Here is a 257,740-nt window from a genome sequence, read left to right on the forward strand (position 1 = left end):
AAGTTGACTTTGTATATAAATATACAAATAGAATGAAGACTATTGCTAACATAGTGAGTCTTCGGAGAAGGGCGGGATATAAATGCAAATAAAATAATAATTAAAAAATTAAAAAAACCTCCCAGAACCCCCCAGCCAGCAAAGAAAATTTTGGTGGTGCGCAGAAAAATTATTTGCATTTTTTATATTACACTAAATCAGGGGTCCTCAAACTACGGTCCCTGGGCCAGATACGTGCAATGAATATTTGTGGTGCTGCACAGACCCCTTTGGGGTCTTTGTGTGCCCCCTTTGGGGGCAGAAATTCCGACTCGGGGGTCTGCTTCAGCCTCCTGGTGTGGGGCTTTGGACAAAAGCTGGAGGGAAGAGTCGGGGGGGCGGGGGGCTTGTTCCAGTGGGACTGCATCATGGACTGGAACTGGTTAACCATCTCAGCCCGCTGAGCCTCCAGGCGCCTGTACCTGGCCTTGCACTCTCTCAGGTCTTTCCTCTGCTTGAAAAACCTATGCTCCTAGTCCTCAGTGAGGTGCTTCTGCTGAGCCTCCTTCTCAGTCAGATACAACTAGCAGCTCCGACAACTGCTTCCTGTTGGGGCCCTAAGGAGCCCAGGCGGGCAGGCGAGGAGTAGCGAGTAGAGGCTGTCAAGGAGCCCCTCAACATGGGTGACATCGAGTTGGCCATTCTCACCCAGTCACATGACCACCTAGCCACGCCCACCCAGCCGGTCATTAAGCAGATCATATTAGTGGTCCGTGGGATTTAAAATTATGAATTTAGTGGTCCCTGAGGCCCGAAAGGTTGGTGACCCCTGGACTAGAAGACCTCCAAGGTCTCTTCCAACTTCCAATCTATGTTCTGTGTTCTTGCGGAGTCCCTTGCACATAGGAGAACTCACCCACCCCTTGGTAGTCTTACCACACTTAGTAACCCTGTAGTGCAAAAGAGCCGTGTTCCATTCTGATACCCTCCTTACACCAGCAGGTGAGGCTGTTCAAGGTGTACGAAACTCAGGGGAAGCTTTGAGCGCACTGCCAAGTCCGCCATCTTCACTTTTTTGACCACGCTGGGGGGGGACTTCTATTCAGGGGTGAAATGTAAAATTTGTTAATACCAGTTCTGTGAGCGTGGCTTGGTGGTGGGGGGAGGGGTTATGTGACTGGGTGGCCGTGATCCACTTTTTTTTTTTTTACTTTTATTTATTTATTTATTATTTAAATTTTTATACCGCCCTTCTCCCGAAGGACTCAGGGCGGTTTACAGCCAGATAAAATAAACAGTCCTATTACAAAATAAATACTATTAAAATACCACTAAAAAACCTATTCAATTTGGCATAATTAAAATTTAGCAAATAATAAAACCCATTAAAAAACCCATTAAAAACCCATCAATAAAACCCATTAAAAACCCATAAAAAACTAACCCAGTCCAGCGCAAATAAATAAGTGAGTTTTGAGCTCGTGGCGAAAGGTTCGGAGGTCCGGAAGTTGACGAAGTCCTGGGGGGAGTTCGTTCCAGAGGGTGGGAGCCCCCACAGAGAAGGCCCTTCCCCTGGGTGTCGCCAGACGACACTGTCGCGCCGACGGCACCCCAAGGAGTCCCTCTCTGTGAGAGCGCACGGGTCGGTGAGAGGTATTCGGTAGCAGCAGGCGGTCCCATAAGTATTTTTTTCTTCTGCCGAAGAGGTTGTTAAAAAAAAATGCTTTTAAAAGGTTCTGACGATCAGGCAACTCAGCTGGGATCGCCAGAGGAGCCTTTTAAAAGCTTTTTTCAACAACTGCTTCCTGTTGGGGCCCTAAGGAGCCCAGGCGGGCAGCTGAGTTGCCTGATTGTCAGAGGCTCTTTTTTTTCCCCACTTTTAAAAGTATTTTTTTCTTCGGCCGAAGAAAAAATGCTTTTAAAAGTTAAAAAAAAAACAACCTCTGATGATCACACGGCTCAGCTGGGCATGACGGGAGGAGAAGGATTTTTGCTACCAGTCGTCCGAACCACCCGCTGCCATCACTACCAGATTGGGCGATCCGGTCCGAACTCGGAGCATTTCACCCCTCCTTCTGTTTGCTCAACCCCCAAGGAAAAATCTCCTCCCACTGCATCGTGTGTGTTCTCCGTTGCTGGCTTGGGGGTGACTCCCAGGAAGGCGAGGAAGTGGTTCCATCCCGCCAGTAAGCCTCTCCCGTCCCGTCGACTGACGCCAAGGCTTCCTGTGGAAGAGAAGCTCCAGGTGAGAGGGTGGAGGAAGAGCAAGGCAGACAGTCCCAGAGCGTTGTCGGTTTGGCCTCGGGTGCAAGGACCGGTCTTATTATCTCCTGGCCGAGACTGATGCTTCTCATTTCCCTCCTGTCCTGACGTTTGAGAAAACAATTTCAGTCTGGCAGGATCCGTCAGTTTCAGAGCCAGGGGGATGTCTGCATGCTGTGCCTGTGTGTTTGTGTGTGTGTGTGTGTGTGTGTGTGTGTGTGTGTGTGTGTGTATGTGTGTGTGTATAAGCAGACAAAATGGTGGGTGATTCAAATCCTGCCCCTTTTGAAGATGGATTTAATTCAAATCCTGCCCCTTTTGAAGACTTGAAATTCTGGGTTTAGAAAACTAAGAACTCCGTCGCCTTCGACAAGACCTAAGTTTAACTCACAGAATCATCTATTGTAATGTCCTTCCTGTTAAAGACTACTTCAACTTTAATTGCAATAATACAAGAGCAACCAATAGATTTAAACTTAATGTTAACCGCTTTAATCTAGATTGCAGAAAATATGACTTCTGCAACAGAATCATCAGTGCTTGGAATACTTTACCTGACTCTGTGGTCTCTTCCCATAATCCTAAAAGTTTTATCCAAAAACTTTCTACTATTGACCTCACCCCATTCCTAAGAGGTCCATAAGGGGCATGCATAAGCGCACAAACGTGCCTACCGTTCCTGTCCTATTGTTTTTTTTCTTTTCTTCTTCCTATTTATTTTATTTATTTATTTATTTATCAAATTTATATACCGCCCTATCTCCCGAAGGACTCAGGGCGGTGTACAGGCATTTAAAACACATAAATACAATGTAAGAAATATAAAAACAGTTAAAAAACTTATTCTAAACGCCTATTAATTTAAAATTAAAAATATAAAATAAAAGCCAATTTAAAAACCAGTAATTTAAAATTTAAAATTTAGCTCAGCCCTGCACAGTTAAATAAATGTGTTTTAAGCCAGCGGAAGGTCCGGAGGTCCAGCTGGCGAACCGGGGTAGTTCATTCCAGAGGGTGGGGCCCCCACAGAGAAGGCCCTTCGACATTGCAGCTGGCACCCTGAGGAGACCCTCTCTGTGAGGCGCAGGTCGGTGAGAGATATTCGGTAGCAGTAGGCGGTCCCGTAAGTAACCCGCCCAATGCCATGGAGCGCTTTAAAGGTGGTCACCAGCACCAGGCGCACCGAGCCACAGGTAGCCAGTGCAGCCTGCGCAGGATGGGTGTTATACGGGAGCCACGGGGGGCTCCATCTATCACCCGCGCAGCCGCATTCTGGACTAACTGCAGCCTCCGGATGCCCTTCAAGGGCATATATATATGCTTATACCTCCTTATATTTACTCATATATGTGTTTATATACTATATAATCTTTTGTATGATATCTACATATATTGTTGTGACAAAATAAAATAAATAAATAAAATAAATAAATAGCTCATAAAATCATCTGCTACAATGTCCTACCTGTCAATGACTACTTCAGCTTCAACCACAACAATTACACGAGCACACAAGAGATACAAACTTAAAGTGAACCGCTCCAAACTCAATTGCAGAAAATACGACTTCAGCAACAGAGTGGTCAATGCCTGGAATGCACTACCTGACTCTGTGGTCTCATCCCAAAACTCCCCAAACTTTAAGCTTAGACTGTCTACTGTTGACCTCACCCCATTCCTAAGAGGTCTGCAAGGGGCGTGCATAAGAGCACCAGCGTGCCTACCGTCCCTGTCCTAATATTCCTTTTAATTGTATTCACGTTATGTATTCAATTCATGCTTATAGATATTATCTAATATGTACTTGACAAAATAAATAAATAAAATAAAATAAGACAACTTTTGATCGTTCTCCCAGCTGAGGGCATGATGAAGGCTAACTTGGAGCCAACATTGGAGCGGATACTTTCCTTTCAAACGGCGTAGAAGCAAAAGGGCCTTCATGTTCGGATTGCTTTCAACCCATTAAATTTCCATGCCTTTATTCTCTTTTTATTCTCCTTGTTTCTCCCTCCTGCTGGCTTCCCGCCTTCCTTTTTTTTGTCTTTGAGTAAATATAGGTTGTATTCTTTGATCGACCATTCACTGATGCAGCTCTCTCCACCCCAGCCCCTTCATCCTAGTGACTCGGAAGAGGCAGTGCGCCTTGCGTTCAAGATTGTTTCGCCTCCCTCCTGCTGGGTCTTGAGAAAAAAAAACGACCCATGTGCATGCCGTGACTGCCTGTCACTTCCCACCCACCCACCCAGCCATAAATATTCTGCTGGGGCTCGATTTAATCAGCTCGGCTGCTTCATCACAGCCCACTCGCTCGCCGCAGCACCCGGGCACATTGTGACGCTCCAGATGTTTCCATGAGTTCTCCTTGTGGGCTCTTCTCCAACGCCGCTCCTAAACTTAGTTTACTTAGTAAACTTACATTTAGTCTCTGCTCAGGCACGCACACACCTGCACACAAGAGGGGTTCTGCATTTGTGGCCACAGACTTTGCACTTTCGGTGCTCAGGCATTTTAAGAATATTGCACGCAACGTTTTGGGTGCCGGCACCATAATGCAAATGGCCATTAATTACAATTGTTTTTCCACCCCTACTGATGAGGGAATTCTTCCTTTTGACAATTCTGCTTCTCTGCTGTGAAATACAGTCCACCCCGCTGGGAACTAAGCCAGGCGAGGCAGCTCCTGAATGGAGAGAAAGGACAGAGGTCAATGTGCTATTCGCTTCCCCAGATGCGCTACAGGTAGCCTTTGACTTACAGCGGTTGGCTTAGTGACCGAAGTAACCACGGTACTGGAAAAAGTGACTTATGACCATTTTTCACACTTATGACTGTGGCAGCATCCCCAGGGTCATGTGATTTATAGAAGGAAGGAAGGAAGGAGGGAGGGAGGGAAGGGAGGAAAGAAGAAAGGAAGGGAGGGAGGAAGGAAGGAAGGAAGGGGAAGAAGAAGGAAGGAAGGAGGAAGGGAGGTAAGGAAGGAAAGAGATAACGAAGGAAGGAAAGAAGGAAAGAAGGAAGAAAGAGAAAGAAAGAGGGAGAAAAAGGAAGGAAGGAAGGAAGGAAGGAAGGAAGGAAGGAAAGAAAGAAAGAAAGAAAGAAAGAAAGAAAGAAAGAAAGAAAGAAAGAAAGAAAGAAAGAAAATAAGTAAGTAAGTAAGTTTGGAGATTTGAGATTTTGCAGGCCAAGAGCTGGCAAGCTGAAAAAGAAAATCAGAAGGCTATTGATTGATTGACTGATTGATCAATTGATAGATTTGGGACATCTCTATGGCACACACACACATTATATACATTATATGTATATAATGTAGGAGAAAGTCTACATTATATACACACATATATATACATCCTCAACTTCCTTATGAATATTACCTATTTTTCTTTATGTTGTCTATCCACCTATATCATTTCCCCCAAACCGCATAATATTCCGAATCATCTTTTTCTTTTAATTCTCAAGGTTTACATTCAAATATTTTCTGGATAATCGATCCCTCTGGTGGTAAGTTAAGAGACGAGAAGAGAAAAAGAGAAGAGAAGAGAAGAGAAGAGAAGAGAAGAGAAGAGAAGAGAAGAGAAGAGAAGAGAAGAGAAGAGAAGAGAAGAGAAGAGGATTTGTCAACCTAGATAAGCAACCAAGAACTAAAGAGAGAACTGTGAACTGGGTCATTATGGTTTATTAAACAAACCATGATTGAGTGTATGGACCCTGATGACTAAAAGCTCCATCAAGCTCCATCAAGTCAAGGAAAGATAGCTTCTTGTTGGTTTTGAGGGTGGGTGGGGAGGGGAGCAAATTACAAAACATCACACAAAGACGACCACTTACAGTACACATTCATGTCAAGTTATAAATACATCATAACACCATCTTTAGCCATGACATCCTTGTGTGCATCATTATGTTTGTGGTTTGCTGCAGATGCTGCTTTGTGGGTCATGAAAGATACCAAGAGTTCTCTATGGTAGAGGTCTCCAACCTTGGTCCCTTTAAGACTTGTGGACTTCAACTCCCAGAGTTCCTCAGCCAGCTTTGCTGAGTTGAAGTCCACAAGTCTTAAAGGGACCAAGGTTGGAGACCTCTACTCTATGGGGCCTCATCAATAAGGATTTCAAAATGGTGACCCTAACATAATTTAACACACTAGGTTGTGTGAACTGAGTAATGTGGCTTATTCAGTCAACTGAGGTTAAGCAAACCATGGCTTAGGGTGTTGCACAAACGAAGCCTCCATTATTTTATTTGTAGGTAACCGGGTATGCTTAAAGTGGTGCGGTGGCCTAGAGGTGGCGCTCTCCCGCTCACAATCAGGAGGCCGTGAGTTCGATCCTAAGTAGAGGCAGATATTTCTCTCTCTGGGCACAATGAGAAATACATCGGCTGAACAAAACTCCACATGGGCGACAGGAAGGGCATCCGGCCAATAAACACACAGCTCCATTCAGTTGGCCAAGACTCCAGCCCGCAAGGGATTATGGGGTCTTTAAAAGAAGATGATGATGCTTAGATACAATCTAAGTATGCTTAGATTGTCAGTCAAGTATCCAAGCTGGAAATTCCTGAACAGGTGGAGCTGTGAATACAACATTGTTGCTGCCATATTGACTTTTTGGACCATATCACCAGGTACTCCTCTTACGCATGCTGAGGGCACATGAATCATTTTCATCCTACGGGCGATAAATAAATGTGGACCCTCCCCACCCCAACCAAACAAGCATTTTGAGACACACGTCCTGCCATATAAAAAGTGGTTGTTTATTGCAACAGGTGACAATAAATATAAAGTGCAGAAGACATTTTGAAATCAATGTCCCTCAAGAAAGAGGTTCTCCTAACAGCACACACACGGAGGAACAAGTGAATATTGCTTTTTGGGAGAGAGAGAGAGAGAGAGGAAGGGAGCCGTTTGGGGCCCAATCCACCACTGTTCCAGACCCTCCTCTTCCCCCCGCCCCACCAATTGATTGTGCTCAAAGAAGGCCCCGAATTGTCCCAATTCACTTTACAGGTGGTGAGGCCAACCTTCATCCCAGTTGGACAATTCTGTCTACACAACACATATCCATTGCAGTGGTGCTTGTCGATTGTTGGTTCATCGGACCCAAAGGTGCCAAACGGAGCTATCTGGATGGGAAACACTAGTGCAGGGGTCTCCAACCTTGGTCCCTTTAAGACTTGCGGACTTCAACACCCAGAGTCCCTCAGCCAGCAAAGTTGGCTGAGGAACTCTGGAAGTTGAAGTCCACAAGTCTTAAAGGGACCAAGGTTGGAGACCTCTGCTCAATGGGGCCTCATCAATAAGGATTTCAAAATGGCGACCCTAACATAATTTAACACAATAGGTTGTGTGAACTGAGTAACGTGGCTTATTCAGTCAACTGAGGTTAAGCAAACCATGGCTTAGGGTGTTGCACAAACGAAGCCTCCATTATTTTATTTGTAGATAACCGGGTATGCTTAGAGTGGTGCGGTGGCCTAGAGGTGGCGCTCTCCCGCTCACAATCGGGAGGCCGTGAGTTCGATCCTAATTAGAGGCAGATATTTCTCTCTCTGGGCACAATGAGAAATACATCGGCTGAACAAAACTCCACATCGGCGACAGGAAGGGCATCCGGCCAATAAACACACAGCTCCATTCAGTTGGCCAAGACTCCAGCCCACAAGGGATTATGGGGTCTTTAAAAGAAGATGATGATGCTTAGATACAATCTAAGTATGCTTAGATTGTCAGTCAAGTATCCAATCTGGAAATTCCTGAACAGGTGGAGCTGTGAATACAACATTGTTGCTGCCATATTGACTTTTTGGACCATATCACCAGGTACTCCTCTTACGCATGCTGAGGGCACATGAATCATTTTCATCCTACGGGCGATAAATAAATGTGGACCCTCCCCACCCCAACCAAACAAGCATTTTGAGACACACGTCCTGCCATATAAAAAGTGGTTGTTTATTGCAACAGGTGACAATAAATATAAAGTGCAGAAGACATTTTGAAATCAATGTCCCTCAAGAAAGAGGTTCTCCTAACAGCACACGCACGGAGGAACAAGTGAATATTGCTTTTGGGGAGAGAGAGAGAGAGGAAGGGAGCCGTTTGGGGCCCAATCCACCACTGTTCCAGACCCTCCTCTTCCCCCCGCCCCACCAATTGATTGTGCTCAAAGAAGGCCCCGAATTGTCCCAATTCACTTTACAGGTGGTGAGGCCAACCTTCATCCCAGTTGGACAATTCTGTCTACACAACACATATCCATTGCAGTGGTGCTTGTCGATTGTTGGTTCATCGGACCCAAAGGTGCCAAACTGAGCTATCTGGATGGGAAACACTAGTGCAGGGGTCTCCAAACATGGCCCCCTTTAAGACTTGTGGACTTCAACACCCAGAGTCCCTCAGCCAGCAAAGTTGGCTGAGGAACTCTTGGGAGTTGAAGTCCGCAAGTCTTAAAGGGACCAAAGTTGGAGACCCTTGCACTAGTGTGTGTTTCACACAAGGCACCAATAATGCAATGGTCTCCAAATGTGGCCCTTTTAAGAGTTGTGGACTTAACTCCTAGAATTCCTCAGCCAGCATGGCTAGCTGCGGAATTCTAGGAGTTGAAGTCCACCAGTCTTAAAGGGGGACACGTTTGGAGTCCCCCTGCACTAACGGGATATTGGTGTGCCCTGAGCATGTTGTGGTGTGAACTCAACTAGGGTTTAGGGCTTAGCATCCTGCAGCCAACTGAAGATGCTCGGAGGGCAACGCGTAACCTAGCTATGGGCTTTCTAAGGAGCAAAGTCACCCGTTGTTCAAGCCACTTCAATTTTGGGGTCTCCAGTGGGATTCCTCGACTTCTTTTCATGCCAAAAATGATCAAGAAATGCAAAGTGAGGCCTTATGACTTACAGCTAACCAAGACGTTGAGATGTTTGGCAGAGAAGGAAATCAAATGTTATCCCTCCGCTAGATGACAATGGTCATGTAAGACCAGGGATCTCCAACATTGGCAACTTGAAGACTTGAGGACCTCAAGTCCAGAATTCCTCAGCCAACTCTGGGAGTTGAAGTCCGCAAGTCTTCAAGTTGCCAAGGTTGGAGACCCCTGATTTAGGCATCTCCTTCTCAGCTTGCTGGTTTTCTTGGAGATGTTTCACTACCAAACTAGGTAACGTCTTCAGTGCTTGAGAAGAATGGGGTTTGCTCTCCACAACCCACTCCCTTCTAGCCCTGATGACGCTACCTGCTTTGGTAATGAAACGTTTTCTTGAAAACGGCTGTACCTCCAATTTAGGGGGCTTCTAAGCTGTTGCTCCAAAGCAGGGGTCTCCAACCTTGGCAACTTTAAGCCTGGAGGACTTCAACTCCCAGAATACCCCAGCCAGCAAAGCTGGCTGAGTTTTCCCAACTTTAGCACAAATGAACTTTCGGGCATTGAAGTCATGGGAAAAAAAGGAACATATCAACGTTACTTTGAAAAGGGACATTTGCAAGTTCATATTACTCTACTCAACGTAACGGTCCACCCATGGCAACTGATGACCATGGCAAGGTCGCTGGCTTTTGGGCAAGGAATAAACTCGGCTGTCCATCAGCCTGAACCTGCTCCCACTATCCAATGTATAAGACTATTAAGCAATCTGAACCTCTTATTTTTTTAAACTGTTATTTTAATACATGACTTTTTAATTTTTTTTAAAAAATGTGGTGATTTCAGTCTATAACTTGAAGTCCTCCAAGACACCCAAGCGTTTAGTCACCTGGGCTCGAAAGAACGGCCCCGTGTCCAATTTTGGAGGACGCAAAGGGAGGTACAGGTAGTCCTTGACTTAAGACAGTTCATTTGGTGATGGTTCGGAGTTATAACAGTGCTGGAAAAAGTGACTTAAAAAGTCTGGCCGTTTTTCACACTTGCAGTATCCCCCAGGGTCACATGATTGGCATTTGGATGCTTGACATTTATGATGGTGGTTGTGTCCCTGGCGGGGGGTGGGGTAGGGGATCAAGTGATCTTCTTTGAGGACCTTGTGAGCAGCAAAGTTTCAATGGGGACACCCAAATTCGCTTAACGACCGGGTTGCTAGTTAAACAACTGCCGTGATTCGCTTAACAAATGTGGCAAGAACAGTCGTAAAATGAGGGGGGAGGGAACTCACTCAACCCATACCTCCCACTTGGCACCCTCAACGTCCGGCTCAATGGTGGTTCTACGTCGAGGATCACCCGTTACTCTGGCTGAGTTGATTTATGCAACGCATCCAAACTAGCAGTCAGTGGGAGCCACGCGGACAACATACAACATACAAATAAATAACTCGATGAGGGGGATGACGCAAACAGACAGTTTGTCCCGAGGGAGGGGGAAGGCCGAGAGGTTCCTTGCTAATGGTGCCAAAGCTCCTCATCTCACATTTATTTCTCTTCGTTTCCAGCTTATTTGCTTTTTGTTTTCATAGTCATGCAATAAGCCACCGTGGGCAATTTCACACGGCGGAGGAGAAGTCCGACCTGGGTGGGTGGGTGGAGGAAGGCAAGTCCCCCTCCCGCTTTGGGAATTCCTTGCTACCAATGAGTACAAGAGAAGAAAAAAGAGGGAGGCCAGTGCCCAGCGCATAGCTCCCCCTCCCTTCCCCATCTGGGATGTAAACAGAAACCCCACCACCCACCCGCCAAATCTGTGGTCCGTAAGAAGCCTCCTCTTGGCCTCCTCCTTCTCCGCAGAGCAACATGGAGCGGCAGGCTAATGGCACAGCACCTCGGTCTCGAACTGCAGGAGCTGCCCCATGAAGCCGAAATTGGGCGAGATGACCCCGCGGCGCTGCTTGACGAAATCGAAGGCTTCCTCCAGCCGCACCCGGCGGCTCTGGATCAAGTAGGCAAGGCAGATGGTGGCGGAGCGGGAGATGCCCGCTTGGCAGTGTACCAGCACGTGCCCACCGCTGGCCTTCACGGAGTCTGCAGAGAGAAGAGGAGAGGAGAAGATCAGAGGTGGGGGGTCTTCGCCGTAGGAAACCACCATGCCATAACAAAAGACCCTTTGGCTGTCTTGGGGTTGGCACAGAATGGGGGCGATGAGGTCTCACAGTCCCACCCAGCAGGTGTAACGCTCGGAAGGATGGCCAAAGCGACCTTCTTGCTCCAATTTGCATCCAATTTGAAGAGATTGGACAGGTTGAACCAGAGACCAGACAGGATAACGTTCAGCGTTTGGTGTCCATTCATTAGTTGAAGACAGAACTTACTTTATTTATCTGAAATGGAACCTGCTTGACAGGGGGTTGGACTAGAACAGGGGTCTCCAACCTTGGCAACTTTAAGCCCGGCGGATTTCAACTCCCAGAATTCCCCAGGCAGCTTTGCTGATGTGCCCGTGTGCCGGCCTGCGTGCTGGAAGTGGCACGCAAAACCATCCCGCGAATTATGCGTGGCCCTGCTGGCCTTCGCACACACAGGAGCACCGATACCCGGAAGAGCGGTGATCCATCGCGCATGTGAGAGCTGGCACCCAAGCACCCAGATACCAGCATGGAAGCACCCCCGACAAACAGCTGGCCGGGTGCCGTCCTGCATATGTGTGACGGAACGCCACTCTTCCAGGTTCTGCGCTCCTGAGAGCGCGACGGCCAGCTGACTGGTGCGCGTGTGATCATAGGAACGCGGAATAGGAGCCAGCAAGGCCGCACATTCTTTGCACGATGGTTTTGCATGCCATAAGTTCGCCAACATGGTCTAGGGCATGGATTTCCAACCTTGGCAACTTTAAGACTTGTGGACTTCAACTCCCAGAGTTCCTCAGTCAGCTTTGCGGGCTGAGGAACTCTGGGAGTTGAAGTCCACCAGTCTTAAAGTTGCCAAGGTTGGAGACCCCTGGTCTAGGAAACAGCTTCTCATGCTAAACGTTGCTCGGGTAGATGGAGGCAAGGATCTTTCTCAGATTACCAGCTGCTCCGTAAAGTTCACAAGAAAGAGAGTGTCAACCAAGGGAGACCCTCTCCCATCCTTCAGAAGGCCAAATAGCCGAATTACAGCCCTCTGGTTTAGCTAGAAACCATGGGTTTCTCCAAATTATGTCACTCACCAATGAAATCTATGGCTTCCTGGAACCATATGCTGATATCGGCCATGTGATTGTCTTCTACCGGGATGCTCTTGTACAGGAAGTGTCCTTCAAAGTAGTTGGGACAACTGGAAGAGACGTTAAGGACCGCTGTGATGCCCAGTGACTCCAGCACCTCTCGGTTGGAAGAATGGTAACAGCTACCCAAGTAAAGGAAGGGCAGGATCTCCACTGGTCCATCCTGAAAAGAGAAGGACCAAGAAGACAATGTTCAGCTTTGGGGGTCCATCAATTAGCTGAAGGCAGAACATCCAATCAGCATAGCTTTATGGATCTTCAGTAAGACATGGGTCCAGTTCTGTTGAATAACACAGTTGGAAGGGACCTTGGAGGTCTTGTAGCCTTGCTTGAGCAGGAGACCCTATACCATTCTGGACAAATGGCTGTTCAGTCTTTTCTTGAAAACGTCTAGCATTGGAGCACCCACAACTTCTAAAGCAGAGGTCTTCAAACTTGGCAGCTTTAAGACTTGTGGACTTCAACTCCCAGCATAGCTGGCTGGAGAATTCTTGGAGTTGAAGTCCACAAGTCTTAAAGGTGACAAGTTTGAAGACCTTTTTTCTAAAGGCAAGCCATTCCACTGGTTGATTGTTCTCACTGTCAGGAAATTTCTCCTTAATTCTAGGAAATTCTTATTTCTCCTTTTATTCCCTCCTATGGCTAATGTTGAAGCAAAACTTAAATGCAAGCAAGGCTGTTCTCTAGATATTTGGGTCTTACTTCTAAATAGAAAGGCAGAGGATTAATACAAATGAAGCCCAATTTTGAATGTCCCCCCCAGATCCTGAAAAACTCTGGGTAGATAAACTGTTGCAAATTGTGGTCAGTTTTCCATAAATCATGGCCCGTTTGCGCCAAGACAAACTCCTTGTGTGTCCAATCACACTTGGCCAATAAAGAATTCTATTCTATTCTATTCTATTCTATTCTATTCTATTCTATTCTATTCTATTCTATTCTATTCTATTCTATTCTATTCTTCTTATTCAAATTCTATTCTATTCTAGTCTAGTCTAGTCTATTCTAGTCTACTCTATTCTATTCTATTCTATTCTATTCTTCTTATTCCAATTATTTTCTATTCCATTCCATTCCATTCCATTCCATTCCATTCCATTCCATTCTATTCTATTCTATTCTATTCTATTCTATTCTAAATTCCCCACTCAGTAGAATGAGAAGAATCCTCCAAATGTCAGGAGGAGAAAAAAGTGTCTCTATTTAAGACTTCTGGGTTAAATTGCATTAATTCATTAACAGGGGACGTAATTATGGAATGGATGACAGCTGAGAATTAAAGGGACTATTTTGGTATAACCTGCAATTAAGCCACCAAAGAGGAGACGTGAAGAGACAGACCTTCATGACCCCCTTGGTTATCTCCAAGACATTCCTGCCCAGAGATGGTTGCAATAGGCCATTAAAACACCATTAATTGATTTAAAAAATGATGATGAGATGTGACAGCTAAAATCCAAGCTCTGCTCCCAGCCTTAAGGGAAATGCAGCCCTTCTCCTGTGTCAGTTGGTATTCCGCCACCCTTGCAATCATTTCACCAAAGGATTACTCACTCAACAAAGTCTAGACAGTTTAATTAAAGCAGACCAGAAGATTAATTAAAAAACACACACATATATATATATTTGGCTCGGGGAATTACAGGTTGTGTCACTAGGTCTGTAGCTTCTCCTTATCCCTTTGCTCTACACTTTTCCCTGGTCCAGGAACTTACCTGGTCATATAAGGGTGTCACCACTTCTGCGCTATTGTCTCCAGGGCTTCTCAAGTCCGGGGAAGGCGCCAAGGTAGGTGGTGCCACCGCACACAATTCTGGGAAGTTGGCTTGGAAGTGTTCAAAGCCACCTAGATGAGAGAGATTGGAAGGAAGTGGGCAGTTGAGCTGGGAGACAATAGCTACCTTTCCAGGCTATTTCCGCCTGTACGGGGAAACCTGGTTAAGCAGTAAGCAAGATATCCTTTGTCCACGCCTAAAAGCGGTGACTCTCAACCCCGGCAGATTTCTGAAGAGGTGGACCTCAGCTCCCAGAATTCCCAAGTCAGCTGGGGAATTCTCCATCCCGCTGGGGAATTCTGGGAATTGGAGTCCACCCGTCGGAAAAGCTGCCAGGGTTGAGAAATGCCACTTAAAAGCATCTGCTGGAAGAAGCCTTTCTCGTTAATTTTATTTTATTATTTGTATCCTACCTTTATTTATTCTTTTTACAAATAACTCAAGACAGAGAATTCATCCCACACACCTTCCTCTTCCTATTTTCCCAACAACAATAACAACAACAACAACAACAACAATGTTGTGGGTTGGGCTGAGAGAGAGAGAGGGACCAGACCAAAGTCAACCTAAGCTGGCTTTCATGGCTAAGGTAGGACTTGAACTCAGAGTCTCCTGCTGCTTTCTAGCCCAGGGCCTTAACCACTAGCCCAAACTGTCTCTAATGACCCAGATTTGCCAGTAGAAAGGACTCAGAGCAGGCAAGGAACATTTTTAGTTCCGAGTATAATTTTATGCGCTTTGGTGGTGACGAGGAGAGACTACGGCTAATATTTGCAAAGTGACCCGATTGAGAAGACGCTAAACCATGTTTGGATAGCCCGAGATTGCTGACATGGGCCGTTTGTCATTTGTGCCCCAGGCCTAAGGATGAGGCATGACCAAGGGAGGACCAAGGGATGAAGCAAGACGCAAAATCTTGCAGGCAGACCCACCACTAGGAGACACAAAGGGTGTCGTTGACACCTGTGCTTGCCTGTGGAAAGAAATAATCACAGAGGTGCCAAACTATAGATTTTGGGACCATTAAACCGGACGGCCATCCAGTTTAATTCCTATGACAAGATCCAGCTGGAATCCCCTTGGAAGTCAGAATGAAATCTGGCCCTGATACTTCACTTTGCCCAAGATTGGCCATTCATGCCTTTTGATTGCTTATTTGTACCCTATGACCAGCATTAAGTGTTGTACCTTATGATTCTTGATGAAGGTATCTTTTCTTTTATGTCCACTGAGAGCAGATGCACCAAAGACAAATTCTTTGTGTCACACTTGGCCAATAAACAATTCTATTCTATTCTATTCTATTCTATTCTATTCTATTCTATTCTATTCTATTCTAGTCTAGTCTAGTCTAGTCTAGTCTAGTCTATTCTATTGAGATTCCACACAATCCAAAAATGCATTTATGATTGGCAGGTCATGAGCAGTCGCACTTCACCCCAAAGGAAGAGGTTGCAATTTGGGATGATGGCCATGATGGTTCCATTGGAGCTTTAAAAAAATAAAAGGAGTATCCATCATACCAGGACAATGGTTGACATCTTGACTTTTTTTGACCCTGCTCCTGGGATCATCCTGATAATATTATGCTTTAGTTCTGTAAAGATTGTCTCTTGCAGGGAAGGAAGGGCAAGATCTTCTATCACCGGCCCTCCGCAGAGGCTCCCCGTTCTGTCTTTCCTTGATGGCGTCTTTGAGAAAGGCTGAGTTCACACAACCTGCCCTGCTAGCCTAAAATATACACTTGGGTCCTTCAAGGGTCAGATGGTGAGGAATCAATCATCCTCGAACACCATACTGTGCCCAGGAACCGGAACAGTGTCTAAGCATGATGTGAACTCATGGTACAATGTGTGGTTAACCCTGGTTTAGGATGTAATGTGTGAATCCATCAAGATTATGTAAAGCAAACGTAGCTTACTTGCTTGCTTAATATTTTTATTTATTTTATTTATTTTTATTTATTTTATTTATTTTATTTTATTTTTATTTTATTTATTTTATTATTTTATTTTATTATATTTATTTATTTATTTATTTATTTATTTATTTTATTTTATTTTATTTTATTTTTTGAATTTATACTGTCGCCCATTCGCCCATGGCGACTCAAGGCGGCTTACAGAATATAAAACCTCATATAAAACAGTAAAACGAATAAAAGAAGAGTCACATAATAAATTAAGTGAATAAAATCACCACCCACCTACCCAGCCCCCGCCCCTATCAAAGTCCTTCCAAACGAAAGTCAATTAACAGTAGGACATTTTTGGCAAAAATATTATTAAATATCGTTTATTGTTGCCTAATAATATTATTGGCGGAGTGGGTGGGCAGGGAATAATCCCACCCTCCCTTTGATTTCCACTGCTTTTCATGTCTGACTCTTTCTTACCCAAACCCCTTAAATATTCAAATTTCGGGGGCTCCTTTTGTTGGCTGGACTCGCTCAAGTCTGGAGTCAGCCAACCGCTTCAACCCAGCCTCCCCTCCCCTCTCTCTCTTTCTTTTTGTGGGTCACCTTGAGCTCGCTTCGGCTCCCGGCGACCCAACTCTATTGGACGAACCCAATTTCCCGGAGTTGCCACACTCCAGCTGTGGGTTGGTTGGTTGTTGGCTCCTTCAATGCCCAGGTTGCGCGGGTCGTGCGAACGCAGCCAGGACCCCCATCGCTTCACCCTGCCTTTGCCCCCAGCCCCAGTCCTTTCTCTCTCTCTCTCTCTCTCTTTGTATGTGTGTGTGTGTAGAGCAGGGGTCTCCAACCTTGGTAACTTTAAGCCTGGCGGACTTCAACTCCCAGAAAGCCCCAGCCAGCAAAGCTGGCTGGGGCATTCTGGGAGTTGAAGTCCTCCAGGCTTAAAGTTACTAAGGTTGGAGACCCCCTGGTGTAGAGGAACTCCAGGCTGGCTTCTTACCTTGCCAATTCGGGTGCGGACCCCCATCGCTTCACCCTGCCTCTACCCACAACCCTAGGCGGTGTGTGTGTTTGTGTTTGTGTGTGTGTTTGTGTGTGTAGGAACTCTAGACCGGCTTCTTACCTTGCCAGCCGGGTGCGGACCCCGTCCTTTCGCCCTGCCTCTGCCCCCAGCCCTAGGCGGTGTGTGTGTTTGTGTTTGTGTGTGTGTGTGTGTGTAGGAACTCTAGACCGGCTTCTTACCTTGCCAGCCGGGTGCGGACCCCGTCCTTTCGCCCTGCCTCTGCCCCCAGCCCTAGGCGGTGTATGTGTGTGTGTGTTTCTTACCTTGCAGCAGGTAGATGTGCGACGTGCCGGCTCTCTCCTCCCGCAGCAGCGCGTTGAGCAGCAGCCTGGCTAAGCTGTCCGGTCGCAGAGCCGAGACGGACCCGCCGGCTTCGTCCAGCACCACCAAATGAGCCACCTCGCCTTTGCGAAGCCGAGCTAGGAGCGCCCGATCCGGGATCAGCCACTCCAAACTGACGCCGCTCCGACCCCGGGATCTCCGCCGCAGCAGCCCGTTCCAATGCACCGGCCGGGCATCCAGCAGGTGAGCCTGGCAGTAAGCCAGGAAAGGCCGGCAATCCAGCACCAACGTGCGGCCGTTTTCCTGCGGGTCCCGCAGCAACCGGGCCAAGCCGGAGCTGTCCAGCGGCACCACAACCTCGATCACCATGCCGGCCGGCGGCTGCTGAGCAGAAAACGGCGAGAAACGAGACCTGGGGAGGTTTTACAACGGCTCGGAATGCCCGATTCCCACGATTCCCCCCGCAACACGCGAGCTTTCGTCAAGTTCTGCCTGGCTGCCGGCCGGGAGGGAGCTTAAATCTGCTGGCAAGCCCCGCCCGGGCTGGCCATATATGGAAGTGTGCGTCACGAGGAACTCCCTACCTGGGCCACGCCCCTCCCTTCCTCCCTCCCTCCTTCCCTCCCGCCTTACTCCCGTGTTGCTGGAAGGGAGCCTCCGAATTGCCCGCACGTGCATCCCTTGGTCACCCGATGTCAGGGTTTTGGGGTGATGGGTGCCTGGTGGAAACACCAACCCGAGGATGTGGGTACCCCCCACTCCCCTCTAAAAACGGCTCAGCGGAGGGGCAGGCGATGTAGGAAGCCTGTCCCAGAGAACGAAATATTGGGGGCAGTATTAAAAGAGGCAGAATATTCTATTTCCCCAAAGGAGAAGTGGAGCGAAAACTCGTAGCCAAAGGCAGAAAGCAGCCCCCTAACAGCCTCCAGCCGATGCCTGAAATCTTTGGAGATGGAGATTTTGGCGCCCATTCAGAAATCCAGTTTATTTATTCGCAAACAAAACAGCTTCAGGTCCAGTTGATGGGATTAACAAGGCACATCCCCCTCCCTCCCACCCACCCAAATTCTAAGAACAGGACCTGATGATTAGGACAAAAATAGGATTAATTAAACCACCACCATTTGAGTAGCAAAAGACACAAAACACCACATTGCACATTTTATGTGTTTACATTATAAACACAAAACCTTATCCCAACCCCGGTTGGTCAGCTGCCCCAGAACTACATGCTGCGGTTGCTTCTGCTGATCGATAAACAGAGTCCTTCTTTCCAATCGGCCTCCATTTTATTTCCAGCGTCTTTTTTCCCCTCCTCCCGGCTTGGAACCAGGCTAGATTTTACTTCTAACAGCCTGTCCTGCTGACACGTGAATCCAACCATCTGGACATGCGAGGTGTTTGATGGAGATGCATCTGGAAAGGGAACAAGGAGCGGGGGAGGGGGCTCGTGTTCTCGGAGACTGGGGGGGGGGGGGGCTTTGAAGGGCATCTTCCCCGGAAGAACTACAAATATGTCTGAATTGGGTTTCCCACAGGTTGTTAATAATAATAATAAAAACTTAGGTGTAGTAAGATTCTTGGTCCAGAGAATTGGCCTGTGACATACCCAGTGTTTTCCGACAACCAATTTTCCCTTAATTTGAGTGGGGGGACATGGGGGGATGACTTATACTTAGGCATTTGGGTTAGGAATTGGTTGGATCCAATTCCCAGCGGACAAGCGAGATGCTTTTTCGCCGTGATTTTCCCAAATAATTTTTGGGATTCCTATACAGTCCTTATCGGATCTCTTTTTCAAAAGGGAACCAGATTATTCTTTATTTAAGGACCAGCCAAAAGCTAAATTCCTTTACAAGCGAGATTTGCGGTTTCACAATTGGCACTGAATTCTGTTTCTTCCTCTTCATCCTGGGCTCCAGTTCCTTGCCCCTAGAAGCCCCTTCCCCTCCCCCTCCCCCTCCCCTTCCCATCCAGGACAGACCAAGTGATGGAGTGGAGGAAGTAAGAAGGTGGGCTATTATTGACCTTGGTTAGATTTGTGGGGGGTTGTTTGAATCCTGCCCGAGTCCTTCTGCTTCCCTGGATTTTGTAAAGCCAGGTTAATTCAGTATCCAGGTGAAACAGGTGAACAGAGCTCAGGTTTTCTTGGCCTTTGCTGCATTAAAGGAGGGTCAACTTTATACATGTGTTAAAACAAGGTAATCAAGGATAATCTGCACCAGAAATATAAGGATTTTGCACTTGGAATGTGGGCGCATGTTTTTTCTTCCATGCACTCCTGGGGTCTTTATTTTTGTGGCTCTTGTTTCATGTAAGTTCTTGAAGGTCCCATCTTATGTGATGGATACGTGTGTGAGAGAGAGAGAAGGTTTTCTCATTTTTCACATTAACAACCATTAAGAAAGAAATCAGGGGAGGAAGGAAGGAAGAAATTTAAAAACAGGAAAAAGAAAGGGAAAAAAAGATAGAAGAGAGGGAGGGAAGGAGGGAGGATTTTAAAAACAAAGGAAAAGGAAAGGAAAGAAAGATAGAAGAGGGAGGGAGGGAAGGAGGGAGGGAGGGAGGATTGTAAAAACAAAGCAAAAAAGGAAAGAAAGATAGAAGAGGGAGGCAGGCAGGAAGGAAGGAAGAAAGGAAGGAAGGAAGGAAGGAAGGATTGATTTTAAAAACAAAGGAAAAGGAAAGGAAAAAGAAGAGGAAGGAAAGGAAAGAAGAAATGTACTAAGGAAGGATTTTAAAAACAAAGGAAAAAAGGAAAGAAAGATAGAAGAAGGGAAGGAAGGAAGGAAGAAAGAAAGGAAGGAAGGAAGGAAGGAAAGAAAGAAGAGGAAGGAAAGGAAATAAGAAATGTACTAAGGAAGGATTTTAAAAACAAAGGAAAAAAGGAAAGAAAGATAGAAGAAGGGAAGGAAGGAAGGAAGGAAGGAAGGAAGGAAGGAAGGAAGGAAGGAAGGAAGGAAGGAAGGATTTTAAAAACAAAGGAAAAGGAAAGGAAAGAAAGAAGAGGAAGGAAAGGAAAGAAGAAATGTACTAAGGAAGGATTTTAAAAACAAAGGAAAAAAGGAAAGAAAGATAGAAGAAGGGAAGGAAGGAAGGAAGGAAGGAAGGAAGGAAGGAAGGAAGGAAGGAAAAGAAATTTAAGATTTTCCTGGTTCTCCTTCCTTTGGCCACATTTTCCAGGCTGATGTTTATGCTGAGTTTTGTACTGTAATGAGCCCACTTGATTGATTTATTTTGCGGGAGGCAGCAACCAAAGAATATTTGAAATAAACAAAAGGAATGTCAAGCTGATTTGGAGAAAGGAATGAGAGAGCCATTAAGGGAGGAAAGAGAGAGTTTTAAACATTTATTTAATGTATGCGCCTGTGGCCTCGCTATCTTAAAAAGACGTTAAGGAGGGGCTTACCAAAAATAAATAAATAAATAAATCTTGGTCCCGAGAAAGAGGGACGTGTGTGAAAGAAACTCAAAAAATCCCTGCCTTGATTTTCTTCCGTATAAGATGTGAAAGAAAGAAACCGGGACAAACTGTCGAGGTTCTGTTATTCTACCTTACTCCAAGAAAGACCGTGGCTAGAAGAGGATTTCCTAACTTGGATTACCTCACAGGGCTGGCACTGTGTCAGGATTTCCTAAATTTAAGGCATTGCGATTTTCCCCCCCACTCACATGGGCCACCCGCCTGCTGTTTCGGGACGTGTCCGGAAGTTGTAGGTGGTCCATCAGTGGAAGTTTTCAAGAATAGACTGGACAGCCATTTGTCTGGAATGGGCTATAGCAGGGGTCTCCAACCTTGGCAACTTTAAGCCTTGGTGGACTTCAACTCCCAGAATCCCCCAGCCAGCAAAGCTGGCTGGGGGAATTCTGGGAGTTGAAATCCACCAAGGCTTAAAGTTGCCAAGGTTGGAGACCCCTGGGCTATAGGATCTCCTGCCTGAGCAGTGGGTTGGACTAGAAGACCTCCAAGGTCCCTTCCAGCTCTATTCCATATTCAGACGGGGCCTTTACTCAGAAGAGAGAAGCTGGTCCAAGGGCTCGGGCTGGCTTGGCCCCAGCAGGTGGCGCTCCAAGCACTCAGCCATCCAAAGAACTGGCAAGGGTTCAACTTAGAGAAGATGAAATTCCATGGAGAGCATCCAAGATTATTTCATATTTGCAAAGATATACTTCGAAAGATTCTGGAGAGTTTACAGGTCTTTTAAAAAAAAACAAACGATCAGACCTCTCAACAAAATAGTGATTTATTGCACTCATCAGTTGGGTCCTCCATCTCAACGTTCCTACGGAAGGTCACTTCAGAATGAAAGTGCCTTCAACATGGAAAAAAAGTGTGTGTGGGGGATGACAATTTTGAGGGTCACGCTCTTCCATGATGCTACTAAAAGTTGACCCTTTGGGTTTCCTTCCTGTTCTCCTATCTCATGGAGGGTGGACATTGGCAGGTTTCTGGTGGGATCAAATGATCTTCTCGGAGGTAAAGAAGACCCAAGTCATGTAGGATTTTATAGGTGAGCATCGGCCCCTTAAATGGGGACCCCGAATTCAGCTTCCGCAAGGTAGAGGAGATTCTACCAGCGTCTGAGTCACCTTCAAGGGTCGTCTTACGTAGAACAAACGGCAGTTGTCCACGCGGGAGGTGACAAGAATGTGAGTCACGTTATGAGTTTCTATTATGTGTTGAAACAAAAATCCACCTTGGATGGCTGAGGAAAAGTCTACATCACTCCACATAGCACGTAGTCCTGGGCTCCTTGCTCCCGGTGTGGCCGGGTTCACACAATCCACTTCATGGCAGGCACAAAGGAACAGGACCGTACGTACAGTTGCTGCTCAAAAGTTTTATTTGCTCAAGCAATAAGTACACAAGAAGCTGCTCAACTAAAGTTCAGCCCTAAATTGGCACCAAATAAGGTATTCAAAGAAGGGTGGGACTTGAACTCTTTGTGACGACATAACAGCTCTCAGCTAATGGTTCACTTAACTTCAGCCCCAGCTCTTCTCTTTAAGCCAGAATGAGCAAAAGACAATTGCTGTCTTTGCATAGCATGTTTGGCCCAAGTAAGCCATATTACAGCTTCCCTGGAAAGCCTGGTTCACTCAAATTACAGATTACAGTTTAACAGAGTTGGAAGGGACCCTGTAGGTCATCTAGTCCAACCCCCCCCCCCCCGAGCAGGAGACCCTACACCATTTCTGACAGAGGGCAGTCCAGTCTCTTCTTGAAAGCCTCCAGTGATGAAGCTCCCACAACTTCCGAAGGCAACTTCTGTTCCATGGGTTGATTGTTCTCACTGTCAGAAAGTTTCTCCTTATTTCTAGGTTGAATCTCTCCTTGGTCAGTTTCCATCCATTGTTCCTTGTCTGGCCTTCAGGTGGTTTGGAAAACAGCTTGACCCCCTTCCTCCTCTCTGGGGCAGCCCCTCAAATATTGGAAGATGCTATCCTGTCTCCCCTGGTCCTTCTCTTCACCATCTTTTTAGGATAGAGTAGAGTAGAGTAGAGTAGAGTAGAGTAGAGTAGAGTAGAGTAGAGTAGAGTAGAGTAGAGTAGAGTAGAGTAGAGTAGAGTAGAAGAGTTGGAAGGGACCTTGAAGGTTTTCTAGTCCAACCCCCCTGCTCAGGCAAGAAACCCTATTTTTTAAATCATGCTTTGCAAATAATAATAATAATAATAATAATAATAATAATAATAATAATAATAATAATAATAATAATAATAATAATAATATTTTAATTTTTATACCGCCTTTCTCCCGAAGGACTCAGGGCGGTTAACAGCCAGATAAAATACAATACAATATACAATAAAACCCATTTAAAAAACTTATTCAATATGGCCAAATTAAAATTATAAAAGACCTGATATAAAACCCCATTTAAAATCCAATTTAAAACCCATGTTGTGCCAGTCCTGCTCGAAAGAATAGATACGTCTTCAGCTCGAATGGTACTTTTTCTAGCTGGGGGAGAAATTGAAAACACAACATTTTCTTTTTCAGCACCTAAGGTGTTGGAGAAAATCAGAAAACCTGGACTCTACTCAACACGGATCCCTTTCCTTTCTTGTCCTGGGCTCATTCCGCAGATTTTCCCCCCGTCACAAATTCGTGGGCTGGTTCCACATAACCCACTCGTCTGGCTAAACCGTGATGGGGCCGTGTGAGGATCAACCAGGGACCCAGGCCTGATCACTTGAAGCCAGCTTATTATGACTGGATCACGTGGCTTGTGAATCCAGCAACTGTTTTATTAACTCGAGCTTATTTATGATGGAGCGTCCTAAGAAGCGGGAAACACCCAGTGGCCCATTACCCAATCCTTTGTGTTATTTGTGTACATTTACGATCGCGTCTGTGCTTCTCAATTGGAAATGGGTTGGAGCAGCTCACACCCATGTCTTTGATTGGCTTAATAATAATAATAATAATAATAATAATAATAATAATAATAATAATAATAATAATAATAATAACGACAACAACAACAACAACAACAACAACAACAACAACAACAACAAAAATAACACCAACAACAGAAGGGATGAAAGGGACCTTGGAGGCCTTCTAGTCCAACCCCCTGCCCAGGCAGGAAACCCTACACCATTTCAGTCAGATGGTTATCCAACATTTTCTTAAAAACTTCCAGTGTTGGAGCATTCACAACTTCTGCAGGCAAATCGTTCCGCTGATTAATTGTTCTAACTGTCAGGAAATTTCTCCTTAGTTCTAAGTTGCTTCTTTCCTTGATTAGTTTCCACCCATTGCTTCTTGTTCTACCCTCAGGTGCTTTGGAGAATAGTTTGACTCCCTCTTCTTTGTGGCAGCCCCTGAGATATTGGATTGACTGTTATCCTGTCTCCCCTAGTCCTTCTCTTCACTAGATTAAACATACCCAGTTCCTGCAACCGTTCTTCATATGTTTTGGCCTCCAGTCCCCTAATCATCTTTGTTGCTCTTCTCTGCACCCTTTCTAGAATCTAGAATCTAGGCTTTGAGGAGACTCCTTATCATATCATCCACTGATGGTCACCCATTGCTGAAGCACATTGTAATATACAGCTCTGGGGTAGGTTTTACGACTCTGAAGGCTCTGCACAAAAAAACCCAAAGGCAATTCTCAGTTTACGACAGTTCGCTTAGTGTCCACCCGAAGTTACAATGGCGCTGAGAAAAAACTGACTTACGACCATTTTTCACACGTATGACCATTGCAGTATCCCCCGTGGTCGCGGGATCAAAATTCAGACGCTTGGTATTTATGACAATCGCAGTGTCCCGGCGGGCTTACGTGATCCCCTTTTGTGACCTTCTGACAAGTAAAGGCAATGGGGAAATCAGAGTCACTTAACGACCGTGCTCCTCTCAGGGGCTGCCACAAAGAGAGTCAAGCTATTCTCCAAAGCACCTGAGGGCAGGACGAGAAGCAACGGGTGGAAACCAATCAAGAAGAGAAGCAACCTAGAACTAAGGAGGAATTTCCTGATATTGAGAAGAATTAATCAGTTGTGAATTCTCCAACACTGGAAATTTTTAAGAAGAGGTTGGATAACCATTTGTCTGAAGTGGTGTGGGGTTTCCTGCCTAAGCAGGGGGTTGGACTAGAAGACCTCCAAGGTCCCTCCCAACACTGTTACTCTATTCTATTCTACTTACTTAACAATTGCAGTGAAGCCTTTAACAATTGTCTGAAAAAAGGTCATAAAATGGAGCAAAAGTCACTGAACAAGTGTCTCACTTAGCAACGGAAATTGTGGGCTCAATTGTGGTCATACGTCGAGGACTACCTGTAGAGAGAGAATTTTTCCCCTGTATATATTCTGATATATATATATATATATCCTGTGTGCCCCAAAACTGTTGTCCACTTAAAGTCACTTCCCCCAACTTCATGCTGATATGAGCACATTCTTTCCATTCAGGTGGATGGAAACTTTGAGCTACCAACAAACCTCTATTGGCTATTTTGCAAGCCCGCCAAAGCAAACCGAGCTTATATCGGCAAGCTGGAGTCAGACTGTGCAAAGCTCATGCTCAGAACAACAGAATTGGAAGGGAGGGACCTTGGAGGTCTTCTAGTCCAACCCCTTGGTCAATCAGGAGACCTTAAGCCATTGCAAACAAACGGCTGTCCAGTCTCTTCTTAAAAACCTCCAGCATTGGAACACCCACAACTTCCGGAAACAAGTGGTGGGCGCTCATAATACCCAGGGGTGAAATTCACAATTTTTCCCCTACCAGTTCTGTGGGCGTGGCTTGGTAGGGGTGGCAGGGGAAGGATACCGCAAAATCTCCATTCCCTCCCCACTCCAAGGGAAGGATACTGCAAAATCTCCATTCCCTCCCCACTCCAAGGGAAGGATACTGCAAAATCCCCATTCCCACCCCACTCTGGAGCCAGCCAGAAGTGGTATGTGCCAGTTCTCCGAACTACTCAAAATTTCCGCTACCAGTTCTCCAGAACCTTGTCAGAACCTGCTGGATTTCACCCCTGCTTATTGCAAATGTTTCTTTCCTTCTTTCCAAATGAGTGAGGCCATTGAAAGCATTTGCACCTGATACAAGTTGCTAGATGAAGAACCGCAAAGAAGAGAAAGGGAAAGGAACTATCACTCACCCACCCACCTGTGCTGAAAACCAAACTAAACCAAGACCCGATTTTTTTAAAAATAAAGTGAAATGAAACCTAAGCATGATGTAATATCCTCCAGCAGTTCAATCTATCCTGCCTCTCCTCCTTGTCTTGGGTTTAGTGGCAGAAAAACGTTACGCCCACATTTTCAACCTACAGCTTCGACAGGAAACGTGCCCATCTGTTCAAAGCACAGACCGCTTCCTTTGTCAATGAAGCAAATTGTTCCATTGGGTTTGGGTTTTTTTTAGCTCTCCCCCCCAACTCTCACCTGGGGCCCTTCAGTGACAGTTTCCTTTTCAAGAAAACAGAACCCAGATCCCAAAAAGTGTAAGAATTGCTCCTTGCCCTTCCCCCCAGATGCAAAAAATATGAAGTTCTGATAAACTATTTATTTTTTAATTTTTATTTATTTATTTCATCAAGCATGTATTTTATGACAGATACAAGTGTAAACATAATTATAAATACATGTAAAGGATACGAGTAAAAAGGGGACATTAGGACAGGGACGGTAGGCACGCTGGTGCTCTTATGCAGGCCCCTTGCAGACCTCTTAGGAATGGGGTGAGGTCTACAGTAGACAGTCTAAACTTAAAGTTTTTGGGGTTTGGGGAAGAAAGAATGTTCTTTCTGTACCAACTCAGTAAGCTCAAACTGCCCAAGGAGCTGCTGTTTCAGTTCTATAGAGGAATTATTGAGTCTGTCATTTGAACCTCTATAACTGTCTGGTTCGGTTCTGCAACCCAACAAGAAAAACACAGACTTCAGAGGATAATTAGAACTGCAGAAAAAATAATTGCTACCAGCCTGCCTTCCATTGAGGACCTGTATACTGCACGAGTCAAAAAGAGGGCTGTGGAAATATCTACAGACCCCTCACATCCTGGACATAAACTGTTTCGACTCCTACCCTCAAAACGACGCTATAGAGCATTGCACACCAGAACAACTAGACACAAGAACAGTTTTTTCCCGAAGGCCATCACTCTGCTAAACAAATAATTCCCTCAACACTGTCAGACTATTTACTGAATCTGCACTACTATTAATCTTCTCATCGTTCCCATCACCAATCTCTTTCCACTTATGACTGTATGACTATAACTTGTTGCTGGCAATCCTTTTGGTTTATATTGATATATTGACCATCAATTGTGTTGTAAATGTTGTACCTTGATGAACATATCTTTGCTTCTCCGTCTGCAGCCTCGGACTTAGCTAGAAAGCGGCGCATTCCAAGCCCATGACGCTGGGCGCCCCTCCCTGGGTGGGGTGCTGCCTCCTTCGCAGGAGGGGTTCTGGCTTCACAAACGCCACTCATTTGAGTGAAAGGACGGGAAAATGTGTAGCCACCAGGTTGAACGGGTCAAGGAAAGAGTTGTGCGGCTCCTTCTTTGCACGAGGCTCGGTCCCAGCCCCCCCCCAACACACACACACACACACACACACACGGGATTCTCTGGATTATTATCTGATGGGATCCATTCACCAGGGACGGTTTGTCCTCCTAGCATAGGTTGGGGAAAGGCAGTGGACTTGGCACAGGAAAGGACAAGGACAAGACTAGATGAAGTCCAGCCAGATAGTTCACTGGAAGCACTAATTACAGATTTGAAAGTTTGGCAATTGCGGATAAGTCATAACGCAGGAGCAAATATCTCTGAGAAAGAGACCTCGATGTTCGGAAAAGTTGAACAGAATAGAATTTAGAATAGAATTTTATTTTTTATTGGCCAAGTGTGATTGGACACACAAGGAATTTGTCTTGGTGCATATGCTCTCAGTGTACATAAAAGAAAAGATACGTTCATCAAGGTACAACATTTACAACACAATTGATGGTCAATATATCAATATAAATCATAAGGATTGCCAGCAACAAGTTATAGTCATACAGTCATAAGTGGAAAGAGATTGGTGATGGGGACGATGAGAAGATTAATAGTAGTGCAGATTCAGTAAATAGTCTGACAGTGTTGAGGGAATTATTTGTTTAGCAGAGTGATGGCCTTCAGGAAAAACTGTTCCTGTGTCTAGTTCTTCTGGCGCGCAGTGCTCTATAGCGTCGTTTTGAGGGTAGGAGTTGAAACAGTTTATGTCCAGGATGCGAGGGATCTGCAAATATTTTCACGGCCCTCTTCTTGATTCGTGCAGTATACAGGTCCTCAATGGAAGGCAGGTTGGTAGCAATTATTTTTTCTGCAGTTCTAATTATCCTCTGAAGTCTGTGTTTTTCTTGTTGGGTTGCAGAACCGAACCAGACAGTTATAGAGGTGCAAATGACAGACTCAATAATTCCTCTGTAGAATTGGATCAGCAGCTCCTTGGGCAGTTTGACAGGATCAAAAGAGAGGGCGGGATAATGAAAGAGTATGATAGATTTGATCAGCTCGAGCTTACAAGAATAGGGAGGGAAGGGAGGGAGGGAGAGAGGAAGGGAAGGAATGGAAGGAGGGAAAAAAGAAGAGAGTAAGGGAGGGAGGGAGGAAGAAAACAGAAGGAAAAGAGGAAAAGAGGAAAGAAAGAAGGGAGGGAGGGAAGGAGGGAGAGAGGGAGGAAAGAAAGAAAGAGAAAGGAAGGAAGGAAGGAAGGCACGAGGGAGAGAGGAAGGAGGGAGGAAAGAAAGAGAAAGAAAGAAAGAAGGGAGGGAGGGAGGGAAAGAGGGAATAAGGGAGGGAGGGAGCAAGGAAGGAAGGAAGGAAGGAAGGAAGGAAGGAAGGGAGGGAGCAAGGAAGGAAGGAAGGAAGGAAGGAAGGAAGGAAGGAAGGAAGGAAGGCTTATGACAGTTTTGGGTATCGGGCCCATTAGGTTATGAAGAATCCAAAATTGCTAAACCATACAGGTCATCTTCAATTTATGACCATTTGAATGACAGTCGACTGTTACAAAAGTGGTACTAATACTTCACGTGATTTTGATTCTATGCCTCTGTTTATACAACCAAGAATTGTATTAACATACGAAGAACAGTTGCAGGAACTGGGTATGTCTCGTTGATGAAAAGAAGGACTAGGGGAGACATGATAGCAGTCTTCCAATCTCTCAGGGGCTGCCCCAAAGAAGAGGGAGTCAAACTATTCTCCAAAGCACCTGAGGGCAGGACAATAAGTAGTGGGTGGAAACTAATCAAGGAGAGAAGCAACCTGGAACTAAGGAGGAATTTCTTGACAGTTAGAACAATTAATCAGTGGAACAACTTGCCTCCAGAAGTTGTAAATGCTCCAACACTGGAAATTTTTAAGAAAATGTTGGATAGCCATTTGTCTGAAATGGTGTAGGGTTTCCTGCCTGGGCAGGGGGTTGGACTAGAAGACCTCCAAGGTCCCTTCCAACTCTGTTATTCTGTTATTAAGTTTACAATGGGAAATATAGGTAGATATGGGGGCATAATCTTCTAAGAATTAAAAGAGTTAGTTGGGTGACCTTCACCATCTCACAATGTGCATTTATAATGCAAATGCTTGCTCTGTGGGAAAGTGGATTTTTAATTTTTTTTTGTAATTGGAATGCTAGTTCCAGCGGAACCTAATAATGCCCCATCAACCAATCAGTAATTAATTCCTCTTCATTCAGGCTGTCGCGTCGTTTAAAGCAGAATAGATATGGCAGCTAAACTAAGGTGAACACTGGAGATTGCACAATCATTCACATGTGCGTTAGGGCACTTGCACATAAAAAAAATAATGGTTGGGGAGGAAACAATTATTGATTTCCACACCCCCTTCCCTCCCACCCCTGTGCCCAAGGCAGAAATCCAATAAAAGTTGGGGGATAATTTTAGAATTACACTACTCCTATTGGTAAGAGGTTGCTAAACTGGATTGCACGCATAGCGGGAACTGAAATCTTGCATAAGCCCAGATCAAAGGAGCACGAGGAAAAAGGGGTGGGAGAAACAGGCTGAGGAGTGGCGCATGAGTGAGCCAGTCCTGGGATCAACCACTGGTGTTGATTAGCTCTCTAGTTCAGGGGTCTCCAACCTTGGTCCCTTTAAGACTTGTGGACTTCAACTCCCAGTATTCCCCAGCCAGCTTTGGGAGGAAATTTATTTATTTATTTATTTATTTTATTTAATTTGAATTTATATCCCACCCTTCTCCGAAGACTCAGGGCGGCTTACACAGTGTTAAGCAATAGTCTTCATTCATTTGTATATTATATACAAAGTCAACTTTATTGCCCCCAACAATCTGGGTTCTCATTTTACCTACCTTATAAAGGATGGAAGGCTGAGTCAACCTTGGGCCTGGTGGGACTTGAACCTGCAGTAATTGCAAGCAGCTGTGTTAATAAAGACAGACTTAGTCTGTTGGGCCACCAGAAATGGAGATTTTGCAGTATCCTTCCCCTGGAGTGGGATGGGAATGGAGATTTTGCAGTATCCTTCCCCCAGGAGTGGGGAGGAAATGGAGATTTTGCAGTATCCTTCCCTTGGAGTGGGGTGGGAATGGAGTTTTTGCAGTATCCTTCCCCTGGAGTGGGATGGGAATGGAGATTTTGCAGTATCCTTCCCCTGGAATGGGGTGGGAATGGAGATTTTGCGTTATCCTTCCACTGGAGTGGGATGGGAATGGAGATTCTGCAGTATCCTTCCCCCAGGAGTGGGGTGGGAATGGAGATTCTGCAGTATCCTTCCCCTGCCACACCCATCAAGCCACGCCCACAGAACTGGTAGTAAAAAAATGTTGAATCCCACCACTGGACTGGGAACCCCGAAACTAACTCAGATTTCAACTAAGCCCCACTAGATTTTTGTCCTGTGGGCCTGCTGCTTCTTCCTCATCACCCTGCCTGACCCTCTATTTTCAGGGTTCTTTCATTATGGGGTAGTTTCCCAGGCCACACAAACCAATTTACCAAGTGATTTCCCCCCCCCCCAAACTGCAGAAACTAGCAGCTGGAAAGCTGGAACAACTTCTTCCTTATTGTGCACCCGTTCTTTTTCAAGGGTGTGTCTCTTTGCGGTGCTCCAACAATGTTGGGAATTGCACCAGGCAGGTATCGTTGGTACGGAGCGGGCTCCTGCTTCTTACCAGAACTGCCTTCGCATCGCATGGAAAGACTCCAGAACCACCCCAGAGGCACGCAGGGCTCTGGATTGTACCACGTTGGCTCGGAAAAGATAATTACAGTGCCAGTGAAAAGGCCACTGTTATATAATTGCTACTCGCCACCTTCATACAGGCAAACAATTCAGCAGCTAATTGCAGAAACTGGAGAGAGCTTAATGAGTGGAGTTCGCTAGCAAGGAGCCCAGCCCAGCCTCAAGTAGTCAGAAGTGGAATGCGGGCTGTCCATCTTGGAGAAATTGAAGAGAAAGCAAGAGCTGGGATGCGTCACCTGGACAGTCAGGTAACCTGAAGAGAGTGAAGGAATGACTTGGCAGCCAGAAATGCAGATCCCAGGTGGAGAAAAACCAAAGACCTGCAGAGCTACAAACAAGGGGTTTTGCAGCCAGCCAGCAATGCACCGGAGGCTCAATGCTTTCCAAGGATATCTCCAATTTGGTTGGAATGGTGGTGGAGAAACGGAGTGGCCAGGTTTAATTTGAGCTACGGAAAATCTACGAGACGCGCCAAGCGATTGATAGATCTACCTGCTGCAGCATGCAGAGGGGGCTTTCCTCCCCAAAGGGGGCTTCCCCCCCCCCCCGCCACAAAGAGCAGATTTGCTGTGGGTGGTTAAAAGTACAACAGCTGGGGGAAAAAAATACCTGTGCAATGTGCAGAAATGGGGCAATTTTCCCCAGACTGCTTTGATGTTGCGCTTTGCTATCTGCAAAATTACCAAGCTATATCAGAGTGTGTGTGTGTGTGTGTGGGTTTGCATGTCTCTGTGTGCGCATACCATTTTCTACATGTTTGTGCATGATTATATACTTTGCGTGCAGGGTTGCGTGGTTTTGCACATACAGCATGCGTGCTTGTACATGGGAAGTGCCCTTGTGAATTTCTACACGACCGTGTGTTGTCTTAATGCTGCTTTGCATTTGGGTAGGGGAGTCGCACAAAGACGTCAGGGTGCATCGCACACTGGGTTCTGTGCATGCCCAAACAAAGCTATTCTTGCAGCGTTCAGAATGTCTGCATATTTTATGCCTGCTTGCATGTGGTTGCCATGTATCTGTTTGGCTCCTGCTTAATTTCATTTCATAAAATTCTGGTGCATTTTGCAGAAGCATGCAAATGCATAGAACTTTGCCTGCCACATGGAATATATGGGTCTTGCGGGCCTTGCGAATTGTGCACATCCTACAATGCATAAATATGGGGTGCCCCAGTGCACACATTCATATTTGGGGGGTGAGAGCCTTTTGCATACGTGTGTGAGTTTGTGCAGCCGTAGGAATCCAAGTACAGGTCTATTTGTATCCTACTCTGCTACAAATGGGTAGGTGTGCTTCGTGTCCATCTGTGGTGGTGTCGTTTTGTTCTATCCGTGCACTTACGTGCAGAACGAAGAGCTATCGAGCTGTCCATGGAAATAATTGTGCGTGACTATACCGTTGCTCATAGGAGAAATAATATTTTCCTATTTGAATATATGTTTGCTTTTCTACCAGAAAATCAGATCAGCCACATCCCATTCATAGGGAGTTGACTGTTTCTTTTATAAGATACCTTTTGCCCACAGAATGGCAGGTGTTTTTGGTCTCCTCCTTCCTTCTATCCTAATTGCCCACTTAAATTCTGCTTTAGTCATGGGTGGAATCTGCAGCATCTCCCCCGGGAACCTAACTAAGTCTTGTCAGGATCCTGGGTTGCTTTTCCCCATCTGGGTTGTGCAGATGTTCAGAAATGACTCCAGCTACGGAGTTTATGCGCTCTCCACCTTTGGGTGGTTTTTGAAGAGGTGGAAAACTACCTCTCAATAAACAGGCTGCCTGGTTTTTCTTGTACATGGCAGGATGATTTCTGTGGTCTGTTCTTTCCAACTCTACAATTCTAGGATAACTGTGTTTCCAACAGCCCATCCCAAATGCCTTTCTTGGATTTATGAACCTTCAACCTTCTGGTGCTGAATATCCTGTTTTAGAATCTGAGCCCAGTTTGTTGAGTCAAATTTGTCGATTTAGCCTTGCTAAAGACCAGCGAGTTGGTTGGTGATAAGGGAGTCCCGTCCCGTCCCTCCCCCTGTCCTCTTAGATTTGCAAGGGATGGGATTTCTGGAAGCTACCTAAGAAAAGGTCCATACTGTTGTATTTTTGGTAGCTGAACTCAAGAGCAATTTGGTTAAGTCTCAGTGAGGAACCCCTTGCGTGGAATTCTTCCTATCCTGAACATTTAGGTGTGTAGGAAGCAGTGGTGAAATGTAAAATTTCACCACTGTGGGCGTGGCTTGGTGGGGGGGGGTAATGTGATTGGGTGGGCGTAGCCAACTTTTTTTTTACTTTTAAAAGCATTTTTTCTACAACTTCTTCGGCTGAAGAGGTTGTTAAAAAATGCTTTAAAAGGCTCCTCTGACGATCCCAGCTGAGCTGTGTGATCATCAGAGGCTTTTCTTTTCTTTTGCTTTTAAAAGAAAAGAAAAGCCTCTGACGATCAGGCAACTCAGCTGGGATCGTCAGAGGAGCCTTTTAAAAGCATTTTTTACAACCTCTTTGGCGAAAGAGGTTGTAGAAAAAATGCTTTTAAAAGCTTCTGATGATCCCAGCTGAGCTGTGTGATCATCAGAGGCTTTTTAAAAAAACTTTTAAAAGCATTTTTTCAGCCAAAGAAAAAATGCATTTAAAAGTTAAAAAAAAAACCCTCTGATGATCACACGGCTCAGCTGGACATGAGGGTGGGCAGGGATTTTTGCTACTGGTTCTCCGAACTACCTGCCGCCATCGCTACTGGATCCGGCAATCCAGTCTGAACCGGGAGCATTTCACCTCTGGTAGGAAGGCATTTCTCTGCAAGGACTCTGGGAGGTGAGCGGAGGAATAATATTAATATGTACGCTGCAAGAAAATGAAAGCTAACTCCACAAATCTGGGGGAATTCAAGTAGAAAATGACAAAATGGTTCTAGGACAGCCATTACATAATATTCCGCCACAGGCTTGTTGTCGTGAGTTTTTTCCGTAACACCCAATGATGTGGCAATCCCAAGGTATGTTCTTCCCCTTCCTTGATACTTGCTGGGCAGAACCATGCAGGACAAATAGTCACTTGTCCACGAAACTCCCTCCTCTCCTCCTCCTCCTCCTCCTCCCTGAGATTAGCAGATACCAACCATAGACATGTTTTAGATGGGAGGGGTTGGAAAACCACAAAGAAGGCGTTGACACCATCGAGCGGAGCTGTCCTCCGCAGCACCAACAGAGAGGTCAACCACCTTCAAATGGCAGCTAACTCCCCAAAAGTGGTCAGGGCTTGAATTGTGAGGGCATGGCTCCATCTTGGCTTATTTGACACCTTCCCCTGCCTCCACCCCTTGCATTTTTAGCTGCATTGAATTCAAGCTGTTTCCACTCACGGTCCTGTTATGGGTTGAGAGCAGGTAGCCTCCTTATCTTATGTTTTATTGGAGGATAAGTGGGTTTAGCTCAGGGGTAAAATCCAGCAGGTTCTGACAGGTTCTGGAGAACCGGTAGTGGAAATTTTGAGCAGTTCAGAGAACCGGCAAATACCATCTTTGGCTGGCTCTAGAGTGGGGAGGGAATGGGGATTTTGCAATATCCTTCCCCTAGAGTGGGGTGGGAATGGAGATTTTGCAGTATCTTTCCCCTGCCATGCCCATCAAGCCACGCCCACCAAGCCACACCAAGCCCACCAAGCCACGCCCACAGAACCAGTAGTAAAAAAAAATGGATTACACCACTGGTTTAGCTGCATGTCAAGCATAGACTAACATGTAGTGGGGACAGAACAGTTTCTATTAATATTAACATTTGCTATTAATTAATGGATGGAAACTGATCAAGGAGAGATGCAACCTAGAAATAAGGAGGAATTTCCTGACAGTGAGAACAATCAAACCCATGGAACAGAAGTTGCCTTCAGAAGTTGTGGGAGCTTCATCACTGGAGGCTTTCAAGAAGAGACTGGGCTGCCATTTGTCAGAAATGGTGTAGGGTCTCCTGCTTGGGCAGGGGGCGGGGTTGGACTAGATGACCTACCAGGCCCCTTCCAACTCTGTTAATCTAATAACATTGGGGGGGAAATTAATGGTATCGTTGTGTAATCAAGCCAACAGACTCAAAATCAACCCCAAGTTGGATTTTAGCAGTTGCAGATATTTTTTATCAAATAAATGGCATTCCTGTTTGTAATATGCCCCCACCAGGGCACAGCTCAACCCTACTCAAAATTAACAATGAAAACGACACAAAGGCAATAAAATTGATATGAACAATGACATCCAGTACGTGCAATCACAGTGAGAAGTTACACGTGGCAAAATCGTTCAAAATGACTCATGGCTGAACATGGTCATAACGCCCCAAGTATGAAATCAGGAGAGGGCTAGAAGCATTCACGTCTTCATTATTTCAAAAGCCAGTGTAATTCGTATGGTTGGTTGGTGTCCTTTCAGCTGCATTTGGGAGTTTCTATGATGCTACTAAATACCTTTTCCATAGCCAGCTCTTACCGACCAGCTGGAGTCAATGAATTCCCCCTGAGAAGTTTGTAAATAAGGCATTGGATTTCAGTAAGGCATTTGACAGAATAGACCACAATTTTCTTCCCGATAAACTAAAAAAATGTGGAATAACCAGTATCACCATCAGATAGATTTGTAGCTGGCTGACAAATCGCACTCAACAAATGGTCCTCAGTGGAAGTGCAACCACATGGCGGGTCTATGGAGATTCTCCGTCATCAGGTCATGGTTGTCCCAAAGCTTCTGTTTTTCAAGAGGCAACTGGGCTTTCTTGGGTTTTCTTGGAAGACGTTTCGCTTCTCATCCCAGAAGATTCCTCAGCTCTTCCCTACCATCCTGTCAGAGCTGAAGAAGCTTCTGGGATGAGAAGCGAATGTCTTCCAAGAAAAACCAGAAAGTCCAGTTGCCTCTTGAAAAAAACACCTTTGGGATCCACATGGAGGGAAGTAAGCAGTGGGATACCACAAGGCTCTGTCTTAGGCCCGGTACGCTTCATAAATGTCTTAGACCGTCTAGACCACTTACGGGACCGTCTGCTGCCACCGATTGCCCCTCACCGACCCGTGCGCTCTCACAGAGAGGGACTCCTCAGGGTGCCGTCGGCCAAGCAGTGCCGACTGGCGACACCCAGGGGAAGGGCCTTTTCTGTGGGGGCTCCCACCCTCTGGAACGAGCTTCCCCCAGGACTTCGCCAACTTCCTGACCTTCGAGCCTTCCGCCGCGAGCTTAAGACACATCTATTTATCTGCACAGGACTGGACTAGAATTTTTTTAATTTTAAATCTGGTTTTAATGGGGTTTTATTATTTGTATTTCTATTTTAAATATTTGGCTATTTAATAAGTTTTTTTAATTGTTGTTTTATTCTGTATATATATATATATATATGTTTTATTTGGCTGTAAACCGCCCTGAGTCCCTAGGGAGATAGGGCGGTATAAAAGTGCGAACAAATAAATAAATAAATAAATAAATAGAAGAGGGAATAGAAGGGGAAGTCATCAAATTTGCAGATGATACTAAGCTGGCAGGAATAGCTAACACCCCAGAAGACAAGTTCAGGATCCAAAAAGATCTCAACAGACGTGAACAATGGGCCCTATCTAACAAAATGAAATTTAATGTGGTGAAAAGCAAAATTTTATAGTTAGGCAGGAAAAAAAAATCAAATCCAACAATGGATAGAAGCTATGGATAGCTTCAAATCAAACAATGGATAGAAGAGTCAAGGTCCCACTGGAAGTCGACAAACGGGCTATTTCCAGCCTCTGGAGGGCCTCCAAAGGGGTGGGGAAGGTCATTTTTGCCCTCCCCAGACTCCTAGAAAGGCTCTGGAGAGCAAAAAACAGGCCCTGGCCCACCAGGACATCGCGTGCCAAAAGAGGGAAGAGTATGGGGGGGTGGGGAACATAGAATTATGGGGGTGGGCATACACGCGCACAACTCCCCCCCCCCACGCACTCCTCCGGCTTTTGCCATGCAATGGCAAAAAAGTTAGCCATCACTGGTATAGGGTCTCCTTGCTTGCACTGGGGGTTGGACTAGAAGATCTCTAAGGTCCTTTCCAACATATAACATGGTTGAAGAATCATCAATGATTCTATACATCCCATTTTTATTTTTTAATATGATATACAAGCACCAGTGGGCATAACGGAGTCTGAACGTCACCTGTTATCTGGATGAAACTCTTTATCTTATTCCATTGGTGGTGTCTCCAATAAGAATGAAGCAGAGATGCCAAAACCTTGGAATGGTTCTCAATGCCCAGCCCAATCAATATTTTCTTCGTGACACAGGCATGTTTTCTCAATCCGCCAGTTCTGAAAAGCATAGATAAGGGGAGAATCCTATCAAGCTCATGAGCCAGGAATTTCAAAGCTGAAATTGGAAAGTGGTGACCTCACGCTAAACTCATCTCATTGCAACTTTCCTAATGCTGAAAAAGCGCATCTCATTATTCAGTTTGTCACCGGCTCAAGGCATTCTTCTCCATTGACCAATCTGTCATTTTTCCACAAAGCACTCCATCGAATAGACAATTCAAGGAGTCCCTGGCCTTTGCTTTGTCTGTTTTTCAGATGTCCATGGAGATTCCCAGGTCACACTTGCCCCAAAGGTGCTTTTTTCAGGAGGCAACTGGACTTCCTTTTTTTTCCCTTGAAGACGTTTCGCTTCTCATTCAAGAAGCTTCTCCCCTTCTGAACTGAAGAAGCTTCTTGGCTGAGAAGGGAAACGTCTTCAAGGAAAAACGAAGGAAGTCCAGTTGCCTCCTGAAAAAAAAGCACCTTTGGGAAGACTGGATTTCGCATTTTTTTATCCACCTATCTAGCCCTTTTCTCATCATTTTTTTACGATAGGGCCCATGGTTCAAGACTGTCAAGATCTTTTTGGATGCTGAGCTTGTCTTCTGGGATGTTGGCTATTCCTGCCAGCTTAGAGTCATCTGCAAATGTGATGTGTTCCCCTTCTATTCTGTAGAGCAGTGGTTCTCAACCTTTATAGTGCTGCGACCCCTTTAATACAATTCCCCACGATGTGGCGACCCCCAACCATAAAATTATTTGAATTTATCGCGCCTGAAGCCGTATTGGCTAGCGATCTGAACTGCTTGCGATTGCCTTGAGGACGGAGGCATTAAAGCGGAGACTCCTCCCCTATTAAGTTTATCGCGCCTGAAGCCAGATTAGGCTAGCGATTGGAAGTGATTAATTGATTGCGCCTGAAGCCGAATTCGGCTAGCGATTTGAAGAGCCTGCAGCTGGCTTGTGGAGTCAACCATTGGAGTGCGGTTCTTCCGACTCGCAAGTATTCTTCCCATATTTCCGATGGTCTTAGGCGACCCCTGGCAAATCGTCATTCGACCCCCAACGGGGTCGTGACCCACAGGTTGAGAACCGCTGCTGTAGAGATTCTCAGTCCTCCAGGTCATGGTTTGTTCCAAAGGTGCTTTTTTTTCAAGAGGCAACTGGACTTTCTGGGTTTTTCTTTGAAGACGTTTTGCTTCTCATCCAAGAAGTTTCTTCAGTTCAGTTCAGTTCAGCTGAAGAAGCTTCTTGGATGAGAAGCGAAACGGCTTCAAAGAAAAACCAGAAAGTCCAGTTGCCTCTTGAAAAAAGCCACTTTCGGACAACCGAACCGAGATGGGGCTCTGATTTTTATGGTTGAGCTCAACATGGTTGCCCATGGTCCTTTAGGAAATTTAAGGATTTCTATCCTGACAGCAAAGATGATGAGACAAAAGGAACACAGTTTGGTCCACAGTGGGAGGAATCTTCATGTTCCACCTAGCTTTGCTAGCTGAGTTGATCAGGAAGGCTAAATTGGCGCTAAAACAAATACAGCGAAAATATAGACAGTCCTTGCATCATGATCGCAATTGGAACGGAAACCTCCGTTGCTAAGAGATGCAATTGTTAAAGTGATAAAATAACCTTTTAAAAAATTTTTTATTAAACTTTTAACTTTTAAAAACAAAATAAAGAAAAATACAACAAAGAACTAAAAACACATAACAGACATAACATTACATCATATATTATTTTACAGCTTGCCGTATCGACATAAATATATATTTATGACTATTTACTGAATCTGCACTACTATTAATCGTTTCATAGTTCCCATCACCAATCTCTTTCCACTTATGACTGTATGACTATAACTTGTTGCTGGCAATCCTTATGATTTACATTGATATATTGATCATCAATTGTGTTGTAAATGTTGTACCTTGATGAAGGTATCTTTTCTTTTATGTACACTGAGAGCATATGCACCAAGACAAATTCCTTGTGTGTCCAATCACACTTGGCCAATAAAAATTCTATGAATGAATTCTCTGTTCTTATTCAATTGATCCTCTACATGCTTATATTTACATTGGTATCTATAAAATATAGACAGTCTTTGCATCATGATCGCAGTTGGTACTGTAACCTCCATTGCTAAGAGATGCAATTGTTAAAGTGATAAAATAACCTTTAAAAATTTTTTTTATTAAACTTTTAATTTTTAAAAACAAAATAAAGAAAAATACAACAAAGAACTAAAAACACATAACAGACATAACATTACATCATATATTATTTTACAGCTTGCCGCATCGACATAAATATATATTCTCTGTTCTTATTCAGTCGATCCTCTACATGCTTATATTTACATTGGTATCTATTTACCAATCCGTCCTTATCCGGTTAAACACAATTCAATGGTTTACACTTCCTAATTTTAACTTAATTAGGTTAACATTCCAATTTATTATTTTGATTCCTTTTTTCTAACCAATCACATAATTCATTCCACACTTGGTAGTATTCCGACTCTTCCCTTTCCTTAATTTCTAGCGTCATCTTATCCATTTCTGCACACTGTAAAATTTTTTGGATTATTATTTCCTCTCCTGGAACATTGTTTTGTTTCCATCCATATGCGACAGTGATCCTTGCTGCCGTTAATAGATAAAATGATCTTTTATGACCTTTTTTTTTGCTGCAGTCATTAAGCAAATTATGCATCTGTTAAGTGAATCTGGCTTCTCTCCATTGATTTTTGCTAGTCAGAAGCCCTCCCCCCGGAAGGTCAGAAACGGCCATGTGGCATGACCCTTGTAACCATTTCAAATACATGCTGGTTGTGCCAAACACTCAAACTTTGATCATGTGACGTGGGGATGTTTCAAGTCATAAGTGCAAGGACCGGTCATAAGTCAGGTTCCCCAGGGCTATTGTAAGATCCAAAGGACGCTCAACAATTCATCACTGTAGTTGTCACATTGAAATGAGCTACATGATACGAGAGATACATCAACACAAAAGGGTGATTATCCAGAGGTTGGGCAGAAGAAATCCAGAAATGCCTTCTCCAGTTTTCCGACCCTCCCATGCAGTTGGAGCGAGCCCAGACCTGCCGGCTGAATTCCTTAGTAATACAATTGAAAGGTAATCTTAAGGACTATAAACATCTGATTAATGTCAGGAAGGGTGCGTGGCATGTCTGAGGGCAGCCAGGCATTTTTATGGAACCGAGTGGTGCTTCAGACAGGCTTCATAAATCCCAAGACTTCTTTGAATAACTGGTTTCACTCGGGGATAAAAAGACAGCCCAGAAAATCCCAAAGGTCCATTTTCAGCAGGCAACTGGACTTCGTTGGTTTTTTTCTTTTCTTTTGAAGACGTTTTGCTTCTCCTCCAAGAAGCTTCTTCAGCTTCAGCAGGATACTTGGAACCCTGACAATAGTGGGGAATGGAAGGATTGATATTCCTTGCAGACAGCTGGTCAGTTGCATCCTTTTAGAGGGTCGTTGAGGCCACTTGGAGGTTTATCTGTGTCCTCAGGGTCACCTGAGTAATGTATTAATGGTTCCTGTTGTCTGCAATTTTTCCTCTGGAAATCCCTTCCTACTCCCACACTATCCAAAGGGAATTCATCCCAAATTGTATAGCTAAAAGTCTGTAGAGATTCTCAGTCATCCAGGTCATGGTTGTCTTAAAGGTGCTTTTTTTCAGGAGGCAACTGGACTTTCTTGTTTTTTCTTTTGAAGGTTCCTTTTTTTAGAAGATTTATATTTCTTGTAATGAAATCCTTCCATTCCCCACCATCCGGTCAGAGCTGAAGAAGCTTCTTGGATGAGAAGCAAAACATCTTCAAAAGAAAAAAACAAGAAAGACCAGTTGCCTCCTGAAAAAGCACCTTTGAAACAACCATGACCTGGAGGACTTGAGAATCTCTACAGACTTACAGCCCAGGAAAGCTTAACATTCTCCAACTTAACATTCTCCAAATACTATGGGAATAAGCTACAGGTAGTAATTGACTTACAACCACAAGCGAGCCCAAAAATCCAGGGGTTAAGCAAGACATTTGTGAAGTGACTTTTGGCCCATTTTACGACCCTCCTTGCCTCAGTTGTTAAGCAAATCACTGCGGTTGATAAAGTTAGTAACCCGGTCGTTAAGCGGCTTCCTCCATTGACTTTCCTTGTGAGAAGGTCGCAAAAGGGGAATCGCATGACCTTGGGACACTGCAACGGTCATAAGTATGAACCAGTGAATGTGGCTCCCCCATTGAATTTGCTTGTCAGAAGGTTTAAAAGATGATGACATGAAATGTTCTATTGGTGGCATTTAGCCCCAACAAGACTCGCAAAAATGTACCCCAACCTGAAACCTAATTGCTGGAAATGCAAAAAAGTACAAGGTACCTACTTCCATGTATGGTGGCTTTGCCCAGAAGTCAAAACAGTTTGGATTAAAATACAAAAATGGCTAAAAGAAATCACACACTGTAATATAGAATTGAAAGCTGAACTGTTTCTTCTGGGGATTATTAAAGGAAATTACCCTAAAAGGATTAAAATTTTGATTATTCATAAAACCACAGCAGCAAGAATTGTACTCGCACAAGCCTGGAAAATGTCCGCTATACCAACAGACTGTGCAATAATCCAGAAAATTTTTGAATGTGCAGAAATGGACAAACTTACTTTAGAATTAAATAATAAGGAAGACTCGGAATACTATTTAACTTGGGAAAATTGGTATCAATGGATAGAAATCAAAAATAAGGAATGTATAGAATAAAATAAGATACAAAATGTGTTTAAATATGTTGATTAAGTAGGAATATGTGAGAATAGATGTACAAAGTTACGAATTATGCACTGTCAGAATGACGTTGAATTGTATAATTATTACGGATGTGTTTTTGTTATAGATGTATTTTAACTTGTATTTTAGGATTTTAAATGTTTAATAAAGGTTTTTTTTAAAAAAGATGATGACATGACCACGGGACACTGCGACCGTCATAAATGTGAACCATGGATTAAATTACGTGAGCATGGGGATGCTCACATCATAAGTGTGAAAAGTGGCCATAAGTCATGTTTTTCAGTGCCCTTGTATTCAAACGGTCACTAAATGAGCTGTTCAGAGTTGAGGCCTACCCGTACCAGGACTGGATCCACAGAACAGAGCGATCCGAAAACCGGATCGCAGCATGGAGCATTTTAGAGAAGACCTCTGGACACCACCCAGTAGATCCTCGACACGTGACGTGAAAAATTTTGGATTGAACTGGAGAGAATCCCAGGATGGGACCTCGTTGAGAGATGACCATGTGAAAAAGTCTTCGCTTCCAAGGGTGAGGCCCGGCTTTCAAGTGTGGAAGAGAACTGTTCATGTCCAGGCAAGATTAGATCGCAAATTAACCGCCTGTTTCAAACTCGTTGGGTGTGTTTGGTTGCTAGTTTTCACCCTTCCCTCTCTAAATAGTCCCTCAAGATACTTAGCTGGCTCTGCCCAGCTTTCTGCTCATTAGTGGGTGTGTGAAGGTTGTCAGATCCACCAAATAAATCAGATGATGCTTCTCATTCTCCCACGACTAAATGGACCACGGCCAAAAAAATATCCAGCCAGGAATGCTGGAACCATTAAGTCATCATCTACTGCTGATCTGATCCTTCAGGGTGATATACGGAGGACCACAACAGCTCATCCTGCCACTAAACACCTTAGGACTACAACTCCTGAAATTTCCAGCAAAAATAACCTTTACGCAGTGGTGGGTTTCAAATTTTTTTACTACCGGTTCTGTGGGTATGGCTTAGTGGCCGTGGTGTGGCATGGTGTGGCTTGGTGGGCGTGGCAGGGAAAGGATACTGTAAAATCTCCATTCCCTCCCCACTCCAGAGGGAAGGATATTGCAAAATCCCCATTCCATCCCCACTCCTGGAGGAAGGATACTGCAAAATCCCCATTCCCTCCCCTCTCCAGGGAAAGGATACTGCAAAATCCCCATTCCCTTCCCACTCCAGGGGAAGATTACTGCAAAATCCCCATTTCCTCCCAATCAGCTGGGACTCGGGAGGCAGAGAATAGATGGGGGCGAGGCCAGTCAGAATTTTTACTACTGGTTCTCCAAACTACTCAGAATTTCCGCTACCGGTTCTCCAGAACTGGTCAGAACCTGCTGAAACCCACCTCTGCCTTTACGCATGCTAGTTGGAAGTTGGCAGTTGCAATCCCTGGGGCCACTGAAAGGTACAGATTTGAGAAGATGCTGGTTTATGGTGCCAGGTCAAAGGTCTTCCGCAGTCACAACATAAGCCTAAGATTGAAAATCAGGCTTGTCGCATGCTACATCTTTTCTATCCTGCTCTATGGACCAGAGAGTTGGTCTCTGAGAGAAAGCCATGTGAAGAGACTAGAAGCATTTGAAATGCGGATTTACAGACAGCTGTTATGTGTAGGTTCGGTTGACAAAATCATAAATGAGGAGGTGAAAAGCCCCCTGGGAAAGCCAAGGGAAATCATCAAAGCCATTAAAAAGCAAAAGTTAGAATATTTCAAACAGGAGATACGACACCCAGAAAACTATGGCATCCTTCACTTAATCCTCCAGGGAAAGATTGAAGGCAAACAAGGTCCAGGCAGAAGAAGAACATCATGGTTTCAAAATCTAAGGCAGGGGTCTTCAACCTTGGCAACTTTAAGACTTGTGGACTTCAACTTTTAGAGTTGAAGTCCACAAGTCTTAAAGTTGCCAAGATTGAAGACCCCTGATCTAAGGTACTGGTTTGGACAAAGCTCAACCACACTTTTTCATGCAGCTGTTGACAAAAATAGGATCGCCAACATGATCGCCAACGTCCAATGACAGATATGACACAAGAAGAAGAAGAAGATTCTGCTCCAATCCTAATTGACGGTTCTAAAAACAGAGATACTTTGGGGTCCATCAAGCTTTACATTACTTGGGTTCACACAGGGAATCTTTCCCGGCCCTTCCTGGGAAAAGGAAGGTGTGTTGTGGGTGGTGGGTGGTGGTGGAAGGAACAACCTTGAGGAACAGGAGGAAGAGCCATTACAAAACAGGGGTCAGATAAAAGAAATCTGAGTCCAGAGAAGAAATATAATCAGAGGAAGACCCTCCCTAGTTCTCACAAAGGTAAAGAGAGAGAAAAGAACTGACACTCAGATTTGCAAGATTCTGTCCATGTAACCTCGTAGTAAAAGTAGTGTTTAGCATATATATGGATGCAACTGTCCCTCCAGAGCAGTGGTTCTCAACCTTTGTAGTGCTGCGACCCCTTTAATACAATTCCCCACAATGTGGCGACCCCAACTGTAAAAAAAATTTTTTTAGGCAGCGATCTCAGAACGCCTCAGCAGCCGCAGAAGGGGGGAAAAAGCGGCAAACTGGCTTTTTTTTATTTATCGCGCCTGAAGCCGTATTGGCTAGCGATCTGAACTGCTTGCGATTGCCTTGAAGACGGAGGCATTAAAGCGGAGACTCCTCCCCTATTAAGTTTATGGCGCCTGAAGCCAGATTAGGCTAGCGATTCGGAGTGATTGCAGCTGGCTTGAGAGGGAGACATCAGAGCAAAGATTTCTCTCTTTTTTAATTCATCGCGCCTGAAGCCGAATTCGGCTAGCAATTTGAAAAGCCTGCAGCTGGCCTGTGGAGTCAACCATTGGAGCGCAATTCTCTGAGGGCGGGCAAGACACAACAGCGATTCTTCAACTTGCAAGTATACTTCCCATATTTCCGATGGTCTTAGGCGACCCCTGGCAAATCGTCATTCGACCCACAATGGGGTCCCGACCCACAGGTTGAGAACCGCTGCTCCAGAGGCAGAGCAGGAAAAGTTTACAGCATCCATGGGTAGGACAAGAACCAACCGGTTTTAGTGGTTTTAGTGTGGAAGATCCAAACTCGAAAGGAGGAGGAACTTCCTGACTGAGATTCCTTCCAGGCCCATTTTTTCCCCTAAACGTTAGCCTTTTCATGCCTCTACTAAATAAGTGGATGACTATTCTGGGGCCTTTCACGATTTTCCCATTGAATTTCTGGCTGGCGAAAGCAAAGGAAACCATTCCTCAGAGTTATCCTAGGGCATGGAGAATTATACCACCGATCGATCAAAGACAGCACTTTATCTTGGTACAACAATGACAACATTACTGAAAAAGCTGCAGCTCGCAATCGAACTGTGGAGTGCTTGCTGCCCTCTGAGCTTGGTTGGTTGTTTGGTTGGTTGTTTGCAGATGCTTCGTTATCCAGCTAGGCAACATCTTCTGCAAACAAACAACCAGCAAACAGCTTAAAGAGCACCAAGGACTCCACATATCTACCTGATAGGGTCAAAGAGAGCAAATGATGAAATGAGGGTTGTGTAGTCATGGTGCAAGCTCCACCCTTTTTGTTCATTAAGCGGCATGCAGAATGTCTTGCACAACACTGCAACATCAAATCTCGATCCGTCCTCAAAACTTTCCTTGGGCTGAATGGACACAGGAAAAGCCATGGAGGTTGGAGTCACAAAGGACATCTGTCATCTGCACCTCCATAACTGTCTGCTTTGGTTCTGCAACTCAACAAGAAAAACACAGACTTCAGAGGATCATTAGAACTGCAGAAAAAACAATGGCTACCAACCTGCCTTCCATGGAGGACCTGGATACTGCATGAGTCAAAAAGAGGGCTGTGGAAATATTTACAGGCCCCTCGCATCCGGGACATCAACTGTTTCAACTCCTACCCTCAAAACGACGCTATAGAGCACTGCACACCAGAACAACTAGACACAAGAACAGTTTTTTCCTTGAATGCCATCACTCTGCTAAACAAATAATTCCCTCAACACTGTCAAACTATTTACTGAATCTGCACTACTATTAATCTTCTCATTGTTCCTATCACCCATCTCCTCCCAGTTATGACTGTATGACTGTAACCTTGTTGCTGGTATCCTTACGATATATATTGATATTGTTTCCTGATTGCTTATTTGTTCCCTATGATTATCATTAAGTGTTGTACCTTATGATTCTTGATGAATGTATCTTTTCTTTTATGTACACTGAGAGCATATGCACCAAAGACAAATTCCTTGTGTGTCCAATCACACTTGGCCAATAAAAAATTCTATTCTGTTCCACATGATGTTCATTCATGCCCTTGGTCACCTTCTCATTCATTGGGACCACTCCTGAGAACTTCTCCAGAAGTTTCTTCAGCTTTGTGGGAGAAAACACTGAAAGCCAATTGCATTTTTATGAAATTGAATGAGAGAACAAGTATGGGGGAAAAAACCCAACAGGATTTGCTTGCCTACACTAATTTGTAACCACAATACAATGGATGACAACATAACTATGTAATTATTATTACAGCATAGCATTGGGGAAGGTCCTACCTCTTAGCCCAGACTGCCCCTGCAATTCCTAGGAATGCAAGTGTGATGAGAATGTTACAGATGTTGACAACACATTCCATAATATGTACTTCACATACATCATTTTAATAACCTTGTCCAGTTCAAACTGTGTTTTGCTCTTGCAACCATTATCGCTTCTCAGCTTGCCAACAAACAAAGGGGGGAGGGAAGGGTGAGATGGAATGTGTGCTCCAGACATTGGGAAGCCGAGCCGTGAGAGCCAAGGACACTTCGGCAGGTATTTCCCAGAGACAAAGACTTTTTCTCATAACAATACAAAGAGACTCAATTGGACCATGTGACCTGCTCTAATAGGGGAGGGAGAATTAATTATGTGGGTTTGCGTGAGAAGTAGTTAGATCTGGTTTTGCCCTCACGGTGCCAAAATGAAAATACTCAATAAAGGGATCGTCTCGATGGGATCGTCTCGACTGTGCTTGCTTTGGTAGGATTCGTCAGTCAAAACGTTGACAAACCTTTCATGCAACCTTCTAAGGTCATATAATAATATTATTCTCCTCACTCTGCAAAGAACTGAGATCTGTGAAGGAGGGAAATGTGAATATGGAGGTTTTTTTCCACCTATTGTGTCACTGAAACAAATTAAAATAATACCCCAACCTGGTACCCTTGAAATGTGTTGATCTTCAATTTCCATAATTTCAATCCAGAATTTTAATTAATTAAATGTTCTGGACCAAATATTTGCCTGGTGCCTATCACTGTTGGAACTGCCTTTGCTTTCTTTTGTCACCATCGTTCTATTTCTATTTGCAGGTCTTTGTATTTTGTTATCTACTCCACTTCCTTCTCTTCTAATCTGCATTTAGAAGAGAAGGATCTGGAGAAGATATTGTTATTGTTGTTGTTATTTAGATTTATTAAGGCAGCCTGACTCCAAAAGGACTTGGGTAGCTTGCAAAATATCTAATATATAATTGAAGCACAATGAAAAAACATAACATTGCTCCAATTACTTCGACATGAAGCCATTGGGTGAGATCATCAGACACCACGGGATGAGGTATGATCAGTATGCTGACGATACTCAACTTTATATCTTTTCTCCAAATGTTGTTATGACTAATCTTTCGTGGTGCCTGGAGGTTGTAGGGGTCTGGAAGGCAAACCACAGGCTTCAGCTGAATCCCGCTAAGAGGAAGTTGCCGTGGGTGTGTAGACACTCAGGATCTGGGGCAGGGGTAAAATGCACTTACCTTCATCACCAGATCGCGAATGTGAGTATGCGTGCCTCCTCCACACATGCGCAGAGCCTTCTGCACATGTGCAGAGGGTCAAAAACAGGATGGGATGGCATCCGGGTTGGTGGGCAGAGCCTCCTGCTGCCAGCCCTACCGGATCGTGCAAGCCGGATAGATCCGGCTGCATTTCACCACTGATCTGGGGTTTAAATCATCTCATCAACTCTGGATTGGATTCATGCTACCTCAGGTAGACCCCATCCACAACCTGAGGGTTCTCATAGACCCACAATTCTCACTTGGAGAACAGGTGGCAGTGGTGTCTAGGAGAGCCTTTGCACAACTTGCATTGTGTCGAAGTTGTGCCCTTTTGCTAGACTGCGGGGTTCTGCGTTCAGTCACTCATACCTTGACCGTCTCTCGTTTGGATTACTGTAATACGCTCTTTGCGGAGCTGCCCTTGAAGAGTACTTGGAAACTACAATTGCAGTGGTGTGGACAGTTCTGGAGGTCCCTGCAGTGGGGCAGGCAACACCATTGTTGCACAAACTGCACCAGTTGCTGGTTTGCTTCTGGGTCCAATCCAAGGTGTTGAATTCAAGCCTTCGTGACATCTGAGACCTTTCTGTATTTTGTGTTTGGTTTCTCCACAACCAGACTGCCCATCCTATCCTACCTCCTGGATTAAAATCAAGGTATTGTGGCACCTGCTGCCATCTCCCCATGCTCTTCACCTCTGTTGATCTCAGGGCACCTTGGCACCAGTCCAGTCCATTCCATTCTGCGTCTTGTTTTTTGTTTTCCTTCCTTGTTGCAAAACCAATCTAGGGAGGCCTTGTTGAGGACCACGGGAAGGACTCTGGCTGGAGGCTGGGTATTGCACTCTCTTGCCTCTCACAGAACAGAACAGAACAGAACAGAACAGAACAGAACAATGGAATGGAATGGAGTAGAGTAGAGTAGAGTAGAGTAGAGTAGAGTAGAGTAGAGTAGAGTAGAATAGAATAGAATAGAATAGAATATTATAAATCTATCTATGTGGTCACTGAAAATTAACATCCACTTGATGGTCCATCATCCATCCATCCATCCATCTTTCCGGTCAGAGAGACAGAAAGACGGACAGACAGACATGATGTGATTCCTCTCAGAAATATCACAAAGAAAGTTTTAGGACTATTTTGCTGATACAATGGGGACATCACCCACCACATGTCTTCCTCCTGTTTTCCTCGCTCAAAAAAAAAGAAAAAAAAAGTCCTTTAGAAGTGTCACGTGTCCCTCTAAAATTTCAACAGAAATGCTTAAGCTAGAAAACAGTCCTAATAACATAATCCAAAATTATCCTTCAGAAAATTACGGGGTTAAAAATATTGCACAAAACTCTCTGACTTCCTCATGGGACTTTATTTTTAGAAAGTTGCACAACATTTCTTGGTGCTAATAGATGAGATCATAGAATCATTGGCCCGGAAGGGACCTTGGAGATTGTTTAGTCCGACCTATAGGGAATAGTCCAGGGGTCGGCAACGTTAAACACACAAAGAGCCACAAAGGTCCTAACCGGAAGCCCCTGTTGAAGTCTGGAGCCGACCGGAAGTCCGGGTCCCCTTCCTAGCGCGGTGTCCTTTTTCCTCTGTTGACTGGAAGTTCATTCCCCCACCATAGAGTCTCTTCCTAGCGCAGTATCCTTTATCCTCTACTTATCCTAACCGAAAGCCCTATCAATTGTGGAGCCGACCAGCAACAGGGAGCTGCAGCAGAGGGATGAAAGAGCCACATGTGGCTCCAGAGCCGAGGGTTGCTGACCCCTGGACTAGTCCCTAGACCATTCCAGATAAACGGCTGCCCAATCTCTTCTTGAAAACCTCCAGTGATGCAGCATCCACAACATCCGAAGGCAAGCTGTCCAGCTGCTTAATTGTTCTCACTGTCAGGACATTTCTCCTCTGTTCTAGGTTGGATCTCTCTTTAATGAATTTCCACCTATTAGTTTGGAGAATAAATCAACCGGCCCCTCTTCTTATGTACTGGAAGACTGCTATTGGGTCTCCCCTAAGTCTTTCCTTCGTTAGACTTAGACCAGGGGTCTCCAACAGGGGTGAAATCTACTTACCATCCCTACCAGTGTGCACCATGCATGCATCACGTGTGGTTTTGGACCCTCTGCCCATGTGCAAAACCTTCGGCGCATGCCTAGAGGGTAAAAAAACAGGTTATTTCCTGGTTAAAACCAGGAAGTAACGACATCCGGGTGGGTGGGCGGAGCCTCGCGCTGCCACCGCTACCAGTTCTCCGAACCACCTGCCGCTACTGGTTCGTCCGAACCAGTGTGAACTGGTAGCATTTCATGCCTGGTCTCCAACCTTGAAGACTTGTGGACTTCAAATCCCTGGGAGTTGAAGTCCACAAGTTTTAAAGTTGCCAAGGTTGGAGACCCCTGGATTAGACATAATTAACCGTTCTTCATACGGTTAATCTCCAGATGGTTTTTCATCTTTGTTACTCTTCTCTGCATTTATTTCTACGACCTCTGTATCTTTTTTTGTGTCATGGTTGTCACTGAGAAGAAGGGGTCCGCTATGAATAATAACAATAAAAGAAACATCAACCCCTTGGATTAACCACTTTGGAGAGCCCTTTTTTAGCCTATCACTTAACTTCATTAGTCATAATTAATGGGCTTATGATTTATAATGAAATAGAAATAGAATAGAATAGAATAGAATAGAATAGAATAGAATAGAATAGAATAGAATAGAATAGAATAGAATAGAATAGAATTTTTTATTGGCCAAGTGTGATTGGACGCACAAGGAATTTGTCTTGCTGCATATGCTCTCAGTGTACATAAAAGACACCTTCATCAAGGTACAACACTTACAACACTTAATGATAGTCATAGTATAGTATAGTATAGAATAGAATAGAATAGAATAGAATAGAATAGAATAGAATAGAATAGAATAGAAGGGACCTTGGAGGTCTTCTACTCCAAACCCCTGCTAAAGCAGGACAACCTATACCATGTCAGACAAATGGCTGTCCAGTCTTTTCTTGAAAGCCTCCAGTGATGAAGCAGCCACAGCTTCTGGTGGCAAGTTGTTCCACTGGTTAATCGTCCTCACTGTTAGTTTCTCCTTAATTCCTGGTTGCTTCTCTCCTTGATTAGCTTCTATCCATTGTTTTTTGTCCTGCCCTCTTTGGTGCTTTGGAAAGTAAGTCGACCCCTCTATTTATTTAAGTGTTTATTTTATTTTATTTAAAAGTATTTAATACTTTCCTTTTATGAGCTCCCAGTTTCCAATTTAGTGGTAACTTTTGAAGTATCTCCGGAGTTCGCATCTAAGGCAGGAGGGAAAGATCTGACTTGTGATTTAAGGTTGCACATTCCTACAAAGATGTAAAAAACTTTTTTTAAAACTTTTTTTATTTTTTTTTATTTTTCTACAAACATATCAAATCAATGCGCCAACAGTGTGGCAACTGGGTGTCCAACATTCTAATACAAATAAAACTAATAAAATTAACCATAATCATTCTATTCGATCAACTTATATATTTCTAATAATGATACACAATTATAATAAGTTGCAATCTGTCATTATTCAATGATTCCACGTTTCTCTTATTGCTACTTTTGTTTTATTATATAAAAGAGTATACAGCAGTGTGAAATTCAATTTTTTTTTACTGCCGGTTCTGTGGGCATGGCTTGGTGGGCACTGAAGGGGAAGGATACTGCAAAATCTCCATTCCCTCCCCACTCCAAGGGAAGGATACTGCAAAATCTCCATTCCCACCCCACTTTGGGGCCAGCCAGAGGTGGCATCTGCCGGTTCTCCGAACTACTCAAAATTTCCGCTACTGGTTCTCCAGAACCTGTCAGAACCTGCTGGATTTCACCCCTGGTATACAGTAACCTTCCGCCTTCTCTTATTTCTATCACTTATTCTAACTATGTCCACCAACTATGTCAAGATATTGTCGCTATGCCTTTGTGATTCTTTTGTCATGAATGTTGAGCAGCCCCACCACCTGAAGAGTGAAAGTGCCCTCGTCTTCCACCTCATGTTACTGAACGTAAATTACACATAATTGTAAATTTATTTATTTATTTATTTATTTATTCAATTTATATACCGCCCTTCTCCTGAAGGACTCAGGGCGGTTTACAGCCAGATAAAAAGCAAAGTTACAAAAATTAAAAACATTTTAAAATCAAAAGTTAATTAGGCTGAAACGAATAAAACAGTAATAAAACCATAGTAAAAAAAAACACATTTAAAATACATTAGGCCAGCCCTGCATGATGAAACAAGAAGGTCTTTAACTCGCGTCAGAAGGTCCCGAGGTCGGGGAGTTGGCGTATCTGCCTCCGGGAGGAGCCGCCACGGAGAAGGCCCTCCCCCTGGGCGTCGCCAGTCGACATTGTTTGGCTGACGGTACCCTGAGGAAACCCTCCCTATGGGAGCGCACAGGTCGCTGGGAGGCTATTGGTGGCAGCAGGGCGGTAAATTACAACTAATCAAATAAATCAAATTTATTTATTAACCAAATAAATTACAGTCGATGTTTCAAAAAGGGCCTCTGGTGGCTCAACAGACTAATGCAGTCTGTTATTAACACAGCTACTTGCAATTACTGCAAGTTCAAGTCCCACCAGGCCCAAGGTTGACTCAGCCTTCCATCCTTTATAAGGTAGGTAAAATGAGGACCCAGATTGTTGGGGGCAATAAAAGTTGACTTTGTATATAATATACAAATGGATGAAGACTATTGCTTAACACAATGTAAGCCGCCCTGAGTCTTCGGAGAAGGCCGGGATAGAAATGCAAATTAAAAAAAAAAAGTAGGGGATACCTTTCCTTCGTGCCACGATAAAACAGGTGGCCTTTCCCTCAATTAAATATTCTGCCCTACAAAGCGGAAAATGCAAACCGCTCAGTCTGAGGTTTCTTTTTCGAAAAGTCATGTCTATTATTCATTTCTACTAAAGTCTTACTTGAGGTGATACTTCACCCATCAGGTCCTTGAAAGAATTGGAAGTATTTCCAACGTCGCCACCAAGTCGCAATTTCTACTGGGACTTGAAATTACAGTAATTACAGATTAAATAAATCTAATCTATATTTAATCTCTAGGAAGTAGTTACCTGAAAAAAAAATCCATTCTGCCAAGCTGACCAAAACTGCCTGTTACCTCATGGTTAGGGCCAGGTAATTATTTTGGGAATGAAACAGAAGTGCTTTCTCAATCCCAGGTTAGCGTTCAGTCCGGGCTAGTTTTAAGCAGGTTTAAAACCAGTTTGGGTTTTATAAATCAGCCACGATCCACTAAATGTCACCACCCAAATGGGCCTGGTCACTTAAACACCCTCTAATTTGATTTTTTAATTAATTAAATTTAATGGCTGCCCGACTCCCAGCAACTCTAGGATTTTAATTGAAATTGAATTTTAATTCAACTTAAAAGTAATTTTAAAAAAACCATAATTAGTTTTTTTTAAATGGATTTTTATCCTAAAAGGACTTCCCCCCCTTTTTCAAAAGACAACTGGACTTCCTTGGTTTGTTTGTTTCTTTGAAAACGTTTTGCTTTTTGCCCAAGAAGCTTCTTTAGTTCTAACTTTCAAAGAAAGTTTTCAAAGAAAAAAAAACCCAAGGTCTTTTGAATAAAACTGACCTTTGGGACAAGATCTGCATGATTGAGGATCTCCGTAGATATTTTGATCCTACTTTTCTTTTTTGATCAACTCAAGGGAGTTGATATTCCTCATGCTCACCTCCACCTCATATTTTGCCCATCACAGCTATCCAGTAAGGTTTTGGGTTCAAATCACCTAGCTCGCTTTTATGCCTAGGAGAGGGCAAGAATTCACAGCTTCCCAGTTTCTAGCCCAGTGTTTCTCAAATTTAACAATTTTAAAATATCTGAACTTTAACTCCCAGAATTCTCTAGCCTCCCTGGAATTCTGGGAATTGAAGTCCAGATGTTTTAAACTTGCCAAGGTTGAGAAATTCTGTTCTAACCCTACACTTTTAAATGGGGTGGGGGGAATATGACAGCAGTATTCCAGTATTTGAGGGGCTGCCGCAAAGAAGAGAGGGACAAATTATTCTCCAAAGCACCAAAGAAGGCAGGACAAGAAACAATGCATGGAAACTAATCAAGGAGAGAAGCAACCTGGAATTAAGGAGAAACTTCCTAACAGTGAGGAAAATTAACCAGTGGAACAACTTGCCACCAGAAGTTGTGAGTACTTCATCACTGAAGGTTTTTAAGAAAAAAACTAGACAGTCACTTATCTGAAATAGTATAGGTTCTCCTGCTTCAACAGGGGGCTGGACTAGAAGACCTCCAAGGTCCCTTCTATTCTATTCTATTCTATTCTATTCTATTTCTATTTCTATTTCTATTTTACATTACAGAGATCTCTGCCTTTATATGTCTCTGTAATGGTAGTTTGATCTTTGTAATGATAGTTTAATACTCTGACGATGTCAGCAGATGACTGATGAAAGCTTAGTAGAATAAAAATTTAATTATTTTAGTTCCGGAGTTCGCAGAATGTCTGTATCTTTCTTTACAAGTATACCTGGAACTAGTATTTTTTTATATGCTCCCTCCCATATTGGGGCAGACCAGGTGCTTCGACAGAAAAACACACTACACTACACACACACACATATACACTATCTATCTATCTATCTATCTATCTATCTATCTATCTATCTATCTATCTATCTATCTATCTATCTACACACATTCGGAGACTTCCGGTGGCGCCACTTTCCTCGCTGGGCGCCTAATCAAGGCGCTCCATGCTGAAATCTTGTAAAAGCCGGCGAAAATCAGCTGTTCGCCGGCTTCAACTTCTCTCCCTGAGAGAAAGGGAGAGGATAGAGCGGTGGGAGAGTGGTAGATCTCCCCAGGGGCTTGGCTTTGTTAAGCAGAGCCCCGGAGGGTTGAGTCCCACTGAAACCCTGCCGAGCTCCGAACTTCAGTGCGCTCCTGCAGATGCAGGACAAGAAGAAAGTGTCCATCTCTGCCCAATCGATTTTTTTCTGTGGATTTCTACATGCAGACGGAATAAACATGAGTGAATAATTATTGGATCGCAAGTATTTTTGACTTCCTGACTTCTACCTTTTAAAAAGTATATACACACATACACACACATGACCCGAATAGTTCAGTGAGGACTCCCTGCATTTACTGTACATATTAAAGCATTTACATAACACCAATCATCCAAATTCACTGGCCACATAATTGGCCTCCTGGAACAACCAGGGTTTTGTAAGGTTGTGCAGGTAGGAGTTAGTTTTGCTGCAGGAAGCATGTTACGAAAAGGTTCTTCATCACCTCCGTGATCCTACATCCCATCCTCTTCATTGGGTGCAAAGCATCAGCAGGTGGACTCCGTTTGCTAGGAATGGACAGGTGGTCCATCAAGGTTATTCAAAGCAGGAAGGAGAGGCAATCGGAAGACTGAGGATGATGGTGGTGTAAAGAAGGAATGACCTTGAGGAACAAGATGAAGGCTCACAACCCAGACAGCAGACAGATAAAAGAAATTTGAGCCCGGGTCAGAAATGTAATTTGAGAAAGCATCTTCAACATGCCCTCCCTCATAAAGTGAAGGGGGAGGAAGCACATTTAAGCAAGCAAGACATGATGATGATGACGATGATGACGATGATGTCATCCATTCAGTCATGCCTGACGCTTGGAGATTCTATGGGCCAGCTTCCAATCTTGCATTACTTCCTTGAGTTGTTCTATGCTTTGGCTAGCGTCAGTTTTGATGGTGTCCTTGAGACCGCGTCATTTCATCTAGAGCAGGGGTCTCCAACCTTAGTAACTTTAAGGTTTGTGGACTTCAACTCCCAGAGTTCCTCAGCCTGCTTTGCTGGCTGAGGAACTCTGGGAGTTGAAGTCCACAAACCTTAAAGTTACTAAGGTTGGAGACCTCTGATCTAGAGGGTATCGCAGGCAATTTGTATCTATCCTGAAGGAATTCTTTGGTGGAGAACCTAACGTCTATCTGCTGCTTCTCCTTTCTGTTCATTGTTTCAATATTGATTTCTGGGTTGTCCTATTTGTGAGGGTGGAAATTCATTGTAAGGTTTTCTTTCTTGTCTCATATATGTTGCAGTCAATTAAATGGACTCTGGGGGATTGTATTCGGGAGGGGGTTGCCACAGCAAGTTCTGAACACCTTGGACCATCTATTTCTCCACCTCTGAACACTTCCGGGATGTTTCCCTTGGTCCTTGTTTTGTTGGCATCTGAGTGTTAGCCTTGGGGCCACCATAACGGTTTGGTCTAACCTCCTCTTGAGGATGGCAAAACTCATAACTCGAATAAACCATCCCCTGCTGGAGTCCAATGAGATGGAACAAGCAGCGATGTCTTCATGAGAAGGTAGGCAGCCCTGAGCAGATTTTGGCCAAGTGAATCTGGAAGTCCAAGCTTCACAAATGCCCCACCCCAGGTTCTCCTCCCCGTAGCAGCTAATTCTTCTTTCGGCACCTGATGCAATCAAAATTAGTTTCGTCAGCCTCAAGTAATTGCAAAGGGAGCTGAGTTGCTGTTATAATGACGCTTCATACTTGTAAAATCAGTGGGTGGCAAAAGACTCCCCGATCAACGACGGAGTTGCTAATTCAGCCACGTGACCCGGTGGCCAAGGAGAAAGAAGGAGGAGCAAAGTAAAGCAGGAGTAAAGTTTATATCTGGAAACATTAACGTTATAAAAAGGGAAGTTGCAGACAAGAAACCATTTCTTTTATATTTTTTAAAAAATTGTTCTAAGGTAGAAACAGTGGTGGGTTGCTCCCGGTTCAGCCCGGTTCAGCTAAACCGGTAGTGGCGGTAGTGGGAGGCTCCGCCCACCCAACCAGACATCATCAAAAACATTCTGCACATGTGCAGAAGCGCCGTGCGCTACCAATAGCGAATCGGTAGCGCCACGATTTGAAACCCACTACTGGGTAGACGTCTATAGAGCTGGGTTAGAAGCTGGGCTGAGGATTATCAGACCAAACTACTCAATTTAATTAATGACTTTGAAGGGGGGGGGGAAATGGTCAATTTTTAATTTTAAACTTTTGGCTAATTCAGCCAATTAAAAGATGGAATGACTTTGCCCTGATTTTATACACCGTTTCAGAAGGACTGCTCAGTCTTCAGAGTCTATTTATAGGATGGTGCACTGATAGGGTAGTTTGAAGATTACAGGGAGCTTCAAGTGATGAGGACTTCCACCGATGTGACCGCTAAATTTGACAACACCCCAGAATCACGCAGGTCATCGAGTGAGCAGCTCACGTGGCCATTATGTGGGGAAAGGCAGGAGTCCTGGACAAGCTCCCCACTGAGTCCCTGAGGTTTAAGAGGAAAGGAAAGGGAAGGGAAGGGAAGGGAAGGGAAGGGAAGGGAAGGAAAGGAAAGGAAAGGAAAGGAAAGGAAAGGAAAGGAAAGGAAAGGAAAGGAAAGGAGAGGAAAAAGGGAAGGGAGGGAGGAAGGAAGGAAGGAAGGAGGAGGAGGAGGAGGAGGAGGAGGAAGGAGGAAAGGAAAGGAAAGGAAAGGAAGAAGGAAGGGAGGGAGGAGAGGGAGGGAGGAAGGAGGAAGGAAGGAAGGAAGGAAGGGAAGGGAAGGGAAGGAAAAGAAATTTACCCCATGTATCTACTACCTCAACCCTCATGGACACAGACCATTTAAAGATGTTAAACTATCAGCAACAATAAATAGTACGATTAAAAATTCAATAACATAAGAAAGTGACAAAATATATGTGTGTTTGTGTGTGTGTATGCAATATGCATATATCCTTCTTTTATATAGCATATAATTTCTCCAGCATCTTCCCACAAAGAAAATTGATAGTATCAGCATCTAAACATCAGGTGAGCGGAACCATGCAGTGCCTATATTATCCGAGAGAACAAACCTTAAAACAGCTCAGCTAAATAATAGTTCTGGGCAGTGAGATCCTCCCATTTTCCCCCAGCGTGTTTGCATTTCATTCAAAGGAAGAAAATTAATGGAAAGTGGGAGGAGGAGGAGGAGAAGCAGAAGCAGAAGCTGGAAGAGGAGGACTGTGGGGTCCTTGATGCTCTCTGAACTTTTTTTTTTTTACATTTATATCCCGCCCTTCTCCGAAGACTCAGGGCGGCTTACATTGTGTAAGGCAATAGTCTCATCCATTTGTATATTATATACAAAGTCAACTTTTATTGCCCCCAACAATCTGGGTCCTCATTTTACCTACCTTATAAAGGATGGAAGGCTGAGTCAACCTTGGGCCTGGTGGGACTAGAACCTGCAGTAATTGCAAGCAGCTGTGTTTAATAACAGACTTTGTCTTACCAGTCTGAGCCACAGAGGCCCCAAGTCTGAGCCACAGAGGTCGGTCTAGAAGACCTTCAAGGAGGTAATGATGGCAGTGGGTGGTTCGGAGAACTGGTAGCAAAAATCCCTGTCCCCCAGCTCCGGCCCATGCCCACCCAGTCACCCGCTTCCCCGCTTGCGGCTTCTTTTAAAAAATGCTTTTAAAAGATTTTTTTAAAAGGCTCTGACGATCCCAGCTGAGTTGCCTGATCGTCAGAACCGTTTTGGTTTTTTTTTACTTTTAAAAGCATTTTTTCCACAACCTATTCAGCCGAATAGGTTGTAAAAAAAAATGCTGTTAAAAGTAAAAAAAAAAAAAAGAGAGAGTGTCAGGCTGCCTCTGATTATAACCAGGAAAGAATACACCTTGACTTCATTTGCAAATAAAGAAAAGTACTTTTACTAGTTACATCTGGATAGCAGCAGTACAAAGTTGGATCTGAGACAAAATATGGCTAACAATCTGTATCACCCCTATTCCTCCCTCCTCTTTCCCAAAAGGTCATCAGGTCTGGTCCAATGCCAGCTCCTTCCCGGGGTCCCGTGGTAATCTTCTTCCGCAGGTCTCTGGTTGTCAATCATATCAGGAATGCAATGTCCGTTAGAGTTCGCGCTCAAACACTCCTGTTGAATTCAAAACATTAATCTCCCCTCCCACCTTAATTATGTCAGACCGACACTCTTAAAGGCCCCTCTCTACTTAACTTGAATCCAATAGCTATTTACATTAGAAATACAATCCCATGCTATCTAACAACTGAATATAAGGAGTACAAAGAGATACGAAGTTTGGAGTGGAGACTGACAAAGAGATTGTGCAACACAGCTGATCACGCCCCCCTGCACGCTGGTTACACTGGTTTATTACTAGCAGTGTGCATGAGCAGCCAGCGAACCGGTAGTAAACCGGTTCAGATTTCACCACTGGGTGTAAGTCTTCAAAACGGCCATGCATTTTATCATTTTACAATACTTTATAACCTAATCAAAAGGCATCTGGCTAAAAAAACAACAACAACAACCACCTGGTCCTACGTAATATTTTTTTTTCTGGCACCGTTAGAACTTCGAGCAGTCACTAAACAAAACGTTGCAAGTATCTGTGCTAAACTGACAAAAGAGGTTGGGAGGCTTCTACGAGAAAAATATTGGAGTGTTTGGAGGGAACCAACCCAGCAATATTCCTCTAAACTTCGACGGTGGATTGGGAGTTGTGTGGGTTGAGTGACATTAAGATCTAGGACAAGTCGACATGTTTCGGTTCCTGCTCTGTATTTTTAGAGTCAACATATGGAGCAGAAGGAAGAGGCTGGCTTTGAATGTCACCAACTATTATTATAATGCTCAGCAGGAAGGGGAGGGGTGGACTTGTTTTGGACCAGCTAAGAATCCCCAGTAGAGCAAAATTCAATGTAAGGGCTTCCCCGGTGATATTTTTACCCGTTTATGACCTCACCAGTTCATATATAAAACTTCTATTTTAATATGTGTGCGTTTGTGTTTGTAAAGCTTGGGAAAATGTACTTTCTGTGCAAGAGCTGATAGCCGATCACCGGTTTGGGCTGAAAGCTCTCCACCCTCCTGGGGAATAAGTGGCCATTATGGAAAGAAAGGGGTATATTAACATCTCCGCTTTGATCATGGAGAAACCAAAGTCATTATGAGGTTTTGCAAAGGGTTGTAATTCGCCCACAACTTGGGTTTGAGGACAGCGAAGGAGATCCAAGCTAAACATCCTTCGTCACCTGGGAAGAAATGTCCATCTGGGTTCAGTTCCAAATGGGGAGAAAGGCACTGAACAAACATGGAGGCTGCTTGGAAAGATGGTTTAATGGTGAAGCAGAACCACCAAACAAGCACGTGGGTAGTTGACCACCCTGGTTTGAGGAGGCACGTGGCTTTTTATATAGTTTGTTCCAGGGGTGAAATCCAGCAGGTTCTGACAGGTTCTAAAGAACCGATAGCGGAAATTTTGAGCAGTTCGGAGAACCGGCAAATGCCACTTCTGGCTGGCTCTAGAGTGGGGAGGGAATGGGGATTTTGCAATATCCTTCCCCCAGGAGAGGGGAGGGAATGGGGATTTTGCAGTTTCCTTCTCCTGGAGTGGGGTGGGAATGGGGATTTTGCAGTTTCCTTCTCCTGGAGTGGGGTGGGAATGGAGATTTTGCAATATCCTTCCCCTGGAGTGGTGGGAATGAGGATTTTGCAGTATCCTTCCCCTGGAGTGGGGAAGGAATGGGGATTTTGCAGTATCCTTCACCTGGAGTGGGGAAGGAATGGGGATTTTGCAGTATCCTTCCCCTGGAGTGGGGTGGGAATGGCGATTTTGCAGTATCCTTCCCCTGCCACGCCCACCAAGCCACACCCACAGAACTGGTAGTAATAAATTTTGAAACCCACCACTGCATCTACCCCTCAATTATTCTCTTAAATGAGAACGTTGACGATGTGTCATGGTTAGCTTTGGTTTTTCTGGAATTTTGATCCTCAGATAGACAAATCATTCGTGTACCACCCCTCACTTCGAGCCAGATGTAGGATGGAGGGATGATTTGAGGCAGTGCAAAAACACTCCCACTGATTAAATTAATATTCAGGGAGTGGAAACCTCCTGATTAGATTAATCGTTCGAGTGGGTATAGATGTATTTTCTCCACAGGAATATCCCTTGATAGTAAGATATCATACTTTCCCTCCATGGCCGATGTCCATTTCGGCTCCGCACACATCCCTTTCCTTCGTCCTACATCAACGTTATTTTTACCTCAGCTTTTCTTCCTCTCAACAGTCCACCAGAACGGGGTGGGAAAGCGGCAAATCTGAACTATGGAAATGATGCTTGGGATTATATTAGAATCATCTAATTTTAGTGGCTTGGGAGGAAACTGTTGAGGTAACTTGTTCATATGATATACTGAATGATCTTGAGAATGGAATTACCAGAATCTCCATTGCTCCCTATTTGGGAAAGGAAGGGAAGGGAAAGGGGAAAAAAGAGAGAGAAAGGAATGGAGAGAAGAGGAGATCAGAAGTTAAGGAGAAGGGAAGAAAGGGGAAGGGAGGGAAGGGGAAGATGAGAATGGGATGGGATGGGATGGGAAAGGCGAGGGGAGGGAAGGAGAAGAGGGGAGAGGAGAGGAGAGGAAAGAGGAAGGGAAGGGAAGGGAAGGGAAGGAAGGGAAGGGAAGAGGGAAGGGAAGGAAGAGGAAGGAAGGAAGGAGAGAGAGGGAGGGAGGAGGAGAGGAGGGAGGAGAAGAGGGAGGAGAGGGAGGGAGGGAGGAGGAGAGGAGAGGAGAGGAGAGGAGAGGAAGAGGAAGGAAGGAAGGAGAGAGAGAGGGAGGAGGGAGGGAGGAGGAGGAAGGAAGGGAGGAAGGAAAGGAAAGGAAGGGAGGAAGGAAAGGAAAGGAAGGAAGGAAGGAAGGAAGGAAGGGAAGGAAAAAGGAAGGGAAGGAAGGAAAAGGAAGGGAAGGGAAGGAAGAGGAAGGGAAGGAGAAGAGAGGGAGGGAGGAGAGGAGAGGAGAGGAGAGGAAGAGGAAGGGAAGGGAAGGAAGGGAAGGAGAAGAGAGGAGGAGGGAGGGAGGAGGAGGAGAGGAGAGGAAGAGGAAGGAAGGGAAGGGAAGGGAAGAAGGAAGGAAGGAAGGAGAAGAGAGGGAGGGAGGGAGGGAGGAGGAGAGAGAGAGAGGAAGAGGAAGGAAGAGGAAGGAAGGAAGGAGAAGAGAGGGAGGGAGGAGGGAGGAGGAGGAGAGGAAGGGAAGGGAAGGGAAGGGAAGAAGGAAGGGAAGGGAAGGAGAAGAGAGGGGAGGGGAGGGGAGGAAAGGAGAGGAGAGGAGAGGAAAGAGGAAGGGAAGGGAAGGGAAGGGAAGGGAAGGGAAGGGAAGGGAAGGAAAGGAAAGGAAAGGAAAGGAAAGGAAAGGAAAGGAAAGGAAAGGAAAGCTAATTACAGACCTTTCATCAATTTCCAGCTAAATTATTGCAAGTGCTGGCGTGTTTTGTCTCCTTTTACAGAAAAATGCCGATCAATTTTACAAGTCTTTGGCACAGAATATAAATACGGAAGGTGTGCATGAAAGTCCACCATTGGGAGGGTCTGTTTCCCCTGACACTGTGAGTAGTCAATTATTAGCCAAGTCCTGTGAAAATCCATCCTAGAGACTGAACGTATTTTAACATAACATATAACATAACATAACATAACGTATTTTAAGAGAGGAAGGGTGCAGTGTCGGCTTCTGTGGAAACTGAGGGCAGAGAGGCAGCTCCTGCATCTGATCCGGCAAGAATCTGGTTAGGATTTTGAGGTTGACACCCCAAAATCCTGTTTAAAAATGCCATGTGCTCCTTAATGACTACAGCCAGAGTTTCAGGAAGATTTATCTGTCAGGCATCACACCCACTCAGCAGAGAAGAACTGTAGGAGGAGACCTTAGGTTATTCTGGGGAGGCCAATAAATCAGGATTCCGGGATCCCTTTCTGAGACCAACTATTTTTTTTATTAAAATTAGTTCATAAAATTTTTAGAACTGTCAATCAAATTAGTTATTGAGATCAGAGGCTACCAGGCTCAACTCATCATGTCCAACTCGCCATGGGACAAGAGTTACACTAATATCGAAGACGTGGCGGAATAGATTCATGAAAGAAAGGATACCAAAGGAGGGACAAAATAAAACGTGAATGACAAAAATAAAAATACGTTAAAAATATTTTAATTAATTAGATTGAATTATTGCATTGTCCTGCAGCAAATTGGCCATGGCAAGTTGTCCCATTCTAATCTTGCGTAGCTTCTTCTCCAGTAATATTACACTACTAACCAGAGCATACAAAACATTTGCTAGACCGATTCTCGAATACAGCTCGTCTGTCTGGAACCTGCACTGCATATCGGACATTAATACAATTGAACGTGTCCAGAAATATTTCACAAGAAGAGTCCTCCACTCCTCCGCTCACAACAAAATATCTTAGGCCACCAGACTTGAAATTTTGGGCTTAGAAAATTTAGAACTACGCCGCCTTCGGTATGACCTGAGCATAGCTCATAAAATCATCTGCTACAATGACCTACCTGTCAATGAATACTTCAGCTTTAACCACAACAATACACGAGCAAATAATAGATACAAACTCCAGCATGCCTACCGTCCCTGTCCTAATGTTCCCTTTATATTGTATTCATTTTATGTATTCAATTCATGCTTATACTTATATATATTACCTAATACGTACTCTATAAATAAATAAATAAATAAATAAATTCTGCTTCCTGATTTGTTATCCACTTTGGAAGTGTTTCTTCCCAATCGCTGGACAAAACAATTCCAGTTCCAAACTGTTCCAAGTTGGCTCGGATGCTTCAGAATAGAATTTAGAATTTTATTTATTGGCCAAGTGTGATTGGACACACAAGGAACTTGTCTTGGTGCATATGCTCTTAGTGTACATAAAAGAAAAGATACGTTCATCAAGGTACAACATTTACAACACAATTGATGATCAATATATCAATATAAATCATAAGGATTGCCAGTAACAAGTTATAGTCATACAGTCATAAGTGGAAAGAGATGGGTGATGGGAACTATGAAACGATTAATAGTAGTGCAGATTCAGTAAATAGTCTGACATTGTTGAGGGAATTATTTGTTTAGCAGAGTGATGGCCTTCGGGAAAAAACTGTTCTTGTGTCTAGTTGTTCTGGTGTGCAGTGCTCTATAGCGTCGTTTTGAGGGTAGGAGTCGAAACAGTTTATGTCCAGGATGTGAGGGGTCTGTAGATATTTTCACAGCCCTCTTTTTGACTCGTGCAGTATACAGGTCCTCAATGGAAGGCAGGTTGGTAGCCATTGTTTTTTCTGCAGTTCTAATTATCCTCTGAAGTCTGTGTTTTTCTTGTTGGGTTGCAGAACCGAACCAGACAGTTATAGAGGTGCAAATGACAGACTCAATAATTCCTCTGTAGAATTGGATCAGCATGGAATTTTCAGTATGGAATTCTTCTTCTCTAACATACATAGATTGTTTTTCTTACAAACATTCCAAATTGGTTAATCTCAATTTCCATTTTTTTTTTTGCAGCTACGTCATGTTCAGTTTTTCAAATTCAACCTTTTTACATAAAAAAAGGGGGTTTGGATTGAAACACGCACACATTTTATAACATATCGTCCCAAAGATGCATAATCTTCTTCCTGAGGTCTCAGTTCTTTCTGAATTTTGTCACCCTTGCTTATACACATATGTGATTTTCATGATATGCATTCCTTTACGTTCTTTTCTCAAATAAATGCCTTTATTGTTGACAAACCATGTTATGAAATGTGAGTTTTGATTAAGACCGAAGTTTTGTACATTGATTTGAAAATGGAAAATTTGTTCCCGTTTCAACGCAAACCGAATCAATTTCTCATTTGTCCCTCAAATTCAAAGAAATTTTTTAAATTAGGGATCTCCAACCTTAGCAACTTTAAGCCTGGTGGACTTCAACTCCCAGAATTCCCCAGCCAGCTTTGCTAAAGGGACCAAGGTTGGAGACCCTTGCACTCTACTGCACTCTGGTTGGAGACCCGGCCTTTGGTGGCTCAACAGACTAATGCAGTCTGTTATTAACAGCAGCTGCTTGCAATTACTGCAGGTTCAAGTCCCACCAGGTCCAAGGTTGACTCAGCCTTCCATCCTTTATAAGATAGGTAAAATGAGGACCCAGATTGTTGGGGGCAATAAGTTGACTTTGTATATAATATACAAATGGATGAAGACTATTGCTTGACATAGTGTAAGCCGCCCTGGGTCTTCGGAGAAGGGCGGGATATAAATGCAAATAAAAAACAACAACTAGAGAGTACTGCTTTGACGATCCTGATACCATTTGTCTTACTGCTTGATCAAAACTTATCTCACCAACTATTCATTAGATCTCCGGTAGGTAGGTAGATAGGTAGGCTGATAAAGAGGTAGGCAGTAGATGTTGAAGCCAAGCAAAACCAAGATATTAAGCCTAAAATTAGACTCAACAATGAATGGCCAACCTCTTCAAGCAGAAATCATAACAACAGTAGCAGGACATACCCCAAAATAATTTTGAAGGAAGGAGCAAATGTTACCAACCTACACAAAATCCCATGCCAGGATCACCCACATCCCAGGCAGCCAACATTTGAACCTTCTCCTTCCCAACAATGTCCGAAGGTACTATTTACTCCTACTTGTAGCTCATTAATTCAGGTGTTTCCATCTAGATCAGCCTCAGCCATATCACGATCCTGGTTGCTCAGTTCCCTTGGCTATTTCTGTTGAAGTTTGTCATTCTGATCAGCTGCCTCCATACATGATGGAGAGAACTAACTTTCTCAGCCTCCGGAACCAATGAATAGTGGCGTTAGCGAGGTTGTCCGAACTCGGTAACCAAGATTTAACTCACAAATGAAGGCAACTGTACGTCGGATAAGGATAAGGTTGCAAACTGGCTCAGTCACCGGAACCAGAGGTTGTCTTCCGAACTTTTTGACGCTTGCTGGAGCCCATCAGGAGGCAACTGGACTTTCTTGTTTTTGCTTTTGAAGACATTTCACTTCTCACTCAAGGAGCTTCTTCAGCTTGGACAGGACAGTGGGGAATGGAAGCTCCTGTCCGAGCTGAAGAAGCTTCTTGGATGAGAAGTGAAACGTCTTCAAAAGAAAAAAACAAGAAAGTCCAGTTGCCTCCCGAAAAAGCACCTTTGGGACAACCATGAGCTGGAAGACTGAGAATCTCTGCAGACATCCTCAGGGAACTTCTTCCTAAGACTAAACCTCTGGTCCTGGCAACCAATCTGGATCCTGCAAGATTTAACTCAGTTTGAAAAGACTCCTAAGGGGTTCATTTGGTCTGTAATCCTTGCAATTCCTGCCAGGAATTGTCTGAGAAAGAAACTTTGCCCAACACATGGCAATGCTATTAGGATAATAGAATAGAATAACAGAGTTGGAAGGGACCTCGGAGGTCTTCTAGTCTAACCCTCTGCTCAGGCAGGAAACCCTACACCACTTCAGACAAATGGTTCTCCAACATCTTCTTAAAAACTTCCACTGTTGGAGCATTTACAACTTCTGGAGGCAAGTCGTTCCGCTTATTAATTGTTCTAACTGTCAGGAAATTTCTCCTTAGTTCTAAGTTGCTTCTTTCCTTGATTAGTTTCCACCCATTGCTTCTTGTTCTACTCTCAGATGCTTTGGAGAATAGCTTGATTCCCTCTTCTTTGAGGCAGCCCCTGAGATATTGGAAGACTGCTATCCTGTCTCCCCTAGTCCTTCTTTTCATCAAACTAGACCTACCCAGTTCCAGCAACCGTTCTTCATATGTTTTAGCCTCCAGTCCCCTAATCATCTTTCTAGAGCAGTGGTTCCCAACCTTTTCTTGTTTGAGGCACAACCTTTTCTTGTTTGAGGCACCCTTGGAAAGCCTTTCAAAAGTTCCCGGCACCCTTATAAGGAAATAGATATTTAAAATCTCCGTAGCTCAAAAGTTCCCGGCACCCTCAAAAGATCTCACGGCACCCCTTAGTGCCGCGGCACACTGGTTGGGAACCACTGTTCTAGAGTCTCAACATCTTTTTTACATCGTGGCATTATTGATATTGATCGGTGGCATTAACTCTTTTTTAAAAATGCAGAATTACATCTCTGGAATTCAAATTCCCTCTTCATTCTACCGTCCCAGGCTCCGCCGGAGCCACGAAACCGTGGGACGAATTATGTTATTTTCTGAACAGTTTGACTTCCATCCCTCATTCCGGATGATGTTATCTCGGTAGTCAAACTGTGCGATTCGGTGAAGCCATTGTGAGACCGGTAGTCCGTTCCACCCACTCACGGCATCATTAAGGCCACCTATGATTCTTAGGTTTCATAAGCGCCCACGTTTCGGGTTATAATGACTAAATAAAAAGAACCACAAGATCTTTTCTTAAAATATATCGGTTTGGGGGGGGGGGAAGTGGGTGGTGGTTGCTGGATTGTCACCGAGACTGTAATCCTGCTCACACCCACCTGTGGTCCTTAATCTCGAATATATCTCAGAACAGGCTTTTAAACTTGTCTGGGACTCCATCCTGAAGTCTTCCTTTCCTGGTGACATTCCTGCACATAAATGCCAAAAATGCCTGGGAGATTTGCGATTCGTTGTTTTGGGGTTTTCTCTCCCTTGGATGGCACATCCCTCTCTCCCTCCCTCCCTCCCTCCCTCCTTCCTTCCTTCCTTCCTTCCTTCCTTTCTTCTTTCCTCCCTTTCCTCCCTCCCTCCCTCCTTCCTTCCTTTTCTCCTTCCCTCCCTTTCCTTCCTTCCTTCCTTCTTTCCTCCCTTTCCTCTCTTTCCTCCATCCCTCCCTGTCTCCTTCCTTCCTTCCTTCCTTCCTTCCCTCCCTCCCTCCGTCCCTCCGTCCCTCCCTCCTTCCTTCCTTCCTTCTTTCCTCCTTTTCCTCTTTTTCCTCCATCCCTCCCTGTACAGTCCTTCACTTAAAGCTCAACTTTGATGAAGTCCCATTAGGGCAGGGGTCTCCAACCTTGGTCCCTTTAAGACTTGTGGACTTCAACTCCCAGCAAAGCTGGCTGAGGAACTCTGGGAGTTGAAGTCCACAAGTCTTAAAGGGACCAAGGTTGGAGACCTCTGCATTAGGGCATGAATAGCTAGGAACACCAACAGGGAGGGTCAAAGCAATGACACATTGCTCTAATCCTCTAAGGGGATTTTGTCTCTTTTAATCCTCCCACTGTCATGGATCCCAGCTGCATTTGGCACAATGTGCATCCATCCCACACACAACCAGGACATTGAAAACCTGAGCGGGCAGGCGAATAATTGAGCAGAACCTGGGAAAGAGTTGAAATGTCCTCCAGATGTGGGTTCTGTGCGCAGATGTGGGCTGTTCTCTCTCCTTTTCTTATTTTGCATGCTCCTTTATTAGCCGACATTTCCATCAATGCACTGTTTAAACGTATGGCCCAATGGGAGGCCCAGATTAAAACAACATACTTCACATGTGGCCGGAATCTGAAAACAGCATTTAATACAGCACAATTTCTGACTAAAATGGTCCGACTGAGATCGGCATTGGTGGGCCTGCTTGGGGTAAATTGCTGGGGGGGTGGGGGGAGACAGAAATATAATTTTATGTCGTTTGATTCTATTTTACATATTTATGTATTAACTGATTGTATTTTACCCTACTCTCATTTTAAATTGTTTGTGTACGATTTTATTGGTAATATGTAGATAGAAGATAGATAGATAGATAGATAGATAGATAGATAGACAGACAGACAGACAGACAGACAGACAGACAGACAGACAGACTGATATGGTATCGGGGTGAAATGCTCCCGGTTCAGACCAAATCACCCGATACGGTAGCAATGGTGGCTGGTGGTTCAGAGAACCGGTAGCAAAAATCCCTCCCCCTCCATGCCCAGCTGAGCCATACAATCATCAGAGGTTTTTTTTTTTACTTTTAAAGGCATTTTTTCTTCAGCTGAAAAAATGCTTTTAAAAGTAAAAAAAAAAATCCTCTGATGATTGCGTGGCTCAGCTGGGATCATCAGAACCTTTTAAAAGCCTTTTTTTCTTAAAATAAAAGGCTTTTAAAAGGTTCTGGCAATCAGGCAACTCAGCTGGGATCATCAGAACCCTTTCAAAGTTTTTAAAAGGCTCCTCTTGCAATCCCAGCTGAGTTGCCTGATCATCAGAGGTTTTTAAAAGCATTTTTTAACAACCTCTTTGGCCGACACGCCCACAGAACTGGTAGTAACAAATTTTACATTTCACCCCTGGATGATATAGATATACAGAGCTAGATACAGATATAGTCTCTCTCTTTCTTATTTTGCATCCTTCTTTATTGACCGACATTTCCATAAATACACTGTTTTTCACTTAGTAATTCATCAGTCTTCATATGCCATAAATATGAGTTGAATGAATGAATGAATGAATGAATGAGGTCCATAAGAGTCTGGGAGAGAAGGCAAATCAAGAAACTTTCTTTGCACCATAAACACTACAAGCTCCATCCCTTTTTCCCCTTGCCTTACACCTGTCCAGAAGGAGCACAGCATCCAGTGCAATTATGTGGAGATTGCGGTAGAATGATGCATTTTGGAGTCGGGTTCTTGCCGATGCGTTTGAATTGAAAAACGGTATATAAAAGTAATGAATAAATAAAAGTGTTCGGAGAGCATGTTTACTCAGGAATTCTGGGAGATGAAGTCCACAGATCGTAAAGGAGTGATAGTTGCTCACATCGGTAGTAACGGAATCCATGGTTTTCCGGATTAATCTCTCTCTCTTTGGATAGTCCAGGGGTCGGCAACCTTAAACACTCAAAGAGCCACAAAGTTCCTAACTGGAAGCCCCCTATTTAATTCTGGAGCCGAATTCATGGTTCCTCCACCATAGTTTCCTAGCGCAGCGTCCTTTTTCCTCTACCTATCCTAACCGAAAGCCCTATCAATTGTGGAGCCAACTGGCGACAAGGAGCTGCAGTAAAGGGATGAAAGAGCCACATGTGGCTCCAGAGCCGCAGGTTGCTGACTCCTGGGACAATCAGTATCCCTAGTCACCAAACCTAGCCAGTAGTTACTTCACACCCGCTTGCCATAGTTAATTTAACACTGGCAAATGTAATTCCTTCAGTTTCCTGAGATCGGACAGTACACTCAGCACCCAATGCAGTGGAATTTCCCCGTGCCCTTGAGTAGAACATGGCTAGTTGATGCTTCAAAGGTATCGTGCGAAGACTGTCAAGATTAAATCGCAACGTTTCAGAATAACAAAAGCACGCAGAGTACAGCAATTGACTTCAGTAAACCCTCGCTGCCAGACTAACCAGTTTTTCAGGTTATAAAAATAATCCAACAGATTCTGCTTCATGCACAATTGCGATTAACCTCGGTATTAAGATATTTAATTAAGTTAGTGAAACCGGAGACCGCGGTTAAGTTTCTTTCTCCCTGCCGGTCACAGCAGGGAAGGTGACGGCGTGCGGCGATCCATTTAAAAAATTAAGCCCATTCCATGGAGGTAATTCTCTTCCATAACTGAATGGGATGGATCCAGTTTGGAGTTGGGATTAAACTGGGAGGAAAAAAACACACGACATCATCCCAACCAGTTTTGAGGTGCTGGCGACAAGGTGTCCGGAAAGGCAAGGCGGAAACTATGACGATGCAATCAAATACCCGTCGCTATGACCTCTCTCGCGCCTTTCTTGACCCTCTGTAACTATCCGTGCTTGAAAAGGTCTGATCCAGTGGTGAAATCTGAACCGGTTTACTACCGGTTTGCTGGCTGCGCGTGCATGATGCGCACCAATTGCACACTGTGCAAATGCACACCTCACCAAATGTGAGGTGCCCCCCCCCACACACACAGGCGCACAGAATAGAATAGAGAATAGAATAGAATTTATTGACCAAGTGTGATTGGACACACAAAGAATTTGTTTTGGTGCATAGGCTCTCAGTGTACGTAAAAGAAAAGAAAAAGAAAGAAAAAAAATACCTTCATCAAAGGTACAACATTTACAACACAAATGATGGTCATAGGTTGCAATTTAACCCTTAGTGATAGCAACCAAAAGTTAGTCATGCAATCATAAGTGGAAAGAGATTGGTGATGAAAACGATGAGAAGATTAATAGTAGTGTAGATTTAGTAAATAGTTTGACAGTGTTGAGGGAATTATTTGTTTAGCAGAGTGATGGCCTTCGGGAAAAAACTGTTCTTGTGTCTAGTTGTTCTGGTCTAGTCTATTCTATTCTCACAGGCGCACAGAACGCACGCCAAAAGGAGGCATGGGGTAAGTAGAACAGCGTACTGGGGGTGTGTGTTATCAGCTGTGGTGCATGATCGTCAGAGGCTCTTTTTTTTACTTTTAAAAGCATTTTTTTACAACCTATTCTTGCTCTTTCAACCGACTAGGTTAAAAAAATGCTTTTAAAAGGTAAAAAAAAAGGCTTGGACGATCGTGCGACACAGCTGTGATCGTCATAGCCTTTTTTTTTTACTTTTTAAAAGCATTTTTACTGCTGCTTTCTGAGAACCAATAGTAAAAAAAATGCAAAAAAAGGGGGAAAAAAGTTCCGACAATCGCACGTCGCTCTCCTGATCGTTGGAACTTTTTTTTTTTTTACATTTTTTACTACTGGTTCGGGCGAACCGGACCGAACTGGGAGCATTTCACCCCGATCCGATTCTATGATTTGAATCGTGATTTTGATTCAATCCCCAAAGTCCATTCAGTTTGGAAATTGGATGAAGTTGCCTTCAACAAGAATGCCTGAATTGAGCATTTGCTGTTGCCCTAATCCAGGGGTGGGGCAATTATGGACCTATTACGATCTGTGGACTTCAACTCCCAGAATTCCTGAGTCAAGATTGCTGGCTCGGGAATTCTAGGAGGTTGGAGTCCACAGGTCATAAAGGGGGACATAGTTACTCACCCTGTGTTAGCATGTTGTCTGAACACATTCATTCAATTCATTCATTCACAGAATTTACAGATTAACAGAGTTGGAAGGGACCCTGTGGGTCATCTAGTCCAACCCCCCACCCAAGCAGGAGACTCTACACCATTTCTGACAGATGACAGTCCAGTCTCTTCTTGAAAGCCTCCAGTGATGAAATTCCCACAACCTCCGAAGGCAATTTCTGTTCCATGGGTTGATTGTTCTCACTGTCAGAAAATTCCTCCTTATTTAATAATAATAATAATAATAATAATATTTTAATTTGTATACCGCCCTTCTCCCAAAGGACTCAGGGCGGTGCACAGCCAGAATAAAAACAAAGAAAACAATACATATAATATTAAGAACAACCCCTTAAAAAACTTATTCGATTGGCCAAAAATTTTAAAATACAGTAACACCCTATAAAAATTTACGAAAATTTAAAAATTTACGAAAATTTAAAACCCATAAAAGCAGATTAAAAATTTTAAAATCAAGCCAGTCCAGCTAGACAGAATAAATAGGTTTTAAGTTCGCGGCGAAAGGTCCGAAGGTCGGATAGTTGACGAAGTCCAGGGGGAAGTTCGTTCCACAGGGTAGGAGCCCCCACAGAGAAGGCCCTCCCCCTGGGGGCCGCCAGTCGACATTGCTTGGCTGACGGCACCCTAAGGAGTCCCTCTCTGTGAGAACGCACCGGTCGCTGCGTTCTAGATTTGCGTTCTAGATTTCTAGGTTGAATGTCTCCTTGTTCAGTTTCCATCCATTGTTCCTTGTCTGACTTGGAAAATAGCTTGACCTCCTCCTCTCTGTGGCATTCATTCATTCATTCATTCATTCATTCACTCATTCATTCACTCACTCACTCTCTCACTCATTTACTTACTTACTTATTTACTTACTTGCTTACTTACTCACTTACTACTTTTATATCCTATTTTTCAATTCAAAAGCATTGCCAAAACCCCAAAATGTCCTTTTTGGACAACTTTCACATAACTGCATGGGAAGCTCCATCTTTTCTGGAGAGGAGTAAGACAAGGAGAAAAGGGGTAAAACTTGTGCTTCAACCCCCAGAAATCCCAAGCCAGCACCGAGCCAGCAAACATGGCTATTTGATGCTGACTAGGAATTCTGGGAATGGGTGTCTCACGTTACCTAAGAGGACCAGATTCATTGGGCTCAGATCGGTGTTTGCCATCTTTGCCACAACTTTAAGGTGTGTGAATGTCAACTCTCAACTCTCTTGCCCCAGCCAGCATCTACCCATCATAAAAAATAATTGCTACCAACCTGCCTTCCATTGAGGACCTGTATACTGCACGAATCAAGAAGAGGGCCGTGAAAATATTTATAGACCCCTCGCATCCTGGACATAAACTGTTTCAACTCCTACCCTCAAAACGACGCTATAGAGCACTGCACACCAGAACAACGAGACACAAGAATTGTTTCTTCCCAAACATCATCACTCTGCTAAACAACTCATTCCCACAACACTGTCAAACTATTTACTGAATCTGCACTACTATTAATCTTCTCATCGTTCCCATCACCCATCTCTTTCCACTTATGACTGTATGACTGTAACTTTGTTGCTGGCAATCCTTACAATTTATATTGATATACTGACCATCAATTGTGTTGTAAATGTTGTACCTTGATGAACGTATCTTTTCTTTTATGTACACTGAGAGCATATGCACCAAGACAAATTCCTTGTGTGTCCAATCACACTTGGCCAATAAAAATTCTATTCTATTCTATTCTAATGAACTTCATCAGTGCTGGTGAAGGAGGGTTTACTGCATGTTTCTATACAGTAGCCTGCCCTGCCAATGCCAAACTCCTCCTTGGGAGTTCCTTGATTAGGGTATTGTCTTTTCCATGATTGTTTGTCTGGGGCTAACCCTGTTTATCAGGGTGTTGCTTGCTAGTTGTTGTTGTTGTCCTGTTCATTTTTAATTTTTCCACTTTGTTGTTTAATCAGTTAGGGATTACACCAGATAAACAATCAAGCAGAAAACAACTCCCGAATCAAGGAATTATAGTTCTATTTTATTTATTTATTAAATGTATATGCCGCCCAGAGTTGCTTGGTAGTGAGACGGGCAACATATATATTTAATAAATAAATATAATAAAGCGACCAAGGAGAAAACCACGTTTCCACCAACCCTGGCAGGGCAAGCTACTGTATATGTAGTCCTCAACTTATGACTGGTCCCTTAGTGGCCATTCAAAATTAAAAGAGACCCTCTCGCCCTTACGGGTGTTCCATCACTGGAGGTTTTTAAGAAAAGTTTATTTATTTATTCTGTCTGGTTAGGGAGGGTATATTGGAGGTGGTGATCCTTTGAGAGCTGCATGCAACGAAATTTCATTTTAATGCATGCTGGTTAGTCTATATTCAAAGTGACAATTCTATTCTATTCCATTCCATTCCATTCCATTCCATTCTACCCTACCCTATTCTACTCCTTATTCCTATTCTATTCTATTCTATTCTATTCTATTCTATTCTATTCTATTCTATTCTATTCTATTCTATTCTATTCTATTCTATAACCGATAGCAACCAGGGGTGAAATGCTCCCGGATCGGATGGGATCGCGCGATCCGGTAGTGATGGCAGCTGCTGGTTCGGAGGACCGGTGGCAAAAATCCCTACCCCCCCCCCCCCCCGCCTCTGCTGAGCTGCACCATCTGCAGAGGTGTTGTTGTATTTTTTACTTTTAAAAGCCGGGTTTGCTTCAGCCGAAACAGGCCTTTAAAAGTAAAAAACAGCAGAACCTTACTTGTACTCTTACTTGTAGAAAACATGTTTTCTACAAGTAAGAGTAGAGGTTCTAAGGCACTTACCTGATTACTGATGAACGCATGGCTCTTTCCAGCCCGAAAGCAGTTTCAGTTTCAGCCAGACAGAATCAATCGCTCAGCTAATCTATTTCCTCGGTGATCAACTGGCTGGCTTTGCTGGCTGAGGAACTCTGGGATTTGAAGTCCACAATAAAATAAAATAAAATAAAATAAAATAATAAAATAAAATATTTGTGCAGCTTTCTGAGATTTGGTGTGTTTCTGTAGTGTTTCACTCTAACTACACAAACACACAAAATCTCAGAAAGCTGTATGTAGCATAGTGTGTGTGTGTGTGTGTGTGTGTGTGTGTGTGTGTTGTGTTGTGTTGTGTGTGTGTAAAGTGTGAAAGTTGGTTTTTGAGCTTTTTGTGGCTATGTGAAGTGTGAAGTGCACCTGCTTTTACATTGTGTGTGAGTCAGTTGTGTTGTGTTGTGTTGTGTGTGTGTAAAGTGTGACAGTTGGTTTTTGGTACCTCTTATTGTTTTTTTATACTTTATTATTTACATTTATTATTTACATTTATATCCCACCCTTCTCTGAAGACTCAGGGCGGCTTACAGTGTGTAAGGCAATAGTCTCATTCTATTTGTATATTTACAAAGTCAACTTATTGCCCCCCCAACAATCTGGGTCCTCATTTTACCTACCTTATCAAGGATGGAAGGCTGAGTCAACCTTGGGCCTGGTGGGACTAGAACCTGCAGTAATTGCAGGCAGCTGTGTTTTAATAACAGGCTTCTTACAGCCTGAGCCACACCGCGGCCCTTTTAAACTTTGTTTAAATAAACTTTGTTTATTATTTTTATTATTTATTCTTATTGGCCACGCCCACCAAGCCATCTGACCACCAAGCCACGCCCACCAATTAAGCTACGGCCACAGAACCGGCGGGGAAAATTTTTAAATTTCACCCCTGGTAGCAACCCACCACTGCCGCCCCTGTACATGGGGTCTGTGCTTTGCTCTCGGGTTTAAACACAATGGAGTCCCTGATTTATTTCTTGTTAAGGTGCCTCTTCAGCCAACAGGGCTGAATTCACAGTCGTAGTTGTGTCTTGGTCTGGAATGAAAGCCCACTTCCTTGAAACAGCCCTCTCTGTATTCCTTTTGCAGTACACAAAGTCAGCAACCAGCCGTGTTTATCTGGCCCTGAGCAATCCGAACAATTATAATCAAGATCTGGTAAAATGTTCTCTGTTAGCTTTGGTCGTTATGGGTGGGGGGAAAAACCCTCATTAAAACAAATTGTGTACAACAAGTCTTTCATTTTTGGACAGCGCTGTCCCATTAAGTTCCAGGCATTGTGGTGAGGTCCTAGGAATGGAGCCCCAGATTTGATTTGATTTTTTTAACCAGACTTGCCTTATTGGGGAGTTCCCCGTGAGTTAAGGCCAACAAAAAAACACCAACTGCTCAAAGTCTTCCAACTGGAAGGGCCAACGGTTGAGCATGAAGCTTGGTGCCTTCAAAGCTTGGCCTTCATCAGTATCCTTGGAAGGAACAACATGAGCTTCTGAACATTAACTTTTTTAATTTTATTTTAATACAAACAATCCATCTTCCATTAAAGTGTGTGTGTTGTCTGAGTACAAATGTCTTTAATAACAATTAAAATTTACAGCCATATTTATTATTTGTCTACTCTTAATACTGATATTCATATCTAATACTGTAACAATCCTCATCTTAACTTATTTAATTCTATTGATATATTTTCTATACCTCTCTAATCTACTTTTATTTCTAACTTTCATACTTATTCTCTAGCCAACGGTGGAATAGTTCCCATATAATATAATATTCAGTTTGTTCCTTCTCTTCAATTGCAAGTGTTAACCTATTCATTTCTGCACATTCTAATATTTTCCTAATCACATTCTCATCCGTAGGAATCTCTTCCCTTTTCCAGTTTTGTGCAACTACAATTCTAGCTGCGGTTAATACATGAATAATCAGATATGCATTTTCTTCACTATAAGTACAAGCTTCTAAAGATGAGAGAGCTGTTATCTTCTCACAGCGCAAGCAACCTTAGCAAGAAATCACTTAGCAAGACAGAGACACGATGGCGAGAGCTGAGGAGTCAACTTATTCCTTGGCGCTCAAGACCTTCACCTCAGGCTCCCCGGATTTTCTTTTTTGCCGAGAGAAAAACTCTGTTCAGAGGGAAAAATCCATCCAACTGTCCCAGCAGCACTCCTGGGAACAGCTGGAGCAGAAGCCAAGTTGCAAATATTAATTAGCTACACAGCTCAGTACATAGGACGCAAGACCATCATGTTGGACCCCTTGGGAACCACCTGGGCTGGCCTTTCTGGTAACTTCCCTACCGGGCTGAAGGCAACAAGCCCATGCAGATTGAACAGGAGTTAGACCAGTCTCATGAAGAACGTCAAGTCATCGTCACCAGATCTTTTTTTTAAAATTGCCACTGAAAAATTTAACAGTAACCAGAGTTGGAAGGGACCTTGGAGGTCATCTAGTCCAACCCCCTGCTCACGCAGGAGGCCTGTACTAGGGATTCGAACTGCCGACCTTTTCTGATCGACAAGCTCAGTGTCTTAGCCCCTGAGCCACCTAGTCATGTTCTGTTTCTCTCTCGAGAGAGAGAGACAGAGAATGATGATCTGATGATCAGGCAACTCAGCTGGGATCATCAGAGGAGCCTTTTAAAAGCATTTTTTCTACAACCTCTTCGGTAGAAAAAATGCTTTTAAAAGGCTCTGACGATCCCTGCTGAACCAAGCGATCATCAGAGGCTTTTTTTTTTTTTACTTTTAAAAGCATTTTTTCGGCCGAAGAAAAAATAAAAGTAAAGTAAAAAAAACAACCTCTGATGTTTAAAAGTAAAAAGTACTTTTTACTTTTAAAAGTAAAAAAAAAATCTCTCTGATGATTGTGCGACTCAGCTGGGCATGGAGCGGGGGAGGGATTTTTGCTATTGGTTCTCTGAACCACTCGCCGCCATCAGTAGCGGCTTGGGCGATCCGGTCTGAACCAGGAGCATTTCACCCCTGGTCCAACTTCTATTTACGGGACTGGTAGCTTCATGGTGGCGGAAGGGGGAAACTGGCTCACTCACTGAGAATTGTAAGCTCCAAAAAACCCACAATTCCTTCCTAGCACTCCCTCAGGGGAAGCAACTCCAGGCCAACCCGTTTCAAACCCGTTCAGATTTCTAGAGCAGACGTAGGCGCAGATCAGACGATGCTAGCCCAAACCTTAGGAGAAGCTCAGGAAACTGCAGCTGTCTGACTTGTCTAACTTTCTATCCCATGATTTCCAAAAGCAGTTGGTGAATTACACCCAAGTCTTCCTCCCACATCTCTTCTTGGATAATTCACATTCCTGATGTCCTCTCTGATACACATACCCACGACCAACAGTCTTGCGCATCGTCGTAACGTAGCCTTTCCCGAAGAAGCTCACTGAAATTGGGAAATGATATATTTACATTCCTGACTTATAGAACGTGGAATCATATGAAAAGAAAACGAAGATACAGAATATTATATTTGTTGTTGTTGTTAGTTGCGAAGTCGTGTCCGACCCATCGTGACCCTATGGACAACGTTCCTCCAGGCCTTCCTATCCTCTGCCATCCTCTGGAGCAGGGGTCTCCAACCTTGGTCCCTTTAAGACTTGTGGACTTCAACTCCCAGCTTTGCTGGCTGAGGGACTCTGGGAGTTGAAGTCCACAAGTCTTAAAGGGACCAAGGTTGGAGACCCCTGCTCTGGAGTCCATTTAAGCTCACGTCAACTGCTTCAGTGACTCCATCCAGCCACCTCGTTCTCTGCCGTCCCCTTCTTCTTTTGCCCTCCATCGTTCCCAGCATTCGGCTCTTCTCCAGGGAGTCCTTCCTTCTCCTTAGGCGGCCAAAGGATTTTGAGTTTCCTCTTCAGGATCTGGCCTTCTAAAGAGCAGTCAGGGTTGATCTCCTCTAGGGCTGACCGGTTGGATGGCCTTGCAGTCCAAGGGACTCGCAGGAGTCTTCTCCCGCACCAGAGTTCAAAGGCCTCCATTCTTTGGCGCTCAGCCTTCCTTACGGTCCAACTTTCACAGCCATCCATTGCAACTGGGAAAACCAGAGCCTTGACTATACACACTTTTGTTGGCAGGGTGATGTCTCTGCTTTTTAGTACGCTGTCTGAATATTATATAGTATGGGATAAATTGCATAATTGGATAGAAACTAGAAATGGTAAATGAGAAAAGGTAGTGCATGAAAGAAAATGACAGGTATAATAATAATAATAATAATAATAATAATAATAATAATAATAATAATAATAATAATAATAATAATAATAATAATAATAATATAATAATAAAAATAATAATAATAATAATAATAATACTCAGGGCGGTGAACAGGCAGATAAAATATAAATACACACAATAATTAAAAACATCCCTTAAAAAACTAATTTAAATGCCCAAAATGTTAAAAAACGTACTCCCCCGTAAAATCACAAAATTTTAAAAACCCATCCAATAAAAATAAAAATCAGGCTAGTCCAGCCATACGAAATAAATAAGTTTTAAGTTCGCGGCGAAAGGTCCTAAGGTCAGGTAATTGTCGAAGTCCGAGGGGAAGTTCGTTCCACAGGGTTGGAGCCCCCACAGAGAAGGCCCTCCCCCTGGGGGCCGCCAGTCGACACTGTTTGGCTGACGGCACCCTGAGGAGTCCCTCTCTGTGGGAACATACTGGACGATGGGAGATAGAAGCCGGCAGTAGACGGTCCCGTATGATGGAATATATATAGAAATAAGGGATAATGGGGCAAAAAGAAAAGTATAATTAAAGAAAACGAGAGGGGGAAATGTAAATAACAGAGGATTATTGATACGAAGCTGATGTAAAGAAGGAGTAGATGTTTTATGTTAGTGTTTGTTATGTCTTTTTGTTTTTTAAAAATAAAAATTATTTTAATAATATGGGTGGAGGGGGGAAGAATTATATGTTCTAAATTTCAAATTCAGAATAGAGCTGGAAGGGATCTTCGAGATCCTCTAGTCCAACCCCCTGCTCAAGCAGGAGAGCCTATCTCATTTCAGCCAAATGGCTGTCCAGTCTCTTCTTAAAAACCTCCAGTGATGAAGCTACTCACAACTTCTGGTGGCAAGCTGTTCCACTGATCAATTCTCTTCACCGTTAGGAAGTTTCTCCTCAATTCCAGGTTGCTTCTCCCTTTGATTAGTTTCCATCCATTGATTCTTGTCGTGCCCTCTTTGGTGCTTTGGAGAATAATTTGAACCCCTCTTCTTTGGGGCAGCCCCTCAAATATTGGAATAGCGCTATCATGTCACCAGGAAAGTTGTAAAATGATTAAAACAATTTTTTTCACTTAGCAATAGCAATCGCCTTTAGACTTCTAAACTGTTTTACAGTGCTTTACAGCCCTCTATAAGCAGTTTACAGCCTATTGCCCCCAACAATGTGGGTCCTCATTTTACCCACCTCGGAAGGATGGAAGGCTGAGTCAACCTTGAGCCGGATAGAATCGAACTCTTGGCAGTATTCAAAATTAGTTTGCAATACTGCCTTCTAACCACTGTGCCACCAGGAAGGAGGAGGAGAACGGGAATAAGAGAGGAAGGAAGGAAGGAAGGAAGGAAGGAAGGAAGGAAGGAAGGAAGGAAGGAAGGAAGGAAGGAAGGAAGGAAGGAAGGAAGGAAAATAGCAATAGCCCTTAGACTTATATACCGCTTCACAGTGCTTTACAGCCCTCTCTAAGCGGTTTACAGAGTCAGCCTCTTGCCCCCAACAATCTGGGTCCTCATTTTACCCACCTCGGAAGGATGGAAGGCTGCGTCAACTTAGCCACATAAATTCTGGGCTAAGTTGTGGTCGTAAGTCGAGGACTACCCGACTTTTGAAGCCAGAGTTTGGACCGTGAAGTACCGAATGCCGTAAGATGGAGATCTGCATTTTAGTACGACCGGGGCAAGGGCCAGGCTATGAATATCTCGAATTTCAGAGACAGGCTGCTCATACGCTGAGAAGCAGAGCAATCTCGGCGGCTGAGATTGGCAAACTCCCCTTCCAGACTAATAGATTTCATCATCCCAGCCGTTTCTTGCCTGAGGAACATACACAAACCACTTAAAATCTCACCCCACGGAGGCACGGATGGGAAGGCATTTTCCCAGCTTCTTTCGTCAGAGCTGAGTGCTCTCTCTCTCTCTCTCTCACACACACACACACACACAGGCTGCGAATGCACAACCCAACCCACTCTGCTTGCCCGCAGGGGGCCCCAGGCAAACCCCAACAGTTGTGCATTCATCTACACAACTGGGATAATTATCCCCCAAACCATCATGCTGAGATCACAAACCAACAAGGCTTGTTGTGCTTCAAACTCAGGAGAGGGATCTCCAATTGCTGCAGGCCTCCTGCAGAAATCTTCTCACTCTGCTCCTGGCAGCTGAAGCTCCACCAGCCAGATTTATTTTGAAGCCGCCACCCAAGGTCCTTGATGTCTAGAATAAAAGGGGGGAAAAAAAACTTGCTTATCTCTGGATGTCTATGAGGATTCTCCGTCCTCCAGGTCATGGTTTTCCCAAAGGTGGTTTTGGTCAAGAGGCAGCTGGACTTTCTGGTTTTTCTTTGAAGACGTTTCGCTTCTCATCCAAGAAGCTTCCTCAGCTCTTCCCCACCTTCCAGTCAGAGCTGAAGAAACTTCTTGGATGGGAAGTGAAACGTCTTCAAAGAAAAACATGAAAAGTCCAGTTGCCTCCTGAAAAGGCACCTTTGGGATAACCATGACCTGGAGGACTGAGAATCTCTACAGACTTTTAGCTATACAATTTGGGATGAACACCCTTGGAATGGTGCGGGAGTAGGAATGGGTTTCCAGAGGAAAAAATTGCAAAATACAGAAACCATTTGCACCACTCAGGTGACCCTGAGGACACAGATAAATCTCCAAGTGGCCTCAAGGACCCTCTCAAAGGAGACAAATGACCAGCTGTCTGCAAGGAATATAAATCCTTCCATTCCCCACTATCCTGTCAGAACTGAAGAAGCTTCTTGGATGATCAGTGAAACGTCTTCAAAAGAAAAAACAAGAAAGTCCAGTTGCCTCCTGAAAAAGCACCTTTGGGACAACCATGACCTGGATGACTGAGAATCTCCATAGACTTTTAGCTATGCAATTTGGGATGAACACTCTTTGAATGGTGTGGGAGTAGGAATGGATTTCCAGAGGAAAAAATTGCAAAATACAGAAACCATTTGCACCACTCAGGTGACCCTGAGGACACAGATAAATCTCCAAGTGGCCTCAAGGACCCTCTCAAAGGAGACAAATGACCAGCTGTCTGCAAGGAATATCAATCCTTCCATTCCTCACTATCCTGTCAGAGCTGAAGAAGCTTCTTGGATGAGAAGCGAAACATCTTCAAAAGGAAAAACAAGAAAGTCCAGTTGCCTCCTGAAAAAAAGCACCTTTGGGATGCTGATCTCTGGGCTCTGAGTTGGGGTCCTCCTGGATCAATTTGTCCTGGGTTCTCCGGGATACACAGAAATGATCAATATGGGGTCCTTGGTGCTCTCTGAGCTTGGTGGTTTTCTTGCAGATGTTTCATGACCCGAAGGAGGTGACATCATCAGTGCCAGAAGAGAATGGAGGAGGAGGAGGAGGAGGAGGAGGAGGAGGAGGAGGATGGGAAGAAGAAGAGGAGGAAGAGGAGGAGGAGGAGGAGAGGAGGAGGAGGAGAAGAAGAAGAAGAAGAGGAGGAGGAAGGGAAGAAGAGGAGGAGGAGGAGGAAAACAGGAGGAGGAGGAGGAGAAGAGGAGGAGGAGAGGAGGAGGAGGAGACTCAACCCAGTTCAACCCTGAGCTACAAATATTCTTTTCTAAAATGATCAGTGTCCACAAAGCTCAGTGGGGCAACGTGAGTGAACTATCAGGGGCACAAAAACACAATTCTAGATGACTCACCACAACGAATTAGTTCAATTCTTAAATGCCGAGTTGGAAAACAGGTTGCACCAGCAAGATTATCTTCTGAGCCCCTTCTTTGGTCTGTGGGTTGTTTCCCCCTGGATCGCTGTGGCAAGATTGTTGTGGCACAATGCCCGCATGGCTTGACTTATTTGAGAGGTCGCTTAAAAGATTCATGAAGAATGAAATTAAAAAAATCTCTTACATGGCTGACAAAATACACGTTGCCTGCATGTTTCGTTTGGATGGAAAGGAGACATGTTGTCATGTTTTGCTTGTGAAAATCCCCGCCCTTCACAAGTCAGGCTTTTGTCAATAAGTACACATTGTGAGTGGCCTGATAGTTAAATCCTTCGGGATTAAATAAGATTTGCTTTGGAAAAAAGAACAAAAACTCAGCCATGGTTCCACGGCAAGGACTACGGTGACCCAGGAAATGGTGATCCAAAAATTCATGGCCTTCAACAAGCTTGAATCATAGGGGCCTTCCAATCTCAAGATGGCTTTAGCTAGGAAGGAGAGGAGCAACCTAGAACAGGGGTCTCCAACTTTGGCCATTTTAAGACTTGTGGACTTCAACTCCCAGAATTCCTCAGCCAGCTTTGAAGTCCACAAGTCTTAAAGTTGCCAAGGTTGGAAACCTCTGACCTAGAACTTCAATCAAGGAAAGATCTGCGCAGAAATGAACAGATTAACTTTGATGATTAAAGAGAGGATTCAGAATATTTTAAGGTAAAAGGTAAAGGTTCCCCTCGCACATACATGCTAGTCATTCCCGACTCTAGGGGGCAGTGCTCATCTCCGTTTCAAAGCCGAAGAGCCAGCGCTGTCCAAAGACGTCTCCGTGGTCATGTGGCCGGCATGACTCAACACCAAAGGCACACGGAACGCTGTTCCCTTCCCACCAAAGGTGGTCCCTATTTTTTCTACTTGCATTTTTACGTGCTTTCGAAACTGCTAGGTTGGCAGAAGCTGGGACAAGTAACGGGAGCTTACCCCGTTACACGGCAGCACTAGGGATTCGAACCGCTGAGCTGCCAACTTTTCGATCGACAAGCTCAACGTCCTAGCCCCTGAGCTACTACGTCCCTATAATATTTTAAGATATGGGATCAGTTTTATCATTGGTTAGAAAAAAGGTATGATCAATGGACAATTATGTAAGAAAATGATAATAATGTATTTGTGGAAAAATGATAATTGTTTAAATTGAAGTAAAGAAAGAAGAAACAATAAAATGATGGAGCCAGGAAGAAAACACTGAGATGTCCCACGGAAGGAATTACTGATGTTTTAAATGTACGTTTGTCTATAAAATATTTTTTTTAAAAAAATATTTATTACATTGGTTTTAGTTCTATAGTAATAATAACAATAATAATATTTTCTTATCCATTTTAATAAACCTTTATATCATTTATATCATTAGTCCTGTTGTTTTATCTACATGTTTCTGACTTCTGTTTTTATCAGCTAGCCATTGATACAATAAATCCCATGTCAAAAAGTATTCAGTTCCTTCCTTTTCCTTAATTGTGTTAGTCTATCCATTTCTGCACATTCTATTTTTTTTTAAATCGCATTTTCATCGGTAGGGATCTCTTCCCTTTTCCATTGTTGGGTCAACTCTTGCTATCAACCTGCCTTCCACTAAGGACCTGTATACTGCACGAATCAAGAAGATGGTCGTGAAAATATTTACAGATCCCTCACATCCTGGACATAAACTGTTTCAACTCCTACCCTCAAAACGACGCTATAGAGCACTGCACACAGAACAACTAGACACAAGAACAGTTTTTTCCCGAAGGCCATCACTCTGCTAAACAAATAATTCCCTCAACACTGTCAAACTATTTACCAAATCTGCACTACTATCAATCTTCTCATAGTTCCCATCACCAATCTCTTTCCACTTATGACTGTATGACTGTAACTTTGTTGCTGGCAAACCTTATGATTTATATTGATATATTGACCATCATGTGTGTTGTAAATGTTGTACCTTGATGAACGTATCTTTTCTTTTATGTACACTGAGAGCCTATGCACCAAGACAAATTCCTTGTGTGTCCAATCACACTTGGCCAATATTCTATTCTATTCTATTGTACTTGGCCATCGGGACGTAGATGAGGCATCCCCTTGGCTGCAGAATGTTCTCCATTCCTGGGAGATAATGAGCTCTTGGCTTCGTTTCAAGCCCTCAGGCAGCCAAGGGTGGGGGTGGCATCAGATGGCCAGGGCCTGTTCACCTGTGCAGGGAAAATGATAGGGTTTGGCTAATTGTAGCCTGACAAGCTGTCCTTTTCATTTTTAAGCGTGGTGGGGAAAGCAGAGGAGAAACGTTTTAACTGGATGAATTGAAATAAAAGAATGAAAAAAAAAAGAAACAAAGAGTTGCCTCCACTTGGCCGTTCTTCAGAGCTTTCTCCTCCAGCCAGAATCTTTCGATCGAGATACAGATTCACAGAGTTGGAAGGGACCTTGTAGGTCATCTAGTCCAACCCTCCGGCCAAGCAGGAGACTACACCATTGCTGACAGATGGCAGTCCAGTCTCTTCTTGAAAGCCTCCAGTGATGAAACTCCCACAACTTCTGAAGGCAACTTCTGTTCCATTGGTTGATTGTTCTCACTGTCAGAAAATTCCTCCTTATTTCCAGGTTGAATCTCTCCTTGGTCAGTTTCCATCCATTATTTCTTGTCTGGCCTTCGGGTGCTTTGGGAAATAGCTTGACCCCCTTCCTCCTCTCTGTGGCAGCTCCTCAAATATTGGAAGACTGCTATCCTGTCTCCCCTGGTCCTTCTCTTCACTAGACTAGCCAGGCCCAGTTCCTGCAACCGTTCCTCGTAGGTTTTAGCCTCCAGTCCCCTGATTATCTTTGTTGCTCTTCTCTGCACTCTTTCTAGAGTCTCCACATCTTTTTTATAGTGTGGCGACCAAAACCGGATGCAGGATTCTAGCTGTGGCCTTACTGAGGCTTTATTGAGTGATATTAGTAACTCACTTGATGTTGTTGCGGCTTCACATCTCTCAATCATTTTTATTTTGCCTGCCCCGCTACAGCCAAGGAGCAATTTAAAAACGGGCAGCAGGTTTTTTTTCTCCGGTCATTCAGAGTTTCCCTTTTTTGTGTGTGTGTGCAAAAAAAAAAAAAAAAAGTGTGCAAACCGGTTGTGGGAATGACCCACTTTCTCGGCAGCACGTGAGAAGGCAAGAGAGTGAGAGCGCTCGAGAGAAAATGCAAGGGATGAAGAGATTCTCTCGGAGCAAAAAGTGATTCATGTCAGTGCCAGAGAAGAAGAGATGAGCGAATGTCGCTCCGCCCCGCTGCGCTAAACAAATAAGGCTGCATTATTTCATCGGCGCAAACTCTCTTCGGCTGATGGTGCCCTAAGGAGATGCTCTGCCATCCTGACTCAGTCCCATGACGTCCCTATTCTAAGGGCCCAGGAGAAAGCCAAGAAAATGTCATTCTGACCAGGCTCCCCAAACACGACAAACCCTCTGTAGTGGAAGCAATGATTCCTTTATTAGAAGCGCCAGCAGCCCCCAGGAAAAGTTTCTCTCTCACCGCAGACTAACAAGTCCGTTCAGCTGGAAGTTGAATAGTTATCTTCCACATCTATTCATCTCCGCCCCCCTGCCTTTTATGCCCAGAGCTAGGGTGGGGCTTCGCTAGCAGCGGTGGTTCTTCCATCCCAAGGACCAGTCCATAGATTTCCACTGCTCTCCTCTCCTCTGCCTTCTGTGCATCCGCACATGAAGCACTGGACCCAGCTGTTCCTCCTCTTCCTCATCAGCCTCCTCCAGATCTGGGGGCTGTTGACTCTCCATCTGAGGGCTGACGGATGGCTCGGGCTTCCTTATTGTCAGAAGAGGATCGCACGACCCCAGAACCGAGGAAGCTTCTTGGATGAGAAGTAAAACATTTTCGGGGGGGGGGAGAAACACACACACACGGAAATCCGGTTGCCTTTTGGAAAAGCACCTTTGGGAAACCTTTGTGATCTGGATAGTTGAGAATCTCCCGAGACATCCTGCAAATTTATGTGCCCCTCGTGAAATTGCCACGAGGATTTCACACCCAGCCCTTCCACACCCCTGGAAGCAAAATCTTTTTGGGCAAGAAGTTTGCAGACAGGAAGTCTGAAGGCTTGCGGTGGGCAAAAAAGGAAGAAGAGTTCAGCGACAAAGGAGGATGGCGCAAGTCACATGTGGAAGGAAATGCCCACATCCTCGTGCAACCCACACCCGTGCACTCTAGGTGGCTCTTAGTTTCCCCTCTCCTCACTGTCTGCCTCCACCCCCTGGCACCGCAGTCGTGGGCGCGGAGAAACTCCAGGCCTTGGGCGACCACAGATTAGAAGGAGCTGCCTCGAGGAGATGATAAATATAGAAAGAGAACATCAGGGTAGATGGATGAGTCAGTGGTCTGATCTCTGAGTATCCCCTCCAAGCGTCTTCCATGCCATTTTTTCCTAATAAGTTTTATCTTTGATATGTACCAGATTTAATAGATCACTAGTTCCTCATAAAATAGAATAGAATAGAATAGAATAGAATAGAATAGAATAGAATAGAATAGAATAGAATAGAATAGAATTTTTGATTGGCCAAGTGTGATTGGACACACAAGGAATTTGTCTTGGTGCATATGCTCTCAGTGTACATAAAAGAAAAGATATGTTCATCAAGAAACATTTGCTAGACCTATTCTTGAATACAGCTCACCTGTCTGGAACCCATACCACATCTCTGACATTAATACGATTGAACGAGTCCAGAAATATTTTACAAGAAGAGTTCTCCGCTCCTCTGTAAACAGCAAAATACCTTATACCACCAGACTTGAAATCCTGGGATTAGAAAACCTAGAACTCCGCCGACAAGACCTGTGTTTAACACACAGAATCATCTATTGCAATGTCCTTCCTGTTAAAGACTACTTCAGCTTCAGTCGCAATAATACAAGAGCAAACAATAGATTCAAACTTAATGTTAACCGCTTCAATCTTGATTGCAGAAAATATGACTTCTGTAACAGAGTTGTTAACGCTTGGAACACAGTACCTGATTCTGTGGTCTCTTCTCAAAATCCCAAAAGCTTTAACCAAAATCTGTCTACCATTGACCTCACCCCATTCCTAAAAGGACTATAAGGGGAGTGCATAAGTGGACAAAAGTGCCTACCGTTCCTGTCCTATTGTTTCCTTTCAATGTATGTGCTTGTATATAATGTTGTGACAAAATTAAAAAAAAAAAGAATTCTAAGGTACAACACTTAATGATAGTCATAGGGTACAAATAAGCAATCAGGAAACAATCAATATCAATATAAATCGAAAGGATACAAGCCACAAAGTTACAGTCATGAGTCATAAGTGGGAGGAGATGGGTGATGAGAAGATTAATAGTAATGTAGATTTAGTAAATAGTTCAACAGTTTTGAGGGAATTATTTGTTTAGCAGAGTGATCATGCCATCACTCGGCTAATTCTTGCTAATTCTGGCCTAATACCTAAAATTTGTGGTTGACAAAGGATGGGGACAACCAAGTTCTGCCTCAGAGTGTATGTCTTTGTATACCCATTGAGCGTGGCTGCAGTATTTATTTTTCCTATTTATTTTTATATTTTCTCTTTATGTACAATAAGTGCCTGGTGAACCAGCGTATTTGTCTGGATCAGTTGCTTACCTAATAGTACTTTTTAAAGTCCTAATTTCTAACTGTGTTACCCAGGGGTGGGATTGAAAAATTTTAGCAACCAGTTCTCTGGCCGGTTGCTGGGTGGGCGTGGTCATGGAGGCGTGGCCTACTCCGCCTCCTGCACCATGGTGGGGGGTGGGGTGAGTTTTCGCCCTCCCCAGGCTCCGGAGGCTTTCCTTGAGCCTCCAAGAGGGCGAAAATATCCTCCCCCGAGCTCTAGAGCAGAGGACTCCAACCTTGGTCCCTTTAAGACTTGTGGACTTCAACTCCCAGAGTTCCTCAGCCAGCTTTGCTGAGGACTCTGGGATAAGTCTCACCAAGGTGTTCCTTCAAGGCCTCAGAGGCTGGAAACAGGCCTGTTTTCAGACTTCCAGAACTTCTGGGAGGCCCGTTTTTCGCCCTCCCAGAGCCTCTGCATGGGCCCTGCATTTACCTGGCATCCAAAATGGGCCGCGTGGAGACTTCTGATTGGGGCAGGGTGGGCGAGGCCAGCCAGTCCTTGCAACTACTGGTTCAATGAACCAGATGTAAAATTAGCATCCGGTTCACCTGAACCGGTCTGAACTTCCTGAATCCCACCCCTGGTGTTATCCAACCATTGATAAAACAAGTCCCATGTTCTATAGTACTCTGTGTCTTCCTTTTCTTTTATCTTCAGTATTAGTCTGTTCATTTCTGCACAGTCTAGTATTTTTTTTTAAATTATATCGTCTCCTGTAGGTGTTCCCTCATTCTTCCAGTGTTGTGCAAATACAACTCTTTTCTGCTGTCAAGACATGTAAGATCAAATATACATTTCCTATATCATATTTTTCTGGTATTATGCCTAACAGAAATAGTTCTGGCTTATAGTCTACAAATCTATATGCTGTCTTAACATTTTTTCTTAACCACGTAGGAATTCCCATGCAAATATATATATATATTTGATCTGGAATTAGATGACTTAGTAACAGAACCGATGTCATGGTCAGATCATTTTCTCCTTCGCCTGGACTTCCGAACCACCACCCACCATCGCAGGGAGACGGAACCTATACGTTGGTTCCGTCCCAGGTGCCTGATGGACCCTGAGAGATTCCTGACGGAGCTTGGGCCATTCCCTGAGGATCTGGCCCACGGCTCGGCTGAGGAACTAGTTGTGGCCTGGGAACAGGCCATGGCTGAGGCCTTGGACCGTGTCGTGCCTTTGCGGCCTCTGACCCGGCGCAGATCTCGTCCGGCCCCTTGGTTGTCCGAGGGGCTGAGGGAGATGAAACACCGGAGAAGACGCCTAGAGCGTACTTGGAGGTCCAGTCGTTCCGAAGCTGATCGGACACTAGTTAGGTCCTATTCTAGGACCTACCTAGTGGCAATGAGGGACGCGAGGCGTTCCTACGCCTCTACCCTCATTGTGTCGGCAGATAACCGCCCGGCCACCCAGTTTCGGGTGACCCGCTCTCTCCTTCATCAGGAGGTGCGGGATGACCCTTTGCAGGGACGTGCCGAGGAGTTTAGTGGTTATCTATACGATAAAATCGCTCAGCTCCGGGATGGTCTGGACCGAAATTGGGATGATCCAAGCGAGAGGGAGGAGGCACGTCTTGTTGAGTCTGTTTGGGATGAGTTTGATCTTGTGACTCCCGAGGACGTGGACAGGTTGTTGGGGAGGCTCCACGCCACCACATGTTTACTGGACCCGTGTCCTTCCTGGCTGGTGCTGGCCACTCAGGAGGTGACACGAGGCTGGCTCCAGGGGATTATCAACGCTTCTTTGTTGGAAGGGGTTTTCCCTGCCGCCTTGAAAGAGGCGGTGGTGAGACCCCTCCTCAAGAAGCCCTCCCTGGACCCAGCTATTTTGGGTAATTATCGTCCGGTCTCCAACCTTCGCTTTGTTGCGAAGGTTGTAGAGAGTGCTGTGGCGCGGCAGCTACCCCAATACCTGGATGAAGCTGTCTATCTAGACCCGTTCCAGTCCGGCTTCCGACCCGGATACAGCACGGAGACAGCTTTGGTCGCGTTGGTGGATGATCTCTGGAGGGCCAGGGACAGGGGTTATTCCTCTGCCCTGGTCCTATTAGACCTCTCAGCGGCTTTTGATACCATCGACCATGGTATCTTGCTGCGCCGGTTGGGGGGATTGGGAGTGGGAGGCACCGTTTATCGGTGGTTCTCCTCCTATCTCTCCGACCGGTCGCAGACGGTGTTGACAGGGGGGCAGAGGTCGGCCGCGAGGTGCCTCACTTGTGGGGTGCCACAGGGGTCGATTCTCTCGCCCCTTCTGTTCAACATCTATATGAAGCCGTTGGGTGAGATCATCAGTGGCTTTGGGGTGAGATACCAGCTGTACGCTGATGACACTCAGCTGTACTTTTCCACCCCAGGCCACCCCAACGAAGCTGTTGAAGTGCTGTCCCGGTGTTTGGAGGCTGTACGGGTCTGGATGGGGAGAATCAGGCTCAAGCTTAATCCCTCCAAGACGGAGTGGCTGTGGATGCCGGCACCCCGATTCAGTCAGCTGCAGCCGCAGCTGACTGTTGGAGGCGAGTTATTGGCCCCAAAGGATAGGGTGCGCAACTTGGGTGTTCTCCTGGATGAACGGCTGTCATTTGAAGATCACTTGACGGCCATCTCCAGGAGGGCCTTCCACCAGGTTCGCCTGGTTCGGCAGTTGCGCCCCTTCCTTGATCGGGATGCCTTGTGCACAGTCACTCATGCGCTCATTACCTCCCGCTTGGATTATTGTAATGCTCTCTACATGGGGCTCCCCTTGAGGTGCACCCGGAGGCTTCAGTTAGTCCAGAATGCAGCTGCGCGGGTGATAGAGGGAGCTTCACGTAGCTCCCGTGTAACACCTCTCCTGCGCAGACTGCACTGGCTACCTGTGGTCTTTCGGGTGCACTTTAAGGTTTTGGTTACTACCTTTAAAGCGCTCCATGGCTTAGGGCCTGGGTACTTACGGGACCGCCTGCTGTTACCTCATGCCTCCCACCGACCCGTACGCTCACACAGAGAGGGACTTCTCAGGGTGCCGTCCGCCAAGCAATGTCGGCTGGCGGCCCCCAGGGGAAGATCCTTCTCTGTGGGGGCTCCTACCCTCTAGAACGAACTTCCCCCAGGTTTACACCAAATACCTGACCTTCGGACCTTCCACCGCGAATTGAAAACACACATTTATTCGCGCGGGGCTGTCTTAAATTTTATTGGTTTTAAATTTTACTTTTAATTTTTTAATGGGTTTTTAGTTTTATATGTCTCAAAGTTTTTAGGCCAATTATGTAATAAGTCTTTTAATTCGTATTTTAATTTGTATATTGTACTGTTTGTTTTTACTTTGGCTGTACACCGCCCTGAGTCCTTCGGGAGAAGGGCGGTATAAAAATCGAATAAATAATTAATAATAATAATAATAATAATAATAATAATAATAATAATAATAATAATAATAATAATATATGTATATATTTTACTTTTGGGCAACGTCCACCATATGTGATATGTGCCCGATGTTTGATTACATTTCTAACATTTGGTGGGCATGTTTTTTAAATATTTTTGCTAGCCTTGCCGGTGGTAAATGGCACCTATTTTATACGAATTTTCTTTATACATAGTTGGAGTGGTGGCTGTAGTATTACATTACCCATTCTTTATCTCTTATTTCCCCCATCTACTCATCGCCCACTTTTAGTATTATTATTTTCTCTGAGTGTTTCTGTACCAGAGATAAATTCTTCGTCTGCCTAACCACGCCCCGATCCTGGCCAGCTCTGGGAAAGTTTGCAGAACACGTGCCGGCAGTAATTGCCCCATTTCCCATCAACAAGGAGTGGGAGCAGAGCTGAGTAAGAGCTGGCAGGGAGGTTGCTGCTCAGCTCCAAAGGCAACCTGCCGAGCTGGGCGAGGTCCCAACATCTCCACCCACTCCAGCTTGGGAGAAGGGAAGGATCTCGTGTCCATGGCAGGTGACTTCATGGCCCATTTTGGAGTGGGAGATGGATGAGAGCAAGGTGAGGCCAGCTTGGGAACCAGCTTTGACCAGAAAAAAAGACAGAAAGAGAAACAGCAGGAGAACCTCTGGTTTAGCTTTGGGGACATCTAGTGTGCAACCACCAACAGCCAAGGGGTTGTTAAGCCTAGTTGTAAAACTTCTATGTCCTACCTATCCTGCAGACACTTCATGCAATCTTTTTCTTTTTTCTTTTTACTTCCCATCCTCCAGAGCAGGGGTCTCCAACCTTGGCAACTTTTAAGACTTGTGGACTTCAACTCCCAGCTTTGCTGGCTGAGGAACTCTGGGAGTTGAAGTCCACAAGTCTTAAAGTTGCCAAGGTTGGAGACCACTGCATCAGAGGTCTTGAAATCCACAATGGTCCACCTGGAAATCCTGGAGGCCAGGAAGTTGCAGGTTAACCACCCTGTTCCACAAATGCATTACGCTGACCAACCAACAGAAAACTTGCAGAATCTGACATTTTACACCAGTACAGCTAGCTAAAATGATTCCTGATAATTCCTCAAATTGCTGGAAATGCAAAAAAAAAACCTCTGGTATGGGAACATACTATCACCTATGGTGGACATGTCCTAAGGCAAAAAAAAATTTGGTCCAGAATTAGAAACTGGACAGAAGAGATAAGTGGACATAAGGTGGATTTGAAACAAGAGACGGTCTTACTTGGGTTTGCATAATCCTAAATTTGATCCATCTTTGCTTTTGGCTCTTGAATATTTTATGTACAAAGTTTGTGGTTCAATAGAATAGAACAGAACAGAACAGAACAGAACAGAACAGAACAGAATAGAATAGAATAGAATAGAATTTTTTATTGGCCAAGTGTGATTGGACACACAAGGAATTTGTCTTGGTGCATAGGCTCTCAGTGTACATAAAAGAAAAGATATGTTCATCAAGGTACAACACTTGTGGTTCAATGTATTGTGGAAAGCCATAAAAAGGGTTGTTTCATAAACACGTCTAGCTTGTGCGGCCACTAAACCACAAACAAGCCAACAATCTATTAACCTAGTCTTATGCAAACTTAGCGGTAGACTTCAAAGTCTCCCGATGAAATCATCAAAGTAGAAAACAAAACCAGCCATTTCTCCATGAACAAGATAGAGAAAGGAAGTAGCTTTCTTTGTGCCTAACCGAAGGATGGAGTCTAGAATGCTTTGGGTTGCCCAGGAACATTCCAGCGGAGCGATTCCAAGATTTGCAGTCATGCTTCCAGGAGAAGAAATGAAGTAACTTTTACTGGGGTTATCGGGCCCATCAATCTGCAAGGGAGGACCAGGGCGCTCGCCATGGGAGTTCCTCCAGGCTGGGCACATCCGCTGTTGGAGCCTTGGATGGGTCCCAAGATCCCACACATTGCAGTGGATGCTAGAGGTTGATCATGCCAAGTATACAGTAGCGGCCAAAATTGTGGGAACCTTTTGGGAAAAGTGTGTTTTTGAGGTTTGATGGCGAATAACACCACTTTTTTGTTTTGAGTTTCAAGATAATCCTGTTCCACTGCTGGAATGGCCTGGGAATAGCCCAGACCTTCGCCCAATTGAAAATCTATGGAGCCGACTAAAGAAACTGGTTAGTCAGAAGTGACCCAGCAATAAAACCCAGTTAATAGAAGCCATTATTCAATCTTAGTTTGAATCTTGGTCAACAGTTGCAGAACTAAAAGACTTGGTTCACTCCATGGGAAGACGTTGTGAGGCTTTATCCTTTTATAAAAGTTATTGCATTACATTCTTGATTAAATTATCTTTCCATTGATATATAATTTTATGGTACTACTCCCCCCCCCCCCCAAAAAGTTGTGTTATTAGCTAGTTAGGTTTCTACAATTTTGGCCACTATTGTAAGTGAAGTCAAATTGTGCTTCTTGCTTACAATCATTATGTGGAAGAGTGAATTAACAGATAGATTCTGCAGTGGCCTTGGCTTTATCATAGAAGCCTAGGACTGGAAGGGACTTTGCAGTAAAAGGCCCATGATTTTTTAAAAAAACTACTTTGTATTTTAGTTTTAGGTGATTGTGTTAATTAGTATTAATGAAGGTCACTAGCTTAACTCCTGCCAAAAAAATTGTTCCGCCAATGTGTTCGCTTTGACTAACAAGTTGTATTTGCTGTTTAATGCAACATTGGAGAAATGCTAATGTCAAGGTTCCAGAAAAACCTCTTCTGCATAAAAAACTCAGAAGCCATTGTCTTTCAGAGGTTTTTACTAGCATGAGGAAACTGGCACACGATGAGTGAAATTCCAAAACTGAACTTCCGGATTCTTTTCCCAGTTATACAAACCCCAAGAGTCCCACCCCCCTGACCCCTTTGATGGTCACATGGTCCCACGTTCTCCCAGTTCATTCGAATATCTTCTTGCCACTCTTCCTGCAGATGTGAACACCATCCGACCTTGACCGCTTGAAGAATGTTACCATACCCCTCAGCCCCCCTTCTTCCCCTCAGGGGAAAAATGTGGCAGCGTCTGGAACCCTAAAGTCTAGTATGGTTTCCAGACTTGACAGCTTTCTACCTGGAACAACCCTACCACTGGCCCTTTAAATTTTCAAAGGCATTCTAAAGTCAATTCAATTTATATAGATAAAGCATCTATAAATTTACCATTCCCAGTAAAACAAACACATTTTGTCAGCTACCTTCTCAAACAAGCAGAATTATCGACCAAATGTTATCAAATTCTCAAGCAAAGTCTTATACAAATATTGTATCTCTATTGGTACCGCAATGATTAACCTCGCTACAAAAATCAAAGGGACAAAGTTTCTAGTTACGTAAACTTCTTCCATCTCTGCTTTCTCACCTAAGCCTTGACTGTTGTAAGCTATGAACAAGAAAGTCTGCATTTGATCAATAATACAGTCTACGCATCCTACTTGCTGGTTTGTTCAACTGTGATATTTTATTAAACCTCAAATTATTAGGTAAAGGTAAAGGTTCCCCTCGCACATACGTGCTAGTCGTTGCCGACTCTAGGGGACGGTGCTCATCTCCGTTTCAAAGCCGAAGAGCCAGCGCTGTCCAAAGACGTCTCCGTGGTCATGTGGCCGGCATGACTCAACGCCAAAGGCGCACGGAGCACTGTTCCCTTCCCACCAAAGGTGGTCCCTATTTTTCTACTTGCTTTTTTCCCCATGCTTTCGAAACTGCTAGGCTGGCAGAAGCTAAGACAAGGAACAGGAGCTCACCCCATTACACGGCAGCACTAGGGATTCGAACCGCTGAACTGCTGACCTTTCAATTGACAAGCTCGGCATCTTAGCTACTGAGCCACCTTGTCCACCATGATTAGATTTGATTAGATTTGCAAAATTAGATTAGATTTGATTAGATTTGAAGCCGCTGGGTGAGATCATCAGTGGCTTCGGTGTGAGGTACCAGCTGTACGCTGATGACACCCAGCTGTACTTTTCCACACCGGGCCACCCCAATGAAGCTATCGAAGTGCTGTCCCGGTGTTTGGAAGCCGTACGGGTCTGGATGGGGAGAAACAGGCTCAAGCTCAATCCCTCCAAGACAGAGTGGCTGTGGATGCCGGCATCCCGGTACAGTCAGCTGAGTCCTCAGCTGACTGTTGGGGGCGAGTCATTGGCCCCGATGGAGAGGGTGCGCAACCTGGGCGTCCTCCTGGATGAACGGCTGTCTTTTGAAGACCATTTGACGGCCGTCTCCAGGAGAGCTTTCCACCAGGTTCGCCTGGTGCGCCAGTTGCGCCCCTTTCTAGACCGGGATGCCTTATGCACGGTCACTCACGCCCTCGTGACGTCTCGTCTGGATTACTGCAATGCTCTCTACATGGGGCTCCCCTTGAGGGGCATCCGGAGGCTTCAGTTAGTCCAGAATGCGGCTGCGCGGGTGATAGAGGGAGCCCCTCGTGGCTCCCGCGTGACACCTATCCTGCGCAGACTGCACTGGCTACCTGTGGCCTTCCGGGTGCGCTTCAAGGTGTTGGTGACAATCTTTAAAGCGCTCCATGGCATAGGGCCGGGCTATTTACGGGACCGCCTACTGCTACCGAATACCTCTCACCGACCCGTGCGCTCTCACAGAGAGGGACTCCTCAGGGTGCCGTCAGCTAGGCAGTGTCGTCTGGCGACACCCAGGGGAAGGGCCTTCTCTGTGGGGGCTCCCACCCTCTGGAACGAACTCCCTCCAGGACTTCGTCAACTTCCGGACCTCCGAACCTTTCGTCGCGAGCTTAAAACACACTTATTCATCTGCGCGGGACTGGATTAGATTTTAAATTTACTGGTTTTAAATGAGTTTTATTATTTATACTGTTTTTAATAATTTGGCTATAGAATAAGTTTTTTAATTGTCATTTTAGTTTGTATTTATATGTATTTTAATTGCCTGTGAACCGCCCTGAGTCCCTAGGGAGATAGGGCGGTATATAAATATGAAAAATAAAAATAATAAAAATAATAAATAAAATAAAATACAGGAAGCCTTAATTCAAGGGAAGCATGACTGGGGGAGTTTGGGGTTATTGACTGAGGTAGACTGAGCCCAAGGAATTTCAAGAAGAAATCTTTAAGAGGATAGAAATTTTTTACTTTTCTTGATTTCTTGGGCAGAAGCAGGCTGGAGTTTTAAAGAGTTTTGCTCCTTAAAAAGTTCTGATGAAAAAGTCTGGTTTACAAGACCCCCTGGATAGTGTCTGTTAGGTGACCCTAGCCCAAGGGTCAGCAACCTGCAGCTCTGGAGCCGCATGTGGCTCTTTCAACCCTCAGCTGCTGCTCCCTGTCACTCAAAATATGCACCACAATCGCCAATGTGTGACACCCACCGGCACGCGATTTATTGAGCTTTTTGACTCCCGGTAGGCCAACCATGGATAAATCCAAGAAAAGAAAAGTTTCAGAAGGAAAGAGAACATTTAATTCAACTACATGTGCTAGTTTTGTGGCCGCTCAAGAAATAGTCAGGCACGGGAAGGGTTTTGTGGCTCCCGGTGTTTTCTTTTCTGTGGGAAACGGGTCCCAATGGCTCTTTGAGTGTTTAAGGTTGCAGACTCCTGCCCTAGCCAATGACACGACTTTATTCTCCAGTTAATAAACCTGTTCGATATGTGCAGAATGCAGTTCAGAAAACCAGAAAAGCATGAATGACAAGGAAGCAAATGTCTGTCTTAGAACTACTTATTAGATGTAGGCTGCAGAAACCCAACCGACCACTAGACAGCAGCAAAGAGTTAGAATTTTCTGTCTCTCTCCTGCCATCTAGTGGCTCTTGGTGTTTCTGTAGCCCAGATATCAAATCCTAAACATATACTCTCTGTCTCTGCCTGCCTGCCTGCCTGCCTGCCTGCCTGCCTGCCTGCCTGCCTATCTATCTATCTATCTATCTATCTATCTATCTATCTATCTATCTATCTATCTATCATCTATCTATCTATCTATCTATCTATCTATCTATCTATCTATCTCATATCTATCTATCTCTATCTATCTATCCATCCATCCATCCATCCATCCATCCATCCATCCATCCATCCATCTATCATCCATCCATCCATCCATCCATCCATCCATCCATCCATCCATCCATCTATCTATCTATCTATCTATCTATCTATCTATCTATCTATCTATCTATCTATCTATCATCTATCTGGTGGAATTCAATTTTTTTTACTACCAGTTCTGTGGGCGTGGCTTGGTGGGCATGGTGTGGCTTGGTAGGTGTGGCAGGGGAAGGATATTGCAAACTCTCCATTCTCACCCCACTCCTGGGGGAAGGACACTGCAAAATCCCCATTCCCACCCCACTCCAGGGGAAGGATATTGCAAAATCTCCATTCCCACCCCACTCTGGGGCCAGCCAGAGATGGTATTTGCCGGTTCTGCGAACTACTCAAAATTTCAACTACATATGCTAGTTTTGTGGCCGTTCAAGAAATAGTCAGGAACGGGAAGGGTTTTGTGGCTCCCGGTGTTTTCTTTTCTGTGGGAAACAGGTCCCAATGGCTCTTTGAGTGTTTAAGGTTGCAGACTCCTGCCCTAGCCAATGACACGACTTTATTCTCCAGTTAATAAACCTGTTCGATATGTGCAGAATGCAGTTCAGAAAACCAGAAAAGCATGAATGACAAGGAAGCAAATGTCTGTCTTAGAACTACTTATTAGATCTAGGCTGCAGAAACCCAACCGACCACTAGACAGCAGCAAAGAGTTAGAATTTTCTGTCTCTCTCCTGCCATCTAGTGGCTCTTGGTGTTTCTGTAGCCCAGATATCAAATCCTAAACATATACTCTCTGTCTCTGCCTGCCTGCCTGCCTGCCTGCCTGCCTGCCTGCCTATCTATCTATCTATCTATCTATCTATCTATCTATCTATCTATCTATCCATCCATCCATCCATCCATCCATCCATCCATCATCCATCCATCCATCCATCCATCCATCCATCCATCCATCCATCCATCCATCTATCTATCTATCTATCTATCTATTTCTATCATCTATCTATCTATCTATCATCTATCTGGTGGAATTCAATTTTTTTTACTGGGTGTGGCTTGGTGGGTGTGGCTTGGTAGGTGTGGCAGGGGAAGGATATTGCAAACTCTCCATTCCCACCCCACTCTGGGGCCAGCCAGAGGTGGTATTTGCCGGTTCTCCAAACTACTCAAAATTTCCACTACCGGTTCTCCAGAATCTGTCAGAACCTGCTGGGTTTCACCCTGAATCCCCCGTCTCTCCCTCCCTCCCTCCCTCCATGCATCCATCCATCCATCCATCCACCCATCCTTATCATTGTTCTCTGTCCCATGGATAGAAGGTTCAATGAGCCAAACAACACACCTCCTCCTGCCACCAGTCCAAAAATCACTTGGAATTGTGCCCGAGTCAAGCAGGTTCCAAAACTGCCGTGTGTTACCGCTTCCCAGATAGGCCTCCACCCTCATTTGGAGATATGAGGCTGCAATTCCAGCGTGAAATATGGATAGAGGTGGTTGGAAACAGCCCCTTATTTATTATTCTGACTTCCTGGGAGACAGCCAGCCTCTCCGAGAGCTTGTCCCAGAGCATGGGATGTAGTTCAGTAGGTCAAGGACGCCACTGAGACTGGAGGTAATGCTAGGGTGCCCGGGGGAAATAATTTGGCGTCTTGGAAATGAATCTCAAGGAGATGTTTTCTAATCCACTAATAGGGATTCTTTGACTTTCTGGAAGTAGTTGGTTGCAGTTCCCGGCTTCCTTCACCATTGGCCAGGCCGGCTGGCTCTATTAGGAGTTGTAGTTCCACATCTTCGGCATTCTCAAGTTCCTTGCTGGGTTTGATATTCTGGAACAGAGCATCCGCAACCTTGACAACTTGAAGAATGATTGCAGGAATTGGGTGTGCCTAGTCTAGTGAATAGAATAGAATAGAATAGAATAGAATAGAATAGAATAGAATAGAATAGAATAGAATAGAATAGAATTAGAACAGAACAGAACAGAACAGAACAGAATAGAATAGAATTCTTTATTGGCCAAGTGTGATTAAACACAAAAGGAATTTGTCTTTGGTGCAGAGGCTCTCAGTGTACATAAAAGAAAAGATATGTTTATCAAGAAATCTGTGATACAACACTTAGTCATAGGGTACAAATAAGCAATCAGGAAACAATATCAATATAAATTGTAAGTCTAGTGAAAAGAAGGACTCAGGATGACAAGATAGCAGCGTTCCAATGTTTGAGGAAGGGGATGTGGTGGCTCAGTGGCTAAGACACTGAGCTTGTCGATCAGAAGGTCGGCAGTTCAGTGGTTCGAATCCCTAGCGCCGCATAACGGGGTGAGCTCCCTTGACTTGTCCCAGCTTCTGCCAACCTAGCAGTTCGAAAGCACGTAAAAAATGCAAGTAGAAAAATCAGGACCACATTTATGTTGGAAGGTCATAGCGTTACATGCGCCTTTGGCATTGAGTCATGCCGGCCACATGACCACGGAGACGTCTTCGGACAGCGCTGGCTCTTCGGCTTTGAAACGGAGATGAGCACCGCCCCCTAGAGTCGGGAACGACTAACACATATGTGCGAGGGGAACCTTTACCTTAATATTTGAGGGGCTGCCACAAAGAAGAGAGAGTCAACCTATTTTCCAAGAAGGCAAGACCTGAGACAATGGTTGGAAACTAATCAAGGAGAGAAGCAACCTGGAATTAAGGAGAAACTTCCTAACAGTGAGGACAATTAACCAGTGGAACAACTTGCCTCCAGAAGTTGTAGGGGCTCCATCACTGGAGATTTTTAAGAAGAACATTCCAGACAAATGGTTGTCCAATCTATTCTTAAAAACCTCCAGTGATGAAGCACCCACAACTTCTGGAGATGAAGCTGTTCCACTGATTAATTGTTCTCACTGCCAGGAAAGTTCTCCTTAGTTCTAGGCTGGATCTCTCTTTGATCATTTTCAATATAGTTATTTCTCGTCCTGCCCTCCTGTTGTGGTCCGCCAGCAGCCTGTGGAGCTGGCAACGGAGCCGGACAGTCATGAGGCTGAGGAAGAACATGGACGAGTGGAAGGCCCAGATGAGGGTTCTGCGTCGGAGGCAGAGGTGGGGCCAGGGCCATCGGGGAGTGATGTGTGGACTCCAGAGCTTCCAGACGCTGACAGTAGTGAGACAGAGGAACAGGAGGAGCCTGTTCCTAATGCACGCATGAGAAGAGCTGCCAGAAGGCAAGAGCAGCGCAAGGAAAGAGGACGACTCGGGAGTAGGGCCAAGAGATGATTGGCCCCTTCCATAAGGCTTAAAAGACCAGCAACGGCATTTGGGCTCTTTGCCGGAAAACAATGTTGATAGCTTTGTCTTATTGCATTTGTTTTGTATCAGCGTCTTCTGAACTTTTGCCAAGAAAGGCCTTTGGCAGTTTGCCTAATTAGACCAAGGTTTGTGATAGGACTGAGGAATTGTGTTGGGAAGAATTTACTTTGATTTAGTTTGGACTACGCTGAGAATGAGTTAATTCTCAGCTGTTCTAATGAAGTTTGTTTTTACACCAACTGAGGAAGGAAAGAAGGAAGGAAGGAAGGAAGGAAGGAAGGAAGGAAGGAAGGAAGGAAGGAAGGAAGGAAGGAAGGAAGGAAGGAAGGAGAACAGCAATAGGCTTATATACCACTTCACAATGCTTTCCAGCCCTCTCTAAGCGGTTTACAGAGTCAGCCTATCGCCCCCAACAATCTGGGTCCTAGTTTTACCCACCTTGGAAGGATGGAAGGCTAAGTCAACCTTGAGCTAGTCAGGATTGAACTCCTGGCAGTGGGCAGAGTCAGCCTGCAATACTACAATTCTAATACTGAGAGGGAGGGAGGGAGCGAGGAAAATAACAATAGACTTATATACCGCTTTACAGTGCTTTACAGCCCTCTCTAAGCAGCAGTCAGCAGAAGGAGCCAGCAGTACTGCACTCTAACCACTGTGCCATCGTGGCTCAGAATAACTCTACACCCAAGTGCCAAGATGTTGCATCTCTTTTTCTTCGGGCCCTGTTCGCTACCATTCGGCACCTATCTCCTGGAATCCCAGGCCATCCAAATCTTTCCCCTTCCCAGCTCCAGGAAGCTGGAACTCCTGACTCCAGAAGGAACAACCCCCGAATTGCAGCTGCATGACAAGCATCGGCACAGAAGGCAACGTGCACATTTGCATCGAAGAGAAGGAAACGTATGTGTGGGTGAGCTAATTGTGATGGCCGGGGGAATCCAGGGACGTTTGCTAAGGAAACCTTCCTGTTCCCTGAAATAGAGTCATGTTGGCAGAAATCTCCTTTCCTAGCAACCCTTCAGATGAATCCTTTCTTCCGAATATGGAATATGGAATATAGAATATGGAATGGAATAGAAATAGAAATAGAAATAATAGGGATAGGGTAAGGTAGGATAGAAAATGGAATGGAATGAAATGGAATGGAATGGAATAGAAATAGAAATAATAGGAATAGAATTGAATAGCATAGCAAAGCATAGAATAGGATAGAACAGAACAGAACAGAACAGAACAGAACAGAACAGAATAGAATAGAGCCTTCCATCCTTCCGAGGTGGGTTAAATGAGGACCCAGATTGTTGGGGGCAAGAGGCTGACTCTGTAAACCACTTAGAGAGGGCTGTAAAAGCACTATGAAGTGGTATATAAGTCTAAAGGCTATTGCTTCCTTCCTTCCTTCCTTCCTTCCTTCCTTCCTTCCTTCCTTCCTTCCCTCCCTCCCCCTCAGTGGTTAGAATGCAGCATTGAAGGCTAACTCTGCCCACTGCCAGGAGTTCAATCCTGACCGGCACAAAGTTGACTCAGCCTTCCATCCTTCCGAAGTGGGTAAAACGAGGACCCAGATTGTTGGGGGGACAAGAGGCTGACTCTGTAAACTGCTTAGAGAGGGCTGCAAAGCACCGTGAGGCGGTATATAAGTGCGAGTGCTCCTGCTATCATCACCAGTGACGAATGCCAAGAGAACCACCGAGGACTACCTATATTATTGTTCTTCTCTGAATCCTCCAGCAAACGACCCCCCCACCTGCAGGGAGTATGGGGGGAGACATTCAGCAAGTCCAAACTTTTGAGTGTGGTAAGTCAGACACACAGAGACCCCAAACGTGACACCTGCTTCAATCAGAGTATTTCTCTTGCCAAATAGGCTCCTTGGGAATGAAGCTCCCCAGGGCACAAGATTGCGGGAAGGCTGCCAGCTTTTTGCAAACACCAGCCGGCCACGTGCAGCCAAAAAAAAAAAATGAGAGGAGAGCCACAAGAGGTTGTTCCTCCCACTTAATGATCCGTGGGCCCTCCCTTCTCGGCCTCTGGGAAAAGCAGATTGAATTAGGAGTGGAGGGGGGAGGAAATAGAATAGAATAGAATAGAATAGAATTTTTATTGGCCAAGTGTGATTGGACACACAAGGAATTTGTCTTGGTGCATACGCTCTCAGTGTACATAAAAGAAAAGATACGTTCATCAAGGTACAACATTTACAACACAATTGATGGTCAATATATCAATATAAATCATAAGGATTGCCAGCAACAAGTTATAGTCATACAGTCATAAGTGGAAGAAGATGGGTGATGGGAACGATGAGAAGATTAATAGTAGTGCAGATTCAGTAAATAGTTTGACAATGTTGAGGGAATTATTTGTTTAGCAGAGTGATGGCCTTCGGGAAAAAACTGTTCTTGTGTCTAGTTGTTCTGGTGTGCTCTATAGCGTCGTTTTGAGGGTAGGAGTTGAAACAGTTTATGTCCAGGATGCGAGGGATCTGTAAATATTTTCCCAGCCCTCTTTTTGACTTGTGCAGTATACAGGTCCTCAATGGAAGGCAGGTTGGTAGCTATTGTTTTTTCTGCAGTTCTAATTATCCTCTGAAGTCTGTGTTTTTCTTGTTGGGTTGCAGAACCGAACCAGACAGTTATAGAGGTGCAAATGACAGACTCAATAATTCTTCTGTAGAACTGGATCAGCAGCTCCTTGGGCAGTTTGAGCTTACTGAGTTGAAGAATTTGGTTGAAGAAACGGTCAAGGAAGCGATAGCGGGTGGTCAATCTCTTTCGCTGCCCTAGGGCCGTGATGGAGAACCTATGGCACTCAGCGCCCTCTATGTGGGCACATGAGCCGTCGCCCCAGTTCATGCACATGTGCCTCCTGCAGGCCAGCTGGTCTTCAGGTCTCTGCTGTGCATGTGCGGGGGGCAGGGTGTGTGTGTGAAGGGGTGCTAAGGCGCAGGGGGCAGGGCGCATGTGCAGGGGGAGGGGCGCATGCACAGGAGGCACCCGCCCCATTGCATTTTGGGGGTTCGGGCACACGCGCACACCTCCCACTGGCCAGCTGGTCTTCGGGTCTCTACCGCACATGCATGGAGGGTGGGGAGCATGCATGAGGTGTGTGCGCATCTGGGAGATGCGTGGTGCATAGGCTCTCAGTGTACATAAAAGAAAAGATACGTTCATCAAGAATCCTAAGGTACAACACCTAATGATAGTCATAGGGTACAAACAAGCAATCAGGAAACAATATCAATATAAATCGTAAGGATACCAGCAACAAGGTTATAGTCATACAGTCATAAGTGGGAGGAGATGGCTGTTGGGAACGATGAGAAGAATAATAGCAATACAGTCTTACTAAATAGTTTGACAGTGTTGAGGGTATTATTTGTTTAGCAGAGTGAGGGCATTCGGGGAAAAAACTGTCCTTGTGCCTAGTTGTTCTGGTATGCAGTGCTCTGTAGCATCATTTTGAGGGTAGGAATTGAAACAGTTTATGTCCAGGATGTGACGGGTGTGTAAATATTTTCACAGCCTTCTTTTTGACTCGTGCAGTGTACAGATCCTCAATGGAAGGCAGGTTGGTAGCCATTGTTTCTTCTGCAGGTCTAATGATCCTCTGAAGTCTGTCCTCTACCATCCTCTGGAGTCCATTTAAGCTCCCGCCGATTGCTTCAGTGACTCCATCCAGCCACCTCGTTCTCTGTCATCCCCTTCTTCTTTTGCCCTCAATCGTTCCCAGCATTAGGCTCTTCTCCAGTGATAGATATATATTTTATGATATATTATGTATTTAATTTATTCTATCTATCTACCTACCTACCTACCTATCTACTGTGTTTCCCTGAAAATAAGATCCTGTCTTATTTTTTTTTTAATCCGAAATAAGTGCTTGGCCTTATTTTCAGGGAGGTCTTATTATTTTGGGGCGCATCGAGCAAGATGGGGCTCCTCTTGCTGTCTTACCTGATTTCCAGCTCTGTGTTTAAATATTTTCAGGGAGGTCTTATTTTCAGGGGGAGACTTATTTTAGCGCATGCATTTAAAAGCCCAATTGAGCTTATTAACAGGGGATGCCTTATTTTTGGGGAAACGGTATATATATGTTGTACCTTGATGAACGTATCTTTTCTTTTATCTTTTCTTTTATGTACACTTTTATGTACACTTTTATGTACACTGAGAGCATATGCATCAAGACAAATTCCTTGTGTGTCCAATCACACTTGGCCAATAAAATTCTATTCTATTCTATTCTATATACACACACACAGATACATACATACAAATATAAAAGAAAGAAGAAAAAAACATATGGACTTTCTGTTCCCAGAATTCTCATCTGTGGCTACTGCTGGCTGAAGAATTTTGGGATTTAAACAGAAAGATATCCAGAATGGGGAAAGTTGCAATTAAACCACAGCTTATTTAATCATGGTTGTTGATCCCAACATTAGTTCACACAAATTCTATTTTATATATCACACTGATTGTGGTGGTGGGGAGTTCACACAACAGACAACACACTAAGCCAGTGGGCCTTCTCCTGCCTGTCTCTCATCCCAGCTGAGGTCTCTGACAGCTGGATCCCTGCAACCTGCTTAAGCCCCAAACGCCACTGTGGAATAGACAGAGCATGTGTCACCCATGAAAAATAATCATATTTTATCCTAAAAGGGTGGCCCTGTTCCAGAATCGGATTAAGACTGATTGATGGCCTAAATCCAGCCTCGCAATTGGATTTGCCCCTTGACAGAAGTCAAACTCTGGTGCGTGAGACGAAAACATATGAGACAACACCTTCAAACCAAACTTTTAAACCTTAGTCACCCAGCATATATAAAAAACAAACAAACCCAATACAGATTAAAGTCAAACACACAGCTGATAAGGACAACCCCAAAGAACAATTGAGCAGAGTGTGGCAGGAAAAGAGGGATGGGTATGATACATGGGTGGGTTCTACTAACCTTTACAACCGGTTCGCAACGGGATCCGAGCTTCTGTGCATGCACAGATCACCTACAATGACATCTGGGTCAGTGGGCAGAGCCTCCCACTGGTTTTACTACCGGTTCTATAGAACCGGTCCAAACTGGGAGCAACCCACCACTGGTATGGTAGCCAGGGGCGAAATGCTGCGGTATCCTCTTCCCTTGGAGACCTAAATCTGGGCTTAGATGGTTAAGGGCTGGATTTGCAAAAAATAAAGGTGTCAGGTCTGCCACATCTTCAGCTTACTTTGTGTTGAAAATCTGCACATTGTCAAAAAAAAAAAAAATGAATTGCAAAAGGCCGCAACTGCCTGGATTCCCACATTATTATTCTTCTTGTGCCATATCCATCATCAGACATTGGCAATCATGTTGGCGACCCTATTTTTATCAACAGCCACACAAAAAAGTGCGGTTGAGTTTTGTCCAAACCAGTCCTTTAGATTTTGAAACCATGAGGTTCTTCTTCTGCCTGGACCTCGTTTGCCTTCAATCTTTTCCTGGAGGATTACCGTATTTTTTGGAGTGTTAGACGCACCGGAGTATAAGATGCATCTTAGCTTTTGGGGAGGAAAATAGCGGGGTGGGAATTCTCCCTACCAGGTATTCATCTGGCTAGTCCCAGCACATTAATTCACTCACTGGTTTTGAGGTTGGGGCTGTGCTTCTAAAGCACAGCTGATTGTTGCAGGGAGCAGCAATTAGAAAAGCAGGCAAAGCACGGAAGATCGCTTTGCTCGTGTTGGGGCTGAAAAACAGCTTCAAAAGCACAGCTGATCGTGGGAGGGAGCAGCAATTAAAAAAGCAGGCAAAGCACGGAAGATCGCTTTGCTCGTGTTGGGGCTGAAAAACAGCTTCAAAAGCACAGCTGATCCTCGGAGGGAGCTCCAGTGACTAAAGCAGGCAAAGCGCGGAACAGGTAAGAGAAGGCAGCAGCTGTTCCGGGTAGCCATTTTGGGCACCCCACGGGGTTACATTCGGAGTATAAGATGCACCCAAATTTTCAGCCTCTTTTAGGAGGGAACAAAGTGCGTCTTATACGCCAAAAAATACGGTAAGTGAAATATGGCGTATTTTTCCAGGTGTTGCATCACATCTCCAAAATATTCTAACTTTTGCTTTTTAATGATTTTGATGATTTCCCTTAGCTTTCCCAGGTGGCTTATCACCTCCTCGTTTCTGATTCTGTCAACCCAACTTATATGTAACAGCCAATTCGCACATACACTACGTCAAAACATGACAATATCCAAATTCCTGGTAAGAGCTTGGTGTGAATGAAGCCCACAGCGGCTGAAGAATTGGCCACTGCAGATTCATATTGTTGTCTATATAAGGACAACAGCATCAGCCAATTGCAAAAGGCAGCTTTAATTGCAAAAGGTAAGCTTTACACCTTACAACATCTTTATTATTATTAAACAACAGGAACTGGCCAAGCCAGTACTCAACAGGTGAACAAAAATGCAAAATCCGATCAAAACATTCGGCTGCCTGAGACCAACCAAAATCTTGTGTAGATGTGTGTGAGCAAAGAAACCGGTTCTGCACCCACCCACCCCACACACACACACCTGTGAATTTAAACCAAAGCAGGAAGCTAACTTCTTCAATGACAGCTCTCCGTTTTTTCCCACACCACCCATTGAAGGAGGTTTTGGGTGGAACCAGAATTGTGCAACTCCACACACACGACACGTTCCTTCCTTGAAGGCAGCCCGATGCAAAACGACAGGGCTGGAAACAGCGCTGTTCCTACCTAACAGGGCTGGGGTTGGCAGGTGGAGCCCAGCTGGGGTCTCTGACCATGTGACCATCCGCAGGTGGCACGCGGAGCCATATTGGTGGGCACGTGAGCATTGCCCTAGTTCAGCTCTGGTGCGCCAGCTGATTTTTGGGCCTTCTGGGCCCACCGGAAGTTGGGAAATGGGCCATTTCCAACCTCCGGAGAATGGTGGGGAGGCGGTTTTCACCTTCCCCAGTCTCCTAGAAAGCTTCTGCAGACTGGGGAGGGTGAAAAATGGGCCTTCCGGGCCCACTGTGCCATAAGTCCAGGGGGAAGCACGGGGGAGAGCGCGCGTGGGAACGGGGCGCATTGAATTATGGGTGTGGGCATGTGTGTGTGTGAACCACCACCCCACGCTCCCCAACTGGTTGCCCTATAACATTCCAGACAAGTGGCTGTCCAGTCTCTTCTTGAAAGCCTCCAGTGATGAGGTACCCACAATTTCTGGTGGCAGGCTGTTCCACTGCTTAATCGTCCTCACTGTTAGGAAGTTTCTCCTTAATTCCAGGTAGCTTCTCTCCTTGATTAGTTTCCATCCATCAATTCTTGTCTTGCCTTCAGGTGCTTTGGAGAATAGCTTGACTCCTTCTTCTTTGGGGCAGCCCCTGAGATATTGGAAGACTGCTCTCATGTCACCCCTGGTCCTTCTTTAGACTAGACAAACCCAATTCCTACAACCCTTCTTCATTTGTTTTAGCCTCCAGTCCCCTAATCATCTTTGTTGGTTTTCTCTGCATTCTTTCCAGAGTCTCTACAACAGCACGAAGCAATCTCCAACATATTCAAGTTGAGTTTCTCTGTCCAAAAACAAGGGTTTCCAATTTGTTAAATCTAATTTTGGGATCCAGAGGAGGCTACCTCTTTGATCTCGAGACACACACAATCCAAGGCAGCAAACCATTGACCTCAACTTGATGTGGTGTGGGCCTTTTTTGTTTTTTTTAATTACAACCTAATCAACCACATAAAGAAAAAGTCGGGAACCATTGTCCAACGGCTTCCATCTGCATGTTGGGGCATGTTTTATGACTACAGATTTGTGGAAAGGTGCCGCCCATCTAAACATAGCTGCTACTTACTGGTGGCTTGTGGGGGAACTGGTTTTCCCTCTTCTTGAATGCTTTCCTCAAACTTTTGCCTCTAAAGCAAAGCTGGTTTTGAAACCCTGAGAGGAGAGAAGAAAGTCTGAAGTCCCAAACCAGTTTTCCTTGTGAATTTTTAGCGAGGTTTTCTTCTGTTTGCATAACTAACTGCCATTCTTCATACCCTGTTTCCCCGAAAATAAGACATCCCCTGATAATAAGCCCAATTGGGCTTTTCCGCGAATGCAGTAAAATAAGCCTCCCCCCCCAAAAAAATAAGCCCTCCCCAAAAATATTTAAATGCAGAGCTGGAAATCAGGTAAGACGGCAAGAGGAGACCCATCTTGCTCCACACGCCCCAAAATAATAAGACCTCTTGGTTTTTTAGGGCTGTCGGTTAGGACAGGTAGAGGAAAAAGGATGCTGCACTAGAAAGAGACTCTGTGGTAGGGGAACCGGACTCCCAGTTGGCTCCAGAATTCAACAGGGGTGTCCAGTTAGGCTTTTTGAGTGTTTAATGTTGCCGACCACTGTTTTAACTTAAAGGTTTTTGCTTGGGAACACAGAGACCCTGACTTCCTCCTTAGCCTTCCTCCCAAGGGGGACTTGAACACCCACTTGTCAAAAGTTTGAACAAAAGGTGTGTGGTTTTTTTTTTTGGAAGCCCTCACAAGGGTCTGGAAGGGACCCAACATTTGCTTCCTGTTTCCATTGTAACGCGGCTTCCTTGTGAACTGTGTGACGTGCCAATTCCGGTGTGAGTCAACCCTCCTGCCTCGGTGGTCTCGCCCGACAAAGTTCTGGGTGAAAAGATAAGCAGATTGTCCCCACTCATCGCCACAAAAGCAGAAGTGAGAGATGTGGCGGAAAACCCCAATACAACTTGGGCGTGGCTAGTCTAGTGAAGAGAAGGACCAGGGGAGACATGAGAGCATCTTCCAATATTTGAGGGGCTGTCACAGAGAGGAGGAAGGGGGTCAAGCTATTTTCCAAAGCACCCGAAGGCCAGACAAGGAATAATGGATGGAAACTGATCGAGGAGAGATTCAACCTGGAAATAAGGAGGAACTTTCTGACAGTGAGAACAATCAACCCAAGGAACAGAAGTTGCCTTCAGAAATTGTGGGAGCTTCATCCCTGGAAGCTTTCAGTGTGTGTGTGTGTGAGCACCATTTTGGGCCAAGTAGGCCTCTCTGCAGCCTCCTGGGAGCAAAAACAGGCCGCGGTAGTGGAGGGGTGCCACACACACATCTGTACTCCGTTTTGGACCTAAGAGGCCACCCAGCAATTTAACTACCGGTTTACCCGAACCGCTGGTCATTCCCTTCTTTTCGGTGACGGACTTTCAAGTAGCTGTTGCGTCACCCCTAAGCCTTCTCTCCTAGTTTGGGGAGCAGAGTTTGAAAGCCTGAAATGGGTGCCCTAAACATCTTCAGGGCTTAATAATCCCCACTCCTAAATTTAAAAAAAACAAAAACACACACATGCATTTTTGTTCCCACCTGCAGGGAGGATGCTAAGAGCTAGAAAAGAGGCGTTTGGCAGATTGGCATGGCTGCAGGTTTTGCACCTTTGCAGTTGAGAAGGTGGTTTCTCTTCACTTGAGGTTGGAGGCGGAAAATTCTGCCAGATTGAAGTGGATCATCCCAATGATTTCCACTGCATCCAATTTATGGAAAAGCACTTTTTAATCTCTGCACGATCGCTGGCTTGTTGCTTTGCTCTCCTCAGAATGTGCTCTGTGGTGAAGAAGAGCATGTTGCTCTGGTTTGTGTGTCATCGCAACATTTAATCATCCCAGTTATTTTAGTCTGCCTCTGCTGGAATCCACTAGTTTTTGCCGTTTGAGAATCATTGAATATTCCAAAAACAGAAGAGAAGAGAACAAATTAGAATAGAATAGAATAGAATAGAATAACAGAGTTGGAAGGGACCTTGGAGGTCTTCTAGTCCAACCCCCTGCTTAGGCAGGAAACCCTACACCACTTCAGACTCTTCTTAAAAATTTCCAGAGCATTTACAACGTCTGGTTGCAGGCTGTTCCACTGGTTAATTGTTCTAACTGTCAGGAAATTTCTCCTTAATTCTAGGTTGCTTCTCTTCTTGATTAGTTTCTATCCATTGCTTCTTGTTCTGCCCACAGGTTATTTGGCGAATAGGTTGACCCCCCCCCTCTTCTTTGTGGAAGCCCCTCAAATATTGGAAGATTGCTATCATGTCTCCCCTAATTCTCCTTAGCTCTAAGTTGATTCTCTCCATGTATTGTTCCAAAGGTGCTTTTTTTCCAAAAGGCAACTGGACTTTCTGGTTTTTCTTTGAAGAAGCTTCTTGGATGAGAAACAAAACATCTTCAAAGAAAAACTAGAAAGTCCAGTTGCCTCTTGAAAAAAACACCATCGGGGCAACCACAACCTGGAGGACTGAGAATCTCTATAGACATTTCCACCCATTGCTTCTCATCCTGCCTTCAGGTGCTTTGGAGAATAGCTGGACTCCCTCTTCTTTGGGGCAACCCCTGAGATATCAGAACACTGCTATCCTGTCTCCCCTAGTTCTTCTTTTCATCAGACTACCAGTTCCTGCAACCAGTTCTTCATATGTTTTATTTATTTTATTTATTTATTTATTTATTTATTTAATTCGATTTTTATACCGCCCTTCTCCCGAAGGACTCAGGGCGGTGTACAGCTAAAATAAAAACAGACAATACAATATACAATTTAAAATACAAATTAAAAAACTTATTTTATAATTGGCCTAAAAACTTTAAAATATATAAAACTAAAAACCCTTAAAATTGATAATAAAAATTTAAAAATCAGTAAAATTTAAGCCAGCCCCGCGCAAATAAAAAGATGTGTCTTCAGTTTGCGACGGAAGGTCCGAAGGTCAGGTATTTGGCGTAAACCCGGGGGCAGTTCGTTCCAGAGTGTGGGAGCCCCCACAGAGAAGGACCTTCCCCTGGGGGCCGCCAGCCGGCATTGCTTGGCGGACGGCACCCTGAGAAGACCCTCTCTGTGAGAGCGTACGGGTCGATGGGAGGCATAAGGTAACAGCAGGCGGTCCCGTAAGTACCCAGGCCCTAAGCCATGGAGCGCTTTAAAGGTAGTAACCAAAACCTTAAAGTGCATCCGAAAGGCCACAGGTAGCCAGTGCAGTCTGCGCAGGAGCGGTGTTACACGGGAGCTACACGAAGCTCCCTCTATCACCCGCGCAGCTGCATTCTGGACTAACTGAAGCCTCCGAGTGCACCTCAAGGGGAGCCCCATGTAGAGAGCATTACAATAATCCAATAATTTTAGCCTCCATTTACATGGTGCCTGTTGTATGTGGGCTTTATAGATGTTGATTGGGTGTTGATGGGGGCTATTAAGTCATCGGCTGTTGTTTGCTTTTGCTGCTCTCAGCCCTCACCTTCTAAGTACTTGATAAGCCGGTAGTAAATCAGCTGCCCCATTGACTGAGGAGGGCCCCCATTTCCCAAGTTTCAATACTTCCCTGGCTGTTTTTGTGCCTGCTCGTCCAGCAATCTTAGTATCTGCAAAATTGAACATTTGTTCGTTGCAGTGTGTGAGAGACGACTGATGAGTTCAGGTCTCCTTGTCCGACCGCTTGCTTGTGTCCTTGCAACCTGGTGGTTAGCTTCCTCCCTGTCTGTCCTACATATCACAGGGGCAATCCATGCAGGGGATCCGGTAGATTACGTTGGAAGTATCTCCCGCCTCCAAGCCCATTTTGCTCGAACTGTTCACATAGATACCTGCTCTCCAGCTGTTTGATTTGCTGGGTATACCGCTGTGTGTTCTCATCAGTGGTGGGTTTCACATTACTACCGGTTCGCCGCTCATGCTTGCTTTGTGTGCGCGTGTGCCCGGCTCACGTTTGCACCTGACCTTCTACACATGCTCCCGGCCTCAAAAACATGCCTAATAGGATGGCATAGAGCTGGAGTGGGTGGGCCAGGCCTACCTACAATTTCCGCTACCGGGTCAGGTGAACCCTGCCATGTAATGCCCTGTCCTTCAATTTCATTTATGGAGGTGAAGGGCAGTAGAACCTGGAAAATGCAGGGAAGATTGGAATCCAGATCCCTGCTGGTTTATTTTTGGAGAACGAGTGCCAGCACCAAAGAGCTGCTTAGTGGCTGGGCGAGGAAAGACAATTCAAGAATACTCCAAAGCAGGGGTCTCCAACCTTGGTCCCTTTAAGACTTGTGAACTTCAACTGGCTGAGGGACTCTGGGAGTTGAAGTCTACAAGTCTTAAAGGGACCAAGGTCTGCTCCAAAGCCAAACAAGCATGAATATATGTTATTTTTCTGATAAACCTAAAAGGTTCAGGACTTGAAGCGACGGATAAAACTGAGCTCAGTCTATCAGATCATACAAGTGTAATGTAGAATGGAACAGATTTTGGAGGCCTAGCTCAAGTCCTCACCCAGTTTGGGAATCCACTAAGAGATGCTAACATGCTAAAAAATGCAGTTATTGCTGAATGTTGGTTGGAGACAGGAAAGATTTCTGACTGAAAAGGCTGCTGCATGGCTTTGGGCCATTCACTCTCACCCCAAAGCCACCTCACAGGCTTGTGTGTGAAAAAGGAAGCTGTTGGATAGGTTCGCCGCCTTTTGAGTTGTTTTCATAAATAATGAAAGACGAGATACAAATAAAAATGGATACTTATATATTTATTCAAGCAGTTTCATTTAATGCAGCATAGTCCAGCTCGCAATTTGCCTTCACTACTAGGGCCTCATGGGAGGCATTGCTAAATACTTTGTTTACTCAAGACATACTACCACCCCTTTACCATCGTTAACTAAACAAACATCTCTATTGGAGGGGGGGGATCAGATTCATCTTTTTTAAACTTGTGTTTCCGCTTATTTTTTTAATAAGCCAATGCTAGCTAATCTCTGGAGATTCTCAAGTCATCCAGGTCATGGTGAGTTAGGACAGAACAGAATAACAGAGTTGGAAGGGACCTTAGCAATCATCTAGTCCAACCCCCCCACATACCCAAGCAGGAGACCCTACACCATTTCTGAAAGATGGCAGTCATCTCTTCTTGAAAGCCTCCAGTGATGAAGCTCCCACTACTTCTGTTCCATTGGTTGATTGTTCTCACTGTTGGGAAATTCCTCCTTATTTCCAGGTTGAATCTCTCCTTGTTCAGTTTCCATCCATTGTTCCTTGTCTGGCCTTCGGGTGCTTTGGAGAATAGCTTGACCCCCACCTTCCTCCTCTCTGTGGCAGCCCCTCAAGCAGTGGTAGGATTCAACCAGTTCGCACCACTTCGGGAGAACCGGTTGTTAACTTTCTGAACAGATTGGCAAACTGGTTGTTGGAAGAAATCATTAGGGCAGAGAATTGTTAAATTACTTGAATCCCACCATTGCCCTCAAGTATTGGAAGTCGGCTATCCTGTCTCCCCTGGTCCTTCTCTTCCCTAGACTAGCCATGCATTTTCAAAAAGTGCATGAACGAATAGCTTTATTTGTTCTAAAGTTTTGCCTGAATTCACTGGCAGCTGATGAGTCTGTAAGTCCCAGGTGCTCTGCCCCCCCACTTTTAAAAGCCTTGACTCTTTTCTGATTGCACAATTTCTCAACACGCGAGGGAACAGGGTTCAAGATGGCATCCACAACTCATTCATGGTGGCAAGCCGCTCCTTACCCCTTCCTTTACTTAGCCTGACACTCGTCATTTATAGGGCTTATGTCCACCATGCTCCTGCGAAGACACAAAACCAAAGTAGGAATTGAGCTGTTACAGCACCGTCTTCACCAATGAGCGAGCCCTGCCCTTCCTTCCGCTGTTCACGTAGCCACAAATTACCTTTTGCACCATCAACATTCCTTGCAAACGGAAGCTCCTTTGGTCTGTTTTATCTCTTTTCTCTTGCTTTCTGCAGGCATTAATTGCTTAGTGGCCCGGTTTCTTGGCCACTCCACCTGTCTTTGTGTTTCCTATTCGTGCACTTAACTCTCGGCAGCCAAAAGCCTTCTGCGCATCCAAATATTTTCTAATATGCAGTTTCTCTTCCTTAAAATTGTACTTCTTTTGTTATATTATGGATGAGAAACTCAGAACAGCTGTCTGTGGGATGTCACCATGAAGGTTTTTTTTTTTTGGGAAGCTTATTTAAATTGGTGGCCCAGAAAAATGAGATTTTCAGGCAAAGCCTACCAAACCACAGGCCTATTCAATAAAATGATCTTCACACCACGGTGGGGTGCTGCCACCTGGTGGGCACTATGAAAAGGACACCAAGGATAAGATCAGAGAAGCAAATTGAACCAAAGGCAAATGTGGAACTTGTAATTTGGATGTTGCTAGTTCAATCTCCCCCAGATGATGGCCTCCAGAGTAAGCACTGGGGATTCTCCTGCGGTGTGAAGACAACAGAAGGTCCCAACTGGCAGTTAGGGAGGTCCACAGTCATTCAAAAACCATTAGGGATATTTGGTTTAAGGAAGGAAATTAACCGTTTTATGTAAGACTTCTAGTGAACAGAACGAGACCTGGAAGGGACCCTGGAGGTCTTCTAGTCCAACCCCCTGCTCAAGCAGGAGACCCATACCACTCCAGACAAATGGCTGTCCAGTCTCTTTTTAAAAGCCTCCACATCTTCTGAAGGCAAAGCCATTCCAAAGTCATGGGAAATCGTAAATGTTTAGGGTTATCGTGAAAATTTTGTATTATCCAAAGACAATGCTACATAATCACGGGGGGGCAGAGGGGGAGAACCAATGCCCAGAATTTGAGGAGTGGAGATTATCAACAGTGGCTCAGGAAATCCTATTCTACTTCTGACATACAGCTGAGCCTGCCTTCAGAAGCTGTGGGAGCTTCATCCCCGGAAGCTTTCAAGAAGAGACAGGACTGCCATCTGTCAGAAATGGTGCAGGGTCTCCTGCTTGGGCGAGCGGGGGTTGGACTAGATGACCTACAAGGTCCCTTCCAACTCTTGATAATAATGCTGCTTTGTGTATTTAGCCCATTGCTACCCTAAGCCCCGCGTTGGCTAAAAATACTTCCCACTCTGGATGCAAACCAGGGAGGCCAAACCTGTCCAGATGTTCAAAACAAAAGGGAGCTTTGAGCAATGGGATACATTTTTTTCTCATTCGCCTCTTCCTCTCCCACCCCCCCACCTCCCGAAGGCAGCTTGGTTAGATGAGAGCACCAATGAGTTACGTTTATTGATGTTTGGTTCTCATTAAAAACATTAGTTGAAATAAAAACACAAATCACTCAGCCATTATATTAAGACGGTCCCCGGACGCGAACAATTCCCCATGCACGTACAGTGTTTCCTGACCATGCCAATCCCACGCCAAAGTCCTGCCATCCCGGATGACGAGAAGCTCTCGTTAAGTCAGCCTGCATCAGAATGGTTTTCAACCCCTTTTCAGATAAGGGGACTTCAGCTCCCGGAGTTCCCCAGTCAGTGTGTGCTGGTCAGGGAATGGTGGGAGTCGAAGTCCCCAAATCTTAACATCGGCCACTGCTTCCCATTTCCTGCCACACTTTTTTAAAAAAGTGGAAATGCACAAAGCAGAAGAGAACGGGAGGCTATCCTTTGTCTTTGGCACGGAAAATGATTCTGATTATATATGTGTGTGTGTATGTATATATATATATACACACACATACATACACTATATATATATTTGCAATAGTATTTAACCTCTTGGGGTGGGGGGAACTGGCAGATAAAACCACTTGCTGCCTCAGCACCATGAAGCTGCCAACGCCCCACAGCATGCCTGGGCTCGGAAAACGGACATTAAGCGTTCCTTGCTTTGCACGGGACTTGTGATCCCAAGGTGCACGACAGCGCCCAGGTGGTCCACTGCCAATCGTAAGGCACCCGTGGGAAGTTTGACCGAAATTCAGTCCATTTAGTAGAGGGGTGTGTGTGTGTGTCTCCAAACGTGGCAAATGTTAAAACTTGTGGACTTCTGATGCCCAGAATTTGCTGGCTGGGGAATTGAAGCCCACAAGTCTTAAAAGTTGCCAAGTGTTGGGAGACCCCACCCCCACGGTATTAGTACGTTTGAAGCTTAAGGAATAAAATCAACTTGAAGCAACCGTTCACAAAACTGGAGGGTTTTTTTTTCCCCCAGCTTTGCTTCCCACCATCTGCGGGGTACCAGGGTTGCAAAAGAGGCTCCAAACCCCTTTGGGAAGGAACAGGAGTCAAGGTTTAACCACTTTCCTGCCCCCCAAGTGAAGGAGCTGTTATAGGCTCCCCCCTCCCCAATATCTTACACCAAAGAGGCAAAAGAGTTTTGGGAGTTCTCACCTGTCCCGTGTATCGTTAAGCCGTGCATTCTGTTGCTGATATGAATCCCCCAAGGGGAAAAACTATACCCTCCCCTTTCTCCTTCTTACATTGGCCACCCAGGAAACTGGCTAGCTGGCCTATCACCAAGCAGGACCCTCCTCCACCTCCTCCCTCATGGCAAAGGGTCAGCTTGGACCAACATGTACGAAGACGAGCGCGTGTTGCTTTAAGCTGTGGTGCCCCAACTCAAGAGATGGCGTCTTGGGACTGTGGCGACAGCGCTTTTCGCCGATGTCACCGGATTGACAAATAGTCGCACCTTGTTGAGGAAATAAACCCCCAAGGTGGCCAGTTCTAAAAATGGAGAGATTGAAAGGTGCAGAAGAAGGTGGGCTTTTCCTTTGCTCTGTGGACAGGGACGTCACGAAGGGGGATAGCCTGGACCTTAACGCCCAAGGGACTCTCGACGGGTCCGCCGCCCACTTCCGGTGGCCAAAGAGATGGCATTCAGTTGTGCCTCAGCGGGGAAAGAAGGCACTTTGGCAGCATAGCATCCCCTCTGCAAGCAGAGCAGAAGATTGAGAGAGACGCAGACACAGGAAGCCAAACGAGAAGCAGGAACCAGCATCGGGGCTGTCGACAGTTGGGCGGCTTGCCTCAAGCCAGGCCGCGGCGGCCTCCGCGCGATTCGTTCTCTACAAAAGAGAGAAGAGGCAACGAGCAGCCTCTCTCCAAATGGCTTGCAGGGAACCTCAATATTGGGGTAGGAAGAAACGAGGCCCACCATCCAGGAACGTAGCGTTTTTCTCCAGCAATCCTCCCCACACACCCCCAGGATTAAGAGCAAAATAAGATGACGACGCAGAAGTGGCCGCACAAAACTGTTTTTCAAGATGGCCGAGCCTGGTTCCCCAGGGCTGACGGTGTTGCTGTCTTTCGAGGAGGAGACGTGGCAGAGAAGAAGAGGAGGAGGAAGAGGAGGAGGTGTTCGAGATCCCAAAGGCATCCTTCTCTGTGGCGTTTTTTTGTTTTTCCTTTTTCACAGCCTGGAGCAAGAGGCGTGGGGGCTGGCGACGTTGCAAACCGAGCCCTCTCTCCTTTTAAGCATAGTCTATCTGAATAGGGCTGCGGGCTCCTTCATTCTTATGGTCTTGGCCGGGCATGCTGGGCTTCCCTTCCCCGTTGCTGTTCTCGCCCCCGCTGTCCCAGGATTTGGAAGTGGAGATATAGTCTTTCAAAACGATTTCCATGTTCCTTGCCTTCAGCGCGGCCGAGTGCAGTTTCTCCAAGAAGTCCGGCATGCCTGCGATGGGGACAATATGGGGGGGGGGGCGGGCAAGGGGGAAGACAGGTGGGTGGAGAGGAAAGCACAGCAGACGGTGGTCAACAGGAATCCAACACCTATGTGCGGTCAAGGAAACTGATCCGCCCTCAAAAGCACTTAAGCGTTCGGAATTAAGGGGAGACTCCGGTGGGCTGCAATCTCACGGGAGAGGGGCCTTAGGACCTCATCCATGCCTTAAAAGACATCCTCGCCTTGAGATTTAAGACTGAAGAGGAATCCCACTCACACCGATTGCTACTTGGGCCACACGGAAAGGCAGGATCTCTGCTCCTCCCAGAACGCGGCTGCTGTAGCAGGCCAAAGCCCCAAGTTGCCCTCAGGAGTGAAACCTTCTAGACATCCGAACCAAAATTCTGGGGGCTTCTTCTGCTGGGGAGAAGCGGAACCCGAAGTGGTGCTGTTTAAACTCACTAAGCGTCAATAGCCAATTTTGAATAAGTTCAAAAGGATCGTCATCTCCGTTTAAGGATCCCATAATCCCTTGCGGGGTGGTGTCTGGGCAACTGAACGGAGCTAGCAGAGTGTTTACTGGCCAGATGCCCTTCTTGTCACCAATGCGGAGTTTTGTTCAGCAGATATATTCTCAGTGGGCCCAGAGAGAGAAATATCTGCCTCTACCTAGGATCGAACTCACAGCCTCCTGATTGTGAGGCGAGAGCTCCACCTCTAGGCCACCGCACCACTCCAATAAGTTCAAAAAGATGCCCGTAACAAAAAAGAAGGGTTCTCCAATACCAAGCCTGTTCCTGAACCTCCTGGGGCAATGAAGCTCCCGTGATACAAAGCCAACTTCTTTTCATGTGGGATCCAAGGATAATTTTGGGACGTGACTCTGCCAAGGAGGCTTATTCACATCATCAGGCCTTCAAAATTGAAACTACAAGTTGTTGTAGATCACGTTATTCTGGGGATCTGGGATCACCCGACGTTTTATGTTGACACAACCAACTCAAGAGTTCCCATTCTACCGCTTTGGTAGCCTGTTCTCTACGCTGAAGGATCGCAGCCCACAACACTCACCACTGGAAACCATCCAGCTGACACAGTATCGAGGAAACACAGTTTGTGGGTTGTCGCTGTACGTGAGCAGGTAGTCGAAGCCATTCTGCAACGAGAAACAATACTGATCTGACTGCTGCTCCTTGTCACGAGGAGGTCTGTACCTAACTGCACGGTCAATTAATTTCCCAACTTTGCAATGTAAAACAAAATCAGTGGGACGACTCCCCTCCAGAAATTGTGAATTCTCCAACACTGGAAGTTTTTAAGAAGAGGTTGGATAACCATTTGTCTGAAGTGGTGCAGGGTTTCCTGCCTGGGCAGGGGATTGGACTAGAAAACCTCTGAGGTCCCTTCCAACTCTGTTATAGTAAAAAAAAAAAAAATTATAAAAGCGAAGTGCCCATTGCTATGATAACAAGGAAAGAATCGTGAAAAATCTCTTGCTGCAAGTCATTCGTAAGCAATAAAAGCTTCATAAGTATTTGGCAGCAATAGATACCGGGGGAGGGGGGGCGGCTTTTGTAGGGCTAGTGACCACGGCAAAGACCAAAGAAATTCTCCAGAGCATCTGAGGGCAGGACAAGAAGCAATGGGTGGAAGCTAAACAAGGAGAGAAGCAACTTAGAACTAAAGAGAAATTTCCTGACAGAGAACAATGAACCAGTGGAACAACTTGCCACCAGAAGTTGTGAATGCTCCAACCCTGGAAGTTTTTAAGAAGAGGTTGGATAACCATTTGTCTGAAGTGGTGCAGGGTTTCCTGCCTAAGCAGGGGGATGGACTAGAAGACCTCCAAGGTCCCTTCCAACTCTGTTATTCTATTTTCTAAAGTAGAAACGATGAGTAAACCAGTTCCTTGGAACCTCTCTGTATAAGGAGAGGACAGCAGATCGCTCCTACGTCCTTCGAGCAGCTGCTCCTCTTGAGGCTGCTGAAGGACAATGGTTTTCTGCAGCTTCAAATTGCTCACAGTCGCAACAGAGAACTTTTGAAGGAGATTAAGTCTGCCAACCTCACTTTCCAACCACTTTCAATCGTTCTGAAGTGAGGAACGTGCAGCAAGAGAGAGAAAAGACATTCTCAAACCAGTTTAATGTAATTTTTACAACAACTAAAGAAAACCAAAAAATACAAAAGTATGCGGCTTAGAAAACCTTGGCCCCACCCATTTTGTATTAGCAAAAGATGGTCATGAAACAATTAAATGACCATCGCTGTTGCTGCCCCGGCCAAATAGTCAATGTATGAAGACTGGCAAGGATAATAAGAGATGATACATAATGTATGTCAAATGCTGAGGCCTAAAATATAATAAAATGTGTATAACAACACAAAAATAATAGGGGTCAAACACACATCAACAATTGTTGCTTCTGCCTCTTAAATATTTCTGCTCCCTGTAAAGAAAACCTCTTCTATATTTCAGATTCCCTATTTTTAAAATAAAAATAAAGGAGCTCACCTCATCAAATGATTTGTGAGGATGGATAACCATTTGTGACTCGTAGGTTCGGACGCGGACAAATTCAGGATCTTCTGGGACGCCTGGGTGTTCTACCGCTCTGACCAAAATAAGGACATAATACTTCACAAAACCAATCAACCATCAGTTCAATTCTCGGACTGCAAACATGGTGCAATTATCGTAGAGTAGGGCATGCCATTTTTTTTCTCAAGTTTACAATTTCCAAACATTTAACGGGCGCTCAAAAGTTGTGACCTGCTTTGCGGGATCAATCCGGAGCTCTGTTATCGGCTGCACAAGCTTTCAGGAAAGTCTTGCCAGCTGTGGAAGAAGTACTTCCTGAAGGCTTCTGACAGCAAAAAGGAGGCCAGGGGTGACGCAGCCAAGTGAGGGGAGTCAGTGGATGACATCCCCTGAAAATAAGGCCTGGTGCCTTTTTGGTGGCAAAAAAATATATAAATAAGATGGGGTCTTATTTTCGGGGAAACAAGGTATCGTATTTTTTGAAATATGACAAACTTTTTTGTCTCCCAAAAGGGGGTGAAAATGTCTATGCATCTTATAGACAGAATATTGTCAAAACCCCATCCACCTGCCATTTTTTTTGCCTCTGTATGTCCCGTTTTTGGGCCTTTTTTGGGCCTTTTTTCAGTCCATTTTGAGGCTTTTTCCGGCCCATTTTGAGGATTTTTTGGCCCATTTTTCAGAAAAAAACATCCTGAAAAAAGCCTCAAAAATGGACCGGAAAAAGCTTCAAAAACAGGCTAAAAAAAGCCTCAAAATGGACTGAAAAAAGCCCAAAAAAAAGGCCCGAAAATGGAGCATGCAGAGACCAACTCTTTTTTGTTGATTTCCTCTTCTAAATTTAGGTGCATCTTATAGTCTGAAAAATGTGGTAGTTTCTCCTTCATCCTTCCAGCATTTGCCCCAAGAATCCTCTCCCAAAGATTTAGAAACCCAAATCTTAGCAGGCGGCTGGACAGATGGATTTGTCCTTTTGACGTGCAATGAAGGTTCCTCCTGGGCGCTTGATCACTTACCGTGACACCAGCACCATCAGATTGTTCTCCCGGTCCACATCATACCGTCGAACGTAAACGTAATCCCGTGAATACATTGGGTACTGGAAAGGGATGGGGCGGAGGAAGAAGAAGAAGAAAAGAGCAGAGCCGTTAGATCGGGTGGCTAGTGACAACGCACCTGGCAAGCAGCACCGGGCAAAGGAAGGAGGGCTTACCGGAAAGTGAGTTACCCAGTGCACCACCTCTGAGCCGGTGTCCCGGTCTCTCTCAATCACCTCCAGTTTGATCACTAGAGAGTCCCATTTCTTCCGGTATTCCGTATCCAGCTAGAAGGGAAGAAGCCACCAATTCTCAAGTCAGCTACCCGAAGCTTTCAGTCTGCTAATGCAATTCCAAAAACGGACTGCAAAGCCAACATCGGAAATCTCGAGGTTTCCTCATTTGTTTCCATCTCAAACAAGAAGTTCCATGAAGGCAATACGTCCTTCGTGTTCGTTTTTTGGGGAGTTTTGGAGATTAACTTGTCAGGCTTTCTTTTCCCTCAAAAGAAGGGTAAGCGTATGAGAAAATCAGAATTCAGGGAAGGGTAGAGAAAAACTTGTATTTATTCTTCCATGCTCTTTTAAATCCAGAACTTGATTTTTAGATTTCCGACGATTTTTGAATATGCATTACCCATTTTAACAACCAGCACAGGAGAAACGTACTAGCAGAATATCTTACACTAATTTTGTTTTGCTTTATTTGCCCGATTTTGAACTATTTGCTATGCTTCTGAGAGGCCGCTCACACTCCTCCTACCATAAGGACAGGACAAGCAGAACACAGGCTGAATTAAAGATTGAAACTGGAGGTATTCTGTCAATGAGAAACAGGAAGACGTGTGGGAGAACTCACCTGCACGTTGAAAAACTGCCTTGGTGTCACATCTGTGTACGTTCCAAAGACTACAATAGAAAGACAAATCTCATAGTAGACATTAAAGCAAACACAGGTCTTGGTTAAACTACAAATCGTAGCTGGGCAACAAGGTATCTGTGGGCGCCAAAGCATCTGGACGCACCTTACTTGGTATGTACCAGTCTCAAAGTTTTTAAAGATCGTTTTAAGTTAAAGCATAAATAGTAAACAGCAAAGCAGAGCATCGTCTGCTCATATCATCTTTATTTCCTTATTTATTTCAATTATAATAGTTCTGGCCCTCACATAGGCCCTATGGAGCATTCTTAAGATAACAAAAATGGGGGAATGGCTGAAGTTCAATGCTCCTGGCCCTCAAAAGACAACAGGGAAACTGAAAAGCGGGTGTTAGAATGAATACGGGAGGTGGAGGGGAGAATCTCATCAGTCTGCCGTCTGGTAAATGGCCAGGACTGTTGCTGCAGCCAATTTGCTGATGTAGTCCCAAACATCTTTGCTTCTCAGCCCCAAAAGCTGCTAATTCCCGTTGCTGACAGTATGATTTGGCAAAAAGCCGAGGGCATGAGGTAGTCTGAACAGAAACATTAGGAAGGGAATATAAAAGGGGGGAAAAAGAGTGGGGGGGAGTTAACATTTGGAAGGCAAAGAAAGGAGGACTCAGATTGGCTTAGGAGCAGGAACAGAGGCTAATAAACCAGGGGGAATTTTACTCTGCAGCCACCAGCAGATGGGTAGGTGATGTTGGATACAGCAATTTCAAACGTTGGAGGAAGCTAAAGCAGAGACAGTTCACACAGGGCAAGAGAAGCGGGAGGTCTTCGTCTAAAGGCCGCGGCCCGCACTGCTGGAGCTGTGGCCCTTTAAGTGGCACAATCACGTTTTTTGCTTAATAATCGCTTTGCTTAGTGATGGAAATTCCGGTCCCAAATAGGATCATCACTTGAGGGCTCCCTACACAAACTTGTGATTAAAAAATGGGCCAACTACTGAGAACCACTGGAAAAACGTTAGAAATCCCTGAATCTGGATTTTTAAGATCCCCTCGGCCCTTATTAAGCCTTGAACGTGGCTTTTAGAGGCTTTACCTTCTGGACAATATAATTATTAGTGATTAATTAAATGTAAACGTTGCCTATCTCATTATCCAGAACAAATTGGTTAATTGGTTAAAATTTGACTCAAGAGTGTGGGCCTCTGTTGGCGGTGGCAAAATAAGCGCCATCTTTTCTCCCGGGGAAGATTGTGTAGGTTGTATCACAGAGCTGGAAGGGGTTAGCAAGTCATCCAGCCCAACTTGGCCAGACAGACCGTGTGTGATCTGTGTAACAAGACAAGAGTAAGTATGAAATGGGTGGGGTGGGGGGGAAGGCTACCTCGATACTGGTACACGTGACCCCCATCAACGGGACGCCTCCATAGTTTGAAGTGCTTCTTGTTGACCACCATTTCCCAACTCTGATCTTCAGGATCGGACGAGACACCTTGGTAGGTGCTTGGCTCCAGCTCCTGGTTTTCTTCCACGCTGCTCGGGAAGAACCTCGAGATTTCTTGCATGTGTTTCATTTCTTGCACAGACCTTGGGAGAACAACGTTGAAACGTGTCGATTAGATAGATAGATAGATAGATAGATAGATAGATAGATAGATAGATAGATAGATATTCTGTTTCCCTGAAAATACAGAATCCCCTGATAATAAGCCCAATTGGGCTTTTGAGCGCAAAATAAGCCTCCCTCCTGAAAATAAGGCCTCCCCAAAAATATTTAAATGCAAAACTGGCTGCTTCATCACTGGAGGTTTTTAAAAAGAGACTGGACAACCACTTGTTTCAAAGGGTATAAGTAGGTTGAGTAGGGGATTGGACTAGAAGACCTTGAAGGTCCCTTCCAACCCTGTTATTCTATTATTGGATTTAGGGTTCAACATTATATGTGACTCCAACCATTTTCTGGTTAGCCATGAGTTAGGCTATTAACCCTAACATGTATGACAAACATTCAGTGGAAGGCCACATGTTTGATATACGCCAAATGCGCGCATGATTAAAGAGGTTAAATGAGGGCAATAGGTTAATTAAGTCAAATCATCTACTGATCTTCCAAGAGCTGCTTTTATTAAGACAACTGCTATAAATCTGGAAGCTTCCAGGTCAATAGTGCTTGTCCTGAACAGAAACCTCTCATTCTCTTCAACTGAGCTTACACAAATTCCTCTGTTGACTTTAATTTGCACTGAAGTCAAAGTTGAAGGAAAACAATTCATTCCGAAATTTCGCCCATTAGATGCATCCTTCCTTCCACCGATTGGCCCAGATAGGCAAAGAATAAAAACTCAAAGACTTGAAATTTTTAGAAGCTGCTAAGAACGTAGAGGAGTTTTTGAAAAAAATAAAAATAATAATCACATACATATAGAGGAGGTTGGATCAGAAGACCTACAAGGCCCCTTCCAGGTACTGCACTGGAGTAGAGACAAGCCTTGATTTGCAATCATTTGTTTAGTGACTTTTTGAAGCTACACCGTGAAAAAAGTGACCGGTGACCGCTTTTCACACTTTTTAAAAAAAATATAAATTTTATTGAATTTTAAAAATTAAACAATTTTCATTCAACTCTTGTGCATGACTGTGACCATTTACCTATCATCCCATTATTTATTTATTTATTTATTTATTTATTTATTTATTTATTTATTTATTTATTTATTTATTTATTTCGATTTTTATACCGCCCTTCTCCCGAAGGACTCAGGGCGGTGTACAGCCAAGTAAAATTCAATATATAAACATTAAGAGAAATTAAAAAGCATATTATAATGTGGCCGAAATTTTAAAACAATTTAAAATCTTAAAATATAAATAACCCCAATAAAATTTCAGTCCAGTCCCGCTTGAATAAATAGGTGCGTTTTCAGCTCACGGCGAAAGGTCCGAAGATCAGGCACTTGACGTAAACCAGGGGGAAGTTCATTCCAAAGTGTAGGAGCTCCAACAGAGAAGGCCCTTCCCCTGGGGGCCGCCAACCGACATTGCTTGGCGGACGGTACCCTGAGGAGACCTTCTCTGTGAGAGCATACCGGTCGGTGGGAGGCAAAAGGTAACAGCAGGCGGTCCCGTAAGTACCCGGGTCCTAAGCCATGGAGCGCTTTAAAGGTGGTAACCAGAATCTTGAAGCGCACCCGAAAGACCACAGGAAGCCAGTGCAAACTGCGCAGGATTGGTGTTACATGGGAGCAACAAGTTGCTCCCACTATTACCCGCTATTAGTGTTATCCTATTCCAGGGGTCTGCAAACCTGGCTTTTTTAAGACTTGTGGACTTCAACTCCCAAAGTTGCTCAGCCAGCAAAGCTGGGAGTTGAAGTCCACAAGTCTTAAAAGAGCCAAGTTTGCAGACCCCTGTCCTAGACTCTATATAATTTTACTAAATTATATTACTAATTCTAATTAGAATTTCTAATTCTTACTAATTCTACTATCTATTTCCCCTTGGATTCGGATTTTTATGTAATATGGGAGAAATGGTATAATTGGGTCGAAAATAGGAAAAAAAGGCCCTTTTCATACTTGACCATTGCAACAGCTCCATGGTCACATGATCCAAATTGGACACTTGGCAACTGGCATGTATTTATGACAGGGTCGTAACATTGGGCAAAACTCACTTAATAACGATCTTGTTTAGCAATGGAGATTTTGGGCTCAACTGTGGTCGTATATCGAGAACCACCTGTCCATCACTCCTGGCTTTCATAAAAAGCATCTCAGGCAGTCAGGGACTTGGCCAGCGTCACTCAAGAGAAGGTCACGGTGAAGTGGGAAGACTATACCAAACTTTTTTCATCCTAGTTCAACATTCATCACTGCAGAGACCTTCACAAAAAACCCCAGTGGGGTTCAGGCAAGTGCTTGGGCAAGAGTAGCCTGGATTACGTAAAGAGTTCAACATTTGAGCTCAGTCCTGAGCTCAGCAATATGCAAACAGGCAAAAAAGGTGTGTTGCGAGACCTCACCTGCTATTGGTTCAGAACAGATTTGTAATACATTGATCCATACTCCATACGAGTTCTTTAAACATTAAACTTTCTGAGGACGCTTAAGTATAGGAAGAGTTGCCTTTCCTGGAGTTAAGAAGTTTATTGTTGAGTTTCATGGTTACTACATACCGTGTTTCCCTGAAAATAAGCCCCTACCAAAAATAAGCCCTAGCATGATTTTTTTCAGGATGCTTGGAATATAAGCCCTACCCCAAAAATGAGCCCCAATTAAGATCGTCAGCCAGATGGATGCATTAAGTACTGTATCTCCCCCAAAATAAGACATGACCGGAAAATAAGCCCTAATGCATCTGTTGGAGAAGAAATTAATATAAGACCCAATCTTATTTTCTGGGAAACACGGTAGTTCTCAGCGGCCACCTTGCATTTATTTTTATGGTAGATTTACTTAATCCATGTTACAAGAATTTCTGATGGTATCTTTCCTTCCTTCCCTTCCTTTTCACATCCTCTAGACCAGGGGTCCCCAACCGTTTCAGAACTGGGCCGTGCGAGTGCCGGGAAAACATTCGCGCACGCAGCTCTACTTGCATGAACGGCGGGTGAGTGCATGTGTGTGCAAAGCTCCATTTGCACGTGCATGCCCATCGTTTGTGCAAAGGGAACTACGCATGCACGCACACTCGCTCGCCTGCAACCATCCCCTCTCTCTCTACCCACAGGTCCACAAAGCCGGAAAGGTTGGGGACTATTTTAAATAAACCCTACCTTCACCTCATTATCAATGCTTCAAGATGGGGTCCTCAACTCCCAGCCCACAGCCCACCAGGAACTGGGTCGTGCAAGCGAGTAGAATCCCATCCGTGCATGTTCGGGATCCAGGCAGCATGCAAAACTATGCCCCCCCTCCGTTCCACGGAAAACCCACCCTCCCCAAAACCGGTCTCTGGGGTCCAAAAGGTTGAGAGTCACTGCTTTAAGACAATTCTTTCAGCCACAGTGGTCTTTTCCAGAAAGAGGGGAAAGGTTAAGTACCCCCATGTTCCTGCAGAAGCTGGCTGCAGCAAAAGTGTCTAAACTTAACACACATAAACACTGCTCCCCCCTATACCCCATATGAGAACAATAGCCTGCTAAACCCAGCAGCACAAAGACGACTTCAAAAAGTCTTTTAAAAAGGGCCAGTGGAAATGAGGGCTAAGCAAGCCTCCCAAGAAATTAAGTTCAAAGCTTAGCAAATATCAAGTTCAATATTGAATTTGCAAAGACTCCAAGCGCTGAAGGGTATTTCTTCAGGCAGCGTTAACGGGAAAATTAGGCCTTTCAGGTTCTTTGGTCCCAAGCTGTTCAGGGTTGGAAAGAGAGCCAGAGGAATACAGGGAGCCATTGTTGGCAGCCAACTATTTAACAATGACCTCACACATTCCTTGTGACTGGCCCCCGTTTTCCCTGCAGCTTTCACTCGCTGCGTTCACTTTGTGACACACACCCTGCTCCTCTCCTGAATTTTTAAATCCTGCAGGTATACGGTCTGCTAAAGTTAGGGAGTCTGGCATCTGCCAGATGTTTAGCACTCCGGCTTTCATCGGCGGCCAGTGGAAAGCTAATCTGGAAATTATCACACAACACAACGGTGGCAGCAGGCTGCCCCACAATACACAATAAGATGTACAGAATCTAGTGCATTGCAAAACAGGCATGTGGTAAAAAAAAAAAAAGGTCCTAACGTCCATGTAAATATTTGAAAACACAGAGTGATGAATGCGGTTTGCTTTAACTGGGGACTACAAGTCATGCTTTCTTCCACTGTTAAATAACAACTCCCATAATACCCAATGATCTATTATTATACTGGTTAGGATAGGGGTCAGCAACCTGCAGCTCTGGAACCGCATGTGGCTCTTTCACCCTCTGCTGTGGCTCCCTGTCAAAATATGTGTCACAACTGCCAATGAGCGACACCCGCCGGCACGCAATTTATTGAGCTTTTCAACCCCTGGTAGGCCAACCACAAAAATGCACCGACTTGCTTAATGACTGCTGCAAAAAAGGTCATAAAATCAGATCGGTTGATTATACGGGTACCTCCAACTTATGACCATCATGACTTACAACGGCAATTCTGAAAAAAAGTGACCGATGACCATTTTTCACACACATGACCGTTGCAGCATCCCTGTGCTCACGGGATCAAAATTCAGAGGCTTGACACCTGACTCAAATTTATGACGGTTGCGGTGTCCCAGGTCACGTGATCAGTTTTTGGGACCTTCTGCGAAGTCAATGGGGAAGCCAGATTCACTCAACAACCAGGCTATTAACTTAACAACTGCAGTTAATCATTTAACAACTGTGGCAAGAAAGGTTGTAAAACAGGGCAGAGCCCACTTAACAAAAGTTTCACTTAGCAGTGTAAATTCTGGGCTTGATTTAAGGCAAGCGCTCCCCATAAAACTCCTCAGATGCTAATCAGGAAGGTCACAGGATCGGGAACAACAGCTGCTGGGGTTTCCCTCTCTCTCTTTCCTCCCCAGTTTGTCTGGGGGTGGTACTACAGGTGATGTATTTTTCTCTCTTTTGAGAAAGAGCCCTACAGCAAAGGTGTCCCAGCCTTGGCAACTTGAAGACTTGTGGACTTCAACTCCCAACATGCATGCCAACAGTCCGACTGATGAACCCAACGTATGTTTAGGAACTTTGAAATCCCTAAAGCAAAACTTTATCAAGTACATCATTTCAACACTGAAGCATGCAAAACCAGCTCTAACTTTTCCCACGTAATTCTGCCTAGAATAATTTCTCCCCTCCTCCTCCTCCCATTGGACAGGTCGCAGTGTCCAATTATGAATCGCCCTTTTGTTTTGAGAAGAGTTTACGCCTTGGCCGACACCTTGCAGAAGTGTCCTTGGTGGGGGCTTGGCTCTCACGGTTGAAGTCTGGAGCATCCCCAATCCATCTTCCCCTTCCCTCCCCACAAGTTCTTTGGCAAGTTGAGAAACGATAACAGTCACAGGAAGCATGAGCAAATTTAAGACAATGCGCTGGCTGGAGTATTCTGGGAGCTGGAAGTCCACAAATTCAATTCAATTCAATTCAATTCAATTCAATTCTATTCTATTCTATTCTTCTATTCTATTCTATTCTATTCTATTCTATTCTATTCTATTCTATTCTATTCTATTCTATTCTATTCTTATTCCATTCCATTCTACTCTACTGTTCTGTTCTGTTCTGTTCTGTTCTGCTCTGTTCTATTCTATATTCCAATGTTTATTCTATTCTACTGTACTGTATGTACTGTACTCTACATTCTACATTCTATTCTATCCCTATCCCAATTACCAAGGTTGGAGACCCCTGCTCTACAGCAGTGGTCACCTTGCCTGGTAATTATGGCACCAAAGAGAAATCAGGGTCAAGGCACCTGCTGGATGTACGAGAGCTAACAGAAAATGTTCCCTCCAAGTGATAATCCTGCCCTGGCCACCGAGGAATTAAAAGGAAATTGGGTCACGGTGTGCCCTGTTACCAACACAGAAGGAGCCCCATCCACTTGCAATGCCCCCCCCCGAGGCTCAGAAGAATGGGGAGAAGACCTACCTCTTCAGCTCTTCTTCTTTGATCCTCTCCTCTTCCCACAGGAACACTCCGGTGAGGGCTGCCATCAGCTTGCAGGCGTTGGCATGATGACCCTGGAACCGACGCCACAAGGAAGAGAAGAGATTCTTGCGCGCCCTCTCGGAGTAAATGTTACTGTACAGCTGAGCGATTTGCTGAGCACGCCTGATTCTCTGGCTGGTCACATAGCTGCACTGATTGGCTAGCAGGGAGAGTAGGCTCTTCTGCCCCGGCTCTTGCTCGGAGCCTTTCCGAAGCCACGTAAGCAGCCACTGGTACTTGCCCTTCAGGAAGTCCTCGTTCCACCACACCTTCCGTGGTTTCCCTTCATAGCTGATGAAGCGGGATGAGTTCGCATAAAGAGAATAAAAGCTGGAGGGCGGCCTCCATTGAAGTGGATGGAACATTCCTGCCACGCCTTGCTGACCAGTCAATGCCCTAGGCAAAAAAAAACACCAAAAACCCACAATCACAACATCAGTCAAAATGTTTGATATCTCCACATTTAAGGTTCTCCTCTCTTGACTGGATAGACAGCATCACAATTGAAGGGAGCTTCATTTTGGGTTTCAGGCAGGAACTTAGAGCAGCTATTTCAACAATGCATGTCAGCAATCTAGCAGAGGTTTACAGACCACATATAAATCGCAAAAACTCATTATAAAACGCCTTTGTTTTGGTCAGCCCTTTTTTTTTTAAACAAAAGAGTATCTATCATGCTGGTTTAGTAACTATGCCAAACAGAAAGCAGCGTTAAAGAATTATTCTGCTATGCTGTTGCCTTATTCTTTGTTTTTTTGTTTAATGTTGCTATTGCTTCAGTTTTATTTATTCTAAAATGATTTATTTTACCTTCTTCCACAGAATAGAACTAAATACGTGAAAAGACAGGCAGATGTATCAGTTAACTGGTTTATGTTAAGAAAGGTTAACAGGCCATATATTGCCTGAATTTGGGTTTCCCCCCAATCTGATCCAAAAGTCAAAGTATAAAAATGGAATGAAATTAATATCCTGCATTTCTAAAGCACAGAGATAAAACATCCGGATTTTTACATCTCGCTTTAAATGATGGTTTACAAATACGAGCTTCATATATGACAAAAAAAAAAGAAGAAGAAGCATAGCATTGAAGGTCCAATGCATAGCATGAAACAACTCCATGAAATCGTTATAAAAATGCACAGATGAAGAGGGATGGCTGGAACTAGAAAGAAAGTATTTTATGGAATTTATGTCTAGCATTCAAACAAACAAACGTATCCAAAGACAGATGTTTTCCTCAACACAGTGAAACCATCCATGAGGCCAGGGGAGGAAGGAAAGTCCGCCACATCGTATTTTCTTCACAAGCAGAAGCCCTTGTCTTACTAGTCAACATTTCCAGCATGAAATGTTCTCTCTTGGAGAAGCAAGTAAGCAGCATGCTTCCTCTACCGCTATTCTCAGCATCCTATTATAGGTCTCAAAAGCAGATACAGTAATTGGCATTAGCAACAGGATCAGCTTGCTTGGTAGCAACCGAAAGATGACCCCAGGGCAGGAATGCTTATAGCATACCTCTGTACAGTAGTTCCAACCAGGAGGGGAATGGTGCAAGGGTCTTCTTTTGCAGTAAGAGATTTCTGCAGCCGCTGCCAAGTAAGACCCTCTCGCCCAAAGACTCTTCCAACTCTCAACAGTATCAAGTAACAGAGAAATAGCCCGGAGGGTTAGCTGCGCTGGTCCTGCTCTACCCACAGATCAATTTATACTCTGTGAAAAGGAGTAGGAAGATCTCATACAAAGAGAATACAAGAGTAAATATTAGGGAAATTAGGGAAGAGAAAGGGGAACTGAATAGTGGGGGGAAGCAAGGGGAAAAGAAAAAAAGGTATTGACTCCTTTGGAACAGTAAAAGTTTATCTACCCTCAACTTTTTACTTTTTTTATAACAATAGAAACTAGTCATTTCTATAACAACGGATCTATCTAATCAGTAAAACCCAAGTTCAAACTTTCATTTTTACTCCCCCACCTCAAGCACAAAAGGAGCAGGAAGATCTCAAAAGCCTGGCTCCATCTGTTGGATCAAAGCTTTTGAGGCTGCCGGGTGCTGAAGTGCAAGATGCAAAATCTAATTAAACTCCAATGCTTCGTTCCTTTAATTAGAACAGCAACTTCAAACGCAGCAAATGGTGAATGTCTAATACTCTATTCCAATGTAAAAGGATCCCTAAATATCTGCATTCTATTTCACAATCAGAAATATGTCATTAAAAGCAGAAGGGAAAAAATCTCTAATGATGGAACAATAAAGTAAATATTAATGAGACTCATCAACTTTACAGAGTTAATCTGTTGCTACCTCATAATCTTTATTGTACCTTGATTCCTTGAGCTTTAAGTAAATATTATTTAGAGGGCCAAGTATTGTATTGAAGAGACTATGAGCCATGAAGATAGTATACAAATGTAAGCTCAGATACCTGCTTTTTGTAAATTACAAAATAAGAGAAAATGCCACCCTCTCTCTTTCAGATCTGTTGCAATAATATGCAAATACGATATTACAGCAATAATCTGGCTAAATCTCCCCCCTCCCCATTCTTTCCAAATCGATTATTCATGACTGCTACATTCTGCCTCAATCTTTCCTAATTGGGGTGTCCATAAACATAATGGATATCTCGTAATCCCTCATATAGCATGGCCAACAATAACGCAGGTAGGAGATAACAGAATTAAAACAGTTCTGCATGGGAAGTGTGTCCTACTCCAGTGTTTCTCCACCTTGGCAACTTTAAGATAAGGGGACTTCACGTCGTAGAATTGCTGTAGTTGAAAACCACTGTCCTACACCGTTCCCCATCTTCTGGGTAGAGAACAAATCCTACAAAACAATTTTTACCATCAGCAATCTCAGGTTAAAAAAACAAAAGCCTGTACAGTAGAGTTGTGAAGGTATGTTTAAAAGTCACGCAGGACAAATTTCAGATTAGAACGATTTCTACTGAGCTCTTGGAAGATAAGGAGAGTTACAAAATGGTGCAGAGTTTCTATTACTTTTACGACTTTCAACAGCATGGTTATTCACAATATGCACAAATTAACTTGCATCATCCCTAGCAGTTTGCAGAGAAACATTTTAATTTTTAGTGGGTGCCCAACTGCTTACATCAGAAGATACAGCAAATTATAGATCTGAGCCAAAATACATCCATCTGAAAGTTGACAGGTATTTGCACTTCGCTTTGCACATGGCCTCAATCAGAAAGCTACAGAAATATAGATAAAATTAAGTCAGATGACTTTAAGTTAACAATCTCGAACAAACATTTCTCACTCTTCTAAAAACCACCTGACTGGCAAATACAGCAAAAGACATTGAAATGCATTAAATGTCTGCCATGCATTATTGGTGGTAATGATAAAGCAGCACCCATCGCTTATCTGTTCCTGTATTATGGTTTTCTGATAATATCTAGAGTCAGTTTGGTTTAGTGGTAAAAGTGCTGGCTTAGAAAGTAGGTGACTGAGAGGTTTAGGCCTTCCTTAGGCATGAAATCCGGCTGGGTGACTTTAAAGGGCCAATCACATTTTATCAGCCCACCTCACGCATCGTTGTCATTGTGGGAAGAACAGGAGGCAGGAGTTATTAGATATGTTTGCCATCATGACTTGTATGTAAAAATGGCAGGATTAAAAATATAATAACGAAAAGATCTGCAAATAGAAGAACAGTGGCAAAAGAAAGCAAAAATAGGCACCTAGGGTGCAATTCCAAAACATCCGACGCACCATTGGAAGACAATAGCCAGTCAATTGCAAAAGGCAGCTTTACTTAGAAAGAGCTTACATTATGTGACAATATTATTAAATCACATCTGCCTACCCTAGATCCTTGGGAAGGACTCAACAGGTAGACAAAAATGCCAAATCCAGTTTATAAACATCTTGCTGAGCATTTGTGGCGAACCCAACCATAAATAACAATTTAATTCTGTGGCTCAGTTCTTTCTCCTAGGCCCAGATGCAAATTACGCTACAGGAATGAATATACATGTCATAATAGTAGTGTTAGAAATTAAGCCCCTGTTTTGCTCTCCCGCTTTTAGCTAGATTAGGTTGATAAGGGAAATCTTTTATACCAATACTACAGTTTGGGCCCCTCGTAACAAATACACACCTAGGGAGGAAACTACATTATCGGAGAGCAATCTTCTTTTCCAGACTGCATATGAACTCAGGGCAACTAATATGCACATCTAACACCAATCTCAGTATCAAAGCCCAGAATAGCAGCACCTCAATCTGCACATCTAAACACCAAGCTTGTTCTTCTATACATCTATTAGCAGACCCCTAACAATGTTAAGATTACCTTGCACTGCTGTGGGTGGCTGAATGGATAAAGTACAGATAGTCCTCAATTTACGGCCACAATTGAGCCCAAAATTCCTGTCATTAAGTGGAGATGTTTTGCCCCATTTTACAGACTTTTCTTGGCACATTTGTTAAGCGTATCGTTGCAGTTGTTAAATCCGTAACCTGGCTATTAAATGAATCTGGTTTCTCCGTTGACTTTGTTTGTCAAAGGGGATCACATGACCCCGGGATACTGCAACCGTCATAAATGTGAGTCAATTGTCAAGCATCCGAATGTAAATCACGTGGCCATTCAGATGAGAACAATTAATCAGTGAAATGACCTGGCACTAGCGGGCTGGACTAGATGTCCTGAAGTATTAGTACCATTTTATAAAACCACACCTGGAATACTGCAGCCAATTTTGGTCACCATACTACAAAAAAGATGTTGAGACTTTGGAAAAAGTTAAAGAGAAAAGCAACTAAGATGATTAAAGGCCTGGAGATTAAAACGTATGAAGAACGGTTGCAGGATTTGGATTTGGCTAATCTAAAAAAAAAGAAAAAAAAGAATCAGAGGTGACATGATAGCAGTATTCCAATATTTGAGGGGCTGCCCCAAAGAAGAGGGGGTCAACTTATTTTCCAAAAGCACCTGAAAGCAAGACAAGAAACAATGGATGGAAACCGATTAAGGAGAGAAGCAACCTGGAATTAAGGAGGAATTTCCTAACATTTAGGACAATTAACCAGTGGAACAGCTTGCCACCAGAAATTGTGGGCGTTTCATCACTGGAGGTTTTTAAGAAGAGACTGGACTGGACTTGTTTGAAATGGTATGAGATCTCCTCCTTCAGCAGGGGGTTGGACTATAAGATCTCCAAGGTCCCTTCCAGCTATTCTACTCTATATACACCTCCAGGGTCTCTTATCCCTTCAACCTGTTCCGCTGAAGCTTCCCATTCATTCGGGATGCCCTCCTTTGATTCCCTTCGTGCATGACCCCAAGATGCCCAAGAAAAAGCGGCAAGAATAGTTTACGGCCAACAATGGAAGAGTGGAAACATACTAAGAGAATGGGAAATAGTAAAGAAAATACTTGAATGTGCAGAATATGATAGACTAGACGTCAGAACTGAAAAATAAAGGAGAGAGAGAATACTACCGAGGATTTGGAATAAATTTTATCAATGGTTAAACCTATGGAAGCCGGAGCAGATAAGAACAAGGAGGTGTTGGAAGAAATATCCATCCACGTTGCTCCCGGGTAACACCACTCCTGCGCAGTCTGCACTGGCTACCTGTGGTCTTTCGGGTGCGCTTCAAGGTTTTGGTTACCACCTTTAAAGCGCTCCATGGCTTAGGGCCCGGGTACTTACGGGACCGCCTGCTGTTACCCTATGCCTCCTATCGACCCGTACGCTCCCACAGAGAGGGTCTCCTCAGGGTGCCGTCCGCCAAGCAATGCCGGCTGGCGGCCCCCAGGGGAAGGGCCTTCTCTGTTGGAGCACCTACTCTCTGGAACGACCTTCCCCCCGGTTTGCGCCAAATATCTGACCTTCGGACCTTTCGCCGGGAATTAAAAACTCACTTATTCATTCAAGCGGGACTGGACTGATTTTTTAGACTTTTTAAATTTCTAAATTTTAATTTTAAATTTTTAAATCTTCTGTAATTTTATATGGGGTATTTTAGGTTCGTCAATTTGACGGTTTTAATTCGGCCACCATTGAATAAGTATTTTAAATTGATTTTTAACTTTGTATATTTATTGCTTTTTATCTTGGCTGTACACCGCCCTGAGTCCTTCGGGAGAAGGGCGGTATAAAAGTTTAATTAATAAAATAAATAAATCTGGGTTCAGTTCCAAGTGGGGACAAAGATACTGGAAACATGGAGGCTGCTTGGAAAGATGGTTTAATGGTGGCCAGGATCATATGGCTTGAGATCCTGAACAGAAAAATGGGATGAGATCCTGTGCGCTCCCTGGCTTTATGCTTTTTCTGAGCTTTGAACTTTTTGGGGCACAGGAAGAGTATCCTGATTGGTTGTCAAACTCCCAGGTGGTCTAGGGGTCTTAGCTAACAATGTAGGTTGTCTCTCAAGCTTGCTTGAGCCTTGCCATGTGGTGAATTTCTGTTGCTAGATGAGTCCTATTGTGTTGCAAATGATGGTCCATTGACAAAGGTGGGGAGAATGAGTTTCTACCTCTGACCCATTGACAAAGGTGGGGGGGGAGCTTGGCTGAGGCTTTAATGGCCCATTGACAAAGGTGGGGGGGGGAGTTGCTTTGTCTTTAAAACATGTTTCTCCATTTCTCATCCAGGGAAATATATTCTGCCTTTCAAATATTTTCTAAAATATTTCATTCTTCTAGGAGGGGGGTGGGTGCTAACTTCCTACAGAGGTATAGATCTAAACAGAACGCAATATATGTAATGAAGCAGAGGGTCTCCAACCTTTGGCAACTTTTAAGACTTTGTGGACTTCAACTCCCAGAATTCCTCAGCCAGCAAAGCTGGGAAGTTGGTCCACAAGTCTTTAAAGTTGCCAAGGCTGGAGACCCTCTGCCATAAAGCGTGCATTTGCAAATATGTAAAGGACATTAAGTACGCGTATAGAATTGGTAAGTAATAATGCATTATATACATACACACACACAATATATATATAAGACCCGAAAATGCCAAGACCTACCTACCTACCTACACACACACACACATACATGGTTGGGGGATATGTACACACACACACACACACACACACATATAAAAAGATGCCCAAGGAAGACCCCCCAACCGCCCCCCCCACCATTTCTGGCCGCTTTCCGGGGCTTCCCGACTCTGCCTGGCAGCCGTTCTCCCCTCACCCCCCCCCCACCCACACGCCCCCTTCGACCCCGCGGCCCCGAAGAAGCCGGCCGAGGCTGCAGCCACGACGCCCCTTCCAGGCCCTGAGGGGCCCCTCGTGGCCCTCAAAGCCCCCCAACCACGCCCCTCCGCGCCTTGGCGCCATTTTCCCAGCATGCACTGCGGCGCCGCCAAATGGCCCCTCACCCCTCACCGACCCCCCCCCCACCCGGGGGACCCGCAGGCCCCCTCAGGCAGCGGGGACTACAATTCCCAGAGGCCTTTTAGGGAAAGGGCTGTTGAGGGAGATGGGGGGGGCTCTCACCTGACGAAGCCTCTCCCCGCGAACCCTCCAGCCGGTGGCGCGGCCCGAGCGGAGGGTTTTGGGGGGGGGGCGGTGCGGCGCTTTCTCCTCGCTTTCCCCTCCTCGCTTGAGAAGCCCTCAGAAAGCGGCCTCCGCTGGCTAGGCCGCGCCCCGCGCCCCCAGCTCCATTCCTATTGGCCGGCGCTTAGGCATCCCGGCCTTCCGATTGGAGGAAAGAGACGTCCGTCTTCTTCGCCCCGCCCCCTCCTGCGACCTCGCGGCGGGCGTGCTGACTTCCCTTCGAATCGCTCGCCCACCGAGCCTTGGAGCTCCGCCTTGTGACCCACCCAAGGGCGCCTTGGAGACAGGAGGACCCCGCCCCCTCCCCGGCGGAGGTGGGAGGGTGCCCTTGGATGGCGCCTGCGTGAAAAGTCAGCCGCGTCTAAGGACAGCCTTGGGTTTGGGGCCTTTCCGGCCAGCAAAGGACGATGGGAGATGTAGTCCAAGGATAGATGGAGTTTGAAGTCTCTCTTAAAAAAATAGGTGGGGGGGGGGATTACCATTGGGAAGCAGGCATTGCTGGGGCCAGCTCTCCTCCAGAGGTGAGCAGGGGCTAAGTAGCACAATGCCCAGCCTCTGGATCAGGGCTCTCCAACCTTGGCAACTTTAAGACTTGTGGACTTCAACTCCCAGAGTCCCTCAGCCAGCAAAGCAAAGCAAAGCAAAGCAAAGCTGGCTGAGGAACTCTGGGAGTTGAAGTCCACAAGTCTTAAAAGTTGCTAAGGTTGGAGATCCCCACACTGGATACTGTCGGGGAACTCTGGGAACTGTAGTTCAATGCAGCATTTGCCAAGCTCAGCCAATGGAAGAGCTGTGGACTTCAACTCCCAGAATGCCCCAGCCAGCACTTCCTGACCCGGCTATAAAGATTGTCCTCGACTAATAACCGCTCCCTTAGTGACCGTGGCTCTGAAAAAGTGACTGTTTTTTCACAGTGACACCCGTTATGGCCTCTCCAAGGTCACAGGGTCAAAATTCAGATGCTTGGCAACTGACTCACGTTTATGACGGTTGCAGGGTCCCGGGGTCATGGGATCGCCTTTGGTGACCTCCTGACACGCAAAGGCGACGGGGATTCACTTAACAACCGTGTTACTAACTTAAAGTGGCGATTCACTTAACAACGGTGGCAGGAAAGAAAGAGTAACGGAGCAAAAGTCACTTAACAAATGCTTCGCTTAGCAACAAAAATTTTGGGCTCAATTCGTGGTCGTTATTTGAGGGCTACCTGTAATTTCGTGGTGGTTTCCCATCCAAGGACTTTGGTCCTTGGTTTTCAACCAAGTCCATTTAGTGACCATTAGAAGTTTCAACCGCACTGGGAAAAAAGTGACCGTTTTTCACACTTATGACCGTCGCAGCATCCCCCGTGGTCACGATTTATATTCGGATACTTGATGACTCACATTTATGACAGTCACAGTGTCCCTGGAGTCTCGTGAACACCCTTTGCGACCCAATGAGACCAGCCAAGTCAAAGGAGAAACCAGCTTCGCTTAACAAACTTTTGCTACTATCCCGAAGGTCTTTCAAGAGGCAACTGGACTTTCTGGGTTTTCTTTCGAAGACGTTTCGCCTCTCATCCAAGAAGCTTCTTCAGCTCTGGGGAACGGAGCTGAAGAAGTCAGAGCTGAAGAAGCTTCTTGAATGAGAAGCGAAACGTCTTCGAAAGAAAAATCAGAAAGTCCAGTTGCCCCTTGAAACCTTTGGGACAACCATGACCTGGATGACGGAGAATCTCCATAACCGTGTTACTAGTTTAACAACTGCAGCGATTCGGTTAGGAAACGTGGCAAGAAAAGTCGTAAAATAGGGCAAAACTCAGTGAACACATTGCTCACTTAGCAACGTAAATTTTGGGGTCAATTATGGTCACAACTCCACAATTCCTATGTGGCTTCCTGTGCAGAATTCCATGTCGCTTTTGATGGACAGAAAGTGGAGAGAAAGCAGAGGAACACTCTCTCAAGCAAGCATCCCAACAGAAGGGACAATTAATACTGCTCCACTTAAGAGAGATTTCTTTGAGCTAATTAGAAAAAGTACAGTGATAACTAATAGCAAAAGCTCTTAGACTTATATACCGCTTTATAGCGCTTTACAGCTCTCTCCAAGCGGCTTACAGAGTCAGACTCTTGCCCCCAACAATCTGGGTCCTCATTTGACCCACCTCGGAAGGATGGGAGGTTGATGCTTCTAACGGCTGCTCATAATGACCGGTGTTCCTCAGAATATCCCCAAAACAAGATCAATTCCTCCATTAAAATATCCGTCTTCCTTTCTGAAGCCACCCTCATGTTATCTAAAGTTATTCTTTGGATTTGCCCTAAAGAGTACTGACAACAACTCCAGCACATATTCTAACCCTTGAAATTTCTATGGTGCGAATATATTTTAAATAATTTCTGGACACTGGTTTTTTGCATTCGAGAGCAACCACTTCCCCATGATTGCCCAAAAAAAATCCTGAACCCAACTTTGAAGGCAGCTTTAACCCTTTTTCCCCTCCTGCTGTTCCAACGAGTAATCTGCATGGCTTCAACATTTAAAAGATTTTGAGGGGGGTCACGTAAAATATGCGGGCAGTTTTTATTTTAAAACACGAACTTGTTTCAGAACTGTTTCTCTTCCACAGGTTCCTCAAAACACCTTGGTGGAGGTGTCAGCATTACCTAACATTAACATTAAGAACGGATCCTCTGGTGAGGAAACCATAATCTGAAGTAGCTGCTATTCAGAATGCAAATTTGAGTTGCACATTAGGCTGGGATCACTACTGTCCCATATCCTGCATGGGTACAATCCCATTTTTTAAAAGGACGGCGATGAGAATAAGGAGGGATAATTACAAAAAAGAAAAAGTGCCAAATATTGCTAAAATGCGAGATGTTATCCCCCTTCTTCTCTCTGGCAGACCCTCTGCCCCCTCCTGTGACCTCCCCCCCCCCGAAATGCATGACGTTCTCGAGCTGTTTTCTAATGAACTGGATAATCTGGAGACCAAGGAAAGCAGTGTTGGCTCCGTCCATTCAAGCAAGATGATCAAGTAACAATTAATTATTAATTAATACAGATGATCAATTAACAATGAATTGTTTAACAATTATATATGGAGATTCTCAGTCATCCTGGTCATGGTTAGTTAGAACAGAATAACAGAGCTGGAAGGGACCTTGTAGGTCATCTAGTCCAACCCCCGCCCAAGCAGGAGACCCTACACCATTTCTGACAGATGGCAGTCCAGACTCTTCTCAAAAGCCTCCAGTGATGAAGCTCCCACAACTTCTGAAGGCAGCTTCTGTTCTATCGGTTGATTGATCTCACTGTCAGGAAATTCCTCCTTATTTCCAAGTTGAATCTCTCCTTGATCATCTATTATTCCATCCGTTATTCCTTGTCCGGCCTTCGGGTGCTTTGGAAAACAGCTTGACCCCTTCCTCCTCTCTGTGGCAGCCCCTCAAATATTGGAAGATGCTATCCTGTCTCCCCTGGTCCTTCTCTTCACTAGACTAGCCAGGCCCAGTTCCTGCAACCATTCTTCGTATGTTTTAGCCTCCAGTCCCCTTATCATCCTGGTTGCTCTTCTCTGCACTCTTTCTAGAGTCTCAACATCTTTTTTATAGTGTGGGGACCAAAACTACGTTGCCAGGGATTACAGTCCATTCAAGCCATACTACCCTTGGTTTCTGTTCTACCACAGCTCTTATATGACTACTATTAATTACTATTATGATAGCAATACCCTTGGTGGTGTGCGTACTGGCGTTGTGGTATCACTGCCAAACTTCGGAAGGCTCTTCAGCTAAACCATCTTCAGGCAGGGATGTAAAATTCTTCGGTTTGGGCGAGCATTTTGCGCGAAGGCTGAGGACAGGATGGCTTCATTTCACCCGAATCTTGAAACTCGGCTCTGGAACAAGGTAAATTCCGCCCCCCCGCTATTCTAATCCTTTATTTTGCATTCAGCTTTTTAAGAAAAAGAGACTCGAGGCAGACCAACAGTGTGGATATTATTATATTTTTTTAAAAATAGAAACATGTCAATGCAAGAACGGTAGGCCTTTGCAAGCGGTCAGCCAACGATCAGACAAGACACCGGCCAAATTTGAGTTTCCCCTTCCTTAATGAAAGCACGCAAGGCTGTCTAATCCTATGATCGTTCGTTCCTTTACAAGCTGCACTTCAAATATTGGCCAAGAGGCAATTTACGCTGCCGTTTTTATTCTGGGTAGAAAAAAGGAATCCAGATTTTACCGATGGGAGTTAATCAACAGTGCTTGGTGAACGATGCGCTAGCTGTAAAAATGATCATAAGACAGATTATGTGGAGATTGGTTTTTATCAAGTCCCGCTATGGAAAAAGAAGGCAGATGTGGGGCCACCAGTTTATTCCGAAGATGAATCAAACTGCCCTTGGCACATGTGGGTGCTGCTTTTATTGCTTCCCGGCCATGAGCTAGAAAAGGGGAAGAGTGTAAACGCGGTATTTTCCCATTACTCACTTCAAGATCCAAATAGCAATGACACTTAGACATATATACTGCTTCACAGTGCTTTCCAGCCCTCTCTGAGCGGTTTACAGACTCCGCCTCTTGCCCCCAACAACATGGGTCCTCATTTGACCCACCTCGGAAGGATGGAAGGCTGAGTCAACTTTGAGCCGGTCAGGATCGAACTCCTTGCAGTGTGCAGAGAAGGCCTGCAATGCTGCATTCTAACAGGAAGGAAGGAAGGAAGGAAGGAAGGAAGGAAGGAAGGAAGGAAGGAAGGAAGGAAGGAAGGAAGGAAGGAAGGAAGGAAGGAAGGAAGGAAGGAAGGAAGGAAGGAAGGAAGGAAGGAAGGAAGGAAAATGAGAAGGAAATAGAGGGAAGGAAGGAAGAAGGAAGGAAACAGAGAAAGATGGGAGGAAGGAAGGAAAATGAGAAGGAAATAGAGGGGAAGGGAAACAGAAAGATGGGAGGGAGAGAGAGAGTGGGAGGGAAGGAAGGAAGGAAGGAAGGAAGGAAGGAAGGAAGGAAGGAAGGAAGGAAGGAAGGAAATAGAGGGGAAGGGAAACAGAAAGATGGGAGGGAGAGAGAGAGTGGGAGGGAAGGAAGGAGGGAGGGAGGGAGGGAAGAAGGAAGGAAGGTAGGTAGGTAGCAATAGCACTTAGACATATATACCGCTTCACAGTGCTTTCCAGCCGTCCCTGAGCGGTTTACAGAGTCAGCCTTTTGCCCCAAACAATCTGGGTCCTCATTTGACCCACCTCGGAAGGATGGAAGGCTGAGTCAACCTTGAGCCGGTCAGGATCAAACTCCTGGCAGTGGGAACGCAGAGTGTCAGCCTGCAATAATGCCTTCTAACCCCTGCACCACCAAATGCTGTCAAATACAAGAGACCAGGTGGAAATAGTCAAAGGGTGCACAACATTTAAAGCCAAATTTAGCAGGAAGCTCTCGCTGGCATCGCTACCGGCTTGTTTTGTGAGCGCGTGGAAAGCACAGAAGTGAGATTGGGACACCCAACTGAACTGCCTTTTTAAAAAAAAACATAAAAAATGATCAGATTTCTTCTACATTCCCCAACTTTGTCCGTCTCGGTTTTTAAAAGATGAGGCCTTTAGAGTCTCTTAAAAACTCCATCCCAATTTTTCTCCCATGCGATTAAAAGGACAGGGAAAGGGTCTCCTTCCCGCAACTTCCAACCCTGTATTTATACCGGTGGCATGCTAACATGCTTCAGGCTACGGAGGCTCTCATGCGCTCTGCATGAACTGGCACATATAAGAGAAGGATTAAAATCGGTGGTGGGATTCAACCAGTTCGCACCAATTCGGGAGAACTGGTTGTTAACTTTCTGAGCAGTCTGTCAAACTGGTTGTTGGAAGAAATCATTAGGGCAGAGAACCGGTTGTTAAAATGACTTGAATCCCACCCAGCACTGAATAAAATCCTCTCTTAACTTTGATAGACCAAATCACTCCCTTCACCATCAAGATCGTGGCACAAACACCCTTCGGCCTCTCAGGCAGCTTTCCTGCTGCGTTATCTTTTCATCTCGTTGAACAGGAACCAACTCCCATCAAGTCAAGCTGGTTTTACTCTGTTTTACAGTCTCAATCTTCTTTTAATATACACACGCGCACACACAGAGGCTGCTCACTCATTCACTCGCTCCGTTTTGTGTCAGCTCCCTCCAACGGTCAGTAAAAGCACATTTTTAGTGAATTAAAAAAACAAAACAAAACCATTTGCTGGCTTATTCGAAGCGGGTTTACCTCCACGCAGAGAGAGCGGGGGGGGGGGGGGAAACCAAGGAAAAGGTTAACTATCATTCTCTTTGTACAAGAAAGCCAGCTGGGAAATGCTCTTTCGGTTACTACCTGCAGCTAACGGGAGGACCGATGAAACCCCAGTGGCGGGAAGGAAAGATCGGTTTTGAGATTACGAAGGTGGAATCGGTTGGCGGGGGGAGGGAAACGAAAGACATACCGAAAAGGTTAACAGTGGAAATCGAGCTTGGAATTAATATTTGCATATCATTGGTTGCATTGGTGATGTTGGTGGTCATCGTGAGAGAGGGAAGAAAATGGTTCTGATATGTTGCCTTGCGCAAAGGGGCTGAAGGCCTGGCAATTGTGCAGAGCAGGAAAGCCAGGTGGAAGGACAGCCCCCCCACCCTTGCCAGAGACAAGAGGTGCCCCCCCCTCTCCCAGGGAGAAAACGTCAGTAGTCGTGATATCCTCTTGGAGTGCGCCACATTTCGTGGGCCCTTCCCCCCAACCCTCCGCCCGGCAACCCCGTCAGGGAAAGAGGGGGCCGCGAGAAGAAAGAGCAAAGTGCAAAAAAACGCTTCCGCGAAGTCGCGGAAGGCGTGAGTGGAGGAAACGAAAGGTGGGAGGAAACGTTAACCCTGCTTTTCAGGAAGCACGGAGGGTCGACCGAACGGCGTCGCCTCTCCACAAACCAGTGCATAGAGGAGGAGTCCCGTATCTTTCGGAGTGCTGAAGGCCAAGCCCGTTGGCCCGAGGGGTGAACGTCAGAGAGTGTCTCCTTCCGCTCTTCATTCCCCCCCCCTCCCCAAAAGGAGAGGAGTTCTGCGGGTGGCGGGACAGGACGGCTGAATCCTCCGCTGCCCGCCAGTGAGAAATGTCTTAGCGCAATGCCAAAAATGGTGGCGCCCTTCCCTCCGCCCACCCGCCCACCCTTTCCCCGTCCAATCAAGCAGTCTACATGCTTTCCTTTTCGCTTCCTTCCCTTGAAGCAGCTCTCTTCAGACCTCTCTCTCTCTCTGGAGCCCCCCAAGCTCTGCCGCTCTTGGCAGCGGGAAAATGTCCAGTGCCCACCCACCCCCAAAATGCCTGAGGTTCAAACCCCGCCCCAATGGTCACCCCATTGCTTCAGAATACGACTGCTTCGGAGGTCACGGCATGAGCAAGTCTTCGGCTCGGGCCCCTGTCCTCTCTCCAGACAGGAAACGGTGAAAGGGAGCAGATCCACAGAGAGGAAGGAAGGGAGAAACACCTACAAGAGAAGGGAACGTGTTCCCAAAGCAATTGTGTGCAGGCTTGGGCTGGAAGAAGCTTCCCCCCCACTCCACTTGCCCCAGCCATCGTCCGGGGAAGCGTTACGGAGTGTAAGCCGGCGGTGGCTGGAACTGGTTGATGCCTTCGTACTCTGCGGGGTAAGGTTCATTCTCCTCCATCTCGGACAGGAGCTCCAAGGCCTGCTCCTCTTCTTCCGTGGGGTAGTGGCGCAGGAGGTTGGCAGCCGTGGCCAGGATGGATGCCCCGCCGGCTCCGGCCACCAGGTAAAAACTGACGGCAAACGTAACGTAGACCTGCGAGCCGTGGTACTTCTTGTGCTGCTGTTGCTGGGCGAGAATCAGCTCCGATGCCCAGTAGCAAAACCCGATCACCGTGGCGCACTGCAGCACTGCGGGCGGAAGGAAAAGACGCAGGGATGGAAACATGGGGAATGAGGACTTGGGCAATGACCCTTTCTCAGGCGAACGCATACACACCGAGGCAGAGAGAGACAGAGAAAGAGAAACACACACACAGAGCGAGACAGAGAGAGAGAGACAGAGAGAAAGAGAGAGAGAGAGACAAAGAGAGAGAGAGACAGAGGGAGACACAGAAAGTGAAAGACAGAGAAAGACAGAGAGACAGAGAGAGAGAGACACACACACAGAGAGAAAGAGAGAGAGAAGAGGCAGAGAGAGAGAAAGAAAGAGAGAGAGAAAGAGAGAGAGACAGACAGACAGACAGCTGGCGAGGAGCCAACGGGTTGCATCAGCTCAGTTATCTGATAAATGTACATTTTTTTTGCTTTTTGAACACTTACAGTCTTTTTAAGATGAAAGTGTGGGATGGGGAGAGATGTGATCTTTTGGCATTTGAAGTTGAATGTACAAGTTGGACTGGTTTGTGTCATGGAGAACTGACTGGGCCAAAAGACGCTTTATGATATTTTTCACCCAAACGCGGGGTAGAAACCGAACGCACTGCAAAAAGTGGTTTAATGTTTTCCCCTATAATTTTGTCAGCCCCCCTCCCCCAATAATGTCATTTTGAGATGATTGTTGTGGCCTATGGCCAAACTGAGGGCCAAAGACAGCGTCGCACCTACGGGAGAAAACACAGGTGCTGTCTCTTGTCCCAAAGGTGCTTTCTCAAGAGGCAACTGGACTTTTTTGGTCCAGTTTCACCAAAAAAAAAAAAAAAAAAGACCAGTTGCCTCTTGAAAAAGCACCTTTGGGACAACCATGACCTGGATGATCGAGAAGCTCCATAGGTGCTTCCTCTTATTAGTCCAACTAATTGTGCCTTAAGTGCAGAAGGGGACTAGGTAGGTAGAGCGATGTGGCACATGAGCTCTATAAAAATTTCACTAGGGGAAAAACTTAACACCGTAGGAACACGCAAAAGGGTCTGTTCGAGGCTCAAGCACAGATGGAGAAAAATGAAAGTACCGTACTTTTCGGAGTATAAGAGGCACACACACACCCCAAAAGAGGGTGGAAATGTTGGTGTGTCTTATATACTGAATGCAGCCATTTTTGGCCTCCCGAAACCCCAACCCGCGCATCCCGTTTTTGCCAAAAACAGGTCGTTTTTTTTGCAAAAACGGGATGCGCAGAGGGTTTGGGAGACCTGCAGAGTGCTCCTGGGGACTGGGGAGGGCAAAAATGCGACGTGTGGGGGGCTTCAGAGGCCAAAAAGGGGCCCGTTTTTCACATAAATGAGGGCATTGTTGCCCCCCCCGGCCGCAGGAGCACTCTGCATGCCTCCCAAACCCTCTGCGCATCCCATTTTGGCACAAAACAGGCCTGGTTTTTGGAAAATGGGACGCAGAGGGTTTGGGAGGCCTGCAGGGTGCTCCTGGGGGCTGGGGAGGGCAAAAACGGGATGCATGGGGGGTTTGGGAGGCCAAAAACAGGCCCGTTTTTTCATAAAAATGGGACTGTTTTTTGCAAAAACGGGACACGCAGAGGGTTTGGGAGGCCTGCAGAGTGCTTCTGGGAACCTTTTTTTTTTCCTTGTTTACCTCTTCGAAATCTGGTGCGTCTTATACTCCGGTGCATCTTATCATCCGAAAAATGCGATATTTGGTGGACAAGTTAAGAGGGCCGGGTGGTTGTGGAAGGCCCACGGGAGCCCCACGAGAGTCCCACCCCGCCAAAGGAACCCAAAGCATAACATAAAATCAAAGCTCCCCAGCTACCTGTGAGGATGTGAGCAAATGCATAACGGCGCGTAATCTTCAGTGCAGCATGCTTGGGCCCAAAGACGTCGAGAAGGAAAGCCGAAAGGCTACAAATGATCCCCAAGAAGCAGAAGGCAGCAATGACCCGAAGCAACAACACCGTCTGAGGGTTCATGCAGTAGTCTGGAAAGAAGGAGACAGAATCAAAAAGTCATTTCCGTTAGTGGCATCACCTCTGAGCAGAAGCTCTTTCCTCATTTCACAGATTCAGCCCTTTACAACCCTGGAGGTCTAGACCAGGGGTCTCCAACCTTGGCAACTTTAAACCTGGAGGACTTCAACTCCCAGAATTCCCCAGCCAGCATTGCTTTGTCTTTGGACAACGTTGGCTCTTCGGCTTTGAAATGGAGATGAGCACCGCCCCCTAGAATCAGGAACTAGCACATATGTGCGAGGGAAACCTTTACCTTTATTGAGCTAAAACAAATGTCTTTTCCATATGAATATAGAACATAATGGGATTCCCCCCCCCGCCCAACCAGGCTCTCCAAAAATTCAGGAACCAAGTCACATCGCCTTGTTTAAAACTGCAGCTTATTCTCCATTTGACAAAACCCAAATTAGAGAGTTTTCTGCTTGGACTTTTCAGTGAAACCTCCTGGTTTTATGGGGTAAAGATTATATATTTCTTCATACCTAGCAGGGGGGATAAAAATCAATGACTTTTTGTTTAAAAAATAATAATAATAAAACAGATTTTTTTTTATTTAAACAGATTTTTTTTATATTTTTATCAAATTTATTTTAATAAAATGCTTTTGGAGCCAAGGCAAGTGTTTTAAGATTATTTCACTGGTCGTTTATACTGAATTTTTTTTTTTTTTGCTCAACTGCCAATCTTCTAATGATCAGATTGTTTTGAATGCCTTTGAGCAGGATGCCTGACTCAATTTCCGTCAAGACTTTTCTCTTGTTCTTGGTAATGCTGTTGGGCTCAGATTTCAAGAGTAGTTTCGCTCTGACAGTTCCTTCAAGGACCTTTTCACCTACTTTAAATGTGCTTCGCTGGCTTACCCTGAGGCCCTTGCCCTGGCAACAAGCAGAACCATAAAAAAAGAAACAAACATTAAAGCAAGATAAAGAACCAGTTTGATCTCGTGGTTTAAGCACCAGGTTATAAAAGTGGGAGAGTCAGTGACTCCTAGTCTTGCTTTAGGCATGAAAACCAGCTTAAAGTTTAAGTGGGATTTTTTCTCTCTCCAATGTTTAATGTTGGGTGTTTGGGTCATTATTTTTCTTTTTTTCCCTTTTGCATATACTTTTTTAAAAGGTTCTGCAACCCAACAAGAAAAACACAGACTTCAGAGGATAATTAGAACTGCAGAAACAACAATGGCTACCAACCTGCCTTCCATTGAGGACCTGTATACTGCACGAGTCAAAAAGAGGGCTGGGAAAATATCTACATCCTGGACATAAACTGTTTCAACTCCTACCCTCAAAACGACGCTATAGAGCACTGCACACCAGAACAACTAGACACAAGAACAGTTTTTTCCCGAAGGCCATCACTCTGCTAAACAAATAATTCCCTTTACTGAATCTACACTACTATTAATCTTCCCATCGTTCCAATCACCCATCTCTTTCCATTTATGACTGTATGACTATAACTTGTTGCTGGCAATCCTTATGATTTATATTGATATATTGACCATCAATTGTGTTGTAAATGTTGTACCTTGATGAACGTATCTTTTCTTTTATGTACACTGAGAGCCTATGCACCAAGACAAATTCCTTGTGTGTCCAATCACACTTGGCCAATAAAAATTCTATTCTATTCTATTTTTGCCTTTTTTTCCATTGTTGATACTGTTAGGTGTATGGGGTTTCCCCCCCAGCCCCCGGGTGGGTTTTCTGTTTTGTATTTTATTCCCATCGAGAAAACATAATAAATGTAATAAATGCATATTTTAAAAAAAGAAACTTCTTTTAATTCAGATCCGTAACTGCTGATGCAGATGTCCATGTGGCAGGTGGATTAATACAAATGTTCATTGTTTATGCGTTTCGGTGGAAAGAAGACATTTATTAATTGGTTCCAGTGTGTTCAGTTTTGTCAAAAGCTGGGGCTATGAATTAGTGAGTTTTATTGTTTCATGAAGCAACTTCCATGGGTTTAGAGCTCAGGAATGCCAGCAAAAAAACGCTCTTAAATTTGATTTCTATTTTTTTTTAACTCTCAGTTTTCCTCTCTCCAAAATCAACTTTTGGAGAACAAGAAACAAGGATACTGGCATTTTTAAACAAGAACTGCTTGACACTGTCCCCAATCTGTTGCATGCAGATTCTCTCCAATTCAAGAAACTGAAAATCCCATTTTAATGCCAGTTCACCATGGTTACAAGTTACAATAACAAAAAATAAATAAAAATAAGAGATCTGAAATGTACTCCATTTTAAGATGTTTCACATGGAGCAAGTGCCACTGTTGTAATCAGAATAATATATCGGCATTTGATATACAGTAGTGACCAAAATTGTGGAAACCTTTTGGGAAAAGTGTATTTTTGAGGTTTGATGGCTAATAACACCACTTTTTTTTTTTTTTTTTTGGAGTTTCAAGATAATCATATTCCACTGCTGGAATGGCCTGGGAATAGCCAATTGAAAATCTATGGAGCCGACTAAAGAAACTTGTTAATCAGAAGTGACCCAGCAATAAAACCCAGTTAATAGAAGCAACCATTCAATCTTGGTTTGAAGCAAGTTAATTGAAGCAAACAATTCAATCATTATAACAGCTGCAGAACTAAAAGTCTTGGTTAACTCCGTGGGAAGACACTGTAAGGCCGTAATTCATGCTAAAGGTTATCCAACTAAGTACTAACTGACAGGGTAATAATTTTTATATATCTTGTTTTTTCTATGGTGATCATTTTTATATATCTCCTTTTTTCTAGGTTTTTCACTTTATACGGTAACTGCTATTCTAATAGCAAATCCTTCATAAAAGTTATTGCATGACATTCTTGATTAAATTATCTTTCCAGTGATATATAATTTTATGGTACCACTCCAAAAAAAAAGAAAAAAAGAAAAGTGGTGCTATTAGCTATTTTTTTTAGAAAATACACTTTTCCCAAAAGGTTTCCACAATTTTGGCCACTACTGTATACCCGAGACAAGATGAATTGCCTTAGCTGGCAACGATTCAACCTCCATTTCAGTAGGAAAAAGCTGAACTGAATGTGAGTTATTTGGTGGGATGGGATGTACACAAAAGGAACAAACAAACCCGGGCTTGTGACCAAAATAACTTTTAAAATGGAGATTGCAGAAAAACAAGTAAGGATGGAGGAAAGTTAACCAAGCAATGAGAATTTGAAATTCCTGGTTGATTTTTGTTGATGTTGTTAGTTGCGAAGTCGTGTCCGACCCATCGCAAAACCATGGACAACGTTCCTCCAGGCCTTCCTGTCCTCTATCATCCTCTGGAGCCCATTTAATCTGCTTCAGTGACTCCATCCAGCCACCTCGCTCTCTGCCGTCCCCTTCTTCTTTTGCCCTCCATCGTTCCCAGCATTAGGCTCTTCTCCAGTGAGTCCTTCCTTCTCCTTAGTATTTGAGTTTCCTCTTCAGGATCTGGCCTTCTAAAGAGCAGCTAGGGTTGATCTCCTCTAGGACTGACCGGTTGGATGGCCTTGCAGTCTAAGGGACTCGCAGGAGTCTTCTCTAGCAGCAGAGTTCAAAGGCCTCCATTCTTCGGCACTCAGCCTTCCTTATTTATTTCTTTAGCCTTCACTTTGGTCAGGATAGTGTAGGTGGAGCAGACCAAGAAATCACCAGAAGGCTTAAACTATCTTTACTGAAACAGATTATAACAGAATCTTGCTTGTCTGATTGTGTTTTTACCTTCTCTCCCTTCTTATGCTCAGTTATGAGTCAGTGTCGTATAATGACAACAATAACACTGACAACAATGTATGAAACTTATTGCCACCTGACTCTCAATGCCTCACAACGAAGAAATTAAAATAAAATCCATGCAACATAACACTGGCTTTCAAAGGTTTTTTTATCTCCCTTAACAAAATTGTTCCAGCCACTCTTAGAATGACTTTGTTGTACACTAAAATGAAATTTCGTTGCATACAACAACAGGATCACCACCTCCAATATACACTACATGAACATGACAAATAAATACAAACAAAATTATGCAAATATCCCACATATATTATGTGACACAGAGAAACAACACAGTCTAGTTCGGATGTATGAATGCACATGGCGAGAAAGACGAATCTTGCGAGTTTACCAGACAGATGGCATAGGCAACAAAGCTATAGTAGTCCTACTATAAATACTTCAAAAACCCCTCCTAGAGGCGAACGACAGAAACAGACCGTGGAGTGCTTGTGTGAGGTCTCTAACAATGCTTCGAGCTCTAAGCACCTAGTGCTTATAAGCAGCATCATGAATAATGGGAAGCGAGCTCCCTATAATCTTCTCCGCTATCCTCACCACTCTCTGTAGGGACTTTCTATCTGAGGTGCTGCTGCCACCAAGCCAAACAGGGATGCAGTTTGTTAAAACGCTCTCCATCGTGGCTCTGTAGAAAGTGGCTAGGGCAGAAGGAGAAAGAGGTGCTCTTCTCATCCGATGTAGGAAACGCAGATGCTGGCTTGCATGCTTCACTAAGGATGACGTGTGGAGAGACCAGTTCAGATTGTTAGTGATCTGAACCCACAGATATTTAATACTGTTGACCACCCCTACTGCTACATCCTTGATACCGAGTGGAGTATGACCATGCCGGCTCTTTCTAAACTCTACAATGATCTCCTTTGTTTTATTAACATGCAGAACAATTAGAATACTTGCCTAGTCGATAATCGTTCTTATTTATTTCTATCCAGGTCATTTTCCTTCCTGTTTACATCTAGGGAGCTACAGGGTAAAACCAGAGAATTCATGGGAATCATTGCTTTTTTTTTTTCCCAGAGGGGAAAAAAGTGACCTTTATGCAAGCGTCTGAGATTTTCAGGAACAGAAACAAAAAAAAAGGCCCTGAATGATTTGTTCATGTCATGGTAGAACAGGAAGTCCTGTAATATCTTGCAAAAGCGTTCAAGGGGAGGGCTTTAAGGCAGACTGGTAGAAAACCAGAGATAACCAGCCAGTGGTACAGCTGAAAATTAAGCTTTTAAGCCAGAGCTCAGTTTATCTTGAGGAGTATTTGTTTATTGGTGGTGTCCACCTCCACTCACAATTTATGTTTTGAACCATATTTAAGAAGTTAAGTTGACCTTGTGCTTTAACTGGGGGAGGGGGGGTGTCCAGCAAATTGCCTCAGCAATTTGTAATTGTACAATTTTACAATTTGTGGACTTCGACTCCCAGAAGTCCACACACCTCTATAGAGCCCTGCTTTATTAAGCTGAATTAAGAAAACAAAAATAACAGGGCAGAAGGAGCGTGAGGAAGGAGGGTGTGGAAGCACTAAATTTTTTGACTAGAACAACAGTTGTGCACTTTGTTCCCTGTGCAATAATAGCACACCTGCCAGTTACGATTTGCTGGCATTCTAAGTATCGTCTTATGAAAAGAGGAGGGGATACGTGTTCCAAGACTCAGTCAACACACACTGTAGGCTCTTCCAGAGGTTGAATCTCAGGGTAAGCATCGCATAATAAATTTGCAGTTTGACAGAGTCGGTGGGGAAGCACAATTCTGTATATCACAAGCTGTTATAGTTCTCGAGCTGCAGCCAATAGTTTAGCCAATCGCGCGCTCACATTTGCGAACCGGTACCGAAGTTAAGTGAATACCCCTCCTGCACTGAGCCAATCTACAGTTATTTTTAAGAGCACCCGTTTCCTTCTCACCTTTAAGTAGATCCGGATCAATGTATCCCAGCACATCAGCAACCCCCAGCTCCTGGCGAGAACAAGTGCCCCCGTGAATCCGTAGCCAGGCGGGCTCTGCTAAGGCAGTACACAGGGCAGTTATGGAGAGGGCCCCAGGCAAGGCAGAAGCCAAGCTCCTTTCGGGCTGCTTGGGCAAGGCACTCCCATCTTGCCCTCTTCGCCTTCGGCCACTGGGCAGCACTGAACCACTCGGGGTATACATGGATCTCCCTTGGGATGTTCAGCCAAATAAATCCAACGCAACAACGGAGGAAGACTGGAACACTTGGGATCTTCAGAGGTAGGCACTGCCAGTGCCGCTGGAGAAGTAGCCAGGAGGCAGCAGGTCAACCAAAGGCCTGGAGACAGGACATCACATCAAAGGGTGGCCTCTGGACTCTGTTGAGGAAGCGAAAAGAGGCAATTGATGATGACATGCAGATACAAAGAAGGGACAAGAAACTATTGTTTCTAATTGACCGTGTTATGGATGCGTGAAAGTTCCTTTCTAGTGACCAGAGTTTAATTGTTGGGCTGGAAAATGTGGATATTAGCTACGGTCTAGCAGAGGGGGGAAAATATTGGATCCCCCCCTTACAGGAATGTGAAGATGCTTGGAATCTGGGTTGGCAAAAAATATAAAGGATTACAATAATTCTCAGACCAAAGAAAGAGATTAAGCCCAATAGTCAACTAGAAGGGTATTTTCTTTAAAGCAATGGGGGAATCTGATGCAGTTCATATTTTCATAAAACACCCCTTTGTCTTTCGTTTGGAGGCCACCAACATATACAGAACTTGACAAAGGCCACACATGCCTCCACCATGCCGACAGCAATATGTGTAATACTCAAAGAGAATCAGTGAAGATACTAACTGCTGCCTGAGGAATATAAACAGGATGGGAGCGTACTCTCAAGGCCACTGTATATTCACACACTCTTTCCTTTGGAAGTGTGTGCGGCGGCAGCCAAAGAAGCCAATGCAAGTTGCATTAACAGAGGGATACAATCAAGATCAAGGGTGGTACTAATACCACTCTATAAAGCCTCAGTAAGGCCACACCTAGAATGCTGCATCCAGTTTTGGTCACCACTATAAAAAAAGATGTTGAGACTCTAGGAAGAGTGCAGAGATGAGCAACCAGGATGATTAGGGGTCTGGAGGGTAAAATGTACGATGAATGGTTGCAGGAACTGGGCATGGCTAGTGTAGTGAAGAGAAGGACCAGGGGAGACACGATAGCAGTCTTCCAATATTTGAGGGGCTGCCACAGAGAGGAGGGAGTCAAGTAATTTTCCAAAGCTCCTGAAGGCCAGAAAAGGAATAATGGATGGAAACTGACCAAGGAGAGATTCAACCTAGAAATAAGGAGGAATTTTCTGACAGCGAGAACAATCAACCCATGGAACAGGAGTTGCCTTCGGAAGTTGTGGGAGCTTCATCACTGGAGGCTTTCAAGGAGAGACTGGACTGCCACCTGTCAGAAATGGTATATGGTCTCCTGCTTGGGCGGGGGGTTGGACTAGATGACCTACAAGGTCCCTTCCAACCTTTTCAGCAAAGCAATCTGTGCCAGCTGGAGTGTTGAGAAAGTGAGATTTCAGTTAATTGGGGAGAAAAGGGGATGCTCACATATACCCCTAACTGATAAGCAGCAACTCTTTCCAGAATTACTCTTAAATAGTATTCCCACTTATCTAATTCCTGAACCAAAACTACCTTTAAAAAGTGCCTCTTTTAAGGCCAAAGAAAATGGAATGAATCTGCAACTGCAATTTAGCCATATACCTGAAGAATAATGCATTTTTGTCCATTTGCACTGACAATTTATTTCTCTACAGGCTGCTTCCGCCACTATTTTTTATCTTCTGGGCTCCAGCCAGGAATAAGCCACTTTGCAGGATGCTGTTAGCTCTTTCTCAGGTTCTTCCCAAGGAAACAAAAAAAATGCTGTGGGCACAGACACCGCAATTCAAACTGTTCAGACTCTTTTTAACCTTGCTGCCTAGTGTGCACAATGCCTGGAGGATATTAGATTTTTAATGAGGAACCAATTCAGGTCAGAAATAATTCAGTCAAAGTTCGACGCTTGCAGACTTATTAGAAGAAGCAAAGTTCCCTCCGTATCCACTTCCAGAATTGATTTCTACAAGCAATAATTTTAAGAATGAAAAGAAACCATATACCGTATTTTTCAGACTATAAGACGCACCTACATTTAGAAGAGGAAAACAACAAAAAGAAGTTTTTGGCCTCCACGTGCCCCATTTTCGGCCCTTTTTCAGCCTTTTTTTTTTTTTTGGCCCGTTTTCAGGACTTTTGTTGGCTCTTTTCCGGCCTGTTTTCATGGCTTTTTTCGGCCCGTTTTTGAGGATTTTTTTGGCCTGTTTTTTCAGAAAAATCAGGCCAAAAAAAGGCCTTGAAAACGGGCTGAAAATGAACTGAAAAAGGCCCAAAAACGGGGCATGTGGAGGCCAAAAAACAGCCAGTGGGTGGGGGGGCTTCACCGTGGCTGATAATGGGCTCTACTATCAGACTGCTCTCACAATAATTCCCGACTTACAACCATTGATTTAGCCAGAGTTTCGAATTTACAAGGGTACTGGGAGAAAAGTGACTTATGGCTGAATCCTCACACACCTATGACCACTGCAGCATCCCCAGGGTCATGTGACTTGAACCCGGGCACTTGGCAACTGTGGCACGGATTTAACCAGTTTCAACCTCTTGAGATTGTCTTTTACAAACTTCCCAGCAAGCTTCTGAAAAGCCGAGTCAGTGGAGGAAGCTGGGTTCATTTAACAGCCCTGTGATTCGCTTTAACAACTGTGGCAAAAAAAAAAAATCCGGCACAGCTTGCTTAGAAATGGACATTCCGGTCCCGATTCCAAGTATAAGTCAAGGATTGTCTGTGTGGCAATAAACTTTTCCCCAACGTTCAACCAGAATCCGCCTTCCTGTGACTTTTATTCCAATGGATTGACAGAGAACAGACTGTGTCTTTCTTCTTCCTGTATTACGTCTCCCCTGAAGGAATTTTTCTCAAGGCAACACACACTCCGTTCCCCTTCCTGAGGCTTAGCTTCCAGTCCTTTTGATTATTCTCCCTGCCATTCTCTATACTCACTGTAGTTTATCTGAATATTTCAGAATAACAGAGTTGGAAGGGACCTTGGAGATCTTCCAGTCCATCCCCCCAGCTCATTCAGGGAACTCTATTCCAGGGGTCCCCAACCCCCACCCAGCCCCAGCGGGCTTTAAACCGTTTGGAACTGGGCCACGAAAGTGGTAGGTGAACTCTGTACCAATTCAGAAAATGATTGTCCAATCTCTTAAAATCCTCCAGTGTTATGATGCTCGGAATTGGACACAATACTCTGTGTAAAATCTGACCAAATGCAGAAGAGAGCTATTCCTACCTTGTGATTTGGAAAATAAGCCTCGAGATGTATCACAGCACAAAACTGATTTTACTTTTTAGAAGGTAATCATGGTGATCTTTAACATCCCATCGTATGGATTCACACTCAGCTACAATTCCAAAACCCTTTTCACATCCGGAATTCCTCCTCCTGCGCTTTCACATTTTATTTAGTTCGTTAACCACTTTAGCATTTGTGATCGTTAAAATTTGTTCTGTAAATCTTAACTCTCTTATTTTGAATTTTGTTTGGATCTTTAAAGGATCTGCTATCTCTTCCAGTTTTTCTACAGTTTTTATTCCACTTAACCAAGTATTCTTGCAAATTTAAAAGCCAAGGTTTTGGTAAGTATCTTCAAAGCGCTCCATGGCATAGGGCCGGGTTACCTACGGGACCGTCTGCTGCCACCGATTGCCTCCCACTGACCCGTGCGCTCTCACAGGGAAGGACTCCTTAGGGTGCCGTCAGCCAGGCAGTGCCGACTGGCGACACCCAGGGGAGGGCCTTCTCTGTGGGGGCCCTCATCCTCTGGAACGAACTTCCCCCAGGACTTCGCCAACTTCCTGACCTTCGAACCTTTTACCGCGAGCTTAAGACACATCTATTTATTTGCACAGGACTGGCATAGGATTTTAAATTTGGTTTTAACGGGGTTTTATTATTTTTATCGCAATTTTTTAATATTCGGCCTTATTTAATAAGTTTTTTAATTGGTGCTTTATTTTGTATTTATATGTATGTTTTTATTAGGCTGTAAACCGCCCCGAGTCCCTCGGGAGATAGGGCGGTATAAAAATGCGATTAAATAAATAAAATAAATAAAATTAAATCCAACCATTTGACAACGAGGCCCCACTTTTCCGAGCGACAACTGCTACTGATTATATTTTTACACAAGTCATCTTATAATAAAGCTTTTACATCAGGGCTTCCTGACTGCGAACAATGAATGTCGCAGCACAACACATTTGGAAGATTCCACTTTGAACCTGGCCAGATGGGAAGTTAAGGACCATTCCCTAACATAATTTGTGCCTGGAAAAACACGAGGACAGGAGAGGAATAAAACGTCCCGGCTAAGCACTTGTTCAAATACAAACTGCACAGCTCTATAGTGAAGCCTTTGAGAGGACCAGAAAAGAATCTTTGTCTTTCCCACACTCAAATTTCCTTTTTTTCCAGCATTCTCTGACCATGTATTTTTTTTTCCTCTCCCCCATTTTCTCTGGCTGCCCTGAGATCCAATCTGAGTGTTAACCAAAGCAGAGAAGTGACTCTTAAATTACAGGTTAGTTTTACTGCCTCCAATAACATAAAGGATGGGCGTTCATGACCCTGCAGTGATAGCAAAGGTTTCTTTTCTTTTCTCTTTCCTTCCTTTCCTCCTTCCCTCCCTCCCTCCCTTTCTTTCTTTTTTAAAATTTGGTTCCTGGTATCTTTTTCACTGTGCAGTCAGATTTTATTTGAACTGGTACTGTTTACTATTATCACTTGTTTTAATAAGTCATATGTCAGAGTCAAAGGGTGACCAGGGAGGCATCTCAAATTAGCCAACTAGAAACTTTTGTGATGGGTGTGTATGGGTGTGTGTGTATACATACACAAGTATGTATGTATGTATGTATATTTATAGATAGATAGATAGATAGATAGATAGAGAGAGAGATAGATAGATAGATAGATAGATAGATATGATAAATAGATGGACGGATAGATAGATAGATAGATAGATAGATAGATAGATAGATAGATAGATAGGTAGGTAGGTAGAGAGATAGATATGGATGGATAGAGAGATAGGTAGGTAAGTAGGTAGATATTGCAAACTATCCTAAAAATGTGAGTTCCAGCTGTAGCTATAAAAGAAGAGACAGACATCACGATCTCCGGAACTTAATATATATTATTCACAATGGCCAAATTGATCAAAGATACATAAAGTTGAATATCTCTCCATATATATACACATAAACACACATATACACATAAGTTTTCTGATATGGATGTATGCGTATATAACTTTTGTGGTTTGTGTGTGTATAGTATTGTAGCCGAGTGTGAGTCTGTATTAATTATATATTATATTTATACACACACAGAGAGAACAGACATCAGAATTTCATTTTTCAGGTCCATCAGTGTGTTGAGGGGAGGTGGGGGAGGGAAACCCTGACAATAAAGGTTATTATTATTATTTATTATTATTTATTTAATTTATATACCGCCCTTCTCCCGAAGGGCTCAGGGCAGTTTACAGCCAAAGTAAAAAGCACAAATCGGAAAGTTAAAAAACATTTAAACATTTAAAAACTAATTAAATTAAAGGCTGAAAGAATTATAATAAAAACTATATTAAAACCCCAATAAATTATCTTCTGTCTCTCTTATCTCACCTGAACCAATAAACGCTATAAATAAAAATAACACTCTGAGCTTCAAGCTGGCTGCCCATCTAGTACTCTAAAGCAGGGCTCTCCAACCTTGGCCGCTTTAAGCCTGGAGGACTTCAACTCCCAGAATTCCCCAGCCAGCTTTGCTGGCTGGGGGATTCTGGGAGTTGAAGTCCGCCAGGCTTAAAGCGGCCAAGGTTGGAGAGCCCTGCTCTAAACTGCCCCCCTTTCACTCCCCCTCCCCCCTATCATCACCCTGGAGGGTCTCTACCACATCAGCGCCCCAACTCTCTTCTCCGGGTTCCCCCAACGCCCCGAACCCCGAAATCCGGGTGGGCGAATCCCTCAGAACTCAGAGCAGGAACCCCTCCCTCCCTTCCTCCCCCTCCCCCATTCCAGGTAGTTGACGTGAATGAGACCCTCCGGGTTCAAACGACGCACAAACCCAGACCGGGAAGGAGCGGGACGGCGTCCTGTCAATCACCGGCTCGTCCCCCCCTCCCCCAACCTAACCCCCACCGTCCTCCTCCTCCCCCCCAACCTCCCGCGGGCCCTTCCTCCTCACCGCTGCCGCTCCCGAGGCCTGAGCCGCGGCGGGCCTCCGTGTCGGGGCCGCCCTCGCAACCGCGCTCTGAGGGGGCCGCCGAGCCTGACGAAAAACCGCCGCCGCTCCCTCAGCTTCCCGGCCGCCGCCGCCGAGCTTCCGCTTCCGCCCCCCTCGAGGCGACGTCACGGCGCCGTCGCGCGCTTCCGCGTGACGTCACGGCCGTCACGTCGCTTCCACCCCCCCCGAGGAGACGTCACGGCGTTTATGTCGCGTCCCGCGTGATGTCACGGCGCCGCCTCGCTTTCCCTCCCCGAGGGGATGTCACGGCGTTTGTGTCGCGCGCCGCGTGACGTCACGGCGCCGCGTAGCTTTTCCCCCGAGGGGACATCACGGCGTTTGTGTCGCGGCCCGCGTGACGTCACGGCGCTCGCCTCAGAAAACTCAACCGCCATTATTGTACTGCCCTAAACCCCCTCACCACACACAAACACACGTACACACACACACACACAGAGCGGGCCGAAATGGGTCGCGAAACAACTCATGAGGCAGGAGGGCCTTGGTTTTCCGCCCCCTCCCGCGTCGCTTTGAGGGCCCGAGGAACATCCCCTCCACCCGCTCCCAGTTCTTGGGAGCTGAAAGGAAACGGGGCGGGGGGGGAGGGGAGAAAGACTACGAATCCCAGCAGCCTTTGCGGCGAGGAGACTTCCGGTGCTGCCCGTTCAAAGGGGCTTCCGCGCAGGTCGAGCCTGATAAACAAGGGAGGGCGGGAGGCTCCTGCAGCGTCGTCGTCGTATACTACACAGCCCATACTTCCCAGCCAGGACCCGCGTTGGGCTGAATCTCAGGTGAGTGCTGAGGAAGCGGTGCCGTAAACTGCAAGTCTTCTATATTTCCTTTCCCTGAGGAGGAGGGGGGAGAACAATGCCGGGTAGTCCTCGACTTACGACCACAAGGGAGCCGGCATTTCCGTTGCTAAGCGAGACGGTTTGTTAAACCTCGAACGGTCCCCAAACGGGCTGTTGCAAACCGAGGACGATCTGATACTGTTGAAGCCCCTTGGAGGGGAAGTTCCAGGTAGTCCTCGACTTACGACCACAACGGAGCCCATCGTCTCTCTCGTTCAGCGAGACGGTTGTTCAGTGAGGTTTTTTGCTTCCATTTTACGACCTCTCTTGCCACCGTTGTTAAGTGAATCGCTGCGGTTGTGAAGTTAGGAACCCGGTCATTGAGCGCCTGCTTGCCAGAAGGTTGCCAAAGGGGATCGATCGCATGACACAGCGACCGTCATAAATAGGAGCCAGTTGCCAAGCGCCTGAATTTGGATCCGGTGACCATGGGGATGTCGCAATAATCATACATGTAGAAACGCTCATAAGCCACTTTTTTCGGTGCTCGGATAACTTGAAACAGTCGCCAAACAAATGGTTGTAAGTCAAAGACTCCCTCTGGTTCGTTACATTTTTATGCTGCCCGTCTCTCAGTGATCTTGGATGGCTTATCATCCTTTTTTTTCTCTTTCCTTCCCCCTTTCCCAGCATGAAGAGCCTTCGCCAGAGAGCTGCGTCTTTACATGGTCCAAAGTTTTTTTCTTTTTTTTTTTTTTAGAATAGAATTTTCTATTGGCCAAGTGTGATTGGACACACAAGGAATTTGTCTTTGGTGCATCTGCTCTCAGTGTACATAAAAGAAAAGAAACCTTCATCAAGAATCATAAGGTACAACACTTAATGAGAGTCATAGGGAACAAATAAGCAATCAGGAACCAATATCAATATAAATCGTAAGGATACAAGCAACAAAGTTACAGTCATACAGTCGTAAGTGGAAAGAGATGGGTGATGGGAACAATGAGAAGATTAATAGTAGTGCAGACTTAGTAAATAGTTCGACTGTGTTGTGGGAATTATTTGTTTAGCAGAGTGATGGTGTTCAGGAAAAAACTGTACTTGTGTCTAGTTGTTCTGGTGTGCAGTGCTCTGTAGCGTCGTTTTGAGGGTAGGTGTTGAAACAATTTATGTCCAGGATGTGAGGGGTCTGTAGATATTTTCACAGCCCTCTTTTTGACTCCTGCAGTATACAGGTCCTCCATGGAAGGCAGGTTGGTAGCCATTGTTTTTTCTACAGTTCTTGTTAGATAATTTGAATCTGATCATTTATGCTTGTGGCGAAAAAGATTTGTTTGACAGTCCATTGACTTGTTTTGTCCACAGCATTCTCAGAAATCAACTCCTAAGGCCACAGTTCAAAGGCATCAGTAATCTTCCTATCGGTCCAATTTTTGCTTGTGGGATTCTTTCCATACAACCTTTATCGGATTGTGATCTGCCCAAACATTGGGTTCTATTTCTATCACTTGTACACATGTTTTCGGTTCTAATGACCTCCATACCCTATCTCTTCTAGACCAGGATTTATGCCTATTTGAATAGAATGAATACTGATTTTTCTTAGGCTGTGTTTCTCTTCATACATCTCAAGTTCCTATTTCTTCCATCATTTTGCAAAAAAGTTTTAGAGAGCATTTTCCTGACTTTTTTACCTGTTTTACTACTCTTCTAGTCAAGTTCTGTGTCTACAATTGCGTTAAAGTCTCTTACCAGGCAGATATTTTTATATTCCATCTTGAATTACAGCATGGAAGCCCTTGTTAAAATCAATAATTTTTTTTAAAAAAAGAATCCATTCTGACCTGATTTAAATGAAGCTCTTCTGCTGAAATAAAACTTATTTTTATTCACAGGGTTTTTAGGTTTGGTTCTATCGTGACCTCTTGGCGTTCCAATGAAGGACTCCTTGACCCTCCTGTCCCGCATCCAGGCGCACCCGGATTCCCGTTGCTGGTTCCTCGCCTGGAATCCTAAAGGGACCCTGCTGGCTTCCTGTGGTGGAGACCGTAGCATCCGCATCTGGGGGAAAGAAGGTAGCCTCAGGTGGTCACCTTGGTGTTGACATTTCAAGGAAGGGAGACTGCAGAGAGAGTGTGTGTGTGTTTGTGTGTGTCAGGGTTCCAAGTAACCCCCCAACGAAAGAAAACTCCGAGGCTTGAGTTTCCTCAAAGTTTCATTTTATTAGAGATGTCATATTAGCACATCTGGGAAAACACGAATCTGAAAGCTTCCAGGTTTTCCCCACCCAAAGGAAAGTCCAAGTCCCTGGCCAACGCCCACGTGTCCATCCCATGGTCCAATCAATGCACCGTCCCAACTGGAGAGGCCTCCCAGTTCCAGCCTTCCAGGTGCTGGGCAAGATGTCCTTGACTCTCTGAGAAAGGCCCAAGTAGGTAGCAGGAAACTCAGTCAGTGTAAAAACAAACAAACTTTATTAGAATAGCTGAGAATTAACTTATTCTCAGCGTAGTCCAACTAAATTAAAGCAAATTCCTCCCAACACAATTCCTCAGCCTTATCACCAACCTTGGTCTAATTAGGCAAACTGCCAGAGGCCTTTCTTGGCAAAAGTTCAGAAGACGCTGATACAAAACAAATGCAACAAGATAAAGTTATCAACATTGCTGGTCTTTTAAGCTTTATGGGAGGGGCCAATCATCTCTTGGTCCTACTCTCAAGTCGTCCTTTTTGCTTCAGCTGCTCTTGCCTTCTGGCAGCTCTTCTCATGCGTGCATTAGGAACAGGCTCCTCCTGTTCCTCTGCCTCACTACTGTTAGCCTCTGAAGGCTCCAGAGTCTGTACCTCACTCCCCTATGGCCCTGCCCCCCCCCCTCAGCCTCCGACGCAGAGCTCTCATCTGGGCCTTCCCCAGTGTCCAGGACTGGCCCATGTTCTTCCTCAGCCTCATTGCTGTCTGACACCTACTTGGGCCTGGGTCACAACACCTCTGTGCCCACCCATGTTTTGAATCATCGTTTCCTATTTGAATCCAGATCTCAGGAGTCCCCTAATGAACAAACAAAAGGGAAGCTACCGTAGATACTTGATTAATACGGTTAGTCTTGGGGTGCCAAGATCAGGCCAGGATGTTGCCAACCTACATTGCCAGGTGCTTTCTCTCTCGCCAGGTGATGCCTGGGTGTGCAAGTCCGTCCTGGATGAAGGGCATCAAAGGACCATCCGTAAGGTGGCCTGGTCCCCCTGTGGAAACTACTTGGCTTCCGCCAGCTTTGATGCAACCACCTGCATTTGGAAGAAGAACCAGGACGATTTCGAGGTACAGCATCCTTTGTGGCTTCTAATTCAGATTTGCTCAATGGAAAAATAATACGTTTAAATTGCAAGAATTGATGATTAACCTGGGGAAAAAAATCAAGGCACCTTGAATCCTTCATTATGCGGTGCTCTTGCAGCATCATTTGGTTCCGATGTTCTCAAACGAGCACCATGCGCAGCAAGAGAATTGTGAAAATAAAGGGGGAATGTACACAAAATACAACTGTATTTGAAAATTTTACGACTCATAATAACAACAAATATTTACTGGGCGCAATTTATAGTACGCAATTCAGAACCGAGTAATTTCAATCTTGTGTGACTACGTGGGTGCAAAATTGGAATACGGTTAAAAAGATGAAACAGTGAGGATCTCAATGGAGAAAAAAAAATAACGTTACTTTAAACATTATACTTAAAGAGACAAATTTTCTAAGCCTTTTGTGACCTTTTGACAAGCAAAGTCCATGGAGAAGCCAGGTTCACATCATTTTAACCACTGCAGGGATCCAAGAAAAGGCAGTAAAATGGGGCAATGACTTGCTTAGCATCAGAAATGTTTAGCTCAGTTGTGGTCATGAGGTCTATCTATACCAAGGGTCTGCAACCTTAAAGCACTCAAAGAGCCATTTGGACCCGTTTCCCACAGAAAAGAAAACACCGGGAGCCACAAAACCTGGGTGGGAGTGGCCAACTTGACGTCACTCACTTCCACCAGTCACATGACACCCCAGCCCCAGCCACGCCTACACAGCTGGTCGTTAGGGCAGAGAACCGGTTGTTAAAAAATATCAGGAACCTCAAAGCCCTTTTGTCATCTCTCCCCACCTCTCTCTCTGTATCTCTCTCCCTCTCTCTGTATCTCTCTTTCTCTGTCCCGGCCAGGCCACTTCTCCATCCTCCGCTGTCGCCCTTACCTTCTCAGGCCAGGCAAGGAGTGACTGGGAGGGCGAGGGGGCCAGTGGTGACAGGGAGCCACAGTGACAGTGACAGGGAGCCACAGCAGAGGGCCCAAAGAGCCGCAGGTTGCTGATATCTGATCTTGATCAAGGCAAATGGGTGTTAGATATGAGTCAGTGGAACTCACAGGGGGCTGGAGTTAGGCCACTTGTGGGAGCGTGGCGATTCCAAACTGATGGCGCGTTTGACTCCGCCCTCTGGTCATCTCCTCCACTGCCCTGCCATGGGACATTTCTCTTTGCGGTCTCAGATTGCTGGTTGCCCTTTCTTCCCATAAGAAACATCCCCTCTCTTTCTCCACCCAGTGTGCAGCGACTCTGGAGGGCCACGAGAATGAGGTGAAGTCTGTAGCCTGGGCCCCGTCCGGTACCCTCCTGGCTACCTGCAGCCGAGACAAAAGCGTCTGGGTTTGGGAAGGTGAGCGAGAGCTTGGAGAAATATGGGAGGCGATGGAGGTGGGCTGGCAGGAGGTGGGGAGGGGAGGGCATTGGAATTTTCAGAACCTGTGACGATGCTCTCACAAAACGGCAGCCAGGATATAAGCATGGCTCATCACAACCCCACTGCCCTTTGACCCCAAAAGTGAATGAATGAACTTCGGTCATCCCAGACGACTTCCGGTGTCCAGCGGCAACGGACGTCTGGAAGGCTTCTCCTGCCTCCAGCGCCCGAATCCGGCCGCCGCCGAGGCCCTCAGGGGCCAGGTGTTCCGAAAAGGACACCTGCCGCACGGACGGCTCGCCAGGGGTCTCCCAGCCGACATACAGGACTGTGGGGACCGATGCTGGCGCGTCCTAGGCTTGGCGGGGTTTGGAGGCCACAGGCCGCGGCCATTATTTTGGTCGTCGCCTGGGCCGCTGTGCCCGTGACACGGGGCATTGGATTATAACTGCAGCAGCCTGGTGGTGAACAGGAGCGGAGAAGAATTGAGGAGGAGAAGGAAGGAATATCGGTAAACGTGAGTGGACTGCTCCGGAGTGCGGGGGTTTTCTCCCCTGCGGTTGGAAGGAGCACGAGTTATTCTGGAGAGAGGAGAACTTAAAATAAGAAGATTACGGTTTTGTGGAGCTCTGGAGAAGAGGTGATGGAGAAATTTAGGAGGGAAGGTTTGAGGCCCCTCCTTCTGGGGAACAGTGGTGGCGTCCAGCTTCCGCCTTCACTATGAGAATTTTGATGACATCACTTCCCTTGACTTCCTGGTTGACTAACTGTACTCTGGACTCGTTGCTCCTGTGAGTGCCCCTGGTGGATCCGGAGGAAATTACAAGGATACTGTGCCTGCCTGAGGATTTTGTATTTTTTTTTTCCTTAATGGCAAAGGTCAGAGACCAACTGCTGGAGAGATGGAGAATTTTGGAAAAGTTATCTAATATGGACAAGAAATTGGATGAAATAAGAGTAGAAATTGTGACTATCCAAAAGGATTTAAAGGATACTCAACAAGTTTCAGCAGAAAACAAGCAGAAAGTGGAAGGTTTGGAGGGTGAGATGCGGCAGTGCAGAAAAGAGAGAGGCGACAGGCAATGCTGTGCTTGGACAACAGATGGATAAAATGTCTTATTTCGTTAGGTTACAAAATTTGGAAGAAGGGGACCAAGAAGACTTGAGAGATGTTGTGACTAAATTGTTGGGAGAATTTCTTGGGAGAGGTGTTGATTTCATGAATTGGGATGTGGATCGAGTTTATAGAGTTAATTCGCAATATGCACGCACGCATGCAGTTCCCAGAGAGGTTCATGTCAAATTTGTGAGAAGAGGCGAGATGAAATTCTTAGAAAACATAGGAGTGGGGCACTGATTTACAGGGGCAGGAGATAGCCATTCTGAGGCAGATTCCCAGACAGGTGCGTGAAAAAGAAAGAAATATTATTTTTGTCAAGCAAATTGTACCAGAAGGAGTGGGCTTCAGATGGCTGATGCCAGAGGATTGATGATTTTCCGGGAGGGCATTACGAAAAAAATCAGTACAATTGCGGAGGCTACGGCCTATGTGGAGGAACACAAAGCCCTCCTGGAATCAGATGACCCAGGAATTGAAGAAGGGGAGGTTATAGATCATGGGGCGGAAGCGGCTGCCGCTGGTGCGGCCCTGGGGGTGGGTCAGGCTGAACCCAGAGTTCTGAGATCCAAAACTAGGAAGTGATAAAGATATTTGGGATTGTGTTGGTTTTCCTTATTCTCTTTTGTACGATATTCTGTTTATTCTTGACCCTTCTTTATTACGTATTTAAAATTTGTAAACTTAGCTACTTCGTGTCACCTGCTTGCCATATGGCTGTTGTATGTGTTAAAAAATTTGAGTAAAATTCTTATTTTAGATAAGAAAAATGAAAATTTACCATACCTGATATGTATTTGTATAAACCTTTTTTTGACTAATAAAAACTTTTTGAATAAAAAAAAAAAAAAAAACTTCGGTCATCCCAGCCCCACAGAAGACGGCACGGCTGCGCCTTCTGATATTGCTATCTGGGCGTCCAGAAGGGAAAGGCTGCTTTCTAAGAATATCAAAACGGCATTCGTGTAAATCGGGCTGACAGATTTTAAAACCTTTTTAAAATAACAAAAATAGGGAAGCTGCCGAAAAAGCAAGGGGGAGGTGACTTACGGTTCTGTCTTTCTGTCATATGGGAAAAAATGGAACTTCTCATTATGTTGAACCTGCCTGTTTTTATTGTAAATCCATGGAGTGGATAGGAGGGGGATGTTGTGACCGAGGCCCGAGTAGTGATTGCCAAACGCAATTCAGTCCTGAACAAATTTATTTTATTAAAACAACTAAGAATTAATTCATTCACGGCTTAGTCCAAAACAAAATTCTTCATAAACAGTTCCTCGGCCTTATCACCAACTTTTTTTTTTTTTTTTTTTTACATTTATACCCCGCCCTTCTCCGAAGACTCAGGACGGCTTACAGTGTATAGGGCAATAGTCTCATTCTATTTGTATATTTTTACAAAGTCAACTTATTGCCCCCCCAACAATCTGGGTCCTCATTTTACCTACCTTATAAAGGATGGAAGGCTGAGTCAACCTTGGGCCGGGCTTGAACCTGCAGTAATTGCAGGCTTTTGTGTTCTTAATAACAGGCCTGAGCTATTTGATGTCTTTGGCAACCTGCCAAAGGCTTTTCTTGGCAAAACCCCCACAAAGTTCAAGAGACGCTGACAAGAAGCACAGAAATCAACGTTGCTTTCCTACAAAGAACCCAACGGCTCGTTGCTGCTCTTTTAAGCCTTATGGGAGGGGCCAATCATCTCCTGGCCTTACTCCCAAGTCATCCCTTTGGCTTTAGCTGCTCTTGCCTTCTGGCAGCTCTTCGCATGTGTGCACTAGGAATAGGCTCCTCCTGTTCCTCTGCCTCTGCTGTCCACCTCTGGACACTCGGGAGTCCATGCTTTGCTCCCAGATGGCCCCGGCCCCATTTCTGCCTCCGACGCAGAGCCCTCGTCTGGCCTTCCTCTGACTCCAGGACTGGCCCATCGTCCTCCCCAGCTTCCTCACTGTCTGACTCTGGAGCCAGGTCTGCAGGCGGACCACAACAGGGGAGGATGTGTTTCTATCTTTTCACTTGGTTCACATTCTCTACCGAATTACTTTTACGGTTGGTTGCACCGTCAGCCAGATGTTCAGACCAGATTTGGCATTTATGTCTGCCTGTCAACTCCTTCCCGAGGATCTGGGATAGGCAGATGTGGATGTTCGATGGTGTTGGAGATATTGTGGCAAGTTGTAAGCTGTTCTGGCTAAAGCTGCCTTTCACAATGGGGATTTTGTCAGTGCCAGTGATATTGTTAATGGTTCGCCACAATCGGCCAGCTATTCAGACTGGACTTGGCATATTTGCCCACCTGTCGAGACCTGGGACAGGCAGGTGTTGGATGTTTAATTGTGTTAAAGGTGTCATCACTGGATGTAAACTATTCTGAGTAAAGCTGCCTTTTGCAATTGACTGACGGGGATTTTCATTATTTGGTTTCCTATCAAATTCCCCGCTTCTCTGTTACAGTGGATGAAGAGGACGAGTACGAGTGCATGAGTGTCTTGAATTCTCACACACAGGATGTCAAGCATGTGGTCTGGCACCCTAACCAAGAGGTGAGTCTGGGTTTCTTCCTTAGGGCAGGGGTCTCCAACCTTGGCAACTTGAAGACTTGTGGACTTCAACTCCCAGAGTCCCTCAGCCAGCAAAGCTGGCTGAGGAACTCTGGGAGTTGAAGTCCACAAGTCTTCAAGTTGCCAAAGGTTGGAGACCCCTGCCTTAGAGTAAGTTAGGGAGTTCTCCTTTTCTGCATTGCTGCAACGGCTAGAACAGGGTGTCAAACTCACATCGTCACAGCACATATCAGGATTTTTTTCCCCTTTGCTAAACCGGGCGTGGGCATGGGGCGTGGCCAGCGTATGCTACATCTGGCCCTCGGGCTGTGAGTTTGAACAGCCCTGAGCTAGAAGATTGTTTTTGTGAAACAAATGTGGAGGTTCTCTGGAAATGGGCATCTTTCATGCGGCCCACCAGGCTTGCAATTCCTTTGGTTCTTCTGCCAATGTTATAATAATAATAACAATAACAATAACAATAATAATAATAATATCAGAGTTGGAAGGGACCTTGGAGGTCTTCTAGTCCAACCCCCTGCCCAGGCAGGAAACCCTACACCACTTCAGACAAATGGTTATCCAGCATTTTCTTAAAAACTTCCAGTGTTGGAGCATTTACAACTTCTGGAGGCAAGTTGTTCCACTGATTAATTGTTCTAACTGTCAGGAAATTTCTCCTTAGTTCTAGGTTGCTTCTCTCCTTGATTAGTTTCCATCTGTTGCTTCTTGTTCTACTCTCAGGTGCTTTGGAGAATAGTTTGACTCCTTCTTCTTTGTGGCAACCCCTGATTTGGGTCTCCCTCTTGGGGTTTTTTTTCTCTCCTCCCAGCTGCTGGCATCTGCCAGTTACGATGACACCGTCAAACTGTATCGGGAAGAGGAAGACGACTGGGTGTGCTTCAGCACCTTGGAAGGACACGAGTCCACGGTGTGGAGCTTGGCTTTTGACCAGTCTGGGGAAAGGCTGGCTTCCTGTAGTGACGACAAGACGGTGCGCATTTGGCACCAGTTTAAGCCAGGCAACGAGCAAGGTGGGTGGTACAGCACGGTGCCCTGTGTTACATCCCAGGGATAGAACTGTTTATTAAATTTATTTGCCAACTTTGCCACAAGGTGTCCCTGGGCAGCTTACAACATTACAATAAAAATACAAAATTATGATGAAAAAGTGGGAGGAAAGGGAACATGATGTACTGTGGGGAGGTGAGGTCGAAAGTCCCTACAGAGAGTGGTGAGGACAGTGGAGAAGATTATAGGAAGCTCGCTTCCTGTTATTCAGGATGCTGCTCACAAGCACTCTGTGCTTAAGAGCTCAAAACATTGTTAGAGACCCCACACACCCACTTTACAGTCTGTTTCAGTTGCTCCCCTCTGGGAGTGGGTTTCGACGTATTTCTAGCAGGACTCCCAGATTCTGTAGCAGCTTTGTTCCCTAGGCCATCCCTCTGGTAAACTCACAAGATGCGTTTTTCTCGCCATGTACACACATGCATCCAAACTGGACTGTGTTGTTTCTCCGTGTCATATATGTGGGTATATGCATACTTTTGTATTTATTTATTCCGCCATGCTTGTGTAGTGCATATTGGAGGTGGTGCCCCTCTTGAGAGCTGTATGCAAGGAATTTTCACTTTTATGTGTACCGATCGATGATCATTCAAAGTGACAAGTTAATTCTGTTCTTCTGTATTAGCCCATCAACCACCTACAGCACGGTAGGCAGGTGCCACTAACTTTAACAGCTGCAGTGATTCACTTAACAATTGTGGCATGAAAGGTCGTAAAATGGAGCAAAATTCACTTAACAACACTGTCCCACTTAGCAGTAGAAATTATGGGCTCAATGATGGTTATTAAGTTGAGGATTATTTCTATAAGACTGCCTGTACGAGTAAGGTTCTGAGCCGAATGCAAAATCCTGACCACCATAAAACCCTAGTACTAGATCCCTTAAAGGCCACCGAATCCCCCTCCCACCCACTCATATTTTCTGTTCCTAGCAACTATCCTCAAAAGACGCTACTAAGTCTGCACTACTTTTAATCTTCTCGTTCCCATCATCCATCTTCTTCCACTTTTGACTGTAACTTTGTTGCTTGTATCCTTACGATTTATACTGATACTGATTGTTCCCCGATTGCTTAATTGTACCCTATGACTATCATGAAGTGTTGTAAGTGTTGTACCTTGATGAAGGTATTTTTTCTTTTATGTACACTGAGAGCGTATGCACCAAGACAAACTCCTTGTGTGTCTAATCACACTTGGCCAATCAAAAATTCTTTCTTTCATCTATCTATCTATCTATCTATCTATCTATCTATCTATCTATCTATCTATCTATCTATCTATCTATCTATCTATCTATCTATCTATCTATCTATCCCTCAGCTCTCAAGCCCTTGGTTGGACCCCCGTAACTGAAATCTCCCCTTTTCTCCATGAGGCCTGAAGCTCCTGCGGCAGATCCGAGGCATCAGCTTAAAGAGCTCTCTTGTGTGTTTCAGGCGTGGCCTGTAGCGGTACCGATCCCGTTTGGAAGTGCGTTTGCACCCTCTCTGGCTTCCACACACGGACCGTCTACGACGTGGCATGGTAAGTGGGGATGCTACCAACAGGGTCCCAGGACAAGCCGAGATATGTGTCAAGGAACGGATCTGGTGGGAATAGTTTTGCAGGTCGCGCACCATTGCGGATTAAGGAGTAGCACAACTCTTTTAAGTGCTCCTCTGCAGCAGGGGTCTCCAACTTTGGTCACTTTTAAGACTTGTGGGCTTAAACTTCCAGAATTTCTCAGCCAGTTGAGTTGGGAGTTGAAGTCCACAAGTCTTAAAGTGACCAAGGTTGGAGACCCCTACTCTACAGTATGATGTAGGTATACGAAGGCTGTTTCCCACTGTAGAACATTTTAAGTTTTTGTGACTATTCTTGATTCCTACCATGAAAGCCATTTAAACTGTGCCACTTTGCAACATCTTTGGATAAAGATGTTTTAGCTACTATTTTATAGTTGACTTAAGACACTAATTTTATCCCTTAAAATTAAGCCGGTTTACTACCAGCGAACTGGTAGTAAACTGGTTCAGATTTCACCACGGGGGTAACCGGAAGCCTTTAAGAAGGCATAGGGTCTCCTGCTTGAGCAGGGGGTTGGATTAGAAGGCCTCCAAGCTCCCCTGTTTGAGTGGCATGATGGCCTAGTGGTGAAGACACTCGCCTTCCACTTGGAAGGTTGAGAGATCAATCCTAGGTAGCGGCAGATGTTTCTCTCCTAGGGTGCAATTTTTTTAAAAAAAAAAAAATCCTATTTGCTGTGAACTCCATGAAGGCATCAGGAAGGGCATCCGGCCAGTAAACGCTCACTTCCATTGTCGCCCAAATTAAGGGATTACAGGATCATAAAAAGGGAGGGTGTTTTTTTTCCATTGTCAACTTCTCTTTAAAATGCCCCAGTATGCTCTGAATCATCTAATCCTGATCCAGAATGGTTTCCTTTTCCAAATTCTTGCCAGGTGCCACCTGACAGGTGCCCTAGCCACCGCTTGCGGAGACGATGCCATCCGGGTGTTTGAGGAAGAGCCTCTCTCGGACCCTCATCAGCCCACCTTCTCCTTGACCGCCCACATGGCCCAAGCCCATTCTCAGGATGTGAACTGCGTTGCCTGGAACCCCAAGGAGCCGGGATTGCTGGCTTCGTGCAGCGATGATGGAGAAATGGCCTTCTGGAAGTACCAGCGCCCAGAGACTTGCTGAATACTTTATCTCCAGGGGGGGGGGTGTTTCACGAGCACGAGATTCCCCCCCACTCCCGGAAAAAGCAACTAAACATCCTACAAATGGATTGAACTGTGCGGTGGTCGTTTCCATCTCTTCCGAAGAACTGCAGTTCCCCAGGTGAGAACTTACTACCTAAAAGGAAAACACTGGATTTAACTAAGAGGGAATCTGATGGTTCTTTGGTATGGATCCAGCCAAGGCAAGACGGCACAGAAGGTGGATTTCCAAGGTAGGCCCGAAGGGAAAGCTTCCTGATCCCTTCTAAACCAGCTTCAAGTAAGTGAAATAATAGGCTTGAAATGTTGGTTTCTACTCATATAAAACCAGGAAAGGGAAAGGAGCTGTTATTTGGACATCTGTAAAAATGAATAAAATAGAACATCCGTTGTTGTTCATCTTGACTCCTTTATTAAACTGCAGCTTCCCCAACCTGGTGCTTAGGTGATATAGGATGATGGGAAAAGATTTCTCTACGTTTGGGGAAAGTGAAAGAGACTGGGGTTGGAGATTGAACTCCTGGCAGCGGGCAGAGTCAGCCTGCAATGCTGCCTTCTAACCACTGCGCCACCACGGCTCTGACAACTATCTTCACTTGGACTTCTCACCCCAAAAAGAGGACCCGAGTTCGTTCTTGGAAGTTTTATTTTGGAAAATTAGCAGGATCTCTAAACAATCAATTCAGCTCATTTACTGCAAACATTGTACATAAAAGCCACTGCTTGTTTTGCCGAGGTTTTTTTTTTAAAAAGGGAAAACCTCAAGATGCGGGCAGGAACACAAAAGGTGGAAGTCCCTTTCTACCCTGCTGGCTAAGACTCAGACAATGCAGGGAATCCGAAGACCGAGAACATCTACGAAACACCTTCCCAACCACCTAGGGTGGTTATCCGCTCCAAGAAAGTCCACAATGGCTTTGATGAAGGTCCATCGCCAAGGATGTTCGGCCTGTCACTCAGTCGGAGTCGCTGTCACTCTCTGCCTCTTTTACGTCCACGCTGAACTTATATTCTTGGTCACAGCCCATGTAGGCATCGCTCATGAAGTAGAGGGTGTAGTTGTGCGTCCCGGTGGTCGGAGCCACAAAATCCAACTTCACCTAAATAGCGTTAAGAATTAGGTTTTTTAGAACAGGGGGTCTCCAACCTTGGCAACTTGAAGCCTGGCGGACTACAACTCCCAGATTCCCCAGCCAGCTTTGCTGCGGGGAAAGACACAAATAAATCTCTCCGTAACTGTTGTGGCCTGTCAGCCGCTAGCCCCTCCGACAGAGGAAAAGGCGTCGGAGTGAGGGTCAGCATCCAGGCCACCTGAGAGCTCCGAGGGGGAAGAGGGAATGTAGCTGGCAGAGAGAGAGAGAGAGGAAGATACAGAGGGGGAGCCTGGGCCGGCCGTCCCTCTGATGGAGAGTCAACAGCCCCCAGGTCTGGAGGTGGCTGATGAGGAAGAGGAGGAACAGCTGGGTCCACTGCCTAACGCACAGATGCTCAGCAGAGGAGAGGAGAACAGTGGAAATCTATGGGCCGGTCCTTGGGATGGAAGAGCTAGTGAAGGCCCACCCTAGCTCTGGGGATAAAAGGCAGGGGACGGAGATGAATAGATGTGGCAGACAACTATCCATCTTCCGGACAGATAGATGGACTTGTTAGCCTGCATTTGAAAAGGAAACTTTTTTCCCCAGGGCTGCTGGTGCTCCTAATTAAAGGAATCTTTGAGATAACTTTAGAGGGTTGGTCGTGTTTGGGGAGCTGGGTCGGAACAATCCTCAAGACTGACGTAGAAGTGTGAGTGTCTTACCTTGGCCTTCTGCTGCAGCGTCAGTCGCTTGATGGAAATGAGGCTGTTGGATTTGGAGTCGCCAATCACCACCCACCAGCCTTCCTCGCGTTTCTGCAGGAAAGAAGCAGCAAAGGGGACGAAGTCAGGAGCGCAACAACGGGGTATTCTCAGCCCCAGCAGGGCCTTGGCCTCCTCAAGCAGAGAGAAACCATTTACTCATGAGTAAAACAAACCCACTTTATTCAAAGAGGGAAGGAACAAGTGGTGAAATTCAAAATAAAATTGCTACTGATTATGTGGGCATGGCAGAGGAAGGATACTGCAAAATCCCCATTCCCTCCCCACTCCAGGGGGAAAGATACTGCAAAATCCACATTCCCTCCCCACTCTGGGACCACCCTGAGTCAGCCTTGAGCCTGGTGAGATTCAAACTGCCAAATTGCAGGCAGAAGTAGCCTGCAGTACTGCACCCTTAACCACTATGAACCTTTGGTCTACGTCTTCTTTTCCCTGAGAGCCGGCTTATTGCTTTCCTTTGCTCTCCACTCCTACGAGCATCTGGGATGGGCCCCATCTGTTCCTCCCCCTCACTCAGCTCAGGCCCTGAAGACAGCTGCCTCTCCCCTCAGGGGTGGGTGGAAGGCCCCGGCTCTACTGCTGCTTCCACATCAGAGCCTTCCAAAGGCTCCGAAGCTGGCCCAGGCTCCATCTCCCCCTCTTCCTCGTCTGACTCAGCCGAGGGGCCACAACACAGCCTCTCCCAGAAGCTTCCCAGAATCTTTCTCCGAGGACCCCACTTACCTGTGGGAACAGCGGGGCAATCACGGGGCCCGTAACTTCCTCCTCTCGCTCCAGCTGCACCAGCACAACCACAGGTCCTCCACTGGAGAAACAAAGGAAGTAGTCGACTCACACACTTTCCCCCAGTACTGCTTGTAGCCTTCGCTCCCTTCCCAGCCCACTGCAAGCAAGAGGCTGCGGAATCAACAGAGGACTAAAACCTTGGCGGTTTCCAGCATGGGATCCTGTCCAAGATTTTTTTTTATTGGTCTCGACTCCTGGTGACTGCCTGGACATGTCCCTGCAGTTGTCTTGACAAGGTTTCCCCCCGAAGTGGTTTGCTATTACTAGCTTCCTAAGGGCTAAGGGAGAGGGGCTGGCCCAAAAGTCACCCCTTTGGCTTTGTGTCTTAAGATAGAACTAGAACTCGACAGTCTCCCAGTTTTTAACCAGGTGCCTTTACTATTACACCAGCTCCCACAGAAAGTTTGCCGCCTTCGTTAAGTTTGAAGGTAGAGAAGGAGCCTCCGAATGCCGAATTTTAATAAAAAGCTAGAAAGTCTTAGAAAGTCAGAAGTATTTCATGCTCTTCTAAAAGTAAATTTAAATAGAATAGAATAGAATATCAGAGTTGGAAGGGACCTTGGAGGTCTTCTAGTCCAACCCCCCACCCAAGGAGACCCTACACCATTTCTGACCGATGGCAGTCCAGTCTCCTCGAAAGCCTCCAGAGATGAAGCTCCCACAACCTCTGAAGGCAACTTCTGTTCTATCAGTTGATTGATCTCACTGTCAGGAAATTTCTCATTTCCAGGTTGAATTTCTCCTTGATCAGTTTCCATCCATTATTCCTTGTCTGGCCTTCGGGTGCTTTGGAAAACAGCTTGACCCCCACCTTCCTCCTCTCTGTGGCAGCCCCTCAAATATTGGAAGACGGCTATCCTGTGTCCCCTGGTCCTTCTCTTCACTAGACTAGCCAGGCCCAGTTCCTGCAACTGTTTTTCATATGTTTTAGCCTCCAGTCCCCTCATCATCCTGGTTGCTCTTCTCTGCACTCCTTCTAGAGCAACATATTTTTTATAGTGTGGTGACCAAAACTGGATGCAGTACTCCAGGTGTGGTCTTACCAAGGCTTTATAAAGTGGTATTAAAGTGATCTTGCTTTAAAAGTTATGTAATAATTCCTCAGTACAAATTGCTGCGAAAGCAGCTCCCCAAATTTGTCATTCTTCCGCTTGCACGCACCCAATGACAAACCAGCTCGAACCAATCGCTTCTTTTAGCCTTAGGCCCTCCTTCCTCGCCCTCCTCCCCAGTAGCAAAGGCCACCCCACCAGTCTTGCCTCCGCCAATAAGCCGCGAGAACAGAAAGAAAGCAAAAACTGCTAACTGCCAGCTGCGTCGTCGAAGTCTTTCTCTTGCAACCTTCCCGGCCCCTCCTTACCTGTGGATGCTGTCCTTTTCCACCACCTCGTAGGAGAGCTCAATGTTGGGGTATCGGTTGCAGAAGCGAGCCACGTCTGCAATCTGGGCGTCGGAGAGCTGAAGCAGGACGTTGCGGTCCTCGTCTTCCATCTCCATGATGTCGAACACGCTCTCCACTCCCTGTGTGGAACGACAGGCGGGGGGGATGAGTAGGGGATGGCAGCCCCCAAGGGGAAAAGGTTACGGTGTCATTGAAACACACACACAGACACACACATATCCTATTCTGAGTTTTTTTTATGCAGAAGAGGTTTTTCTGGAACTTTGACATCCTATTCAGTATCAGCTGACACACAGATGAGGGTCAGTTGGAGGTCTTTGTTCTGATCTAGGCTTCCCCAAAAAGCACGAGGCACCCGACAAAACCCCTTTTATTAAACAAACAGTGAATTCCTCTCATTCACCTCCAGCAAAGGCCTGGCAAACAATCTTCCAAAGGTGAATTTATGACTGGATATAAATTGTTTAAATAAATGGCTTTGATTTAATTTTTTTAAAAAAATTCTCATGCAATTGGGCACTCCATTGTTATTTTCTGCCGTGCCTGGTCCAGGAAGGAAGGAAAAGGTGCCCTTTTCCTGGGCTGTTCCGCCGCTCTTCCCTACTAAGCTGCAACGGCGGAGCCCGAGAGCCAGTTCTCACCTTATCCGTGCAACGCCTGATGTTTTCGGAGGTGAAGTGCGGCAGCTGCTTCAGGTAGGAGTCCTTCGACCACATGGCCTGCGTGACCATCTGGGCCAGCTCCATGGCCGCCAAGGCGGGGCTCAGCCAGCCGTTGCTGGAGAGAACGTCGACGCAGGCTTGGATCAGCCGGATGGCCTGGGAAGAACGGGAAGACTCGGATTAAGGGTGCCGGCTGAAGCCCCCGCCGAGTTACCCAGCAAGACGATGCTCCCGCCGGACCCTGAAGAGGCAAGGCCGTGCCACATGGGCCGACCCCCATCCCACCCCTCTTCCTCCCCCACCCATTTCTATACCTTGCTCAGGATCTCCTCGGTGTCCGATTGGAGCTCTGCGCTCAGCTGCATCCGTGACAAATGCGCTTGCAAAAGGAGGTTGGTTTTGATGTGGGGGTCATTGAATTTAGGGTTGTTCAGCTTGTGGGGCACTTTCTGGGCCAGCTGGAAAAGGAAAGGAAGGAGGGGGTCTTCTAAGCATCAAACATGACTGTATACTGGCACAAACTGCTATCTCCACCTGCTGGCCGAGGCCCCACTTACATCTTATCGAAGGAGGCCAGATCCGGCCCGGGGGGTATTTAGATCTGGCCCGCAGGGCCGCCCTGGAAACAGTGAAGGACCAGCCCGCAGTGCCTCTGCCCATGAAAACGGAGCTGCATGCAGCCCTCCCAAGCTCCGTTTTCACTGACAGAGAGTTGCAGGAGGTTGTGGCAGCCAAAAACAGAGCTCGGGAGCCCATTTTCACTGGCAAAGCGCTTGGGCCACCACAGGTGCCTCCAACTTGAGTGATGTTGAGCTGGCCGCACCCAGCCTGGCCCCCCACAAGATCAAACACTACCCTGATGCGGCCCTCAATGAAATCAAGTTTGACACCCCTGATTTGAGCTACTGAAATTGGAGCATTCCTCAGGCAAATGTGCCTTGGGGGGAAAAACACATGAGATTCTGCCAGAAAACTTCTGCAAAGTTTTTTGCAGTCCGCTACATTTATTCCGATAATGGAGCCCTGGAGACAATTGTCATTCTGTACATTCCTCAGCAAACCAATTAAGAGAGAGCAAGTGTGGAATAGGAAATATAGCAAAGAAATAAGGTATCTAATTTTACACATAATAAGAGCCACAAGAATATCTTATGCACAGAACTGGAAAAATGAGAATGTGCCATTGGAGGAGGAAGTGATAATGAATATTCTGGACTGTGCTGAGATGGGTAAGTTAACAAAGGAGATTTAAAAAAAGGAAGATAGGGAATATTATATAGTATGGAATAAATTGTATAATTGGATAGAAATTAGAAATGGTAAATGATGAAAAAGGAGTAAAGGTCACAAAAAAAGAGGTACTACATGAAAGAAAATGAATTGTTAGAATAGAATAGAATAGAATAGAATAGAATTCTTTATTAGCCAAGTGTGATTGGACACACAAGGAATTTGTCTTTGGTGCATATGCTCCAAGAAAAGAAAAGATACGTTCATCAAGGTACAACATTTACAACAATTAATGATAGGTATCATGGAATATATACAGAAATAACGGATAAAGGTCAAAAAGATAAGTATAATTAAAGAAAATGAGAGGGGAAAAATGTAAATAACAGAGGAATACCAAAACGAAGCTGATGTAAAGAAGGAGTAAATGTTTTATGTTAGTGTTTGTTATGTCTTGCTGTTTTTTTTAAAAAAAATAAAAAGTATTTAACCTAAAAAAAAAAAAGAGAGCGTGCGTAACCGTGGCTGCCCCACTCATACTTTTATTCTGCAACTCAGATAGGATACATGGAGCAAATCACAGGCTGAAAAGTGAATACAAAAATTCCCACATATTTTTTGTTTTAAAACTATTGAAAGTAGCCCCAAATCGGAAGGAACCTAGCAGGGCCTTTTTCCGATTAACACATTTTATTAAAAGACAGAAGCTAATAACTATTTCCATTTCCTTTTATGCTGGCTGGCTTTTTATAGGGAGATTTCCCAAACATTGAATTTTTTCTTAAGAACAGGAAAAGACAACCTCTGAAAAACCCCAAATGGATTTGAGGGAGGGGGCAGGAAAGCGGGCATCGCTCCATTGCCACACCTATCTATTGGTGACAGAAGAATTTATTTTATTTCTTAAGTTTTATATGCTGCCCATCTCACTACCGAGCAATAGAGAATCGGGCTTTCCTCCTTAGTTAGCTAAAGCCACTGAAGGGCTGGCTGTGGAGGTGTAACCAGGAAGTAAGTCACCAAACAACCACAGAAATCCCACCAGACAACCATTGTTGTGGCCTGTTGGCCGCAGGCCCCTCCAACAGCCAAATCAGTGGAGAAGTCGTGGGAATGAGGGTCACATCAAGGCAACCTGAGAGCTCCGAGGGGGAAGAGGGAATGGAGCTGGCAGAGAGAGACAGACAGAGGCGGAGCCTGGGCCGGCCGTCAGCCCTCAGATGGAGAGTCAATAGCCCCCAGGTCTGGAGGTGGCTGATGAGGAAGAGGAGGAACAGCTGCGTCCAGTGCCTGACGTGCCGATGCACAGAAGGCAGAGGAGAGGAGAGCAGTGGAAATCTATGGGCCGGTTCTCGGGATGGAAGAGCCATCGCTGTTAGTGAAGCCCCACCCTAGCGCTGAGGATAAAAGGCAGGGGGCGGAGATGAATAGATGTGGCAGACAACTATTTATCTTACAGATTGACGGATTTGTAAGCCTGCGTTGAGAGAGAAACTTTTTGCTGGGGCTGCCGGCGCTCCTAATAAAGGAATCATTGCTTCAACTACAGAGGGTTTGTCGTGTTTGGGGAGCTGGGTCAGAACAACCAGGAACCTCCCATGGCTTAGAGAGGTGAGTATTCCCTTACCTGCCGCAAGAGATTGTCCTCATGGTGCCTAATAGGAATATTCTCATATTCTGCAGCATTGGAGATAATTTCAATCAGACCTCTCACTTTCGTCTTGGCATTCAGAGACATGCTGAAGAGTTCTAGAGTGGATGGTTTGAAAAAGAAAAGAGAAGCTGCATCAGATCCCGAGCTACAAGGCTGAGGCCATGGCAGCGAGGGACACAACACACACACAAACACACACACACACACACACTCCCCCAGACCCATTACCGATGGTGGTGTAGTTGATGTAATAATAAGCTGCGATCATCCCCAGATTCAGAGGTGCCACGTCCATCTCATCTTCCACACTGATACACTTGGACTGCTCCAGGTCACTGAGGGTTTGCTCCACTAGCTCGGAAAGGTGATCGGAGAGATGTCGGTGGGACACACCTGGGCAGAGGAACAGATCGGAAGTCAGAAGCTGCACATCTGGAGGGGTTGGGAAACTGTCCAGGAGCTGCCTGGAATGGGTCAGGGGGAGACAAGACGGGGAGAGGAATCCGGGACGCAGCCCCTTTCACCTTGCAGGTTGTAATAGTTGGGGTTCTGGGTCATCCTGCGGTACAGGAAGGTCCAGGTGAGGTAATCCACCGCATCCTGCTTGTTCTCAATGGTCTTGGTGACAATCTCGGCATTGAAGTGATCGTGCATGCAGTGGTCAAGGTGAGACTCCACCGGAAGGGGCTCGTAGAGGAACTTCTTGAAGAAATCCTGGAACGGAAGAGCCAAAATTATGTTTGGGGGGGGGGGATTTGTCAGGAGTATATTCATCAACTGGAATAGGACATGGTAACAAGGTCAGCCAATGTATAGGCGTAGCAACTAAATCAGCCAATGAGGGCTGTTTGGGAGCTGAGACAGACTGGAGCCAGGGTGTGTCTTAGTCTGCAGCTTCTGAGTCTGTGCAGAGAAACTGAAACTAGTCTGCTCTGCTGAAATGAAACTAACTGTTCTCTCCTGCCTTGTGTTTTTCTTGTAACTGCTACTAAGTTGAAGAAGAATCTATATTGGTATTGTACATTTATCTTCATGTGTTATTATGTATCTAAAGAAGTTAATGAATTCGGTTGCATCAATCTGCCTGTGTGTGCTTTCTGGATTTGATTTCTGCAAGAAACTCTAACAAAATTACCCGCTTAAGATTAGGGTTTCAGGACTCCAGATTGAAAGACTGGAAGAGAACTTGCTCCAAACAAATCATGCCAACACAGCTCTTCACTGCTAGAAGTATGTCAAATACTAGGAGCCCCAGCTCCTAAGCAGCAGAGGAATCTACCTACGTCCCATCTTGGCTCACCTTCTTGGACCCCTGGCACATAATCACACAGCGTCCTTCGTCATCCTGCAGCGGGCGGTTAGCACGGCCCACCATCTGTAGGACATCGTAGATCGGATAGTCCACATACCTGGCACAAGGAGAACGATTCACTATTGAGTGAGTTAGTCCGTTAAGAACCTGGTTAACTGTTGGGGGGGGGGTGAGTCTGCAAACGTAATCTGGGATTGCAATCTAGCTGGATTAAATGATGTTTTAATGTCTTTGTCCATGACAGAAGTTAGCCGTAAACTGACAACAGACAGCAGCTGTGATTTCAACTAATCAATAAAAGCCCCACTTAATTTCTCTGACCCCTTTGTGAATACATCATACATCTTTAACCGCATTAATCATGAATCCATGTTTTTACATAGGTTTCCCATACTCCAACGTGAATATTTTAAAGGTCAAATCACATTTGCATCTAGAGGCAGCTCTAAATCTTGCAGCAATCACTATGGACATTAATAAAGAGGTAAAGCACAAGAGCCCATATTTTAATCTTAATTAAGTGAACTGTCAGTCCTGAAAGGAGACCAACTTCCAGGTCACTTGAGATCTGGATTTCCGCAGCAACCTTTACAGATTCATTGGAAAAAAAGAGAGCCAGTTTGGTCTGGTGGGTAAGGCCACAGGCTAGAAAGTTGGGAGGCCGTGAATTCTAATTCCACCTTAGCCACAAAAGCCAGCTGGGTGATTTTGAACCAGTCTCTCTCTCGCTCTCGTTCTCTCAGCCCAACCCACCTCACAGGGTGGTTGTTGCTGTGGGGAAAAATAGGAGGAGGGAGGTTTGCAGGCTACGTTTGCTGCCTTGAATTATTATAAACGTAGTAAAGGCAGGATGTAAGTACCATATTTTTCAGACTATAAGATGCACCTAAATTTAGAAGAGAAAAACAACAACAAAAAGTTTTTGGCCTTTGCGCGCCCCATTTTCGGGCCTTTTTCTGGCCCTTTTCCAGCCTTTTTTGGGGGGGTGTTTTCAGGGCTTTTTCCAACCCATTTTCAGTGCTTTTTTCGGCCTGTTTTTGAGGCTTTTTTCAGCCCATTTTTTCCCAGCTTTTTTTGACTTCTTGACAAAAAAAGTGTTTCTTATAGTCCGAAAAATACGATAAATTTTTTTTAAAACCCACTAAAAGTCAACCCAACTTAACCCAACTCCCTCTTAATGCCTCCATTGCCCCACAAACGGCAACACGCTTAATGGCGGTTCCAGACAACCCAACCCGACACTCTTCACTCACGCGTGGATCTTCCCGTTGTAGTATTGCGTGTCCATGATGATCACCAGGTGAGCAGCTAAGTTCATTCCCCAACAGAGGCTCCGTGAAGCCACCACCACCTGGATGGCCCCTAAGAACAAACCACAAAAGGACAAACGGTCCAGAACTGAAACAACCACTTGAAGCTTCGCTGGCTGAGGAATTCTGGGAGTTGAAGTCCGCAAGTCTTCAAGTTGCCAGGGTTGGAGAGCCTTGACCTCTAGGGATATATTCATTCAGCTGCTTGCAAAGAAATCTACCCAGGTAAATCACGTGAAGTATTAGTGCTGCTTTACAAAACCCTAGTAAGGCCACACCTGGAATAATTCAACCAATTTTGGCCACCAAACTACAAAAAAGATGTTGAGGCTTTGGAAAAAGTGCAGAGAAGAGCGACTGAGATGATCAAAGACCTGGAGACGAAGCCATACAAAGAACGGCTGCAGGATCTGGGTTTGGCTAGTCTAAAGAAAAGGAGGACTAGAGGGGACACGATAGCAGGGTTCCAATATTTGAGGGGCTGCCACAAAGAAGAGGGGGTCAATTTATTCTTCAAAGCACCGGAGGGCAGGACAAGAAACAAGGGATGGAAACTAATCAAAGAGAGAACCAACCTGGAATTAAGGAGAAATTTCCTAACAGTGAGGACAATTAACCAGTGGGACAGCTTGCCACCAGAAGTCGTGGGTGCTTCATCACTGGAGGTTTTTAAGAACAGACTGGACAGCCACTTATCTGAAATAGTATAGGTTCTCCTGCTTCAGCAGCGGGCTGGACCAGAAGACCTCCAAGGTCCCTTCTACCTCATTTTATTCCGTTTTAATTCTGTTCCATTCCGTTCTTCTCCGCAAATTGTTTTTTTTCCCCAGTAGAAACTTAAAAGCGCAATCTGCTCATGATCTTTTACTGCAGTATTACAGTTTACTCACTCATCTTTCCAGCAAGAAGGCATTTAATACATTAATTGTGAATCTGAAGTTATTTTTTTTTTCCAAGTTAGACCTATTAGCCTTGCTTTTCCTTGCCGCTTTACCTGAGCTGAACAGCTGCTCCACGACTCTTCGTTCCATTGAGGTCAGCCCCTCGTGCAGGTAGCCCACCCCGTTCACCACCGTCTCTTTCAAGGTGTTGTCATTCAGTTTGTCCAGGTAGGGAGCCACATCCTTCTCCGTGCAGTGCAGAAACCTGTCGAGGTGGGGAAGCCAGGCAGATTAGAACGGCTAAGCAAGCCAGATCTTAGCCAGCTTCTCCTTCACAAAGGAGAAGGGGACTTTTTCTCCAAGGGCCAGACTCCCGCCAGGAAAGGAAGTAAGCAGGAACAGGAGTCGAGTTCAAAAGCACTTTCAGGCCACTGGCCCCTTCAGCAACTGAATCAGAGGAAGAGGCGTGGAGGTGAGGATCAGCATCAAGGCAACCTGAGAGCTCCGAGGGGAAGAGGGAATGGAGCTGGCAGAGAGAGAGAGAGACAGGGGGAGCCTGGGCTGTCCGTCAGCCCTCGAATGGAGAATCAACAGCTCCCAGGTCTGGAGGTGGCTGATGAGGAAGAGGAGGAACACCTGGGTCCAGTGCCTGATGCGCGGATGCGCAGAAGTCAGGAGGAGAACAGTGGAAATCTATGGGCCAGTCCTTGGAATAGAAGAGCCACCGCTGCCAGTGAAGCCCTAACCTAGCTCTGGGGATAAAAGGCAGGGGGCGGAGATGAATAAATGTGGCAAACCACTATTCATCTTCCGGCCAGCTGGATTTGTTAGCCTGCTGTGTGAAAGAGAGAGAGAGAGAGACTAGGAGCTGGAGCTCCTAATAAAGGGAACACTGGTTGAACTAGAGGGTTTGTTGTGTTTGTTGTTACCTGTGTCTCTGGACATCTGAAGCGCAGGTGGTGAGGATGTCGATGGCCGTGAGCCGGGTCTGCTTGCGAGAGGGAACGAACACGATGACTGGCTTCTTGGGAGAATGTTTCATGATGGCGTGGTAGACTGGCTTAGCCATGGAGAGCAGGCGGGTCTGGGTGTGGCTGATGTTGAAGCCCTGGAGAAAGCGAGGGAAGGAAACGAGAGGCAGAAGACGAACAGCGTCAAAACTACTTGCTGGGCAGACTTTCAAAGGAAGAACTGCAATTAAAAGCCCGCTAACAGCAGGAAAAACGAAGCTGAGATTTTTGATTAGCTCCAGGAAAGGGATTCTGTCTAGCCTATAAAAACACACGAAGTGCTGTGACCCAGACTCGAGCAGGTAGCAACAAATGCAGTAATGAAGCCTTAATGAAAATAAACTTTATTCAAGCAGCTGGGAATTGACCCATTCCCAGCGTCGTGAAACTCAAAGCAAAGGCTTCTCACACAAAACAGTCTGTCATTATTTCCAACCTGGTCCAATTTAGATAATCGCCAAATTCCTTTGTAGTTAACCGTCTCGAGCAGAGAATGGAGAGCTGCCAAGGTCTTCTCGGAGAAACATCCAGAGCAGAAAATGGGACGAGCGCAGCTCCAACATTGTTTTCCGGCAAACTGAGACACCGATGCCGGTCACCTTTTAAACCTTATGGGAGGGGCCAATTATCTCTTGGCCTTACCCCCGAGGTGACCTCTCTGCTTGAGCTGCTCCTGCCTCTTGGCAGCTCTTCTCATTCGGGCATTAGGGACAGGCTCTCTCAGTTCCTCCTCCTCCTCCTCACTACTCTCGGCCTCTGGAGGCTCTGGAGTCCACACCCCATTTCTTGACGGCCCTGGCCTCCCCTCCACCTCATCACTGTCCAATTCCGCCACCAGCACCCTAGGCTGCTGACGGAACTCAACACTAAGCTTGTGTCAATCAATGAAGGTGATTTACCATAGAGGTAACTAGAGCAATGGACCGATTTGCAGGAGGAGCTCCGCATGGTTGGAGCTGCCCGTTTGAAAGAGCGGGAGCCTTACCTGGATGTGGAGCTCCAGAGGTACAGGGCGCACATTGGGGTGGAAGTTGAAGGTGGCCGTAGCGCTGCAGCCAAGCCAATGGGCCACATCCTTGGCATTGGACAAGGACGAGCTGAGGGCCACAATGCGGATGGGCCGCTCGATCTGCGAGGAGATGTAACGCATTCGGGAGCAGATCACCTCCAGGACTGGCTGTGAAAAGAAACGAAAGAGGGAGAAGTTGAGTCAGGGGCATCCAGTCCCCCTCATGGCAGTTGCCGCTATCGAGCCAGGCTCTATCCATTCGATACCTCTGTGTTTGGTTTTTCTTGCCTTGAGTGTAAAACCTTATTTTTCTCATCATTGAATTTCATTTTGCTAAATGGGGCCCAGTGTTCTAGTCTCTTGAGATCCATCTGGATCTTGAGCCTGTCTTCTGGGGTCTGCAACCTTAAAGCACTCAAAGAGCCATTTGGACCAGTTTCCCACAGAAAACAAAACACCGGGAGCCACAAAACCTGGGTGGGCGTGGCCAACACAATGTCACTCACAGAAGTCACATGACACCCACCCCCAAGCCATGCCTACCCAGCCAGTCATTAGGGCAGAGAACCAGTTGTTAAAAAACACTGGGAACCACAAAATCCTTTTGATGTCTCTCTCTCTCCCCTCCCTCCCTCTCTCCCCCCATCTCCCTCTATCTCTATTTCTGTCTCTGTGTCTCTGTTTCTCTCTCTCTCCCTCCCTCCCTCCCTCTCTCTCTCTGCCCTGGCTGCTTCTCCATCCCTTGTTGTTGCCCTTACCTTTTCAGGCCAGGCGAGGAATGACTGGGAGGGGAGGGCGAGGGGCGGGGCCAGCCAGTGATGGGATCACCTGACGGAGCCACAGCAGAGGGCCCAAAGAGCCACATGCGGCTCCGGGGCTGCAGGTTGCTGACCCCTGTTCTGGGGTGTTGGCTATTCCTGCCAGTTTAATGTCGTCTGCACGTTTTGAGGAGTTCCCCTTCTATCCCCTCATCTAAATTGTTTACGAAGAGTCCTTGACCTAAGGCAGAACCTTGGGGGAACCCCTTCCCTCCATGCAGATGTCCTTCCATTAAGGGCTATGTGCCGAGTGTGTGATTTGTCAGCCAGTTACAATGCTACAGCTACCGTATGTTTTATAATCTAGACGTGACTTATAAGGAGGCAAAATTTATCGCTGGGACTAAAACTGTGGCATTCTGTTTAGCCTATAGAAACACACAAAGTGTTGTGACCCAGACTCGAGCAGGTAGCAACAAATGCAGTAATGAAGCCTTAATGAAAATAAACTTTATTCAAGCAGCTGGGAATTGACACATTCCCAGCGTCGTGAAACTCAAAAGCAAAGGCTTCTCACACAAAACAGTCTTTCCAACCTGGTCCAATTTAGATAATCGCCAAAGTCCTTTGCAGTTAAGCGTCTCGAGCAGAGAATGGAGAGCTGCCAAGGTCTTCTCGGAGAAACATCCAGAGTGGAGAATGGGACGAGCGCAGCTCCAACTTTGTTTTCCGGCAAACTGAGACACCGATGCCGGTCACCTTTTAAACCTTATGGGAGGGGCCAATTATCTCTTGGCCCTACCCCCGAGGTGACCTCTCTGCTTGAGCTGCTCCTGCCTCTTGGCAGCTCTTCTCATTCGGGCATTAGGGACAGGCTCTCCCAGTTCCTCCTCCTCCTCACTACTCTCAGGCCCTGGAGGCTCTGGAGTCCACACCCCATTTCTTGATGGCCCTGGCCTCCCCTCCGCCTCATCACTGTCCAATTCCGCCACCAGCACCCTAGGCTGCTAAGCTTGTGTCAATCAATGAAGGTGATTTACCATAGAGGTAACTCAAGCAATGGACCGATTTGCAGGAGGAGCTCCGCGTGGTCGGGGCTGCCCGTTTGAAAGAGCGGGAGGCTTACCTGGATGTGGAGCTCCAGAGGTACAGGGCGCACATTAGGGTGGAAGTTGAAGGTGGCCGTAGCGCTGCAGCCAAGCCAATGGGCCACATCCTTGGCGTTGGACAAGGATGAGCTGAGGGCCACAATGCGGATGGGCCGCTCGATCTGCGAGGAGATGTAGCGCATTCGGGAGCAGATCACCTCCAGGACTGGCTGTGAAAAGAAACGAAAGAGGGAGAAGTTGAGTCAGGGGCATCCAGTCCCCCTCATGGCAGTTGCCGCTATCGAGCCAGGCTCTATCCATTCGATACCTCTGTGTTTGGTTTTTCTTGCCTTGAGTGTAAAACCTTATTTTTCTCATCATTGAATTTCATTTTGCTGAATGGGGCCCAGTGTTCTAGTCTCTTGAGATCCATCTGGATCTTGAGCTTGTCTTCTGGGGTCTGCAACCTTAAATACTCAGAGCCATTTGGACCCATTTCCCACAGAAAAGAAAACACCGGGAGCCACAAAACATGGGTGGGCGTGGCCAACACAATGTCACTCACAGAAGTCACATGACAGCCCCCAAGCCACGCCTACCCAGCCAATCATTAGGGCAGAGAACCAGTTGTTAAAAAACACTGGGAACCACAAAATCCTTTTGATGTCTCTCTCTCTCCCCTCCCTCCCTCTCGCCCCCCCCCCTCTCTCTCTGCCCTGGCTGCTTCTCCATCCCTTGTTGTTGCCCTTACCTTCTCAGGCCAGGCGAGGAATGACTGGGAGGGGAGGGCCAGCCAGTGATAGGATCACCTGACAGGGAGCCACAGCAGAGGGCCAAAAGAGCCATATGTGGCTCCAGAGCCGCAGGTTGCTGACCCCTGTTCTGGGGTGTTGGCTATTCCTGCCAGTTTAATGTCGTTTGCACTTTTTGAGGAGTTCCCCTTCTATCCCCTCATCTAAATTGTTTACGAAGACTCTTTGACCTAAGGCAGAACCTTGGGGGAACCCCTTCCCTCCATGCAGATGTCCTTCCATTAAGGGCTACGTGCCGAGTGTGTGATTTGTCAGCCAGTTCCAATGCTACAGCTACCGTATGTTTTATAATCTAGACGTGACTTATAAGGAGGCAAAATTTATCGCTGGGACTAAAACTGTGGCATGTAGGATGTTGGAGCAGAGGTATATCAGTCCAGGACGGCAAAAAAATAACCAGAGTTTTGACAGCTCTTTCTCCAACTAATGAACTTTATGGTAAGTAGATTCAAAATCTTACAGGAATCGTAAACATTCATGAAGGCATCTGATGAACTGAGCTGGAACTCACACTAGCTGGCTCATATTTAAGTGATTTTTCCACTAGCAAGAAAGTGATTTAAGTCAGGGGTCTCCAACCTTGGCAACTTTAAGCCTGGCGGACTTCAACTCCCAGAATTCCCCCAGCCAGCTTTGCTGGCTGGGGGATTCTGGGAGTTGAAGTCCACTAGGCTTAAAGTTGCCAAGGTTGGAGATGCCGGATTTAAGTGATTTTTCCACTAGCAACGCTCCCTTTCCAGTGATTTCTCGGCTGGAAACTCACCCCGTTCTCGCCGCCAATGAGGTGGACTTCGTCCACAATGAAGAGGTTGACGTTCTGCACGTTTTTACGCTGCTTCCATCGCCGGGACAGGATGTCCCATTTTTCCGGGGTGCTGATGATGATGTTGCCCTTCCCCAGCAACTTCAGATCCGTGCTGGTCTCCCCCGTCAGCAAGACGACTTTGAGAAGTCGCTCTTGGAATTTCTCATACCAGTCCAGGAAGATCTGCCTCGGAGAAGGGAGAAGAAGAGGAAGATGAGGACATCTTCAGAGACCCTCCAGGTCAAACCTCCGCTGGCTTGGCCTCTTCTAGTCTCAGCAACCCTCCTTTTCACATCTGCTGCCTGTGGAGACTCTCTGTAGAAGCAGGGGTGGGGAGTCCTGGCCCTTTTATGGCTTGTGGACTTCCCCAGAATTCCTGAAACCTCGGGAATTCTGGGAGTTGAAGTCCACAATTCACAAAAGGGCCAGGGTCCCTCATGCTGGCTCAATAATTCTGGGAGTTGTCCAGAATTCATAAAAGAGCCAGGGTCCCCCATGCTAGCTCAGGAATTCTGGGACTTGAAGTCCACAATTCACAAAAGGGACCAGGGTTCCGCACCCCTGCTGTAGAGGGAGCAACCTGCATTGAGCTCTGATCTATTCCCTTCCTTGGGAAGAGCAGACTCAAAAAAAAAAAACCGGCTCGGAGCTCGGCACCTGCTCAGCAAGAGCCTCCATGGGAGTGATGTAGACGCAGCGGCCTTCCACGTTCTGCAGCAGCATCCTCAGGATGGCGAACTCGGCGCAGATGGTCTTCCCGCTGCCCGTCGGCGCACCCACAAAGACGTTTTCATCGCTGTTGTAGACCGTGTTGAACACTAGACGGGAAAAAGAGACGAGCTGACTTCCCAGCAGTCAAATTTATCTTTTTTCTTGGAGTTCTTGGTGGCTCAAAGCTAGCTATTATTTATTAGATATCGCTGTGTTGTATCTGCAAAGACATGCAGTCTCCTGGAAGCTCTCCACGCCCAAATAAATACATTTTTGGGTGGGATGGTCCTCCACCGACCCTTTGCAATGCCTACCTTGGGTCTGGATTGGATTGAAGAAGGGGAACTTGTCTTGGTAGAGGCCCTCAAAGGCGCTGTTCCTCAAGGCAGAGACTGGCAGGGGCTGCAAGTCCAGCAGTTCGGTGGGAGGAGGGTACTTCTCTGGCAGGATCAAGTGTCGGAAGGACACTGGCAGTTGCGTCTCGCAGGCTGGAATGAGAAAGCAGACAAACACACCTGAGGAACAGTGACACCTGAAGACACCAAGAGGTTGAGGAGAAAAACCCTAACCAGCTTCCCACGTTTCTCTCTTGCTAGAGCCGGTCTCCTTTGGAGGAGAGACCCAACAACTAGTTTGAATGTCCCGAGTAACATTCTACGGCGAAGGTTGTAGAGAGTGTGGTGGCATGTCAGCTACCCCAGTACCTGGATGAAGCTGTCTATCTAGACCCGTTCCAGTCCGGCTTCCGGCCCGGATACAGTACGGAGACAGCTTTGGTCGCGCTGGTGGATGATCTCTGGAGGGCCAGGGATAGGGGTTACTCCTCTGCCCTGGTCCTATTAGACCTCTCAGCGGCTTTTGATACCATCGACCATGGTATCCTGCTGCGCCGGTTGGAGGGGTTGGGAGTGGGAGGCACCGTTTATCGGTGGTTCTCCTCCTACCTCTCTGATCGGACGCAGACGGTGTTGACGGGGGGCAGAGATCGACTCCAAGGTGCCTCATGTGTGGGGTGCCGCAGGGGTCGATTCTCTCACCCCTCCTGTTCAACATCTATATGAAGCCGCTGGGTGAGATCATCAGTGGCTTTGGGGTGAGATACCAACTGTACGCTGATGACACTCAGCTGTACTTTTCCACCCCGGGCCACCCCAGTGAAGCTGTCGAAGTGTTGTCCCGGTGTCTGGAAGCCGTACGGGTCTGGATGGGGAGGAACAGGCTCAAACTTAATCCCTCCAAGACGGAGTGGCTGTGGATGCCGGCACCTCGGTACAGTCAGCTGCAGATGCGGCTGTCTGTCGGGGGTGAATCATTGGCCCCGATGGAGAAGGTACGCAACTTGGGCGTGCTCCTGGATGGCCGGTTGTCCTTTGAAGACCATTTGGCGACCGTCTCCAGGAGAGCATTTTATCAGGTTCGCCTGATCCGCCAGTTGCGGCCCTTCCTGGACCGGGATGCCTTATGCACAGTCACTCATGCCCTTGTTACCTCTCGCCTGGACTACTGCAATGCTCTCTACATGGGGCTCCCCTTGAAGAGCACCCGGAGACTTCAGCTAGTTCAGAATGCGGCTGCGCGGGTTATTGAGGGAGCGTCTCGGAGCTCCCACATAACACCTATCCTGCGCAGACTGCACTGGCTACCTGTTGTTTTCCGGGTGCGCTTCAAGGTATTGGTTACCACCTTTAAAGCGCCCATGGCTTAGGACCGGCTATCTACGGGACCGCCTACTGCCGGCTTCTATCTCCCATCGTCCGCACGCCCCACAGAGAGGGACTCTCAGGGTGCCGCCAGCCAAACAGTGTCGACTGGCGGCCCCAGGGGAGGGCCTTCTGTGGGAGCTCCACCCTGTGGAACGAACTTCCTCGGACTTCGACAATTACCTGACCTTAGGACCTTTCGCCGCGAACTTAAAACTTATTTATTTCATATGGCTGGACTAGCCTGATTTTTATTTTTATTGGATGGGGTTTTTAAAAGTATGTTATTTTACAGGGGAGTATGTTTTTTAACGTTTTGGGCATTTAAATTAGTTTTTTAAGGGTTGTTTTTAAATTATTGTGTGTATTTATATTTTATCTGCCTGTTCACCGCCCTGAGTCCTTCGGGAGAAGGGCGGTATATAAATTAAAATATTATTATTATTATTATTATTATTATTATTATTATTTTAGTGTAGCTGCAGGAGAGCCGAACAATGCATGGTGGCATTTTGTCCCCAACAATCTGGGTCCTCATTTTACCGACCTCGGAAGGATGGAAGGCTGAGTCAGCCTTTGGGCCGTTCAGGATCAAACTCCTGGCTGTGGGCAGAATTAGCCTGCAATACTGCATTCTAACCACAGGGAGGGAGGGAGGGAGGGAGGGAGGGAGGGAGGGAAGGAAGGAAGGAAGGAAGGAAGGAAGGAAGGAAGGAAGGAAGGAAGGAAGGAAGGAAGGAAGGAAAATAGCAATAGCCCTTTAACTTATATACTGCCTCACAGTGCTTTCCAGCCCTCTAAGCAGTTTACAGTGTCAGGTTCTTGCCCCCACCAATCTGGGTCCTCATTTTACTGACCTCAGAAAACTCCTGACTGAGGACAGAGTTAGCCTGCAGTACTGCATTCTAACCACAGGGAGGGAGGGAGGAAGGAAGGAAGGAAGGAAGGAAGGAGAAAGGAGAGGGAGGAAGGAAGGAAAGGGAAAGAGGGAGAAAGGAAGGAAGGAAGATAGCAATAGCCCTTAGACTTATATACACTTCACAGTGCTTTACAGCCCTCTCTCTAAGCAGTTTACAGAGTCAGCCTCCTGCCCCCACCAATCTGGGTCCTCATTTTACCGACCTCAAAAGGATGGAAGGCTGAGTCAACCGTGAGCCGGTGAGACTCGAACTGCCAAACTAATTACAGTGAGCAGAATCAGCCTGTAGTACTGCATTCTAGCCACTGCGCTCACCAGGGGCTCTTACAAAATACCAGACTGGACTGACTTTCTGCAAGAAAATGCTTATGCGCAGATGGGATGCCTTCATAGCGTATCCCACGACGTCGCCATTTCCAGCAAGAAAACATAAGCTTCTTTGGCAAACGTCTCCTTTCTCCAGGGACTTACAAAGCCAGCGATCGGAGACCACCCGAATGAAGTACTGCGGAGGGAGAGGCTCAAAAACCGGCACGAAGAAGGTGATGAGGTGCTCGTCTTGAGCGTACTTGGCCTTCAGAAGGAAGTACTCATGATGGAGGATCACCTCGCTGTCCACGTCTTCCACCAAAATCCAGAAGGCTTCAGAGGAACCGTGGACCTGCCCCCCACAAAAGAGGAGAGAGAGATGGGATCGTAACCATGGAAGCGAGGAGAGCTGCCAAACCAAGATGGAAGGAGCTTCTCTACAGTGAAGTGCCCCATCCACAGGTGACCCACAGATCCCACCTCCTCCACATTACTGGAGATGGTTCCTAAAGGCTCCACAATTGCCCGTTTACCTTTTCATCCCACTGGAAATCAGGAGTGATGGTGAGCTCCACTTTCAGAGTAGACCTGGTGATGGGCTGCAAGTGGACAGACAGCTCCAGTTTGGGGAAGAGGTGGACGTACTTGTGGATCGTCTTCCCCATCTTGGGCATCCGAATGAGCTCTCCTGCAGAAGGACAGGATGGGTGAAGAGGAAGAGAAATGGACCTTCTCAGGAACATTGGGACCAGGGGTCAAGGTTCTGACTGACAAACCCAAATTTGTGTCCAATCACACTTAGCCAATAAAAAAAATCTATTCTATTCTATTCTGTTCTGTTCTATTCTATTCTATTCTATATTCTCTTCTCTTTTCTCCTCTCCTCTCCTATTGCATTCCATTCCATTCCATTCCATTCTCTTCTCTCCTCTCCTCTCCTATTGCATTCCATTCCATTCCATTCCATTCTCTTGTCTCCTATTCTCTTCTCTTCTATTCCATTCCATTCCCTTCCCTTCTATTCTATTCTCTCTTCTCTTCTCTTCTCTCCTATTCTTTTCCATTCCATTCTCCTATTCTATGCTATTCTATGCTATTCTGGAGTTTACTGTTTTAATTTATTTAATTTACTTAGAAATATCAAATTAGTTACAAATCCTATTTATTGCAATGATCTACACAATACATGGTCACTTCTGTTGGGTCCTCACTGGTCTATTTTTTGGTTTCGTCAAATTCAGAATGAACGTTTCATTCAGGATCACAAAGGATCAAAAATAGGTTCCGATACAACACTAAGCAATGCACGCATTGCAAAGGGGTACAGTACCTCTGTTGGCCTACAGATGGAGCCCTCCCCAATTCACATCCCTCCCCTCTCTAAGAGACACTGTAGTCGCCCGTCACTGACCTATTTCGTTGTGATTCAGGTCATAGAGCCGCTCAAACGGGAAGTTTTTCTTCTCAATTTTCTTCACCACTTCTTCGGGCAGCTTCCTGAACTGTCGGAGTGGGCACATGGACTGCCACCTGTAGGAACAAGGCGGCTGCCACTCAGGATCCAGCACAATAGTTTCCTTCAGTGGTTGACATCTCTAGAAACAGCATCTCAAACTGGGAATCGATGCAGGGAACTGGTCTAACTCCAGTATTGGTGCCTCTCAAGATACAATCCTCAATCATGGCTAGAAAAGGCTCATCTGGCTGAGCCTTTTATTTTTATTTACAGAAAAGTGAACTTTTGTGAAGGCTGCGAGATGCCAATTTTGCTCATTCTGATTTTGAAAAGACTCCCAAGTTTTACTATCTTGGTGAGGCGGTCATGTTCTTTATATGTGTCTGTGTACATGCTAAACGGAACATTCTCTTCCCAACATAGAATGGGGGGAATTCAGAAGCCTGAACTCCTGCAGTCAAATTTCTGGTGTTCTTACAAGATCTCTTTGGAGATAGAGGAGCTTATTAAAATATTAAAAAGGGTTCTAGAAAGTTCCGAAGGCAGGGACTACTTCAAAACGCTAACCAATCAATGCACCAGAAGAAAGCATGGTTAAGGACACAAGATGCTCATGATTGCATCTCCACAACTGCTAAGCCAGTCCCCCCCCAACTTTCCCCACATTAACCCTATTTAACCCTATTGACAAACTTTCTGCCAGGTATTTTACATGTTTCTTTCAAAAGTGTGTCCCTCCACAAACACAGCGACAGAAGTCAGGATACCAGGAGACGGCTATCACAAGTAAATTTCAGCCATTCAAGGGAAACCAAACTATGTATGTATCCTTTTTTTTCCTGAGTGTAATATACCGTATTTTTCAGAATATAAGACACATTTTTTCCCCTCCTAAAAGAGGCTGAAAATTTTGGGTGCGTCTTATATTCTGAATGTAACCCCGGCCACCTGCCGACCCCCACCCTTCGGCCTCTGCACGTCCTCTTCCTAGCTGCGGGGATTGCCAAAGAACATCGCCGATCGTCACCTGAAAACGCAACACGTTTGGAGGATGAAAACGTGACGCGCGGTGCCCAAAATGGCTACCCGGAACAGCTGCTGCCTTCTCTTATCCCTTCCACGCTTCACCTGCTTTAGTCACTGGCGCTCCCTCCCACGATCAGCTGTGCTTTTGAAGCTGTTTTTCAGCCCCAACGCGAGCGAAGTGATCTTCTGTGCTTTGCCTGCTTTTCTAATTGCTGCTCCCTCCCACGATCAGCTGTGCTTTTGAAGCTGTTTTTCAGCCCCAACGCGAACAAAGCGATCTTCTGTGCTTTGCCTGCTTTTCTAATTGCTGCTCCCTCCAACAATCAGCTGTGTTTTAGAAGCTGTTTTTTAGCCCCAACCAGCCCCAACCTCAAAATTAGCGAGCGAACTAATGTGCTGAAGCTGACCAGGCTAAGTAAGGATGCTAGCCAGATGAATACCTGGTAGGCAGAATTTTTTTTATATATTTTCCCCCCCAAAGATTAAGGTGCGTCTTATACTCTGAAAAATATGGGTACATTGAACAGGTTAGTCCTTCGCTATCTTAATCCTTAAGGCCCATTTCACACAATCTACTAATTGGAATATTTATATGGAACTAAACTGAGATTTATTTCTGAACAAGCCACGCAGGGAAACAAAACTGTATCAAGGGCAGATGGCATGATCAGATAGAAACTACAGGAAATATGAAAAATTAAGGAAGCTGCCTTACATTCGCTTGTCAATCATCTTACAAAGGTTGAGGGTCTTGTCGGTGAGCTGCGCCCAACCACGGTTAAGGACAATCTCAAAGATGGCACGCATGAGCCTTCCAGCAGACTGAGAATACAAAACAAGAGAGTCAATATCAACACACAACTGGTACCTAGAGAAAGAGGAAAATACTGTGCATCTCATCCCAGACTGCTTTTAATTTTCTGGCAAGTGAAAGAACCATCGCCTTCTGAATCCTAAACTGTCAGGATTTGAAGCTTTTCCTACAGATGATCAGACTTCAGTGGCATTCCTCCTTCCCTCACACCCTCAACTGTACAAGTCTGAACAACCAAGAGTTGGATCAGACAAACTGGACTCTAGGTCCCACCAAAGCCTTTATGATTTTTAATATTTCATGAAATAGAAAAAAAAAAACCCAAATCTTCAAGTTCCCCAAGGATCCGATAACCCTGGGATGGACCTTCTCCAGCATTAGGGCAGCCACACCCAACTAGAGGGATCAAATTACCTCAGAACTTGCATCTCACCTGAGTGACGTAGACCATGTCCGCCATGAGGGCAAAGCCTTCTAGTTTCAGTTGAGAGATAAAAGCTTGGAGGAGCACGTTGATCTAGAAGAGAAAGTCAACTTAGCACCTTCCAAAGAACATTTCCTTCTGCCCCTTAGAAGGGGGAAATACTGTTTTTTTTAAAAAAAGAAAATGTTCTTCATTTTGGACTCCAGCCTTGGGAAAGACTGCAATCAATACTCAAAACCATATTAGAACATATTGCTTATTCATCTGAATCTCCTATTCAGCTTTTATTGTGGTCCGCCAGCAGCCTGCGGAGCGGGCAACGGAGTCAGACAGTGATGAGGCTGAGGAAGAGCGTGGGCCAGTCCTGGAGGCTGGGGAAAGCCCGGATGAGGGCTCTGCATCGGAGACTAAGGTGGGACCAGGGCCATCGGGGAGTGAAGTGCGGAATCCAGAGCCTCCAGAGGCTGACAGTAGTGAGGCAGAGGAACAGGAGGAGCCTGTTCCTAATGCACGCATGAAAAGAGCTGCCAGAAGGCAAGAGCAGCTCAAGCAAAGAAGACGACTCGGGAGTAGGGCCAAGAGATGACTGGCCCCTTCCATAAGGTTTAAAAGACCAGCAACGGCATTTGGGCTCTTTGCTGGAAAACAACGTTGATAGCTTTGTCTTGCTGCATTTATTTTGTATCGGTGTCTTCTGAACTTTTGCCAAGAAAGACCTTTGGCAGTTTGCCTAATTGGACCAAGGTTGGTGATAAGGCTGAGGAATTGGGTTGGGAGGAATTTGCTTTAATTTAGTTGGACTATGCTGAAAATGAGTTAATTCTCAGCTGTTCTCATAGTTTGTTTTTACATTGACTGAGTTTCCTACTAGCTACTTGGGCCTGGGTCACAACAGCCTTCTAGGTACTTGACAATGTGTATGGACAGAGTAAAAATCAGCATGCACTGTAAAAATTAAACAAATCCAGACTTTCCCTGACTTGGAAGAACTTACCTTAGCGCTTGGCTCCTCAATGCTCTCTTTCACTGGAATCGGGACCCTCTCAAGCAGCTTCTGAAGCTCCAGTTTCTCTTCCTGCAAAGATGAGGAAAGAAAAAAAAATTGAAAACTGAATCCGCTCTGCCATGCGACTGTGAACACGCAAAAAGAGTGTTTTATTTTTATTAGGATTCCCTCAGTTGGACTCACTGCATAAAGATAAAGAATGTTTAGTTCAGAATTTAGTTCCAAGGACTAGAATGGAGCTTTTCTGATCCACTTCTGATTGCTTCGTTTCAGCGGTATAATTTGGCTGCAATTTTGCGAATCAGTTGGCTAAGGCGATGGGTGAATTACTGCACAAATCATCCATAAATCTACCCACGTTAAGTCAATCAATTCCCAAAGCTAAAAAGGCAGCCACGAAGGACTACATTTGAAAGCAAAAAAAATGTGGCTAGATTCTAAAAAAAATAAATAAAAATGAAAGGACTGGGAAGTTCTGAGAAAAGTGCCGGGACAGCTAGAATGCCAGATATTTAGAAAGGAGCACATTTATTTTTATGAAGTTGAGCTAAGCAACAGTAGCATCACCTCTAGTGATAATGTCAATAAAAAAAATGATTTTAATCCCTGAAAGATGAAAACACAAGAACAGAAACTAAGATACTAATATTCTCCCCCTTCCCCTGATAAAAGCAAGGATTTGGACAAAGCTTCTGAGCTATGCAAAAAATACTGCAGGAATTGCAAACGTTGATTTGTCCCGATGTTGGCCAAATGATGAAGATACCAGTTGAACCGGACGGAAATGCCATCTCCGACTTTCCTACCTCCCTCACGGTGATGTTCTTGAACTCGGAGGACAGAGAGAAGACGCGGAAGAGTTCAATCTCACTCAAGGTGGGCTTGAGCAGCTGATTGTAAGTCTGTATGGTCTCGTTGGTGATGTAATAGTGGCTGGCGATGCGGCCCAGCTCAGTCACCTGCGGAGGGAGAAGAATGATTGGGGAAAGTTCAGCTAACATGGCCGGAAGGAAGGAAGGAAGGAAGGAAGGAAGGAAGGAAGGAAGGAAGGAAGGAAGGAAAATAGCAATAGCCCTCACTTATATACCGCTTCACAGTGCTTTCCAGCCCTCTCTAAGCCGTTTACAGAGTCAGCCTCTTGCCACCAATAATGTGGGTCCTCCTTTTACCCACCTCCGAAGGATGGAAGGCCGAGTCAACCGTCAGCTGGTCAGGATCAAATTCATGACAGTGGGCAGTCTGCCTGCAATACTGCCTTCTAACCACTATGCCATCAGGACTCTACTGCTTCATAGTGTTTTACAACATGCTCCGGGTTGTTTACAACATCAGCCTCTTGCCCCCAACAATTTGGGTCTTCATTTTACCGACCTCAGAAGGATGGAAGGCTGAGTCAACCTTGAGCCATTCAGGATCAAACTTGACAGTGAACAGTGAGTTAGCCTGCAATACTGCCTTCTAACCACCATGTTTCGCCAACACAAGTGATTAATTATGGCCAGGCCATTAACAGACACTGATGGAATCTGCCCTGGCAAAGGAAACTGAACATCTCTGTACTACTAACCTGGAAATTCCCAGTCTTCTTATCGTATTTGACTAAATTGTTTTTGTCCAGCATCAGAGCTGCTGTGTGCACCAAGTCCAATCGGCGCTGGTCCAGCAAGGGGTCTCCTTTCATGTCGTCGTGGGAGATGCCGTAGAGATTTGGAGATCTCAGCATCCGTATGTAGAGATAAGTGTAGCCGAGCCAGTTCACGGCATCCTGCAACAGCCCAAACAGGAAGTACAGGCACTATTAAGTCTCTGAAACGCTACAAGGACAGAGGAATGAAATGGCATCACCAGCTCCTGCTCAGAAAACCAGAAAGTGGTGGAGATTCACTCTAAAAAGAGAGATAGCAGAGAGGATATAAGGCTGTGATGGCGAACCTATGGCAGGCGTGCCAGAGGTGGCACGCACAGCCCTCTCCTTGGGCACGTGTGCCGTTGCCAACAGCTCTTCTGGTTTCTGGTGTGCATGCTGGTTTTCGCGGGCACTGGAGTGCCGGAAAATGGTCCGAAAATCGCCCCCAAAACACCAAAAAAACTAGGCCATTTTTCCAGCCAAAAATGGCCTGAAAAAGGCCAAAATACAGACCGGGTATTTTTGGACCAAAAACACCGGAAAAATAGCCCCCAAAACAGCCAAAAAACAGGTATGCGCGAGCCGGCCAGCTAGTCTTTGGGTTTCCGGCACTCCGGCAAGCGCACATGCACACACATAAATGCACGTCCCGGTTTGGACACTCGGTGCCTTAAAGGTTCACCATCACCGATATACGGAATGGCCTTCAGGAACAGAAGGAAGAGCCACAACCAAGGCAACAGTTAGATAAAAAAAAAACAAATCTGAGCCTGGGGCAGAAATGTATTTTGGAAAAGCACTTCAGACATGCTGTCTCTAGTTAACACACAAGTGAGTGAGAGAGTAAACACATCCAGACTTTCAAGATTTTGTTACTGAAGTCTTACATGGCATTGGTTTCCTAGTCTGGTCCACCTTGAAGGGCTGACCAACCCTCTCGTCCCCTGGCACAATTGCTTTTATGGGTGTTTTTTATTTGAATTTATAAGCCACTAAAAGCCACCCAGAGTGAGTTTCTTATTTTATATTTAAATTTACTGCAGCCGCTCAACTTCAATGGGCGCTATGTGAGAAGTTTACTACTTGATGGTTGGTGTAGCATTCATCTTGGTTTTAATCTCTGCAGACCTGGGTGTTGACTGCTGGCGGGCGAGGAGTTGTTTTGGTCTTTTTCCCCTCCTTTTTAGCTTTTGGGTTGTCTCTTTGGATGAGCAACATCTACTTACATCTTTTTTTTTTATTTGCATTTATATCCCGTCCTTCTCCGAAGACTCAGGGCGGCTTACACTATGTTAGCAATAGTCTTCATCCTATTTGTATATTTATATACAAAGTCAACTTATTGCCCCCAACAATCTGGGTCCTCATTTTCCCTACCTTATAAAGGATGGAAGGCTGAGTCAACCTTGGGCCTGGTGGGACTAGAATCTGCAGTAATTGCAAGCAGCTGTGTTAATAAGACTGTCTTACCAGTCTGAGCCACAGAGGCCCTTTTGTAGGTAGATGTTGCTTATCTCTATGCGTCTGTTGATGTCACGTTATGCAATTGTTACTAAACTCCGCCCTAACCATTCATTTATATCAAGAGGTCTTCAAACTTGGCAGCTTTAAGACTTGTAGACTTCAACTCCCAGAATTCTCCAGCCAGCATAGCTGAAGTCCACAAGTCTTAAAGCTGCCATGTTTGAAGACCTCTGATTTATACATTAAAACCGTAGCTTGTAGTTTGTCCCATACAGAATAGCTTACAAAGTGGCATCCAAGTGCACAACCTCCTTTTCTTATTCCATGTCTATAATGTGCGAAGGCTGCCAACCTTGGGAGTATTTCCAGGTGAACAGAAAACGGGCACCCCGTCCTCACCTTGGCATTCTGGACGTTCCCCAGCACAATCTCTGCGTTTAGCATATCGGGGAGCCTGGCCACCATCTGGCTCTCAATGGGAAGCTGCTGGTTGAGGAGAGAGAGGTAGTACTGCAGCTCGCCGTGGGACGTGATCAGGATGCCCTCGCCCTTCGTGTCATACTGAGGTCTTCCAGCACGACCCAACATCTAAAGAAAACACATGATATGTCTTGAGATACGTGGTATAGGCGTCATGCCCCCGGCGGAGCCTGAATCTGCGGGGGAAGATGAGCTGGAACCTGAGCCGACAGAGACTGAGGGTCGGAGGAAAATGGGGAAGGGTGGGGCCTTTCAGGATTAGGACAGCTTGTAGACAGGGAGGAACAGGGGCAGGATGAACATGAGAGACAGAGTTCAAGCAAGGAGCAAGGACCACCCGCTCCTGATCCAAGAGCACGGAGAGTGGAGAGAAAGCGAGAACAACGCAGACTGAGCAGGCTACTCGGGAGAAGAGTGCCCCGCCCATCTTCACAAGGCATACCTGGGGAATGAGACTAGGAGATGCTGTGGGGAGGAGCATTTGTCGAGAACAAACGCTGAGTTCCTGAAGTGTTGCATGCAGATGTTTGAACTTTCCAAGAGTCCTTGCATTCTTTCTGGCTTTTGGGACTAATTACCTGGATCCTTTGCTTCCTGAACTCCTTGATTTGCCCTGCTGGGTTTATTGCTGTGCAGCCTTGATTTACACAGTGCTGGGCTGGACTAACTGCAGCCAGAAGCTGCTTGAGGTGTATGTGGGGGTTTGACATCACACTGCTCTGGGACTGGCCAGAAACGTGGGAGCTTTGGGGGAAATTTGGAGCAATAAAGGGGCAGCTCGAATTGCCAGCTGTATCTCTGTGCCAGGCCCCCGGTCCTTACAATAGAGTTCAAGCATGCCAGATAAATTTCTTGTGATGATGATGGTTTGAATATTTAAACGCACTGCCTTGTGGAGCGCCCAATTGGTCAGCGGGATTTTACCTGCAAGATGTCCAGGGCACCCAGCTCAGTCCAGCGTCCTTTTTCAGGACTGTAAATCTGTGTCCCTTTGATGATGACTGTGTGAGCAGGGAGGTTAACACCCCAAGCCAAGGTTGCAGTGGAGACCAGAACCTGTAAAGAGATGAGATGCCCAAGAGACGAAAAAGATTAGATGTAATATTTAGAAATATAATATTTCTGTAAAATCAGCAAAAGCCCAATTATGAGCTGTCATTTGGCTTCCAGAAGGCCCCACGCTTAGGAATTGTGGCAGCGTTCCCATGGTCACATGATCGAAGTGGAGACACTGGCGTGTATGGACAACTGTTTCCGTGTCTTGGGGTCACATGATCATCTCTTACAACCTTCCCAGCCGGGTTCCAACAAGCAAAGTCAACGGGGGAGGGGGGGAGAAACCAGATTCACTTAACAACATGATTCACTTAAGAACTGAATTGATTTGCTTAACAACCGTGGCAAAACAGCCATAGAATTGGACACGGCTCACATAACCATCACCCTGCTTAGCAAAGGAAATTCCAGTCCCAACTGCAGTCGTTAAGTCGAGGACTGCCTGTAGGAAAATATTCCCCCATCCAGATCGACCCACCACCACCATTAGCAACCCTTCACATATAATCTTTCCCGAGAACAAAAATCTATAGCAGTCCCCAAGTAATGAAAAGATTTCCTCTGTGCCTTCTCTGCCTTTTAAGTATTTTAGAACAGGGGGCTCCAACCTTGGCAACTTTAAGCCTGGTGGACTTCAACTCCCAGAATTACCCAGCCAGCTGGGGAATTCTGGGAGTTGAAGTCCACCAGGCTTAAAGTTGCCACGGTTGGTGTTGTGGTCCGCCAGCAGCCTGCAGAGTTGGCAGCCAAGTCAGACAGCGATGAGGCTGAGGAAGAACATGGCCCAGACCTGGAAGCCGGATGAGGGCTCTGCGTCGGAGGCAGAGGTGGTGCCAGTGATGTGCGGACTCCGGAGTCTCCAGAGGCTGACAGTAGTGAGGCAGAGGAACAGGAGGAGCCTGTTCCTAATGCATTCATGAGAAGAGCTGCCAGAAAGCAAGAGCAGCTCAAGCAGAGAGGATGACTCTGGAGTAGGGCCAAGAGATGATTGGCCCCTCCCATAAGGCTTAAAAGACCAGCAATGGTGTTTGGGCTCTTTGCTGGAAAACAACATTGATAGACTTGTTTCTTGTCTTACTGCATTTATTTCTTGTTGACGTCTTCTACTGCTGAACTTTTGCCAAGAAAAGCCTTTGGTAGTTTGCCTAATTTGACCAAGGTTGGTGATAAGACTGAAGAATTGTGTTATGAAGAATTTGTTTTGAATTAATTTGGACTACACTGAGAATGAGTTTAATTGTCATCTGTTCTAATAAAGTCTGTTTTCGAACTGATTGCGTCTAATAATACCTACTTGGGCCTGGGTCACAACAGTTGGAGACCCCTGTTTTAGAACATACAAAAATAGGGAATCCGTTATTCCAGGAAGTGGAATGCCGTACCTGAATATGTTTATCTGCAAACAAATCTTCCACCAACGTTCGATCCACTCTGGTCATGCCGGCGTGGTGAATGGCAAATCCGTAGGGCAGCAAGTCTTTAAGTTCCAAATTCTGAATACAGGGGAGAAAACAGCAATGTTTGTTAGAAGACCAAGAAGAAAATTCTTACCAATTCACTGCCCTATGATAGCAACATTTGGAAAAAGCCAGAAAGTATTTGATTGGTCTCTTGAGAGAAATCCACTTAAAGAGACTAGAAGCATTTGAAAAATGTGGATTTACAGGCGGCTGTTTACGTATAAACTGGGTTGACAAAATTAGAAACAAGGAGGTGATAAGCTGCCTGGGAAAGCCAAGGAAAATCATCAAAAACCATTAAAAAGCAAAAGTTACGAGTATTTCAGACATTTGATGTGACACCTGGAAAATTACAGCATCCTACACTTAATCCTCCAGGGAAAGATTGAAGGCAAATGAAGTCCAGGCAGATAACCGGAGGAGGAGGAGGAAGGTGGGTACAAGGGAAAAGTGAACCATATGCTTTGGGCGCGAAATCTTCAGATCCGGCTTCGCTTCTACTGCAACCACTTGGCTATAGTCAAATGTGCTTTTGGTCAACCCATGGCCTCAAAAATCTTTCTTTTCTAAGTGACCAAGCTGGGAGGCTGACATTTATCCCGGGACAGACATGTAATTTGCCTTCGTTCGGATTTATTTTACTTGGGTCCGGTTTATCCAAAGCCTGTTTTTTTGAAATCGGCCATGAAGTGTTGAAAAACATGTACCTTGCATTGCTCAGCCTCGGTCCTCAGGACCTCCGTGGAAGCCGAGCCCTCTCGCAGGAAGAGGCCCAGTGTGTCTTTCTCCAGGCACATATCTCGGATGGCTCGCGCTGTCTTCCCCGTTTCCTTTCGGGAGTGGACGAACACAAGCACCTGGTGTCAAAACATCAGAAACAAAACCATTAAATTGGAGTCGCCCGAGTTTCTGGCGAGTTTCTGGCGAAGAATGCTAGAGAGACATGAAGACGAAACAAGGCACCGAGAACAAAGGCTGAATAAGGGAGGAAATCTGCAGCAAAGAATCAGAGGTGCTTCTCACAATGGATCTAGTGTTGCAATCCCTTATCTTTTTTAAAAACATTTTTTATTAAATTACAGAATAAAATACAAAGATAAAAAACATGAAAGCAAATAATAGGACATAGTGGGGAGGAAAAGGGGAAAGAAAAGCTAGGAGGGGAGGAAGAAAGGGGAAAGAAACCACTTCTGATTCTCTCTGTTGCAGTAGAATAAAGCATTAACATCAAATCTCAACTTTTTCACTTTTCCAAAATAATATAAACTAGCCATTTCTATAGCAACAAATTGATCTAATCAGTAAAACTCCAAATCAAAGTTTCGGGTTTTTTTCCCACCTCAACCACAAAGTCCCAGAAGTAGCAACAAACGTACTTATATTCTTTTCTTTAATCAAAACGGTCAATTTACCTTCATTATCAACACGATTAAATTCATGGGGAAAATGAAAAGCACTCCAACCCATCGTACCTGGTTCTTCCCAGCATGCTCCATGATCTTCTCATACACGATTTCATTCATAATCTGAAAGCGCTTGATGGCTTTTTTCTCTGTAATTCCCACATAGGTCTGCTCCAGAGGAACGGGGCGAAAGCTACGAGGAGACAGGCAGAGTCAACAGAGCTCAAGAGGACAACAGCCAGCCTTGCAAATTGTAAATCAGATGTAAAAATCTGTTTATACCCAAGAGGTACATGGCTCAGCTCCTTGTTCTGTTTGACAAAAACAAGGCAACCAATATTATATTTTTCTATCTTTATCTCAGGAATTACTGCCTTGTGAATCCACTCTGTTGCTTTGCTCTAAATTGCCTTCCACATCATTAAAAGGAGTCAGCTAGTGGGTTAAGGCACCGGGCGAGAAACCAGGAGACGGTGAGTTCTAGTCCTGCTTCAGCCATCAAAGCCACCTTGGGCCACTCACTCTCAGCCCAACCCACCTCACAGGGTTGTTGTTGTTGTGTGGAAAATAGGAGGAGGAAGATGTGTTGAATATGTTCACTGCCTTAGAGTCATTTGCAAAAATAATAAATGTGGGATGGATAGGGATGGATGGATAGCTAGCTAGCTAGCTAGCTGGATGGATGGATGGTGGATGGATGGGGAAGGAAGGAAGGAAGGAAGGAAGGAAGGAAGGAAGGGGAGGGGAGGTGACTATACTGCTAGGAGAGAATGCTTATACACCTATATTTTCTTAAAAGTTCAAGTCTTCACATTAAACGACACAATTTAGTTGCTGTTCCCCTCCAGGTGGCAGCATCTATTGGGTTTTATTATTGATTGCATAGTTTTTGTGTGCCAAGCCGCCCAGAATAATCTGTAATTGGGTAGTTTAGCATTCTGCTAGACACACGGATGGTCCCACGTTGCGTATTCAGTAACCGTCTGACATGACCGCCACCTTCCGTCAAATACCTGTTGTCAAAGTAGAACAGTCCTTTGGTGGGTTCCACCCTCAGGAAGGTAGCCACGTCCTCGTAGTTCGGAAGGGTAGCACTCAGCCCGACCAGCCGTACGTCCTCCTGGGTCATCTCAATGTTGCGGATGGTTCTGGCCACCAAGGCTTCCAGAACTGGCCCCCGGTCATCGTGGAGAAGGTGAATCTCATCCTGCCCGTAGGAGAAAAGGTGACTTCCATGCATAGCAAAGCAAGGGAAGTACAGTTGCCAAGAGCCATAGCAATTTTATTTATTTATTTATTTATTTAAATTTTTATAGCAATGGCACGGTGGTTAGAAGGCAGTATTGCAGGCTAATTCCCCTCCTACTGCCAGGAGTTCGATCCTGACCGGCTCGAGGTTGACTCGGCCTTCCATTCTTCCAAGGTTGGAAAAATGAGGACCCATTTTGTTGGAGGGGGCAATAGGCTGACTCTAAAAACCGCTTAGAGAGGGCTGTAAAGCCCTGTGAAACTGTGTCTTAAGTGCTGTTGCTATTTTCCTTCCTTCCTTCCTTCCTTCCTTCCTTCCTTCCTTCCTTCCTTCCTTCCTTCCTCTCTCCCTCCCTTCCTGTGGTTAGAATGCAGTAATGCAGGCTAGCTCTGCCCACAACCAGAAATTTGATCCTCCTTCCATCCTTCCGAGGTTGGTCAAAAGAGGACCCAGATGGTTGGGGGCAATAGGCTGACTCTGTAAACCACTTAAGTGCTATTGCTATTCTTTCTTTTCTTTTCTTTCTTTTTTCTTTCCTTCCTTCCTTCCCTCCTCCCTCCCAGTGGTTAAAATGCAGCATTGCAGGCTAACTCTGCCCACAGCCAGGACTTCGATCCTCCTTTCATTCTTCCAAGGTCGGTCAAAGGAGACCCAGATTATTGAGGACAAGGCGCTGACTCTGTAAACCGCTTAGAGAGGATTGGAAAACACTATGAAGCGGTATAGAAGTCTATTGCTATTCCAATGGACCACATTGCCATGGGTGAAGGATGCCTAGATCCCATCTGGTCCCAGCCAGAAGCTTGGGAGGGTCAACTCACCAAGATAATGAGGCGCACCAATTGAGTGTAGGTGCGCTCCCCTCCTTTGCGAGTGATGATGTCCCATTTCTCTGGGGTGCAGACGATGATTTGAGTGGCGTTGATTTCTTCTTTGCACAACTGGTGGTCGCCGGTCAGCTCAGCCACAGTGATGCCGTAAGTGGCCAAGCGCTACAAGGGAGGGAGGGAATAGGCACTCAATAACAAATGACCCCACCATTTAAATAGGCCTTTTTTGAAACATGCCATGTTCATTTCAAAACCAGATAAAAAGCAGCACTGCCCAGAGACCAAAATAAAGTTCACCTCCTTGGTCTGGTCTGGCAACTATTGTGGTTCTACCTAAGTGACGTACCAGAGATTTTGAGTGTTGATTTTTTATACTTTTATATTGGCTTTAGCGCATTTCTTGGACATTTCAGGCCAACTTAAGTCCATTAGAATTTGGGAGAACCATCAATATCAAAAAATAATGAGTGGTGAGGTGGATTAGAGGTGGAGTTCTCGCCTCACAATCAGGAGGCTGTGAGTTCGATCCTAGGTAGAGGCAGATATTTCTCTCTCTGGGCACGTTGAGAATATATCTGCTGAACAAAACCCCTCATTGGTGACAGGAAGGGCATCCGGCCATTAAAACACTCTGCTATCTCCATTCAGTCGCCCTGACCCCACCCCATAAAATGATTGTTTTATATCATAAAATAATGAAGTAAATATAAAACATGGCTGGTTCTCGCTTTAGCAACCACTGCTTCAGCAAAGAAATGTGCAGCGATGTTGGACAAGTGGTACCAGTGCTCATCCCCAGTCATCTGACTGCCATTTGCAACTTCCTTTACCAGCCTTCTACAAGCAAAGTCAATGGAGAAGCTGGCAGCAGCTTGCAAAGGGTGATCGGAATGGGACAACTGGCTGCAGCCAACTGGCCGTGGCCAAGTCACCACGGCCAACTCACGATGGACCAACAGGCCATGGCCAGCTCGCCGCTGAACAACGCACCGCAGGACAATTTAACAATTCAATTTAGTTTTCAAAATAAATGTTATTTTTTTGTCATTCACATTTCATTCAGTGCCTCCTTTTGCATCCTTTCTTTTAATGGTTCTATTCCACCATTTCTTTGATATTAGTGTAACTCTTGTCTCGCAACGAATTGGCCCGCGGCGAGTTGGTCATCCTATGCAGGAGTGTCAGGGTTTTGACGATGCCCTAATGAATTCATGAGCCTCGAGCCAGGTTTCAAAAGAAATCCAGTTATTTATTAGGAGCAACATGTCGGCACCTACCCAAGTGGAGTCAACTCTGCCCCATGTAATTTACGTCCCAACTATGACCCCGTTTCCCTCCTTCTCCCAGGATGTGTCATAAATTACATTCTCCAACGGAGCACTTTTGCGGGCTGTAGAGACCACACCTCTCCAGCTGGCTCTGGTAACCTAGGCTGCGACCTTGAGAAAGTATTCGTGGAATGTGCTTCTGGTTGCTGCCATGCTGCTCCCTCAGTTTCCCGCCCACCACCACCACCTTCCTATGGCAACTCGAGAGCAGGGCAGGAGGGCTTTACGAGTTGACACTCTTCTTACCTTTCCAAAGCTGCCCACCATCTCCTGCACCAGGGACCTCATGGGTGCGATGTAGATAATTTTGAAGTCATCGATGTTGATTGTCCCATCAAGATTGATGTGCTTTCCGATCTCGCGCAACATGCACATCAAAGCCACGTTGGTCTTCCCGGCACCCTGGATTATGAGAGAACGTCAGAGAATGAGCAAATCCTCATTCCTGCTGTGACACCCCAACCCCTGCCCCATAGAACGCACAGACAATCTTCCAAGGAGAAGACAAAGAGATTCAGGATTCTTTATTTATTGATTAGCCCTTGGGCTATATCGAAGTGCAAAGTTCCAAAAACAAATTATTACTAAAATTTGATCAAAGCAATTTAAAATAGAATTGGAATAAAATACGATTTAAAATGAAATTGGAATAAAATACAATTTAAAATGAAATTGGAATAAAATACAGTTTAAAATGAAATTGGAATAGAATACAATTTAAAATAAAATTGGAAAAAAATACAATTTAAAATGAAATTGGAATAGAATACAATAATTTAAGATATAGATAAAATATGATAAAATTAGCATGTTTCCCTGAAATTAAGACCAAGTCTTATATTAATTTTTGCTCCAAAAGACGCAGTGGGGCTTATTTTCTGCTTAGGTCTTATTTTGGGGGAAATACGGTACTAACTGCACCTATGTCTGGTTGACGATTTTAACTGGGGCTTATTTTTGAGGGAAGGGCTTATATTACGAGCACCCTGAAAAAACATGCTAGAGTTTATTTTCCAATTAGGTCTTATTTTGGGAGAAATACAGTACTAAATGCCTCTGTCTGGTTGACCATCTTAACTGGGGCTTATTTTGGGGGGTAAGGCTTATATTACAAGCACCCTGAAAAATCATGCTAGGACTATTTTCCAGTTGGGGCTTATTTTCGGGAAAACAGGGTATATTTCGGTGTAACGAGAAAACAAGAGAGAGCAGCCTTTGACAAAGTGTTCTGAGCTACAACTCTCACCTGTACTACCCCGGGTGGGATTGAGAAGGGGGGGGGTTTACTTTTAACTCAATGCATCAATGAGTGGGGAAAACTCAGAAAAAGAGAAAGCCGACACTTGCCGTGGGCGCACACAGTAGCAGATTCATGTCCGTCTCGAGCGCAGCACGGTAGAGTTTGCTCTGAATCCTGTTCAGGGTTTTGAACCCGTCGAATCCAGCCTGGGCGTATTTGGGGAGCTTCTCCACAGGAACGAGTTGCTGAGGAAGAGGATGAAGGAAGGAGAGACGTGACCGTGATGCCAAAACAAGGGGTCAGCATTCCGAGTAACGCACCCATTGAAAGCAGAACTCCGAGGCAGGTAGAATTCCTCAAAGAAGAGGTTTGTTGGATACATCATATCGGCACAGCCAGTGAAAACCCAATTCTGCAAGTTCCTGCAGTTTTCACCTAATTAAAAGAGTAAAAAGTTCCCCCGTCCCAGATGTCACCGGTCACATTGTCCATTGGAGATGCTGGCAGGTTGCTTGGTCACTTCTCTCTTCCTCTCCCACCCACCTGTTAATATGGTTAGTAAGACCACACCTAGGGTACTGCATCCAGTTTTGGTCACACTATGAAAAAGATGTTGAGAGTCTAGAAAGAGTGCAGAGAAGAGCAACCACGATAATGAGGGGACTGGAGGCTAAAACATACGAGGAATGGTTGCAGGAACTGGGCCTGGCTAGTCTAGTGAAGAGAAGGACCAGGGGAGACAGGAGGGCAGTCTTCCAATATTTGAGGGGCTGCCACAGAGTGGAGGAAGGGGGTCAAGCTATTTTCCAAAGCCCCTGAAGGTCAGACAAGGAATAATGGATGGAAACTGAACAAGGAGAGATTCAACCTGGAAACAAGAAGACATTTTCTGACAATGAGAGCAATATCAGCTGCGGCATGCTCAGCTCGGAGCTGCCATTCAGGGAGGGGGAGAAAAAACCATCATGGTCCAATCCCAGGGGAAGCAGCCTTGCTGCAAACAGCTGGATATTGTCAAGCCCCGTATGGGGCCTCCAGAACTGCCTCAGAATGTCTCCAGCGGCAGGCAAACCTCAGAAGCACAACTTACAACTGCGAGACAACTCAAGAGTGACTCAGCACTTCTGGGAGGACTGGGTGACAGGGCAGAGGGCAGGAACGTAGGAGAAAGGGTGTGGTGGCGGGAACTGTTTAAAGGTGGTGGGGAGCACCAGATGTTAGCTCTGTCAATCCTTTCTTTGCATTGTTTATTGCTTGGATGGTCGGTGAGTGCCGGAGAAGATAAAAGCTTCAAACCTAAACATCGTTTCGCTGGGGGGTTTTTTTCTGCGAAACCTGACAAGCAATCAACCCATGGAACAGAAGTTGCCTTCAGAAGTTGTGGGAGCTTCATCACTGGAGGCTTTCAAGGAGTGACTGGGCTGCCATCGGTCAGAAATGGTGTAGGGTCTCCTTGGGCAGGGGGTTCGACTAGATGACCTACAAGGTCCCTTCCAACTCGGTTAATCGAATCTGACCTTGGTTCGCACAGGAAAACTTTTTTTTTTTAACGGATCAGTCATTCTACCTACTTCTCCCCTCCCTCCCTTCCCCCTCTCAGGGCTTGTGGCAACTACGGGGCAGCATAAAATGGCCTCCAGCCAGGTTCTCTTCAGAGTTGACAATGGCAGGGAAATGAGAGGGCGGCTCACCTCTTCCGATCCAAAGGGTTTGGGCTTAAGGGCAGGGACGTGAACTTCCTCGTAGCCTTTGCGCTGTTTGCGGAACGAACCGTCGGGCAGTTGGCATCGCTTGTTGGCCATGAAGTGGCTTCCTTGGGCAAACACCAAGTCTTCCAGGTCCAGCACTTGACGTGGGGCCAGGGCCTGGGATTAAAGAAGAGCACCGAGGCAAAATGTCACTGGGAGACAAGAGGACTTTAGATGGGGAGAGGAAATCAAGCCAGCCGGACGTTCCCTCAAAACCACCCCATCCACCGAATTACCTCTCCTCCTTGGTCCAGATCCATGGTTTCTAGGTCGGTGTCCATGCGGGATTGACGGACACGCTCCCTGCGACAACGTTCTTCCTGAAAGAGGAAGGCAAAGCCCCGGAGGTCACTGTGACAGCATTGCCAAAAAGGCACTAAGAGTTGTTATCTTTATTTTGCAAAGCTTCTTCTCTGGTAACATTGTATTGCTAACTAGGGCATACGAAACCTTTGCCAGACCAATTCCTGAATACAGCTTGTCCGCCTGCAATCCACACTGTCTATCGGACATTAACACGACTGAGCGGGCCCAGAAGTATTTCACGAGAAGAGTCCTCCACTCCTCTACTCACAATCGAATTCCTTAGGCCACCAGGCTTGAAATTTTAGGCCTGGAAAATCTGGAACTGCGCCCCATGCGGTCTGACCTAAGCTTAGTACATAAAATTGGCTGCTACAACGTCCTACCTGTCAACAACTTCTTCAGCTTCAACCTCAATAATACACAGGCAAACAATCGATACAAACTCAAGGTAAACTGCTCCAAACTCGATTGCAGAAAATACGACCTCAGCAACAGAGTGGTCAACGCCTGGAATGCTCTACCCGACTCCATTATCACAACCTCAAACCCCCACAGCTTCAACCTCAAACTGTCTACCGTGGACCTCACCCCATTCCTAAGAGGTCCGTAAAGAGCGTGTGTGCATGGGGTTATTAGAAGTTTTTGTTTTGTCAATAGTAGCGATGAGAAGATCTGGGGAAAAAAGCCCAGAAAAACTGGGGAAAAAACAATTTTGTTTTTTCCAAATGGCTTTGGGGAAAAAAATTGGGAAAAACCTGTTTTTTCCCCAATTTGTCTAGTTTTTTATTCTAGGCCTTCCCATCTCTAGTCAATAACCAACATTTGTAAGTTTTAAATACACTTCCCAAGGAACAAGCCCCAATGAATGATCAGGGGTCATTTTAAATTATGACAGACAATTGTATAAGGTCATCTTACACTCAACGAGTAAGAATGTAGAAACCTAATGAGGAAAAAAGTAGTCAGATTATACGGCTAAAACACTAAAGGAATAGTATTTTAACCCAGGTGGCATAGTGGTTAGAGTGCAGTATTTCCAGCAAACTCTGCAGACTGTCAGCAGTTCGATCCTGACTGGCTCAAGGTTGACTCCCATTCTTCCGAGGTTGGTAAAACGAGGTCCCACATAATGCTTACATTTATAGTGTGCGCTATAAAGCACTAAAAGGTAAAGGTTCCCCTCGCACATATGTGCTACTCATTCCCGACTCTAGGGGGCGGTGCTCATCTCCGTTTCAAAGCCGAAGAGCCAGCACGTCTCCGCGGTCATGTGGCCAGCATGACTCAATGTCAAAGGCGCACGGAACGCTGTTCCCTTCCCACCAAAAGTGGTCCCTATTTTTCTACTTGCCTTTTTTACCTGCTTTCAAACTGCTAGGTTGGCAGAAGCTGGGACAAGTAACGGGAGCTCACCCTGTTACATGGCACTAGGGATTCGAACCGCTGAACTGCCAACCTTTCGATCGACAAGCTCAGCATCTTAGCCTTTGAGCCAACGCACCCCTATATAAGCCTAAATGCTTATATATAAGCTTATATAAGTATATAAGCCTAAATGCTATTGTTATTGTCGCTTGTTTTAGTAGTGCTTAAATTGTGTACTTTTCTTAATGTAGCAATGCTAAGCATCCCAAAAATAAGCCACACAGTGCAGCTGTATTGCACAAAGTCAATCCTGGTTCTGGATTAACCTGCCTTGGTGCAATCATCCTTTAAATGAGGCTCCTTTCGTTATCGTGACTCTCAAATTCTTACCCGGATCAGATCTTCCTTCTCAGTTTCATGCAGCTGATACAGGAACTTTGACAACTCGGGGTCCGATTCCATCTTCCCCATAATCCTCTCCTTCTCGGCTTCGCTCTGAGCACTTGCCAGGAGACTGCAGTAGAGGACTAGCAAGAAAGCAAAATATCACTTGCACATCGCACACAGACGTATGGCTAGTCTATAGAAAAGAAGGACTAGGGGTGACATGACAGCAGGATTTCCGTATTTGAGGAGCTGCCACAAAGAAGAGGGGATCAATTCAATCTATTCTCCAAAGCACCTGAAGGCAGGACAAGAAGCAACGAATGGAAACTAATCAAGGAGAGAAGCAACCTGGAACTAAGGAGGAATTCCTGACAGCGAGTACAATTAAGAAGCGGAATGGCTTGCCTTCAGAAGCTGTGGGTGCTTCATCAGTGGAGGTTTTCAAGAAGAGACTGGACAGCTACTTGTCTCAAATTGTATAGAGCCGTGATGGTGAACCTATGGCACGTGTGCCGGAAGTGGCATGCAGAGCCATCTTTCCGAGCACACCAGCTGGTCTTTGCGCATGTGTGAGCACTGGAAATAGGAAGAGCAGCTCGCTGGTGCGCATGCTGGTCTTCGCAAGCACATGCACGCCAGGAACCGGAAGACTAGGTGACCGGCGCACACGCGCATACCGGAAGCTCAACTGCTCTTCCGATTTCTGGCGCTCCCCCGTGTGCGCACTCCCGTTTCGGCACTTGGTGCTGAAAAGGCTCGCCAACACTGGTATAGGGTCTCCTGCTTGAGCAGGGGGTTGGACTAGAAGACCTCCAAGGCCCCTTCCAGCTCCATTCTGATTGTTTTCAGAAGCCAGAAAGAGCCAAAAATAGGTTCTTGAAATGCGAGCTGGGTGAGAATAAGGAAAGGCCAACTCTCCTCCGCCGTGTGTCTTCACTCTCCTTTGCCGTGTGTTTGGATGCCGTACGGGTCTGGATGGGGAGAAACAGGCTCAAGCTCAATCCCTCCAAGACGGAGTGGCTGTGGATGCCGGCACCCCGATTCAGTCAGCTGCAGCCGCGGCTGACTGTTGGAGGCGAGGCCCCAAAGGATAGGGTGCGCAACTTAGGTGTCCTCCTGGATGAGCGGCTGTCGTTTGAAGACCATTTGACGGCCGTCTCCAGGAGGGCCTTCCACCAGGTTCGCCTGGTTCGGCAGTTGCACCCCTTCCTTGATCGGGATGCCTTATGCACAGTCACTCATGCGCTCGTTACCTCTCGCTTGGATTATTGTAATGCTCTCTACATGGGGCTCCCCTTGAGGTGCACTCGGAGGCTTCAGTTAGTCCAGAATGCAGCTGCGCGGGTGATAGAGGGAGCTATGCGTAGCTCCCATGTAACACCGCTCCTGCGCAGACTGTACTGGCTACCTGTGGCCTTTCGAGTGCACTTTAAGGTTTTGGTTACCACCTTCAAAGCGCTCCATGGCTTAGGGCCTGGGTACTTATGGGACCGCCTGCTGTTACCGCATGCCTCCCACCGACCCGTACGCTCACACAGAGAGGGACTTCTCAGGGTGCCGTCCGCCAAGCAATGTCGGCTGGCGGCCCCCAGGGGAAGATCCTTCTCTGTGGGGGCTCCCACATTCTGGAACGAGCTTCCCCCGGGTTTACGCCAAATACCTGACCTTTGGACCTTCCGCCGCGAACTGAAGACACATCTTTTCATTCGCTGGCTTAAATTTTATCGATTTTAAATTTTTTAATATTAATTTTAATGGGGTATTAGTTTTATATATTTTAAAGTTTTTTAGGCCAATTATAAAATAAGTTTTTTAATTTGTATTTTAAATTGTATATTGTATTGTTTGTTTTTACTTTTGGCTGTACACCGCCCTGAGTCCTTCGGGAGAAGGGCGGTATAAAAATTGAATAAATAATAATAATAATAATAATAATAATAATAATAATAATAATAATAATAATAATAATAATAATAATAATAATAATAATTCAAAGGACCTTTTGTGACAAAGAAGCCAATTCTTGGGGAGTCCCAGAAAGTAACATTCCACATCCCAGCAACATATACTCACTCATCATTCTGTGCTGCCTCAGGACTTTAATGAAGTCAAAGGTGTTAAATCCCAGGAGCAGAACCAGTTGGTTCTCGCACTCTCGGTCATCGCTGGCTGTCTGGAGAAGGAAGGGAAGAAAAATGGATGGAGCTGGCTGTCCGTTTGAAACGATTTCATCTGATATGGAGAATTCAAAGGATAGAAGGCGGACAAAGGCACGGGGCAATCAGGAAACAGGGTGCTGCCTTTGACTGGCAGGTGCCCTTCAGGAGTTTGAGGCAATTTTTTAAAAATATCTTTTTTATTCTTTTTTTAAAATATACACCCATCTTCTGCGTGGACAGAGTTGGTTCTGGGTATCATTCATGTTAATCCAATTCGCAGTGACAACATTAATAATATCTATCACGTTTATCAAATTTAAGTAATCCTCATTACATTGTTTAAACGTAAACAAAAAATGCCTGACTCCTCATCTTTATCTCTCTTTTCATCTGTATCTTTCTTGTTCCATCTAAACATTTCTCTATTGTGTGTAGGCAAAGTTGTTTCTGGGTATCATTCATATTAATCCAATTCACACTAACAATGTTAGTAATCTCTATCACATTTTGAGGCAATTTGACCAGCCCATTTTGAACGTACCAATTAGTTGCATTTGGGTCTTCTGAATTGCAAACACAATGACTGACAGGGCTTCCCTGTTTCAACAAAAGTCTACGGAACTGATAGAATATTTGGAGCTCAGGGTTCAAATGAGTCATCCTTGGTGCTCTCTGAGCTTGGTTGTTTTCTTGCAGATGTTTCATTACCCAAACTAGGTAACATCATCAGTGCTAGAAGGGAATGGGATTTGGTCTTGGTTGTTGTGGCCCGCTGGCAGCCAGCAAAGCTGGCAGCAGAGTCAGACAATGAAACGGTTGGGGAGGAATTTGGGCCAGTCCTGAAGTCTGGGGAAGACCCAGACAAGGGCTCTGCATCAGAGGCAGAGAGGGGGCCAAGGCCATCGGGTAGTTCTTTGCTGCCTCCGGAGTCTGACATCAGCGAGGCGGAAGAACAGCTGGAGCCTGTTCCCAGTGTGCACATGCACAGAGCTGCCAGGAGACAGGAACAATTAAGGAAACAGGGTCGACTTGGGAGTAAGGCTTGGAGATGATTGGCCCCTCCCATAAGACATAAAAGAGAAGCGAATGGGATGTGAGCTTTTGCAGGAAGCAATTAGTTCATCTGGCCGATTCAAGAAGTTTAGGTCAGAATGTTGGTTCCTTGAATACTCCCACCAACACCGGCAGGGCAAGCCATTAGCATACAAACAGAAGACAAGGAACAACTCTCTTCTAGCACTGATGATGTTACCTAGTTGGGTAATGAAACGTTTGCAAGAAAACAAGCACACTCAGAGTAAACCCAAGGACCTCACAAGTCTGTAGAGGCCAGGAATACAAGATGGGAAGAAGGAGGAAAGTGGAGAGTCATGACTGGGAAGCCAAAAGACAGAACTTTTCCCCAAAGTTTTTCTGATTCCCATTTCAGGCACCAGAGATTAAGAAATCGGTGTTGTATTTCAGTGAAAAGATAAAATTCCCCACCTTCAAGATTTCCAGGACTTCGTCTGCCTTTTTTTGGGACACGATGGCGTCATCATAGAAACGGCTCAGCTGGCGTTGAAGCCAAAAGGCGTCGATGTCTCTGGGATGCAAATCTTTCTTCTTGGAGCACATCAGCTCACCGGAAGCCACCAGCTGGGGAGAAACACCAGGACTCGCACCCTGAGCTTTGCTAAGAACACCCCAAAACCCAAAGGAATAGGCAGCCTCTCTCATTCTTCCCGAATTCGGAAAGCACTACAGAAAGTGGTGTCATTAGCCATCAAACCTCAAAAACAAACTTTTCCCAAAAGGTTTCCACAATTTTGGCCACTACTGTACATAGGAACAACCGTTTCTCCAGTTATTCAAACCCCTTTCCCACGGTCAGGATTTTTCAGGTCAAAGCTTACGGGTGGCTAGCCTCCGATTTAATCAAACTAATTTTTCGATTATTTTTTTTTTTTTAATCCAAAGGCCTCGTTTTCCCAGGGACTCACATTCGCCGAGAGGGTGCAGCGTACGACGGCTTCATCGCCTTCCAGGTCTTCGTCAGAGGCTTCGTCCCGAACTTCGCCATAGACATCTTCATCGCCTTCCTGTTGGTTCACAATGGCTCTTTTACTTAATTATAGCCCATCCAAGAACAATACATTCCTCAGCAGTTTTCTGGGTTGGCGGCCCAGAGTGGGGGAGGGAGGGGAGCAGAGGCCTTTGCGCACGATGCGCATGTGCGAACAGTGCCACAAGAATGTGCAATGCAAATGGGGTGGTGACAGTAGCACCCGGTCGGTTCTCACGGCAACACTAACACGAGCCAGTCATGTGGCCCTGTGGCCAACAGGCCATTAGTGGGCCGTGGCCCCACAGGTTGGAGACCCCTGTTCTACAGCACAGGAGCCTTCATGCTCACCTCTTCGTCGGACTCAAACTGTACATTCACTCCGTAAGTCTCATCGATGTTGTCATCTGCAAAGGAAACCAAAATGCTCCAGTGAACAGAAGCAAGTAGAGGCCGTTCTCCACTTAGAACCATTCGTTTACAACGGCACTGAAAAAAGGCGACTTGTCACCCGTGGTCACGTGATCGAAATTCAGACACTCAGCGACTGACTCATATTTATGACGGTTGCAGGGTGTTGGGAGTCACGTGATCCCCTTCTGTGGCCTTCTTGATAAGCAAAGTCAACGGGGAAGCCGGATTCATTCAACAACCGAGTGACTAACTTAACAACTGAACGTCCTCGAAGGTGGTGTCCGAAATTTATTTATTTTATTATTTATTTTTTCGCATTTTTATACCGCCCTATCTCCCTAGGGACTCAGGGCGGTTTCCAGCCAGAATAAAACATACATATAAATACAGAATAAAACAACAATTAAAAAACTTTTTCAATAAGGCCGAGTATTTAAAATAGAAATATAAATAATAAAACCCCATTAAAACCAAATTCAAAATTTAAAAATTCTAAAATTCTAGTCCAGTCCTGCACAAATAAATAGATGTGTCTTAAGCTCGCGGCGGAAGGTTCGAAGGTCAGGAAGTTGGCGGAGTCCTGGGGGAAGCTCGTTCCAGATGGTGGGAGCCCCCACAGAGAAGGCCCTTCCCCTGGGTGTCGCCAGCCGGCACTGCCTGGCTGACGGCACCCTGAGGAGTCCCTCTCTGTGAGAGCGCACGGGTCGGTGGGAGGCAATCGGTGGCAGCAGGCGGTCCCGTAAGTAGCCCGGCCCTATGCCATGGAGCGCTTTGAAGATAGTTACCAAAACCTTAAAGCGCACCCGGAAGGCCACAGGTAGCCAGTGCAGTCTGCGCAGGAGGTGTCACATGGAAATGGCCAAAATTAATGAGATCACCAGCTTGGGAATCAGGAAATTCTTACCTACGTGTTGTTTCAAAACGATAGATAACCCAGTTTCTAACTTGACGAAAAAGGAGGCAAAATTTCTATCCACGTTCTCCGTGACCTGCACGACTCAACCTTAACTCACACAAACCTGCTTTAGGCTATCCTCAACTTACAATTTGTTTAGTGACCATCTGAAGTTACAGCAGCAATGAAGAAAGCGACTTATGGCCATTTTGCACGTTTATGACCGTCGCAGCAGCCCCATGGTCCTGTGATTAGAATTTAGGTGCTTGGCACAACTGACTCGTATTTATGACAGTTGCACCGTCCGAGGGGTCATGTGACCCCTTTTGCGACCTTCCGACAAGCAGAGTCAATGGGGAAGCCCGATTCATTTTAAAAGCCGCTTTACTAAGTCAACAACTGTGGGCAGAAAGGTGGTAAAGCCGGGGAAACTCATTTAACAACTGTCTCACTCAGCAACAGATATTGTGGTCGTAAGTTGAGGACTACCTGCATCTCATTTCTAAACTTAAAAAAAAAAAAAAACTTAAATTGTGTTGATTCTCAACATGGTTACTCCATCCACAGATTTCTCGTCTTGGTTGCCATTTCTGCATTTTCACCAGATTGGGATCTACATGCAAAGGCTTTCAGACATAAAACTCATCCCTTCCTTCCCCAACTGGAGTTTCTAGAAAGCTCCCTACCGTCCCAATACAACAATTAAGGTTGCTAGAAGTTTCCTATTATGAAAGTTAGCAACCCAACAACTACAATAGCTCAATCTTTAAAAATATATATTTTTTTCAAATCTTATAGATTTCATGATGAAATCATCAAAATCTTCTAAGATTTAACCATCTTGGAAACTTTGAGGTTTTGTGACAAGAAACAACCTCCCACCCACCCACCCGACTCTCGGCAGCGAACCAAATTTGCCCATGCAACCTCTTACCACCACATCGTGTTTGATCAAATCAAGAAAACCACAAAAATCAGACTGTACTATAAATTGCTCACCCCACCCTGGTCTTAATTCAGAATGAAAAAAGCTTAAAAGGAACCGAGGCCGCAGATTATACCCATATTCTGGATCTCCTTGTCTCCCCCATAATCTGTGATCTTCTTGCCCAGATTAACCAGTACGTGGTAACGGGTGTCATCTGTCTGCCCCAGCAAGAGGTCGATTTCTTTTCGCCGTTCCTTGTCTCGTAGCTTCTCATTTTTCAGGACAGCCAGCACTTCATCGGCAGCTCCGCAGAGAATGTCTCGAGGCTGCAAAAAAGAAAAACAAATTGACACCATTTCTTCTGTGCCCAGTTTAAGGGATGAAAACTTGAGAAAATTTATCCTGTATCATAGGACTTGTTTCTGGGACCGCATGCGCCCGTATTTGCCCCAACAGGAGAGGGCGCACACATTGAACAAAATCACCTTATGGGATCCAGGAGGGTTCCTGGGGTGGCCTTTGCTCACCCCAAAATACAGTTATTCTCCACACTGTAGGTCCGTGATGGTGAACCTATGGCATGTGTCCCAGAAGTGGCACACAGAGCCCTCTCTGGGGGCATGTGCACACCAGCTAGCTGGTCTTTGGGGGCGCCGGAAAATGGCCAAAAAAACCCCGGCCAAAAAACAGGCATGCCCGTGCCAGCTAGCTGGTATTTGGGTTTCCGGTGCTCCGGTGTGTGCAAAGACCAGCTGGCCGGCGTGCATGTGTGTGCTAGAAACCCAAAGACTAGCTGGTCTTTGGATTTCCGGTGCGCGCATATGCACACACATGCACGCATTATGGTTTGGGCACTTGGTATTGAAAAGATCCGCCATCACTCCCGTAGGTCTTTAGAAACCCAATTAAGAACCGGCTGCTTTATTGAGCCTTTGATTACACATAGTCTATTTTAGTTCTGTTTGCTAGTTTATTGTCTTAGTCAGCTTGTAATGATATATGTTTTCATTTGGTAATTGTTTTATTATTTTTGCATGCCACATTGTCTGAATTAGGAAGCCATAAACATGTTTCAGAAAGCGATAAGCCTTTGTGGAAAGACAAAATAATTAGAAGCAATTCTTTGATACTTCTTCAGCTACACCCCTGAGCGATCACGGTTAAAAAATAAATAAATCCAAAGTCAGTTCAAACACCAGGAATCATATCTAAGTGGGGCTATTGAAAAAAGACTAGATTAAGTTATCCTTAGAAAGGTAACAATAATGAGGCACCAGCTTGTTTTCTTTAGTACAGCATGTGAATATTCAACATTTAAGAGTCCCAGAAAAAAGTGGATCCCCCATTGAAGTAGCTTCCAAATGACGTGTTCATTTCACTCAGCTGACAGAAACAGCAAAAAATAAAATGGCTGATCGTCTTAAAAGTGTTAATGTAGCTCTATTTTATTTATTTCTTAAAATTTATCGACCGTTCGATTTTAGTGGACTCTAGAAAAACGATAAAGAATTTCACAAGCCGGTCTGGTTGTGTTTCTACACAAGAGCTCAATTGTGTTCTCCTGTGGTTTTTGCACAAAAATGCAAACACTGGATGCAAAGTAAGGTAATTGTGAAAGCTCACGTAGGACAAATTGTTTTTCACTCACCTGATCCCCCAGAGCAGCCTGAATGAAGCTCAGCAAAACTTCATAGGTTTCCCGAGTCTCCTTCGTTTTGGGTTTGTAGATAATTCCTACCATCTCATCAATACCCTCGGAAAGCAGTGTGTAGCCTTTCATCTTGTTTATGTCATGCCTGTCTTCATCACGTTTGCGTCTCCTAGGAAAATCGGGAGGAAGATTAGCTAGCAGTCAGAAAAGACACAAGAAAAGCTAGCTAATATACAGTCTTTCTGAGGGTTTATGTTATACACAAAGGCGCATTTTCTCTCTGTCCCAATCAAAGTTATTCCGATGTGAACAGTATTTTAATTACTCTGTACTCAGTCCAGAGTAATCCTTTAAAGCAGGGGTCTCCAACCTTGGCAACTGGAAGCCTGGAGGACTTCAACTATGCTGGCTGGGGGATTCTGGGAGTTGAAGTCCGCCAGGCTTCCAGTTGCCAAGGTTGGAGACCCCTGCTTTAAACCTGCCCAGTAACTAGAAATGCATCTCTTTAAACATCCATCCCCCCATCCTCTCTTTTGGTAACAATATTCTTATGCCAAGTTATTGAGAAGTTGAAAATCTATCCTCACTTTTGTATTAATTATCTTGATAAAAATATCGTCCAGCTAAGTTTTATGACAAAAATGTAGTTTCCTCGTCCATTAACCAATCTGTGAATTTTTAAAAAAATATGTACAAATATTCTTTACTGTTGATGGGATAACTGGTACCCCTATTATTCTACTTGGCAGTTATCATTTTTTGGAGTATAAGACGTACCTCCTCCCCCCTTAAAAGTGGGAGAAAATTTAGGTGCATTTTATAGAGCAAATGCAGGTGTTTCTGGCCTCCTGAACCCTCCACGCATCACGTTTTTGTACTCCCCGGCCCCCAGAACCACTCTGCAGTGCTCTGCACGGCCTGTTTTTGGCCTGCAGAGGGCTTCTAGTGGCTGGAAAGGGCAAAAACTATTTTTTTCTTGTTTTCCTCCTGTAAATTTAGGTGCTTCTCATAATCCGAAAAATACGGTATCTTGTACTAAGATTATGAAAACCTATCGCTCTGAGATCACCAAACATCCTGAAACCTAACCCTTATCTTAAAAGCACAAGAACAACCTTTTCTTACGTAGAGAGGAACATTCTAATTTGCTCATCTTTATCTGTTTGCAATTTTCTCTGCCCTAGGCCTCAACTTCTCTCAATTCATACTGCCTAATCAGATTTATTTCTTCACAGCATCTCCAATATCAACCTCTAGTTGAATATTGGAAGTTTTAATGCAAGCCAAAGTAGAGTTTTCCAGACTCTAGAAGTAGACCCAAAGGTGCCTTTTCAGGAGGCAACTGGACTTTGTTTTTTCTTTTGAAGACGTTTCGCTTCTCATCCAAGAAGCTTCTTCAGCTCCGACAGGATAGTGGGGAATGGAAGCTCCTGTCAGAGCTGAAGAAGCTTCTTGGATGAGAAGTGAAACATCTTCAAAAGAAAAAACAAAGTCCAGTTGCCTCCTGAAAAAAGCACCTTTGCGACAACCGTGACCTGGATGACTGAGAATCTCTACAGACCTCTAGAAGTAAAGTTTTCCAGAAGATGATCTGGAAACGTTTAATATTCTGAACAGCTGAACATGCTGTGCTGGCCCATCGGCATGCAACAAAAACTTCAGAATCGTAAGCAGAAGATACAATGAGCGTGTCAGATCCATCCCACTCTAGAATTCAATCAACTAAATATGGTATCAATAGGCAGCAAACACATCATTCTTTCCTTACTTTGCTCTTCTTTCTTCCTGCATCTGGGGTTTGGTCCTTTGGGCCTTATCACCCATGCGGGTGCCCTCCAGCTTCCCAACCAATGATAAGACCTCTCCCGTAGGCTCATCGCGTCTGGTCCGGTCAATCAGAGACCGGTCAGCTTGAAGCACAAGATTAGAGTTCTGAAAGAATTGCCACACAGACAAGAGAAAGTTGGGGGGGAGAAGGAGAGGGAGAAAGAAAGAGAGAGAGAGAGAGAGAGAGAGAGAGGTCAGCAAGGCTAGACAACTATTTCAAACATTTTTCTTAACATTTGCAGTCAGGCAGTGCCTAAACCGATCCCATTATAATTCAAAGAAAGGCACATTTTGTCAGGGTATGCATAGTCATAGACTGGAAGAGACATGGCAACAAGGTCAGCCAATGGGGGCTGTTTGCTGAGTCAGACCGCAAGGAGCCTGGGCATGGCTTAGCTTAACTACTGTACTAAAGCTGCATGCTGTGCTGAGCACTAAAACTGAAACTCCTCTCCTCTGCTTGTGTTTTGCTTGTATTTACTACCATGTTCAAAAACCTGCTTTTGGTATTGTATATTTATTTCATGTGTTATATTATACATAAAGATAAGTTATTGAATCCTGCCAAATCAGTTACTTGTGTGTGCTTTCTGGATGTGATTGCTGCTGCAAACTCTGACACATTTTCTATCGTTGCCCTGAAATTAGTCAATCGCCAAAGAATCACAAGCAGTGGCAGAAAGTTATGGCCGTGTTTTTTCAAAGCTGGCAATTTTAAGAGGGGGGTGAAGTTTCAAAAACATCGGCTGGGGAGATGGAGTTCCTTTCCCCTCAGGCTCTGCAGAAGTCAACCCAACCAAGTCCAAAACTCCCATTGCTAAGTGAGAGCGTTTTACCCCCATTTTGCGATCTTCCTTGACAGAGTTCTTGAGTGAATCACTACAGTTGCTAAATTAGGAACACGGTTGTTAAGTGAATCTGGCTTCCCCATTGATGTTGTTTGTCAGAAAGTCGCAGAAGGGGATCATGCAACCCCGGGATGTTGTAACCGTCATAAATGTGAGTCGGTTGTCTAGCGTCCTGATATAAGTCACGTGACCATGGAGAAAATGTTGCAAGGGTTGTAAGCACGAAAAACAGTCATAACCCTTTTTCTTTTCAATACTGTCGTAACTTCAGTCACTTAATGATCTATTGTTGTATGTACACTGAGAGCTTCTGCACCAGAGGCAAATTCCTTGTGTGTCTAATCCACTCGGCCAATAAAGAATTCTATTCTGTTCTATTCTCTATTCTATTTTATTTTTTTCCATTCGCTTTTTTTCTATTCCCTTTTTTCAATTCAATTCTATTCTCTTTCTTCTATTCTATTCTCTATTCTCTTTTTTCTATTCTATTCTCTTTTTTGTATTTTTTTTCTATTCTATTCTTTATTCCATTTTTGCAATTCAATTCTATTGAATTTTTTGTTCTATTTTTTCCATTCTTTTTTCTATTCCATTTTTTCAATTCAGTTCAATTTTATTCTTTCTTTATTCTATTCTATTTTTTCCATTCTCTTTTTTCTATTCTATTCTCTGTTCTCTTTTTTCTATTCTATTCTCTTTTTTCTATTCTATTCTCTATTCTGTTTTTTTCAATTCAATTCTATTTTTTGTACTCTGCTCTTTATTCTATTCCCTTTTTTCTATTCTTTTTTCTATTCTATTCTTTATTCCATTCTCATTTTCCTATTCTCTTTTTTTTCCTATTCTATTCTCTGTTCTATTTTTTTCTATTCTATTCTCTTTCTTCTATTCTACCCTTTATCCTATTTTTTTCTATTCTCTTTTTTTTTTCTATTCTATTCTATTTTCTGTGTTCTATTCTACTCATTTTCTCTACTTCACTCTTATCCTCTCTTCTCTTGGTCGTGAAGTCTGCAAACCTAGAGGGCCTCCATCCGCCCTCCCCCCACTTCTCTGGGTCCTGGCTTCCAGGCTGCTTGAAGAAATAGAATAGAATAGAATTTTTATTGGCCAAGTGTGATTGGACACACAAGGAATTTGTCTTGGTGCATAGGCTCTCAGTGTACATAAAAGAAAAGATACCTTCATCAGGAATCATGAGGTACAACACTTAATGATAGTCATAGAATAGAATAGAATAGAATAGAATAGAATAGAATAGAATAGAATAGAATAGAATAGAATAGAATAGAATAGAATTTTTATTGGCCAAGTGTGATTGGACACACAAGGAATTTGTCTTGGTGCATAGGCTCTCAGTGTACATAAAAGAAAAGATACGTTCATCAAGGTACAACATTTACAACACAATTGATGGTCAATATATCAATATAAATCATAAGGATTGCCAGCAAAACCCGCCTAAAGTCGCCTGAGGATCCCCAGAAGAGAAGAGAACCGGCCAGGCCTGCATCCCTCCCTCCCTCCCGGTGCCTGGAGCCACCTCCGGCCTTCCCTTCCCTTCCCTCTCGGCCGTCTCCCTCCATCGCCCCACCACCACTTTGCCGCGAGGCCCTTCCCGTCACCCTGGCGGGGCCCAAGGAGGAGACAGGCCCACGGAAGCCCCGCACTCACCGCCTTGTACTCGTACTGCAGGCTCCGGGCGGTCACGTCCGCCATGGCGACGCCTGCTGCTCGGGGGGGGCCCGGCCGCTGCTTCTCCCTCCTCCGCCTCGGCTCGGTTGAGCCTTCCCCGCCTTCTCCGGGTCTCTCTTCCCGAGCAACGCTTCCCTCACGAACAGCCGGAAGGAAAAGAAAAAAAAACACACACAGAGAGACACGGTTCTGATCTTCCGGTTCCGGGTCAGCTCCGGAAGTCCTTCCTCTCTCTTTCCGGGCGGGCGGAGGGGAGAGAGCGTGACGTACGGATCCCTAGAGGCGACATTCTTGTGCACGCGCGGTTCTTTTCGACTTTTCGGCGGCTCTGTGGGTTCCTCTTGGGCGGGGATAGCGATGATTTTAAAAAATAAATAAATAACGGAGTGGGGAAGGGCCCTTCGAGGTCTTCTAGTCTGACCACCACCACCGCCCGCCGCTGAAGCAGGAGACCCTCTACCATGCCGGACAAATTATTCTCCAATCTTTTTTTTTTTTTTTTTTAAAGTCTCCGATGATGGAGCAGGGGTCTCCAAGCTTGGCCACTTTATGGACTTGTGGACTTCAACTCCCAGAATTCCTCGCCCAGCGCATGCGCATCCGCTTGGCTGAGGGATTCTGGGAGTTGAAGTCCACAAGTCCGTAAAGTTGCCAAGGTTGGAGACCCCTGCTCTGGAGGCAAGTCATCCCACATAGAATAGAATAGAATAGAATAGAATAGAATAGAATAGAATAGAATAGAATAGAATACACCTTGGAAGGGACCTTGGAGGTCTTCTAGTCCAGCCCCCTGCTCAAGCAGGAGACGCTACCTACACTGTTTCAGACAGGTCCAGTCTCTTCTTGAAAGCCTCCGGTGATGGAGCATTCCCCCACAACTTCTAGTGGCAAGCAGTGAATTGTGCTGAATCCAATAACCGGACAACTATTAAGAACCCAAGAATCCAGAGCAGCTTTTAAATTGTCCCAATTATTCACATCCCACTTTTTTTTAAAAAAAGGTATTGAGGACCTGTATACTGCACGAGTCAAAAAGAGGGCTGTGGAAATATCTACAGACTCCTCGCATCCTGGACATAAACTGTTTCAACTCCTACCCTCAAAACGACGCTACAGAGCACTGCACACCAGAACAACTAGACACAAGGACAGTTTTTTCCCGAAGGCCATCACTCTGCTAAACAAATAATTCCCTCGACACTGTCAAACTATTTACTAAGTCTGCATTACTATTAATCTTCTCATCGTTCCCATCACCCATCTCCTCCCACTTACGACTGTAACTTTGCTTGCTTGTATCCTTACGATTTATATTGATATTGTTTTCTGATTGCTTATTTGTTCCCTATGATTATCATTAAGTGAATTCTTGATGAAGGTATCTTTTCTTTTATGTACACTGAGAGCATATGCACCAAGACAAATTCCTTGTGTGTCCAATCACACTTGGCCAATAAAAAAATTCTATTCTATTCTATTCTTGGCGGTAGAGCTGCGGATGCTTTTGGAAGAAATGTCTTGGATTCAGGTCTCATTGTGGCCTTTGTTGGCTTTGATCACCTAACGAAGGACCTTCATAAGAAAGAAGTTTCCATTCTCCTCCAGTTTTCACCAGCGTTGATCTTGTTGACCAAGAAATCTTTCTATACCGGCTCCCCATCAGTTCTCATGGGGTTTGGGGAGGGCGTGCTTTCTGGCGAGTATCACATGATCAGCCAGGTGACAACCCAAATGTCCTCCGCTTACAGACTGATTTCACTGCACCCTTATGCTGGAGCTGTTTATCTTCACCTCTAGTTAACTAGTCCCAATCTTGTTCTGTCTTTGTTCTTACATGAATTATTCATTTTAATGACAAGCTTTTAACTGAACTTTTCAGTTACACTTGGCCAATAAAGCTATTCTGTTCTGTTCTGCCTTGTTCTGTTCTGTTCTGTTCTGTTCTGCCTTATTCTATTCTGTCTTGTTCTATTCTGTTCTGTTCTGCCTTATTCTATTCTATTCTATTCTGTTCTGTTCTGTTCTGTTCTGTTCTGTTCTGTTCTATTCCATTCCATTCCATTCTATTCTATTCTGTTCTTATTTGGGGGGGAAAAACCCTGAAAAAGCAGGGTTCAAATACTGTAAATAGCAAATAAGGAACTGCATTCCCTGAGAAAACCCACGAATGCTCTGAAAAGTGTGCACATCGCTTGACAGGGGCTGCTGCGGCCTGACTCTGCAAGCCAGCCACAGGTTACCTGATCTTCTGTGTACTGGCTCAGATGCTATGTTTGATTCTCCCAGTTGGGCAGTCGAGCATGGAGAAGATCACAATCTGGATGAAGCGAAGTTCTTTGAGGACATGTCACACTGACCTCTTCCAAGTGGACCGAGGAGGGCAAGGTCTGTTTATATGTGTTCCATGGTCCCATCACTTCCTTTGTAGTGGGACCAAAATACACTCCCAGCATTCTCTCCAGAGACTCTGTGTCCAGGAGGCTGATGACTTGTTTACGCCAGAGATATTTTTAGATGTCACCAAAAGGCCTCAGTTCACCAGTCCCTGGTGTGACCCAGAAGATCCAAGACCCTTTGCGGCACTAATATGTGCCCTTCTTATAACAAATGCCATTGACCTAGGAAACCTACAACCAAGACCGTACCCCACATAGTCATCATCTTATGCTCAGAAAAGTCACATTTGGAATTTATGCAAGGGGATGAAATGGGGGTCCCCTTTCTCTTCCTTGCCCGTCAATTTGTTCAGCTACATAAAGGTAAAAAGTTAGTTTCCCCTCGCACATATGTGCTAGTCGTTCTCGACTCTAGGGGGTGGTGCTCATCTCCGTTTCAGAGCCGAAAAGCCAGCACTGTCCGAAGACGTCTCCGTGGTCATGTGGCTGGCATGACTCAACACCAAAGGCACACAGAACGCTGTTCCCTTCCCACCAAAGGTGGTCCCTATTTTTCTACTTGCATTTTTTACCGGCTTTTGAACTTCTAGGTTGGCAGGAGCTGGGACAAGTAACGGGAGCTCACCCCATTATGCGGCACTCGGGATTCGAACCGTTGAACTGCTGACCTTTCAATCAACAAGTTGATCATCTTAGCCACTGAGCCACTGCGTCCATTCACAGAGATGATAGAAAGAGAGAGAGGGGGTAGGTAGGTAGGTAGGTAGATAGATAGATAGATAGATAGATAGATAGATAGATAGATAGATAGATAGATAGATAGATAGATAGATATAGATGATATATATTAGATAGATAGATGGTAGAAGATAGATAGATAGATAGATAGATATGAGATAAATAAATAGATAGATAGATAGATAGATGATAGATAGATAGATAGATAGATAGATAGATAGATAGATAGATAGATAGATAGATAGATAGATAGATATAGATGATATATATTAGATAGATAGATGGTAGAAGATAGATAGATAGATAGATAGATAGATATGAGATAAATAAATAGATAGATAGATAGATAGATGATAGATAGATAGATAGATAGATAGATAGATAGATAGATAGATAGATAGATGATAGGTAGGTAGGTAGGTAGGTAGGTAGGTAGGTAGGTAGATAGATGATTGAGATAGATAGAGATAGGTAGGTAGGTAGGTAGATAATAGGCAGGGGGAGAGAGAGAGAGAGATAAAAGAGAGAGAAAGAGAGAGTAGGTAGGTAGGTAGGTAGATAGATAGATAGATAGATAGATAGATAGATAGATAGATAGATAGATGAGAGAGAGTTAGAGGACAGAGAGTGAAATAACACAAATCCTAAAACATAGCAGTAAACATTTCGGGAAAATAACTAACTCTGGGGTTATAGTTGGAGGAGAGCTACTTTCAACCTCCATGGAGGCAAAGGTTGCCTTCAGCGATTGTGAATTCCACTCTCTGGCGACACGCTGAGTGAAGGAGTATCTCCTTTTATTAGTTCTAAATTTATCAACTGCACTTCCAGATGGATAAGGCAAAAAGGACACGATTAAAGGCCTCCAGATAGTTTTCAAGGACATTCTTCATTTGGAAGGACAGCAGAATTCGTAGTAGAGAGGCTACTCTCTAGACGTGATGGGGGGCGGGCTCAGCCTAAGATATCTAGAGGGCACCTGGAGGGGAAGGATGGATTATGGGGATTAAACAAATAGGGCTCCCATCTGACACCTTCAACTGCAGAGCAGGAGGACGTTCTGAAAACCGTCCGCCGAACAGAAGAGGAAGGAGAAAATCGGTTGCAATGCTCTGCAATGCTGGTTTTTAAGTTATGGAATAGAATAGAGTAGAATTTTTTATTGGCCAAGTGTGATTGGACACACAAGGAATTTGTCTTTGGTGCAGATACTCTCAGTGTACATAAAAGAAAAGATACGTTCGTCAAGAATCATAAAATACAACACTTAATGATAGTCATAGGGTACAAATCAGGAAACAATATCAAGATCAATATAAATTGTAAGGATACAAGCAACAAAGTTACAGTCATACAGTCATAAGTGGGAGGAGATGGGTGATGGGAACGATGAGAAGATTAATAGTAGTGCAGACTTAGTAAATAGTTTGACAGGGTTGAGGGAATTATTTGTTTAGCAGAGTGATGGCGTTCGGGGAAAAACTGTCCTTGTGTCTAGTACTTCTGGTGTGCAGTGCTCTATAGCGTCGTTTTGAGGTTAGGAGTTGAAACAATTTATGTCCAGGATGCGAGGAGTCTGTAGATATTTCCACAGCCCTCTTTTTGACTTGTGCAGTATGCAGCTCCTCAATGGAAGGCAGGTTGGTAGCCATAGTTTTTCTGCAGTTCTGATTATCCTCTGAAGTCTGTGTCTTGTTGGGTTGCGGAACCAAACCAGACAGTTCTAGAGGTGCAGATGATAGACTCAATAATCCCTCTGTAGAACTGGATCAGCAGCTCCTTGGGCAGTTTGAGCTTTCTGAGTTGGCGCAGAAAGAACATTCTTTGTTGTGCTTTTTTGATGACTTTTTGATGTTAGGTGTCCATTTTAGATCTTGTGATATGGTAGAACCTAGAAATGTGAAGGTCTCCACTGTTAATCCTGTGTTGTCTAGTATTGTGAGAGGTGGAAGTATGGGAGGGTTTCTCCTAAAGTTTATCACAATTTCTACGGTTTTGAGTGTGTTCAGTTCCAGATTGATCTGGTCGAACCACGAGGCTAGTCATTCAACCTCCCGTCTATATGTGGATTCATCATTGTCTCGAATGAGACCGACCACTGTTGTGTCATCTGTGAACTTCAGTAATTTAACAGATGGATCGTTTGAGATGCAGTCATTGGTATACAGAGAGAAGAGAAGTGGGGAGAGCACACAGCCTTGGGGGCCCCTGTGCTAATTGTACAGGTATCTGATTATTTGCAATACATTGCGAAAAAGCAACCCACTTGCGAAAAAGTAAACTGCTTAGAGAGGGCTGTAAAACATTATGAAGCAGTATATAAGTCTAAATGCTATTACTGTTTTCCTTCCTTCTTTCTTTCCTTCCTTCCTTCCTTCTCTCCCTCCCTCTCTCCGTAGTTAGAATGCAGTAGTTACACTGCAGTATTGCAGGCTGACTCTGTCCAGGAGTTCAATCCTGACCAGCTCAAGGTTGACTCAGCCTTCCATCCTTCAGAGGTGGGTAAAATGAGGACCCAGATTATTGGGGGCAAGAGGTACCCAGGAAGGGAAACTGAGGTTAACAGTGGTGCAGAGATTAAAGAAGATGAAAAGAGCGCCAGTTACCTGCCTCCTTGGGCCTATTCTCCAAATCTGCCTTCCTGTATGTGGTGCTTACTAGCTGAGTTGAACTGAGTTGTTATGGCTATCCTGGCTGAGGAGGAGAGGAATTGTAATCCAACACCCCGGGGTTTTTTGGCCAAGTTGAAGAAGACTGCCTTGGTAGAGAGGAGGGTTGAGTGTTTTATTTTCTCTCTCTCTCTCCTCCTTTTCTTTTTGAGACCTTCTGCTTTGATGAGTAAAAACAGATGGGTTTTTTTTCCCCCTCTATCTTCTTCCAACATCTGATCCCACCATCTTTCCAGGATCATTATTAATTTTAATTAATTTCAACTCTCTCGGGTATCTGACCCCGAACAGATCAGATGAAATCAGACGATACCGTTGGCTGCTTATCGCCTTCAACCAAAGTTAAGATCCGGGCTAAGAAAATACTTGAAAATGGTCTTCAGAAAGGAGACAACCCAGAAATATTGGCCAACCAGGGGTGAAATCCAGCAGGTTCTGACAGGTTCTGGAGAACCGATAGCAGAAATTTTGAGTAGTTCGGAGAACCAGTAGCGGAAATTTTGAGTAGTTTGGAGAACCGGCAAATGCCACCTCTGGCTGGCCCCAGGAGTGGGGTGGGAATGGGGATTTTGCAGTATCCTTCCCCTGCTATGCCCACTAAGCCATGCCCACAGAACCGCTAGTAAAAGAATTTGGATTTCACCACTTGTGGGCCAACCCTAATCTTTCCCTAGCCAGGACTTGAAGAGGCTGTCCAAATTATTTTTACGGAGGCCGCTGGTAAGATTCTTAACGGGATACAATTCTGATCACCTCTCGACCTGCAACCCAGCGTCACACTGGCCTATCCAGGTGATACTGGCTGGAGCTGGGGCTGATGTTTTGGGGAGCGCCATAACTGAGAGAAGATTGTGACTGTTTGGCTCTGAGTCTCAATCCCGCCAGGCTTGAGTTACAGGGGTCCCTGTACATGTAGGGCGAAGGGGCACCAGGCCCGTACATTGAGCCCGAGTGCCCGGGTGGACTTGCCAGGCTGTTGAAGTTCTCCAGAGATGGGACCCCAGGCAGAGAAGCTCCGGCGGCTGTTGGGAAAACATTCTGGGGTGCAAAAGAATTGAGGTTGATGGAGTTGAAGAGCTGGAAGCCTTTGCCGTGGATAGGGCTGTTGTGTAGCCCCTTGGGAGTCCAGGTATTATAGGTATAGGTCGGGTAAAGGTCATCGTAAGGGTTTCCGGTCAAACCATTAAGCTGTGACCCAAAGGCTCCTTTGCAAAGCTCCGTCTGCTGATGGCGTTCCTTCTTCCTCCACTTGGCTCTTCGGTTCTTGAACCAAACCTTGAAAGAAAAGAGACAGGTAAGGAGAGGGAGAAAAAAAACAACAAGCACAAGGTTGAGGAACATTTCCAAAACTAGTCGTGTGGCACCATCACCATGTGATAGCCCAAGGAGCTGCTGATCCAGTTCTACAGAGGAATTATTGAGTCTGTCATCTGCTCCTCCATAACTGTCTGGTTTGGTTCTGCAACCCAACAAGAAAAACACAGACTTCAGAGGATCATTGAAACTGCAGAAAAAACAATGGCTACCAACCTGCCTTCCATTGAGGACCTGTACACTGCACGAGTCAAAAAGAGGGCTGTGAAAATATTTACAGAGCCCTCACATCCTGGACATAAACTGTTTCAACTCCCACCCTCAAAACGACGCTATAGAGCACTGCACACCAGAACAACTATATATTTTAAAGTTTCTTAGGCCAATTATAAAATAAGTTTTTTAATTTGTATTTTAATTGTATATTGTATTGCCTGTTTTTACTTTTGGCTGTACACCACCCTGAGTCCTTCGGGAGAAGGGCGGTATAAAAATCGAATAAATAATAATAATAATAATAATAATAATAATAATAATAATAATAATAATAACAACAACAACAACAACAACAACAACAACAACAACAACAACAACAACTAAACACAAGAACAGTTTTTTCCCGAACGCCATCACTGTGCTAAACAAATAATTCCCTCAACACTGTCAAACTATTTACTAAATCTGCACTACTATTAATCTTCTCATCGTTACCATCACCCATCTCCTTCCACTTATGACTGTATGACTCTAACTTTGTTGCTTGTATCCTTACGATTTATATTGATATTGTTTCCTGATTGCTTATTTTTACCCTATGACTATCATTCAAGTGTTGCACTGTATGATTCTTGATTATCTTTTCTTTTATGTACACTGAGAGCATATGCACCAAAGACAAATTCCTTGTGTTTCCAATCACACTTGGCCAATAAAAATTCAATTCTATTCTATTCTATTCTATTCTATTCTATTCTATTCTATTCTATTCTATTCTATTCTATTCCATCCCATCCCATCCCATCCCATCCCATCCCATTTCATTCCATGCTACATTTTCTATTCTATTCTATTCTATTCTATTCTATTCTATTCTATTCTATTCTATTCTATTCTATTCTATTCTATTCCTCCGGCGATTGCTCTTGTCCTCTTTAAAAAGAGAAGAAATAAATCCAAAGGTGCTTTTTCAAGAGGCAACTGAACTTTCTGTTTTTTCTCTGAAGGCATTTCATTTCTCATCCAAGGAGCTTCTTCATGACAGAGAATTTCCATTGATGTATCCAAAAAAGACTATCAAGGTCTGGGTAGCTGGGAAACTGCAGAGAGCATTCTTGAAAGACCAGTGTCCAGTGGTGAAATCCAAATTTTTTTATTACCGGTTCTGTGGGCGTGGCTTGGTGGGCGTGGCTTGGTGGGCGTGGCAGGGGAAGGATACTGCAAAATCTCCATTCCCACCTCACTCCCGGGGAAGGATACTGCAAAATCTCCATTTTGTGCTGGACCTCACCCCTTCAAAACCCAATCCATGTTTCATCCATAAAACAATTCAGGTGCAGTTGGAAATTTCCCATGCCAGCTTTCAGGATATCCTGATCACTTCTGGAGACCAAGCTCCCATGGCCATAATTGAAATAAGAAATGTTGACACATGAAAAATAATAATAATAATAATAAACCCTTCTCAAAGACTGAAAAATAATTTGAATGCCGTGATCCAAATAGTCCCTGCCATGCAGGTTCCTATGAAATACGTCTATGAACATATTTTCAAGAAGGACATACATTCATTTCCCCCCCCCCCCACAACTAATACGATTGTTGGCCAAGCGGGGACAAAAATAGCCAGAGAAATAGTTTACCGTACTTTTCGGAGTATAAGACGCACTTCCCCCCCCCCCCTCCAAAAAAGAGGGTGGAAATGTTGGTGCGATCTTATACACCCAATACAGCCATTTTTGGCTTCTCGAAACCACGCCCTGCACATCCCATTTTCACAGAAAATGGGCCCATTTTTTTTGGAAACAACAGGATACACAGAGGGTTTGGGAGGCCTGCAGAGTGCTCCTGGGGGCTGGGGAGGGCAAAAACCAGACGCACGGAGGCCAAAAACTATTATTTTTCTTGCTTTCCTCTTCGAAATCTTGGTGCGTCTTATACTCTGGTGTATCTTATAGCCTGAAAAATATGGAAAGTCTGGGAAACGAGCCCCTTGTCAGTCAATAAGAGCGCTGATTTACCCCCAGCCTACCAAGAAATTAGGAGCCAAGGGTTCAGCGACACAAGGAAACAGCAATTAACCACTTAATAGCTGGTCATCAACACTCTAATTAACAATTAAAAGCCCACACCACTAGGCACCATATAAATACAACATGTAAAACATCCTAGTGCAGGGGTTCCCAACCTGGGGTGCGAGAGAATATCCCAGTGGGTGCGAAAACTTGGGTTTAGAAGTTTTGAAATTATAGTGTATATGTATAATTATATGCATAATTATGTATAATTATATAATTATGTATAATTATATAAGTATAATTATGTATATATGTATAATTATATGCATATAATTATGCACTTTTTTTCCCTTTTTGTACTGTCCATGGGGTTTCGATTTAGATTAGCTATGGAAAATCTAGACAGCGTACTAAAAAGCAGAGACATCACCCTGCCAACAAAAGTGTGTATAGTCAAGGCTCTGGTTTTCCCAGTTGCAATGGATGGCTGTGAAGGCTGGACCATAAGGAAGGCTGAGCGCCAAAGAATTGAGGCCTTTGAACTCTGGTGCTGGAGACGACTCCTGTGAGTCCCTTGGACTTCAAGGCCATCCAACCGGTCAGTCCTAGAGGAGATCAACCCTGACTGCTCTTTAGAAGGCCAGATCCTGAAGATGAAACTGAAATACTTTGGCCACCTAATGAGAAAGAAGGACTCACTGGAGAAGAGCCTAATGCTGGGAAAGATGGAGGGCAAAAGAAGAAGGGGATGACAGAGAACGAGGTGGCTGGATGGAGTCACTGAAGCAGTAGGCATGAGTTTAAATGGACTCCAGAGGATGGTAGAGGACAGGAAGGCCTGGAGGAATGCTGTCCATGGGGTCGCGATGGGTCGGACACGACTTCGCAACTAACAACAACAACAAATTATGCATTTTTTAAGGAGGTATGAGAATATATCAGAAGAGTTCTAGGGGGGCGGGGTATAGAAAAGGTTGGGAACCCCTGGCCTAGTGCTCACATTCTAGAGACAGTCTTGGAAGAATAAAACCTTTGATCTTGGGCACCGACTCAAACTGGATCCCACAACTCCCTCGGTGACATTCAGCCGGTTCGTACCGGTTCGGCGGAACCGGTAGCAGAGATTGCAGTTGGGCCTGCCCACCAGCCACGGCATAAAGACATCCTGTTTGGCCACGTTTTCGAGGCCGGACGCATGCGTGGAAGTCACGCGCGTGAGCAAAGCCCACATATAGAAGGCCAGGCGCGTGGAAGGCACACGTGCAAAGTGAGCACGGGCGCGCACAGTGAACCAGTGGTAAGAATATGTGAGCAAGAAGAATATGCTGAATCCTATCCTGGGAGACATATATTTACCGACATTTTGCAAACTACATCTATGAATGCTTTTCAGTTTGCACCATTCTCCATGCTTTCATGCAGGAATGCGTGAACAATCATAGGACATGTTTTTTTAAAAAAAAAAAACACCAGAAAAGAAAATTAGAGTGTGGCAGGAACAGTACTTCAGCCAGCCTGCAAACCTCAAGTCGGACATATCGTCCCATCGTTTTTTGCGGTGATTTACACAAGTTTTCATTCTTTCGCCTTCTGCTGTCTTCCAGACGCACTGTCACTCAATTCCCCCACCCCCGGTTTCCAACCAGAATGTAGTCTCAACGCAACTGGGATTGGAATGTGTGTGGAGAAGCAGAAGAGGAAACGCACTGTAAAAGAGGTGGCTTCGAGCAGAAGTGTGAGAAAGTTTTAAGCCTACTAAATATCTATGGAGATTCTCAGTCCTCCAGGTCATAGTTGTCCCAAAGGTGCTTTTTTCAAAATTTTCTGTTTTTTCTCTGAAGACATTTCGCTTCTTATCCGAGAAGCTTCTTCAGATCTGACTGGATGGTGGGGAATGGAAGGATTTATACTCTGTGGAAACCGCTGGTCATTTGCATTGGCAGCTTTAAGACTTGTGGACTTCCAACTTTCAGAATTTCTCAGCCAGCCATACAGGCTGGGGAATTCTGGGAGTTGAAGTCCGCAAGTCTTAAAGTTGTCGAGTCTGGAGACCCCTACTCTGAATCAAAAGACTCAAGAAAAGCAATTCAACCTTAATTACACTAGGCCTAAGATGCGCTGGAGAATTGCTTTGATGGGCTTTCAAGATTGTCCTAATGGCCCTAAAGATTTCTCCTTTCTTTTGCGAGTTTGTCAACCTCACAAGGGTTGACAATTCCTGAGGAAGTTGGGGGTATAACACAATAACAGAGTTGGAAGAGATCTTGGAGGTCTTCTACTCCAACCCCCTGCTTAGGCCAGAGACCCTAAGCCATTTCAGACAAATGTGTTGGAGCATTCACAACTTCTGGAGGCAAGTTGTTCCACTGATTAATTGTTCTAACTGTCAGGGAATTTGAGGAACCTTGTTCCGCCTATCGCCTCTTTCTACAGCAGCGGTTCTCAACCTGTGGGTTGCGATCCCGTTGGGGGTCGAATGCAATTTGCCAGGGGTCGCCTAAGATCATCGGAAATATGGGAAGTATACTTGCGAGTCGAAGAATCGCGCTCCAATGGTTGACTCCACAAGCCAGCTGCAGGCTCTTCAAATCGCTAGCCGAATTCGGCTTCAGGCGCGATGAATTAAAAAAGAGAGAAATCTTTGCTCTGATGTCTCCCTCTCAAGCCAGCTGCAATCACTCCCAATCGCTAGCCTAATCTGGCTTCAGGTGCGATAAACTTAATAGGGGAGGAGTCTCCGCTTTAATGCCTCCGTCCTCAAGGCAATCGCAAGCAGTTCAGATCGCTAGCCAATACGGCTTCAGGCGCGATAAATTCAAAACGAAAATAATTTTACGGTTGGGGTCACCACATCGTGGGGAATTGTATTAAAGGGGTCGCAGCACTATAAAGGTTGAGAACCACTGTTCTACAGGGACCCTCACCCTTATCCGTGGCTCCGTCAGATTGGTCCAGCCTGCTATCTCTTCCCTTGTGCTCATGTCCGGGTAGCGATTTCGCTGAAAAGTAGCCTCCAGCTCCTGCAGCTGCTGGCTGGTGAAATGGGTCCTGTGCCTACGAGGCTTCTTTTGGCCCAGGCTTGCTTCCTCTTCACCACTGGAATCAGAAGATTTGCCCCGAGAGGTCTCGCCATTTTCTCCTGAAGAGAAACAGGAAGGAAGAATTTTGTCAGGGTTCCAAGTAACACACCCATAGCAAACAGAACTCCAAGACAAGCAGGTTCCTCAAAGAACAAGCTTATTGGATATATCATATTGGCATAAGCTGGTGAAAACCGACTCTAAAGGTTCCCGCTGTTTTCACCTAATTAAAAGTAAAAGTTTCCCTCCTTTTCCCAAACAATCAGTCACATGGTCCAATCAAGGTGCTGTCTGGTTGCTTGGAAGCTTCACTCCTCCTCTCACATATATAACAGGCAAAAGTATAAACATAATTTGGATGCTTCCAAATTATGATACTTCCCTGAAATGAACAATAACCTGCAAGTTTCGCGGACGCATCTAGTTGGCCCAGCATTAACTGCAGAAAAAACAATGGCTACCAACCTGCCTTCCACTGAGGACCTGTATACTGCACAAATCAAAAAGAGGGTTGTGAAAATATTTACAGACCCCTCACATCCTGGACATAAACTGTTTCAACTCCTACCCTCAAAAGGACGCTATAGAGCACTGCACACCAGAACAACTAGACACAAGAACAATTTTTTCCCGAAGGCCATCACTCTGCTAAACAAATAATTCCCTCAATACTGTCAAACTATTTACTAAATCTGCACTACTATTAATCTTCTCATCATTCCCATCACCCATCTTCTTCCATTTATGACTGTATGACTCTAACTTTGTTGCTTGTATCCTTACGATTTATATTGATATTGATTGGTTCCTGATTGCTTATTTGTAGCTTATGACTAACATTAAGTGTTGTATCATTAAGTGTTAAATTTGTACCCTATGACTATCATTAAGTGTTGTTAAGTGTTGTACCTTGATGAAGGTATCTTTTCCTTTATGTACACTGAGAGCGTATGCACCAAAGACAAATTCCTTGTGTGCCCAATCACACTTGGCCAATAAAAAATTCTATTCTATTCTATCTCTTTTATTAAAGATCTCCAGAAATGGTGAGATTTGGCAAAACTTCTCAAATCTTGCAATTAATATTTAAGCATTCGCCCCTTTCTCATTGAGGAGGAAGTCTACCAGAGGTCCTTCCAATACTCTGGATGAAGGGTGAACTTCCCTTCCTTTTCTTCCATAGGAACACTTCTTGACCCTGGTGGTCCCCCAAAATGACACACGTCAGAACCTCGTCTTACACTTTGCGCATATGCTGGGTGAAGGGAAGCATTTCCCCTTTCATCTGCCTTTTAAAACAATGTTAATTTTGTGGTGGCGGAAAGATGGGATCAAGGAATGATTGGATCAAGGAAACGGCCTCAACTTGTTTGACCCGAGGCAATGCTGGGACAGCGTCAGCGTTGGCCATACGCTACGGAACACAGGACGGGATTTCCCAACGAGTCTTGGACTCTTTATTCATTTATTCATTTGCCAATCATATGTAAGATAACAGGTAAAAGTATAAACATAATTTGGATACATGAAAAGAGTAAGTAAAAAAGGAATATTAGGACAGGGATGGTAGGTACGCAGGTGTTCTTATGCACACCCCTTGCAGACCTCTTAGGAATGGGGTGAGGTCAACAGTAGACAGTTTAAGCTTAAAGTTTTGGGGGTTTGGGGATGAAACCACAGAGTCAGGTAGTGCATTCCAGGCATTGACCACTCTGTTGCGGAAGTCGAATTTGAGTTTGGAGAAGTTTACCTTGAGTTTGTATCTATTATTTGCTCATGTATTGTTGTGGTTGCAGCTGAAGTAGTCATTGACAGGTAAGACATTGTGGTAGATAATTTTATGTACTATGCTTAGGTCAGGCTGAAGTCGGCGTAGTTCTAAATTGTCTAAGCCCAAAATTTGGAGTCTGGTGGCATAAGGTATTTTATATTCTTTAGTCAGATTTGAATTACCATGAATAGAGGATACCCGTTTATCCATCCGAAGGGAAGTTGCACATCCTCAACAGCAAAAACCCCACCCCGCCATGTTTGCAAGATTCCCCAAACCAACCTGCATTTCTCTAAAAACTCCATGCCTTACCACTACTTTCTCTGCTGGATGTTCCCGAGAGAGTTTGCGGCTGTATCCCCTTTGCGTTTCCATCCGAGGCTTCCGACAACGTTGACATAATTCCCAACGACGCGGAAACCAAGGCCCTCGTTCCAGTTCGGAGTAGAGGAGGCAGAAGAAGGTTGCTTCGTGTACCACCACACCTTGGAAAGGATCTTCTTGCCGGTAGAAAGTCCTGAGGTGGACGGATGGGAAAAGTCTCAAGAGGGTGGGAGAGAGAAAAAAAATACAGTGGTAATCTTGAAAAACTCACTGGATCAAGAAATGATCCAGACTAGAAAAATCCTTCCTTAGGAGATGTTATTAGACGTTTTTCAATTCTGAAGTCCCCAGCTAGGAGGTCCTCTTCACACCACCATTTTTCAAGAGGTCCACTTCCCTCCACCAGATCTACATCAAGATCTGGCTGCAAGGTATCCCCTCTACCGAAGACCGCTGGCCATGACGTCCTAAGGGGCTCTTTTGCTCTGGAAGTCTGACTTCTTTTCTCCTTTCCCCGTCTCCTCTCCCTCACATGTTTATTTCCCTTTCCCAGGACCGATGGGTTTTTTCGGTTTGGCAGGAAGGAGGGGTCTGGATATGTGTGTGTGTGTGTATGAAATATCAGGGACAGCTGAGTGCAGGCTAACCAGGTGCCAATCAGCCATGGTCTCCCCAAGCAAGCTGGGGAAATTGGACTGAAGTGGGGATGGATGGAAGAATGGCAGCTGAGAGGCCACCGTTTTTTGTTCAGCCTGCTCCGGAGACGAGGCTAAAAATGCATATTTCAGCACCAGTTGCTTCCAGGGGAGGGGGATGGGGGGGTACATTTCCTGACAGTCAAGAGCCCTTCTTACAAGGTCAGATCTGAAAATCTCTATGACTGAGTAGATCCAAAACTGGGTCTACTACAGGATCCCAATTAGAAATCTTAAGGCGAAAAAAGTTTGGTCCAGAATCAGAAACTGAACAGAAGAGATTTATTTATTTTATTTTATTTTATTTTATTTATTTATTTTGTCACAACAGCGTATACAAGCATAAGCATGAAAGTAACTATATAATATATAAGCATATATATATAAGCATAAGCATGCAATAACTATATTGATTGGATATAATGAAGGGAACAATAGGACAGGAACGGTAGGCACGTTTGTGCTCTTATGCACGCCTCTTACGGACCTCTTAGGAATGGGGTGAGGTCAATAGTAGACAGTTTTTGGTTAAAGCTTTGGGGATTTTGAGAAGAGACCACAGATAAGTGGACATAAGGTAGACTTGAAACCAGAGATACTTCTTACTTGGGATACTAACCAGAATTTATAGTAAAGATATTCAGTATTTGATATTACACAAGGATCGCCTACACACAGCTCTGGAAAAATGAAAAGATACCAACAGAAGAAGAAACAATCAAGAAAATTCTGGACTGTGCGGAGATGGATAAACTAATGAATTCGGGATCTTCTTGTGTGGGTCGGAGGGGGGCAGAAATTCCGACTTGGGGTCTGCTTCAGCCTCCTGGTGTGGGGCTTTGGGCGAAGGCTGGAGGGAAGAGCCGCTGGTGGCAAAGAGCCGGAGGGCCTTGTTCCAGTGGGATTGCATCATGGCCTGGAACTGGCTGACCATCTCAGCGCACTGAGCTTCCAGGCGCTGATACCTGGCCTTGCACTCCCGCAGGTCTTCCCTCTACTTGGAAAGCCTATGCTCCTAGTCCTCAGTGAGGTGCCTCCTTCTCAGTCAGATCCAATTTGAACTGAGCCAGCTGTTTTGCCAACTGTTTCTCCCGGTGGCTGCTTAGCTCCAGCAATTGCTTCCTGTTGGGGCCCTAAGGAGCCCGGCCAGGCAGGCGAGGAGTGGCTGGGAGGGGAGGGGCGAGTAGAGGCTGGAGAGGCGCCTCTCGATGTGAGTGACATCAACTTGGTCACGCCCACCCAGTCACATGACCACCTAGCCACATCCACCCAGCTGGTCATTAGGCAGATCATATTAATGGTCCATGGGATTTAAAATTATGAATTTAGTGGTCCCTGAGGCCCGAAAGTTTGGGGACCCCTGATCTGCAAGGTCTTGTCCGCTCAGCTTATATTTGGTGTTCTGGATGGTCTTCTAGAAGTTCAGAGCTGTTCCTGAAGGCAGGAAAAAGTGAGATTAAACTGGAAGGAGATAAATTTCAGAAATGACTACAAGGGTATCCCAAGAGTGCTTCTTCAAAAGGCAGCTGGACTTGTTCCATGAAGACGTTTCGCTTCTCAAAATGTCTCCAAGGGAAAACCAGGAATGTCCAATTGCCTTTCGAAAAAGCACCCTTGGGGTTCAACCATGACTTGGATGAGACTCTTGGCTACATGGGTAGCCATGGGATGCTCAGGAAGTTTTCCTGGGTTGCTTTTGTCTAGGCTGAGCATTCCCGACTGCTGGCTGACGGATGGCCGGAGAAACAGGTGGGAGACGCCAGCTCTCTCGTTGGCTAATTAGGCCTTGAAAGATGGAGCCATCTCAAGGAGAAGGTCAGGTTTCCATGTTTCCTTTCGGGGGAAGGATTGAAGAAGCCAAGTCCCGCTTCAGGTTTACTTTCCCGTCTCTTGAGTTCTCAAGACAGGCTCCCGGCTACCCGGGAATCCTAATCTTCACGCCAGACAGCTGCAGGTTTCTGAGAACTTTCAACTCGCAGCCGGGATGTCTTGTGCGTGCAACTGGTTTTCTCACAAACCTGAAATTCCGTCTTCCCCAATTTGCCTCCCTGCTCCTCCATTCAGATATGATGGGTGTTGCGTTCCCATACATCTGGAAGGACCCCATATCACGAAGGTGGCTACGCGTAAGATCAGGTGAACATCTCCTATAAATATTTTTGTCCTGCCATCATCTGGATATCCTGGGATGCTGGCAAGGGATCTACAGCACTGGACGGGTCCTTAGTTTTATGCGCAGACCGTTTCTGGAGAAGAGGAAGATGTGGTCAGGCGTGAACATGCCTGTGGTCATTGCATCTCTTCATAGGACTTGCTGGGCTCCTTGTTTCAAGAAGACTAGGAAATGTCCATGCTAAATACAAACAGCTCCAAAAACTGAGTTGCATCTGGACTTGTTGTTGTTGTTAGTTGTGAAGTCGTGTCCGACCCATCGCGACCCCATGGACAATGTTCCTCCAGGCCTTCCTGTCCTCTACCATCCTCTGGAGTCCATTTAAGCTCCCGCCAACTGCTTCAGTGACTCCATCCAGCCACCTCCTTCTCTGTCGTCCCATTCTTCTTTTGCGCTCAATCTTTCCCAGCATTCTGCTCTTCTCCAGGGAGTCCTTCCTTCTCATTAGGTGGCCAAAGTATTTGAGTTTCATCTTCAGGATCTGGCCTTCTAAAGAGCAGCCAGGGTTGATCTCCTCTAGACCTGACTTGTTAGGTGCAGAAAACCATAGAGATGACCTTGGAGAAGGTAGGCAAGAGCACAGGGGTGAAATGCTATATCAGCCAATCACGTTTGAGTATTCTTTCGGCTCAAACGACGGACCAGAGTGAAAACTATCAAGCTGTCGGTATCTAACAGCTTGTTTTCTTGCAGACGTTTCATGACCCAAACTAGGTACCATCATCAATGCTGGAAGGAAGAAGGATCTGTGGAGATGATGATGATGATGAGGAGGAGGAGGAGGAGGAGAACTGAGGAGTTCTTACTGCTCTCTGAGCTGGGTGGTTTTCTTGCAGGCGTTTTATGACCCAACTAGGTAACATCATCAGTGCTAAAAGGGAGAAGGATTTGTGGAAATGAGGAGGAGGAGGAGGCAGAGGAGGAGGAGGAGGACTAAGGGGTTCTTAGTGCTCTCTTAGCTTGGTGATTTTCTTGCAGATGTTTCATGACCCAGCTAGGTAGCATCATCAGTGCTAGGACTGAGAAGAAGGACCAGCACTGATAATGTTACCTACTTTGGGTCACGAAACGTCTTCAAGAAAACCACCAAGCCCAGAGAGCACCAAGGACCCCCTCAGATCAACCCTGAGCTAAAAAAAAATTCTCCTTTATTAATGTAAACTTACTTCCGGCTGTAGCAAGGTTGCCAATCAATTTGCCACTCCATCCGGTGAAGATGAAACATGGGTACATAAAGCCTTTGCAAACTTTAAAGCAGTTGTCATTTTTCTACTCTAAATTTACATACCGTGCAATTATTATTATTTTTTAAAAAAAGTTTTTTTTTCTCTTTTTAGTTTGCTATCTCCTCTTACACGTACACACACACACACAATTTTAGTAGTTTGGTTTTAGCTTCTTCTTAAGAGCAGGAGAGAGGCACATGTATTCCATGTTCCATGTGTCCTTCTGCTTTTTCGGCCCGGTGCCATTTCCATGCATTGTCTTCTTTATTGCTCCAGCTTCTACCCCCTGTGAAAGCTTCCCCCCCCTCCCCATCTTGCTCTGGACCTCCCCCCCCCCACCAACAGCTGTCCTGAGGCTGCCTTAGACAAGCTGGAATTCCGGGGACAAATGGAAACAGCTGAGAAGCCATCCCGCTGGGAAACATTTTACTCTTTGGCCAAAATGACTCCAGTTCTGAAATTCAAGGGGGTACCCCCCCCCCATCTTCCCCCCCCATCCCCCTCATCTCCCCTCCACCGCATCCCTTACAAAGAAATGTTCTAGAGGAATTTCTGCGTGCAGAACCGGCGGACCTATAATTGAATGTTGTAAACATTTTCCCATAAATTTTCAGATCGGTTCCTTCAGAAGCAGTCTTCCAATATTTGAGGAACTCCTGCAAAGACAAAGGAGTCAAAACTATTTTCCAAAGCACCAGAAGGCAAGGCGAGAAGCAACGGGATGGAAACTAATCAAGGAGAGAGAGACAACCTGGAACTGAGAACGAATTTCCTGACGGTTAGAACAATTAATCAGTAGAACGACTTGCCTCCAGATATTGTGGGTGCTCCATCATGGGAGGCCTTTATGAAGAGACGGGACAATCATTTATCTGAAATGGGATAGGGTCTCCTGCTTGACCAAGGAGTTGTCAAGACCAGGGGTCTCCAACCTTGGTGTTGTGTCTTGTCCGCTCTCACCGCAGCCGGGGTCTGCTTATCTGCTCCCGAACACGGAGGAATGTATGCCTCCCGGCCCCAGTCCTGGCTCCATGCCCAGACAAGCTGCAGAGGAGGGGGCACCTCCCGGTCCCAGCCCTGGCTCCATGCCCAAGCAGGCTGCAGAGGAGGGAGCATCCCCTGGCCCCAGCCCTGGCTCCATGCCCAAGCAGGCTGCAGAGGAGGGGGCACCTCCCGGCCCCAGTCCTGGCTCCATGCCCAAGCAGGCTGCAGAGGAGGGAGCATCCCCCGGCCCCAGCCCTGGCTCCATGCCCAGGCAAACGGAGCAGCTAGACCCCTCCCCCTCCTCCACAGCATGTGAGCCTGAGGAAAGTTTACTTTCAACAGCTGATTGGAGTGACCCTCGCATCAGAAGACTGGATAGGCGGAGGCAACAGAAGGAAGGGAGGGGCAGGCCTTAATGAGTGCTGAGTCATGGAGCCACACCCCATGGCCTATATAAAGGATCTGCTTTCTGGCAGTCTCTGAGTCAGGCAAAGTCGAACTTATCTTGCTGAAGTCACTTTCTGGTCTCCTGCCTGCCCTGAGAACTTTGCTAGGACTTTGGGCAGAGCTGCAGAGGCAAGCCTGATTCGGATTTCCCTGACCCGGCCGTCAGCGGAGGAGTGGGACACGACACTTGGCAACTTTAAGCCTGGTGGATCTCCAGTGAATTCCCCAGTTAGTTGGGAGTTGAAGTCCACCAGGCTTAAAGTTGCCAAGGTTGGAGACCCCTGGTCTAGAAGACCTCCAAGGTCCCTTCCAATTCTTATTATTCTGTCTGTTCTCTGGAAAAGCCCAGCTAGATGGAGATCCAGGGTGTTTCTTCCAAAACACTCCCATCCCCTCATTTCTGCAACGTCATGACTTCTTCTGAAGCCCTCGAGTGCGTGCCTGCCCTTTTTATTTTGTCATTCTGGTTGCTCTTAACCTCGGCTTAGTCCAGCTGCGGATTCGGCCCCAGGAGATGACAAGGTGTTAGCGATGGCTTTAGAAACAGATGGGACCCATTCACCCCCCTCGTGCGATAATCTTAGCCCCGGAGAGTTAGGAAATTACGTTCGGGCTTTGTCGATATCCTCCTGGCTCTCGGTAAGAAGAAAGGGGTTTACCCATGTTGACAGTTGGGCTTCAGCCGACGGAGGGTGGTAGAGGCATGGACGAAGAGCCAGACTTTCATCTCTGATCTCTTGTCAACTGATGTCGGATTTAGAATGCTTAAATGGGGCTATGGAGCATAAGGCTGCCAGTGGATATTGGTCGCTTGGCAAACGGACCATCCATGAATAGAAACAACAATGATGCCCGAGTGCTACAGAAGAGGAAAGAGGAGTCCCCCACGCGCCTTGTGGAGAAAGTTAGCACCCACCCACCCGAACTAGAAGAATGAAATTTTTGAGGAAATATTAAAAAGGGCAGAATGCTGCATTTCCTTGGGTGAGAAAAAGAGAAACAGGTTTTTAAAGACGAAAGAGCAGCTCCCTGACCTCAGCGGGTGTTTGGTGCACATTAAGAAAGACTGGGCCAGCCTGTCTACAAAACAAAAGACCTCCAGATTCAGGCTGATGGGATTAAGACATGACCCTCCAGGAAATAATAGGATTAGCCCTCTACCCAGTGGTGGGATTCAAGTCATTTAACAACCGGTTCTCTGCCCTAATGATTTATTCTAACAACCAGTTTGCCAAACTGCTCAGAAAGTTAACAACCGGTTCTCCCGAAGTGGTGCAAACTGGCTGAATCCCACCACTGCCTTTACCAGGGGTGAAATGTTCCCGGTTTGGACCAAATCACCTGATCTGGTAGCGATGGCAGCGGGTGTGGTTCGGAGAACCGGTAGCAAAAATTCCTGCCCCCCCCCCGCCGCCCCACCTGAGCTGCGCGATCATTAGAGGTGTGGGTTTTTTACTTTTAAAAGCATTTTTTCTTCAGCCAAAAAAATGCTTTTAAAAGTTTTTTTAAAAAAGCCTCTGATGATTGTGCGGTTCAGCTGGGATGGTCAGAACCCTTTAAAAGCATTTTTTCTACAACCTCTTCGGCCTGATTGCCAGAACCTTTTAAAAGCATTTTTTTACAACCTCTTCGGCCAGTGAAAGGATTGATCTGGGGCCGCCACTCCAGACTTGTAGATAAGGAATGGGTGCTTGTGGAAATAAGTTCTCCTTAGATAGAGAAATACATGGAAGTGGGATTTAACATATTTAGCAGATTAACAGAATTGGAAGGGACCTTGTAGGTCATCTTTTTATAATGTGATGACCAACACTGGATGCAGAATTCCAGGTGTGGTCTTACTAAGGTTTATAAAGTGGTAATAGTACCCTGTTTTCCCCAAAATAAGACATCCCCTGTCGGGGGCTTTTGGGTGCAGGGCAATAAGGCCAAGTGCTTATTTCAGGGTTCAAAAAAAATATAAGACAGGGTCTTATTTTTAGGGAAACACGGTACTTTGTGTGATCTGGATTTTATCCCTCTATTTATGCAGTCTAGGATTACTTTGGGTTTTTTGGCTGCTGCCACATCCTGCTGGCTCATATTTAAATGATTGTCTGCTAGGACCCCAAAATCCCTCTCACAGTTACTGTTAAGAGCCATGGTGATGCTGTGGTTAGAGTGCAGTACTGCAGGCTACTTCTGCTGCCTGCCGGCTGCCTGCAATTCAGCAGTTAGAATCTCACCAGGCTCAAGGTTGACTCGGCCTTCCATCCTTCCAAGGTGGGTCAAATGAGGACCCAGATTGTTGGGGGCAAGAGGCTGACTCTGTAAACCGCTTAGAGAGGGGCTGTAAAGCACTATGAAGTGGTATATAAATCTAAGTGTTATTGCTATCTTCCTTCCTTCCTTCCTTCCTTCCTTTTCTCCCTCCCTCTCAGGCGTTAGAATGCAGTATTGCAGGCTATACTCTGCCCACTGTCAGTAGTTCGATCTTGACCTGCTCAAGGTTGTCTCGGCCTTCCATCCTTTCGAGGTGAGTAAAATGAGGAGCCAGATTGTTGGGGGGACAAGAGGCTGACTCTGTAAACTGCTTAGAGAAGGCTGGAAAGCACTGTGAAGTGGTATATAAGTCTAAGGGCTATTGCTCTTGAGCCAGGTTTCGCCTAATCCGTACCTGTGCTTTTAGTTTCTCTTGCCTAAGTGTAAACACTTACTCTTCTCTGTGTTGAATTTCATTTTGTGGGCTAGGGTCCAGTGTCCAAGTCTGTCGAGATCCATCTGCTTCTGGGGTGTTGGCTATTCCTGCCATCTTAGCGTCATCAGAGAACATAGGTTCTTCCTTGGGCAGGGTGAGAGAAGGAGAAAGACGCTGAAGAGCCCTGTGGGTTCCTGTGTGCTCCCTCTCCACCTTCCATGCCCTCTGTCTTCTCCTCCTTTGGTTGTGAAACTCAAACACGAGAACCATTTTAATGGAGGACTATTTGAAGCTAGGCTGGGCTCCCGGCCACTTTGACCTTTTGGACAAGCTAAATTTGTTCTTCTGCAAACAAATCACATTATTTATAGCTGCGATGACAGGCTGTTCAGGGCAGCAGGGGCCTGCGGTCCAGTGGAAATGCGCACCCCATCCAGCCCCCGAAAACAAGGGGCACCGATTGGACCCGAAGGTAATGAACTATGATTGACAGTAATCCCAGCTAAAGAGGCCGGGATTAGCTGGCTGTCATTACAAGGGACCCTCGCAACTCATACCAGCTGCCGTCTTGATTGATGGCGGGATTTGGAATTGCTGAATCCTCGGCCCCTCGCTTGGCACAGCAGGACGCAGAGCATCAGCCGGGCATAAATAAACCTGCAAAGGTTATTTGACGGTTCTCAGCATCAGTGCCTCCAGGGGTCCTGCTACTACTCACATCTTCCTGGTACACTTGGGTACCATGTCCCTTATTCCCCTCCCCCCCCCTTCATCGTAAGGAAGCCTCTTGGAACAAAATGCCACCTGACTCGGAGTCTTCTGGTAGATAGATGGTGCCAGGTTGAACAGATTGTGGTGTCAACCCTGACCGAGGACATTTTGAAGCTTCAGCGTTGCCACACTGGAGCTGAGGGATAGCGAAGGGGGAATAGAGACAGGGGTGGGCTGCTGGGGGTTCGGGAGAACCTCTAGTTAAGATTCTGTGCAGTTCGGAGAACCCCCAAATCCCACTCCTGGCAGGTCCCACCTGCCCCGCCCTTCCCAGGAGTCCCCATGCAGCCCATTTTGGATGCAGGTAAGTGCAGAGGGTGGGTGAAAAATGGGCCTACCGGAAGTCCGGGAAGGCCAGAAACGGCCCCGTTTCCCACCTCCAGAGGGCCTCCAGAGCCCGGGGAGGGCAAAAACGCCTCCCCCACATGGTGCAGGCCAACTAAGCCACGCCCAACATGGCCACACCAAGCCAGCAACCGGGCAGAGAACCCCTTGCTAAATTTTTTGAAGCCCACCCCTGAATAGATAGCTGGGGTTTTGTAGCCAAAACAAAACACTTTTTCCTGGGAACCAAGGACATTCCCACAGGTGGCCAGAGAGAACGAGGAGTTAAGTTACCTGGCAAGTGGACGGCACCTTGATTGGACCATGTGACTGATTGTTTGGGAAAAGAGGAAAAACGTTTACTTAGGTGAAAACCGTGGGAACTTTCAGAGCGGGTGTTCACCAGGCTGGGCCAATATGGTATTTTCAATAAAGCTGTTCTTTTTTTTCTTTTCTTTTTTTTACATTTATACCCCTCCCTTCTCCGAAGACTCAGGGCGGCTTACAATGTATAAGGCAATAGTCTCATTCTATTTGTATATTTTTTACAAAGTCAACTTATTGCCCCCCCAACAATCTGGGTCCTCATTTTACCTACCTTATAAAGGGTGGAAGGCTGAGTCAACCTTGGGCCGGGCTCGAACCTGCAGTAATTGCAGGCTCTGTGTTCTAATAACAGGCTTCTCTACTGCCTGAGCTATCCCGGCAGTATAGGATTGAGGAATTTGTAATTCCTTTGAGGAATCTACTTGCCTCAGAATTTTGTTTGCTATGGAGATGTTAATTTGGAATCCCGACATGTGGGTTTGGGAATCATGGAACCAAAAGTGGAAGAAAGGGTTGAATTTAGGAGGTTCGATACACAATTTTGGGTGTAGTGCCCCACAACGAGGGTAGGGCTGGGTCGTCCTTCCCAGGGAGGAGGCATAAGCTCTCCAAATGTTGGCGCAAAGCCCCCCTCCTCCCACCTGAATTATTTCCAAGAACTCTGTGGCGTCCCCCTTCAGCACATCACAAGTCAGCAGGAACACTTGGGGCCGTAGATTTTGCCCTAACGATTTTGGAGATGCCATGAGATTTCAAAATAACAGAATGATAAGGAGTTGGAAGGGACCTCGGAGGTCTTCTAGTCCAGGGGTCTCCAACCTTGGCAACTTTAAGCCTGGAGGACTTCAACTCCAAGAATTCCCCAGCCAGATGAAGTCCTCCAGGCTTAAAGTTGCCAAGGTTGGAGACCCCTGTTCTAGTCCAACCCCTGGCTCAAGTAAGAGGCCCTATTCCATTCTAGACAAACGGCTGTCCAGTCTTTTCTTTAAAACTTCCAGGGAAGGTTTTAAGGCAAGCCGCTCCACTGGTTCGTTGCTCTCGTCCTTAGGAAATTTCCCCTTAGTTCTCGGTTGCTTCTCTCCTTAGAAGGACCTTCAGTCAACAGCAGATCCAGTAATGACTTGAGGCTTCTTAGGCGGGCAGACGGACCAACGGTGTCGCTGCAAATGGAACAGACCCCTCTCTGTCCTCTTGCCTCGAGCTGCGGCAACCGAGGAGGCCTCCGTTAAGATGGCCGGCTGGGATCGTGTTGTCCACCCCCTGCTGCATAATCCTCTCGTGACATCCCCATAATTGCCGTTTTATTCCACTGCAATGTGACACCTCATAAGAAGACTTAAGAGAAGGACTCTGGGGTCGGAGAAAGACTCTGGGCGGAGGATTCAGGGGCACGGCCATGTGTTAAGTTAAATTTGGAGTCCTTCTGCAGACTTTAGTGGAGTTGATGTGGATTTACACCGCAGTCCGAGCAGGTGTCAACAGCCGGCCCGACTCCCAAGCCGTTAGGAAGCACCGTTGGCATTTGACTCTAACTGCCCAGGCCCAAATGCGTTTTGTGCTGCTCGCCAGGCTATAACCATGCTTTCCTGCCTTCCTTTCTTCTTTTTCTTTCTTTCTTTCTCTTCCTTCTTTTTCTTTCTCTTCCTTCCTTTTTCTTTCTTTCTCTCCCTTCCTTCCTCTCTCTCCCCCTTTTCTTTTCCTTCCTTCATCCCCTGACTATAAACTAAATAGCAAATGGATCTCCACATTTTCCAGTCTCAATCCCATTAACATCTATAAATCAAGGTAGGGTTAAGATGAAAGAGCAGAATCTAGCCCAAAAGCTTTTCTTTCTCTCTCTCTCTCTTTCTTTCTTTCTTTCCTTTTTTCTTTCTCTTTCTTCATGCCTCTGCTTTTCTTTTCCTTCCTTTCTCTCTCCCCTTCCTTTCCTTTCTTTTTTCCCCCTCTTCCTTTTTCTTCTTCCCTTCCAGCCCCCCCACTCCCACAAATCTACTGTGTTCTACAAATGCACCCATCAAATACCTACTCTACTCTAGTAATGGGAAGGGGCAAAAATTTAGGTCCTTTTACTGTAGACTGAAATTGCACAGCATGCTAAGCCAGGGCTCTTGCATCTGTGCTTCAAAAAGTTCAGAAAACCACTAGAGGGCAGCAGAGTGACACAGAAGGCTCGCTCTTTGGTACCATCCTGTGGTCAAACACAGTTTTGCAGCTTATTGCTGGTAGGCTCCCTGCCTTCTAATGATTAAGATGTGGTTGCCATGCTCTTCCGAAGACACAATGCCTTCCATTTCCATAAAACTTTTCTTCCCCTCTTGGTACGATCAGAAAAGCTGTGCGGTTTTTCAGGGAATTTTAAGTAGATTGCTGCTGTTTTAAGTTTTGATTTTTAAATATAATTTGACTACACTATGGCAGAAATAGTGGGGGTGGGGGAATCCCTTGGTTGTCATTATGTAAGGCTTTTTCCTGTTCGGAATGTAGGAACCTCCTCTGAAAAATTGGGGGGGGGGGACGGCATTTCTCTTTCCCCAAATGGTTGCAAGAGGTTTAAACCCACAGGTGAAATTGGCGATAACCTCTCTATTTCCTTTTTCTTGCTGGGACCTGGGGGGACATTCTTGGGGTGGGGGGGGACATCCTGTCCAAAAGCAGGATAAGAATGCGGGTGTCCTGAATCTGCAAATGACAGCTTGAATTTGATGTCCTTTTATAGGCCAGCCGTGACTTCACAGTCAGTCAAGTAACAATGGGAAGGGGGTTACTAGTGCAGCAACTAGCAGCCAATGGGGCTCCCCCAAGGCTGGAGCAAAACCTGGGATTGTGACTTAGGAAGTGATGTTCTGTGGTGCCAGGAAGGAGCAGGCAAGGTATGGAGCATCCCTGGTTTAAGATGCGCTGCCCCTTAAAAACCTGCGTGCCGCCAGAGGTAGGTTGGGGTTGGCGGAAGGAAGCGGCCCTAGCATGGCCGCTAGCGAGGGTCACGTCTGTATCGCAGCTGCCAATTCTAGAGCCAGTGTCTCAAGTTTTTTTTTTAACAACCTAAGACGCAGAATTTGTTTGCCTGGTCATTTATTTACAAAAATTATAAGCCGCCTGTCTGACCTTAACAACAACCCAAGGAACAGTACTTATTGATTGGTTGGTTTATAAAAAATGTATAGGCTGCTCATCTTACCTCGAGGTGGTACCTTGCCTGGGTGGCTTATTAAATCCCATGCCCCACTCTTTCAGCAGTGTGGCAATCATAGAGTAGGAGAGATATTAATGGAGCCATTGCACTCGCTTTTCTCATTTGGCTTGACTCAAAAGACTCCCAAAAGAGTTTGCTGGAAAGTCTGAATTTTCTGCTTCTGTATAAAACAATGAGTGTCAACGCCCAGTGATTGAGAGACACGAGTGCCTCAAAAATAACAGATATTATAAAACAGAAGGCAGCTGAAAGATGTGGACAACAGTCATGGATTCATCCTCCTCCTTTTCTTCTCCTCCCTATCCTCCTCCTCCTCTCCTCCTTCTTCTCCTCCTCCTCCTCTCCTCCTTCTTCTTCTCCTCCTCCTCCTCTCCTCCTCCTTCTCCTCCTTCTTCTCCTTTTCCTTCTCCTCTTCTTCTCCTCCTCTTCCTTCTCCTCTTCTTCTTCTTCTCCTCCTCCTCCTTCTTCTCCTCCTCTTTTTCTCCTCCTCCTCTTCCTCCTTTCGGGTCATTGAATGCCACTTTGCACAGTCAGCTGCATCTCTGGGGCACAGTCCAGCGACTTGCATATCTTTGTTGATGGTGTCTCGCCATCTCTGTTTTGGACGCCCAGGTATTCGCCAGCCATTGACTTCTAGTTGGTAGGCAGTTTTAGCCACAGTGGAAGGTGCTGTTCTCTGGACGTGTCCATACTAGCGGAGTCGGCCTTCTCTCAACTTCCCTATAATTGGTGCCACACCAAAATGTTGTCAAATGGTGTCATTTGTGATGTGATCGAGAAGGGAGATGCCCGATAGCCAAAGGAGCATTCACATCACCATGGCATGGAGGTGGCTTTCGGTCCCTGTTGTTGCTGCCCAGCGTTTGGCGCCATACAGTGCAACATGGCGGATGGTTGTCTTGTAAATCTTAGATTTGAGACGGGGTGGCATTCGTCTGTCCCATAACACACTGGTGAGTTCTCGCCAATGCATCCAGGCTGCCTTCTCCCTTGCTCGTACCTCGCCGTTGATATCGCCATTGCCTTGGAGGTGGGATCCCAGATACTGAAAAATGCCCACTGTCGAACCCAGCTCTGGCTCAACACCTGACACTACAGGGATCCGGATCATGGGAGCCGAGATCCACTTTCTTTTGGTTTCCTCCATTGATTTGAAGCGTTCCAGGCAGGGGTGAAATGCTCCCGGTTCAGACCAGATCAGCCGATCCGGTAGCGATGGCGGCAGGTAGTTCGGAGAACCAGTAGCAAAAATCCCTGCCCCCCCAGCCCCCGCCCATGCCCACCCAATTGCCCGGTTGCCCGCTTACTGCTTCTTTTAAAAAGGTTAAAAAACCTGCTTTTAAAAAGTTAAAAAAAGGCTCTGACGATCACAGCTGAGCTCAGCAATCGTCAGAGCCTTTTTTTTTACTTTTAAAAGCATTTTTTTACAACCTATTCCGCCGAATAGGTTGTAAAAAAATGCTTTTAAAAATATAAAAAAAGATCGCGCTCCACAGCTGACCGCCCCTCCAGCGCGCTGTTCTGCTTACCCCATGCCTCCTTTTGGTGCGCACTGCGCACGCTTGCACCTCGCATTTGGTACGTGGTGCGCAGCCAGCGAACCAGCAGTAAAATGGTTCAGATTTTACAACTGGTTCCAGGGGTGGTGACCGTCTCTAAGTACCCAGTTTTCTTGTGTTGAGGTGGAGTCCAAAATGGTTGGCATGGATGCTACATGTGCACGATTTGCCTCTTTAGCAACATGATTGTCAAGAAATCAGAGGTTCTGGTAGGTCAAATGCATACAGGTGGTGACACAACCTACGGCCACCATCGTCCCAACCATTTAGATTGCTAAGTGAGGCCATCATTAAGTGAATTTTGCCCCACCTTAGGACCTTTTGGGCCACCGTCGTTAAGTGAATCACAGTTAATGAACACGGTCGTTAAGTGAATCTGGCTTCCCCTATTGACTTTGCTCAGTCAGAAGGTCACAAAAAATGGGATGACGTCATCCCGGGGAACATCCTGCAAGCGTCGTAAATATGAACCAGTTGCCAAGCGAATCCAAATTTTGATCTCGTGACCTTTGGGATGCCGCAACGGACTTACGTGTGAAAAACGGTCACAAGTCACAAGTTTTTCAGTGCTGCTGCAACCTTGAACCGTCACTAAATGAATTGTCCGTTAAATCAAGGACTTCCTGTACATTCTGCAGGGATCTAATCACCCCTTATCCCAGGGGTGAAATGTAAAATTTGTTACTACCGGTTCTGTGGCCGTGGCTTGGTGGGTAATGTGACTGGGTGGGAGTGGCCAACTTTTTTTTTTTTTTACTTTCAAAAGCATTTTTTCAGCTGAAGAGGTTGTAAAAAAATGCTTTTAAAAGGCTCTGGCGATCCCAGCCTGATCGTCAGAGGCTTTTCGTTTCTTTTAAAAGGATTTTGTTTTGCCTTTAAAAGAAAAAATAGCCTCTGACGAACTCAGGTGGGATCGTCAAGAGGAGCCTTTTAAAAGCATTTTTTCTACAATCTCTTCGGCCGAAGAGGTTGTAGAAAAAAATGCTTTTAAAAGGCTCTAATGATCCCAGCTGAGCCGCACGATCACCAGAGGCCTTTTTTTTTTTTAACTTTTAAAAGCATTTTTTCGGCCGAAGAAAAAATGCTTTTAAAAGTATCAGCTGGGCATGTGCGGGGAGGGGGGACACAGGGATTTTTGCTACCGGTTCTCCGAACCAACCGCCACAATCGCTACCAGATCGGGCAATCCAGTCCGAACCGGGAGCATTTCACCCCTGCCCTATCCCGTTATAAGAGGAGATAAAGCAAAACTGCACAATGGAAGCAGGTATAAGATATATTGTTGTTCTTCAGTCGCTAAGTCATATCCGGCTCTTCGCGACCCCATGGATCACAGCAGGACCCCCCACCCCGTCCTCCGCTGCCTCCTGGAAGTCTGGCCAAAGCCATGCCCACTGCATCAATGACACTATCTAACCATCTCATCCTCTGCCATCTCCCTTCTCTTTCCCTCTTTCCCAACTTCAGGGTCTGTTCCAAGGAATCCTCTCTTCTCATTGGGTGGCCAGAGAATTTGAGTTTTAGCTTCAAGATCTGTCCTTCCAAAGGACAGCCAGGACGGACTTCCTTTAGGACTGACTGGTTTGATCTCCTTCCAATCCAAGGGACTCTCGAGAGCCTTCTCCAAGTTCAGACTTTGGCTCAATTCACTACCCAGAGCTCTGATTTAATGATGTGGTGAAATCATGCTCTGGCAATGTCAATTCCTGTTTATCCATCAGGGATGGTAGTCATTTATCGTCACTACTGGTTCGCAAGTGCGAGTGCACGCGCCACCTCCGCACATGTGCAGGAACTTCCGTGCATGCGCAGAGCTTCAAAAAACAGGACGTGATTACCGGTTCGGACGAATCGGTTGTATCCGATTTTTCCGAACCGGATGATTACCACCACTGATACCCATCCCATGAATCCTTACTCCGGACTCCCTCACCAGCTACGCAGTCCAGAGATGGTGGAAAGGACTTGGAATTCTGGGAATGTCTTGGGGTTTCCAACTGGAATGATGACGGACTCTTTTCCCGGGATAATTTGAGGCTTGGAAAGGCTTACAATCCGTAATGAACTTGCTTGTCCCATCCAGTCCCCTTTTCAGCTCTTTTTTTTTTTTTTAAATGTTATAGATTTTCAGTTCTCCTTTTTTGAAGGCCAGCAGTTTTGGGACCACGCCTATTGTTCTGTGGGATGCACCAAGAATTTCTACAAAAATAAAGCTGCAATTTTATTTTCCTCATAAATCCAATGAATTGATA

At 45.4% G+C, this 257,740-nt stretch overlaps 7 protein-coding genes and 1 pseudogene across 11 annotated transcripts; 1 reads left to right on the top strand and 7 right to left on the bottom strand.

Moving 5' to 3' along the window:
• Positions 1–9,635: 9,635 nt before the first annotated feature.
• On the bottom strand, positions 9,636–17,869 carry DUSP2 (dual specificity phosphatase 2). Its single transcript, XM_058194413.1, has 4 exons — positions 17,382–17,869; positions 14,081–14,211; positions 12,309–12,528; positions 9,636–11,185 (listed from the first exon to the last, which is right to left on the bottom strand). The coding sequence occupies exons 1-4, from the start codon at positions 17,767–17,769 to the stop codon at positions 10,971–10,973; spliced, it is 954 nt and encodes a 317-aa protein (XP_058050396.1). The 5' UTR covers positions 17,770–17,869; the 3' UTR covers positions 9,636–10,970.
• A 61,284-nt stretch (positions 17,870–79,153) lies between these two features.
• On the bottom strand, positions 79,154–117,392 carry LOC131203912 (uncharacterized). The gene is made up of 5 exons (XM_058194639.1): positions 117,365–117,392; positions 82,733–82,882; positions 81,126–81,270; positions 79,896–80,082; positions 79,154–79,491 (listed from the first exon to the last, which is right to left on the bottom strand). The coding sequence occupies exons 1-5, from the start codon at positions 117,390–117,392 to the stop codon at positions 79,297–79,299; spliced, it is 705 nt and encodes a 234-aa protein (XP_058050622.1). The 3' UTR covers positions 79,154–79,296.
• Positions 113,721–138,524, bottom strand: STARD7 (StAR related lipid transfer domain containing 7). Its single transcript, XM_058194547.1, has 9 exons — positions 138,239–138,524; positions 130,697–131,152; positions 124,475–124,677; positions 123,078–123,127; positions 122,396–122,506; positions 122,199–122,281; positions 121,156–121,255; positions 119,712–119,796; positions 113,721–118,649 (listed from the first exon to the last, which is right to left on the bottom strand). The coding sequence occupies exons 2-9, from the start codon at positions 131,119–131,121 to the stop codon at positions 118,447–118,449; spliced, it is 1,260 nt and encodes a 419-aa protein (XP_058050530.1). The 5' UTR covers positions 131,122–131,152; positions 138,239–138,524; the 3' UTR covers positions 113,721–118,446.
• A 4,851-nt stretch (positions 138,525–143,375) lies between these two features.
• TMEM127 (transmembrane protein 127) lies at positions 143,376–160,439 on the bottom strand. Of its 2 annotated transcripts, XM_058194084.1 has the most exons (5): positions 160,262–160,439; positions 155,673–155,810; positions 153,861–154,280; positions 147,985–148,149; positions 143,376–146,193 (listed from the first exon to the last, which is right to left on the bottom strand). In XM_058194084.1, exons 3-5 carry the CDS (start codon positions 154,102–154,104, stop codon positions 145,886–145,888), a joined length of 717 nt encoding a protein of 238 aa, XP_058050067.1. In that variant the 5' UTR covers positions 154,105–154,280; positions 155,673–155,810; positions 160,262–160,439; the 3' UTR covers positions 143,376–145,885. The 2 variants fall into 2 exon arrangements, with proteins under 2 accessions (XP_058050067.1, XP_058050066.1); XM_058194083.1 differs by lacking the exon at positions 155,673–155,810.
• Positions 160,440–160,944: 505 nt separating this feature from the next.
• CIAO1 (cytosolic iron-sulfur assembly component 1) lies at positions 160,945–173,637 on the top strand. Of its 3 annotated transcripts, none has more exons than XM_058194081.1 (9): positions 160,949–161,091; positions 161,852–161,961; positions 162,987–163,166; positions 164,262–164,410; positions 165,675–165,786; positions 169,379–169,467; positions 170,297–170,498; positions 171,975–172,062; positions 172,980–173,637. In XM_058194081.1, the coding sequence occupies exons 3-9, from the start codon at positions 163,028–163,030 to the stop codon at positions 173,218–173,220; spliced, it is 1,020 nt and encodes a 339-aa protein (XP_058050064.1). In that variant the 5' UTR covers positions 160,949–161,091; positions 161,852–161,961; positions 162,987–163,027; the 3' UTR covers positions 173,221–173,637. The 3 variants fall into 3 exon arrangements, with proteins under 3 accessions (XP_058050063.1, XP_058050064.1, XP_058050062.1); XM_058194079.1 differs by having other exon boundaries at positions 160,953–161,091; positions 161,782–161,961; XM_058194080.1 differs by lacking the exon at positions 161,852–161,961 and having other exon boundaries at positions 160,945–161,091.
• Positions 173,638–173,868: 231 nt separating this feature from the next.
• On the bottom strand, positions 173,869–226,749 carry SNRNP200 (small nuclear ribonucleoprotein U5 subunit 200). 2 transcript variants are annotated; one of them, XM_058194076.1, is made up of 45 exons: positions 226,566–226,749; positions 223,985–224,148; positions 222,214–222,385; positions 220,699–220,891; positions 218,680–218,735; positions 218,267–218,365; positions 217,770–217,922; positions 216,199–216,298; positions 214,129–214,265; positions 212,304–212,387; positions 212,011–212,184; positions 210,427–210,564; positions 209,326–209,481; positions 207,743–207,913; positions 206,686–206,879; positions 205,742–205,865; positions 204,977–205,126; positions 204,192–204,302; positions 202,678–202,809; positions 201,673–201,861; positions 199,750–199,947; positions 198,989–199,141; positions 198,171–198,251; positions 197,186–197,269; positions 196,654–196,760; positions 194,868–194,986; positions 193,990–194,144; positions 193,619–193,808; positions 190,843–191,016; positions 190,475–190,635; positions 189,776–190,000; positions 188,239–188,430; positions 185,265–185,443; positions 184,449–184,600; positions 183,398–183,506; positions 182,133–182,241; positions 181,357–181,546; positions 181,061–181,225; positions 180,806–180,927; positions 178,263–178,406; positions 177,928–178,104; positions 177,245–177,405; positions 175,822–175,903; positions 175,039–175,131; positions 173,869–174,340 (listed from the first exon to the last, which is right to left on the bottom strand). In XM_058194076.1, exons 1-45 carry the CDS (start codon positions 226,608–226,610, stop codon positions 174,197–174,199), a joined length of 6,408 nt encoding a protein of 2,135 aa, XP_058050059.1. In that variant the 5' UTR covers positions 226,611–226,749; the 3' UTR covers positions 173,869–174,196. The 2 variants fall into 2 exon arrangements, with proteins under 2 accessions (XP_058050059.1, XP_058050058.1); XM_058194075.1 differs by lacking the exon at positions 188,239–188,430 and adding an exon at positions 186,331–186,522 and having other exon boundaries at positions 226,566–226,748.
• Positions 226,750–230,848: 4,099 nt separating this feature from the next.
• On the bottom strand, positions 230,849–241,655 carry LOC131203656 (pituitary homeobox 2-like). Its single transcript, XM_058194082.1, has 3 exons — positions 241,101–241,655; positions 238,862–239,076; positions 230,849–233,664 (listed from the first exon to the last, which is right to left on the bottom strand). The coding sequence occupies exons 1-3, from the start codon at positions 241,186–241,188 to the stop codon at positions 233,164–233,166; spliced, it is 804 nt and encodes a 267-aa protein (XP_058050065.1). The 5' UTR covers positions 241,189–241,655; the 3' UTR covers positions 230,849–233,163.
• Positions 241,656–249,865: 8,210 nt separating this feature from the next.
• On the bottom strand, positions 249,866–255,076 carry LOC131203913 (uncharacterized; annotated as a pseudogene).
• Between the last annotated feature and the right edge of the window lie 2,664 nt (positions 255,077–257,740).

This window comes from Ahaetulla prasina, chromosome 9, assembly GCF_028640845.1.
Source record: "Ahaetulla prasina isolate Xishuangbanna chromosome 9, ASM2864084v1, whole genome shotgun sequence".
Taxonomy (NCBI): Eukaryota; Metazoa; Chordata; class Lepidosauria; order Squamata; family Colubridae; genus Ahaetulla; species Ahaetulla prasina.

Excerpts from the sequence above, each read along its gene's own strand:
- LOC131203912 (XM_058194639.1), bottom strand. The coding sequence starts at position 117,392 with ATGCACGGCTTAACGATACACGGGACAG. Across the intron at positions 81,271-82,732 it reads AATTGAACTAATTCGTTGTG|ACATCAAGGACCTTGGGTGG; the intron begins GTGAGTCATCTA and ends CTTTTATTCTAG. Across the intron at positions 79,492-79,895 it reads ACAGCTTGCCACCAGAAGTT|TATGTTCCCACAGAGAGGGA; the intron begins GTGAGTAGCTTC and ends CCCATCGTCCAG.
- STARD7 (XM_058194547.1), bottom strand. The coding sequence starts at position 131,121 with ATGTTCCATCCACTTCAATGGAGGCCGCCCTCCAGCTTTTATTCTCTT. Across the intron at positions 122,507-123,077 it reads GGCAGTTTTTCAACGTGCAG|CTGGATACGGAATACCGGAA; the intron begins GTGAGTTCTCCC and ends CTTCCCTTCTAG. Across the intron at positions 119,797-121,155 it reads CTCACAAATCATTTGATGAG|AATGGCTTCGACTACCTGCT; the intron begins GTGAGCTCCTTT and ends TTCTCGTTGCAG.
- LOC131203656 (XM_058194082.1), bottom strand. The coding sequence starts at position 241,188 with ATGTCAACGTTGTCGGAAGCCTCGGATGGAAACGCAAAGGGGATACAG. Across the intron at positions 239,077-241,100 it reads ATCCAGCAGAGAAAGTAGTG|GAGAAAATGGCGAGACCTCT; the intron begins GTAAGGCATGGA and ends GTTTCTCTTCAG. Across the intron at positions 233,665-238,861 it reads TGACGGAGCCACGGATAAGG|GTTTGGTTCAAGAACCGAAG; the intron begins GTGAGGGTCCCT and ends TTTTCTTTCAAG.
- TMEM127 (XM_058194083.1), bottom strand. The coding sequence starts at position 154,104 with ATGTATACCCCGAGTGGTTCAGTGCTGCCCAGTGGCCGAAGGCGAAGA. Across the intron at positions 148,150-153,860 it reads TGATCCGGATCTACTTAAAG|ACTACTGCATGAACCCTCAG; the intron begins GTGAGAAGGAAA and ends CCTTCTTTCCAG. Across the intron at positions 146,194-147,984 it reads ATTTGCTCACATCCTCACAG|TGCTGCAGTGCGCCACGGTG; the intron begins GTAGCTGGGGAG and ends TTCCGCCCGCAG.
- DUSP2 (XM_058194413.1), bottom strand. The coding sequence starts at position 17,769 with ATGGTGATCGAGGTTGTGGTGCCGCTGGACAGCTCCGGCTTGGCCCGG. Across the intron at positions 12,529-14,080 it reads TGACACCCTTATATGACCAG|GATGGACCAGTGGAGATCCT; the intron begins GTAAGTTCCTGG and ends TTCTCTTTTCAG. Across the intron at positions 11,186-12,308 it reads GGAAGCCATAGATTTCATTG|ACTCCGTGAAGGCCAGCGGT; the intron begins GTGAGTGACATA and ends TTCTCTCTGCAG.
- SNRNP200 (XM_058194076.1), bottom strand. The coding sequence starts at position 226,610 with ATGGCGGACGTGACCGCCCGGAGCCTGCAGTACGAGTACAAGGCG. Across the intron at positions 199,948-201,672 it reads GGAACGTCCAGAATGCCAAG|GATGCCGTGAACTGGCTCGG; the intron begins GTGAGGACGGGG and ends GGGCTGTTGCAG. Across the intron at positions 175,132-175,821 it reads TTGCCCCGCTGTTCCCACAG|AAACGCGAGGAAGGCTGGTG; the intron begins GTAAGTGGGGTC and ends TCTTTCCTGCAG.
- CIAO1 (XM_058194080.1), top strand. The coding sequence starts at position 163,028 with ATGAAGGACTCCTTGACCCTCCTGTCCCGCATCCAGGCGCACCCGGAT. Across the intron at positions 170,499-171,974 it reads TAAGCCAGGCAACGAGCAAG|GCGTGGCCTGTAGCGGTACC; the intron begins GTGGGTGGTACA and ends TGTGTGTTTCAG. Across the intron at positions 172,063-172,979 it reads ACCGTCTACGACGTGGCATG|GTGCCACCTGACAGGTGCCC; the intron begins GTAAGTGGGGAT and ends AATTCTTGCCAG.